Below are 287,475 nucleotides of genomic sequence, written 5' to 3' on the forward strand. Positions count from 1 at the left end.
CACATATATTGATTGCTAGTGAGGTTCAACTTTTCTTTGTATGTTTAAACCATTATTTGTATTTCTTCTGCAAACGGCCTGTCTTCGTTCTTTGCACATTTTTCTTTTGGGTTTAGTGGTTTTGTTATGTATAAATGCTATTTTATATTTTAAGAACATTAATTTTTTGATGTTTTTGTTGCAGACATTTTTCTCAGGTTGATTTTGCTGTTTATTTTTACTTCCTATGATATTTTTTATAGAGGTGGTTTGAATTTTTATGCAGCCAAATATATCTACTTTTTCTTTGTGATTTTTCCAATTGCTTTTATGCTTAGAAATTCCATCTCCACACTGAGACAGAAATAGTAATCTATATTTTATTCTAAGTATTTTATGCTTTCATTTTTTTACCTCTGAAATGCATCTTTAATTCATCTGAAATGTCTTGTGTTCTATGTTGTGTGATAAGGATTTAAATGGATTTTCCCCTTAAATAGTTAACTGTTTATCCCAGCAACGTGTTAAAGAATATTTTCTTTCCCCATTGGCTTGGGTCCCACTTTTATCACATGCTAAATTTTTTTTTAATATACAGTAGACTGTTCTGAGCTGTCTTATTCTGTTCAGTTAGTTATTTCATTATAATCACACTGTTTTAATTATTGTATCTTTATACATTCACGTATTTTAAAATATGACATATTTGTATATGAAATGTAGCATTTTATTATCTGGTAGAATAAATCTCTCGCAATTACTCTTTTTAAAAAAAAAAAAATTGGCTATTCTTGTTCATTCTCCAGATGAATTTTAGAATCATGCTGTCTAGTTCCAGAAAAAAAAAATCCTATTTGATACTTTGAAAAGAATTGGATTCAACATATATCTTAATTCATGAACCATTTGCGTCTTTAGACCCTTCAGTCTTCCATTAGCAAAAATGACATGTTCTGGGTTTTTTTTTCCCTTTCCTTTGTTTTTGCAGGTTTAACTCTTTGATCTAAGTGACATTTTAGTGTATACTACCAGATAAGGATCAAAACTGATTCTTTATCAAACAGCCATTTGTCCCAAATCCCAGTGTTTGCATAACTCACACCTTCTTCAATGATTTACGATGCTCTGTTATCATTTAAGTCCTTATGTATCTATTAGTGTCTGTTTCTAGGCTCTCTAATCCCACTGATTTGTCTTTTTTTGTGCTGATGCCACACTCTTTTGATTGTTGTCTGGTCTTTTCCAGCGCTAGTTGAAACGCCACCCCTTCCACATGGCTCTAGGAGTCACTGTCCGCTTTCTCCCAAACCGGGATTCATTTCCTGAGTACACAGTCAGCCCCCTTGATCAGAGCCTCTGGGCGGAAACTTTTCAGTGCCCCCAGGGACTCGGATGGAGCAGTCTGATGCCAGGTTTTGGTTTTTGGTTGAGAAAACACCAAGGCTGGTGGAGATTGAGACCTGATCCCTGCCCCCGCCCTTCTCTCCGTTCAGCACAGCCAGATGCTGGTTGTGGGAGAGTTCCCGTCTCCAGACTGCCCCAGGGAAGAGTGAAGGAGAGAGAGGGACCGGAACATTTCAGGGAGGTGGTGCAGGATGATAATGCTGGACTAGAAACCTCCTGATTTCTCAAGAACCTGCCACGTGCCAGGCCCACGTTGAGGACGTTACATACATTAGTCCAGTTTTCACCAGAACCACCTGAGCGAATACCACATTTTACACATTAGAAGACGGCTCAGAGGGAGTAAGAAACCCTAATATCACCCAGCTACTAAGAGGCAGAGCCTATTTTTCACCCCAGTTGTGTCTAATTGCAAACCCTGTGATTATTCTGAACTGTGGCTGACTCGGCCAGAACTAAAATTGCAGCCCCTCCCTTCCTCTCACTAGGAAATTTGTCATTCGGAGAAAATGTTTTAGGCTCTGTGGGCTTTGAGGGGTCTTAACTCCAGCTCTCATGGTAAGAGAATCTGATGAAATGAGGTCTAGGTATTGGAAGCTGGTAGCCTGCGCTATGGCTCAGTGGTCACCTTTCTACACAGGCTAGTGGTGTCATCCTAGGGTCCAGACATCCTCAGCCATATCTGAAGCTCTGCCTGCAACTCCTGCCTTCCCCTTGGCTCCCTCTCCCTGGCCTGCCACTGTCCCCTCCTTCCAGCCAGGCAGGCAAGTTGGCGTTTTTACATGCTGACTTTCCAGGTTAAGTGTGTGGGCAGGAGACAGCCTGGTACCCAGCGAGGATGGAAGGCAGAGCATTGGGAAAGAAGGAGGGAGGGGGAAGCCCATGACTTCAAAAAAGGATTCTATAGACCTGGTCTCATTCTGTCTGAAACAACGGCTGAGATGGCTAAAACGGCCAGAATTTTAAAATAACTAGCATTCATTTATTGAATTTCTACTAATAAAAGAATACAATCTAACTTTGCCTCTAATCTTCGTCAGTAATCATTGAGCAAATGGTCATTTTTCTACCTGTGCAATCCACTTGTCCTTGTCCTCGGGGGGCCTCCATATTCACATATCCCTGTTTAACATAGTTCCCACAGTGAGTTTTCATGGCCTATAGCATTCCATCATGTGGATAATCTGTAATTTAAAAAACTGTATTTTGAATGCTGTCTGGAAGGGTCATACCATGAACAGAAGGATAGCGAAGGATCTGGTCATGGGAAGATAAGGCACATTTGGGTTTGTGGGGGATTTTGCTTTTGCGGGGGGGCACGGGAAATGTAAGACTGCCAGCTATTATTCTGAAGCCCTTCCTTTGACGCAGGTAGAGCCCTGGGCTATGAACCTGGGCACCTGGGTTCTGAGCTTGGCTTTTTCTTTTGTTTACTTTGTAAGGTACTTTCTTCTCTGGTTCTCAGATTTTCCTCGCTGTGTTCTGATAGTCACAGAAATCATGAAACCACAGAGATGGAGGGCCATGAGAGATGACGTCATCTAGCCCTCTTATTTGACAGATGAGAAAAAAATGAGCCCCGGAGGTCAAGTGACTTGCCCAAGGTTGCAAAGTCAGCTGCTGCCTTTGCAGATGCCACCTCCACCAGCCTCATGTTCTGGGAATCATGTCAGAGATGGAGGATTTGGCATTCCCTTGAAGAAAGGCGTGGTGAGACCCTTGGTTATTCTTCACGCCAATCCAGCTTTGAACCTTCAGAGTGTTTTCCCACCTGAGTTGTTAACATGTGCCTCCCGGACTTCTGCCTCTCATCCTGGATGCCCAGCAGGGCTGACGACCAGGCTTTATAGGAAGAAGGAGGAAAGAGCCACGAGGCTCCCACCTGAGCCCTGAGGCTGTCCTGTTTCCTTCTGGGACCCCTGCCTCACGTCTCTTGTCTTTTCCATCTATAGGAGCCATCCTTCAAGCTGCTCTTGGAACGGGCCAAAGCAGTCACGGCTTTGCTCTTCTGCGCTGGCAGCCTGTGAACTGTTTGGCTTGTCATAATTCTCTCACCATCTTGCTATATCTCTGTCTCAGTTCACAGAAAGCTCAAAGTGAACAAAGACACAGGCTCAGGGGACCAGGATAACAGGGGCTGGGTGGGGCTTTGAGTCCCCCGAAATCTGGTCTGATCAGAGAATTCACAGCTAGGACGTCTCAGGTTCCAGTGGAGCCTCCCCTGGGGACACTGTTTTGCTGTGTGGTAGGGACCCCAATGAGACCCCGGGAGCCGGTTTTGTCCATGTAATGTTACCAGTGAACAATACCCCATCAGCAATGTTACTGATGCAGAGATGGAGGAGATCCAGAAGGGATGAGACCAGCTCAGGGATGAGGAGGAGGGAAGCATGGCCATCTGTGGGTCTGTGTCCTTTCCCTCCCGTACAGGGACCAGAGGAAGGGGTCTCTGAAAGAAGTGGGCAGCCTGGGGCGAGTGGGGATGGAGCACAGAGGGAAGAGAGAATCACATCACAGTTTTCCAAGTTCAGAATTTTCTAAAGACTAAGATCAGAGAACATCAGAGGAAGGTTCCTCAAAGGTGATGTTTTAAAACAGGGCTCTCTGAGCTGGGCATTTTGTCCCATGTCTCTATGGCTGTTTCTTGTGTCTCTAATAAAATACAATTTTAATGCAGTGCAAAGGCACACAGATGGAGAAGGAAAATGGTAATGGGAGTGTAGGAATAGCGAGGGAGCAGAGGAGGATGGGCAGGCTGAGCTGGTGGGAAGGGCTGGCCCCTGGCCTCCCTAACATCTGGAGTCCAGGGCTGTGTGCTGAGTCCTTTCTGCCAAGTCTTCCTGAGATGGTGAGGAGGAGTCACTGTCTCTGGAAGTTCTTCTGTGGCCTGGGTGGACTGAGAGGTGGAAGGGGTAAAAAGAATAGCAAAGGTGCCAAGTTTAATCCCTATGTCCACTTGGCATCACAATAGGTCCTGTGCGTCTTTTTCTCTTTCCTTTCTTTCTTCCCTTTAGAGCAGGGAGTTGGCCTACTTGTCCCTCTTCTCAGCTGTCCTGTCTCCAGGTCAGCTCTGAACTAGGAGCCTGGTTCTTGAGCCAGCACAATCCCTTTTCGTTTTTAAGATCCTCTCAACTCTTCGCCACATGAAACGGACAGGGTTTACAATATAACAAACCCTGGGGCAGGTAAAGGCTAAGTAAATCTCAAACCGTATTGGGTAATCCTGGTGTTCATTCAGGTGTAAATGGATTAGGTCCACAATCTCGTATTCCGCTTTTCTCCTGCTTCCCCCTCGGGATCCCTCCCATTCACTTTGTCACTCTTTTATCCTGGGGTGGGGCTCCCTCCACATCCAGCACCACCTCCGGGCCTCTTCCTTGTCTCCTAATCTAGCAGAAATCTTGCTGGTCCTCTGTTGGTGGAAAACAAGTTCCTCAAGACTCAGGTTACTTTTGTTGTGTTCTTCAGGAACGCTTGAAAAACTCTGACCCCATGCTCTATAGATCATCTCCGGATACGGGGACACTAATGGAGGCTTGAGAGAAAAGAGCTAAGGCTGGCTCTGGGCAAATGGATGCCCAGGGAAGCTCCTTAAAGGAAGGCAGAATAACCCCTCCTGCAGGCTGGACACTGTAAAAAGTGCCTGCAAACTCCACTCAGTGCAGGAATCGCTCCAGGCCACTTGTACTGTTGCCTCCTTGTTACTCCAACTTTACCCTTTCGGATCTCACCACCCCTACATTGGCACTATGTTTGGCCCTTGCACCCCTGATAGTTCTTTGGATCTGAGGCTGGGTTTTGGATTTGGATTCCAGTTTGACTATTGGCACTTCTCTCTACCTGGTCTACATTGCAGCTGTGGGTTGGAGGCACCTGTGTCTGATAGGGAGGGCGGCCCCTAGGTGGGAACTTAGGGAACCACTGGTATTCCTTGGAGCCCTAGGGGTGCTCAGAGGCGCTTCAGGGTGCAACCCAGGGTGGTCATGGTGGGGGAGACCTGGGGCGGGAAGGGGAGGCAGAGCGGGTTGGGGCTTGGCTTCTTGTGTCTGTCTCCACCAGGGCAATCTCACTAGGATGTGGATTCTGTACGAGCATTTCTTTGATAAAAAGCTGAAAACTACTGATCTTTTCTAAGCCCCTTCAATTTATAAAGGAGAAAGCTAAGATTGAACAAGGAGAAAAGATTTGTCAAGGCCACCGGAACTGGTTTAGTGGCAGATTAGGGCTTTAGGAGGAGACAGGCCCAATGGCTGGGATAGATTTCTGAGGACATTGACCCAGTAGCATAATCCATCCCTCCAAGAGTCTTGTTGATCTCGGCATCTTGCCCTAGTGCCGCCTGGGAGACACCCAAAGCCCTGGAAGCTTGAGTGCTGCTGTTGCAGGCTGGCCCTCTACCCCCCTGCTTTGAGCACTGTGTGCCAAACAGGTGAGGTCCCTTCCCTGAGCCCCAAAGAGCAATGGGCCTTTCTCTGAGGCCACCGATGCCACAGCTTGTGAAGATCTGCATTCAAATCCCAATGATGTCACTAACCTCTGCATGATTTTGAATTTGTTATATAATCTCTCTGAGCCTCAGCTTCCTCATCTCTAAAATGGGAGTAAATAATATTTGCTTCCTCAGGCTTCTACAGGAGTCAATCAGATCATGTGTGAATAGCCCTAACAACAGGAAGTATACAATAGGCACAAAATCTTTGCTACCAGAAGAACATAACAGCCTGGGTAGCTCACAAGATTAGGATGTCTGGTGCCAGATCCAAGTCCTTGACATTTTTTGGTACTTAGCACAGAGCACAGTATATAGACGGATCTCAACAAGTATTTGATTAAATAGACAAATGAACAGGGACAGGCTTGTCCTGGAGAGGAATCCCCACACAGCTCTCCCATGCATTCACACCCTTCCCACGTTCTACCTTACTCCTTAAGGTTGAAGAAGAACTTAGGACTTCATCATTTTGGGGGAAATGGCCAAGAGGAGTAACAATGTGTGTTTCTGTTCTCCCTCAGCCTCCTCACTCTTCTAACGGGGAATGGAGCTGCCTCCATTAAGAGCTGCCTCTAAGGCAGAGAGAGAGGAGATGGGTTCCTGTGGTTCTGAAGCTCCAGGTTCACTGCCATCAGCTGGGACTTAGCGCTGACAATGGTTTTGTGCCCTTTAAACTCATGGAGGGCTGCCCCAAGTGGAGGTGGAGTGAGGCACCTCGAGCATGGAGAGCTCTCTGTATACCCTCTGTTTCTGACACTTCGGGCTCTTCTGTTGTGTGGCTGGGGCACTTTGAAATGCTGCATCAGAATTCCAGGTTGAGCTTTTCAAAAACAGGTTATCAAAGTTAGGGGCACTTGAGGTGACAATCAGGAACTGAGGAACTGAGAAATGAAGCCAAATGAAGATGGGAGAACCAAGGACAGGTGAGACTGGGGAGATGGATCAGGAAGGTTGGAAATTCACATGATTCTTGGGAATTAGACAAATAATTTTTTTTTTACCAGTTTCTGGTGTATGCTTCTTGGGTGGGCCTCTTATTAATGGGCTAGGATAATATAGACATTTATGAATTTGAGAGAAAAACCAGAGGAGGGGTGGTTCCCAGCATTTCCACTCCCTATTACTCTCCATGATAAACTGAGCATCAGCGCCTCTTCCTGATCTGGAGCCGGAGCCCTCCCTGCTCCTCTATCCTTCGTTCCTGGCCTCTAGAACTTTCTATATGTCATGGATGTCTGTCCCTTTTCTTCTTTGGTTAGCTGGCAAAGGTTGGGATTTTTCAAAAGCATTTTCTGATAGGAAACTAAGGTTGAAAGAAACCAGATGAAAAAGCGTCCAAGTGTAGAATGGTGGGTGCCAGGGGCTAGGGGAGAGGAGAATGGGGAGTTATTGTATAATGGGTACAGTTTCAGTTTTACCAGACGAAAAGGGTTCTGGGGATGGTTGGTGGTGCTGGTGCACAAGATGTGCATAGATTCAAAAGCACTGAACTATAGATAGTTAAGATGGAACTGTATGTTACATGTATTTTACCACGATAAAAGAAAAGCGTCAAAGTGGATGGATTTGCAGATCACATGCACCGAATTTACCTTCAGTGTTTGACTCGTCTTTTCCTCACTGCGATGGTTAATTTTATGTGCCAACTTGGCTAGGGGATGGCTCCCAGTTGTTTGGTCAAACACCAGTCTAGAGATTGTTGCAGAGGTATGTTTTAGATGTGAGTAACATTTACAGTCAGTAGACTTTGAGCAGTGCAGATGACCTTCCAAAATACGGGTGGGCCTCATCTAACAGCTGAAGGCCTTGAGAGCGCAACTGAGGTTTTCCAAAGAAGATATTCTGCCTCCAGACCACCTCTGGACTCAAGACTGCAACGTCTGCTCTTGCCGGAGTTTCCAGCCTGCCAGCTTGCCCTGCAGATGTCAGAATTGCCAGCCTCCACAATCCTGTGAGCCAATTCCACATAGCCTCTCTCTTTCTCTGTCTACTCTCCCGTGCACACACACATCCTATTGGTCTGTTGGTTCTGTTTCTCCGGAAACCCTGACTAATACACTGACCTGAAACCAGTTGGGGATGGAGGTACCCAGACTTCTCCCTGAGAGGGACAGGTAAGGTCCCCCCTCCCAGGTCTAGTGAGCTCTCTGTTCCCTTTCCCTTTCCTACTCTGCTTTCCTGGCTTCTTGCTGAGAATCAGCCCTCCTGGGGTCTGCGCCTTCTGCCTCCAGCCCACTTGCCCTTTTTTGTTGTCCCTGCCCTGGGCCTGTGGGCCTGACATGCCCCTGGCTCTCTGGGTGAACAGCTATCTTTCCTGGTAGGTCACAAACTCTTTTTGGTTCCTGGTCCTGACTAGGCTTTCCAGAAGCCACCTGCTGCCTTAGCCAACTGGGCTCTGTCTGTGGCTTTAGCACATGGAGATAAGGCCTGATCCACTTCTCTCTGCTACTTTCTATTTTCCTGTAGCATACTTACTGCCTGGTTCATAGCTGCTTCTGCCTTTGGGTGAAGCCTTGATTCCTCTCCTATTTCCCTTGGTCAGCATGGATGCCTAGTCTCCTAACGGCTTAACTCTCAGACACCAACTTTCTTTTCTGAAACCCATGAGCATTAGTTCAGCTTCTTCCCATGGCCAGATAGACAGTCTCATCTCCTCCTGCCTCTAGGTGCTGGTGGACTGCCTATAAAAGAAGGATGTGTGGTTAGCTCTCTCTCTCTTATTTACTTATTGTAATATTTATGGAGTCCATTATATATGTTATCTTAATTTAACTCCTCCAAAACCCCTCTTTAATATATGGCATCCCCATTTTATAGGTTTGAAAATTGATACATAGAAAGGTTGTGTAACTTTCCCTAGACACAGCTTGGGAATGGAATTCAACTTTAAGCAATCTGAAGCCAAGGCCTGCGCTCTTAGCCAGGTCTCCATGACACTCAGCAGTTAGAAAGGAGGAGGGTGTGAAGAATAAAGATAAATGAGGCAGAGACCTAAAGCGAAGCCAGGAATAAGATGAATATTATAATAACACTCAGCAGAAAGTCCTGCTCCTGTTGGTGGGCCACAAATTTGGTTCCAACCTTCCAGTGGCCAATGCAAACCCAGGTGGGAGACCCCTCTGTCCTTCAGCTTGCTTGCTGAGCAGAGAGCTTTGACAGCTCGTCGTGTCACTGTGATGAAGGACACGTTATCAGCAGCATCCATGTCCCTTAATTCTCTCGAGTGGCTTATCATACAGGTATTTCCTCAAATTGAGGAGTCCAGCTCTCTGAGACCCCTATTACTGCAGTTTGGCAAAATTATTTTGAACTTGCACTAAAAACAATATCTAATTCCGCTAAGAAAACGGATGAGAATTTCTCCCTTAGACTAATGATTTGGTATTGACACTAGATTGTAAAGTCTTAGAAAGCTGCAACTTTAAGACTTAACTTCCCTCCTTTGTATGTCTAACCATGCCTAGTCCAGTGTTGCGCTCACTGCAAGTGACAAATAGAGAGCAATTGTGCTGAACACATGGGAGCATTAGTGAGTACTCCCATAGCACCCGCTTGTTACAAGAGGAAGGATCCATTTCTGGGGAAGACTTCCAAGCATTAAATGGTTCTAGAGCTAATGAAAGGCAGTGGAGTGCAGTGGAAAGAGCATGCAATCTGAGCTCTGGGAGAAGCTGTGTGACTTTAAGCTCGCTGAGCCTCAGGCTATAAAAATGGAACATGCCAATCATATGAGATTGACAGTCCTAAAAGAGAGCATGTTCCAGTGCCTGGAATATGGTAAGTGGTTCACAAAATTCATTTATTTGATCATTTATTTATTCAGATCATTCTTATTGGTCATCTGCTGTTGGCCGGGCACTGAATGTGCTCTGCCCTGGGACTATAACAGTGAACAGGACAGACAGGCGCCTGGTAGATTCCCCCCCTGCCTCATCTCCTCCTTCCTTGAGGATGGTAGTTCCTGCAGTAGATATTTAATCATAGAAGTGCCCCAAGTCTGAGTTGCTGAGAGGAGAGACAGGGAGAGGCAAGAAGATCGAGAAGCTCTGGGGTGCAAGGACCGCATACAGAGAAGTGGCCTCCTTCCTCCAGGCCATGTGGTCCTGCATCTTAGCACAGGCTACTCCAGGGGCCCCACCAGGCACTGACAGAGGCCGATCTCATCTAACCACTCCCGTCCCACGCTATTAACAAGCCAGGAGCTCGCCAGGGCCACGTTATTGCTTTTACTGAGAAACATTATGCCTTTTTGACTGTAGTAGAACAGAGTGCCTCCAATGTTCTAGGTCTGCATTTAAAAGAGAAAAAGAGGCTGGTTTGTGTGCTCACAAACAAGACCTTCCATGCAATTGAGAACGATGCACTAATTAAACGGTGCTCATACGGGCCACAGCAACGTGCTCTTCCCCGGCTCTTCAGGGTGTTGTGTTTGCACTTTTTCCACCCTCAGGACCAGTATTTGCATCTTTCCAGCCTCTCAGGGAACAGTATGTGTGCACGTGTGTGTGTGTGTGTGTGTGTGCACAAACACCATAAACTCAGAGGCTGCGAAGTAGGGACTGAAAAACCTTCACAGGAATGGTCTCTTTGACTCTATGATAATTCGACAACTCTAGCACACACTATATTTAGCAACATGCACTTGTTTACATGATTTGTTTTTTGACTCGAGGCCCCATTCTTACATGTGCTGGCCGTCCATATAAGACTGAGCTGTCCTTGAGAGCGGGGTCTGTGTCTCCCCTGTCGGCCTGGAGGCACCCTGAAGGCAGGGACTTTTTCCCCAATCCGACTGGAGCCTTTCCAAGGGCAAGGGCTGCAGCTCATCCTTCAGAAGCCTCTACTCTTCTCTTCTCTTACTGCTGGGTACAAGGCTGAAGGCCCAGAAAACGAGTCTGACTTCATTATCATGAAGGGAGTGATCAGCAATTTCCTGGCACACTCAGTGACGTCAGATGGACAGGTTCTTGACTTGTTCTCATCTACTCCTTTTACCACCTGAGAGTGGAAATGTGACCCACACACTTTGGGATACGAGAAAAAAAGTATATAGAAAAATGGAAGTACAGAAGTGGGGGGGTGCATGATGTTCTCAGATCAATCAATTCCCTCCCTCTAAGTCTCATGGCCTCTGGACTCCAAGTCAGCCCAACAGCCAGTACCCCTAGGCCAGAGCCCCCGCCCACTCCCCCATGCCGCCCTAAAAGCACAGACTATCTGGCATCTTTCCCTTGATTCACCCTTAATCCCTCAGCTGAAAATAAAAGAAAAACAACAAAAACCCCTTCCCATGGCATGCTGAGACATTCCTTTTTCAGAATCCTTCTGATTTTCCCCTTATGATTTTGATGACAACAAGAATCACGCCTTTCTCATTTATTATTTTATACCCCAGGACAGACCACGTGCCAGACTATGGTAGATGCTTAATAAATGTTTTGTACAAATGAATGTAACATTCAGGGAGGGCTGGGGGTGGATCTCCTTATTCTTCTGAGACCTCATTCACCCTGGGAAAGGGCCTCAACCCAAGCATCTTTGCACTATCAGCCTCCTGTTGGAGAAAAGCTATATTCTGGGGTCTTGAGGCTAGGGGGCAGTGTTCACCTACTGGTACAAGCCAGGGCAGAGTAGGCATGCGAGTGCGTGTGTGTGTGTGTGTCTGTTGATGATAATGGCTGGACATTAATAAGCTCCGGCTCCAGAGAGAATTCTGGAAGTCCCTCCAAACAACTTAGTTCATCTTCCTGTGAGTACCCTGCTTCTTAAATATGCCCCTGAAATGTTATTCTGCATCTGTGCTGCTGACCAACCAGATTGATTTGAAGATTTAAGATTTTTTTATCCAGTAAACTTTATTTATATATAACAACAGTACAAATTGTGTCCTTGGCTTGCAAAATAGGAGTGTTTCATATTTACAATAGGTACACAATAATATATTAGAATAACAAAAAAACCCCGTTCTATTGGAACCTTTTAAATACTTAATTTTCTTACAATTTTTATTCCACAACACCTGTAAAAACAACAAAACCAGACAACTATCATTGCATTTTCTTAAAAATATATATATGTATAATAGAGATTCCAGTGTGTCAAGAAGAGTGGGTTCGGGTAGGAGAGGTTGGGGGGAGAGGCAGCTGGGCTCAAGGTCCCTAGTCTTACAGTATAAAGAGCTTCTCCCTTTCTCCCCAACACACTCAAGAACATCTGCTCTGATTGGGGGGCACTATTTTCCATTACGTTCTTCACCTGTAATCCCAATAAGGAGGGCAAATAAAGCCAAAGTCAGGGCCATGACTGAAATCCAGAAGATGCCTCCCATCTTCCTTGAGGCTAGGACAGGAGAAACAGGATGCGTGGCAGGAAGGATGGAGCCCGGTCTGAAGGTAGAGCCCCTTTAAGGTGAGGAGAACAGGATAGGAGTGTCCAGGAAAGGCTGAGAATCTCCCGTTTCCTGGTTGGGCTGAGGCCCTGTCTGACAAGCAGTGGTCTTGATCATCTCCCAGGACCTCCCTAATACCAAGAGTGAAAATTTATCTTTCATCCATGGGCATTGCTGAGCCCCAGATGCTACAACTTCACTCTTTGGGGAAACCAGGAGAAAGGAAAGCGACAGGGAAGACAGACTTTGGAGTTATGAAGAGGATGCCGTCATTTTCTCAAAGCCTGTTCCTGAGACAAGGCATCAGTGGGCCTGAACTTCATCTCTCAAGTCTCCCCATGGGATCCGCTCCCACAGCCCCATGTCTACGAGGTTGCTTTGCATTTTCTCACCCACAGAGTCCCCCGAGTCTCGGATCTTTCCTGTCCATGGCCAGCCCCCAGGGACCTCACCTATGACACAATGTGGCTGGGAAAAAGCCTCCCCGAGAGCGGCTGCCGGTTCAGTATTTACCGACTGCAGGTTGATGGGGGCAGGTGTGGCAATGGAGTGCACCTGGAGATTTATCAGCCAGAGCCTTTCACACGTCTTCTATTTGTTCTGCCCAGACCATTTTTAGTCCAGCACATCCATCCATTACTTCTGCTTCAAGCTTGGCAGGGCCAGAGGCCTTGACTGCTATTTCTTGTCCTCATTTGGCGGAATTGAAGGAAGGTCAGGAGCTCACGCAGCAGGGGAGTGCCCTCAGAAGAGATGGGGGCAGTGGAAACGAGAGAAGCTCTCATTGCTGGAGGAATGTCCCCAGAATAAGGTAAGGCAACTGTGTGTCTGGCCTTCTTCCTTCTTCCGGCCCCTACAAAACTCGTGCCCTCTGCGGGTCAGGGAGGAAAACTGTGCCTGGGAAGTTGCTTTCAGGAACCAGCAACCTGAAGAATTAAACTTGCTAGAAGCAGGACCTTCTTGGTCTTGTTCATTGCTGTTTCTCAGCACCTAGAGCTGTCCCTAGCAAACAGTTGCTGCTCCAGAAGGTTCCCCAAATGAATGAACGTAGGAAATAGTTCTCTCCCTCCCGTGACGTTAACAGCTAGTTCATGCTTTTAATGACTGAACTCTGCAAAGGAGGGGGAGCTCTCTGCCAGTGGTGGATCAGAAATGGTTTTGAGAGATGCACTGTGGGGAGAAGTAGGAGAGCGAGCACAGACGTCCCTGAACCCATGCTGAGGGCAGGAGGCAGCAGCAGGTGCCAGCTGGAGGGACTTGCTCCACCAGGATGGACATCTGGTCTATTTCCATCTTGTCCATTAGCACTTTCTGTCTTGCCAAGCACATTCTGGGGTCCTTTTCCTTTTCCAGAGAATTGTCTCTTGTGCAGATCAACGAAACAAAGCAAAGCTGGATTGACTTTCGAGAGAGACTTCCCTTCCTTCCTCCCTCCAAGACAGATGGCTTTGTGTGGGGGAGGGGCTGACTTTGATACTTATTCCTTATACAAGGTCAAAATATCTTCAAATTGGATAATAGTGAGGAGAGAGGCCGACCAACTCTCTCTCCTCCCCATTCCACAGGGCATGGACTCCATTGGCTCTTGGTGACCTAAAGTCAAGCGGTGGTAGAGGAGGGACAGGTGGGAAGCCAGAAAGGGGACAAGGCTCTATAACCTTTCACCCTCATGGCCTGGCTTAAGTCCAGTTGAGTTTTCTTTTGTCTTAATTCCTTCCTTAGGGATGCCCCTGTGCCACTTCCTTTGCCAGCCCATGTTCCCCAACTCTCTCATGGAATCTTGAGAAATGTGGCCAAGCCACTCATGCCAGCTCTGGCTCCTCTCCTCTCCACTTCAGTTGGCAATACCCCCATCATTCTCCACACTCCCCCAAAACCTTCCAGGAAGCATCCCCAGGGGCAGTGAATGGTCACCAAAAGTAGGTGCTGAGAAACGCCCGGATAGATGCATAGAGGTAAGGGTTGGTTAAGATGCAGCTGAGATGTCTAACTTCCTTTTACTTCTTGGTGGAGCAAGGCCCTGGATGCCAGTGTGAGGCATCTTCATTCAGATGCTCAGAAGTAAAATGAGGTGGGCTGGAATTTTTTGTGGGTGGCACAAAGTCCCCTGCTCACATTCCTCTTGCCCGTATCTCCTCTCCTTTCATCTCCATAAACTGTGGGCTCTGAGCTGATAAGCTTTGGGTGCTAGGAAGAGCAGACACTTTGGCTTAGTGTAGAAGGCCAGTCATTAGTATTTCTTTCAGGCTATTAATAGGGCCCAGAGAAACTTGAACAGAAGTGGATTATCAGAAGAAAGTGGCCTTGGCATGGCTGGTTGTGAATTCTAATGAAAACAGCGAGTTTCCTGAGTATTTTGCTGAATGCTTTTCTCTTCCCATTTGTCAGCTGCATTCAGGCAAGAAACTGGAACTGAAGAGACCAGGCGATGTCTGCTGTGTGGTTAGCACAGCGACCCAAAGCCACACGCCAGGGATGGAAGCCAGCCCTCAGCACTCCCCCTCCCCCAGTCCTTTCCTGGGAATGCAATGTGGTCTGCAGAGCCTTTGGAAATTGGAATTGCTTGGAGGTAAACCAGGGCACAGAGAAGCTGGGGCCCAGAGTTAATTATAGAGGAAATGACCCTGGTCTGGTCTCTCCGGGAATGGCTGGTCCGGTTTCCCAGCATTGCAGCCCCTTTGAAAGTAGAAGGTGGGAAGGGGAAGTTGGTCCCCTCCTGCCTCCTCCCTTCGCCTTCCTCTTGTCCTTCTCCTCACTCCCATGCTGCTTGCAGAGAAGTTGGAGCTGGCTGCTTGGATCCTTGCCAGCATGGGAGGCCTGAAAACTCTGATGGCTGTCCCGGTCACCAAGGTCCTGTGCCAACAGTCGCCTTCCTTTGGATGACTTCCAGTGGCTTCCATGGGGTCTCAGGACCAGGGCATGGAGCTTTGGTCTCTTTGTTTGGAAACTACCCTCAGGAGAGTTGGTCATCCATGGTTTTAGGTGTCAGCAGGAGAGAGAGAGAAGGAAAGGAGCCCAGTGAGAAGCCACCATTTGTCCTTCAAACTCATAAGGACATGAGAGGCAGAAAGAGAGGCAGAAGACAGTAACATGGGGATGCTACAGTCATATCGACTGAGGGAAGTGCTCAGACGATCAGGAGCTTCCACATCTGACCGAAGGGTTGTCTCCCCTCTCCCGGCATGAGAGAACAAGAGAGAAAGCATAACAATAAATACTGCAGTGTCTTTAACCTATCCTCTTCAAGTATTGCTTGCTGTAAACAGGGTTTGATTTTGCTCTCTCTTTAATTGCAAGAAACCACTGGAGGATTGGAGTGGAATCCACAGCCAAACACCCATGTCCCTAAATCAACTCCCAAATGGAACCTCCCAGAGGCCTGGGCCACACAATTCCAGGCCCTTTCCCCAGGGTGCCTGGTCTATGACAGTGACTGACATAAGGCAGAGCTGCCCAATGTCCTCAGGAAGGCCAGGTGTCTGGTCTGGGAGAGGCCCACCTCTCCCCACTTCTGGGAGTAACTTTAGGGAAACCAAAAGGAAAAGTACCAAAGATCAGTTTGTCATTTGTTGAGGTTTGGGATTAAATAAAACAAAACAAAACAAAAAAACAGTAGCAAAAAGCATTGGTATTCTATAGACACATTATCTCCTCTCAAGAGATGAGAATATACAGGTGTGTGGTATGTAAAGCTCAAGTGCCAGTCAGCCAGGTTGAGCCACTCGATGGCTTTGCAATTTGTGCAAAGTTCTTCAGTTTCCATGTTCTTCCGGCTGCTGGGATAATTCCAGGTTTTACTGGCCTCTATTTTTGCGAAGTGTTTGGTGTGAACTTGTGCTCATTCTTCTTCTCCTCATTTTCTTTCCTTTTGTTTTTAATTTCAAGGGAAAGGAAACAAGCCTTTTCGCTCCAGTTTCTCTCAGCATCTCTTTGTAGGCTTTTTCCTGACATTTGGAAACAGGAGTTACGGGAGGAAAGAGGGACGAAGGGGAAGAAAGAAGGAAGGGGGGCAGAAATCAGAATTCAACAAAAGTTGGACGGGATTAACAGGGCAGCTTTTTGCTTTGTTTTATTTCTGGTTTTCCTTTTTCTTAAAAAAAATTAAATAAAGTTCTCATTATTTCCCCAATATACATCAAATGAGTTTTCATGCAAAGCAGCAGTCACAGAGGCAGAACTGGCCCCGCTCGTGCCTCTCAGCTTGAAGAACCACCTTCTCCGCGCCTGCTTCTCTCTCGTTCTCGCTGTGGATGGATGACGCGCATGGACTCTCCCTGCAGGAACCGGCTGTGACGAAACTTGGCTGGCGTGGGGAGAGGGGCCCTCCCCTCTCCCCGGCATGGGGTCTCAGGGGACAGCAAGCTCTGGGGGCTGATCCCCGTCACTTGTCCTTCCTTCTGAGACTCCCGGTGTGACAGCTCTCACGGGTCCCTCTTCCCAGGAACTTGAGGCTCCATCTCTCAGCTCTCAATGGACATGGCGTTTATGAGCTGTTCCACCTTGTACGCCAGCCGCTGTCGCCGGGCCTGCTCGTCCTGCTCTAGCGCCCCGATGAGCTGAGGGACGAACACAAAGCAGGGGAAGACTTCAGGACTCAGTACGGAAGATGCCGTTTTCCAAATCCTTCATCCTTCTACCTTTCCATTCCACCCTAATGAACATAACTTGAAATAATGTAAATGATTATTGAATATATATGTATGCACATGTAATATGTATGTGTGTATGTATATATATGTATGTATATATCTAAAGTATTTAAAACAATATTTGGCATATAGGAAGTGCTATGTAAGTGTTAGCTATTACTATTATTATCAGGAATACTACTTTCAGGTCCAATGCTAATGCACAACTTGTGACTTCTCTGAAGCTGTCCTATTCAACCTCTATGCATGGGAAGGTCCACCTGTCTATCAGAAATGTAACTGACAGGATCTGCCCAAGTGCAAAGAATAGCCTGATTCATTGTTTAGTAAAGAGTGAAATTAATCATACAACACTTTGAACTGAAAAACAATTATGTTGTTAAAAGTGTTATTTATTGTGTTAACAATGAGTGAAAGACAATGAAATGTATAAGAAAGCGTTCAATGAATCAGGAGAGGGCAGGCTGCCTTCTCAAGGAATGGTAACGACTTTTGAACTCATGGGTTTTTGACTCCATGAGTATTTGCCAAATCACCCTCTATTGCTACTATTTGAGGACGGAGCCAGGCCTTCTGTTTAACTGCCTTGCCTGCCGCATGTTGGTTTCCGTCTCTTTGAGGGCCCTGTCTTACCTCTTCGCTATACTTGCTGACATAGGAGTAGATCTCATTGAGGGCACTCAGCATGTTGAACTCCACAGCATGCAGGCGGGACTGCTCAGCGAGGTAGGCGTTCATGTCCTGGTCACTGATGGCGGGGAGCTTGGCGATGTCTGCGTAGTATCTGCCGTAGAGAGGACAGGCTCCTTGATGGGGACTCGGCAAACAGTTGTCTATACCTACCCTGGCCTCAGGCCCCTCAAGAGCACAGAGTGTCCCCAAGTGCTCCTGCCTCCCCATTTCTCTTCTGATGTGGCTTCCTCTGGCCTCCTGCCTCAAGCTGAGGTTAGGGCCTGGAGACTGGCATTCCCCAAAGCCAGAGTTTCTTGAGGAGATTGAATCTAGCTTTGAGCTCCCAGCTGCAGTGACCCCCCAGGATGGTTAAAAAGCCCAGACTCTGACAAGACTCCTTGTATTCAAATCCCAGCTCTGTTACCTGCTAGCTGCATGACCTTGGGCAAGTCACATAGCCTCTCTGTGCTGCAGTTTCCTCATCAGTAAAACGGGGATGATAATAATACCTACTTCACAATTTTGTTGGATATTTTAATGAGATGATACATATGAAATCTTTATCCCAGTGTTGGGTGCTTAGCAGGTCCTCAATAAACAGTAATTAGAATGATAATGATATGACTTCCAAGGGTATAAAGTTTCCCTTCCTCCCTCAGGAGGGAGGTTTAGACAAGGAAGAAGGAGGGGAGCATGAGGTCCTGAAGGTACCACAAACACAGTATTGAGTCCTCGGTCAGCGAAACCCACAGGCGGGGAATGGAGTAGGCAGACAGGGGCATGGGGCCTGTCCGGAGGATGCTACTGACCTCTCCACCCAGCTCTTGTAGCTGGGGATGTCCTTGGCATAGAGCAGCTTATTGGAGGGGGAGTCCTTGCCCAGCCGGTGCTCTGACGTTGAGCATGAGTCCATGAAGGTCTGGGCCACCACGGAGAGGCAGGCATCCGTGATGCTGCCCTTGTGGATGTCAAAAACGAACTGGGGGTTCTTGATCACGTTCACCCAGAAGCGCAGAGGGAGGCTGTAGGAAAAGGCAGAGCAGACCCCGAGGGCTGCACTCAGCCATGCCCCTGATGCTGTCCCCTAATATTCCTCCCCCTCCCTGCCAGATGCAAAATTCCCTCTCCAGAGGGCAAGGGGATGAAATCACAGAAGACTGGTCCAGCCAGGACGCTAATTTAGGCTAAGCTGTTCCTGACACTGGGAGAAAAGGAGAGGGGCCATTGTACCCTGAGGGGGCCTGACCCTGTTCTCTAATAACTGAGGGGTGGGCGTGGTGGGTTCTGTTCCCTCCCAGCGGTCTTTTCCAAAGGCCTCCATGTCCCCAGGGAAGCCCAAACATGGAGGACTGCACAATTTCTCAAGCTTCAAACAAAGCCACCAGGCTCCTAGAGTTCCTGCACCGTGCCCATGGCCATTGTCCGGAAGGACGCCTCGGGCAGCCCCAGGCACTGCCTCAGAGTGGGCACAAAGGGCACCACCTGTGCTCTCCGCCCAGCCCGGCTGCCCGAGCTGCTTCCCAGGGCTGCCCTGGTCTGGCTGGGCTGAGGAATGGGCTCCCCTGGGGGCAGTTCTTTCATGACTCTCCCCAGGGCCTTCTTGTATCTGGGCAGGGGCAGATGGAGAAGAGGAGGTCATTGTTGGCAAGCTGGGAATGACTCACTGTGGCCCGGAGTTTTTCCCACCCCAAGAGGAACTGATCAGTCGTTAGGAGAGTTCCTTCTGCAACTCGGGAATTTATAATCGGAGAATGCGTTTTCTCTGCTCCTTAGGCCATAAAGAGGATAAGCCCATTTACTCCCCTTCAAAATCAGAACAGCTGCTGTTTCTGCTGCTTTTTCCAACTCTGCCTTCTCCTCCAGCTGCCTGCAGGGCCTTAACTCTTCGGGCCCCTCTGTGGAGTGAGCTCTGTCACCTCACTTGTCCTTCTGGCCTGAGATGGATGGTGTTCCAGCAATCCAGCCTTCCCCTCCTCTCCCCTTCTTCATCTTCTCTTGACTCTCAAGGACCCCAAACTTTCCCAAAGCCCTCATTCATGCCAAGTCTTGGGAAACATCAGCTTTACCCCCTCTAAGCCCTTGCATTATGATTTCCGCTGATCTTTCAAAGTACAGCAGGATCGCTCGCTTTCCTGTCACAGGGGAGGTGCTGCCTCGCTGAGAGGTGACTCATCTCTTCCACCCTCCCCTTCCTTCGGCAGCTTTGGCAAGCTTCTAATATTCTCTCCTTGGACATCAGCTATTTGAGGTCTGGATAACAAGACTCTCCCCACCACGGCTCCGGTGTAGGACATTTCTACGACTTGGGCCTCGCCAGTAACAGAAGGCACAGAGATGGGGATCATCTAGAACTTTCTCTTGATTTCCCTGAAATTGGCCACTTCCAGTGCTGGACTGGGGAATCCTCCAAAGTGAAGGAGACAGCCATGGCCCTGCCCATGGAATGCAGATGAAAGGCTTGCCCCAGTGAAGAGCACTGTGGGCTCCTCACCCCACGACCACCAGAGTCTCTCCATTTCACTCCACTGTGATCAAAGCTGCAGACTCAGAGGCCCCAGCAACCACAACACCCCGGAGAAGGAAGGAATATTTGGGGTTGGGGTTGGGTTTTTCCAAAGTGTTTTGCTGGTTGCTAGGACTTTTGATTCCCAAATAACAGCCGGGGACCATCTGTGTCGGCTCTGTTTTCTGAAGAGATCGCTGACTCCAGACAGCTGTGTGGGCTGCGTGCCCAGCCCAAATGCCTGGACCTCCTCTCTCCCCTCACTGTGCTCTTTCCTGAAGGAAGGGTTTTGACTCTGGTTCTTGGTCAGGCCCTGTTTGACCTGGAAGCCAGTCCTTAGCTTGGTCTGTGGTCCAGGTTCAAAACCCAGGAGAGATGGGTTTTGCCAGGGGCCTGTGGGAGCTGCTTCTCCCACTGCTGGGTCTGGCTCTGGAGGTTCCCTTACGGAAGAGTCATGCCTGTGGGACATCCTGCCTGGCTTCCTGACAGCCACAGCCCTCGGGGTAATAACTTGGCCTAAAGGGATCAAGTTTGCAATGACAGTTGGCTCAAGTCTACAGCAGGTGTGAGCTCTCTCGCCAGCACTGGCCAACATCCCCAGGGGTCTAACTTTAACTCAGGGCTTCCCCTTCTCAGGAAGTATCTTCGATTCTGTCCTGCTCAGAATGCCGGCACTGCCTGGCTTTGAAGCTCTGCTGCTGGGTTTCAAATGTGGCTCTTTGTGTGGGTTCCCCCAAATCCCTTTCCTGAGAACCAGAGGTCTCAGAGTTTGGGAGGAGATGCTTCCTGGGGAAGGGTCTCAACCTGAAAGGGCAGAGCTCAAGCGTGCATCCTGGGGCTGGGCCCTAAGTCAGACAGGCCCCACTTGGCACCGGCAGCCTGGGGACCATGTTGGCTCTGCAGAGCATATGTGCACTATTTGTCCTAGGAGCCTCGGATTGCCCAGCCACAGCAGAGAACAGGCTCCCCATCTCCCTGGTCCCTGCTGGTCCCCACCCCCACAGCTTGTGGCCTCTCCAGGCTGCAGCTCTCCCGGGGCTCCCCAGGGAGTTACCAGTTGCTTTTCCAGGTGTGCCGCACATCTGTGTCGTGGATGCTGTGTCTGTCTGCCTGCTCATCCAGGAAATCAAACATGTACTTGATGGCCAGGGGGAGAGCGCTGCCCCGGTGCACAGTGCTGAACAAGGTCTCAAACAAGTCGTCCACGAACTTCTGCAGGGTGCCCTGGGGGGGTAGTGCGAGAGTATGAGGCGGAGAGTGGGGGAGGCTGGGGGCGGGGGGCGGGCGGCAGGCAGCAGACGGGCAGACCAGATGGTGCCTTGGACCGATCCTGCCTTGGAAATTTCTCTGCGATGCCAGGCTGTACAGACGGTGCGGTGGGGGTGGGGGTGGGGAGGGGACTGTTGGGGTGTTGGGGGAGTGTGGGGGGAGCTGAATAGGCTGCAGATTCCTGGGAAGAATCTCTCCTCCGAACTGCAGCCACATGCCACATTTATGCTTCTGTCCCTCCCAGGCAGGTGTGGGTGCAGGGTGTCTGATAGGAAGATGGCGAGTGCTCCAAGTCCAGGCTTCCCATCACGAGTGGAGAGGGCAGGCTGGTACAAGAGGGTGTCTGAAGAACAAGGTGGGGGGACTGGGAGCCTCCTGGCGAGAGCCTAGCAGGACTGCGGAGGTGTGACAGGAAGGCGTGAAAAGGCTTACAATATTAGTAGCCTGGGATAAGTGATGTCTGGAGTGGGTGCTGTGGGTGAGGGGTCCAGATCCAAGAACACCCAGGCACAGCCCTTACCCACAGGGCCTTGGAGGGTCTCAGGGGCAGGGACAAGGCTGGGCCTGGGTCCCATAGTTTACAGGTTCAAGGAACACCTCTGAAAGTCAGGAATATGTCTAACCTTTTCTGGTGTCTCTTTGTTAATCTCTTATTAGCATATTAGGCAAAGCAAAATGTGAGACACGTGGTCTGATGTGTGTATTTCTGTGCCACTTTTGGGAGAATGTCTGGGAGCTGGAATCTGGATGCCACTGTATTAGAATTTCAGTGGCATTTTTGTGGGGTCAGTGGGGAGAGTATTTGAAATCTGGCCTGGCCTGGCAAATGTGGGCTGTGTGGTCGTCATACTTATAGGCATATTTGTGATCTGCTAGGGAAGCTGGAAGCCAGCTTTAGATCGCAGCTTCCAGCACTGCGGCTGCCTCACTTCCATCAGTGTTGGGATAGATGGGATGGGAAGGGGAAGAGGGAGCCTTCTCTTGGATTATTAGCAGGACCGGGCCTTTGTGCTTTCCCTCCCATTGTCAGAAAGTGGGTAGAAAAGGCAGTGATGGAGGAGGATGGCGTATCTCTCTAGCTAACATCAATAAGAAAACCCCAATATCTTCCCAAAGGGTCCGGGGCCCAGAGGTGAGAGAGCCGCTCCTCTGAAGAGTAACGGTGCTCTTGAGGAGTGAGCCAGAAGCAATGATATCATAGTGACTTTTGCCAGAGGGTAGAGAACAGCGGTGGCCTGATCCCCTGGAAAGCCCATCCCAGGACCTGGACCTACTTGTCCGAATGGGTCCCCTTCAAGGACAGATTCCATGACCTCCTCCCTGTGCTGTAGGGGGTGGGACATACCCTCCCTGGGCTAGGCAGAGCAGAAGTTACCTTGGTGGCCAGGAGCCGGGTCAGGTAGATCTCGGACACCATCTTGCTGCCCCGGTCACCCTCCTTCTGGTCCCCATGGTCGTGGTTCTTCACCAGATGCCACACCTTGACCCCACTCTCCAGGTCTGGGGTGATCATGGGTGCCCGGGACCGTAGGCTGTCAGGACTGCCTGTGTACCTGAAGGAGGAGTCTGAGGAGAAGGGGGCAGTGGAGGCTTGTAAGCGACTGATTTCATCATCCTTGCTTGTAAATCCTGCTAGAATCCCTGCCCGCCTGCTGCATTCACTCAGAATAAACCAGTTTCAATTGGAAGGGGACCCTAGGACCTCATATTTGGTGGGTTATTTTAGGGATCCTTGGTTAGCATGAGGACAGTCTGAAACCTCTTTATAAAAAGAGGATTTAGAAATTCTGTGAGCTGGAGAGACCCTCAGGAATTTGGGAGTCTCTCCTCCTCTGATGCTTCCTGCAAAGAATAATGAACAGGTACAGTGTCAACCAGATATTTTCATAGGGGCTTTGATAAAAATCCGGATACTAAGGAGCTGTGGAGTTGCAATGCTCCTCTTGTGAGTTAATTGGTCCCTTCTTACTTGGAGCCTAGAATATGGAATTGCCAAGGCCTTTTTGGAGCTGCTGGCCTCAGTCCTGAGGTGTCCTTTAGCTGGACAGCCCAAAGCCTTAGTGCACACGCAAAACCAGAGAAAATGGAATAAGGGAGAGTGAAGCACCGCACCTCATTGCCCAGAAGGCACTGGGGGCGCTAGCACTCCTCAGGGGTGGACAGGCTAGGCTGGCCAATTTATTGCTCAAACTGGGACACTTTTGAGAGTAAAAGGGGGGGGCACTATTCATAATGCAGCCCGGACAATATGCATGAACTGGGAGCGGGATATATGAACCTCTCATTCAGTGCCTCCCTGCTTCTGGGCCCCTCAAACTCCTTCAGCAGGCCTAGGCTATCAAAGGAAGGGCACATGGTGCCACCTGTGCCCACAGCTCTGAGGAGACTGGCTGCTCTGGGAAGGACTGGATGAGGGAGGAAGGAAAACAAATGAGCAAAGGCTTTTGACTGGAGGCCGGCAGCAGCTGCAAGGGCTTCCTGCTATGAGAAGGGGATGGTGAGGTGTCCACAGTAGGTCACAGAAGACTCCCCTCTGAGTGGTCCAGATTACCTTCCTGGTCCTCACCGTATCTGCTGATGGACGTCCGGGAGATGCTGGCAGAGGCAGGGATGTTGTAAGAGGAGGTCTGTTTGGGGACCAGAGCCACCACCGATCTGTCTGACACCTGAGAAGGATGTGAAAGGGACAGTGTGGGTGAATGTAGGTGTCTTGGGAAATTGAATAGTCAAGTACTTCTAGAAGGTTATGGAACAGGTGTGGGGTAGAGCACAAGTTATTCAGGAATACTAGGAATAGAAATTCCTGCTATCTAGCATGGTAGCTACTCACTACCTATGGCTACTGAGCACTTGAAATTCAGTGAGTCCGAATTGAGATGCACAGTAAGTGTCTGAGCGGAGATGTACTATAAATGTATGATATACACTGGGTTTCGATGACTTAGCACGAGTAAAACTAATACAAACTATCTCATTAATAATTTTTATATTGATTACACGTTGAAATGTTATTTTAGGTCAATTGGGTTAAATAAAATATGTTCTCAACACTAATTTCATTGGTTTATTTTTACTTTTAAATGTGGCTAGCAAAAATTTAAAACTACACCTGTGGTTTTTGCATTATATTTCTATTGGACAGCGCTGGCTAGACCCAGACTCCCCTCAACCTTCTGAGTTAAGTATAATTATTCCCATTTTACAGACGAGGACATTGAAGCATTGAGAATCTAAGCAACATCTGCAAGGTCACACAATTAATGCGCGGTGCAGCCAATATTTGAAGCCAGGTCTGTCAGGCTCGAGGGCACATGTTCACCTCATTATATCCTAATTTTGGATTTTACTTCAAGTCACACTGGTCTGAAGCCCACTTTCCCTGTTGGTTCTGATTTCTTTCTGGCTTGGGTCCTAGAATGCCCAGGCCACCTGGGAGTTTCACCAAAAAAGCAGCTGCTCCTGGGGAGTCAGAGAGAAAGTTGGTGTCTTGCTCTGTTCTCCGTGAGGGTGCCCAGCACCCAGCCTGGAGGGAGACAGCTGAGAAATGAGGAGCCATATTGAAGACATTTGGGGCTATTTTGATTTAAGATTACCCTCTATCCAATAAAAATGGAGAATCCCCAGAATTGTGGCGATCCAATTAAACCCCTAACGCAGAGGGAATAAAACAGCTATAATAATGTTATGGGCCATAAAACATTCCTATTAAACCATTTTTTATTTTAACAATTTTTATGAACTTTATAAGTTTGATTTATAGCTGTACCAGTCGTAAAACCATCTTTCTGGGTCTTAAATTGTCAGTCCCTCTCTCCCACCAAAAAAGAATTAAATGTGGGGAAGTCAAACTATAAATGAACATTAGCGCTAACGAGATTCCCTGATAGCCAGTTTTAGTAGTGGTATTTAATTTTACCCTCCCCATAAATCTGTGGGAGCCAGGGAAGTTTTTTAACATCTCGTTGTTAATTAAGATTATGCAGATTTTCTCCTGCAGGGGCTCCAAGGACCTTTGACTCCAGGGAAGGTAAGAGAGGGCAATGCTCTGACTTGATAGCACAGAGCCGCAGGGCCCTGTGCTGCCCACATCCAGGTGCCAACGCTGCTCCATGACTTCCCTGGATGGCCAGCAGTTTGCACCATCAGCACCAGGTCTGGAACCGAGGGGGAAGTCTCCACCTCCGTCTTTTAGGAACTCTTTTGCGACTGGCAGCCCAGAAATGATGCTTTGAAAGCCTGGCAGGAGCAGGGGGTGTACCCTCCCAGAGGGACAGATTAGGTTATCCTTTATGGTTTGTTGTCACCCAAAGGAAGATTCACAAGGTGACTCGAATGATCACAGTTCAACTCAATTTGAGGTCTCGTCACTAAATCTCTCTCATCCTCTGTTCTCAGAATTTCTTTCTCTCCACCAACAGGTGGTGCAAAGCCGTGGTCAAGATGCCCGGCTGGGTTTGCCCGTGGTTCTGCCACTTATTAGCTCCATGGCTTTGGGAAAGTTGCTTAACCGCTGGTGCCTCACTTGTCTCATTTGTCAACGGGGATAATCATCGTGTCTAGGTTTGTTGAGGGGATTAAATGAGCGAGGACACATAAAGGCTGAGAGCCGCCTGGCACCCAGTGAGCATTCAGTAAGAACTGGCATTAGTGTTGCTATTATGAGCATCATCATCATCACTGTCTCCCAAAGGGAAGAACAATCCCTGTTGTCCCCTGTCACTCAGGGCGAGCGTGTGAGAAGTACTGCGCACGCAGTAAAGCTCAGTAAATATTTGAGGAATGAATGAATACATGAATGATAAATGACATCGGGGAATTGCAAGTGCTTTGTCTGATGAGCCCTGTAAGAACACAATATTCCATCCTTCTGATTGGGACCCACTGGACGGACAGCCCAGTAACAAGTGGTAGGGCATCACAGACAGAGAAGAAAGGCCCCACTCCTGACCTTGAGAAATTTACCATTTGGGGACATAATGCTGTCTCTCTTGTTCTTTCTTCTTCAGCTCTAACAGTTCATTACAACTGTTCTACAGGATGCATTAACACCAGGTGAAGTGGGCATGGGTGTGGGATCCACAGGGAGTGAATACAGCTACAGCAGATGTAAGTATACACCCTAGGTGCCCCACCTGTTGGTTCTAATCCTTCCGACCACCTTCACAAGTTGGGGTTGTTATCTCCATTTTTACAGATGAGGAGCCCGAGGTGCAGAGAGATTACAGTCACACCACCAGGGAGTGGGAAGCAGGGTTTAAATACAGCTCGCAGAGCCTCCTTTCTTCCCACTACACCACACTCACTCGTTCTGCGGCAGGGGTCCACTCAGGGTGTCAGCACAGAGAATGCAAGCCAGTAAGGGGGATGGAGCCCAGAGAGGAGCGTTTCGAGGTTTCCCCAGTGCCCCCCACCAGCTCCCTCTGTGCCTTGGGAGCCTCCCAGCCAGCTCCTATTGGCCTTCAAGGCCCCCAGTGGCCTGGTTGATGGCAACTCGGTGCTGGACAGCCAAGCCTGCCAGCCCCTCTGCGCCCTCCCTGAGTGAGGCACGGACATAGGGGACACAGGAGGAAGTTACTATCAGGCAACCCCATGGGGTCTTGAAGCCTGAGGGGCTTCCCCAGGTTGGTGTCATTTCCCTCAGCGTCTCTCACTTCTAGCTTCTATTTTAGTATTTTTCCTGAATCCCAAGCAGCCTGCCTGTGCTTAATCTTACAGAGACCTCCAGCCATGAGTGGTGACGGTGGGAGGGAAAGGGAGCAGGGAATAGACAGCCCCGGGGTCTTCCATTCTTTGGCTGAGATTTTTTTGACTGTTCATTGTGCTAAATACTTTATCTACTGTATTTAATCTCTTTCACACAATTTTATGGGGCAGGGATCACTATTCACCCCATTTTATAGATGAGAAGAAAGAGAGTTTAAGTCATTTCTCCAAGGACAGCAGCTACTCAGTGGCAGAATGTAAGACCCAAAGACGAATCTATCCATTCCCCAGTACCCTGGGGGTGGGAAGTGTAAGCTGCATTAGTAAGATGCCAAAGAGAGAAAGCACCTGTGGTAGTTGTCCTTGTGGAGGACTTGGCAGTGTGCAATTTTTCTGCAGACATAGAGACATACAGGAGGGAAAGGCCTAGCCTTACCCTAGACCGGTTAAGTCAGTTTCTCAGGGTGAGTCTGGGCATTCCTGTTTTTTTTTTTTTGACCAAGATTAGCCCTGGGCTAACATCTGCTGCCAATCTTCCTCTTTTTGCTGAGGAAGACTGGCTCTGAGCTAACATCTGTGCCCATCTTCCCCTACTTTATATGTGGGACGCCTACCACAGCATGGCTTGCCAAGCGGTGCCATGTCTGCACCCGGGATCTGAACCAGTGAACCCTGGGCCGCCGAAGTGGAACGTGTGAACTTAACTGCTGTGCTACTGACCTGGCCCCACTCCTGTTTTTGATGAATACCCTGGGTAATTCTAATTGGCAGCTGTGGCTGAGAATCACTGTTCTAGGCTCAGGGAAGAGGAGGAAAGGCGAGATAAGAAAACCCCATTAAGGCATTTGAGGGCCTTAGAGCAAACATTGGAGGGAAGGGGTCATTGTGGGAGGTCAAAGATCCCAAACGCAAAGCCCCTGCCCAAATGGAGAGGCCCCACCCTCACCTGATAATGCATCAGAGTGTTGAGCCGCTTCCAGTCGCCCTCGATCTTGGTGGTGATGTCCTCGTCTTGCAGCACAACCCGGGCGATCCGGCCTTGACGCCACTCTGGGTGGAGGAAGTGGTACAGGTAGCATTGTGAGGGGGTGGGGGCTGTGAGCCAGGATCACCCTGTCGTGCCTCCTCTAGGGACCTGGTAACCCCAGCTCCCTCCAGCTGGTGCAATGATAGCGCTTAAGATATCTGGGGCTCCACGGGGTCAAGGTAGCTGGGGAGAAGCGTGGGCCTCACCAGAGGTGGCCACATCTGAGGAGGCAGTGCCCTGGGAGAAGGATTTCCTGTGGCCCCTCACCTGGGTAGGACCCAGTCACGCCCCCCGGAGGGGCATATGCAGGGCAGGGCTTCCCATCTTCCCATCCATCCCACAGCCCGAATGCCCCCCTGGAAGCCGCTCGTCCACCCGGTGCCCCCACACTCCAAGGTCAGGCCTCCTACCCAAGTCCATGTCAACGGCCCTCGGCCGCTGGGAGTAGGGCACGTTCTTGTAGACAGCATCGAGGATCTTCTCCTTGACTTGCGTGATGGTGTCACAGTTTAACACCTTCACTGGGATCTCTGGACTGTTCTCGTTGTCGGGGTTGACACAGTTCAGGATCTACAGGTGACAACAGGAGTTGAAGGAGTAGTTTGAAGGAGAGGGAGTGGGGCCTCAAATCTTTTCTTTCCAAGGCTCACCCTCCTTACAGGGGATCTAGGGGTGCCTCTCCATGCCTCAGTTTCTCTCACCTTCCTGCCATCTGCCAAATGACATCGTGAGTTATTATGCCCACCTCTTCTTTCTCAAAGAACCAGGACTCTACTTTTGAGCTCATGGATGGCTTAGGGAGGGTCTCATCCTAGAATGAGTCACTGTAGGGGTTTCAGGATGGTTCCATGTGTATCAAGGGCTGGCCTCCCACTTCCTCTAAGGCTCCATATTAGGAATCAGCAGACTCACATTTTTCCCCATAATACTAATTTTCTCATACCTAATGGTAAGTGATCTTTCTTCTCCCCTCAATATTATCTACGGTAAACTGAGGCAGAGAGAACTCTTTGGGCCCTCTCAAATGAGATGGCGTCGGCGGGGGGAACTTAGGTGTGTCTACCTGCCCTTGGCACACTTACCACACCCCTTGGACCTGCCCCCAGACTGCTCTCCCAGCCTCTCTATGGACCCCTCAGACCGGCTTTGTGCTCAGAGAGCAGAGTACGGATCAGGAGATCTGCACTGTCCCCCGAGCTTCCAGCCTCCTCACCAGGGTCTTGTACTCAATCTGCTGCCGGATGAGCTTGTCCTCGCTCAGGGAGTAGCGGGCCTCGCCCGTGATGGCGTCGATGGGGCCTTTCTCCATCTGCTGCTTGATGGCACAGTACAGCATGAAGAGCGGCTCCCCCGCACACTCCTGTGGGCACAGGCAGGGCGTGGGGCATGTGGCGGCACCAGGCTCCTTCCTTCCCTCTCCTGACCTTGCTCCCGGGCCTGCTTTGCTTTGGAGCACCCTGGCCAGGTAGCTTCCTGTTCCTGAGGGGTGTCCCCATGCAGCCCTCCCATCTTGCCCTCAACTCCTGGCCCTCATCTCACTCCCACTCTCACCTTCAGGAACTTGTGCAGGAGGAAGGCAAACCAATTGGTCAGCATCTTCTCAGCCACAGACTCCGTCCTGGGGAGGCAGAAGGGACGAGGGGCAGTCCTTTACCGAGGGGTCCAAGAGAGGGGCCTGGCTTGTTGTGTGGGTCATGACCCAAGAGAACAAGGCATGAAAGAACACAGGGCTGGAAGCCAGGATGCCTGAGTCCTAGCCCAACTCTGCCAGTAGCTAGAAGTGTGACCCTCAGCCAGAGGCCTCTTTCTGGGCCTCGGTCTATCTTAGTTCAGGGCTAATTTTCCTCAGCACAAAAAAAAAAAGATAAAAAGATGCTGAGCATCCATCCCACAGAGCTGTAAAGAACCACATCTCCCCACTCCCTTCTGGCTTTAAGGTGATAAACCAAGTTTCTCTGCCCTTCTGGGATTTCTTGCACGCCTAAATATTCTATTTTGCATGTCCAGAATGTCCCTGGTACCTGCCCTTCCAAACATCCACAATCGGACTGCCTGAGTTCAATCCTGGCTCTGCCATGTATGGGTTGTGTGACCCTGGGCAAGTCGTTTCTCCTCCTGTGGGTTCAGTCTCCCCATCTCTCAGTGGGGACAATAATAATAATAATATCTATCCCACAGAGCTGTTGTCAGGGTTGAATGAGTTAATATACTAATATACGTACAGTGCTAAGAATAGCGCCTGGTACCCAATAGCCGTCATCACTGCTGTCATGTGGGGTCATGGATCCCAGCCCCTCAGGTAGAGAGCAGTGTGGGGAAGTGTTTAGCTGACAGGGGATCTGGTTCTGCAAGCACTGCCCCTCCCCCACCCCCCAACCTGGGCTGCAGATCTGGGGATTTGGGAAGGAACAAAGCGGCTGTGACAGACCCTCAGTGATGGGGATGCTGGAGGGGTGTTTTAACTCCCTGCACGTGGTGCAAATTATACCCTCTGGTTGCAGTAAATCCCAGGCATTTGCCAGGGTGGCTCAGCAATCTGGGCCTGGGAGAGAGTGACAATGGCAGAAGAAATTGTAGCTTTCTCCCCGGGCCCCTCCCAGCACCCTCTCCCTGCATTGTGCCTGAGATTAGCTCTAATTTAAATACAACAGTTCTTAATGAGAGTTTCTAATGCTCAGATCGCAGGATGGGGGCTCAGCACTCAGAAAACAAAGCCGTTCCTTCTCCTTCCTCACCCCATGTGGGACCTGGAAGCCTGAGACCTTGCTCAGACAAGGCTAAAGAGGAGGCAGTGAAACGGAGAGGGCGTATTCCAGGCTCCGCTGCCTGAGGAGCTCCAAAGCTGTGCTCAGCTTCCCGGGGCCTCCAGAGACGGTGGGCTCAGGGGATGGATGCCAAGGTCTCCAACCCTCTCTCCTGCCAGGAAAATGGCAGTAGGGGAGGGGGCATGTGGTGGATGCTGGTGATTCAGATCCAGGAAGCTGGATGCTGAAGGGACAGGCTGCACCAAATCGCTAGTCTGGCGCTGTTCAACAGGACCTCCTGTGATGATGGAGATGCTCCCTATCTGTGCTGTCCAACATGGCGGCCAATATGTGGCACCTGAGCACTTGGAACGTGGCTAGTGCGATGGAGGAACTGAATTTGCCCTTTTATTTTATTTTACTTAGCAGCCACATGTGGCTACCCTGTTGGACGGCCCAGCTCTAGACGCATGGGGAGGGAGGGAGACTGCAAGACAGGTGTTATTAGTGTCATTCTTCCCATGGAGACAATAAACAGCAGAGAGGTCACATCACTGGTCCAAGATCACACAACTAGCATATGGCAGAGCTGGGGTTCAAGCCGAGGCCTGTGCTCCTCCATCAGGCTTAGAAGCTGCAGACCTTGCACAGCCTCCTGGGCTGAAAGAAGATCAGACTCTATACTATGGGACATGCAGACATGGGCCTTTCTGGGGAGGGGCACCCTCTCATGCTGCTTAGGGACCTCCTCTAATGAGGCCCCATGTCCCTGTTCAGATGCCCACTTACTGCCCCACCCCGGCCATGGGTCAGACCTCCGGAGAAGCAGCTTGGGGTGGTTCTTGTTCTCCAGGTTCTTATCAATGAGGTCAGAGAGCAGCTGTTTGAGGACGTCAGTGGCATACTCCAGGCGGCCCTGCAGGCCAGTCATGATGAGCGAGGCCACGTTGCCGCGGTCGCGCATGGAGAAGCTGCGCTGGAGCTCCAGGGTGCGGATGAAGGTCAGCAGGAACACCTTATTGTTGATGAGCTGGGCAAAGAGCTTCAGGGCCTTCTCCACGTGCTGCTGCCCATTGCCCTGCACCTGGGTGGGTGTGATGGGCGCACCCTCAGAGGATGGGCGTCCAGCCTCCCAGCCCGGGCTCTCACTGAGGGCCTTTGCCAGTGATGATACCGGCATTGAGACCCTCTCCACGATGGCTATAACCACCTTCCCCATCCCCCACTCCTCCATGATGATGAAGGAATGGTTGGTCTCTGAAGTCTACAGTCTGCTCTGACCTTCCACTGGGTTGGGAGGGTCGGGCTCCAGGCAGAGCCCTAGGAGGGGATGCTGTCCATCTGATTTTCCCAAGGGCACACTAGGAGATGCCCCATCAGACTCACTCCATTTACTAGTCTCCCTTTAATCTCCTCCGTCCTGATTTATTATCTTTAGTAAAACAAACCAACAAATGAACAAACAAATCTCAGAATCATACGTCTTTCCTTAAGCCACCTTAAATCCATTTGAGAATGAGGCAGAATCTTAGTTAATTAATTCAGTCACTAATTAAAAAATGACAAACAATGAGCCTTCCCCTGGAATCATCCCACAGAGCCTGGGTGCCCCCCTTGGCCCTGATCTTCTAGATCAGGAATATCCCTCTTGTGCTGAGGCTGTTACAAGCTATATTTCCTCCTCACTCCTGCCTTCCTCCGAGCTGCTGGGCCCCACTGGCATTTCCTAGGAAACCCAGGCCCTGCGTCCCTGCTGGGCGGCTGGTGCCGGAGGCCAGCGTTACCTCCAGCTCCCGCAGGACAGGATGGTCCTCGATGCCAGGGAAAAGGACTCTCATTGCATAGGTACGATAGTCCAGGTAGGGGATTCCTGAGCGGTCCAGGTCGCTGGTCAGCTCATTGATGTCTGTCTGGAGCTCGGCAAAAGCTGTGAAAGTACAGTGGAGACGGGGAGGCTCAAGAGGGGAACTGGGGCAGGGGAGGAGACAGGCAGGAGGAGAAGTTTGTGAAGGAGGAGGGGAGGGCTTGGGGTATAGAGATGAGGAGGGTTATAGGGGTGCATCTCCAGAGGGTATGAGATATCTCCAGGCTGCCTTTCTTAGGTAGTGGGAATATGGGTGCTTTCTATATCTCCTCCTCTATGCTTATCTATAATTTTGAATTTTCTACATATTGTAAGTGTAGTTAAAGAAAAAGGAACATCATGACTTGGGTCATTCAGTAAAGATGTTGCAGGTGCTGAAAGTAGGTGAGAGACAGTGGCCGCAGAGATCAAGCAAAGACCAGAGCAGGCAGCTCTGCTCCCCTTTTCCAAGCAAGAGAAGAAATCAGGAGGCAAAACCCTTAGGAGACAAGGCAAATCAAAGCTACCATGAGATGCCACTTCATACCCATTAGGATGGCTATGACCAAAAAATGGAAACAACAAGTGTTGGCGAGGATGTAGAAAAATTGGAACCCTCGTACATCGCTGGTGGGGATGTAAATTGGTGCAGCCGCTCTGGAAAACAACTTCATGGTTTCTTAAAAAATTAAACATAGAATTACCATGCAACTCAGCAATTCCACTCCTAGGTATATAACCAAAAGAACGGAAAGCAGGGATCTGAATAGATACTTGTACACTCGTGTTCACAGCAGCATTACTCACAATACCAAAAGGTGGAAACAACCCAAATGTCCATTGCCGGATGGATAAACAGAATGATGTACATATATTCAATGGAATGTTATTCAGCCTTAAAAAGGAATGAAATTCTGACACATGCTACAACATGAATGACACTTGAAGACATTAAGCCAAGTGAAATACGCCAGACAGAATAGGAGAAATAATGTATGATTCCTCTTATATGAGGTACTTAGAGTAGTCAAATTCACAGAGACAGAAAGTAGCACGGTGGTTGCCAAGGGCTGAGAGAAGGGGGAATGAGGAGTTATTGTTTAATGGTTACAGAGTTTCAGCTAGGGAAGATGAGAAACTTCTGGAGATGGATGGTGGTGATGTTTGCACAATATCATGAATGTCCTTAATGCCACAGGGCTGGAGGAGGGGAGAGCCCTGTGGTGTAGAGACAGCGAGGGTTAAAATGGTAAACTTTACGTTAGTATACTTTAGCGCACACACACACAAAAGTGAGAACAAAACCAAACCCAGCGTTGGGGTGCCCTGACCATCAAGCCCTCGGTGACAGGGGAGCATCCCCTTGGTGGCAGGCCTGTCTCCTGGTGCCCCCTTTCCACGCCTCCCCAGCCCTGGCACCGGGAGGAGCCGCTGCCCACTTTTCTCCAGCCCAGCTCTTCCCTTTCATCCAGCAGAGGGCTTATTTCTGATCTTGACATTTGCAGCAAAAAGAGAAATGTTTTGATTCCTAATTGAGATGTTTACCCAGACAGCCTGCCTGGTCCCCAGCCCGAGGGGATGCCAGGTACACCTGTCACCTCATGGCTGTGGTTGCGTGGGAGATGGAAGAAAACACGTCTCCACTCCCACACACATCCACGGCCAAGGACACCAGCAAGCTGCGGCCTTCAGAGAGCTCAGCCTGCAGCACTGATGGAAAACAAGCCCTGAGGGTGGGGATGGAGTGGGAGGGGGGTGAGGTACTCGCCCGCCATTCCTGCTGCTGCTGCTGCTGCTTCCACAGGCTACAAGGGTGAGGGCGGCTATGCAAGAACCAGGAGCCCGACAGTCCCATCTAGGGAATCTAGAGTCTGAGACAACAGAGCCCAGAGGGCTCTGACTGTGGGGAGACTGAGGCCCTGAGAGGGAGAAGAAGGCGGCCAGTCTGTGGGATGAGTCAGGACACAGGGGGAACAGAATAGTATGATCAGGTCTGGGGCCTCGCTGTGGACATCCTTATTAGGACTTCTCTAGCCCTAAGAGTAAAGGAAATTCACAGGAAAACAGAAATCAAAGCGGAGTGTAATGGCTTGGGGCAGGAGGGGTGGAAGTAAAGATGAGAGCTGTCTGTAGGGAGTGAGGTAACATGGCTGGTGAAGGAAGAGAGTCCAGGAAGCGAGGGAGTGCCTCCTCTTACCTTCCTTGCACTCCAGGGCCACACGGGACTCCAGGTTGTCCATCTGCATCTGGAGCCTCTTGAGAGTGAGGTCGTTTTCCCGGGACTTCCGCTTGTAGGCAATGAGGACGATGATGACGATGATGAGTAGGAGGCTGCCGCCTGCCGCGATGCTGACGATGGCTGGCAGGGTCAGCAAGCTGTCTGAGATGACACTCACCGAGCCAGGCGAGAACACCATCCCGCCCACGTGAACCTGTGCATTGCACACACACAGATGCTGTAGAGCCCTGGCATGCTATCGAATGCTTACCGTTTCAGGAAGGACATGCAAGACCACAACCACACAGTGCAGATTTGGATACAGAACAACTTCCTGCTTATTATCTGCCTTTCTTTTCTTGCGCTCTCAACTTCTACCCATTTTAATGCAGGGCATGGAGATGAGGAGCCATGAAGAAGATGGAAGAGAGAGCCTTTCCTTATGACAGCTCATGCATGCCCAGCAAGGAGGGAAGGAAGTAATAAGAAGCAGCTTCACTCACCATGACCTTGTGCTGCCCCGTGAGGTTGGGAGGCTCACAGAGGAGCTGTGTCTCGGACACAGTGACAGCGCACGGGGTCTCTCCAACCAGCACCGTATAGTTGAGTTTGGCACCTCCAGAGGCAGGAGGGCAGAGGTTTTTCCCCTGTAGATAACAGCAATCTTAATAGGAGTAACTGACACAGGCGTGCAGAAGTTAATTGCCTATTTAAAAGAGATTAAGGAGATGGGGGACGGGCAGCCATGCAAAGACCAACAGATGACTCCACGGTAAGTTTTTGGAGAGGACTTCTAACAGCCATAATTCAGGGAGAAAAAGACAAAACGGAGGGCGGAGAGGATGAAAGGGAGGAGGAGGGTGGGAAAGAGAGGAAGGGGAGACAGAACCCTAAACAAGTGAAAATTCAAGGGAGACGTGAGATATAAATGAAAGTGGCAGAGTAGCAAAACCCTTGGACGGATCGTATAGGGAACTGTGACCTCTTGAAATTGCGTGCAGGTTACGGCGGCCACAGAAGTTGTCAATAAAGGGAAAGGGTTACTTCCAATGCACCACAGAAATTTTGGTTTCCAAAGCTCACAAGAACAAACAGAAATATTCTAAAGTGTTTCTTGAGAATCCCAAGGCAAGATATGCTGCTCGATGGGTCAATATCTATAAACAATCTCCCTTTACAGGGAGCTGACAGCTTTGCAAGTCCACGTGCGTAGAAAGGACAACAAGATGGGCCCCGGGAGGGGGGCTCTCACCACCACTGCGCGTGGCATGTGCTGCACTCCGCGCGCACCTACCTTCAGAATGATGGGGGATCCCGGCTTTTGATCCAAGACGCCTGTAGGGCTGAGCAGTTCAAAGGTCGGGTTGGGGTAGTAGATGAACTTGGTGTCGTTGTAAATGAGCAAGGACTGGACATTGTTAAAGACGAATCCAAACTCGTCTGGCCGTTCCACAGTGTCCAGGCCGGGCCGGTAGTCCGTGGTCAGAGAGGGGGCCAGGCAGGTTAGGGTGGTGGTGTTCACAACTTTACACACCTGAGAGGCCCAGAGTGCAGCATTCAAACACTGAACGAGGGCGGTTGGGGGTCCGCTGCCGCCCCTCCCCGCTACTTGCCTTAACCAGTCACCCTTGGGTGACTTGTTTGTCTTCATTAGATGCTGAATCCCTTGAGGCAAAGGGCTGTCAAAGTTTTTTGGGGGGTTCATTTCAACTTCATTCATTGATTCATTCATTTATTCATCCACCAACACTATTTGTGGGCCTGCTTTGTGCGAGGCAAGGTGCTAGGAGCTAGGGCTATCTAGTGAAATAGTCCCAGTCTAGGGGGGAGACCCCAATTCAACAAGCAGTACAATAGAGTCCGGGCAGAGGGCCTGGAGCACAGGAGGGGCACAAGCCTGTCAACTGTAGGAATGGATGCGAGAAAGCGCCCTGGCAGGGAAGTACAGGTAGTGTGGGTGTGTCAGCGTGTGTGCACAAGCGTGTGTGAGAGCGTGTGCGCGTGCGTGTGCATGCCCTGAAGCAGGGTGAGCGTGACTCAGGGAAGAGATGTATGAAATTTAAGCTGAAGAATGAGTAGGACTTACCTAGACAAGGAGAGGGAGGGGTGGGGGAAAAGTCCCAGGCAGAGGGGACAGCAGCAAAGGCCCGGGGGGTGAGGAAGCATGGGATGTTTGCGGAGAAGTAGGACAGAAACAGTGTTGGATGTGTGTGAGCGTGTGTGTGTGTGTGTGTGTGTGTGGTGAGGAGCAGGAAGTAGTGTGAGATGAGCACTCTGCCAGCAATCGTAGGTGTTCAGTTAATGTTTACCGAATACAAAGACGAATGAGAATTCTCCTTTAACTCTTTAAATATCCTATTCAGCATCTCTCTCTTCTCCAACCAAGGGCCCCTCACTCGCACGGGGGTGTAACCTTGGGATTGATGCTGAGTTCATAACATCCTTTCTTTCTAGTGGACCCTGGTCTCCCAACTAAAATCCCAGCTGGGCTGGCCCCTGCTGAGCATGAGTTGTGCCATGCTCTCCTCTGGCTGCCCAAGGGCAGCAGCTGGACTGAAGAAACCAATACAGGACGCCCTGTGGGTCCTTGGGAAGGAAAGCTGGACCCCTACGCCCTCTCCTCCTGGCTCCTGCTCGGCACGGCTCCGTTTCAGCTTTGAGAGCCATGGTGTCCCAGCAACAGCCAAGGGCATCTGTGAGAACTCGGCCTGCTCAAGTACACGCTGTCCTGGCAGGTCCACACATGTTGTGTGTCTGGCCAACATACACACATGGGCTTCATGGTGAGAAAACAAGACTGTGTGTGAAATCGCAAAAAAGCTGACACTTGCACAGAGATTATGTCAGAACTCCAAGGCCACGTCTTAACCCTCCCTTTCCAGAGGGAGTTTAAGAGTATACAAAACAGCTTCCCGAGGCTTCAGGCTGCACTGGAGGTCACTTCCCATTACTACCCTTTTCAGCTCCCACTTCAGCAGCTCCTTAGGAACCTAGTGTCCCTTTCATGTTCCAGCTGGGGACACACTGGCATGAGGAACACTGGGAGTGCCGTCAAACGGGTAGAGTCGAGCCAGGGAGCCTCCAGTCCTGGGCTCGGCAGGGCAGCCACCTAGCCTGATTGCGCCTCTTCACTGGCACCCCCGTCTTGCTCCCCGCTCATTCCAGCACCCCTGGTCTGGACTCCTGTGTGAATAAGCAAATCACTCCAGAACAAGCAGCCTCTGTGTGCTTCCTGCCCCGTGCTGCATCGGCACTTTGTCTGCCAAACATTCCTTTGGGTTTTGCGGCCTGCGCTTTGGCCCTTCTCACTTCTCACTGGGGCTGCTTCAAAACCCAAAGGCAAGGGGTAGCCTCAGTGGGCTGAGGACGCCATGAGGCCCAAGCAGGGCTGCAGGGGGCAAAGCGCTTCTTTCCCACCACTCCTGAAGAAAGAGGCATGGGGCCGAATTTACCAGCTTCTTGCTGTGGAGCCAGCTGGATGGAAAACTGCCCACCCAGGCCTCTCCTCCAGGCCTGCCAGCCTGCAAACTCCAGGCAGGCCACCACGGAAGCTGAGGGCCCCCCACTCGAGAGGGAGGAACTACTTCTTAACTCCTTGACGCACTGAGGTCGCAGTGCGGGGCTTGGGGAGGTGATGGGGAGACCCCTGCCCAGGGCTACAAATGCATCCTGGACCTGAGCCTTCTCAGACTGATCTCTGGTATGGGGGAGGCCTTCTCAGCCCTGTCTATTCTTTAAATGGCTTCCTGAGAACTAATGTTGCAGCTTTTGGAAGTTGACCTTGTCAGTCATGTACTCATCCTCCAAAATGCCCTCTGTACTCTATTAACTGTGACTTTTATTTTCTGTATTGTGACCCTTTGACACCGGGGCCTTGCTGACCCTAGAGGGACTGCTCCTCCCCAGGTTAGCCATCCCTAGAGATAGCAAACTTGCCTGCCAGCTAGAGCATGCTTTTCTAATGCAAACCAACTAATCCAGTGCCCTTACCCCCAATCACCTCCTTTCACACTCTGGGCGAGGTGTGATCCGTAATCACACCTTCCTTAAACACACCAGGGCCAGGTACCCAACAACAAGGGACAGCCCCTGGCCCCTAAAATGATTCAACTTGGCCAGTCCTAAACCTGCTCGCCTTGCCTTGGTAGCTCCTTCCTGTGGAAGCCATAGTAAAGGCTCTTGCCACAGTTTCTCTTTCTCCCTTTGCTTCTTAACCCACCGTGGTGCTTCCCTGTGTGGCCCCCCAAGACATGGTGTGCCCCCTCTCTTGGATGTGTGAGTAACAAACTATCTTTCCAATGGCAGGCATCTCCTGGTCTGTTGGCTTTGCCATACCTGAATAATAATAAAGCTTAAATTTTAAAACATGGACCCAATTTGGGGTTTTTGTATTCCTCCTGAGTGTGAGCTCACCATTCCCGTTTGACTGGAGGTGGAGTGGGGCAGGGGCTCTTTCACCCATGGGTCAAGCTCTACACTTGGCATAAGGAGGCATGTGGTCTTCTAGTCCAAAGAGCTGTGACCATGGTGGGGACCGAAGATGTGATATAAGTGCCCCCATGTCTCTGGCCTGATGGGATGTCAAGCCCACTGGCATGTCATGTGGTCTGGTTATGAAGAGTCCAGATGTTTGGGATCTAGCTTGCCCCTGCCACCAGCCACCTTTATGATTAAGGACAAGTCATCACTCCTTTCTGGCCTTAAGTTTCTCCAGCTATACAATGAGGGGGTTGGACGAGATGACCTCTGAGACTTTTCCAGATCCAGCCTTCTGGCACTGTCATTTTGTATATTTCTGTGTTTCCTAAGGAAGCCTCAAGCATGCTGGGAAGGCGTGAGGGATAAGAGGGGAGATACAACGCGATTTTCCCCATCTCCCTCTCAGCCTTGTCAATCCCCTGAAGGTCAAAGCACTAATAACAGTAATTTGCATGAAAAATAATAACCATAAGAGCATCTCCTGGACTATAATTACTAATACAAAAATGTTTCAGAAAATATTGGCTGGCAAGAGTGAGATGGAGCCACTAGAACAAACCAAAAGATTTATAACAATAGATCAAACATTGTGATCTTAGGATCGAGAACTTCTTTAAAATCACAAAAATCCATAATGAAAAAAATTACTTGGCTCTGCATAGAGGAATACAGTAAAATGTTCAACCTGATCATCTTAGCAACCGGGATGGAATTATCTGCTCGCAGGGACTAACGTTTATCAAGTGCCACCCTTAGTGCCAGCCAACTGCTGCACGGTGCAGATCTGCGAGGTGAATCTTATCATCACCATTTATAGCCACGGAATGGAGGCTCAGAGAGGTTAAATGACTTGATCATGGTTGTACCGCTAATAGATGGCAGTATCCTGCTTCTAATCAGAAACGTCTGAATTTGGAGCCAGAATTTCTTCACCCTCCCACACGTCAGACCTCAAAGTGAACATGGCATAAAACAGGGCCCTTTTCCTCTGTATCTTAAGCTCAGAAGCCAGTACCTTCATACTCATCATATCACCTCCTGACAAGAAATGATTATACTGTAATTATAAAAACCATTGTAAGGTTCAGGTGTTTGGAGCCACGATTCGGGCTCAGAGTCTTGAGCCAACTTTCTACTCTGGTAGTCAGAGGCTCCAGCACCTGAGACGGAGCTCATGACATTGCCAAACACAGACACACAGCTGTGTTTACTGAGGGCCAGATGGACCAGTGGTTACTCACGTTGACAGATTCTTTGCCATTAAACTTGACTCGGATCCTTGGCTCCTGAATGACATCCAGGTTGAAGCCTGTGATGGTCAGGGGTGTGTGGCCACTGGGAACAAGCAGAGGCTGGGTTAGGTAAAGACCCTCTCAAACGCTACCACCTCAAGCCCTGCGGTCCTCGCAGAGGGATGAAGGGACTATGCCACGTGGCAGCCGGGTGCAGTCCTCCCACCCTCCACCTCACCTGGCAATGCTCCACTCTGGCTCGATGCGCTGCACCCGGGGGTCATCGATGTACTCGAACTGCAGGTTGTTATCCACACGGGCCCGGTCGACGCTCACAGAAACGGGGACTGGGCCCAGGCCGTTGGACGACGGAGGCGAGACGCACACAATCTCATTCATTGACCGCCTGACAGGGAGACAGCAGGAGGGTTGTGAAGAAAGGCACGGGCAATAGGGGGCGCCCTCTGGCTTGAAAAGGGGTTTTCCTCTGTCTGAGGGCGTGACCCAGGAAGTGTTCCTCCATCCTTTACACTCATGTCCCTCATCAGGGTTGATCAGTGCCTCTTTTAACTTGAGATCCAACTCAGGTTGGATTACGGAGCAAATTGCACAAGGGGATTAGAGAATGTGGGGCAGGGCAGTGCTCCATGGGAACTCTTTTGGGATTTTTTAGAAGATGGCTATTTAGCCAGTGCTTAGAGTCTGGTCAGTCAGTTAATAAATATCATTGAGCACCCACTATGCAGAGAAGTGAACACACAATCCTTGCCCTTAGGGAGTTTATGGTCCGAGGAGGAGATCACCAGCTAATACTCTGCAAGCTGGGTTCTCATCCATGGATTCTTTCAGATTTCTCTCAGGATTCTCTACCTCCCCAGGGCTTCATCCGAGTATCTGACACACAGTCAGTGGTCAATTTTTTATGCACAAGAGATGTCCTGAGGATGAGTCTGTGCAATCTCCATGTTTCTCAAGTCACTGTAGTGGGCACCTAATGAGAGCTTGATCCTGATGGTGAGTGGAGAGCTCCTGGGAGCCTTCCTCATCAGCAGTTCTCATGGGCCTCATTTCTAATTATTTCTAGAAGTATCTAGCCCCCATGATACAGGAGATAAAAATTGACTAGTGGTATATATTTCTCACAGTGACCAGAACAGTGTTTGGGCCCAGGATGTGGCACATAACATGGAGCTGATGGGGCAGGCATATGTGTGAACACGCACAGGAACATGTGTGCACAGGCCTCACAGGTACAATCTGCTTGTGCTCCTTCGAGCCCATCTTACCCATAGAACTCGCAGGTCTGGTTGCCCAGGTATACCGCCACGCTGCTCCCAGCCCCCAGGTAATGGCCTGTGATGGTCACCATGGTGCCTCCCGACTCTGGGCCTCGGATGGGGTTGAGTGACAGCACAGAAGGGTTCTTTGGGAGGAAGTAGAGAAATGATCACAGCTCAGGTTTTGCCCAAAGGGACAGATCTACGGTAGACTTAAGGACAGAAGGAGGGACGGTGGCCTTGCTTGGAGTGGAGGTTCTTTTCCTCTTCTTTCTAATCCCAAGCACTCCCTCTGCCTACCCTGTGGCTGAGACTTTTTCTAAGAAGAGGCTCCGGGCATGTCTGGGGAAGGCAGAAGGGCCACGTTTTGGAATTAATTAACTCCCCGGGGAGTCTCATGCTCATAACACTGATGGGGAGGCAGAGGTGACACTGACTAATCTATCAATTAGTTTACAAATTGAGAACAATTTGAAAATGCTTCTCTATCTAGAGCCTGTACTGATTTTTTTGGCACAAAATCGATAGGGCTGAATTAAGCATCCCTGCCTGGACTGGGCCACCAAGAGGCTAAGTCCTCCATTAACGATCCATCGCATGTCCTTCGGTCCCTCCCTAAGCATGTGAAGGGCACGGCATGGTGCCTGGTGCAGAGAGCTGTCTGTAAATGTTAGACATAGCTTCCCCAACCTTCATCAGGAGGATGGCCCATGGTTGGCCGGGACTTTCTAGTGAGCTCACCGAACTGTAAAATTAAGCCTAAGCTTAAAAGAAATGTCTGGCCTAAAATGTATCAGGCAGCTGACCTCACTCAGAAAGGAACTGTTTCTGCCTGGAGGGCAGCAGAGTGGAGTAGAAAGTGCATTTAACTGAGCAACTACATAGGCATGAATTCCGGTCCCCGTTAGCCACTCACTAGTTTCTTGATCACTCTGGGCTTTTGTTTGCTCCTCTGTCAAGTGAGAAGGGTGGGCTAAATTATCTCTAAGGCCCCTTCCAGCTCTGACATTCTACAGTTCTCTCTCCATCTAGTCCTTCTGTAGTTGTTTCTCACACAAGACTCCATCGGTCCTGTGTAGGAGATGGGTGGGTGGCTGCAGGTAGACTGCGGTACTCGCCAATCCGAGAGAGAAGACTAGTGCAAGAAAAAGGTGGAGATGCTGAGCTAAGAAGGCAGAGACTGGAAAACCTAAAACAAGCAGCAAAATGCTTGAGAGAGAATAGAATTTTGTAGCCTAATGATTTTTTCAAAAACTCTTAGCAAGGCTGGTTTGACCCCATCCATGATGTTAACACTTTTTAACGAAGAACTCAAGGTGATGGCATAGGCAAGTGTCAGAAAAGGGACTCCAAGGCTCCAGAAGCAAGTTATTGATTCAGTAAAAATATAGCCCCAGCGGACTCCAGGGCCCCAGAAGCAAGTTATTGATTGAGCAGGAAGACGGTGCCAGCCTTAAAGAAAGCTTTTGTGATTCCACTACCTGTTGCCTGAGTGTGAAGAGATGTTTTCAGTGTGAGTACATGCACATGTGGGTGTAACCACAACAACACACAGAGCAGCTCCCTGTACACCCCACTCCTGAGGTCCTGTGCATAGACACATGTCCCTACAGGATTTCAAATGATTCCTCTAGCCTTCCACTTATAATATTCTTGGCAGAAAACAAAGCGTGTGGATAAATATAGACCTTTTTAATTAGGTCCCTCAGGCGATCTGTCCTCATTAGGCTGGAATTAGACTAAGATATCACACTGGCAGGACAAAGGGCAGCCCCTCCCCACCCTGCGTCTAGGACCCACTTTCTAAGAAAGGCCTTATTTAGAATTCTGACCTGTGGCTCTCTGCGATGCCAAAGTTCTTACAGCTTTGTCAGTCACAAACCCACTCCACCCGAGAAAGACGGGCTTGCAAAGAAGGAAGCCAGAAGTTCCCGTTTCTGGTCTCCTACTCGGCTGGGTCTGCGAGAAGCCTGGAGGTGCCTGGCTTGGGAGCGGGAGTGTGGGAGCATCCCGGGAGAAGGCTGGATGAGAAGTGTGCCCTTGCTGAGAGCCTGCAGCCGGAGGCTGGACCCCATACTCACCACAAAGGTGTACTGCTGATGGGACTTTGTCATGAACTCTGGCTTACACTCGCCAATGCACAGGCGCACAGGCCCCGAGGTGGTTCCCACAAGGGCGTGGCCCATCTCACAGACGATCCTAAGGAGAGAGCAAACCTTCCTGTGAGAGGCTTGGCAAGAGCTGGCATCCCTGCCCCCGCTTGCTCACCCGGTCACAGTGAATGACACATCCTAGTCTTGCAATAGTGCTGGACTGTGACCCAGCTTGCTCACATCCAGCTGTGTGACCTTGGGTAAAGTGATTTCCCTCTCTGGGCTTCAGTCTTTCATCAGTACAGTGAGAAGCTGGACAACATCATCTCTGAAGCGCTGGGTGCCTCCAAAATACTACGCTGCCTAATTCTCTGAATAAGCCTGTAGTCCCCACTGCCTCATGCAGTGCCTAGCATGGGGTAGCTACCCAGTATTTGTGGAATAAACCTGTTGTCTAACAGAGACTAGGGAAGTAATTTAGCGTTCTTTCCTCTGTGGCAAGCCAACACGGAAACTCTCCTTCAAAGAGGGAGAGAAGGCCTATTTGCCAAACTGATTCAATTGTGGTTTGTTTCCTGCAGTGAGTCTTAAAAAGGGAATAGATAATATGGCGAGATAGCAAGAGCCCAAAACAGGAGCTGCCAGCACAACGGAGGAGCGGCGTCCATCCCGAGGCAGTAGGCGACGGGGTGGGAGGTGGATGAGTTCATTAGGACAGCAGTCGACACTGGACTCCCACTTAATCAAGGACTGAGGGCACTGAGCTAGTGGGCGAGACAGCGAACCAGCCCTGGGGTTGGAAGTCACGTCTCACATTAACGGGAGAGCTGGAGGGGAGAGGGCTGCGGCATTCTCACTCATGAAGTGCAGATCAATAGCCCCAGTGATGACTTCCCTGGTGCCTGAGATAAGTTACAATAAGCACATTTAGAGACCGGCTGCCTTAGCCACAGCAGCCTTCTAGAAAGGGTGGGCAGCCGGAGGATATGGGAGGGACTGAAGAAATCAGGTTCTTGGGGGTACCTCTTGCCTGGAATTATAAGGCAGGGGGTGGGTGGGAAAGGGCCCCACCAGGCTCAGCAAAAAGGAACCAGGGACAGAGCAAAGGATTTTCCTTTCCTCCCAACACCATTTAAGAGTTCAGAGCGGTCTGATGCCCCTGGTAAGCTTGCATAGTGGGGAGTCAGAAAAACAGACCCCTCTACACTAATCCTCAGCATTATCCTGGCACGGTGGGAAAGATCTGTGTTTAACCGAGCGATGCTTATCTCAACTTTTTCTCTAGGAAGGAAGGTAACTAAACAGAGATTTCATTTCGATGTAATAAAACTTACATTAAACAAATACACCGCATGCTCACACAACGCGGCACGCCACTGAGCTCCATCTCCTTCGTAACAGTTAATCCCAAATAAGTACTTTCACTCCCGGTGAATATTTACTTAACATGCAATAACTGTCTTATTACGTTTAGCATATTAGATTCAACAGGAAAGTACTGAATGCACATAGAAGGATATTCTCCCTTCCCTTTCTCTATGAATAAATAAATAAATTATGAACCCAGAGTAAAGATGATAGTGAGGATCAATTAGTATTTTACACGTAACTGTCTCCTTAAACCTCATTAGCGGAGTATTTGAGCAGCTTAATTTAAGGTGCTGTGTGTGGTTATTTCCCTGCTGCTGCTGGCTTGGAGTAACAACTCTCTCGTCCTGTTTCCTGGGCCCTAGCGCCTGCCTGTTTGGGGTCCCCGCCATCCTGCAAACCATGCCCTACAATCTCAGGGAGCTTCAGAGGAGAAGCAGTGGTGGGAGAGAAGAACAAGATGAGAAGGGAGCAGAGGAGTCTCTTTCCCTCTCTTCTAGTCGGGGCTTTCCTGTCCCTCACCTGCCCACCTCGGTCCCTCTGCTGGAGCGATCCTGGAGAAGAAAGGGAAGCAGAAATCACGGCAGGCTTGAGCCATGCAAAGAGGAAATACGAGAACATGCTAAGGTCATGGGCATGTCTGTTCCTCCCTGGGCCCCAGGGCCTCTCTAGGAGAGGGGAGGGCCTAGAATGGTCTGTTCAGCTGTCCCGGGAGGGAGTTAACAATGGGCTGGGGCCTCTTGACACGTTCTTTTTTCTGGAACGTTTTCTTGCTCAGGGTCCATGTCCCAAAAGATAAGTTTTACACATCAAGCACCTGGGAGAAGAGGGATGGATGGGAGATGGATGCTGCCCACATGTCCAAGGCTGAGTGCCTGCAGCTGGCTCTGAATGTCCCGCCTGGAGGGCATGATGCTGGGGACCAGGGGCTGGGCAGCAGTGAGGGCCCAGAGCTGGACCATGGGTTCCCTTCCTCGGAATGCAACTGACCCCTCTCTCCACCTGTGGAACGAGGTTCTCCTTCATCGAGCATGTGGGGAGAGGGGCTGTGGTCAGCAGTGGATTGTAGAAAAGCGTCTGGGTTGGCAGGTCTAGGAAGTGGGTGAGAGTCCTAAGGAATCAGGAGTGGTGTAGAACACCAATGACCTCTGACTCGTCTTCCTTTTCATTCCTGGGACCCAGTGCTTGCTGGGAAGGACGGAAAGGCATCCTTGGGGGTATGTGTTGTAGGCATTTGTTCTCTGAGCTCAGGGAGATGAGGAGTTAAAGGAAGAAGCTAGGGCAGCTGCAGCGAGCGGAAAGAGGAAAGAGGGTGAGGCCAAAGCAGATTCTGCACCTTAATAATAAATAACAATAAGAGTGACAATTTACTGAGCTGTGATGGTGGCAAGCACTGTACAAGACGAGATCTCGTGTCATCCTCAGGCTCTCCTACAGGGTGGGTCTATTATCTCCATTTTATAGATAACGAAACAGGCTCAGAGATGCAAACTGGTTTATCTACAGCCACAGTTCGGTAAAGTAGCAGAACCATGATTCAAATCCGGGTCAGCCTGACTCCAAAGCTCATCCCTTTGATCACTCCACTCTGCCGCTTCTAGAATTAACAGAATGCTCTGTATGTTTTTTGGGGAAGGCACAGGGTGGACATGGCAGTAATGCTGGGATAGAGTTGAGGTTGTTGGTAGGCCTGGAGGGGACAAGGGGGTAGGACAGACCTGGCTGGGTCCCTAAGGCTCTGAGAGCTAACCACCTGTGCCCTCTACCTTCCTGGTTGTAGATGCCCATAAGCAGTAGTGTGTGCATCACTTCCTCCTTCAGGCCTTATAAGTCAGCACAGTTCCTGTGCTTTGATTTCTGGGGACCACCTGCATTCCCTGCCACCTCCCGGTGTCCCTGGTGGCTCTAGGCTCCCTGGTATTATTACTATTATTTTTTTTTTTGAGGAAGGTTAGCTCTGAACTAACTCCTGCCAATCCTCCTCTTTTCACTGAGGAAGGCTGGCCCTGAGCTAACATCCGTGCCCATCTTCCTCTACTTTACATGTGGGATGCCTACCACAGCATGGCTTGACAAGTGGTGCCATGTCTGCACCTGGGACCCTAACCGGCAAACCCTGGGCTGCCAAAGCAGAACACGTGCACTTAACTGCTGCACCACCGGGCCGGCCCTCCTGGTATTATTAGGAGACAATAGCTGGGCATGCCTAAATTTCCTCCTTGTAAAATGAGGAGTTGGACTAAATAACCGTCCAACAGTTATTTAGCTTCAACATTTGAAGGTTTGACTCCTCCTGGTTGACAGGAAGCTTCTGGAGACACATTGGTGGCACCGATAAGCTTTCTAATGGTGGGAGTTGCAGATTCCATAGGGCATACAATTTACTGCTTTTGACATTCTATGGACCATAGAAATGATGGTAGAGATCATCTATTTCTATACACCCATTTTCCAGACTGTATGTTCCATGAACGTATTTGATGAAATATTTGAGGTTCAGGGAGCAAAGTGACTTGCCCAAAGTCACCTCGCTCATCAACAGCTGAGCTCCTGGCACCAGCCCAGTGCCTTCGCCCCCACACTGCACCACCTCCTGTAGACTGGCATAGATGGTGCCTTTCTCCCCATGAGTGCGCACCCCTGGGGTGGGGAGCACATGCATCTAAATTCCCTCCAGCCATGGCTGAGTTCACAGGTGCAGAAGATGAGAGGGAGGGGGTCCGAAGACCCAAACTGAGTCCATCTTACACAGAGCCCCTGTCCCAGGAGGGGCTGAGCTGCAGCCTCAACCTGTGTCCCATTGTCCGGAAAACGTCCTGTGATGGAATCATCCAGCCTTCCACAGACCTGTGGGGTGCTGACTGCAGGACTAAGCGGGGTCCTTTAACCAACATTAACCTAATTGCCGAGTGATAGATGGCACGGCACAAGCATATGGTGAGTCATTACTGTGCCCGCTAATCCTGCCCGCGCCCGGGACTTTGCACTAGGCCCGTTTAGCCAAATTCATCTCTCACAGACATCTGTAACGATTGTGCCTGCTGCTCACTGCCCGGGATGGAGGCTTTAATGATGTTAACAAACTCTGAAACCTCGAGAGCAGTACTGAGGCAGGCGCGGCTGGAAACCAGGGCTGCATCCAGCGGAGGTACGGAGTGTGTGAACCGCCTCCTGCCGGAGGAGACGACAGTGGCAGTTTTCTGGGGTGAACACCAGTCTTGGCAGGGACCCCCGGTGACCATTCACCTCCTCAGGCTCCTTTCACATCCTCACTTCTGGTTTCTCTCTCGGCACTTTCTTCCCCGGGGCCCTGGGTGAATGTAGTGCTTTTGATGTCAAAGAAAGAACTGTATTTCCTTACATTTATATGGTATGTTACAGACTCCATTTTCTCATCTTACTGCATTCTCCCCCAAAAGCTGTGCAGTAGGAGTCATGATTTCCATTAGGATGATGAGGGTCTGAGACCCCAAACAGTCTGCTAGGGTCTCAGGGCTGGTCAGTAGAGGAGCCACCACTTAGAACACCTTTTAATTTCGAATCTTATGAGATTTCCATGTGCAGCTGCCCAAGAGTTTGCACTTCTAAGCTCAAAGTCTTACCCCTTGGTCCCCCAAAACCCTTTTCTTTGGAGTTCTGTGGCATCTTACCAAGTTGAACACTTGGCCTGTGTCTAGAGGCCCAAGGCAGGTCCTTGAGGCCAAGGTGGATTTGGGGTCAGTGAGACTGAGTGTCTGGCCCAGTCTGCCAGGGCGCTGGGCTCTGTGTAGACCATCTGACTGTGAGGACCTCTGCAGGCTGTCCTGGCTCTGGTCCCAACAGCATTTCCCTCCTCCTCTGGCTCAGAAGTGCTACTTATGTCCTTTCTCCCCAGCCCCGCCCCTCATTTCTTTCCTGTAGACCCAGCCAGTGTTTCTTCCAAGATTCACTCCTGGCAGGGATGAGGCTGTCAGTGAAGGATCAGGTCCAGAGGACCAGGTCAGCTCCTTCTTCTCTCTTGCTGGGACTAGCAGCTATCACACTAGCCCTCAAAGTCTGGGAATTCACCCTCCTGAGTCTGACTCTGCTTTGGGCCACACTGGAATCACGGCCCCTGATCCTTGAAACCACATGCTGATGAATCATGGAATTTTCAGGCCACTCTTACCCAGGAATCTTGCCCCATTGCTGGAAAGAGGCCTGGACAAAGAGTCAGGAGACTTAAGTTCTAAATCTGTCTTGGCCACTTCTGCACTGAGTGAACTGGGGATGTCATTTCATTTCTCTGAATTTTGTGCTCTCTCCTGGTTGGTAAAATGGTGATAACAATACCTCTCAGAGTCCTCACCAATTACAAAGGAGATAATGATGAGAAAGTGCAAGTGCTGATAACAGATAAAGTGATGCCATTTCTATGGTTCCGACTAAATGCTGGCCCTGGGGAGGTGAAAGGGAAGGCCAGGCTGCAGGGGGTGGAGCTCAGGAGGAGAAGCTCCTCCTCTAAGTTGTGCGCTTGGTCAGGCTCCTAGACCCCCTTGCAAAGCTATGTTCTCAGTGCAATCAAGGTGACTTAACCTGACTTTACATGAGAAATCATGCAGAATGATCTGGCAGCTCCCCTCTTTTTCTTCTTTGGAGGAGAAGCATCCCTCCTTCTACCCTCCTACCCCCAGCTTTGTGCCCGACTCCTGCCCACCAACTCCACAGCGGCCGCCACTGCCAAATGAACACCCCAAAATGGAACATATGTCACTCCTGGAGCCCCGTTCGCCTGTCTGCCACTACATGCCTACTTTCTAATTTCCAGCTGACATTTCCCTTAGTGAAATAAATGAATTTGCTCCGGCGGAGGCCCTGCTCAGATTAAGCTGCTGTCAGAGCCCCATGAGCCAAACAAATTGTTGCCCGCAGCCCACCGTGCAGGATGCATTCCAATGGGGGCTGGTGGGGGAGCGGCCTGGGCTGGCTGGGAAAGTGGCTCCGTCACATCGGCGGGCAGGCGAAGGCTGAATGACGGGCAGCATTACTTGGGGAGCCCTGATGCCAGAGGAGGCAGGGAACCAGACTGGAACAGAATACGACCCTCTGAGAGTACAGATGGGATAGGAGGTGGCCCTGGGAAGGCTTCTGGGGGCAAGGACCTTGGGAGGATGGAGACGGGAGATGAATCCTGGAGGAGCCCCAGAGAAGGGAGAGGGAGAGTCCCCACCCTGATCTCCCATGGGAGTGGACTGGACTCACTGCTCAGCGATGATGTAATCCCCTGGCAGGGGTGTGCAGGGTACCCCAGCCACCTGCACGTGGTGGGCAATCTCGGAGAAGTCCAGACCCAGGTTCACACCATGGATGGTCACTCGAGTCCCTCCTTCGGGTGGTCCAGACACCGTCAAGATCTGCGGGAGGGAAATGGGATTAGGGAACACGGTCCCACAGGAGTAGAGGCAGCAGTCCCCATACCCCTTTCCCGTTTCCCAAAGACTTTGACCTTGATGGATACTTGGAATCTGGGTGAACTGAGTGTGTGTTCTCCACTTTTTAGCTTACCTAGGATCCTGACATCACCTTGCTTTACATGACTTCCTCGGTTCTTTAGATCATTCATTCATTCATTCATCCATTTATTAAAAAGAAATGATCAGAAAGTACTGGAATTGAGGCAGAAAATGATTGTGTGAGACGCATCTCTAATTCACTGGTTGCCTGATTGTGATCAAGTCACATAATCTCCCTGAACCTCAGTTTTCTTTTTTTTTTTTTGGTGAGGAAGCATGTCCCTGAGCTAACATCTGTGCCAATCCTTCTCTACTCTGCATGTGGGCCGCTGCCACAGCATGGCTTGATGAGCAGCGTGTAGGTCCATGCCTGGGATCCAAACCAGTGAATCCTGGGACACCAAAGTGGAGCATGTAAACCCAACAATTACACCACCAGGCCGACCTCTGAACATCAGTTCTTCTCATTTGTGAACGGGGATAATCCTTACTACCAACCTCGCCCTGGGAGCTCCCCAGTAGAGGGTATTTGGGAGCATTTTGTAAACCAGAAAGGGCTTAGTAATGGTGACGTGCTCTTATTGCCACTCCTCTGTGCTAGACTCTGCAGGGGTTACAATGAGGAATACAACAGGAAATTCGCCCTCAAGGAACTTACGGTCAAGAAGGAGGAGACAAAGGAGGCCATAAGGAACGCTGATGCTGGGTACACAGTGATAAGGTAGATTCTGAGGAAAAGCTATGGGAGCCCAGAGGAGTCTGAGATTAGGTACTGCGACAGAGGAGATGACCCAAGATGGAGAGTGTGCTTGACACTGTCTGCAAAACAATCCTGTGACACATGCTAGGACCAAGGAGAAAGGACTTTAGGATTTTTCCAAATTTTGCTGGCTCCCCATTAGCAAGGACCATTTATTTATTCATTTCTAATTCAGTCTCCAAATGTTGACTATCTCATGTTGCTTTGATCCAGCAGGAAAAGGAACTGTGGAATCAGGTTCTCCCAAGGTGTAAACTTCTGACTGGCAATAGATCAGGTTCTTGGAAAAATGCCACTCTTTGGGATCCAACAGATCCCAGTGAGTAAGTTCATACTTTGTGGTCTGTAGTTGTCTGAAAAGGGAGGAACTTAGATGTGAACTCAATCCTAAGCAGCAGAGGAACACAGAATTTCAGAACTGGAAGGGGGCTTAGAGTATCTTATCCTGAGATCCTCGTACAACTTGTAGACACAATGGTAAAGAAGTCCAGGGCTCTTTTCACTATATTATAAGAAAGGCAAGACGGAGAGGGAGGGAGAGAGGGAGAGCTGGGTTGGTCCAGGCCAAGAGTCCACCAGAATCCCTCAGATGGGGCCTCTGGGCAGAGCTGCAGCCTTGGGGTCTTCTGTCCTTGGGCTCCCTCTGGGGAGCCTCCCTTAACCCCGTACATGCTGGTGGTGTGTCCAGTGGGCAGCAGAGTCAGTATTCCCCAGGGCACAGATGATAGGTAAGTACAGGTGAAAATTCTGTGGAAGGCTCTGGAGACCCTTTCCACCTCCCAACTCCCCCAAAGGAGCACTGCTCCCTTCCTGTGATGTGAGCAACCATGAATTCTGTCACCAGCTTGGCCATAAATCCCCAGGTGAGAGTGGGCAGAGAAGAGATGACGGTAAGGCTGAGAACCGGGGACAGACCTCCTCCCTCACCGTCCAGCTGCCTCCTGGGTTCTCAGGAAGTTGACTGCACAGACTCGAACTCAGACCTCCCGCCTTCCCCTCCTTTACTGTAGGCCTTCTATGGTGAGGCCTCCTTCCCTCCTTGCCAGCCCAGGCCCTGAACTCTCTCATCTGGGGGCTCATTTCACTCAAGTCACCTTATCTACGGCTCTGACTCCTTTTCCCGGGAATAAAATATCCCACCTTATGAACAAAAATAAACAGGATTCATGAAATGAATCAAGGGAGAGATAGTAGAGGGGCTCAGAGCACCTCTGTGTGGTGGAGTGAGTGGGGGAGGGGCAGGAAGGACAATTAGGAGAGAAAGGAGCTGGCATGAGGAACCAGTAGCCCCACAGCTCTTCTCTCCCTGGGGACTCTAAAATTAAACAATGCTAGACTTTGGCTGTTCCACTCTCCCCTGGCACAGTTTCCTCAGGTACCCAGGCCTCCTGGGCTCTGGGCGATGGACCCTTATTAATAAGGAGAAGGGAAGGAGCTGCTTCCATCTCTCTGCAGGGGATTATGGGTAGGAGAGAATTTGCCTTGAGTCCCCACTCGGTTCTCGTTTTTTCCACTTGGAATGAGCTCCATCAGCCTGGCCCTCCCTCCCTCCCTCCCCCAGCCACCTGGATGCAGGAACCCACCTACCAAAAGGAACTGACAAAACTGTGGTGATTGGTTCGCTCTCCTTCCCCAATTTATTTTAAAAAATACATTCTTTTGCTCGCTGCAGTTAATTATAACCTTTCAGAAAAACTGTGAAATGAAATCTTTCTGGAAAGCCTAAAAATACTTCCATCTTGCAGGTAGCATGTGGGGATTATATTGTGGAGATTCAGTGGTGTTGGCAGCTTCCACGAGGCAGCTTTCTCCTGCTGGTACGTCACTGTAGTGTCCCCTTCTGACACTGAAGGGTCAGGGTCAGAGACATGGTCATGGGCACTGGGGTGCCGTTGTAGCGTCCATTTGTTAGCACAGAGCTGCTCAGCTGCTCAGCAGCACAAGCCAGCTCAGACTGTTTACAGAAGGAAGACCTTTTTTTTTGATTACTAGCAAGTGTTATAAGCTTGGCATGAGGACACATGTCAAAGAGATAGGTAGTTTGGGGTGTAGAGACACCAGGCTGATCCCTTCTAACCCAGCTAACAGCTGCTGGAATCCAAACCTGGAGAATCAGAGTCCTCATGTGTCATTGGAAAGTGCCCAGGGAATGCTGGTCCATGTGGTCTTCTTTCTCACATGGCACACACTATGTGCTGTGCCACCAGCACCTGGGCAGGTGGAGAAGGAGTTTGGGGGTGAAGGCACTCAGCAGCCACTGTGCCCTGGGGCTTACAGAGGACATAGCTTAATCTTCCTTGCTTAAAACAAAAGTGATGTGTTAAAAGTCTGGATTTCCAAAACATAGATGAGGTGGTGAGCGTTTGATTTGCAAGAGGACTCCCAAGGCCTCCATTACTGACGACTTCCCCATCTATATCGTTGGCTCAGACCTCTCTCCTGAGCTCCATATCCATATATCCAATTGCTACTGGACATCTCCACTTCCACAGAGACGTCCCTCAGGCACCTCGAATTTCACCACGTCTAAAAATGAGCTCTTAATTTTTCCTCCTTCCACTCCCAATCTGATTATCCACCCAGATTCTTTCTCAAGGTTAATGGAATCACTGTGCACCCAGCCAGGAATCTTGCAAGCATCTTGAACCGGTTCCTTTCCCTCACCTACTGTGTATAATAAATACGGTCAGCAGGCGCTATCAGTTCTTATTCCTAGGTGTCTTTTGAATCTGTGCCCCACTCTGTGTTTCAGAGCAGGTGATAAGCAGGGCTCCACCACCTCTCACTCACACTAACGACAGGGGCCTCCACGTTCCTCCATTCGATCTAACTTCCTCATACTGCCTGGGTGACCTTCATGAACACGTATTTGACCAGGTTACTACTCGCTTGCTCTAAAAACCTTCAATGGCTCCAACTACTGTCAAGGCAAAGTCCCTAATTCCAGCCCTGGCACTTGTCCTTCAGTTTTTGGTCTTTGTAACTTCTTCAGTCACATCTGCCATCCCATATTACGTCCTCATGTTCTAGCCAGAGACCAGCGGTTCCTGTATGCACAATACACTTTAAAAATCTCTGTGCCTTTGCACATGCCATTTGCTCTCCCCCAGCTTAAAAATCAAAGAGTCAAGGTGGAGGACTGGGCTCAGAGTGCAAAGGAACAGAGGGAGGTATCCTATAGGACGCATACCCTTCCACCTGAGGGCTTGCAGGTGACTTGGAGAATGAGTATAAGGGCCTTGATGCCTGTGTGGTAGCCTGGGGTGATAAAAACCCAGGCACCCTGCTTTCCTCATTTCTCCCCAGGACCAATAGTGGGTAGAGGCTACAGAGGGGAGGTTTGATGGAAAAGAATTTATTCTCCAGAGAGGCAGTGATCAGGATCCTGCAGGATACCACTTCAGACCAGGCAGCTGCAGGGTCCCAAGCCCACCCTGGAGACTACCCCCAAGGTTGTCTCTTAAAAAGAGAGCCCCAAGGCATTAGATTGCAGGGCACCCAGCATAGCATCCACAAAGCTTCGTTACCTTGAGAACCAAGTCTGGCCTCTCTATGTGGGTCTATAAAGAGGCAAGTTGGTGGAGTCCCCAGCTACTGCTTGTAAAACTCCAAGGAAGACCTTCCAGATCTGGAAGAAATTGTGGGGCTGCAGGGAAGGGGAGAGCTAACCTCCTGCAGAGGTGAGGTGAAAGGGCAGGGTGGAGTTATATAGAGGCCCCCATTGACAGATGGGAGACCAAGTTATGGCCGAGATGGTAGCCACATCCACCTGTCTTGGCTTCCAGTTTCAGATGGCCCTTGGGCTGCTGGCTACGCTGGGGTCAGGGAGAGAGACCATCTGATGCTCGGGCAGTGTCTGCAGCAGGAAGAGAATGACCTCTGCAGTGTAACACACCTGAATTTGAATTCCAGCTCTGACACTTATGATCAATCTCAGTGTCATTATCAGAAAACAGATAACAATGCTTGCCTCCCAGGGATGTTGTGAAGGTAAAGTAAGACAACATTTGGAAAGTCCCTAATATGACGGCGGTTCAGAGAGCAGGTCTTGACAATTGGCAATTTCCTTCCTCATGTTCCCCCTGCACCTGTGCTTTCCCAAATCACAAAAACATGGGATGGTGGTGTTGGTAGGGAGCCTAGAGATGGTGGGAATCTTCCTATTTATCTGGATGGAGGACACATGAAACATGGAGCTCATAACTCAGAGGCTGGGGTGCCCTGGAGTAGAAAGTGCTGCTCATGGGTCGACGGGAGAAAGTCTGAGGGGGGTCCTGCAGTCTGAGCCCGGGCAGGGGTGGCCATGCTGCCCAGGCCAGGGCCTTGGCTGTGGTGGATTCTCGGCCCTGCACAGAAGCACATTCTGAGCCAGACATCATCCTTTCACCCAGAAGAACAGGGGAGGACACTGGCCCTGTCTAAAATGGTCTTCGTTCTCTCCTCCCTCCTTTCTTGTCATTTCCGTTTGCCCTGGCTATTAGCCATTGTGGGGTAGGAGCAGCATTTCACAGCGAACTCAATGAATTCTTTCAGGAAAGTAATTCTGAATGAGACACCCACGCAAACAAATGGTTTGACAGTTTGGAACTGTGTGTGAGTGTGTGTGTGCGTGTGGGTGTGTGCAGGGGGAGGTGTGGAGAGAGGGGGAAGGGAGCTGAAAACCTGTGAAATCAGCTGGGAAGATCTTTAGATATTGACTAATTTCAGCCCCACACTTTTCATATTATCCTGTGGACCAGAAATCTATCTAAATTGTCCTCTGTGGACCTCAGAAGTGAGAGCCAGAAGTAGGGGATGAGTGAGAGAAGGGCCCAGAAGCAGCTGCTGTTTCTGAGTGGGGTGAAGGGGGTTACTGAGGGTCTCCCCTGTATTCTGTGCTGACCCCCGCTGTGCACTCCCTCCCTTGCCTGCTTGCCCGCCCCGAGCTCTGGTTCAGCTCGCTTATGTACTATGCATGCTTCTGGGTGGCAAGCTAAGGGTCCCTACGACTAGAGGGTCTAAAGCCTAGGTACATTTGACATGCCGTTCCCTCCGCCTGTCAGGTATGTCCAATGACAAATGCTTACCTCTCTTGCAGGGCTCTGCTAACAGAGACTTACCTCTGAGCCGCTCAGGCAGACTTAGTGGCACTTTCTCCTACATTCCCACTGCCCTTTGTGAACACCCCAGTAGCCACACTGGACTGTAACTGCTTCTTTCCTCAATAAGACAATAACTATCTTGAGACACAGCCCATCTCGCTTTTGCTTAGCAACCTCATACTTAGCACACTGCCTGGAACAGAGCAGCCGTCACTAAATATCCCGGTTACTGGGAGACGGGTCTCAGCTAGATTCTAGGACAAACTGTGTTCTTTAATGACTGGAAGAATGGAGGTGCCTACACGTTGCTTGGGAGTCATGTCGTATTTCAACATCGGAATCACCCAGAAGTTCTTCTTGTAGTCTCTCTTACTGTAATTTGAGCCAATTTCTGGTGATTCCTCATCAAATGGAGAACTGAACAGCTGCTTCCTCATCAAACATCTTTCAGACACTGAAGACAGCAATTAAGTCACCCCTGGCCTGTGCTTCTGCAATTCTGGTAGCCTTTTGTCAGAAGATCTTGTTTTCTAAACCCTTTGATCATTTCAGATGCTTTTCTTTGGACCCTCAGATTTCCCTGCATCCTCTGAGAGTTTAATGACCCAAAGTAGGCTCGTGGCTTGAGTGAAGGCCTGTCTGATGTGCGCTAAGGAGGGTCTGTGCTGATGACTTCCCATTGCTTGTCACACACGCCATTAACCAGGTTGGCCCTGGGCAAATCTGAGAGGGAGGGTAAGTCCTTAGTATCCTTCCCATGTTCTTTTTTTCCTCCCTGGGGTTCCTTCTATCATTTTAGGCACCTCTCACCCTGTTATTCTCTCCTCCCTAAAGAAACCTTTATTTGCATCTCAATGGGATGTTAAGTTGTGTTACCTTGCCTTAAGAGTATTGGCTTTTTAACTGGTTGTAGAATAAAAAGTTTGTCTATTTGCAGGATTCAGAAGGAAAATGTGGGAAATACGTTAGGGCAGAGGGCGGCCCTAAACCCAGCCCCAACCATAGTCACTGACCAAGCCCAGGTGTAAAGGGAGCTAGCCCAAGTCCTGGCCAAGGACTTCTTCCTCTGCTCATCTTAGGCCAGTAGGAGGTAGGAGGAGACTGGCATTTGCCGATGGTAGGGGACCAACTAGGAGACTCCTGTCTCCTGCTGAGTCCTCTCAAAGCCTCCTAGAGTAGCTGCTTTGGGGAGCCACTTGCCATCTACTCAGACCCTACCTGGCAGCAGCACAGCCCAACTGAGCCCGGCCGAATGCTGGAGCACCCCAGCTAGATCTGTATTCCTGCCAGACTGTGTCATCTTTGTTTTCCGCTGTGGGTGCCATGACCTGGAAAACAGCTGCTGTGGTGCTGCACTCGCCCTGATTCTTGCAGCCACTAATTGAACAATTCGGAGGGAACTGTGCCACAAAGCCGCCCAAGGGCGAGAGCAGATGCAGCCGATTAATTACAGCTGGGGAGCTCCGAAGGGCTGCCCCAGGGAGCAGAGTGGGAGGCGCTGAAGGCCCAGGGGCTTGGGGTCCTGGGGAGTGCCAGGCTGGCCATTTCTAGGATTCTGGCAGAGCCTTGGAGGGGTGGAGTTGGGGCCTCCTACAGGTTAGGGGTTAAGGGGTCAGAAGAGGACCCCTTCTTGATAGGAACCTCACAAAGCCTGGTTCCCATCCTGGAGACTCTGTCTTCCTCTGGTTATATCTCCTGCCTGATAGCCGTGGTGGGAGAGAAGACAGAAACGGGACCTCGGCTCCAGGTTATTAAACATTCTGATAATGATGGCCACTAAGTTTTCATTTATTAAGTACTTACATGAGCCAGGGATGGTGCCAAGCGCTTTACATATTTTATCCCACTTAGGGCTTAAGCTACGAGGGAGGCACTCTTATTATTTCCATTTTACAGATGGGGAATAGTGTCCCAGAGAGGATGTCACCCGCTCAAGGTTACACAGTGAGTGGCAGAGCCCAGCCTGGTCTATCTAACCTGTGCTTTCAGCTTCCACACAACACCACCTGCATGGACCATCCTCCTGCTCTGGGAGACACTCCTAGGGCATCAGCATGAGAACTCATGCCCCAGCCTGCTCCTGGGTTCCCTCTGCTCAGGTCCCCCAGCCTCTCTCCCTTGGCTGAGGCCATAACTTGCTGCTTTCCAAGAAGCTCTGGAGTTGGCCTTGCCAATCACTGCCATCTCTCTGAGCTTCTCAGCTTCCATCCTCCCCCGTCTCTGCCCCTGCCCCTGTGAATGTCTACACTCCCCCCTGGGCCTCGCCCTTTAGTCATCTCTCCCGGTGCATGTCCAGTCTCCTCAAATGATTCTGGGAGTGGGCACTACTTGCTTTCTTCCCATCTCTGCAGCAGGCTTGATGAAGAGCTTGGTGCTGGCTCCTTTTCCTCCCCCAGTGCTGTGGATTGAGAGTTCTATTTGCCTAAGTGAGCCCAGAAAAGAGATGAAGGATGGTATCCTGGTCAAACGTGGGGGCTCTAGGGTCAAGTAGCTGAGGGTTAACTCCCAATTCTAACACTTACTAGTAGGTTGGCTTCTAGAAAGTTATCACACCTCACAGTACCTTGGTTTCCTCATCTGTAAAATGAAGCTAATGGTAATAATAGCTTCTACCTCATAAAAGTTGTTGTAAGGTCTAAATGAGATAACATACATAGGGTGCTCAGTGTGGTGCTAGGTGCCATGCAAGCATTTAGCCAATGTTAGCTATTATTTTTCTCATTCTCATATTTTATGGTTTAGAAATCTAGGCAGAAGCCAGGCTAGCTGAGGTCCAGAGGAAAAGTGGCTCCATTTGTATAAGCATCCTACACAGGTGGAGCCTCTTGGGGTAGTTCTTGGTGGGGACTGAGGGCAGGGGCAGACAGCCTGACTTGTGGAGGGAAAGTGGCTGGTCTGTGGAGATTGCCCAGGATGGTGTTGTCTACCTCTCTGATGGGCGTGAAGCTCTTGCCATGTCTCCAGCAGGCTGTCAGCACCCTAGACTGGGGTTCTTTTTTAGGAAAATTAGGCCTTAGTTAATATCTGCTGCCAATCCTCCACTTTTTTGCTGAGGAAGACTAGCCCTGAGCTAATATCCATGCCCATCTTCCTCTACTTTATATGTGCCATGCCTGCCACAGCATGGCTTGACAAGCGGTGTGTAGGTCCACACCCAGGATCTGAACCAGTGAACCCCAGGCCACTGAAGCAGAATGTGCAAACTTAACCACTGTGCCACTGGACTGGCCCCCACAGACTGGGTTTTTAAGAGGAGATGAGAGAGACTGATGTCAGAGCCCCCCAGAGCAGTCAAGGAAGGGGCTCCCAGAGAAGTCGCTCCAGGATGGAGCATCCCCAACTGATGGTCACGCTTTGTTCTGAAAGCTCCTGTGTCTGAGACTGGGATCAGGATGGTTCTGCCCTGAGCAGCCCCCTAATCAGGACAAGGCAGTGAGGACAAGCTGTGGGTGTGTAGACAGCTAATCCTCTCCTGACTAATCCACTCACTCCTTTCCTGTTGCTTAGAATTTTCCTGACTTGAGAGGGCAGGGATGCCAAATTTGTGCCTGCAAATTTTGCTCCCATCCTGGCTCCCAAAGACACCTGGATGCTAAACTCATGATGGCAAACTGTCACATTCTTTTCCCACATGTGGTGTGTGTGTGTGCGTGAGCATGTGTGCACACGTGGGTGTGTACACTCTTCATGGTAGGCTACAGCCCAGCTGACGGGCTCTGCAGGAATCTATGGCATTGGCGGTGCCAGCTCTCCTACCCGGTGTGAATCCTCGCTGGCTCTGTCTTAGCTGATAGTACATTCAAAACCTAATTGTTATCTCAGCAGAGTAACTCCATTATTCATCCTGACACCATCCCCCGTTAGCTGTTTGTTGCAGTGATGTTATATTAATGAGGCCTGCAAATAAATGAACGGGAGATCAGAGTGCCGACTTGTTTCTCAGGAAAGCTGGCTGACTTATTTATTTATTTCTTGGGAACTTTGCAGCGAGTCATCCTGGCCCTAGGCAGGTCGCTTTTGGCCTTTCCTGCAGAGATTTGGGGCAGCATTTCAGATAAATGCTTGTAAACATCCAGCGCTCCAGACAGTTTCACAAATGCATTCACATCGGAGAGAATCCAGGGGGAAAAATCTACTTTAAATTATTTGGGCCAGGGGAGAGCAGGAGGAAGCAAGAGCGAGGGAGGGATCATCTCAAACTATCATATCAACAATTATTTAAGCTTGATTTTGGAGAGCAAGGTACATGGTTTTCTACAACTAGTTTTCTCTCCCAGTTACATGTACCTAAGATAACGTTAAGGAGAATTTATATTCCCTAAGCATGAACCAGTGAGGTGTTGGGGAGTTATTGAAGCTGAAAAATTTATAAAGTAAAAGCTACAAAGCGGTCAGTGGAGAGACAACTGTGAAACCAGTGCACCTACAGTCCAGCATCAGTGTGGCCTGACCGGGCAATGTGGCAGGTGACTTCAGAAACACACAGGAACATTCTCTGATACTCAAACAGTGTTAGGGTTCCTGGACACTCTCTGACGACCCCACACTGGGAATTCATCCCTTGCATTTCAAGCCTGCTTTGCCCTTACCTCACCCTGATCTCCGTTCCACCTGCAGGCATGAACCACCTGGGCCCCATTCTCTGGGCTCTCCCATCAGGCTGCGAGGCTTGAGAAGTCAGAGCCACCAGGCTAGGGAATTTCCAACTTTCACCATAACCATCACCCCACTGACAGACACAACCAGAAACCAACCACAGCGAGTCTGGAAGCTTTAAGAAACACGTAATTAAAGTAACATCTATCCCAGATAAGCAAGAAGTGATCGTCCTAAGCTTAAATGCACTCCAAAATGCTCTTCCTGTCCCCCTCCCAACCATGCATAGGAATAAGTGTGGACCTGATTATGTTTAGGAAGACAGGTGAAGTTTACTTTAAGGCTCAATACAAAGGGTAGCCAATGTTCCCAGTTTGTCTGGCATCTCGTGGGACCTTCTAAGAGGATTCTGATCCTAGGCACAGATGTTTTTGGTACAGTTAGGGTGAGGTAAGGCGGGGAAGCATATAGCCAGGGACCACTCCTCCAGGCCTCTGACCAAGTATGGCATAATCAGGAGAGTCTGTATTCTGGAGTCAGAAGACTCTGGTTTTGAATTTGTTCTGCCACTAACCAGATGTGTGACTTTGGGCAATTACTTCCCTAAGCACTATTTCTCCACCTCTTCAATGAAGATAATTATAGCCATCTTTCAGGGTTGTTAGGAAGAGTAGGTATGAAAGTACACAGATCCTGGCACACAGTAGAGTCTTGTTAAAGGAAAGCTATTATTATTAAGACTCCCAGAACTAGGATGTGGCTTGTCTGTTCACGTCCCTGGCCTGAGGTTAGTGTCCTCATTAGGTGTGGAGACCCAGGTCCCTGCTGCAGTCCTCTTTCTAAACAGGAGACAATGGCAAAGGGTGTACATCAGTAGTTTCTGTCCTTGGCCCTTTGGAGGCAGCAGAGTGGCCTGCAGGGCAAGCAGTTTCCAGTCTCTTCCAGGTGGCCCATGTTCAAGGACAGGCTGGAGCTCTGCAGGGAGAGGCGGCATTCCCACCCAGGAATAATTTATCCACGTGATAACTTCCAAGCCTAGCACAGTGCATGGCATACAGTAGTTATTTAATATTCATAAATATTCATTTAATGAGTGAATTAATTTCCTTAGAACTGTGGCATCTCCTCCTTTTGCTCAGAATGCCCTGTTATGGGTTGAATTTTATTCCCCCCAAATTCCTAGGTTGAAGCCCTGATTCCCATTACCTCAGAATGCGACCTTATATGGAGATAAGGTCTTTACAGAGGAAATCAAGTTAAAATAGGACATTAGTGTGGGCCCTAATCCAATATGACCGGGATCCTTATTAGAAAAAAAATTGTTCATCTCCCATGCACATAGGGAGAATACCATGTGGACATGAAGGCAGAGATGGGGATGATGCTTTTAAAAGCCAAAGATCGCCAAAGATTGCCACAAACTGTCAGATGCTAGGAGAGAGTCATGAATCAGATTCTCCTCACAGCCCTCAGAAGGAACCAATCCTGCCAACACCTTGATCTTGGGCTTCTAGCCTTCAGGACCGTGAGACAGTAAATTTCTGCTGTTTAAGGTGCCCAGTTGGTGGCGCTTTGTAACTGCAGTCCTAGCAGATGAATACACTCACTTCGAGTGGAGACCTCTGTCACATGAGGTCCAAAGTCCCTTGACCCTTCCCAAATTTCTCTTCCCAAGAACATATGTAGTCTCTTTTCCCTTTCTGCTGGATGCTGGATGCTGCCCACTCGCAGCTTCTCAGGAAATGTTTTCTCTGGGCCTTCCTTTCTAGGGGGTGGCTTGTAACGTCCTCCTCTTTGGGGTCCCAGCAGATCCTGATGCACATGCTGGGAAGGACAGAAACGTGGTGGGCCAGGCATCTCATGGGCGTTCCAATCCTCTGCACGTCTCCTGTTCCTGGGGTTGAACAGGTGACATGTGCATGGACGCCCGGGATGACAGCTGGAATGGGAGCAGCCTGGGATGCCTCCCACGGGGGACAGAGTCATTATCACACCACGGGCTGGCTGAGAAGGAGCAGACGGTGAGTCCTGAGGGGGTCCTAACCTGAAGTTTATGCAAACTGGGAAAACCGATAGGCTGTAAGACATGTGCTACATGAAGCTGCCATAAAAGATGGGGCTCCAGGGGTGGGCTTGGTTGCCATGGAGACACTGGGGTAAGGAGGGGTTAAGGAAGAACAGAGCTGTTCATCTAACTAAGCTTGAGCCCACTCCTTTTCCTAAAGTAGAACTTCTTTGAGGTCATCTCATTGATTTTCCTGCCCCCTGGCAGGATGGCGCCCCTTCCAGTCCTCATTTGTTTCTAGGATTGGAAATTCTGCTGCTTCCAGCAGCCAGGCCATCACAGAATCCTTCTCTCTCACCCCTCAACAAGGATCTTTGTAGTAAATGGCTTTTGTTGGCACGTGAGCTTGCCCTGAAGGGGGTACACATTTTGAACATAAGGGCTGGGGGAGGTACATATAAAAGGGCATCGATCTCATAGAATTCTGATTATTAAGAAAAAGATCTATGGTAATGTCAAGCAATTAGCCAAGAAAGCCGAAGTAAAGGAAATGAGTTGAATCTTCTTAAAAAGTTACTTGTAAGAAATTATACATTTGTGGTAACAAAGGCCATGGAAATGAGGTTGTGCCCTTCTCAGTGCATCCCACAGAGAGGCCCATGAGACTGATTCTTCCCATTCCTGGTGAGGTTAACTTTGATCACGTGGTTAAGGTAGTGAATACCAGATTTTTTTGCTGTAAAGCTACTATTTTTCTGGTTGCAATTAATAAGTGTCTTGTGGGAAGATAGCTTGAGACTATGTAAATATCCTATTTCTCATCATACTTTCATTCACTAATTTTAACATTCATTGGCCATTCTTGCCTGAAACAATTATTACTGTGATTTTTGCCAAATGGCGATTTTCTATTTCCCTAAGTCCTTCTACAATTATGAGTTGGAATTCTATTGTAAAGAAGAGCTTCCTCTCTCCCTGTGAATTATTTGTTTGTTTATTTATTTATATCAAGAAGGAACCTAGATTCCTATTTGATTCTGTTGCTTGTAGTCCATTAGTTTCATTATGTATTTTCTTGCTCAAATTGTCCCAGATTTGGCCATTGGGGTCAAATTAAGTTCTGTGCCATTTTGACATGCACTCTACAGTTTTTTTTTAGTACTCTTTGCCAAAAATATATAACCTGAATTGAATCATGAGGAAACATCAGACAAATCCAGACTGAGGGACATTCTACCAAATAACTGGCTGGTATTCTTCAACAGTATCAAGAGCATGAAAAACAAATGAAGATTGAGGGTTAAAAGCACTAGGAGATATGACAATGGAATGTCACATGGGATCCTGGATTGGATTCTGGACCAGAAAAAGGACATCAACGGGACAATTGGCAAAATGTGAATAAGGCATGCATGTTAGATGGCATTATTGTACCATTGTTAATTTGCTGATTTTGATAATTGTACTGTGGTTATGTAAGATGTTAATTTTAGAGGATCTGGGCTAAGGGTATATGAAAGTTCTTTGTACTATTTTTGTATCTTTTTATAAGTCTAAAACTATTTCAAAAATGAAAAGTTAAAAAAATTGAAAATGACTTTTACAGGGAGAGAAGGATAGGTTGGGGGTAGGAGATGCAAAATGGAAGAAAGTATTCCTGACTATAGTGAATAAAATATTCCAGGCCTGGGTCTTTCTCCCACATGTCCTGTCCAGAATGATGTCCCCCGAGTGGCCTGAGACACCACACGAATTTGTCTCTCCCCAAAGACGCTGGTTCGTGTCTCCACAGCCTCTACTTGAAAAACACCAACAGGAGACCCCACTGCTTGGGGCCTCTGACTCCTGCTCCTGTGTTCACTGGGGAAATCAATTACAGCCTAATTACCTCAGGGGGTTAATTAGCCTCGTGTAGCTTGGGTGTCCTCTGTGAACAGAGCAGCCTGTCAGTCCCCGGTCAGTGAGCAGGCGCGTCGGAGGCAGAGCTTTCCCAGGGAGAAGCCTGCCTTCGGGCTGGGAAGGCTTTGCCCGTCCCTAGTTGGGGAGGAGACAGGGCTGGGGCAGCAGCCAGGGTTGGTGAGGTGCTGATGGAAGTGTGTCGCTGCCTGATGTAAGCTCACCTATACCACAGGCACAGAGACATGGAGACCAACAATTGCCACAGCAAGAACTGCAGAACAGAGCAAGTTCTCAGGCCAACAGTTGCTGGAAATCACTAGAATAAGGAAGAAAGCATGGAGCCCTGGGCGCCTCAGGAAGCTAGCCGTTTGAGGGCAGAGGCTCAGGGAACTAGCTGTCTGAGGGCAGAGGTGGGGCACCACCAGCAGCCCTTGCAAGCACCTTCCCAGCAAGATAAAGACACAAGAGAAAGACAGTAGGCACCATCACTGGCCACATCCAAGAGTCAAACGGCAACAAAGAAGCCCAATCTTTGAGGGGCAGTGTCTACACTCTCATGACACTGGGATGAATGAGGACCCGGATGTCAATGCTCTCCCACAGCACTGCACTTCCCCTGAGATATGCTGCCACGTGGGTGGATGCATCTCTCTGGTCTGTATCAGCTAGGAAGGCTGGATTTAAGGGACGGGCAAGCTCCACTTCTCGTTTTTCTTTACTTGGGCAAATCGTAGAGACTTTAAAAATGGTTTCATAATTAAATAAATCTGAGCTTAAATACTGGCTCTGCCACTTATCAACTGTGAACTTGGGCAACTCACTCCACTCCTCTGAGCCTCATTTCCTTCATCTGTAAAATGGAGGTGAGAATATTTACTTCCCATGGTAGTGCTGAGGATTAAATGAGACAGTGCCAAGCACACTAAATAAATATCTGCTCCTTCTTCAAATCTGTAGGTTAACAACACTCATTGAATTTTACTGATCTGGAGCTTTGAAATAATCGTAGAAATTTCCAAAATGCTCCAGAAATTTCCCAATACTCTGTGGCATAGGTGAAAGCCAGAGTTGCTTTCTTTGGCCAGTAGGGAAAACGAGGCAGGAAAAGGGACAGTGTATCTGCTCAGGGAAGAGGCAGAGAAGCAGCAGCCCCTTCCTGCTTCCTTAAATGTGTGGACCACAGTGGTACCTGCCCAGCCCTTTATTCCTAGTCACCATAAGGAATGTGCAATTAGTTTCAAAGCACAAGTGACAGCCAGTGAATAGGGAACAGTGAAGAGTGATGAGCACATAATGCAACCAAAGTTAAATACAACTCTTCCTCTCCCAGGCCATTCAAAACCCCAGCAGCTGCGTGTTCATTCACATCATCTATTCATCTTCCTTTGCAATTTGCTATTCAGGAAACATCATTTTCTTTTCGGGATAATTAATTACCTATTTCTTTCCATTAAAATGCACAAACAAATTGGGACGGAGAGCAAACCCTGAGAAACGGCACGGTGGCTAATGTAGCGCCTGCCTTTACTTTCTTCTTCTGTTGTTTTCAACTTTGTGACTCTGAGCTAATTGCAGCTCCTGAAATCACATTTCTGCTGAGAAAAGCTAAACCTGCTTTCGGAAATGTTCACGCACCATGCAGCCAATTTCTCATCCCCACCTGGCTCAGCCGGCCTGGCAGGGAGGCTGGGCTGGCTCCGCCTCGCTTGTTGTATGCTTGTGCACACAGACATGCACACACATTCTTGCACAGGCATGAGGACACACTTCCATACACTTGTCACTTACACCTGGACACAGGCCATCGAGACACCCACAAGAGGCTTTATCCAGCTGCACCCTAAATTGCACTCTATGCCAAGAATTCTTCCACAAAGGCTCAACTTGCACTCCTCACCCATGGCCCTAGGGTGGGCTCCTGGCCATCCCATCCTGCTCTGGGAACTTGGGGGACTCACCTCAGTGATTTGGGGGTTGGAGCACTTAACATTGTGGCTGGACCAGTCAAGCCAGGGGCTGGAGGGGCTGGTACAGTGCTGGTGGAGGGTACACCTGCGCTCGCCGCTACACCAGCCACACTCAAACTTCCGGTCGGCCTTTAGGCAGAGGCCGCAGCTCTCCCGCTGGGCTGCACACTTGTAGAGATGGACTGCAAAGAGAGGGGAGCAGGCACAGATGGGGTTGGAGAGGACTTCTCAAAGTTTACCCTCTTCTTGTAGGCGTGACAGAAGCCATCCCCAACCATGGATAGCACCAATGACCATCAGTATCATTGCAAGACTAATTGATGGGGAAGTAATAATAAACTGAGCCTCTTAGCAGTCGTTTATAGGCACTACAGAAAATATTCTTTAAGAGTTCTGGCTGTGGATTGAATCAGATCAGGGCTTTAATTGCGGCTTCCCCACTTCCTAGAAATGTGACAAAAAATTTAACCCCCTTGAACCTTGTTTACCTAATCTATAACATGCAGATAATCATTGTTTTTTGTGAGGTTTGAATGAGATGTTGTAGATTAAGTGCTCAGCACAGTGCCTGTAACATATCTGATCTTCTACACATGCTTATTATCTTTTCTTTGAACTCAAACTGCATTCTTATGCTGCTGCCTCTCTCACATAGGGCCCTTATTGCAAGAGAGAAGGACTAATTTCCCCATTCTAGGTAAAAATGAAACCCAAAGAGAGATAGAACAACTCTTGGAGCTTTCTAAGGTTAGTGCCCCAAGCTGGGGTCTGAAACTCCAGCTCTCGGGGCTGCTAGACTGTAGGTCCTGAGAAGAGAGAGAAACGCATCTCGCCTGGCATACGAGGAACTGGCTGGGTCTGGGAGACCAGTCGGCTTGAGCTTCCAGGAAGGCAATGGGGGAGGCAGTGGGGGAGGCAGAACTGATAAGGAAAGAGGGTTGACATGGTCCTATTCACGGCCCCTGTGGATGGAGAGGACATCCCCAGAGAGACCCGATCAGCTACTTAACAGGTCACTTTCAGAGTCTGCACACTCTACCTCTGCTTTGTCTCTTCCCGTCTTAGAAGCCCTAGACAGGCCAATCAGCAGAACTGTGTTTTGTGAGCCTGGGGCTTAGTCATTGCACACTGGTGTTTTGAACTCAGAGTCCTAAGTAGAATTCTCCAGAAGCAGAATACTCCAAAAGTCATTTTTCAACTCTGATGGCCAAGTAGACAAACTTTCAGGACTGAGCGGCGTGCCTCTGCTGGAGGTCAGGTACATGCCCCAGGGGAGGGGTAATTTTATTCTGTAGGTCCTCACCTGTTCCTCTGCTCTGTCAAACATCCCTCAGTCGCAGCTGCAGGGACTATATTTAAACATCCTCATGCTAACGCCTTGTTAAGGTTCAGGGCAGGACAAGGGAATCTTAAAATGAACAACTACACCTTGAGTATGCATTAATATGCACAGATGGTCCACATCTAATATCTCACTTGATCCTCATGACGACTCTGAGAGGAGGGCCTTTCCCCCATTTCACAGATAAGCACATGGGGATGTGGAGAGGAGCAGTAATTAGTCTGAGTTCACCTAGCTATAAGTGAAAGAGCCAGGATTTAAGCCTCTGTTTGTTGGATTCTAGAACCCGAGCCCTTAAACACTATGGCCCTCTCTACCCAACACAGTGTGTAGCTCCGGGAACAGTCGGACTCTGGGAGGGAAACAAAGGTGAAGACGCCACTGCCCGTGTACTCAAGGAGCTGCTTAAAAGTTGTGGAGCGACAAGGGAGGGTTCTGATGTAACAGCTTGGATGTGGCCGTTTTTCTCTAAGCTCCAGGTGCAAAGGCAACCTCTGGGAACTAAGCCCAGATCCTCAGCAGGGGAAATGTCTATCTCTCAGCACTGAGAAAATCTGGCCTGGGTATGAGGAGAAAGAGAAAAAAAAATCTCCCTGGCTCAGTTCCTTTCTCCCAGCCTAAGTAGCATCGATTTTCATGGCAGCATTTGGGGCAGGGAGCTGCAGCCCCATAGATGCTGAAGCACACGGGGCCCTACTGTAGCCCTTGATCTCCCCCTCTGTGCCCATGGGGTGACCCCCAGGCCGAGGGAGAGGCTGGGAGCCACCTGAGCTACTTGAAATGTGATGAGATATGTGGTTTCTGGTGGGGAGATAGGGTTCTAGGGGGAGGAGGCTTCACATCCCATGGTGGCCTGAGCCAATGGGAGGACAGTGATGTGGTTAAGCACATAAGCTCTGAAATTAGAGCATGTCGGTTCAAATCCTGGCTCTTACTATCTGACTCTTGATCTATTTCTTTCTTTCTTTTTTAGCTTTATTGAGGTATAATTGACATAAAATTGTAAGATATTTAAAGTGCACATCATGATGATTTGATATATGTATAATAATGAAAGAATTCCTTCCATCTAGTTAGTTAACACATCTGTCTCTCTATATACATACATTTGGTGAGAACATTTAAGTTCTACTCGCTCAGCAAATTTCAGTTATACAATTCAATGTTGCCAACTCTAGTCACCACGTTTTACATCCTCAGACCTTTTTCATCTTACAGCTGAAAGTTTGTATGCTTTTACCAACCTCTATTTGCCCTAACCCCTGGCAATCACTTTTCTATTCTCTGTTTCTATGAGTTTGACTTTTTTTTTTGCTTGGAAAGATTCACCCTGAGCTAACATCTCTTGCCAATCTTCCTCTTCTTTTTTTTTCTTCCCCAAAGCCCCACTACAAAGTTGTATATTCTAGTTGTAGGTCCTTCTAGTTCTTTTATGTGAGCTGCCACCACAGCATGGCTACTGACCAATGAGTGGTATGGCTCTGCGCCTAAGAACTGAACCTGGGCCACTGAAGTGGAGCATGCCAAACTTTAACCACTAGGCCATAGGGCTGGCTCTTTTTCTTTTTAGATTTCACCTTTTAGCGATACCATGCAGTATTTGTCTTATAAACATGGAATGCTTTGTGAATGTGCATGTCATCCTTGCACAGGGCCCATGCTAACCTCGGCATCGTTCCAATTTTAGTACACGCTGCCAAGGCAAGCATTCTTGGTCCATTTCTTAACCTCTTTGGGCCTTGGTTTCCTCATCTATAAAATGAGAACAATACTAGTACATACCTCTAAGGGTTGTTGTGAAGACTAAGGAAAATAATCTCCAATAAATCACTCTGTGAGTGCTAGCCACAGTGAGTGCTCAGCGAATGGGAGTAACTTTTGTCATCCTTGAGAGCAGGACAGAATGTTGGTATTTGCTCTATTGAGGGAAGTGCCTACCTGGCCCATAGGGGGAGCTCCACATGAGTTTGTAGAATGATGAATAAAGGTGGCCCTCAGGAGCGCCCCTTCCACATCAGCCCAGCTCCTTCCTGAACTTTCTTGCAATGGTTGTGTGCTTGCAACACACTGGTCCCTCCCACCCACCTTAGGACCAGGGGAGCAGCTTTAAAAACGTTCTTTGTGCAGTCACCAGGGCCAAGGACAAGGGAACCAGAACCTGATTAGAAACAATATCTCCATTTCCAGGGAAACTGGCAGGACATTCCTGCCTGCTGCTCTCCTAGGTCAGGTTCCACAGACACTTCAAAGTCTCTGGGAGCCAAAGAAATACTGCGATGAGCCGGCAGCTGCCTGGCGGATGCTCTGGTTGTAATAAAACAGGGTTCCCAACAGGACTCCTTTGATGGCTCCAAACGTTGCTTTAGGATCCTCTGAAGAGCTCCACTGATAGAAGCAGTGTATTATTCATGGCATCGCGGCTGGCTGGCCGGCTCTGATCCCTCCAGGCCCAGTCCTTCCTGGGGTCACAAAAAGATCAAAACTCTACCCAGAAGTAGCCACTTACCTTTCAGGTCCTGAGGGTTGTCGATGATGAAATTGCCATTCCATACCACAGCGAAGTCCACGGCCAGGTTGCTGATGTCCATCCCGTCGTACTGGTACTGCGGGGAGAGGGGCAGAGGCACATGGCCCATGAAGTTCTATATCACAGGGGTCAGGGATGCTGCTGGCATCTCAGGACTACAGGACTACAAAGTAGTCAGGACCAGGACTACAAAGTAAAGAAACCAGGGATCCTGGTTCCCTCTGGACTGAGAACGGAGTAGAGGGAGAATCAGAGGAATCCCATGTGCTGTTGAAATTATCCCTTTGGTGCCCTCCCCCCAATGTCCAGTCACTAATGCCAAGAGGACACAGACCAAACCCCTTAGCTTGGCATTCAATGCCTTCCATAATCAAATCCAAACTCACATCTCCAACCTTCTCTTCTACTGCTCTGCTACACAAATCTTTGAATCCACCTGTCTCCAAACACACCCGCCCGAGCCCCACTCTGTGCCTCTGCTTGGTTCACATTTCATAAGGGATGCCTTCCTTTCCCTACAGCCCCCATCCTTCAACGCATCTGTATTCTTTCAGTCCAGCTCAGACTCACCTTCCCCAGTTGTCTTCTCCGACATTGGGGCCAGCCCTCCCTCAGCCTCTCTGTCCCCTGGTGTTGCCAATTTCTGTCTTGAGCCCTGCACTTCCTGGGAGCTGCTCTGCATCTTCCCATGTGCAAGTCTAGTCTCTCTAGAAAGTCCACACACTTCTCTGTAAACCCCACAGAGCCTTGAGCAGAGCATGTGCATAACAAACAGTGGTGGAGCTGTTGGTTGGCCTGGCCCTGGGGTGGTCCTTTCTTTCCGAACATGAGCTTTACTTTTGTCAACAGTCCACCAGGGAAAATAAAGTGCCCACAGCTTTCTGGATACAGATCTGATCAGTGCTATCATAAAAGGCCTCAAGCTGTGGCCAGGAGTCGACTCCCTCTCCCATGCGGATCCCATGAGGACTTTTAAGCCCTTCACACACTTCAGAAGCAGCCCCTCTCGGTGGCCCAGCCCCTGTGCCTCTGTGAAGGAGATCTCTGGGAATCCCCTCCATGGGGACTGCCCCAGCCCTGCCCACTTAGCTCTCAGGGCATGTCACTGTCAGCCCTCTTGCCCCCAGCCCTTCCTGCTGCCTTCCTCTCTTTGTTGTGTTCCATTTCTTTCTCATCCCACCTTCCCCTGGCGCTTGGCGGCCTTCCACCGATTACAAATTCTATCAAGCGCCTGTGACCCGGGAATCTGACAGCTCCCTGATAAGAGGCCCAGATTCTCTTTATCTCTCCCAGGCGAATTAGCTTCCCTCAACACCTTTGTCATGTCACCCCCAGCCCCCATCTCCAGCTGACCCCCCCGCAGTCAGAGACAGGGAGTCGGCAGATGAAAAGATCTTCTCTGGGCTAGTATTATAATTAAACACCTCGTGCGTTGTGTCTGGCATTCCGGATTGGTTTAACCCTTGCTGCTCTTGAAAAGCCCTGCTTCCCCCTCCTCCCTTTCCATCTCCCTTCATCCCATTCCACTTCCTGCTGGTCTCTCGTGCAGCTTTCCTCCTGTGCAGCGCCCTCCAGTTTATCTACTCCCTGAATGGGGCAGGGTTTGCAGTGGAGTTGATTCAATTTGGCTGAAGTTCCACCGAAGGCCAAGAGCTGCTCTTAAACTCAGACAGGGCGCAAAGATCTCAACTTATGCCATTAGGGTCCTCACAGCATTCCACTTCCTCAGATACCGTTAACCTGCTCTGCTCTGGCTGAAGGGCCCTGGGTGCTTGTATGTTCCTTGGGGGATGTGAGGTCAGCCCATGGACTTGGAAGGTTCCGGAAGTGGGGGCAGGCTAGGTGAAGGCCTTGGCATGGGTGTGAGAGAAAGCCCTGCTCCAGGCAGGGCCGGAGCCCAAGTCCTCTTACCGAGCTGTTCTGGCACTGGACGCTGGAGCTGTTGAAGCGCAGGGCAGGGACCCGGTGGATGGCCCCCTGGATGTTGAGGACGCACTCATAGCCTCGCTGGCCGGACTGAGGCTGTGGCAGGTTTCGAGCCTTAAGGGTGATTGGCTTTACTTCCCCAACTGGTATCAGAATCTCCTCCGTGGGCACCAGCTGGGGACAGTCCTGAGGGAACAAGCAGAGAGGCTCCATCTGTCCTAGGCTCACACTGTCCTACTCAGCAGAGCCAGGGCAGAGGACAGGGTCCCGATGCTGGGCCACCCTCTTGTATCCAGGCATTTTGTACCCACGCAAGGACGTACCTCATTTAAGGGGCACGTGGAGTCAGCAGGGGAAACGAAATCTATCTCTTAGCTCCCTGGGCTTTGATATTGTCATCCCCATCCCACAAGTTGTCCTATATCTGGCGTGCATGTTACAATTTAGGAATTAATTTTCAAGCACTGGTGTGGCAAGCAGTGGATTTATCTCCTGAGACACAGGATAAAAGAGGCTCCACACGTCCCTGTCCCCAACCTGGAACCCCCACCTTTCGGTTTCATCTGTCCCCCAGCTCCAGCTCATCTTCCGTGGCATTGTCCCCACCCGAGGCGTTCTGTTATCGGAGGCCTCAGCTTCCCAGCTCCGACTGAGCACGCCTTTCCAGGAGGTGGATCAAGCTCTCCCAGCAATGCTCTAAACACTTGCTCTGGCTTTTTATCTCATTTCATTACCAGGCCCTGCGTGAATGCCATGTTGCTTTGGAAAACAAAACCGAAAAAAGAAAGTCTTGGTGGGGAGCGGCTGTGGGAAGGGCCGTCAGAGAGAGAGACGAAGCCAGAGAACGAGACTGATTTTCCTCAGTTCTATTCCTAGATGCTGCTTCTCCCCAGGAGGTCAAATTACCATCTGCCCACAGCTCCAATCCCCTGTCCACTTTCTCCCTCTCCAGGGAAGACAGAGCCCAGGAGCCTTTGGCAGTGAGGACGGGGCAGTCACCTCCGCATGCAGTCATTTCCTGTCTCCAGGGATCAAGTAGGGAAATTCTTAAAGGAGGCGCCTCTCTCCCCATCCACTACCCCTCCGCGTTGGTTCTGAGGGAGCATCTGGGAACGCGTGGGGGTTGATGTTGCTACCCTGCAGAGGGTGCTGCTGGCATTTAGTGCAGGGGGCCAGGACTGCTGAGCTTCCTGCAAGGTGTGGGACAGTCACCAATAATAAATTGTCCCTCTCCTAAAGCCGGAGGTGGTCCCTGGTAAGAAGCCTTGTCGAGCAATGGGCAGCCTTAGATGGGGAAGTGGGAGTGCGCTTGGCCTCTTACAGTGTGCTCCTAGGCAGTTGCTTCTTTTCTCTGGGCCTTGTGCAAGTCCTTCAGGATCTGGCCCCACCTACCTCTTGCCCTGTGGTTCTTGTGCATCATTGTCCAGCCAGAAACACTCACTGATACCCCCTTCCCTCCCACTCCATCTTCTTCCCTGCCCCTGTCTCAGTGCTTCTTTGGCTGATTGCCTCTAAATCAGCCTTCGAACTCAGCTCAGCATCTCCTTCTTTGGAAAGCTGTCCCTGAGCCTTTCCCCACACTGGCCTTCACAAGGGGTGATGGGTATCCTCCCATGATGACATTTGGCCCTCACAATTGTGATTTCTTGTTGACCTGCCTTCTTCATTGGTCTGTGAGCTTTGAGGACTAGGCTTCATCCCGTTCACCTCTGTATCCCCAGTCTTTATCCCAGTTCCCGACATGTAGTGGACACTTGGTCATTGCTTGTGGGAGGGGAAATGGAAAGTAAGAAAACAAAGCAACAGATGAAAAGATCTCAAATTTTCCCTCTAGCTCCAACTTTCTAAATTCTTTAGAGATGAGGGTAAAGTTCTGCCTTTTGGGCATCAAGAGACTTGAGAAGGAGTTTGATTCCCAAAGCTGGCTTTGGAAATGGTCATTGTTGCTGGAGTCACAGGATAACTAAATTGGTATGTCCGTATCTATCAAGGAATCCTGAGGATTTAGGAAGAGGTGGGACCAGGGGAAATTTCCCACATAAACCTATCTAGGAGGGCCTGGATGAACCTCCTGGGTAACTGGTGCCGTCCCTGGCCTGTAGGCCGACCGCATGTGAGGGCACCAAGCAGGCAAGGTTTCCACAAGAGACAGGATCAAGAGGCAACCCCCAAACAGATGGGTCCCTGTTTAGAAGCCAGTCACTCAAGCTGCCAACTCATAACTTGCTCTTTACTGCACTTTCACTTTCATTCCCTGCGGGTACTCTTGACAGAGTCTTTCATATATTTATAGCCAAGAAAAAAATGAACACCACTTTAGGGAAACCCAGGCATGTCATGGAAAAAGAGATGCTACTTTCTGTTAGTGGCTAAAAAATCCCCATTGAGTCTAATAAATTGGAATCTTAATTTAGAGTAGAAACAAGCCTGAGGTATAATGAGGGGTGTGCGTGTGTGTGCACGTGTGTGCATGTGTACCTGTAAGAGAGAGAATAGATTTTCAGACTCAGAAATGGTTGATATATTATAAATGACGACCAGTGGCTTTACATCTCTAATGAGCTCAGAGAACAAATTCAGATTTCAGTAGCAGAGTCTAAAGATGTGCTTTTGGAAGTATGATGTTTTAGGTTAGTAAACAAGAGTATAGAATCTCTGTAACTTTGGCAAAAAAAAAAAATACATGTATGTGTGTGTATACACACAAACACACATGAACATCACACTCATATCTTTTTGGCTGGGCTAAGTCTGGTCAGCCTGGAGGTTGGAGAATAATAAGTAGACTTTATAAACACTCTTACGAGTTTTTTTTTTTTTTAAAGATCTTATTTTTTCCCTTTTTCTCCCCAAAGACCCCCTGGACATAGCTGTATATTCTTCGTTGTGGGTCCTTCTAGTTGTGGCATGTGGGATGCTGCCTCAGTGTGGTTTGATGAGGGGTGCCATGTCTGCCCCCAGTATTTGAACCAACGAAACACTGGGCCGCCTGCAGCAGAGCGCGTGAACTTAACCACTCAGCCACGGGGCCAGCCCTGAGTTTTTTTTTTTTTTTTTTTTTTCTTTGAAAGGATTCTAAAATTTTAGAAAAATTTCCCATGATCTGCTGTTTGGGACTAAATTTAAAGACATGATTTTGGGCTTCCCAAATGCCTAAATAGGCTCCAAGATGGACTCAGTAGAAAAGGATGTCTGAGGGTTGATGTTTTTCTGGCTCTTTCTCTCAGACCAGACAGGGCAGAACTCTTTTCTTTCTATTCTGTAGGGCAAAGGAAAGAAGTGGTCAGTGCCCAAGTACACTCTCTTTCTTTCTTGGGAAATAAGGGAAGATACAGACCCTTTGAGTTGAGAGATGGTTCTGATGAATATGTTAATGAGGGAGCAGCGAGTCTTGAGTGGAAATGGCAGTGGTGAGGGCTGAGGGCAGGTGCAGGAGAGCTGGCAGCCCAGAAAATTGCCAAGTTGTTGGAACTTCAATACCTCTGGGGCTTGAGGAAGGTGATGGGTTTCATCAGATACTATAAGGCCACTTCCAACGTGTTTGCTTCTGTGAGTACACACACACACACACACACACACAGGCATACACACGTGCGTACACACACATACAGTTCCTGTCCTGAGAATAAGAGAGCAAAGAATCATGCCATGCTGCTTCTGCAGAATACGAAGACTGTTGTGAATGTTGTTAAAATACCCATTGCTCCTGCTGACCCTCCTGTCTTCTGATCAGCTCTTCAGGTCATCTTACTCCTCCCTCTATCTCCAGGCCAACTGGCAGCAAGATCCCCTCCTCAGCAGCAATGTGAGATTCAATCAAGATGAACAGATGTCCTATTTGGGACTCTCCCAGGGGAAAGCGGAGGCTGGGGAGGAGGGGATGTGGCTGCAGAGAGGGTAGGACCCTGGCACAGGAGCCCTGTTAGTTTTCAGCCACATCGCCCACTCTGTTTGGCTCTGCTTCGCCAGCTTTCAGCACTGGGGACCCTTCCGCCCTCTGAAATGACTTCTCCCATGTGAAAATGGCATTATCTTCACCCACTGGACTTCAAAGAGAGGGAGCAGCCAGCATCCTGGGAAGCTAATCGGATTTATTTGGTTCTATCTTACCCTTGGGACAGGGCGTAAAGAAGATATTTATGTATCTACATCTCACTAGGCCTGGTTTAGCCATGGAGGGAGATGAGCTTTTAAAGCTGAAAGCCATACATATTCCCGCGCACACCCGCTTGCTAACACCATGTCACAGCTTGATCCGGCCCAGGGAGGCAGAGATTGTGGGGCCCTATTAGAGGTCTGCTGTGCTCTGAGTAGGGGAAAGGTCTGGCTCATTATCTTACAAGAGCTCAAGAGATGATTCAATTGAAATTCAGTTTCCTCATCTATAAAATGGGACCAATAATACCTGACGACCTTAGATTGCATGAAAGAGGGATATGAAAGTATGTTGTACGTGGTAATAAACTGGATTAACAACGTTAATATTATTACTGCATATTTGTCATGTGTGCATGTGTATGTGAACCCAGGATTGGAGGAGTTCAACTTATTCAGAGCCAGCTTGGGAACATTAAATCATGACTTCTGTATTTATTTGATGATTACAGGAAAATTGTTTAACTTACTAAACCTCAGTTTATTCATCTGTAATAGAATCCACTTTGTAGAGTAGTTAAGATTAAATGAGATAATATATCTATAAAATGTTACATATATAAGTATTCAATAACGCTCACTACTAATATTTTTATTTTGGAATTGCATTCACTCAAGCACAGTGGTTCTTTGTTGTCGGGCCTAAACATGGAATTGGTCCATCAGCCTTCTGGAAAGAAGTAGGCAGGTTTACCTCATGTGCCGGCAATCTTTGTATCTGGAAGTAGCACCACTGACTCATCTTCCATGGGCAGTTTCTCCATCTGTAGAGATGGATTTGTGCTGGTCCTTCCACACCCTGAACCCTCAGGACCAACAGCACAGGGCCCGACTGAGGTCAGGCCAGCACGTGTGACTCTGGCCATGAGACACAAAAGCTACCCGGCCCTGATTTTCTGTAGAAAACACCCTGTACTCAGCTTTTTTGGATGCCTGAGTTCTCCGTAGCCTTGGGCAAAAACCCTAAATTTGCAGCATCTTGGTTACTACATATGTCAAATATGAATTATGTGAAACTGCAGGTCTGTTGTGAGAATCAATTGAGATGCCATATGTCAGTGGTTCTCAATCTTTAGCCTAATCTGGGCTGGGGCCCAAGAATTTGCATTTCTAACAAGTTCCCAGGTGATGCAGATGCTGCTGGTCCCCCCTGCCCCCTACACTTAGAGAACTCCTGTCACATGTGAGAGAATTGCAAATGGATGATGCATTAATGTTGCTATATATATCAATGGAGCTAATCAGCTATATGTTGTTTCTAGAAAGTAGATAGACATAAAATTTTGATTCAAAGTTAGGGGGCTCTTAACTGGAAGTGTAAGAGAGATATTCTAGGAACCCCAAAGAGGCCCCTAAGGGATTTCCAGTCCCCAGAAGAACCCGACGGCATCAGGTAGGACTCCTAAGAGACTAAGGGGGACCCTCACTCAAGGTGGAAACAAGCCCATTTGCTGTTCCCCAAATTTGCAGGAATGGGGCTCCCTGAAAGCAGAGCTTTACACAGAAGAGAGCAGGGCCTGGGAGCTGTTTGCTGAGAAGGGATGTGTGAGTGGCCATGGCTGAGAGCTAAAGTAACATTCCCGGAAGCTGGGGAAGTGGCCCTAGCAGTCTCGCTGAGAACCGGCATCCTATTTCCTTTCCTGAGCAAAGTCAGGAGGAGATGGAGTCTGGGCTTCCCTCACTGCCCTCAGGAGGAAGAGCCCATCCCTGGAGCTGTGCCAGGGGCCAGTGCATATTAGCAGGAGAGCAGCAGTGGGCCCATTCCTACTCAGGGGAGATCGGGAGGTCAGGGAGACAAAGGCACCTCTCTCACCCCAAGGAACAGACCTGAAGGAGCGGAAATGAAACTGAAAGGAGATGGGAAGCCTCTGGGTCAACCCCGGGGCTCTTTCAGTGTTAATTTAATCCTGAGTTGTGGGGCAGCAACAGCTCCTCTCAGGGCCAGCTCTCTGGAACGCTTGAATCTCTCACCCGCGGCCGAGAGGGAACTGTGTTCCAGAGGCTTCTCAAGGGGGTGAGGGAGGTGGGCATGTTTCCAATTAGCCTTCTGGGGCTCAGCCCTGCCGGCCTCAACACCGGGCTGAGTTTATTTGTCTTGCTCTGTACACACTCCTCCTGCCCTCACTCCAGCTGCAGATCGGGTGGCCTCCAGGCTTGGCTTCGGGTTTCTCTTTGCGCGAGGGGGAGCCCCTAAGAGAAAATGAAGCAGCTGCTCTTTCTTGTCTAGATCTGCATGTCACCCGCTCTCTCTGTGTTCTGTCGCCCGCCTTGATTTATTTTAGTAAGGAACTTAGAAGTTTAGAAGTGACCAACATGAAGGTCAGCTTCTGAGACTGTTAATCGTGATCTTTCACTGCTGCCCAGCCTTTCACTCTGAGCAGCCCTGCCCGTGGCTTCTGCTCTTCCTGGCCCACCTCGCCGCCCTTCACCATCCTTCTGTTGACTCCTGAGCTGGGCTAACCATCCCCTGTTCCAGATCCTCAGCTCTTTGGCCCTTTCCTCTGAGTGAGAAGGTTGGCTTGAAAGCAGTTTCATCCTCTTCCAGAATCCCAGGGCTGGGATTAATTTCCAGTATCCGCTAGGACCAGTGCTTCCAGGTCAGCTACATCAAAGCATACCCACTGGCTCAAGGAAAATCCTTTTCTGAAAGGTTTTCAGGGCACTAGATAACTGGTTCCACCATGCTGAGGCACCTGTGGATGGTCTGTCTTAAACGCCACCTGTGGGCACCATCTATGTTTCTTTTGTAAGACAGGTACATTCCATTTTTCTGGCTGAATATAATACATATTGTTTCAGAAACTAAGAAGAGTTCAAGGCCATGGGTATGTGTTTGGGAAGCCTTTCAAAGCCTACTTTCTTATTTTATTCAAATTTTTTATTTTTTTTATTTTTAGCTTTATTGACGTATAATAGACAAAATAGTAAGATATTCAAAGCATACGTTGTGATGATTTGATATATGTACGTCAAGGCCTACTTTCTTGTGTTATCCATGGAAGCAGTCAGCACTCGTATCAAGATTAGAAGACACAAGAGACTCTATTTCTTGAAATCTTAGACAAGTAACAAGATTTAAGGAACCCCTCCTATTAATGGGCCTTTGGGTAAAGTGGTCATTGGTTCACCCATTCTTTCATGCACGCATTCAACAAACATTCACTGAATAAGGCACAGAGGATTTAAAGATAAGATGTAGCACTTGTCTTGAAGGAGATTGTAGTCTACTGCAAGAGGGAGAAGTGCAAAGAAAGGCTATAGTAGTATATGCAAATATTACACTGTTGCTTATTTACATGTGTGGATTTTCTAGCAGATTGAACAATAGGGGAATGTGTGTATATGCATATGTGCATTTGTATGCATACGCAAGGTCTCTACAGTCATTGAAACCCAACCAATTGGCTACCCTGGGCGTGAAAAACATTAGACACAAGAAAGAGAAAGTGACAAGCAGGCTTCATTGTCTTAAGGCATGCTCTGAATATGTAAGAAAGGCAACCTCTATGAAAGATCATTGGGTGGAATATTCAACAGAAAGATAAGCAGTTTGATATTCTACTGTGTTGATAACAAAGGAGAGTCAGGCCTTAGGGATGGAGCATTGACTACACAATAAAATGAGACTTTTAGCAAGGCCTGGTTCTTTCCACCAGCTGAATTTCTCTCTCTTTCTATAAGGCCACCCACCCAGCCAAACACCAGAGTCAAAGAATCATTGAATTTTATACTTGGAAGAGAGGTTGGCATGAAAAAGTGGTTGAGAGTGAATGTTCTATTGAACTAGACTATGTCTGCAGCCAAGCAAAGGGCTTAGACTCAAAGAATAAATGCCATTCACTACCCTCCTCTAGACCATGGAGTCTGTTTGGTTGGATATGTTTCCTTTAAGCTTTCAGTTTCAATTCCCAGTTCCCCTCAAGCTTTTGAATACATAGCATCTTAGGAGTCTGGTAGATAGAGAACAATTCTCTGCCTCTGGCGTATTTGCTGCCACTATTTACAGCTTTATAATAACAGGGTTTACAACATGTAGAACCTTTGGGAAGAGGATCTAGACAGCACAGGGCAGGGAGATGGCCAAGCTGACCATCTGAAAGGGGAGGGCCACTCAGATTTACCGGGAACATTGCCATGCCAAGGTGAGCCCTGCTTACCTCTGAGATATTGATCCGGCCTTCCTGGAAGGAGCAGGTGGTGGGGTCATGAGTGCAGAGGTTGCGGTACTTGCACCAATGGCAGCGGAAGGCGCTGTTGACACAAGACAGGCACCTGCAAGGACAGAGACAGTAAGAGACAAAGAAGAGGGAGCAGAGAAGGAAGGTCAGGGTGCCAGGTAGCCCAGGCGTCATGATGGAAGTCTGTTATCCTAGTCTCACTCTCTCGAGGGCAGATTGGTGGGGCATCCCTCAGCACTGAGAATTGTAGATTCTCCATCCAAGACGTCCATGGGACCAAAAAATTGAAAAAACAACAGAGTCCAGAGTGGGAATGATGTAACTTATACAGCAGTGGTATGCTAGAGCTGGCCTATGCCAACTTGGGAGAGCTGATCATATTTTCAGGAATTTTGCAAGTGGGTTGACATCATGTTGGTAGCTTGAAATTGGCCATGGAGGGAAAATTTACACCATCGAAACTGGCAAATGCTACATACTAGGTATTTTCCAATTGCTGGTAGTTAAATCAACATACCACCATTTAAATGACAAAATAGCCAAGAGAGCACAGGGATACAAATTGGACAGATCTCATTCCAGTCTTGCCTCTGCCACTGCTACAGGGATCACCCTGAGTACGTCATTTCACCTTCTAAACCAGAATGTCTTCATCTGTCTGAAATAAAACTTTCCTCTCTACTCCACTTTAGCATCAAACGAGATAATGTATAGGAAATGGTTTTGAAAAGCACAATGCTAAATGTGAGTATTATTTTCAAGTGCTTCAATTACCTGTTATTTCAAGCTCTTAAATTATACTTGAGTGTTAATAATTGGTTCATATGACCTGTCTTACTGGGCTTTGGGGGAGGAAACAGCATTAAATGGCAACTTTGTCCCACCATCCAAGTAGCCAGGCATATGTAGCAATAGGCTATGTGTGTGGCTCATGCTTTTCTTGCCAGGACGAGTGTTTCTTTCCCTCTGGTTTCACCTGGAAAACCAGGTGTGTATTATTTCGGCTCTCTGTGTGTGATCAGATCATTATAATGGAAATGGGTTTTGTAGGTGGGGTTGGTCTTCCTGCTGCTTGCCAGCTCCCTGGTTTAGCCTCTCACAACTAGATCGACCTGAAAGGGTCAGGGCCAGGTCTGCAATCTGGCGCCACCTAGTGGAGACTCTGATTACCTTTGGGCGGATGGGGCTGGATCCAAGGATCACGGGCTAATTATGCCACAGTGTATTGGGTGCATCAGCCCATCGACACTTCATCTTTCCCACGCTGATCATTTTTGTTCCCTTCTGGGTATCTCCAAAGTTATTTCATTTCTGAGCTTTGGCCAAATTGATTGGTTCTTGCTAACTTATGATTCAGCAAGTAAGTAATAAAAATAGATTGAGGATGATAAGATGGGGTTCGAGAACTGGCTCTTCCACTGGTTAACTTTGTGACTGTTGTAGCACTTATCCTCTGTGGGCCTCAGTTTACCATATTAAAAAGAGCGGATTCAACTCGATTCTGTGACTTTTAACTATGAATGCCAGAAGTACAGAGGGTAAGATAGATAGTGTTTGGCAATAAAACGGAATTTTTTTCTGCCAAAATCTGCTGCCTATGACAGCATCTCTGTTGCCATAACAATCCATGGTTCAAAGTGGTGACATTACAACAATGGATCCCATCACTACTGTTGGAGTTTGAGAAGGAGGTTGGGAGGTTCTCTCTCCAAGATGCTTGCATTTCCCAAAACAGGGTTCGCTGAGATTAGAATGCAGCGATTAGTGGGCAGTTTTCTCCATTTCAGCTTCAGCCACATATTGCTATGTCCTAGCTCCCTCAGGCCATTTTCACCATTCGTTCTGTATTTCTCAGCACATCTAATGATTTGTCCCAGTGGGGCTCAGCTTTGTCTCCTTCCTTAACTACGGTGGAGACCCAGAACTCCAGCAGATGATGCTAATCATGAAAATCAGGATCAGAGACGGGGAGACTAAGGAATACTGACTCATCTGTCTATTTTAATGGCTAAAGATTCCTTTACAGCTGCAAACAGACCCTCTCCCCACATGGATTACTGAGCCCATTGTGCCCAAAGCCTGGACCCTACAGACTTGATGCCGCTGGAGTTTTGCCTATTACATAAACCTTAGATTGTTCCTATTCTGGGCAATGGGAAGGATGGGTCCATAGAATATTCCTGGTTACTGCTCCCTCGGCGATGGAGCTATTGCTTGATCTCCCTCCTTGTGAATGCCTGGGGTCATAGGTCCTGTGGCCCTCATGTGGCCCTATTATAGAGACTTGCGCTTCCCTCTTTCCCAGTCAAACAGTGCATGAGTTTCCAGATGGGATGGAAGGAGTCTAAGTTTCTCTTCCAGAGAGGATCAGCAGAAACTTAGTATGAGTCTCTCTCACCCCTCCTCTTGGCTCTGCTTGTTACTTGTGAAATGCTCCCAGCTTCCTGCACAGCTGTAGGATCTTACAGCTTGTGGGCACCCATTGGTAAACATTCTGCTGCTGGAGATGGCTGGTGAGGCCCCTGGGTTGGACTTAAGCCCCTCTGGAGGCTGGTGGTTTGGTCTGGTTTCCCCTTCCTCCTCAAAAAGTTGAAGGCTGGGTTTGGAACATGGCAGAGTTAGGGCCTGATGGTCCCATCCTAGCCCGGTCCTTTCATTGCATGCTGGGTGACGCTCCTACCCCCATCCCTGCCCTCCTCTGGGGGGGAGCTGTGTCCAGAGCTGACTCTCTCATCTCTGAGTCCCTCCTCATTTGGTCATGGATGAGGTGTCTAAACTCCACTCGCTGTCAATCTCTATGTTCAAAGCCACCACCAACTAGTCTAAAATGGAGCACTTTGCTTATGGTTCCTAGGTCATGCCCTTTGTCGTTACTTCAAACCCTCTTTTTACTGTCTTAGCCTAAGAGTTGAGGGTAGGTGTGTTGGGAACGGGTGAGCAAGTCAGACTGAATGGGATCTGAGGCTGTGGAGAATGAATGCCATTCAGTTTAATAAAACTGAGTAAATGGAACAGAACCGAAAAGTGACATTCATGAAGAGCTTCCTCTGTTCCAGACCATGTGCCAGGCCCCACAGGGAGACTAAAGTGAAAACAACATGATTCCTGTCCTAAAAGAGCTTAGAGAAACCCCACACCCGCATCCAGACCCAGGGCAGGACTTGTGGATAAGTGCTTACAGTTGGTGGGCGCTACAGTTGTAGAACTTGAACTCGGTGCTGACAAATATCTTCCCCGTCTCCTTGGATCTCAGCTGCAGCTCTAGCCCAAACCAGTCTGGAAACAAGAAGAAAAAAAAGGAGAGGGTGTGACGACCCGGACACCCAGGGGAAAGCCTGACGGTTCTCCACTCCAGAGCTCTCTTGGGGCACAGACGACAGATGGAAACACCCTGAATCCTCTCCTCCCCAGAGAGTCCCTTTTGTTCTGCTGATTGCCAGCCCAGCACCGAGACCCAGACACCCCCATAGCCCCTTAGGGAAGAAGTAATGAATCAGATCCCACACAGCCCCTTCCCCTTGTCAGGCATGTTCAGTGATTGAAAGACTTTCAGAAATACTAGGCCAGACCCCTCAAGCCCCCAGTTCTGTGGAGAGGACCCCACTGAAAACCATTGGCTGAAGCCACTGCCATTCCTAGAAGGGAAGAGAAGTCTGGAAAAACTCTTTGCAGCCTTAACCCAAATGGTAGCAAGGGATTTCCTTCCTCCTGAATTTTGCTTTGGGGCGAGATGGTTTGCTTTAAGTTATATAAACCCATATTAGTGTCTGGCATAAGGTGACTTGGTCTGGTAACTTCTGTGCTGGGACTTGCCACCCCCATCTCCTGTGTCCTCTAGTCTTAGCCATCCTGGTAGGGCAGCCCCTAGCATTTGCCTCTCATGGCAGACACTTCTTACCTTGATCCAGAGGGATGATAGGGACATCCTTGGGCCCAGGTGATATGCAGATGACCTGGCTCCCAGACACCTGTCCCTCCACCTCTGTCAGGTTCCCAAAGGCACAGGCGATGCCCGCAGACAGATCGGGAGCATCACTCACAAGCAGGCTGAGCTGTGGGAGGATCAAAGGTTTGATGCTAAAGAAAGAGCCCTCGAGGCTCAGGAGACCTGTGTCTCAGGCCTGGCCCTGCCCTTACCTGCTTGCTCATACATCTTCCCTGACCTCATCTATAAGGAAGGACGTTGATGTAGGTGATCTTCTGGCTTTGACACTGAACCATTACAGTAGTGTTGCCAGGGGTGCGCAGGGTCAATGGTCTTTATTAATATTATTATGAACTTATTTTTCAGTCTTGTCCAGCATCAGAAAGCTCTGGGGGAAAGAGGAGGGGTGCTAGGGGAAATGTATCAAAATCCATCTCAGATCCTGCTCATTTTGACATGAAACCATGCAAACTTGAAAGCAAGTTGTGAGCTGAGCCCTTCACAAATAAGCCTTAGCCTTGGCCCATGGCAGAACAAGTATCACGGCTGCAGGTTTACCAGTTCGCCAGGTTGGTGGAATACAGCTAGCTCTTCACCCTGGCTGTCGTTTAGGGGCTGCTCATCAAGGTGATGGGTTTCCTAGAGTTTCTGCCTCTCCGTCCCTCCCTGGCCCTCTGCTCCTTGACAGCTCCCCTGGAGTAGGGCATTCGCTTCACAGGGCGCCTAAGTGGACACCCATGGCTTGGATGATGTCTGCTGTTACCTATGAGTCCCAGCAATCTAGGCCAGTGGTTTCCAGCCTTTTCAAGTTTGAACACCCTCCTTTGAATGGGAAAAATATCACAGATTGTCAGAAGAATATGTTGATGGAGAAACTATTTAATGGCAAAATGCTGCTCTGAATTCAGTGGAAATGAATTTGTACTCAATTACTACAATACAGCACCTAAGCGGTATTAAAAACTAGAGGTAGGAGATGTGACTGGCTCCCTCTGGCAGTAGGGTGTGCCCAGAAAGGTTGATGGTGACAACACCCCTGTGGCCTCCACATTGGGAGCCATGCTGCAGGTAGGTCTCCCTTTGTCTTCCTACCAACACCTAGTGGTATTTATTGCACTGGCTTTCTCAGTCACAATGGGCATCACCTAGCCTCGCCATACATTTGTTTGCAGCTGAATCTCTGCCCCAGTTTCGTTTCCATGGGGCTGAGAGACTTAGGTACAAACTCTGCTGTTTGTTCCCTCAGCTCCGTGGGAGCCAAAACCTCCCGGTGGGGATGAATGAATGGAAATCTTGGAAGGTTCATTAACTAATTAACATTCGTGAATGCTCATAAAACCTTCAGAATAAAATAATCATGCAGGGCCTGAGGACATGAAATATTTTGGGCTACACCTCGACAGGTGGTTAAAGGCTATTTTATTCTCTTTAATATTCTCTTTAAGCACACATCAACTGTGAATTGTCTCAGTCTCTCTGTCTTTCTCTCTGTCTCTCCGTCTGTCTGCCTCTCTCTCTCACACACACACACAAAGGCAACTCTCAGGTTTCTGTGAGAGCATGTATCAAATGGAGGATTATAAATATAGCATATACCAAAAGACGTGTTATTTGGCATGGGATTGCATTATGTTGCAGATGTTTGTGACTAAATGCAAAACCTAGATTTACAAAACAGGTCAATAGTTAATGAATTTGCAAGGAGTATGGAGAATGACTGTGCCATTTACAGTAGGAGTTACCATAGGTTTTCTACAAATATAAAGTCTCCTTGGAGCATTTAAAGTAGGATCTATCTACAGATAACCTGTGCAAGTGTTAAAGGAACACACTCACACATGTACCACCCCCACCCCCCCACCATGCCTCTGAGGAGTTACTTACCAGCCGGCTGTGCTCAGACACTGAGATGCTGCTGGGATGCACCTCGAGGCTCATGCACTGGCTGATGCTGGCAGCAAATCGATTAGGTTCCCAGGCCCGTTGGCACTTGTCCCTGCGGGAGCACCTGCCATAAACACAGATTCGCAAGAGGTCAGGCCTCTGAGACCCATCTGTTTGGCTCCATTGTCCCCTTGGGGTAAGTAAGAGGGGTTTGCTGCTTTGAGGCCTGTGGCTTGTTTTCTCATTACGACTTTCACTTATCCCAGAGGGCCTGGGTGACTCTTAGATGGTCTCTACTGCAGTTAAAGACAGACTAAGAGGAAGTGGGATTAACCCCCAATATGAGATGGGAGAGATGTGGTTTAGACATAAAGAATACCTCTCGATAGATAGAGTCTTTATGGGATGCCCAACGATGGAGGAAGGCAAGTTTGGGGAACCAAAAATAACATACAAGAGGCTAAGAACATGAACTTTGGGGCCAGGCTGCCGGGGTTCTAACCATAGATCTATTGCCTGCTAGCTGTGGCCTCTTGCGCAAGTTGCTTAATCTCTCCATGCCTCAGTTTCCCCAATTGTAAAATGGTGAGCATAATGATAATACTCTACCACATAGGGTTGGTGTAAGGATTAAATGAGTTAGTGCTTAGAAAATGGCCTGTTAGCCTTTAAAATAACAATATTAATGATGACAATTATTAACATTATTATTCTCCTCCAGAGATATTCAAAAATCTGAACAGCGTCTTAGCTGGGTGGAACAGCGTGCCTGTGATTCTGTGGCTGGATTAATGGCTCTTTGAAGGCAGGGACCATGTTTTATTCATTGAGATATTCTACCTGTCACATGGTATATTTTAAATAAATGTTTGTGGTGTGAAATAATGCCTGGAGACAGAGACAGACAAGGAGTCGCAGCCAGGGTTGCCTCTGTCAGAAAGCTTGTGTGGCCGTTTCTCCTGACAGCTTCATCTCTGGCTCTAGGCTCCTCTGCCCATGGTGGCAGCTGGGCATGGTGACACCTGCATGCGGGAGTGTCTGGTTGCCACCTATGTCACACAGGAACACGCTCCAGGGCCGGTGCTTCTCCAAACCAAATAGCCACCCGACACAACAAGATTGCACAGTCAGGCAGTGATTCCCTTCGGGACTCCCCCCAGGCCCAGCCCCCTCTTCCTTTCCAGGCACATAATGGATCTAAATATGAATGCTGTCAAAGAAAAGAATTATTGAGGTTTAAGTGAATCCTTAAGATAGCTCTAAAGTGAGCTCTTGACTGGAGCCTTTATCTCATTGACTCACTGAAATGGCTCTTTTTTATCATACTATTTATGGCAACAGCCCTAACAGAGATAAATAGCCTTGGAGACAATAACACACTTGCAAGAGCAAGGCATACAGAAGAGACAGGAAGGTTTCAAATCCCCCCAGACCCATAGGCTCTTTAGCAATCTCCCTCAGCCCTCTGCTTCCATTAAAGTCCAGCATGTGGGCCCAGGAGCCGGAGGTGAGCCCATCAATTCAGTCCCCTTACCAAGGGGAGCTGGTGGTGGCAGGTGGGCAGGCATTGTGGGAGGGGCTGGTGAAGAAGAGAATGGCCAGAAGAGGAGAAACCTCCCGGTAGAGATAGGAGAAAGCTTGTTCCTCACGCATTCTTGGCAGGCAGAGTAGCTAGAAGGAGAGGTGTGCCCTGGTAGGTAGGAGGGATTCTCTGACGATAGGGGAGGAGTTCAGAGGACACAGGACATCTGAGACTATCCTGGTGTGGCTCTGTCATTCTAGGAGCCACAGCTGACCCAGACCAGGAGGACGACAGGAGTGGTCTAGGGCCACCAGGAGACCCGGGGCATTGTGGGTAGATTTGTAGGCACTCACTGGTACAAATTGGGGAATGCGATGTCCTTGCTGTTGAATAAATGATAATCCTCATCTATAATTTTGGTGTGTTCTACATGTGAGAAGTGCCCCTGGCACAGAAGCTGGGAGGCCAGGGTAGGAAGGCGCATGGGAGGGGGTGGGTGGACATGCCCTCTGCACAGTGAGAGGCAGGTAGCCCAGGACACTGTGCACGGAGCTGGGGGTGGCTGTCAGGTTCTTTGGAGGAAGAAATCCTCTTGAGGAGAGAGCCTGCTGGCTGGCACGTCAGCCTCACTGAAGGGAACCCATTTTTAGGCACCTTTGCCATTCCTGGGGCACCACAGGGGTGGCATCAGCATCTTTACTACTTGTCAGACCTGAATGGTGACTCATGGACGGGGTTTCCGGTTAGAGCATTTTTTTGCAAAACTTTTTGAGGAGTCTCTTACCTCTACACCCAAGCAGAGAACCCAGCATTTGTGGCTCAAATCCAGTCCGGATTTTGCATCTGTGAGGGGCCTGCTTCCCTCCCTCCCTCCATCGCCCTCCCAACACCTGCTGCAGAGGCTGGAAGCCAAGAGCTATTGTGCGGGGACCCTGAACTCTGGCCCTCCGCCTCCGCCTCCACCCCAAACCCGGCACATTTCATGGAGATGCTTTGCTGGCTGGCACTGAGCCATGGAGTTTCCAACTCCATTGGGGAACAGAACTCCTAGCCAGCTCCCGCCTTTCGAGTTTTCACCCTTTTCTCTCCCTCTGGGACTCTTCGAATTAGGAAATTTAAGTGTAATTTGGCATTTCTATTGAGCTGGTATTCAATGGCTGGGATGTATCTGAAAAAGGATGTGAGGCCAGTTGGAGTGAGATGCGGACTTCTTGGAAGCATGAATTAATGAGGCCAGAAGGGTCCTCCCAAGGGTTCAGAGTCCATAATAATTATTTTGATTTGTGTAGCCTATTCTGGGCTTCCTTATTGCCAAAGCATTTATTATTTCATTTAATCTTCACAGTTCACCTGCGAGGTAGGCATGATCTCTATTTGGCAATAGGGAAATGGAGGCCCAGAGTCGTTAGTGGACCACCCAGGGTCACAGAGCAGCTAACTGGAGCCCCATCCTCCCAACTCTAGTGCACTGCCATCTGCATGCTCATGGCAGGGTGCACTGAGGAGGTTCCTGGGGAACCTAGAGACTACAGCTTTCTGGTGAGTTCTTCCAACACCACTACCCTTCCCAGGACTGACAAGGTACAGCCTTCAGAGCAGCTGGGAGGGCAGAATTTGGAAGTGAAATGAGACAGGAGCAAAGGCCCCGCACTTGGAAAGCAGGCCCAGCCATGCCTCTTCCCCTTCCTGCCCTCAGCACTCCCACCTTGATTAGAATTACCGCTCAGAAGAGGGAAATTCCTCTCTCCCTGCAAATCGATGTCATGTCCCTCATCAACACTGCCAGGAAAGTACCTGGTCTTCTGCAGTCCAGGCCCTTTTCCAGAACGTCCCAAACTTACATGTTGTGCAGGGCACACCAGCCACAGTGAGGGTCCCCCGAGCTCAGGCACTCCCCGCAAGTCGTATACTGTTCACACGATTCCACGGGGACCCTGGTGATCTGGTGGAGGGAAGAAAGAGAGCAAGGTTAGACCAGGTAGGGGTGCCTTGCAGATGTGTCTTTGGACTCATCTACATCCACCCACACTTGCACTGTTACTGCCCCTAAAGAGGTGACACTGGGGGTAAAGCGGTGGCCTCAATACTCTCCTCTGTTTGCTTGGCACATGGCAGGGACAACTAAGCAGAATGTGTTTCTGAGGTGGCAGGCCCAAGGCTTCCTGCCTTCAGCAGAGGCGGAAGCAAATCCTCCAGTCTCTCTGCCTGCACCAAAGTCCCCGAGTGCTGGGCATGCTCGGGACAAGGGCTGAAAAATCATTAACACCGTTGAAAGGCTATGGAGTGCCACCAACTCGTCTCTGAAGAGCTTTCAGCTGGGCTTGGGCTGAGACAGGCTGCCTGCACAGAAAACATTTAAAAAGGGAGAGAAGGAGAAACTTTTCCTATCAAGTAATATTCATCGTATGCCACAATCTCTTTACGGCCAACCAAACATACCACCTGGATCCAATTACCCCATTCTCTGATGGCTGCATTCAGTTTTTCTAGTAAATCTCCCATCCTTTGAAAAGTCTGGCTAAATGGGAACATCCGCAGGGATGAGCTGTCTGTCTGATTACGTCTTGCTGGGGAAAGAGGGAATTTGCAAATCAAGCCCCTGCCCCCCCAGGGAGTACAGTCCCTGCAAATTCCTCCTGGCTTCCTGGTGGGGCCCTGCGGGGACTTGAGCCTGGCCTGTCTGGACATTACGCACCTCTTTCTGCCCAGCATGTGTGATATTAAGGCCAGGCAAGGGGGTCGAAAGATTGAAGTCTTCCATTTTATATGTCCTAGGTATCTGTGGCTGGCTGGGGCAGGAGGCTGCTGGGCTGCAAAAACATTTGCTGGGCTGGGATTGGGTTCTCATTTGCTAGGGCGTAGAGGTCCCCCACCTACTGTATGTGTGAACTCAAGTGAAAACACAACCTGTGGCCCAGCAGCACAGTGTTCTGCCTTTGGCAGGGGGACAAAGGACCTGATGGAGACGCCTTCACGGCATCCTCCTGAGAGGCTCGGGATGGAGTCTAACACTGCTCATCCAGCAAATGCTTATCAGATGTCACTAGGCGGAGGCTCAGGTGCTACATGATAGAGAAACAGCAGCAAACAAGACACAGATCCTGCCCCTGCAGAGCACACAGTCCAGTGGGAGTTGGTAATTACAAACCGAGAGCTGCTTCACGTTGTGCACAATGCTCCACATTGTGCTGATGGGATGGGTGTGTGCCTGGGGGGCCTTGGGAGCTTAGAGGAAGGATGCCCAATACAACCAGCCTGGAGGAAGGGGTCGGCGGAGTCAGGGTGGGTCAGGGTAAGAATGGACCTGATGCAGAGACCCGGAAGGGCATTCCAAGCTGAGAGATTACCATGAGCAAAAGTAAGTACGGATAAGTTCAGTATGACTCAAGTGTAGGGTGTACACTGGGTGAGGTGAGGTGGGATATAAGCAAGGGCCAGATGATGAAAGGTCTGCGTACCAGCCAGGAGCCTTCCTTTTCTCTATTGGGTGCCCCTTCCCCATTCTTAGCACCTCATAACTCTTAACATTCCCTAGTAGAAGGCTTTTCTATAGGTGAGTGACATGATGAGCTTGAAGCATCCCTAACTTCCCTTTAATCATAAAAATATGAAATGCAGGAAGGATAAGTGTAAAATCTTGCAATGTGTAATAGAGCCAAGGGTTTGAGTGGACTCTATGTCTGATGTGACCTGACAGAGTGAGATAATAGCTTAAGGGCTGCACAAATAGACATAACGTCAGGATGGAGAGAGGCTACCCACACTGGGGAGCTCCCGGCTCAGGTCTCTGCAACCTGCCCCGAGAGGGGTGTTCAACCAGAGATTCTCTCCAGAAGGGTGGTTGCAATGGGGTGGGACCAAGATGTGGCATCTGAGGTACAGCTGATGGACTTGGGATGTTTATTTAGCTCAAAGAAGACGAATCTCGAGGTAGCCATGGAGGTTGTTTTCCAATGTTCGAAGGTCAGCAGCGTGGCTGCAATAAGACTCATGGGTGGAAAGTTTCAGGGAAGCTCAACAGAAATAAGTCAAGGTTGTCCAATAATGCAACAGACCTCGCTTCCGGACGGAACTCCCATCAGTGGGATGCATAAGCAGAGTCAGAGTGACATGTGTCTGGGAGGCTCTGGCAGGTATTTCTGCCCTCAGAAGAAGCCTGCATTTGTCCTTCTAGTTCTGACCTTCAGGATTCTATTTCCCACAGTTTACCTAACTCCTCCCTGAGCCTGTGTATGATTGCTGTCCTGAACAACCAGTACAGTTGAAAGATAACATCTAGCCATCACTACCAGCCATTGACATCACATCGCCTTAGGAACAACTCCTGACCCCTGACTCATGGCCTGTGGGCACCTTTCTGACAGGTGCCTGCCAGACACTCACCTAGTGTGCCTCTCCTGGGCCTGGGCCTCTCAGCCCTTCAGGATATCTGTGACCCCGGCCAACGGGTTGGCTTCCGCTGGCCCCCTCCAACCCACCCTCCGAGGCCGGAGAGCAGCGGCCCAGTGCCCGGCCTCCCTTTCTTGGGTTTCGGGCTCCCTGTGAGTGATGTCTGCATCTGGCTGGAAATTAAAACAACTGTCTGCATTGCATTCGGCCCGTCTGTCAAAACACAGCCCGGCTCTCAGCAGCTGGGAAAGGGGGCCCTGAATGGGAGCAGTGTCTCCAGCAACAAAGCCCACTTTCACGCCAAGTGCCACGGAGATAGTGAGAACCCTGTTCTTCTCCAAACATGAAACCAATAGCACAACTATTTTTCCTGTTTCCTGGGCCCTCCTGGTGGGAATTTTTTTTTTTTTTTAATGCACAGAGTTGAAGAGCAAAGTGAAACAGGAAACTTATGGGGGGGGGGTGGTCTAAAACTTGAATTATTCTCTCTTCAAAAATCGAATAGCCATATACAAACCAGAGGAAAGAAATGTCACAGGGACTGGGAGCAGACCTTCAAGGTCAGCTGTTTCCATGGGCCCTCTGTCTTTCCTATATTCATTCATCAACCAATATTCATTGATCACATCCCACACACAGGCCAGCGTTAGGCACTTCAGGAGAATAAAAACAACAGTGGCATTAGAACAGCCATCACCTTCGAGTTGGAAACAGACCGACAATAAAAACAAGAAAGTGACGTGTGCTCTAAGAGAGGTATTGAAAGAGGGCCGAGGGAATTCAGAGCAACCAGAAAATACTTTTACGTCTGCACTGTTCAGGGTGATCGCCACCAGCCCTTGTGGCCATGAGCATTTGCAATGTGGCTAGTCCCAACTGAGATGTGCTGTAAGGACACAGTACACACTGGATTTTGAAGATTTAGGATGGAGAAAAAGAATGTAAAATATCACAGTAATAATTCTTTATTGATAGGTTGAAAAGATAAAAATCTAGCAAATATTAGGTTAAATAAAATCTCTTATTAATTTCAATGTTTTCTTCTTACTTTTTACAATATGGCTGTTAGAAAAGGTAAAATTACTCATGTAGCCCGCATTTGTGGCTCACGTTTTCTTTCTATGAGAGAGCCCTGCTCTAGATGGGAGCAAGAAGAAGGCTTTGTGAGAGATATGGCATGTGTCTCGGTCTTCAAGGGTAAATAATATTTACACAGATGAAGAGCATTCCGGGTGGAAAGAACCACATGAGCAAACAGAAGAAAGCAGAGTTTCTTTAGAAAACTTTGCATGAAGGCAAGGGAGTGATGGCTATAAATCTAGAAAGGCAGGTTTGGTTTAACTTGTGAAGGATGAAGACCATAGAGTGGGAATATGTGAAATCTCTAAGCTCTCCAGGCTGTCACTCTTTGGCCAAAAGAATGTCCTCCATAAACAGTGGCCCTGTGGTTCTCAAGGAGCAATGGCTCTCAAAGCATGGTCCTCAAACCAGCACCCTTGGCAGTACCAGTGAGCTTATGAGACATGAAAATCCAGAGTCCACTGAGTCAGAAACTCTGGGACGGGGCCCTGGAAATGGTTCTACCAAGCTCTCCAGCTGATTCTGAGGCCCATTTGAGAACCAGTGATACAGACGACCTCCTTGGGAAGTCTTTTTAAAAGTCAGGTCCTAGGACCAGGAAGAAATGGAATAAAATTCTGCCTTGGGGCTATGGAAGGAACTAGACTGACTTTGTGGGAGGAGAGTAGGGGGACATACTTTGGGGACTGCTTTATGCCCAGGAGAAATTGGTTCTAATAATTCTGAGTCTATGAAGGCCTGAAAGGACCACATTCAAGTCTTCAGAGTCAGGGGCCATATGACTCTGCACCCCAGGTGACAGGCAGGCCCTTGCTCTAGGACCTGGTGGGGTGGAGTGGGATGGGGTGGGGATGAGAGCTGTCTCGGGAAGCTGGAGAAGGAAAAAGAGCTTTCTCCTGGAGAGTGTCCACCGCGTCAGGCAGCACTCTGTCAGGGCTGACTCAGAGTTTAATGGGACACTCCATGGCGCTTTAATTAGAGTTGTTTATTACGATTGCATTTTAATTATGCCTGAGGCTCTCCCACACCCTCCACTCTGAGTGCTGGGATCTGAGGGTGGCTGGGTTGGCAAACTAGTGTGGCGATGAGAAGTCAACAGTCGCGGATGCCCTGCTCCTGCCTCCCTCCACCGCCTTCTCCCTAGGACCATGGAGCTGCTACGGACTAGATTCCACCCTCATGCTCTGCATTCTTTTCTGCTTGGTCTTATGTCTTGTAATTATGCATCTAATGAATATAACTGTCCTATTAAGTCATTTACTAAGGAATACTCTTAATTAAAGGTGACTCATACCGCCTTCTTGGCTCCTCTGTCCCCGGGGCCCCGCGTCTCTAGTGCCTTCCTTGGCCTGATTCAGTGGAGTTGGAGATTTACGTGGGAAGGGCTCAGCAGGGGTGTGCAGAGTTTGAGGAGGTTCTCCCCTCCACCCACTCTCTCTTCTTTCAGCACATAGGGTAGCCCACAGGGCATGAGTCCCAGCACAGTGAGGGACAGGATATCAAGTTATTCTTGGCTGTGGGTACAAGACCACATTCCTGAAGATCTTGAAGAACACGGCAGACCTGTAGGGTTTGGGCCATCCAGGGTGAGGCCAGGAAAGGCTCTGTGGCCCTGGTAGTTACTATTATCCTGGACAGTGGCCCTGGACAGTTACTATCATCAGATGCAAACCCATCACTCTCCAGACAGAAGAGTTCCCCAATGGTGGAGTGAGGAACAGGAGTCCTTTGGCAAGTGAACTTGGGGGCAGAGAATCAATGATACATCTCTGCTACCCTGTGTGGACACCTGGCAGGAGCAATATGGTTCTGAGAACCTGGAGGGGTCTACCAGAGAAACACTTGAGTTGCAAGCAGAACAAACACAGGATTCTGACAATGGATTGTGTCTGGGTCCCATGCAGTCCTTAAACATTTACTGAGCATTTACGTTGTGTTAAGCTCTCTGTTAGGCATTGGGGTACATTCTCTGCCCTCTTGGAGCCCATGATTTGGTTGAGGACAAAACCAAGGAAAGAGGTTATGTCAATACAGTGGGATGGATGCCAGAGTAGAGGTATAATCAAGAGACAGTCGTGGCTGAAAGGACAGAGAGCACAGGTTCGCCTCAGGGGGCTTCAAGGGGTCTGTAGGATTCCTTTGCAATTGTGCAAGAGACAGACACAGAGAGAGGGAAGGAATAAGGGAAAGCTGTTCCCCAGACTGGCAGGGTCCCTCAGGGACTGAGCATTTAATCCCCTGCTTCCCTGGAATCTACTCCCTCCCTGCCAGATGGTACACCTGTCCCCACACGTGTCCCTTGCCTCCTGACACAAGGAAAGATACAGAGGCCTTCTCAGTGGCTGAGAGCCAGGTGGCGGGGGGTGGGAGGTGACACACACAGCCTGGTTGGAGAATGCAGTTGGCCTGATCAACAGCCTTCTGGTTCCCAGGGCCTGGGGCAAAGCACACAGCAGCTGAAACACAGCTGGCTCCCCAAACCTCTTTCCTCTCCTTTACACCTTCTCTTGGTGGTCTCTCTCTACCAGCCCACCTTGGAGTCTGTAGGGTCTCAGACCCACTTTCTCCTCTTTCCTCCGGTCCAAACCTCTTCTCAAGGAAAGCTCTGACACTCATTTACAAACATAGCTAAGGACAGACTGAAGGGAGGCCCTGCTGGGGCTGGTGTGTGGACTGAGATCCGTGGCACAATCACAATACTGAGAGGGCTTTAGCATTTTCCAAGTGCTTTCACACACATTATCACATTTGGCCTGCACAGCTCCTCAGGGAGAAGGAGAGGATAGATATTGTTATTTATTATGAGTTCCATTTGATCCACCAGAAATAATGGCCCCCAAAGGGCTGACTTAACCCTGGGCTTGGTCTCCCAGTGAGCAGCGAAATGGCCAGCTGAAGGAGAGTCCTCCATTGCCCGTGATGGGGACATAGTTTTCAGGGATCTTTCTGAGGGTGAGGAGAGAGAGGAGGTTCAGGGGGTAGTCCAGGAGACAGAGGCTGAGGCCAGACCAGAGCAGGGTTCAGGAGGCAGGAAGCAACCTGAGGGCAGGTGAGGTTTTTGCTTCTCTGACTCCACAGCTCTTAGGAGCTTGCTGGTACCCAGCAGTTACTGGAGGTGACGGATGGATGGGTGGAGTCTCTCTTCCCAGGCTTACCCCAAATCTTACCAGCCCTGTGGTGAACAGGTGCAGTCAGTTTTGAGAAGTCTGAGAGATTAGGGCTCTGTCCTTCCCTTTACACTCGATGGAGCCGGGGTTCAGAGTCCTCACAGGAAGAGGAACACGGGCAGATGGACACGGAGGCCAAGTCCAGCCCCAGCCCTGGTCTGAATCTCTCAGGCACTGAAGCCAAAGTGGACCCTCCAGGGACGTGCCAGGCTCCCCTGGCTCCTGACATGCCTTGTACTATATCCCCTTTGGCTCAGCAAATCTCCATGGAAAAATACCCACATTCTCCCTTCTGTCCTTTACAGGGAAAGAGCTGATGGACTACTGGACACCTGAAGCAGCACGTTAATCTAAATCTCTCTTGCTATGAATGGGTAGGGGTTGAGGCAGTGATGAGATCTCCTTCTTGGATCTGCTCCCCAGGGATTGAAGGGGAGGGCGAGTGATGGGGACGAGGTCTCCTGCTGATGGCTGGTATGTTCCAGGCTGGCACTACCTCACTCTGAGCTGGGCAGTTGACTGAGTTTGTTGAACAGAATGGAGCAGCAGGAACACTAATAATAATAGCGGCCATCTATCTAGCACCTTCTGGTGCTTTGTATATACTTGTGTATATTATAATATACTTTGTGTATATTCCCTCATTTAATCCCTAGGCCAACCTTGCAGGGGAGGTATTTTTAGGCCCACTTTACTTATTAGAAAACTGAATCTCAGGTTAAATAACCTGCCCAAGGTCACATGCCTTACAGGTGGCAGAAACAGAACGGAAGTCCAGGTTTGTCGGACTCCCAGGTTGAGGTGGTGAGGTGGAGACAGAGGGAGCACTGAAGAGGGAAGGCCCCTGCTCCTGGGGGGGTCAGGGTCACCTTTCTTTCTGCTAGACACCAGGTGCCAGCCGCAGTGCCTGGGCAGCTGTTGGACCCTGAAACTATGTTCAGCTGCCTGACCACTGCCTACCTCTCACCTCATTTACTCTCTTGTTTACTCACGGCGATTCAGCTGGTGAATCCGGAGCCAGACAACAAAAGGACTGACAGCAGAGGGGGAAGCGGGAGAAGGTTGGTCAGGGTGGAAGAGCCCCTGCCAGACTTTTTTTAAGCCAGCCAGGACCAGAACACAGTGGAAGCGGCTCCGAGCAGGTTCCACAGTTTCCATCCTGAGCCTCCAGGATGTCATGGAGCCCTCAGTGAGCACAGCTGGGATAGTGGAGGGGTACTGGCTTTGTGTCCTGGTCTTGCCAGTTGTGAGCTGTGCAGCCTTGGGAAAGCTGGTTAACCCCTTCAAGCCTCCATTTTTTTAATCTTTAAAACAGAGACAACAATACCTGTCTCACTCATCTCACCTGCTAATTAGGGAGCAAAGCCCCTCCGAGCTCACATTTTCATCTTCGGTCTTCCCTAAGAATCAACTTCCCAGTAATTAATGTGAAGAACTCATTATTGTTTGTTCCCAGTGTTAGATCCAGTTCTTTAAAAATCAATAGGGGTGTGTGAGATCCGCTTAAATGCTCATAAAGTAAACACCAACCCAGCCCCCTGCCCATCTTCTGAGCAGCGACAGTCACATGATCGATATCATTAAGAAAAGGGAGGCACAACCCCCCAGAAAACCAGCTGGAGGTTCTGAAGCCTGTGATTGCAACTAAAGCAACATGCCACCTCCTGACCAGAAGTTGACCCTGGGGCTGTCTCCTAAGAAGTCCTGACTAACTGGGGACCTGAGGGCAGAGTGGAGTTCAAAGAGAAAATCTATTTTTAATGACTTGGGGGAGAACAGTGGAGTGGCTGAGTAATTCGGAGTAATTAAAGCTATCTATCACTCAAAGAGTGGAATCCAAAGTTGGTGGAACTTTTCAATGACATTTTTTCCTCCTCATTCAGAAAACCCAGCAGAGGGTCAAGCGGGAGTCAGAGGAGAGAGGACAACGGGAAAAGAAACTTCTGGCCCCAAACAGTGGAATTCATCCTTCTGATGAATGCTATGACAATGGCTCCTCCTGAATTCTTTTTTCAGGTAGAGGCCACATTTTGGACTGGTTAAGAACGTGGACTTGGAAGGAGACAGTCCTCAGTTTCAAATCCAGCCCCTATGCTTATCAGCTATGCTACCTTTCGTAAGTTGTCAGACCTCTTTGAGCTTCAGTTTCCTCCTCTGTAAAAAGGTGACAACAATGATATCAACTTCACAAGGTTGTTTTGAGGCTTCAGTGACATCTGTACACAAAGAACCTTGCACACAGTTGGTGCTTAATAGTGGTAGCTGTCATGCTCTGTCTCTTTATGCGGACCCCACTGAAGGTGGCAGTGTTTGCACGGGAAAGCTGCAGAGGGCCCTTGCCCCGGCTCTGCGCTTGTGTGTTGGGTGACCTTGAGCAAGCCACCTAGCCTCTTTGGGCTGAGACTGCTGATCTATCATACGGGGAGAATTATGTCTGCCCTGTGCATGAAGAGGAGCACGGCTGCTCAAACTATTGTCCTTAGTAATGACATAATCCCTCCTGGAGGCCGAAGTGCCCTGAAACTCGGGGTCCTTGGCTGAAAGAAGCCAAATTAAGCTTAGTTTCCTAAGGATGAAGGTAAAACTTCAGTAAGGAAAAAGTATAAAGAGGATAGGAAACCGAATAGGCAACGCAGATATTCTAAATACCATACCAGATTTTCTCAGACAGGACTCCTGTGCCAGAAATGCTAGAGAGGTGGAAGTAGGGCCCTTTCTAGTTCTGTTTTTTGGAAGGATCTACAAAGAAGCAGAGATGCTGATACTATGTTGTCTCCATGACAACCGTGGATTTATTCAGTTAGGGAAAGCAGGTGGGATAGGAAATGGGGGATGAGAGGATTTGGGAAATAGGGCCTAAGAAATAACTCAAACAGACCTCTCACCTGGGAACCAGATGCATGGGATTAGCCAGGTCCCACAAAGCTCCCTATAGAGTCAACATCCAGTCTTCTGCCCAGGAGGGGGAAAGTGATGATGCAGGGGATGGAGCAACAAGGCAGTGATGTCCCTTTATCCACCATTCCCATTCATTCATTCCACACTTTTATCTTCCAGTGAGGCTCCTGGATGCACAGAGCCCAAATCTAGCCTTACCACATGGAGCTTGGTTTTATCCAAGAGCTGAGTATCTGCCCAATAGATCTTGATCTCTGGGCCCCACCCCTTCAACTTCTGGTCCCCCAACCTTCCACTCACCAGGAGAGCTTGGAGGTCCAGTTAATCCCAAATTCTCTTTGAAGCATCCATGGCCCATAAGCTTAGGAAGGTGAGGTTTGGGGTAGGAATCATCAGGGCCTAAGGAAAGGCTGGTCAGAGATCTGGGGTAAGAACACCTTTGCTGCTGTCTAGGTAGAAGCTGGAGGTTAACTTTAGTGTTGTTTGAGATGAGGACTCAGGGCCTCCTTCTATAAGAGGGAAAGTGGGGCCTTAGGACACCACTGTTCCTGAAGGGAACCACAGGGGCAGAGTTCCTGGTATGGCCTCCCAACTAAGCTCAGGTTTCAGCCTCCTGGTGCCAGACTGCACTTCACACTCTGATGTTGGCACTCACAGTTATTGATATAAGCTTGGAGGTTCTCAGGGGCTCCTTGTGTGCTAATTTTCCATGTTTGATACCTTCCCTGGAATCTGCTTCTGGGGTTATGAAGGGTTGACGTCCTCAGGTCATCTTGCTATAGGGCGAGCAATCCTACCAAATGATACAAGATGCAACTGGATTTGGTCAAGGCCAACAGCCCAAGTCCTTCTTCAGTGCACCCCAGTAAACAGCTGTGTGCCTAAGAAAGAATTGAGCCGGCTCAGCTTTGAAATAGGCGCTAGATCTGAGATGGGCCTCCACCTCTGTGCCTAAGCTGTCATATAATCTGGAGTAGGCAAGAAGCCACTGGAGCCTCATGTTGTGAAACAGAATTCTGGTTTCCAGTGGACCCCATGGAGTGCGTCTTCTCAACCATCACTCAACTTTCCCTTCTAACCATCTGAGACAGGGCCATCTTGTCCTTGACACATTGGAGCTGAAAATATTCTCTCTTATTTTTCTTAGTATGCTAACTGGGTAACCCTTGTGAAGGACCGAGCAGTTTCTGGTCACCTACAGCTTCCTAGGACAAGTTCGTAGGTGAGTGGATGAGAGTGTGTGTCTGTGTGTGTGTTTGTAAGAGAGGGAGAGAGAGAGAGTATAAAACTATGCGTTAAATCTCTGCCTAAGGGAAAAAAGAGAGTCTCCTACACTTACATTAAAAATTTTTAATTCCCTTTTTATATAGAGCTCATTTATGCATTCATGTCATTCATTCATTCATGCAGCCTTGGCAAGGTGGTGATGTGCGAGGCAGGAAGGCTCCCATGCTTGGCGGTCCTGTACCTCTGCACTGCTTTGGGAACCTGTGTAGACTGGTCAATTGGAAAAAGAGGTTGCCACCTTCCGTGGGGTCTGCATAAAGAGACGGAGCATGAGAGCTACCACTATTAAGCACCAACTGTGTGCAAGGTTCTTTGTGTACAGATGCCACTGAAGCCTCAAAACAACCTTGTGAAGTTGATATCATTGTTGTCACCTTTTTACAGAGGAGGGAACTGAAGCTCAAAGAGGTCTGACAACTTACTAAATGTAGTATAGCTGAGGCAGGAATGACTGCACAGCCACAGTGCTCTGGCCCCGGGGGCTAGTCAGTATGGGCTGATTGGCCCAGCTTTGTGAATCTGCATTGATGTAGACTTGATTTATAACTGAGTAGACCTGAATATGGTTGAAACACACTTTGTACACATAATTTGTTCATTTGTTTGTTTATTCATTCATTCACTCATTCATCAGTCCATCCAGGTATGAATCCTTCATTCATTCATCTATTCACTTACTCAACAGACCAGGTATGAAGTCTTGTCCTGTGGTGGCCCAAATGGTGTTAGTCCCAGTCCTACAGCACCCCCAAGAAGCATACCCTCTCGTGGGTAAGCTAGCAAGTGAAAAATGTCACACAACAGTTTCCAAGCTGGGACGATTACTTCTAGCTGAGGGGACCAGCAAAGTGTCATCGTTGTGGCAGGCCTTGAAAATTTGGTGACATTTTGATCAGGAGGCACGGAGGAAGGACATTCTGTGAGGGGAGAAGGACAGGAGCACAGAACAGCGTGAGCAGGAGCAGAGAGAATTCCAGAATGGGCATGGACCAGGGCAGGTTTGCTGAGAAGAAAAGTGGTTTGAGGGTACATCACCGAAGGCCAGGGTGCTGGAAACAGAACAGAACGGAGGAAAAGGAGAAGCTCTGCATCTCTTCTTTCATGATGCACCCCAAGTCTGTCCCCATCATTGTACTCCTGCGGACCCCCTCCGCCTGCCCCAGCTGTAAGCATGTCCTCACAGCAGGATGGTGGCTGATGGCCTCACTGGGCTCCCTTCTAGTCTTTCCACACTAGATGTGTTCTGCACACCCTCATTCTTCCTTTTCTGCAGGAAGGTTGAAGGCATAAGGGCGAGGGCATGGGCCCAGAGTCAGACTTCCTGGGTCAAACCCCAGCCCCTTGGCTTATGAAATGTGTGACCTTGGGCATGCTCCTCAGCTCTGAGCCTCATTTGCTGATTTGCAGATGACGATAATAGCACATGCTTATATGAGACTTCCTATCTGCAGATGAGGAAGAAACAGAGGCACAGAAGTCTCAGTGAATCGTTGAAAGTCACACAGCCAGTAAGTCATAGAGCTGGGATTCGAACCTAGACAGGTTGGCTGCAGAACTCAGAACTCAGGCTCTTAAGTTCTACACAAAATTGCCTTTTAGGCATGAGGGATGGCACGGGGTTAGAAAATGCTTAGCTTAGTGCCTGGAATGTAGCTGTTAGTTATTATTAATAAATATGGTTAAGCACCTGCTACATATTCTGCACAGGCATGAAGTCCAAAGGGTGAACAGACATGAACAGACATGGCCCTGATCCCAAAGTACTCATAGTGTTGTCAGGAAGACAGACAAACTTCCCAGATTCTAATGAAATATTAGTGCTATGGTTGAGACGTGGTACAGCTATAAGAGCAAAGGGGAAGGGCAGATCAGGGAAGGCTTCCAAGAGGCAGTGTTTAGCAATGATGGCCTCAGCTAAAAAACCAAAGTAATACCACCCCCCACCCCCACTGAAAAACAAGAAGAAAAAAACTGCCTCTGGATGAAGTCTATAATCTAAACGCCCCAGTCTGATGCTTCCCCACCCAGGCTGACATTTCCACTCTAGACTCCTCCTGTTTGCATGTACCCTGCTCACGGCAGGCCGGCCCGCACCATGCTCTGCACAGTCCTGCCTCCTTGGCTTTGCTGGCACATTCCTGCTGATGAGAACATCCTCACCTCTCCTGCCTGAGTGCAAATCCCGGGGCTCTCCTTCCTCCGTGAACCCTTCCTTGACCAACCTCTGTGACCCCTCTCTCCAAATCTAGAATCCGACCCCCCCGCCCAATCGCCAGGACTCTAACACACTTTTTAAAGTCTTCTTAGGTCTCTATCTTAGGTTACTCACACAGCTCTGCTTTTTATTACTTCATATGAGATATCCCAGTATGCTCCAACTTCAGTTTCTTACACAAAATAGGTCTATAAATACCTGCTAAGAAGCTAATCGCACTTGCCCAGTGATCCAGGTTTTATTTTAAGCTCCTTAAGTAAATGTACTAAGAACGATGCGAAGAAGTTTCTCGAGGTGTGGCTGAGGCCCCTGGCATTCTGCTGGGATCCATTAGGTGACGTGAGGGCTTTTTGCTCTTTTTTTTTTTTTTTTAAAACAATGTTGATAACTCGGCAGAAGTGCATGGTATCACAGAAAGGACACAACTGTTCATGTCAGGTGAACTTGGCTCAGCCTCACCAAGTACTCAACTGTGCTGGGTAAACCACTTAACCTCTCTGAGCCTCAGTTTCCACATTTGTAAACATTATTGGATGTCAAAATTAAAGAAACCACGAGGCACCGAGATACAATGAATGCTGCATGCTAAAGCGAGGTGGTGGACTATCATGCAAGTTTTCAGAGCAGATTCTCTCTTTCTTTTTTTTTTGAGGAAGATTAGCCCTGAGCTAACATCTGCCTCCAATCCTGTTTTTGCTGAGGAAGACTGGCCCTGAGGTAACATTTGTGCCCGTCTTCCTCTACTTTATATGTGGGACGCCTGCCACAGCATGGCTTGACAAGCGGTGTGTAGGTCCACACCCGGGATCCAAACCAGCGAACCCTGGGCCGCCAAAGCAGAATGTGCGAACTTTGCTGCACCACCAGGCTGACCCCCAGAGCAGATATTAAGATCATGATTCTTCTGCCCTTTACCCTGGGTCCCCTGACCCAGATCAATGCAATGAAAGGGGTGAAGGAATGAAAAGGAGGGGATTTGGTGAGATGTTTGCAGGAAGCCCTTGGAGCGCTGTAACCTAGCCCCCCTTCAACAGGACCACTTGGAAAGCTTGAGATGCATGCCCTGGACTGTAGGGGACAGAGACAGGAAAATCCAGAAGGCAGGAAATCCAGAGGGTAGACTGGCCAGCTCTTAGGGGACAGAGTGAAGGCAGAGCCTTGGAAAGTCACTAAGCCCCTCCCTGTGATGGTGGCAGGCCGAGGATGTATGAGTGCTTCCTTGCATCAGATCCAGATGTGGACACCTCAGCAAGGATAGCTGGCCTGGCAGCATTTTAAGACCTCTATGACAGGACCCCCTGGAGGTGAGATTAGGACCCTACTGTGAGTGTCTATGGGAGGGAAGTGCTGGATATCGGGGCTGAGGGGAGAGTGACAGGACAAGAGGAAGCACTGCCTGCCTGATGGGACCTGCAGCGAGAGAAGCTGGGATCTGCAGAGGCCCACAGAGGGCCCAGCCCTGAAAGAGTCAGAAACGGCAACTAGCTCAGAGAGCATGAGGCCATCTTGTGACGATTCCAGTTCAAGTGAGAAAGGACCTCTCTGACCCTTTCTCTGAAGGGGTCAGTTGTTACAGCTCGAGTGGAGGAAGATAAGTGAGAAAAGAGAAGAACCACGCCTCCCTCCCCTCATCGCTGTAGGTGGGGAGCGTGCAGCAGGCCCAGGCGGGGAGGGGAAAGGTCTGAGCTTCAGTTGGACGCAGAGTTTTACTTCTGGTCCAGAACTGGACACTGTAATTTTGAATTGAGACTGCGTTTGAGACTTGAGACTTTTATCACGCAAGAGTGAGCTGTTGAGCTACACAGCCTGCTGGAGACGTGGGCCAAGGGACAGCGGGAGATGAAATAAAGCTGCATATTGATTCTACCTCCCAGCACACTAGTGGCTTCCTAACTCACGTGCTGTCATGAGGGTTCCATGAAGTGAGAGCCACAGCGTTGCATAGTTCAGGACCAGGTTTATTGCACAAACCCGGGGCGGGGAGGGGGTGGGGAGGGATGATTGGTGTTACTTCTGGGGACAGATTGATAACTTACTGATCAGCTGATTTTTTGAAAAAATGAAACTCTGGAAGTCAACTCTCAGATGGTTCAGCAGACCACTCTTTCTGAAATCCTGGTGTCCCTCTACAGAGTGAACAGGTGTGAGATCTCTTTTTCAACTCACCTGGCTCATGGGTCAAAAGAACTTGGGGAGTGCCACCTTGGGAAGCCTCTTGACCCTTTTGCCTCTGTCTTCCAGGAGACGCAAGTGCAGTCATTAAATATGACATCCGGAGTTGGGCTAACGAAGCCAAGGGAGTTGTGAGGAACTGGCTCCTGGGTGGAAGTCCTCTGGGGGTCCTGCCTCTCCCAGCCCTGCCTGAGCAAGAGGGGACTGGAGCTCTGCAGCCTCCCCTCGCCTGGAGGGTGGTGGCGGCGACTGCTCAACTCTTTACCTTCCTCCCTGCTTTCTAGTCTCGGCTTCCTTCAATGGCAGCCTCAAATGTACCCAGTGTCACGGAGCCTCTGGGGATAGACGGGGTAGAGGGGAATGAAGGGAGATGGAAGAGAGACAAAAGATTCTTTTCCTTTTTTTTTTTTTTCCTTTTTTCCTTTTTTTTAACAGGTGTTTAGGAAATCAATTAGAGCAAATAATCAGCGAGCTGTCTGAGTCTCTATTTTATTTGGTGCATGCCAGGTCTGCTGGAAAAGAGGGGAATTTTAAATAATTTTGGACTTATAACTGATGTAATTAGGTGCTCAGTGAACACTTAGCATCGAGCTGTGCTTATTAAAATTACTGTTTTAATCAGACCGTTGCTGGAGAATCATTAATAATACAATGGCTTGGTTCCCTGGAACTCTAATTAGACCTGGACTTCTACGCACCTGAGCGTAATCTGGCTCCGTCTGGAACCGCACCACGGGTGATACATTACCATTTCAGGGCATGTGGGGATGGAGCATCAATACCGCTATTTAGAGACTGCCTGAATGCTTTATTTTGGAATGTGAGAGTGTGTTGGGGGGGCACCGATGCTGAATGGTGGAGATGGAAGTAAAGGGGGTCAGCCAAGGGCGTGGGGTTGGAGGTCTTCAGGAAGGAAAGGCAGAACATACTTTTCCGGCTGCTGCAGGCTAGACCTGCCTTATGCATTGTTCTGCAGGGCAAGAACCAAGCCAGAATGTCACAGACCCAGCTAACGGCCGTGTCCTGGGATGCTCTGCCTTCACATGGGCTGGCCCCCCATCCAAACCAAACATATGTCCTGAGGGGGACAGCTTTAGTCCCTGCCAAGCTACTGCACATCAGAAACCTAATGGATCGTTCCCTAAGCAACAACTAAAGGTTAGTCTGGTGAAGGGCAAGGGACACTTCTTAATTTTCTTGTCCTGCACTTTGTGTCACCCTAGAGAGAGACCATGAGATGGGCTGAGTTTTTCCAGAACTTTCTAATCCTCAGAGACATTTTTGTGGGTCACTAGGTCCTGAGCTGAAGGGAGGCTGAGTGGCTGTGTTTGGATCCCACAAGACGCCTAGCTGAGCTGGTGTTTGGGGAGAGCGGTCAGTGTCCTGGCTCATGGCCCTGAGCACAGAACTCTGGTTTCTCTGCTCCTTCAGCTGGTGGCTCAGGGTGTCAACAGCACCGATTTGGCCCCACTGGGGGCAGAATCCTCAGATAGATGTCACAGGGGTGGCCCAAAGCAAAGGAGATGGAAACACGATGCTCCCTGCTAGAGCTTGCTAACTAGTTGGAAGGACATGACAAAGATGAGAAAAAAAGATTTAGGACACTTAAAAGGCAGATACCGAGAAGTGAAAATTAAGCTGGAGCCAGACGAGGGCATGTGGAGTTAAGTGGTGATGGGATTAATCAGAGACAGGGTACAGGCCTCTGAAGGAAGACACTGGGGGCCAGACTTCATCTGCTGAGGCGTGTGGAAGGGGAGGCTACAGTCTTTGTGTCCCTCATTAAGCATTCTTCTGGCTGCTACCAGAGGCCTTGAGACAACAGGATCAAGCTCTCTGAGGCTCCCTTTCTGGGCCACCTCCAGCCAATAGAGCACTTTGGTGCAATTTGAAAAAGGGCCCCCTCCAGGTGCATGGCTTGGTAAGATGGGGGAGGACTCGGTTTCAGCTTCCACTTGGCCTTTAGTCAGATGCCTTTGTGCAGTACACAACCTGAACCACCATATCTGGTGGCCCTGATGCCCAAAGTCTCTAGGGAAATAGGGAGTTTAAATGTGTAGTGTGGGTCCACTGGAGTTCTAGCCTAGCTGAGCCAGAGACAGAATATTTTTAAGTGCTAAACATTGTGCCTCTTGTAAGCCCTGTAGGGGGTTAGGGGGTACAGAGAAGGTGGGAGTTGAGTGTGGGTTCAGGAGCAGGGGAGGCTCCACGGAGAGGGTGGGACCTGAGGAGGGGCAGGGTGAAGTGCCCTGGGCAGGGAAACGTAAGCCAAAGCAGAGAGAAGAAGCTTTGGGGTGTGCTCTGCGGACAGCGAAAGACACAGTAAGGGACGTCCCCCCTCAGATTTCTTTTCCTAGTGATTCCTTGAGAGTAGGCATTTTAAATAAGAATCAAAAAAGAAAACAACTCTGGGCCTCCTTCAAGGAAGCATAGCCCAGTGGAAGAATCTGTCTACAAACCAACAACTCTGGGAGGGAGGGAGATTTCCATCACAGGGGGACTCCAAGCAGAGGCTCAGGGTCCACGATGAGTGACAGGAGCCCCTCTAACTTCAGATCGTCTCAGGAGAGAGACCTGGCAGGCTCCTCACGCCTTCCTGGACTCTCTAGAACCTCTCATCCCAGGGGGATCGATACACATAGAAGGGGGGCGGGTGGGGAAGACCCCTCGTACTTTGGAAACAAATGGCTAGGCCTCAACTCAAGAATTCTCGTTCTTCTGAAAAAAGAATACTATGAGTGATAGCCCCCTGACACACACGTGCCCCATCACACCACAAGCACATGCTCCTACCCAAACACAGCCATGAACACAAACACACACTCATACCATACACTCACATTCCACACCAAAACACTGACACCACACACACTTCACACGTACTCAAATCACACGCTCACACTGATAGTCCATACATGTCACACACACTCATAAGACGCAGATGCTGCTAACACACTCATCGCTTCCTCCCGCCCCCTGCCTGCACACAATTGTGAGAAGAAAAGAGCCATCAGGAGCTGTCTCCTTCTGACTTGTAGTGAAGAAGGATTAGGGCTGCCCAAGATTAAACAGAGGAGTTAAAAATGACAAACAGACTTCCAAACAGGATTAGAGTCTTAATGAATACCATAATGAATGGAAGAGCCACACAGGTATCACCCATAAATGGCCATAAATATCAGGCCAACAGATGAGATCTTAGATATTGCCGTTTTGAACCCCATCAAATTACTTCTATTATAATTCATCAATAAATAACCAAGCCCAGCCTCATATTTAAGGTCTTATCATGCTTTGGAGAATAGGCTCTGAGGCCAGACAGACCTGGGTTTGAATTCTGGTTCTGCCCCTGACAAGCTGGGGCAGGTTCATGAGAGGAGTCTCAGTTTCTTCATCTTTAAAATGTGGATAATTATCCCCCTAATAGAGATGTTGTGGAGATTAAATTAAGCCCTGGACAGCTCTAATAACAATTTATAATAATTTTAATAATTTATTATTACAGTTATGATTGATTTTCACTAGCTCTTGTTCCCTCCCCTTTCAGCTTCCTGGGGTCCAGGAAAGCCCAATGGCTAGTGGGATCAGTAGAGAGAGAAGGAAAAAATAGAAGGGAGATAGAAGGAATAGGAAACAGCAGGAGAGGGGCCGGCCCAGTGGTGCAGCAGTTAAGTGCGCACGTTCTGCTTCGGCAGCCTGGGATTCGCCGGTCCGCATCCCGGGTGCGGACATGGCACCGCTTGGCATGACATACTGTGGCAGGCGTCCCACATATAAAGTAGAGGAAGATGGGCATGGATGTTAGCTCAGGGCCAGTCTTCCTCAGCAAAAAGAGGAGGATTGGCAGCAGTTAGCTCATGGCTAATTTTCCTCAAAAAAAAAAAAAAAAGGGAAGAGCAGGGAGAAGACAGGAAAAGGAAGAGAAAATGAAAAGAAGGAGAGCAGGTCCCCTCAGATGCCACACACTGGCCTCCTCCCTCGTGGGACGCCTGTGCCTTCTTGGGTGGTGGTCACCGGGGAAGGAGAGGTTATGGAGTAGCCGCACAATTATCGCCCAGCCTTCCTAAGATTTGTTTTTAAATAAGAGCTTTTTTGAGATATACTTCACATATCATAAAATTCACCCACTTAAAGTGTAAAATTCAATAGTTTTTAGTATATTCACAGACTTGTGCAACCATTGCCACAATTAATTTCAGAACATTTTCTTCACCCCAAAAAGAAACCCCACGTCCATTAGCAGTCACTTCCCATTCCCCCCGGCTACCCACTATGCCCTGCCAACTGCTCCAGCCCTAGGCAACGACCAATCAACCCTCTGTCTCTATGGATTTGCCTATTCTGGACATTTCATAAAAACGGAAGCATACAATGTGTGGTCGGTCTTCTGCGGTTGGCTTCTTTCACTTAGCATTATGTTTCCAAGGTTCATCCATGTTGTAGCACATATTAGTAACTTCCTAAACTTCTTAATTCAAAGCCAAGAAGGTGAAGGAACAGAACTTAACATACTCACACATAAGCAAGCATCATAATGGAAACTGGCCAATTGTTTGCCCCCAGAAATCTCACTGAAACAAGGTTAGTCACCAAGTTATAGATCTAGAGATCAGGCAGATGAAATCTTCATTTTGGGGGAAACCAAAGTGCAGTAAAACGATGCGTTTTTCAAGTGTGTGCTTTTTGAACCCTCCACACACTTCTCATGAACAAAGGAAAACAAAACAGGTTCCCAATGTAAAAGTCTCCCGTCTATGGTTTTATAATTTAGATTTAATGGTAAGAGACAAATGAGAGTCTCTTGGTATTCCGTCCATATGTCTCTCTCTTACCTCTTAAAAGTGACAATTCCCAACTCTATTTTTACAATGTAAAAGGATGACTCTGCTCTAATGGTTAGCTGTCATTGTTTATGTTTAAGGTAATTTTATATGTTAAGACTGTAGCCTTAGGATGCAGGAAAGCAACACCGCTGGGCCAAAGGCAGTCCCTGAAGTAGGAGGGGTTTACAATCTGGACTGAAAAGGACCAGGCTCTTCATTGGACTCAGGAACCGTCAATCACCTTAGTTCTATGACTAAAGTGAGATGTGTCCCTTAGGGCAGGCCCCGAGAGCTTCAGGAGTGACACGGTATCTATTCTGTCCAGTTGACCCCAGAGAGAGAAAATATTTAAAGACTACGCTGTGTGTGCAGCTTCACTGTCTGTACTGATGCCGACCGCCGTTACCCATGGCCACTAGATGTTAGTCTAGGGCCACAGGTAAGGAAATTGCACTTCATGCAAAATAGAACCAGACATACCACTGACTGATATTGATGCTTCAGGCAAGTTCAACTAAAGACGGCTATGTGAGGCCTTCTTTCTTTCCTATAAATTCCAATATTGATTTAGCTTGAATCAGAGGGAGAGGAAACTGTCCACAGCCAGGCCAAGATAGTGCCACAAGCTACATTGTCCTTAGATGCCAGGTATGGTGGCTGTGGCAGTGGCCACGGCTAAAGAACCAGGGAAGGACTCCGATAATGAGGAGTGACTGTGAAGTTCTGGGTACGATTCCTGGTCACTTCTTCTCTGGGCTATTCAGGGACCAGCATCTCCAGTGATCTTAACAGATACTGTGAGAGTCGCAGAACCAAATTCATTTTTAGAACTAAATTCATCTGAAAAGGAACAATAACTATACCAAATGGCCTGTCGTGTAGGGCCCTATTCCATGAAACAAAACGATACAATGTTGCCACTCGAAAAAGGTCAAGCATTGTTTATGAACAATGACCAAAGAATCTCATTAAGTCCTGGCACAGGAGGAGGGTGCAAAAAAATCTCACACATGTGAAATGCTCTGCATACCAGTGAGGTCTACCCTGGGAGCAGACTAACATTTTGGGTCTCCTGTGCCTACTCTGAGAAGTCCCCATGCTCCTTGGAGGGTTACTGTTCACTGTCTCTAGCATAAAGGACACGCTGGTCAGATTGACCCAGTGCTAGAGTTCCTTCCTCTGTTGGAATTTACTCCTTCGTGCATCCTTGGCAAACTAATAGGTGATCCCAGGTGAGGAAAATAGGATTCTGGAAGAAGTGAGGTGACAAGCATTTTCTCCATTAATCTGGGCATGCTCCAATTTGCACTATGAGCATAAATTTGCATGCTGAATTCCAGAGGCTCCAACTCTAAGAATATTAGATAAAATAAAATTAATTCTTGTAATCCTCTGTGATCATTCAAACCCAATATTCTCAGTTTGGCACACAGAATACGTTTGCCTGCCTGCTTTTTTCTGTGCTTTCCTATTAAAATTATTTTCTCAGACACTGATTGAGTTCTGGCTGTACAATCGGCACTGGGAGGGGACGGGGTACCTCTGACCCACATCCGGTCCCCTAGTAGCTTAGAGCCTAATGGGGGAGGCACCAAATAGACAGACATTCACCATAAATGTGGTTTTTACCATAAAGTTAAAGAAGCTCAGAGAGCTTACCTCGTTCTGATTGGGATGATTTTAAGTCCTGTTGGGGGCATGCGGAGCAAGGACACATGCAGGCGGCAGCAAGCAGATGCTCTTGTCTTTCTACAAGTTCAAACTACCTGTATGGTTCTTTAACCTGTAATCTGTTTCCTCTCCTTCTAGGAAGGTTGTTAATGAGAGAGACAGCTCCTTGAGATGAGAGGGCTGAAGGCTGAGCCCAGCAGGCCTTGGAAACTTGGGGAAGGCCCAGAATTAACTGCCAGGTGGGCCTGGGACGGTGAGCGTGGCCAGGTCACAGCAGAGAGCAGGATGCCAGCTTAGCCTGCACAAATCTACTGGGCCCTGGGAAGCAATCTTGACACCAGGCGGTGGCTTGGTTCTTTCTGGCTCGTCCATGAGCTGATGCTTTTCCTGTGGTCCTGGAGATGGGATCAATCATGGAATACGTGGGCTTCCTATGCTTGGAGAAATCAAACAGACTCCCTGTGTACCTCTCTCTAGCGGTTAGTGAGTTAACGACCACCAGGGCTCGTCCAGGACAATTAAAGATCTTTCTAAAAAGCTACTGTTTATCGAGTGTTTGCTGTGTGCTGGGCACCGTGCTCGGTGCTCTCCAGACATTACTTCGTTTAAACCCTGCAACAACCTGATGATGAAGTAGAGTCGATTATTATCAACAGTTTTTCTAAGAGGAAACTGAGGGCTTAATGAGGTTAGATAATTTGGCGAAGGTCAATTTAGTAGATGGTGGAGCCAGGATCCCAGTGGCGCTTAATAGAGCCCGCCCTTGCCCCATGCTGGTGGGCCTCCCACCAGCAAGCACGTCTCATGAACCGGTCAGAGGCTGTGGCGTCCCCTGTGTGCGGTGCTGGGGGAGGCTCTGCTTTCCCTCTCTCCTCTGCTCCTCCCCTCCACTCCCCACCTCCACAGCACTCCTGGAAGGAAGCTCATGAGAAGAGATGAAGGCACACTGTGTCCTGGGCCCGGGGACAGGTGACCTTTCCAATTCAGCACCTTTATAAATCTTACCTAATGAAGTTAAGGGGAAAAAAGAATTAATGAATAAATGAAGGTTAAATCACTCCCTGCAGAAAATTGATGCTGACAGCGAGGGCCGAGAGCTTGGAAAGAAAGGAGCTGACTTGTCCAAGAGGCTTTTAAAATTCCATTCCCCAAATTCAAGGGAGCTGGGAGGCTGGCCGATTCAGAGATGGGCCACGAAGGCTTTGGGAGGTCCAAGGCAGACGGCCTGAAGGCGATGGAGTAAGAAGCCATACTCTACCTTGGATAATGTTTTTTGGAAGCCGATTTGTGTATGATACACGTATGTGTGCATGAGCACACACTCACACACACACACACACAGACATGCTGCATACACAATTAACTCCAGCACCCAATCAAGACACGGGTAGTATGGGCCTGCCTGGCTCATTCCTGGCCTCTTGGGACCTCTGTGGTATGTCTTCTTGTCAGCGCCTACTTGTTAGCCATCTCTGTCTCCTTGTCACCACTATGGTTGTCACTGCCCCCAACTGCTAGCCCCACGCCCCCCGGGGCTGCACACCTCAGCCCAATTGGCTCAGAGAAGCTGTCGGTGAAGGCATGGCTGGGCTCAGGGAGGAAAGAGAAGAAAAGCAGAAACAGCTGCTGGCCATGGCAGGCTGGCCAGGCCAGGAGCTGGTGCAGCGAGTGGCAGAGGTTGAGGGGAAATGGAAGAAACTCCCAGGGGCAAACTCTGGAACAAGGGGCTGGTAGAAACACATGCTCTTCTGGGCAATGCTGCTGACTCAGTGAGTGACTCTGGGGCAGGTCAGTTGCTGGCTGAAATCTCACTTTAGCTCCTCAGTGAAATGGGCACAGAAGAAGAGGCCCACAGAAGAGGATGAGCAGCAAAAACCCTCCTTGGCAGGAGCATCGAGCAAGAAAGATCAATAATGCTGGCTCTTTCTCCTCTCTGTGCCCACAGGTTTTTAAGAGTCTGATCATGAAGATAAGGAGGCTCAGAGGGACCAGCGTAGCTTGCCCATCGTGTAGTGTGATGGGGCGTGGGAGGCAGGGAGCCAGTGCTGGGCTGGTGGAGGGGTGGGGATGATGTGGGTGGGCTGGAGAGGAGGGAGGCAGAGAGACCCGGAGCCAAGAGCTGACTAGATCAACCAGTAAATAAAAGGTCACAATGATTTTTCCAGGCACCCAGGGAGAAGCAGACAGAGAGCTCTGCTGACGGCAGGAGCTGACAATTGGCAAATGAGCCTCTGCAGTTATCTGTTTCCCTTCCTTATTCTTGTCTCATAAGACAGAGGCTAGAAATAGATGCAACTGGCAGATGACTTAAGGATGAAAAATGAGCAACACATTCGTGGTGGGGGGCTCAGTGGCAGTGCAACAGGGAGCTCCTGAGAGAACAGAGAGGAGGAACAGGGCTTAGCGGGAGCCGTGTCTGGGGTCTGGCTCTCGCTCTGTCCCAGGCACTTTGCAGGGATTAGTCATTTAGTCACCTCAGCAACCTTATAAGGCAGGATTACTGTTATCCCCACTTTACAGAACAGAAAACTGAGGCTTAGAGAGGACAAGCCAGGCACTACCGAAGAGTGGCAGAGCCAAGATTTGAATATGGGCTTAACTGCCTCCAACGATGAGCTCCTCATGCTATCTCACGATGCCTCCTTTCTCGTCACCCTCCTTCCCTTCCTTGAGCTCCTAGTAAGGGCCAAACACTGTACGATCTCTTGGGGAGACAGAGGCAGCCCAGATAGCCATGGTCTCTGCTACCAATAAATGTTGAAATGACCAAATGAATGAACAAAACGGGTTCACCCTCTTTCTTTTCCTCTTCCCATAAACCTGAGCTGGGTGGAGGTTTTCCTTGCTGTACAGAGAAGTGCCCGTCCTGAAGGCAACTGGGCCTCGGCGGTGGGCTCTGCCTGGCCCTGGCATCCTTTTTCTTGACTGTGCTGCTTAGATCCATGGCCTGTCCAAGGGACCTGCTGGGGGGCTTGTGCCAGAGAAGGGGAAGCATCAGGAGCTGGGGGCAGGTTTGAGTTCTCCCAGGTTCTATGCTGCAGCCGCAGGAGCCCGGGGAGCCTGAAGCCCCTTCTTTCTGGGCCGAGGCTCCTCCCATCCTGGTAAGGGCAGGTGGGTTGAGCCCCCGTGAAGGCTGCTCCCCTGTGTGCTATGGATATTCTCCAAAGATTGATCCTTCTGAACTCTTGCTTTCAGCTCCAACAACATCAAATTTGTTGATAAATTAGGGAAGATTCCCTAAATATGCTGAACTCTTCATGCCTCCATGCCTTCCTTCACTTGAGAAATACTCCTTTGCTTTTTATTCCACTTGGTGAACCCTTCCCCTTTCATGAATTCACCTAGAGCATCGCCTCCTCCAGGAAGCCTTCCTTGACTCACTGGCTCTTTTGGGTAGCATCCTCTCATGCATCCCCAGCACTCTGCATACTGTATTGTAATACCGTTTTCCTGGTATATGTGTGATTTTGTGAGGATGAGCTCTGTGCACACAATAGGTCCTCAAAGGTCATTTGATGGATTACTCAGTGGCTGAGTGGTTCCATAAGACATTTTCTTGGCTCTGTCCATTTTTCTCTTTCTAATCTTCCTTCTGCCTGACTCTCATCTCTGCCCATCTCCCTTTCCTCATCATTAAACATTACTTGAGGGACAGAGGCTGAACCCAGACTGTTTGCTAAGCCACCGGCAGCTGATGACACAGCCGGTTCTCCCTCCACCCGGTGCAAATTTCAAACCCCAACCTGTTTGCAGAGGTGGGGAGTGGGGATGACCCGGAGGGGGAGTGAGGAAGGTTACTCCACGCAGAGTGGCAAAGGCTCGGGGAATTTAACTGTGCGGCATGTGGCATGCAAACTATTAAGTGGAGACTAGCTGACATGCTGGGTCCCTGAGCCGGGCAGGCCACAGAAAGATCAAAGGGCCAGCTGGAAAAATGCAGCCAAGCGGGACTCTGAAAACAGAGCAAGCTGTGAGGAGAAGGAGCCGGGCCCCACTTTTCCCCCAGTGAGCACAGCCCTGCCCTGTGGCATGAAAGAGCTGTGGTACAGTAGATGTCCTTCTACACCCCCAGAACACACAGGAACGCTTGCTCTCCTCTCACTCGCCCCCCTACAACGCTGTTCTCACAGGCACACGCACACCCAGACCCAGGTCAGCCTCCAGGTTCTGTGCACACAGCCACTGCTCGAAACATATTCAGGGCCAGAAGGAAGGCACCAAATGTCACGGCCACAGGGGGCACTCAAATACATTTTATTGATGGGGAAACTGAGGCTCCTGTTGGCCTTCACTCAGATGCACTGATGAGACTATCTGATGACTAACCAATGGCAGAATCCTAACTTAGCACTCCCCCACCACTCTCTTACCACCCCCCGACCCCGTCATCCCTCCGCTTCCCTCCCCTCCCCAGCTCCCTGGCAGCTCAAAGTTGGATTCTCAGTTTGATCCCTTGGACCAGTCCCCAGAGAGAAACTTTGTCCGAGGGCAGCAGGTGGGAGCAGCTGGCCAGAATTCACAGGCACGGAGGAAAAGCCCCCCAGTATTTCTGCAAACCAGCACAGCTGGTCGCTCCTGGCTGAGGAGCTCAGAGGACTTTCTCTGGAGAAGGTGGTCGGTGGTGAGCTTCCCACCTCATGGGAACCCTGCGTTCCCGGAGCTTCTCCTGGATAAAAGGCCTGAGCTGTTCGTGTGAGAAACCAGCTGAAGTGGAGACCAGCTCCTTTCCCGTCCTGCATGGGCACCCAGGACCCCGACCCACACAGGAAGGAGCCTCCTCAAGTTGCCTAATGCCCAGCGCCCACCTCCCACCCTCTCTGGGGGAAACGAGGTAGCACAGCCCCTCAGGACTTCTAACCGTGCTTCTTTCTTAGGGTCCACTGACTGCCCCGTTCTCCCTCCCCCTTCCCTGCCGCCTGGTGCATCTCTCAGCACCTCTGAAGCTGTATCTTCACATCAGAGCAACTGTCCCAGTCATCAGTGGATGGAGATAACTTTTCATGACGGCTCCTCTGATGTTGCCATCTTTTGTGTTGATCAAAACAACAAAATGAATCAGTCTCTCGGCTTCTGATTGAAGCCTAATTAGAAATCCAAAGTGGCACTAACCGTTATGGTCTAAATAAAACACATTCAATTACAGACACTCAACGCAGGGAGCTTGAGGGAGAGCTCCGGGAAGGCGTTACAAAGCAGGCTGCAGAGTTCTGGGGCGCCACCACGGGGCCCCCGCATTTGGCTGGATAAGACTCAAGATGGCAATCCAGAAAGCGTTCTAGAGCCTAAGAACCCCTGGTTAAGGGCCAGCGATTGAGCCAGCACCGGTTTGCCTGGTTCACACTTGGAGTTGCACCAGGAAGGCTGAACCGCACACCTCTCACGTGCTCCGCGCTTGCCCTCCTTGCAAAGGTTTTCCTTCGCCAGACAGGCCGCGTTGTGGATGGGGGTGGAGATGTGCCGAGGAGTCATGACATCACCCACTGGGGTCCCGGAACAGACCTCCTCGGTGGTGGAGGGAAGGCGGTCGGGGCAGGAGCTTTGCCACCACACGGACCTGCGCCTCAATCCCAGCCCTGTCTCCCAGGAGTCCTATGAACGGCCTGCCTTGGGTCTCCTAAGCTTGCTGAGCCTTCCTCACGTGTCAAATGGGTTGTGCTAGGGAGTCAAGATAAGGCTCGGGAGGCCCCGGCCTGCTGCACAGGATGAATAGCTGTAGTAACTTCCCGGGGCTCTGTGCTCTCTCTCCTTCCACTCTGACCACCCCAGACATTTCCTGGGGCTGCTCACGTAGGCCCAGGGCGGTGCTCACCACCCTTTATTGGTATTCTAAACAAACTGCGCACTGCTCCAGTCTCTTTGGGAGTGTTAACTGAAGAGTCATGAGTCTGTGCTGGTCCCCTGGAGCCTTGAAAGCCGCCTCTGAGCCCTGTCCTGAATCTGGAGCCCAGAGGAGAGGGAGCAGCGGGGGAGGTACCCTCTGCACCACGCGGCCGCCAGGGGGCGCCGTGTCAAGAAGCCTGAGGGGTGGATTCCACTTCAGAAGTGTGGGGTCAAGTCCCAGCCCTGCGGTTTGCCAGCCTGGTGGCCCTGGGCAAATTACTTAGCTGGACTGAATTCAGTTTTCTTATCTGTAAAAAAGGCAGGGACAATACTACTTATCTCACGGTTTGTGGGATTAGCTGAGGTCATGTTTGTAAACTAAAAGAAGAAAAACACAAACTAAGTGTTAGATTTCAACACTTAAAGTAAATCGGAGAGGAAGGCAGGGGAGTTAAATTTCTTTTTTAGGTGTGGCTCTATGCAGAGCACAATCTGCAGGGCGTGGCCTGGTGATTATGAATGGAGGCACAGCCGTGAAAATATAATTACTATGACTAACATTTACTAAGCAGGTAATAATATGTGCCAGAGACTTTTCAGGATGCTTTTTATGTATTAATTCATTTAATTTAATCCTCAAGCAGATGTCATAATTATGCCCATTTTACAGATAAGGAAACTGAAGCACAGAGAGGTAAAGCAACTTGCCCAAGGTCACGCAGCAATAAATGGTGTTGTCAGGGCTTGAACCTAGGCAGGCAGAGTCTAGAGCTCATGTTCTTCATGGGGCAGAAAACTGTCTATCACCGTCAATCATTATCTGCTTCTTCACACTCTGGCTTGGAAGATCCTCCCTTCTGCCTCAGGTCTCCTGTCATCTATAAAATAAAGGTCTACTCTTCACCAGATTATCTCTAAGGTTCAACCAGCTCTGGGTTGCTATGTCAGGGACAGGGTGAGTCCTCTGAGTGAGCCCAAGGATGGAGCGACAAGGACAGGTCTCTCCCTGGTTGGTACGAGTTACTTCAATCATCAAGCACATTGTGTATCTCTGCTACAACACCGCTCAATTTATACTGTAATTTATCTACACATTATTCTTTCCCTCCCGAATGTGACCTCCCTGAGGGCAGGGGTTCTATTTTCTTTATCTCTGCATAAAAGCACATTTAGCAGTGCTGTTGTTGCATTGAAAGGAGCAGAAGGAAATCAAAAGGTAGCTACCATCAGGGCAGCCCTATTTCTAAGATGTTTGCTGGAATATTAGTTAGATAGACTGCCCTATCTACATCTGCATATGCAAATGACTTGTCAGTGGACAGCTCGATGCATTATACATGGTAGACACTTAACGGTCTGTTGAATGAATGAGTGGATGTATGCAAATGATATGCAAATCTTTCCCTGTTTTAATTTGACCCTTGGGAACATCTTCAGGGACTCTCTTGGGCCCAGGTTGTTTTTAACTTTTTTTAATTGAAAGTCTTTACACACAACTAGTTTTCTTTCTTGCCTGTGCTGCTTGAAGCTGTTGTCAAGTTGGGAAAAGAATGCCGGGCTGGATCAGGTTCATTAGGATTAATTCTGGTTCTTCTGGTAGTTCAGGTGACGACCAGGGCACGTGACTCCCCTCTCTGGGCGTCAGTTTCCTGATCTTTAAAATAAGGGGAGAGTCTCCTTCTGGGACTGGGGCACTGTGATTCCCATCTCTCAGTCACAGGATCTTCATTCTGGGCAGTCAGAGTCAGCATTCAGTAATACCTCCTAGACGGAGAAATCAAATCCCTGGCCAAGGATTAGAGAACAAGTCTCTAGCCCTCTGCCCATTTGGAGAAATGAGTTTTTTTGGCACCAGTTCTCCCAGCCTGGGCATTATGTTCAATCATCTCTTTCCAAACCAAAGGATTTTAAAATAAGAGGCTGGAGTTTTCTCTCTTAAATACAACAAGCCAAGCGTCTGATTAATATGGTGGGTTTGCATTTCCTTTCCATCATGTGAAAATATTTATAAAAAATGCTCCAATGAGAATGTTAATAGCCAGGGAATCAGTTCTGTGTCAGCCTCTTTGTTCCCTGACATTTGAAATGGGGGGGAAGAAAAAGAAGGAAAAAATCAAAACTCAGGCTTGGGCTGGTCACAGTTCCAGTGCCTCCTCCCCCAGAAGGCAGGATTCCGCCCCTCCCTGGGGAAAGGCACTGAGTTGAGCCCTCAGCTCCTGGGCCACACTGGGGTCTCCCGTCCTTAACCAGAAACACATGTGCATCAAAGGCTTGGATTGAAAGTGACACGTTTGAAAACAAAAGTACAGCAGAAATTCGCTTATCCTCACTTTCCTAATCTGCAAACTCTGTAATTCTTCCCAAAAGTCCCTCAGGCTCTGCTCCAGCCCCCGCCTCTCACATTCCCTCCTCCCCCCCGTGGCTCAGCCCAGGCCTCCCAGCCCAGGCAGAAGGGAGGGCTCCTGTTACTGCGACTTCCACCGCCTTGTAAAAATACACCTTGGCACGCTCTGCCTGCGCCCTGGGAAGCCTTATCGCCTGGACTAAACAAATGTGCACAATCAAAATAATAGTCTGAGATGTCAAAATAAATGAGCAGAGGACATCTGGAAGTGTGGTTCCCCATGTTTTTTTCTTCCCTTCTCCAAGTCTTTAGATGCCTTAGGGGCTTGGCACTTCAGTGGCTTTGGCCACAGGCAGGAGGCTTAATATTCTCGCATCACAATTGGCCCTTTGAAAATGCTTCTTATTTTTGCTTCTAGGTTCAGGTTTGCCATTGACGGGCCTTCCCCCAAACCAAAGAAATTAACATTAGTTCTCTGGTAAAGCCGGCGGGACACGGCTGGGATGGCATGCTAGAGGGGTCTGGTCTGTCCTTCCATCCTTCCTACCCACCTGCACAGGGTCTTAAACCAACGCAAGGAGCTGGGGAGTGGAGGTGTCTCTCCTGCATGTGAGACCTTCAGAGAAGGGTAGCTACACAATCTTTCCAAATAATTTTTGTTTCTAATAACTCCAGGCCCAAGTTCTTCTTGCCCCAACTCTCTTAAATTACTTCAGGCAGGGGTGGTTAAAAAGTCAGTTTCCTATAATCCATGGGGGTGAAGTCCCATTGTCCTGCATCCTGAAGGTGGACCACGAGCAGGACCCCCTTGTGAGCGGCCTGATGCAATATTGCCACAGAGAGACTGCCCAAGAGAATGCTTTAAAGCCACAAGCCACTGTCTGGGCACTTCCTGGGCTGTGTGATCCTGGTCCTGATGGATTCCCTTAAAGGCTTCTCAGAAGCATTTTCAGAGCTCAGACATTTGATGTGGGCCTCATTTAGGACTCAACGTGCCTTTAGCAAATCCGCAGCAAGCTTTAAAGCTACTGGCATTTCCTGTGAGTTTTGGAAAACCACACCAGTTCTGATGACTCTGGACTTGGGCGTTGGGTGTTGCACAATGCTGAAAGGGCAGCCAACCTGCCTGATGCTCTGTGAGCCTCATATTTTCCATCTGGGGTCAGCATGGATGATCTCTGAGGTCCTTACCAGCTCTGATGCTCTTTGGTTCATGACCCTGGGAGATAGGAAACCATGTATTTATCTTCCCTGAGCCTTGTTTCTCAAAGTGTGCTCATGGGCCACACGCATCAGAATTGCCTGGGGTGACTGGCAGTAGAGAAGTGAAGAGGCAGGTAAAAGAGAGAACCATGTGACTTCTAAGGCTAAGTCATAAAAAAGGCAATAACATTTTTACCTTATTTGTGGGAATACTCACCTCTTGGACCCCTGAGCTGTCATGTCTGCCATGAGCTGCCATGTTCAAGAAGTCTGACCTTTTTTTTTTTTTTGAGGAAGATTAGCTCTGAGCTAACTGCTGCCAATCCTCCTCTTTTTGCTGAGGAAGACTGGCCCTGAGCTAACATCCATGCCCATCTTCCTTTACTTTATATGTGGGATGCCTTCCACAGCATGGTGTGCCAAGTGGTGCCATGTCTGCACCCGGGATCTGAACCAGCAAACCCCAGGCCGCTGAGAAGCGGAATGTGCGAACTTAACCGCTGCGCCACCGGGCCAGCTCCAAGTCTGACTTTCTTGAGGCTACCATGTTGTGAGGAAGCCCAAGACACACGGAAAGGCCTTGTCTAAGGCACTCTGGTCAACAGTCCCAGCCGATCCCAGCCTTCTAGTTCCCAGGTGCTAGACATGTGAGAGGAGAAGTGTCCAGATGATTGTAGCCCCTAGTCACTCTAGTCACCTCAAGCCATTCATGTTATCCCAGCAGAGGCTCCAGATGTTGTAGAGAAGAGAGAAGCCCTCTTTGGTGCACCCTGTCTGAATTCCTGACTTACAAAGTTGGCGAGCATAATAAAATGGTTGTTTTATGCCCCTCAATTTTGAAGTGCTTTGTTACATAGCAATAAATGACCGGAATAGTGTGCTGACTACTGTCACATATAAGGGCATTCAGAACTGGGGTCTGAGTGTCCACTACAAGGCCCTTTCCAGCCGCACTGGGAGGATGGGAGCCCCATCTTTTGCAATGAGCTTGAGGCTTGGTTTACTCACCTGGAGAGGCCAGAAATGAAAAGCCCCATGGATAGCCCCCTTCTGGCCAAGCGTCCACACATGCAGCCAGATAGGGTCCTTGACGCCTGGAGGATGACCAGGGCTCAGGGTCCCCCTCCCTTCTCTCCACAGATGCCTGCAATACCAGCCTCCTGGGCCTCACGCACAGGCCCAGAGCTGCCTCCACATGTATCCAGGGGAGCAAGACTGTTTAGTCTGCTGGGCACATTCCTCGATTTTAAAAATAAATAGCAGATTATGAGCAACTCAGCCTGATGCTGTCATTCAGCCAGGCCAGAGGCTTCTGAGGTGTCCCGTGGGAGGGAACAGCAGGAATTGCAGGTTGGAGGTGTTTCCCTGAGACCAGGATCTCTGTCTCAGCCATAATTTATAATGGAAATGCTTCTAGTTCTCTCTGGTCAGAAGTTGTAATACTAATAACACTGTGATAATGATAATAATCACTACCACTTATTGAAAGCACTATGTGTCAGACACAGCACTAGGTAATGTATGTATGCTCTCTCAATCCTCACAATAGTTAGCATTATTAATCCCATTATACAGATGAAGAAACTGAGGTTTAGAGAAGAGAATTAACTTTCTCAAAGCCATATGCCTAGTAAGTGGCTATGGATTGAGTGGAGGTCAGTCTGACTCCCATGCTCCAGCTCTTATCCACTAGGCTATATTGCCTCTCCAGGCCTGAAAATAGACAGCAGCATCCCATGCTCCCCACTGCGCCCCATCCACCCCACCAGCCTTTTTGCTGTTCCCAAGGCCCTTTCCAGCCTGCACGGAGCCATTCTCCACTGTGACTCCCTTTTTCCATTTCACCCTTCGCTGGATCATTTTATGCCTCTATTCCCTCTGCTAATTCAAACTAATTAAAGTATAAAATAGAATAATTGCTTCCATCCCCTTACTCTTTTCCCATCTACCCTGAGTACAGCGTTATATTCCCTTTCTGGGAGTGGCCAGCCTGACAAGTTGGGTGGAAACTGGGGCTATCAAGTTTCTTTTCATCTTGTTGCTTGGCTTTTCACTTGGCTCATAGCCTGACTTTCCCGGACTCGCTGTCTGACTTCCATTAGACACCGAGGATATGGGAGCGACTTGTATTAACGCCCATAACATCTGTCGGTCGACTCGCTGTTGAGGAAGCTGGGGCAGGCTTTCTAGGGAAGAGCCAGGCATCCTATCAGTGGTGCACCTGGGCAATTAGCAGGATTGGGGAACCAGTTCCCAAATTTTCCCCTGGGACTGGCTGGCCTGAGATCTATTAACAGTATATTAACATCGACTTGTTAGGCAGCGGCACTAACGACCCGACACTTCTTACTAGTCCTATTTCTTAATTACATTTAATTAACTGAGAGAGAGAGAGAGAGAGAGAGAGAGAGAGAGCGAGAGAGCACACATGAGTTACACTGGATTGGTCTAGCTCTGTGGGGAGATGAAAACCTCTCTAGGCAGAACTTGAGACCAGAGCCTTGCCTCTGCTCTGCTGTCACGTGGCATCAAGGACACAACAGGTGCCATGATTTGGGAGAGGGTGAGGGAGACAGAGAGACGAGAGTGGGGGATGAGGTGAAGGCAGGGATGAGAGTAGGAGGCGTAGAGATTTATTGTCAAGTGATGGGAAGCCCCATTGTCATGAGGTCTTATATGGTCTTAGCTCTTTTAGAGGACTCCAAAGTCTGAAATCACTGCCTCAAAACAAGAATACATGTATCCATAACCAGCCAGCATGTCTACCTTCTCTGCAGTGTTCACCTTCAGGGAAGAAGTTTGTATGAGCACACACAGCTTCATAAAACTTTCATTCAGAAAGTTCCTCTTTTAGTCTAACCTCAAGCCTGTGTACTGTGCTCCTGGAGATGGAGAAAAGTCTTGATCCCAAGACCTTAGACAAGTCTCTTTAAGAGCCAAAAGAGAATCTAGACTTAGATTTATTACCTCCATCTTTAAAGGGGAGGAAACTGAGTCTCTGAGAAGCTAAGGGTCTAGGTCCCCCAGCTAGTTACTGGGGGGCCAGGACTAGAACATAGGCCCCCTGGCTCAGCCTGAGGCCCCCAGGCTGTGCCACACGGCCGCTTATCTTCCTTCTAATCACAACTCATAGCTGCCACTCTCCCGAGTGATGGAATCGTTAAGAGCTGGAAGGGGCCACAGAGAATCTGAACAATGAGTATCTGTGCAGAGTATAAGGCAGCATAAAAGAAATTACTCAATGATTGCCTCAGCCAAGCCTCACGTTGACCCTTATGAGACACAGGAAGGTGAAGTGACTTGTCTGAGGCCATCTGGCTGTAAGATGTTGAGATGGGATCTGAGTCAGGACTTCGGACTGCAAAGACAACCCTCTTACCTCATGCAACATCTCTATTTTATAAGAGAGGAAACGGAAGCTGTGAGAGGGCCATACTTCCGGTTATAGCAAAAGCTGGACTAGAACCCAGGTCATCTGACGTCATTTTCATTGATTGTTCTCTTGCTACACATTCAACTGTTTCCTTAAGGAGGTCTGAGTTGTCTGTGAAGACTCTGTACTCATAGCTGCTTGGCCTCAGACAGATGGCCCTCCTGAGCTGTCCTTGGTCTTCATCTCTGGACCCAGCCCCTGGTGAAATCACCTGGCTACCTATTTCTACAGGATTTATGGCTCTCCAGGTGACAGGCCTCAGAGCTCCACCACAAATCCCCCTTAGACTTTGCCTGCTGATCACAGTTCCACTTGGCACAGAGAGCTCCCTTAACTAATATCTTACCTTGATTACTATCTCGAGACAGCCCTGTGTCATTAAACCCAAATTCTTCCTATATCTGCTCAGCATGACTGGCTACTCCTGAACCCTTCTGTTTGGCGCAGATGTTCAAGAACTGGGCAGCTGACGTAGAAGATAAGGATGAAGGAGAGGATATTGAGATATAAGCTATGTGGACACTTGCTTAGTCAGAGCTGATGCTCTCAGAGGCGGCATCAGATATGGTTTCAAGAGGTCATTATATTCTCTGAAGACCACTCATCAGCCTCCAGTCCTGACCCACCTCTCCCTTGGCTACATTTTGAATGCAATTTCAGAAAGCATCCCATTTGGGGAACAAAACACGCAGCCAAAATATGTGCCTGAACATCTTCTCAGTTCCACTGAGGTCTCACTGGTCACTTCTATTTGCTGTTTCTGCTTTTCCACTTCACTGGGTGCAGAGAAGCCAGGAAAGAGCTCTTACCCAGCTCCCTGCTTGGTCCTCAGCCACACATCATCTCTTTTGAAAATATCATGTGTAATGTGTGTCTATCTGATCCCTCTGACCATTCGTCTATCCACCTATCGAGGTTGCCATCTATCCATCTATCCTACCTGTATATATTCCTGCAGAAGTGTCTGGAATGGTGCTCACCAAATGTTCACATGGTGTTACATTTTAGGTAGTGGGGTTTGTAGACTTGTTTCCATTTTCTTTTCTGTATGTAGTCTTTGAATCTGTATGCTAAGCATCTACCATTTTTGTTTAAAAAATAACCTTTGTCTATAAACAAAGGAAAATAGGGAGAAAAACCAGAGCACTTATAGACTTCAATGTGACGATACAGATACCCAGGTATGCACTGGATTGTAAGCAACCTAAGGGTAGTGACCAAGTCCCATTCATTTGATGTTTTCCCAATACGTTGTTCCCAATAAGTATGTGCCCAGAAATGTGTGTTTTTAGGACCCAGCGACTGTTTCATCGGAATGATAGGTCAGTGTTTATTTCCAAGACTGTCTTACCCACTCTAGGTTAGGCAAAGCCTCCTCCAGCTCTACCAAATTCCCATCTGGACCTGTTTATGCCTCAACCGCAGGGGCCACAGGGGAGAAGGTAAAAAGAAAGGTGGGTTCAAGAGGATCTGGATGCAATTTGCATGCAATTAGCATATGATTTGTGTCATCTCTTCTCAAGAAGTAATTTTCATGTTAGAGCTGCATCACTGCTTCCCTCATGCTGTCATGTGCCCACTCACCTTTTCCTTCCTCCCTCCACTCATCCCTCATCCCTGGATTCAGAATCCTTCATTCAGAAAGAAAGGAGGGAAAGAGACCTCTGGGCAGGGTGATGCTGATCAAGGACACCTGGAATCTTCACAGAGTATTTGGAGAATGACACATGAGGTGGGAGGCACCTTGTGAAAGCTCGCTAGTCCTCCAGCCCAGCATCCTTGTCTAGCCTAAGTCCGTGTCCTCAGCACCAAGACAGATTCACAATCATTTTTCTCCTTCTTTGCTCTTTATCTTACTTACCATGTTGAGGTCAATGCCAAGACCACTGCTCCTGCTGAACAACTGGTGACCCCCTGACTGAATGGAAGGACCTAGCCTTTCCTAAGGTCTTTGCTTTGCTTTCTGCATCTCCATTGATTTGGTGAATGCTGTCTTCCCTGCTTCTTTCTCTTCTCCTTTACCATGGATCTCCCTGCATTTGCCTTCTCTCTGCTCACACATATTCAAAGCAAATACAATCCGGCAGAATAACTCTCCATCTGAGAGGGTGGGGGACCTGCTCAGTTGCTATCCAGCAGAGGGTAGAAGTCTATTTCTCGGGGCTCCTCATGTCTGCAGGCAGAGCTGCAGGTTCCCAGAGCTGGCCAGCTTCTACCCTGCATCAGTCTAAGACTCAGGCCAAGATTTTTATCTCCTTCTGGGGCCTTATCTTGGGCCTGTCTCTCCCAGGATCGGGCCCAGCCTGGAGGCCTGGATTATTTACACCTCTTTGGCTCCCTTGAGCAGCAGACTCTGTGGGCCCAGGAGCAGTAAATCTAACTTCTAATCACACCAAGCCGCTCCGTGCAGTCTGGCCCATTCTTGCGGGGCTGTTCATCACGCATCAAGACAGGGGCTGTGGCCCAGAGAGAGGCCTCCGGGAAGTGGCTGGCCCTAGTTACTTCTCTCTGGCTCCCCCAAAAGCCTCCAGGGATTCTGCCCGTCCCAAGATGCCTGAGCAGCAAGCCCAGAGGTCCCTCTTGTTAGATGGAACAGATTCTGAAGAAAGGTCACAGGTTATCAGTTCCTCCTGGGTTTTGCAAAGGAGGGACAGGTGTCAGCACTTACCTGTCTCTCAGACATGATGTACAGGTAGTGCTGATCAATGGAGAAGGCCATGTCCCGGAGGATTGGGCTCCCGTCCTTGAGCACGGAGACCATCTCATACTGAACCCCGCCATGGGGGGGACCATCGGCTCGAATCTGCGAAAGAAACAAGGGTGTCCTCAGCATCTGTACTCAGCAGTCCACTGCGGGTTAGCTGCCTCAGCCTAGAGCAGATAATTTACAGAACATAATGCCCCCACCCTACCCCCATTGCTACCCTGAAGCAGGCTAGGTTGCAAGGAAGATAGAGGTGCTCCTAAATTCAGACAGCCCAGTTTCCAACATGAGGAATCCTTTTCCAAGCGGTCTGCGTGTGCCGAGTTTTAGATTTCTGATAGTAGGTTTATCTGAGTGTGCATATACGTATGCCCTTAGGTGTGATTTTGAATATCCCTACCTGGTTATTCTTGTGTGTGTGTATATATATTTATAGCACTGTGTGATGAGTGTATGTGCGAGTGTGTGCTTGTGCATACTTATTTATCTTTGGGGTAGGAGAGTCAACATTTACGCACAGTGTTTCTGCCTCAGGCAGGTAAGGGAGAATGGTGGGACAATCACATAAACAAGCAAAAAGCTGGTCAGCAAAAGAGTCAAGATTTTAGGATCTCAGGAAGGTCTTTCTGCCCCCAAACGTTTTCCCCTGAATGTGTTCAAATCCACCTGGTGATTTTAGTGAGCCAGGAATCCCAGCTTAGTCTCTCAGAGCCCATCCCAGGATATTAAGTCAGAAAGGACTTGATGTCATCTAGTCCAGTGCTTCCCAGCCCTGGTTGCACATCAGAATCATCTGAGAAGTTAAAAAAAAAAATGGATGCCAGGGCTCGCTCCATTCATCAGAATCGCTGTGGGTGGGGCCTAGGCATCTTCTTTGGGTACTGAACCTCCCCAGGGGAATCTAATGAGTGACCAGGCTCTAGAAGAACTGATGTGGTCCAGTGGTTCTCAAACCAGTGTGCCCTGAGATCACTTGGGGGGCCTGGTAAACGACATGGCTGAGCACACCCTCAGAGTTTCCGGTTCAGCGGGAATGAGGCCTCAGAATTTTCATTTCTAACAAATTCCCAGGTGATGTGGATGCTGCTAGTCTGGGGGTTTGAGAAATGCTAATCTAATCTAAGCTCTATATACAATACTGAGACTCTGTAGAGAGAAGTTCCTAAGGTCATACAAAAAGTTGGTGGTCAGGAGCCCTTGATTTGAATGTGCTCCCACCCCTAGGCTTCTTGTTCCAACACAGCAGCTGCTTATTGACCAATATTCCCCGCCGTGGTTCCTTTTCTTTGTCTTCTACCCATCTCTGAACCCCCTCTAGCTCAAACCCCACTTCTCCATGAAGCCTTCCCCAATCTTTCCACCACATTAATTGCTCCTCACCCTGATGTCTTTTTTCCTACTGGACATTTTCTCCTAGGATTATAATCAATAGATTTGCTCATTGTATATGTACTAGCTAACATGTATTGACTACCTACGTAAGTTATTTTCCAATTGCTTCACATGTGTAGAAGTTCATCAACATTTTGACGGCAGGGATGTGTTTTCTATTTCTCGTATAACCCTCTGAGGACTAGAATGAAGCTGGGAACATAGCTGGTGATGGATAAAAGGGAATGCTTGAGAAATGCCTGTTGAAAGGACATGAACTATGAACCAGCTGATAAAGTATCGTGGACTGTTTAGTGCTAAATCAAAGTGAGGTCAAGAGACAGTTCCTCTGAAAGATTTTAAGATTAAGGCTTCCCCTTTCTATTCCCTTTGATTTCTCTCTTATACTTCTAACCATCTCCTTCCCTCTGCCCATTTCTCCCATCCCACCGATAGCTCCTGAGGGCAAGGACCATGACTTATTCATCCCAAAGGCCAAGCTTGGTGCCTGACACCACAATAAACATGTAAGGATGGACGAATGGATGCATTTTCAGTTCCCATTGGCTGAGGAGGGAGGGTCAAGAGAACTATTTATTGCAGAGTTGGGAAAGTAGGACCAGTGCTTCCATTCATATTCCTCTACCCTCCTGAGAATTCGCATACTTGAGGGGCCTGACCCTGGGCATGGTCTGCATCTGTTGGCTTGGGCTAGACTGGAGTCGGTGGGAAGCAAACCACGAGCCCATTGTGGATTGGGGAACTGTGGTCCTGGAGTAGAGGCAGAAATAGCTGACTCCTACCTGAAGCCCTGTGTCTAGACCCCAGGGGTGGGAACAGGCTAGAGTCAGGGATACTCTGTCCTCACCTGCTTTGGTGGGTGAGTTGGGGGCTCTGGGCTTGAGGATGAGGAGGTGACCTCAGTGGAACCAAAGAAACTCTGCTCTCAGCCATTCCTACCCCAGTAACTCCCCTTGTGGGTTGGACTCTCCTCTTCCCCCTAAGTTCCTCTTGTGCCCTTATTCTGCCTAGCTAGTGGCTTCCTGCTGTTCAAAGCTGCTGCCTTGACAACTGTTACTAAAGACCCTCCTTCCAGGGGAGGGATCAGGGGGCCATTTAACTCATTCTCATAGGGTGGAGGAAGACTCTGGGGTCAGAGATGACATTATGGGGCTGAGGCTACTGCCCTCCACCCCAGAGCATATCTGATTATGGATTCAAGGAGAGGGAAGAACAAGGGTCTTTATTTGGGAAAATACCCCACATTTTCCCAAATAGAGACCCTAAAATGGTTCCCTTTAATTTTCAAAGCAGTATTCTCTCTTAGATGGACAGATCCCAAATTTCCATGAGATCCTTCCAGAAACATGGTAGCTTTTGATCACAGAAGTTCTCAGGCTATTGCAGGAGGTAGAAGGAACATGGGATAGTCATGACTTCTGGTTGGCTTGACCTCAGTTTTCTGTCTCCATAAAATGGGGAGTTGAGGCTCTGCTTCTTCCTCTGATGGGGAAATGTACCATGCCTCTTACCACCCTCCCTATGACAGCTGCTCTTTTCCAGGAAGATTAAGTCTCCTCAAGGTGCCAACTCAGCTCCAGGAGCTGCAGAACCAGCCCACTCCCTCAGGCCCGGCCCAGGATCTTCCCACTTGGGGAGGCTGGTTAATCCTCTGCCAGGCAGGGCAGCCTCCCTCCCCACGAGCCCGGGCATTTGCCTGGATTCCCAGCAAGGCCTAGACACAAAGTCAGAAGGAGGAAAGCCACAAGTCTGGCCCTCCCTCTGTGGTCTCTGGGACTAGATGGTACCCATGGCCAGGTTGCAGCTGGAATGGAACCAAAGACAACTTATCATCACACACTCCGCTGCATCCCAGTTAAGACCAATCCCAGCCATTCACTTTTTCCTGAATCAGAGACCTAAGAAGGATTTTTTCTTCCACCTGCAACCTCAATCTTTTAATAAACCAGTTGAAGTCAGAACCAAACCTACATAACTCTTAAACGTTAGAGTTAAAACCAAACCCGAACAGAAAATGTTCTTGGTACTGAACCTGAACTAAGCTATCCTATTTCATTCAGTCTAAATCCCTGGAAAGTGGAGCAGTATTGCCCATGAAGTCTGTGCCTGCCCACTTATTCCCTTAGCCCATGCTATCTGCCTTGGGATAGTGTAGCCCTCCAGGATACCTATAGGAGGGCAGAGAAGATGGAGAATGGGGCCAGGAGGCCAGCGGGTCAAGGGGAACGAGGTGAGGGCAGGGCTGGCAGGCAGAAGAGAGGGAGGCCACTGGGCAGCAGAGACCTCTCCCCTCCCTAATTCCCTTGGCTCCCTCCGGGCAACACTCCCAAGTGGGCCGAGTATAGGTCTGGAACTCAGGCTTCCTGGGTTTCTGGTCTGACTCTGTTCTCGCCTGCGCTTGATTTCTCCCTAATGGTATACTTTCAGGTCAATCACTTCATCTCTCTGAGCCACAGTTTTCCTGTCTGAAGAACAGGAAGAAGCAATCTGCTCAGTGCCTATCACAGGCAAATCACAGACTTGTAAAAACTGCTGGACCTGCAAGGGCTTTGGAGCCTATCTCCTCTGAGCCCCTCCATTCAAGGCACACAGCTAGTAGTGTTGGAACTGGGACTCAAACAGGCTCCCCAGCCAGTGTGGTCCAGAGGAAAGTGCATGGCTGATGGAGACGGGGAACTAGGAAGAACAGTCCTACTAGGGAGAAGGGTTCAAGGGCACAATTCTCCAGACTTTTCTGTCTTGGACAGAAAGGTGTGAGTTTCAAGTCGTCCTGCATCCTCGCCAGACACAGGACGACTGTGGTGAGGGGGCTGTCAGGGAGTCCCAAACACTGGTGGGGTTTTAAAATCCAACTGATTGAGTCTATTCTGTGGTGTCCCACAAAGTGACAGTTCTCTTCAGCTTGTGTTCCCAGGGCCAGGTTGCAGTGATTACAAGGACAACAATAAACCGAAATAGGTCATAAGCCAGCCCAAGAGAATGGCACTATCAGACGGAGCTGCACAGGCCCTGACATCCAACCAGGCAGGGGACAGGGCAGAGGAGGGAGGTGATGCTGATGGGTGGAAGCAAGTCACACTTGAACGTGTCTTGCTAGTTGGGCTCTTCTGCTCCTGGGAGGGCTGGACCTCAGTGGACATGCAGAAGCTCCTGGCACCATTTTGCTTGGACAAAGCTCAGAAGGTAGGATAAGAAGGACAGTGTGCCACAGTGGAGGGTGACAGTCTTTACTGAGACCAGCAAATGACAAAATGTGCCCAAACTGTTGCACAAGATTTTGGCTCGCTGTAGTAAGAATTCCTGTTGTGGGGAGCTCTGACTGCAGAACAGGTGACCATAGGAGGCTACGCCCTCCTTCTCAGGAGTGTTTGGAACAGAGGAGAATCTTTCTGCTTCATGGTTAAATGTGGCCCCCCCTGAAGGCGGTAGGATGGATTTGGTGAACTTACAAATGGTCCTGTTCACCTAAAAAATTTAATAATAGCTACCACTTCTATGCCTCGATAATGTGCTAGGCGCTGTGGAAAGTACTCAACCAAAATTAACTCATTTAATCCTTACAAGAACCTTTGAGGTAAACACTATTATTATTTCCATTTTACAGATAGGAAATTTGAGACATGGAGACTTAGGTGATTTTCCCAAGATCACACAGCCAAAGGATGCTAGCACTGGGATTCCCACCTGAAGCCTGATTTCTCAGCTACTCTGTGACTCCCTTAAGAGAGGATAAGGATGGGCAAGCCCAGCTGTTCACTACAACTGAGAACAGAGCAAATGGGTAGACCGAAAGTCCAAATTCTCTCTTCATCCACTCCTCCTCCTTTATATCCCGCAGCCAAAGTGGGACAATTACCTATTTCCTGGAGGCAACAATAAACTCAGAATCTAATTCAGGGGGACCTTGTTGGGCGGCTAAGAGTCAGTTTACCGGGGCTGGCTTTGGGGCAGGAGTCTGTGAGGTGAGATCCAGGGGAGATGTACTGTCTGGTCCTCCAGCGGGAGGGGCCTCTTTGCAATGAGAATGAACCAGTAATCCTATTAGCAGCTCTCCTTTAAATCACAGCTAGGTCTGTACTGAAATTAATGTCAGCCTGATTACTTGAACACCCAATTCAAATCAGCATAACCAATCAACCAGCTTACCTGCATGTCTCTCCAAACTCTTTTTCTTGTGGATGAATTTCTTCTCTAGTTAGCCCTAAATTATGGAGCGCTTGATTGGGATTTGGCACTTTAATATCACTTTATTATTATTATTAGTTTTTCAGGTTTTTTTTTTTTTGCAAGAGCTGCTGCAGAGCAATCGAATTGGGAATCTTCTTCCCGGGCCTCTCAGTAGGAAACAGATTAATCTGCAAGCCATCACGACGCAGAGGGGGGTGCTGGTTCGTGTCTAGAGGGCTGAGATCTAATCCCGACCTTCTCATTAATTGGCTATGTGACTTCAGGCAAGTGACTTCACTTGTTTGTATAATAGTTTCCGTAGCTGTCAAATAAGGGTGGTAACTAACGCCTGTCCTTCCTAGCTCGGAAAGGATGCTGTGAGAATGAAATGAGTTATTAGTCATGAATTTCAGTATTGTCCAATATTCACGGAGTACATGCCTACTGCAAGCCAGGCCTGTGCTAAGAGCTGGGGACACCGGGAGGAAGGATGCCCTTAGAAAGCCTGAGGAACGGGGAAACGGACAATCCAACCTGTCTTCACGAACACACGGCCGCCCCTTGTAAGAGGAGGTTTGCCTGGGGAGCCCAGGGAGGCCAACCGGGAGGGCAGCGCCGCCCCTCCCCTGGACTGAGGGAGGTCCCAAGTGGGGGCTTCCTGGAGGACGGGAGACCTGAACTAAAAAGCAGGAGTGGAAATGTGAGTGCTTTGGCAAAGTTAAAGTGTGATGTAAATAGGAAAGTGTCATTGTGATGTCTGAGCCCAGATTTCTTGGAAACGTGGTCTCTCAGACCTGAGCATTCCGAGAGGGTGAGGCCTTTGACATGCAGCTACTGAGGGCTCAGCAACGATTTCAGCAGCTCTGGTCACCTTCTGTCCCGAAATTCACTTAGGAAGAGGCTTTATTACTTAATTTTCTCTCTGCCTCAGGACTCTGGGCTTGCGTGGTAAATGAATGTGTGTGTGCGTGCACGTGTCTGTGTGTTTGTGTGTGTGCACATGTTTAGACCTTTAGAGAGGGGAAAGGTGGGGAAGGCCTGGTGCTGCTCACACTGAACCCGGGAGTGAGCTAATGAGCGAGCGTCTGTGCAGCTGTGTGTTTAGGGCTGCGCGAGAGAGGATTCACACTGAAGTTTATTTTTGTAGAGCTTCATGACCCGAATTATTTATAGATTCAAGTCTTTGGTAAATTCAGTCTCTGAGATTCTTCCTTCCTCTATCCTACACGCAGGCGCGCGCACACACACACACACACACACAGAAAGAAGCAGCAGCAGCAACTTCCAGGTGGCCTCTGGCTTGTCCCCCAACCCCTCCACCCCCTGGAGCTGTGCAAACATTAACTAACTGTGCAGAGACACAACCCAGCAGAGGGAGACCCCCTGGAGGACAGCTGGGAGCCTGGCCCTAAATGCTTGGCTAATCGGGGAGGGACACAGGAGCCTGGAAAACTCGGCCAGTGGGTTGCCCTGAGCCAAGAGAGGAGAGGAAGTGGGGAGACAAGGTCCGTGAAAAGGAAGGAGGTCACTGAGATGTGCTAAACTGAAAATTTGGGCTGCTCCCACCCTTGTACGCGCGTGCGCCCACACACACACACACACACACACACAGCGTGCACGCACACACACACATCCTCCCACATGCATGCAGATGCTTCCAGCACTGGTCCCCAGTGAGTTGTCGGTCAATCAACAGGGCTTTGACACTGGAGACTGACATTTCCATGTACAATTATTTCTATTTCTGTACAAGTTAGGAATCTGCCCTAGATATTAAACTGGGGGTGGATGGCTAGCAGAGGGGAGCATGGGGCCAGAGGCTCCTGAATTTCAGAAGGCCAGGCCAGGCCATGGAGGGCTTTCTCCTGGAATGCAGGCAGGGGGTCCCAAAAGGAACCACCTATTCTCTGGACTTCTGCATCTTGGAAAAGTCTGAGAATTAAGAGCCTGGCTCGTAAGGATAGGGAAGTAGTGAATATTTATTGAGTGCTTACTATGAGTAAGATAAGTGTTCAGCCGTTAGGCTGGGAAGGTTGGCTGAAGTGCGCATCTCTTTTTCTAAATTGTGGCTTCTCTGCTCCTCATCAGCCAGGGGTAGATGGCCAAGCAATGATGGATCCGTGCTGCCCATGGAACCAAGAGGAGCAGCCTCTGCTTCACGCCTTCCTGTGGTTAATGACAAACTGCACTTTGCAAAGGAATCAATTCTCCCGTCCCAGGGGCCTCTCCCTTTATGACTCAGGGGAGAGTGACATCAAGACCTAGAAGGGGGCTGGCCCTGTGGCTGAGGGGTTAAGTTCATACGCTCCGCTTCAGCGGCCCAGGGTTTTGCCGGTTCGGATCCTGGGCATAGACATGGCACTGCTCATCAGGCCATGTTGAGGTGGCGTCCCACATCCCACAACTAGAAGGACCTACAACTAAAAAATATCTACAACTATATACTGGGGGGGATTTGGGGAGAAAAAGCAGAAAAAAAAAAAAGACCTAGAAGCAAAAGAATCCAATCTCTTGGTTCTGCCTCTGTCAGAGAGGGCTTTGTGCTCTCAGGCCTGGGAAGGCACAAGAGCTTACAGAAGTGAATGACATTGGGCAGTTCCGGAGCACAGAACTCTGGTCTTAGACCAGCCCCACCTTTCAACGCTGCTCCAGTTCAAGACTTGAGCAGGTCTGGAGGCTCCTGGAACAAGATGAAGCTGCCAGGGGCAGAGGAAGCACTCGATTGTTCTGGGAAACAATAAGATAAACACAGCGAGGGACAACAGAAGTATTAAGCAGCCTCAGATGAAATCAAATCACGCAGCAGCAAAGCAATAATTCATAGGGAGCGCACGGAGTTGCGGGGAGCAAAGACGGGTGGGAGGAGGAATTAACAAAGACTAATAAGCAACCTCCGCCTAATCAGAATCTCTGTTCCCTCTAAGCTCTGGCAATGTGGGGCTCGCGGACTCTCCATGCCAGGCACTGCACACAGGTCACTTGCCTGCGGATGCCCTGGCTGGTTCAGGATAGAATCTAGCCTCTCAGGCTTTTTGAACTGAGCATGATTTAGAACCACCCTTCAGGGTCCATGGGGAGGGCGCGCAAGCTTCCTCACCAAGCTCTGGATCAGGGCGTGGTGAGAATTAGGCCTGTTGACACACAGGTTACCCACCTTGGAAATGCCCCATCCCACTCCCAGGGAGGGAGGAAAGGAAACAAGCACCTCCTGGGACTGGGTACATGGAGGGCTTTTGAGTCACTTATTTCCCTTATCAATTTAGTTCAACATACTTAATGAACATCTTTTGAGCATGTTAACCAGTGTGCAAAAGGTCGGAGATATAAACGTGAACAATCTTGAAAACTCTATGAGGTAGTCCTCCCCATTTCACAGAATAAGAAATGCTGAGGATCTAGAGCAGGATGGCACAGCTTGTAAGTGGCAGAGCAAAGCTCCAAGCTGGGTCTGCCTGACCCCAAGGCTGGGCTCCGTCTTCTTCCTTCTGCCTGCCTCTGGGGCCTCGGTTTTCCCCCCCAGTCAAACAAGAGGACAATGCCTGCATTAGGACTAAAAATTACATCTCAGAAGTGCTGGGTGCCCCCGGAGATAAGTCCTGGGGACAGAATAGATCACATGGCTGTCTCCTCCAGGGTGACAGAGAAGGCCACCTGCAGTCTGGAAAAGGAGCCAAGGGTGAGGTGTCGAGGAGGGTTATTACCCTCTTCAATTAACTCATTCTTTTCAATGACCAAAAATTGCCCTGCGTTTTATAATCTGGAACAGTAATCTCTTGCTTTCATTAACACCCAGGATGGCATTTTGGGCTGTAAGGATGGGAAGGGAGGTCTAGATTTGTGAGCACAGCTCCCTGACACTGGGCTTCTGCCTGAATGCAGGAGACTCAGATTTTAAAAGGAAAAGCCATTGAAAACCGCATGTGTCATGGGTACACCACAGTGCAGAAAATGTGTGGTAATGGAGAGAAACAGAGACCACCTCCAGGTCACTGTATTTCTCTTCTCCCTGCTAACAGGCTAGGTCTGAGTCTTTATTGCCTCTGATCTGTGCCACTGCAATAACCTGAGAAATCTCCCTGCCTCCAGCATATTCCTGCTCTAATCTATTCTACCAAACACTGCCAGATTAATCTTCTTAAAACACTTATTTGATCCTGCCTTTTCTGTATGCAAAATCCTTAAATTTCAGGTGTTTGTAATTTTCTTTCTCTTGCTTATCTTGGTCTTCTAATTTTTTCTTTTCTTTGTCATGAACATATACCTCTTCTGGAAAAAAAAGTAAATCATAGCATGCATCCATGCACACACACACACACACAAATACACACACACACATATACACAAAACACCTTTAATTGCCCCCATTGATAATTTAGAAAAGTTCATGTTCCTCAATTTGGCATTCACAGGACAAACTAACATGGCCTTCTCACTATTTTCCAATTATGTCTCTAGGTTTTTGTCTTCATGCCTTGGCCTGACAATTTATCCTACGTCCTAGATCCTAACCATCCTCCAAGGCCCAACCTAAATGCCACCTCCTCCATGAAGCCTCTTCTGATCCCTCCTTTGAACTCCCATAGCCCCTAACATGTCTCTTGGCACGGTTACTTGTGAGCACATGCAGTCATCTTTCCTAGGACTGTAAGTTTATAGAAAGCAGACACTGTGTTTTGTACAGTTTCATATGCCTTACTGTATTTGGTACCACACAATGTACACAGGAACACATGCTGATGGAATGAATGAATGAATCCCTGTTGCTGACCTGGGCGGGAGCGGAACGTTAATCACAGTTCACATTTACTTAACCACTGTTATTGTTAGACAACGTTCTAAGGACTTTATACACATTTTCTCATTCAATCCTCACGATGACTCTATTATTTCCATGTTATAGATGAGGAAACTGAGGCACGGAGGGGTGAGGTAACTTCCTTAAGGCCACAGAGCTCGTAGGTAGAAGAGCTGGAATCTCAACTCTGTTAGGCCTTCCCTTTTCCAGGCGTCTGTTTTCCCATCGCTAGAATAGAATGGGTAGAGAAAGAGGGACTCTTGCTGCACACATCTCCCCAGCCCCCAGCAAATCTTCTGGAACCCATCACATAAACACACTCCACGCATTTGCTTCTGTTGAAATGATCTTTTTGGCTCCCCATTGAACTGCTAAGAGCTCTTGGGAGGAAAGTGCTCTAGACACTCAAGGTGCTACTGTGAAGAGAACTCCAGGGCCACTAAGCTGCAGCTCTGCTGGCTCCAAGGAGATGGGAAGCAACCATGAAAGTGGTGAACGTGCCGTTAGCGTCGGGGTCTGAGAAACAGTATCAGAGGAGAAGAGATGGGAGGTGAGGCCAGGACGTCTCCATCACCTGAAATCTTCAGCAGTGGCCCAGGAGCAGGGGTGCCCCTTGCTCTGGTATGTCTGACTTCCTGGCAGAGCCCAAGGGCAGAACAGACAGCTGGGGCAGGTTGTAGTTCTTCTAAAAGATCCTATTTGAATAGCTGTTGTCTTCACACCTTTCCCCATCTCCCCTCCCAGAAGAGGGACTTTAATAATGAGCTGCTTCATGACAACAGACCCCTAATTAATTCATTGCTATTCTTCTGGGGCCAGATCATTCTAATCAAGGTAGGGTGAGGTGGGGGGTGGTGAGCGAGGACTGTCTGATCTGATCTGATCTGCTATTTCTAGCTCCACTCCTGGCATCACTGCTCTGTGACCCTTCCCCGTCACCTTGTTGTCTTAGGCTGGACACCTGCTTCTCCTCAATGCCCACCCCCTCCTTGCGCTGATGCCCCACAGCTGCTGGGCACAGTGCCAGCACACAGACACTGCTGGTGGTTGGGTACAACAGGACAGCAGGTGCCGGGATCACACCGGGGAGTGTGAAGCAGGGAAGTAGGGCTTGGCCTGGTGAGGAGCAAACTCTTAACACTTTTTCTCTGAGTGTTACCAGAATATCCAGTGGGCTCAACGGTCAGCAGTGTGCAGCCCCTGTTCTTTTTCTCCAGCCTCCTCCCAACCTCTGACCTTGGAGAAGCTTCTACTACCCAGGATACTATGTGCTCCTGGACCCGGGCAGCACATCACCGCACCCAAGGAGTGGCTGCATTTCTGCAGCCGATGGGATCATCTGTATGAGGATGCAAGCAGATGACAGGGACCAAGATGGCAGGGAACTACCTTTGAGACAATGTGGAGCAGAATAACCTAAAAAATCCCCCGTGAAGCCAGATCACACTAGGAGATGACGGAAATTAAGGAGCACACAGGTCTCGCCTTAGGCAGCCTCTTCCAAGCTTTTTCAGTTTCCTTTCCAGATCTTTCAAGGCCCACACTTCGATCTTCTGATAGGTGTTGACTGTCCACTCAGGGCTGACGTCTTAACTCGCTGGGGTGGAGGCCACACACGGGCACTCAGCCAAGGGACTTAATTCTCACTTTCCTCATCTCCAAAACCAGGAAAAATAACGCTGCCTACATGACAAGGCTGTGGTGGGAACAAATTCAATAAGGAACGTGAAGGCATCTGGGATACTGGACAGGGCTGCATGGAGGCTAAGAACTTTCAGTTGACTTACTTTTGATCCAGAGACTTGGGTGGGACCAAGCTGAGGAGGAAATTGGGCAGGAAGGGACTTCTTCAGGGGCCCCCTGGGGCAATTGGTCACCCCTACTCTCTGTCCTCTCCAAGGGAGCAGGCTGGGGAGGAAAGCGGAGGAGGAGATGGGGAGGAAGAAGAGGAGGGGAATGGGGAGGAGGAGGGGGAGGACAGGGAAGAGGAGGGAGCTGCAGGAGTGCCGAGCAGGAGCCCTTTGCATTGTGGGAGTTTGTGCCTGCTTTTGAAGGCAGCCTCTCCGAGTGAGAAGGGATGGTTTTGATAGGGTCTCCACAGGACCTGTGCTGGGGACACAGAGGGCTGAAGCCATTGGGGCCGAAAGGATGGCAGCGTTCTAATTCAGACCCTTTTTACTTTGTAAAAAAGAGAAAAGTGAGGGGGAGGCTCCAGGCTTTTCCCCATAGAGAAAAGGCCTCTCAGGGCAAACCTCCCCACTTCTCATCTGCTTCTTAGAAAGAGCGAGAAGGAGCTGCAGCTTAGCTTTTGTGTAAAGTACTAAAGCAGCCCCCTCTTCTGCCCCTCCCACACCCCCACTCCTCTCTATTTTCTTCTCTTACAAGAGCACTCCCCCTCTCCAGGGACTGGAATCATTAACTGAACAGCACTTTGCCTCGCATCGCTTTTGACAATTTGGCAGTGAGCTGGGAAGTACCAGAGATACTGCAAAGCAGCAGAGGGGGAGAGGATGGGCAAAGGGGTGCGTCTGAAGGACCCGCCTGGTGTGTGCCTGGCCCCTGGCCCAACACCTGGATGCTCTGGATCTGTCCCTCTCTTCCTGCCCAGCTCTGTGTCTCAAGGGTGTTCTGGGTCCCCAGCTGTCAGGGAGGTGGGGTGGGGTGGGGTGGGAGGGGAGCATCATGTGGCTTCCTGTCCTCACCCCTTTTTGCTGTCACCTGGAGGCTGGCTGACATCCCATCTGGACAAGGGATGCCTCGAGGACAAGCAGGAGTTAATGCCCCTCCTTTTACCTGAGGCCTGAACCTCCCCATGACAGCAGAGGAGGGGCAGCTGAGGGATGAGGTGTGGGTGGATGGTGAGGCTGGGCAAGGAAGGACGGACCTAAAGAACGACCATACAGGGCGGCACAGTCCGAGTCCTGGGCACTTCCGAGAGGAAAGAAAACAGGTGAGAAAAAGAAGGGTCATGGACTTCCCAGTCAAGCTGCGATAGGAACAGAGCAGAGAGAGAGAAAGAGAATTCTGGGGCCTCCTGAGAGAGAAACTACGTTGGAACATCTGCCATATGGCTTCCAACACTAGGAAGTGATGGCTTTGAGGGATTTCTCAGAAGGGGAAATGGGTCCCCAGCCACCCTGGAGAGGACCAGAGAATGCCTGAGTCTCCTTGCCTTGCTCATGGCTCCTCCCCCCACACTAGGAATCTAGCCTTATTTAGTAATCCTAGAATGGAGGAGAGTTACCACTTATTGAGCACATATTACGTCCTGGATGGTGCACCAGGTGCCTTACTAATATCTACTGTAATTTCCAAAACCCATTTCACTGATGAAGAAATTGGGGCTCAGAGAGGCTAGGTAAATTTGCCTTAGGTCACACAGCCAGTAAGTGGTAGAGAGAGCGCAGAACCTGGGTCAGTTTGATTACACAATCTTCTATTAAGCCATATTCCTCCCAAAAAATGTACTCACTTTTGTCTTGTGTATGATGTTAACATCCTACTATCATTTTAATGCTCTTATTCTGCTGTCTGAGCCCCTATAGAAGTGCCAACAAAAATGATAAATTCCTAAATGTAGAGGCTGAATCTATATAGTTCATTTTATTCAACTTTTAGCAGAGTGCCAAGCACAATGGGGCAGGGTGCTTAAAAAATTGCATTCTATCTGGCTATAATCACCAAGACAAAAAACAATAAATGTTGGGGAGGTTGTGGGGAAAAGGGAACCCTCACCCACTGCTGGTGGGAATGGAAACTGGTGCAGCCACTGTGGAAAACACTATGGGGATATCTCAAAAAAATAAACATAGAAATACCATATAACCCAGCTATCTCACTACTGGGTATTTACCCAAAGAACTTGGAATCAGCAATTCAAATAGACTCATGCACCTCTATGTTCACTGCATCATTAACACAATAGCCAAGATGCGCAGCAACCCAAGAGCCCATCGATGGATGAATGGATAAAGATGTGGTTTATATACACAATGGAATACTACCCAGCCATAGAAAAGACGAAATGGTCCTATTTGCAACCATATGGATGAACCTTGAGGGCATCATGTTAAGCAAAATAAGCCAGACAGAGAAAGTCAAACACCATATGATTTCACTCATATGTGGAGTATAAACAAACTTACGGACAAAGAGAATAAATTAGTGGTTACTGGGGCAAGGGGGGTGGAGGGTGGACACAAGGGGTGAAGGGGCATACTTGTATGGTGTATGATAAACAATAATGTACAACTGAAATATCACTATGTTATAAGCTATTATGACCACAATAAAAAAACTAAAAAAAATTGCATTCTATCCTTGAATCAAGTTGGAGCTCCAGAAAGCCACAAACTTGGACCACAAAAGCTTAACCAGTAAGCTTCATTTTCCTTAATGGCCTTATCTACTTGCTTTTTATTGTTGGTTATTCCATGGGAGTAATTCTTTGAATGTTGATTGTTGCATGGATGTCACAGCCTTGACACTTTAGCTGGAGTTAATATAAGAAATTGCCACATAAAACAGGATACTGACATCAAACTTTTGTCTGGTTTCTATATAAAGTCTCATGTGATAAACCACTTATAGAGTGTAATGTCTGGGGGTTGTCTCTCCTGAAAAATAAGTATACTTTCTTATATCAAAAAGTGAGGATTTCTAGTTCTTCTCATTTCTCTTTTTGATTTGGCTGCCCGGATACTCAGGCCAAATCTGATGCTGGGTCCTGGTGCTTATATTGGCTTTATTGTTAGCATATTTATTTCCACTCCCCTTTTGTGGCTTCAGTTTTCTAGTTCCATGCAAGTTTTTATTACATATGTTTGCCAACTTTTTTATAAGCCACCTAATTCCTTCTTTGGAAAGCAGGGGAATATGAATACTTAGAAATAACTCTACTCATGCACTCATATATTCTGTTTGCACTGTATGAATTTGCACTCCGTTGCATGTTGCCTTGACATACTCTCAGGTCTTTGCACTGTGTGCTCATCTCCTTTGTCTCTGTGGGTAGGAATGGGCCCGCGAGTGTTTCTACGAGAAGACCTGGAGTACTCCCAGGATGGATTAAGTGTATGTGAGGTGTTGGAAGAGAGGGAAGACGTGGGGAGATACCACTCAAAACTTACAGCCAGAGTTCAATCTGCATTCTGCTGGGCTAATAAAAATCCATAGATCAGTTATGGGTCTGGCCTATAATAATGCTCCCTAACTTTTGGAAAATGGAAGAATGAATGAATAAATTAATGAATGAATGCTTGTCTGAGCCAAAAGATTCTTCTCATAGGAGAGAAGGCAAGGAACAATGGCAGGAAGCCCCATCTCAGGCACAGAGGAGACTCAAGATCACTGGGAGCCCAGGGGAGTCCAAGCTCCGCACCCCATCCTTGTCTCCCTTCCAGGCTGAAAGCACTCGTCACCTGCACTTCGTGCGGCAATATTGGGTGAGTGTGATGGACGCTAGAAGAAGGAGAGTGGAAACAGGGAAAGGAGGAAGGCAGGAGGGCATCCTGCTTCTGCTTCCTTTTTGTTCTTCCTCCTTTGAAAGGGGAAGTGGCAGAAATGCTGGCCCACAGGAACTATGGGGAGAGAGATGGGGGTCTCTAAGCAGGTGTCTGTCCGTCTGTTTTCACTAGCAATCTCCTTTGAACTCCCGCTTGCCCGTCTCTTTCTCCTTCTCTTCCTTGTGTTTCTCATGTCAATTCCAGTTTATCTGCGTGTCGATTATCTGTCTTTCTCTGTGCTGTCCCTCTGACTCTCTCCCTGTCTCTCTCTCTAACACACACACACACACAGACACACGCCCCTCTTGGATCCCCATGAGAGAAGCTCTTGGAGCCCTCCTACCCTCATGTCACAGATTCCAGAGACAGTCGAGAGCAGAAGCCATCACCCCAGAGCACAGGGCACTACCACCTCCCTAGCTGACCTGTATCCAAACTCAGACTTCAGTTCTAATCCCAGTGGCCTTGCCGACATCAGTCAGGCTAATTTTTTCCTGTAATTAAAAGGGAACCCCCTCATCCACCTCTAATCCCAGATAATTAGCTCTCTGATTGCTAGTGCTGGGCAGGAAACCTCGTGTTTGGAGAGGGATTCTGGACAGACGGATTAGGCAAACACTGTGCAGGAAGCTGCACTGGGTAAACAGGCTGTCCTCAAAGTTTGTTGTTAAAAAAGATTTGCAGTGGGCAAAGGGCCTGATTCCCTCCAGGTGGTGGGAGCCGCCTCTGACCCTCTCAGGTTCTCCCACAAATGGGTCACTTTTTCTAGCTTTCAGCATCGTCCCTATTGTGGGCTCCATCCAGCACACCAGGCCTAGGTATTCCCAGGGAGGGAATGCGAGAGGGAGGAGAGCCCCATAGGCGTCCACCCCCAGGATGGAGGGGTGTTAAATGTTAATAAAACATGGTGGGTGACAACAAGACCACCATGACTCCTCCTGACTCAGAGAGTATTTCCCCCAGGAAAATGGGGAAATAAATCCTTCTCCTACAGACTTTGGGGAGGACTCTGCAGAGTAGCAGAGGGTGGGGGCCCTGGCGGTCAGATTCCCCCAGCTGAGGCTGGCACTTGTCGATGTAACTGGCACTGCATTATCATCTGCTCTGCAGAGAGGGCAGCAGTATTTCGTTTTTCGTTTCTGTCATCAAAATTTTCCTTCCATGATCCTCGGGATCATCCTGCGGGGGCAGGTATTCTATTACAGAAGAGGAAACTGAGTCCCTGAGAAAGCAAATGACTCCTTCAAGGTCACAAAGCAAACCACTGAGGCAGAGCCGAGGATAAAGGACAAGGCCCCAGGCAGCTGGTTGTGCTGTTGTTTGCACAATCCCATGTCTTCCAGCTCTGAGATCCTTCTGTTGCGAGAGTTTGGGCATTTAGGATATTGGAGGGATGGGGGACATGGGACACCAGATAGCCAAGGACATTTAGGACTCTGACAGCCAAGGGCTGGTCAACTCCTCCATGAAGTCTGAGAGCCTAGTGCTACCCAATGCCCATCCGGACTTCCTCCTGACATGGATGGAGCCGGCATTCTCAGGCCCCCTGAATAACCTGGAGATGGCCAGAACTCTGACGCTGCTTCCCTTTTCTTCAGCACTCCTCAGAGACATAAGCTTAGCTCACTCTTGTTCTGAGAGGAAGGGGCAGGAACTGCAGCCAGGGGCTGGTGCAGCCAGGGCTGCGGGACCTGTGGAGGGAGCAGCAGGGACCTTTGCGCTGGCACCTGGGGATTTGCCCAGCCTGCTGGTTGAGGTGCTGGCCCTGCTTCCCCACTGTGGCTCCTCCAATGAGCTCTGGGCATGGGGGAGGGAGGCAGGCCGTGGATGGATTCCAGATGGACTATCAGGTTCGCCCACAGTCGACTCTGAGGCTCCTCTGGTCTCGGCAGCTCCCTCAGCTCTGATTTGGCTGCAAAAAAGCCCGCGTATGGAACGCCAGTGAAACCCAACCCGCCTCTCCCAGCAGCCTCCCCCTCACTCTCTGCACCAGAGACAGTGTATTTCTTCTCTGCCCTTCTCTCTTTCACGATTAGTACAACCCCACCCCCGACAAGGAGAAAGGCTTAGGCTGGGGATTTGATTGATGGCTGGGACCCAGCCCTGGATCTTTGACCTATTTTCCCCTGGGAAGAAGTAGCTGTATAAGGTTCTGGCTTCGAGTTCTAGATATTTGAGAACAAGGTGCCCGCATGGGGAGCCATGGGGTAGAGGGCAGAAACTCCTTGTGTCCCTCTGATTGCCAGATCTGTCTAGCTGGCTCTGACTCAGGCATGAGGGAAGAAGGGAGAACCAAGAACTAGGCAGAATGAGGCAGCCAGATATCTGACATCACCACAGCATTGCACCACTGCCTGCCTTCTAGACTAACAAAGCATCTCATAAACCCTGGGAGGGTTACAGCAAAGATTTGGTTTTGGTCTCCTGAATCTGGCCACAAACACTTCTGAAGACCTACTATGTGCCAAGCATAGTGCTTATGCTTTGGGCATATAGAAACAGATGCCACACAGATCATGTCACAGAAGCCAGTGCTGTTTTCCTTAAGTCACATAATTAATAGATTAATTATTCTCCCAGAGGGCCCACGGGGTCTCACAGTATAACAGACCTTCACATGTTCTCACCCATTCACTGCTGTTTAAACAAGATCAAGTTCATTTCTGCCTTGGAGAGAGAAGAAGGAAGTATTGCCAGTGGCATGAGGGGATTACACTAGGATTTCCTGTCTGGTGAAATGTGCCTCAGTTTCCCTTTCGGTGTCAAGGTTCTGTTCTATGGTGATTTCAATTGGAAGTTTCTAGAAACTTCCATCTCAGCCTCCTCCACCCCGGGGCTGGCACTCCTCATCTCTCAGGTCTGCCTGGGGTCGTTTGTTAATGACTGGCAGGCTGGAGGTGATGCTGCCCTGTCAGGGTTGATTAGTTGGGCTGAAATTTGCATTCCGCTTCAGAAAACCAGTTTGGGATCTGGCAGAAAGCAGCAGGGCTCCGGCTTCAAGAGAGAATGCCCCTGAGGCCAGGCATTTGAATTAACCACAGTAGCCTTTTCTCCCCCTTCCTTCCACTTCCTCAAGCCCCTTCCTCACCTCTCCCCTCACACCAGAAGGCTGGTTAACTGCAGCAAAGGGCTCTCTGAACACACTTGCAGAAGAAAAGGCCTTTTTTTTTTGCTTCTTCAAAGAAGATGCGAAGCTCCCTCCAGCTTCTCTGGAGAATCGGCGAGGGAACAGGCTGTCTCAAAATGCCATTAAAACATCCGTCAAATTAAAAACAGTCCTGGAATGTGCAACTTCCCCAGAGAGTGGTTCCGTGATGGACAATGGGGGTCTTCTACTACCGGAGAGCTCGGACAAGTGTCAGAGGGGCTGGCCCAGGCTCAGGTCCCTGGCTGTGTCCCGTGACACGTGAGCACCCTCGCAGGAGACACTTAGCTTCTCTAAGCTCCAGTCTCACCCTTATTAATGAAAAATAAATAAAATTGTCTTTCTCCTCCCTCCCTAATTTCAGAGAGAAGTGGCCCTGTTATTCTCAGAGATAAGGTCTTGGTGCTCGTCACATGCCATCTTCTGAGGCTCTCTCCCCTGCCTTTCCTCTCCCCACAGTCATGGTGCTATTTTAAGTTGAGGCTTCCAGCCAAAATCCGTACTTTATTAATTATGCGTCAACCACTCTGTGTAATGTTTAATGCATTTTCCAGATTGTATCAAATCCACAGCGGAGGGAGGAGTCCGACTGCGGCCTGGGTTCCTGGCAGGGTGGGTGCTGGTTGTGGGTGGGGATCGGGGCCAGGCTGTGTCTGCCTTGACTTGGTCTCTCTTCGCCCTGGACTCTCTGTAAGGCCAGGCTCCAGTCCAGCTCGCGGCTCCCTATTTAAAGAGCACACAGCACCTGACCAGAAGGTAGGAAACCCTGGCTCATTAGGAAGGGCTGAGGACAACTGAGATCCGCTAGCAGGGAGGGTAGAGGGCTGAGGGGCGGTCTGAAAGTGGGGCTCAATGACATGCCAAGAGAAGGCTGGAGAGGACACCGGCCATCTGTTCTTCTCTAAAGAGGAGACAGAAATAGCATTTGTCCTGGAACAGGGAAGATGGGAATTAGACCCACGTATGACACTCCTGACTGCTAGGTTTCTAGCACTGTAGCAGACTGGCTGTGAGATCTGAGTAAGTCCTTCAGCTCATCTGGGCCTCAGTTTACCAATCTTTAAAATCAGCATTTACTCAAGATGACCTCTGAGGTCCTTTCTACCTTGAGCCTTTTGTGCTTCTTTCTGGGAGAAGTTACAAGAGGAGGTCACAGGGAGAAGCAGAACCTCTTTGGGGGAATACAAAGATGATGTCCATGTGCTTCTTGACCTCCAGGAGTTCATGATCAGGTGAGGAGAGCAGATAACAACAACATATGAAATAAAAATAACAGCAAGCAGGCACCGTTCTGGGTGCTTTAAGAAAATTAACTACCCAAGACAGCCCTTGAAATAGGCACTATGGTTAGCTCCATACTGCTGATGACAAAAGTAAGGCACAGAGAGGTTAAGTAACTTGTCCAAAGTCACACTGCTAGCAAATGGACAGATCAGGTTTTGAACCCAGGTAGTCCCACTCTGAACTCAGTGACACTCACCACTCTGCACACTGCCTCAGGGAAAGGAATATATATAACTCACATTCAAGGCTGGTGCTCTGAGTGCTGTAGTCAATGATAAAGACCATGAGTTTTGAAAGGGTCTGAAAGGACAAATCCAGGAAGGCTTCACTGAGGAGGTGGCATTGTGTGGAGCCTCAAGAGAAGGGTAGGGAGGTGGAGGCGTGGCAGGAACAGCTTGAGTGGAGGCACAGCTGTGGGCTGAGAAGGGGCACTTAGGGAAGAGCGAGGAGACCGACAGAGCTGGAACCAACGATGAGCGTGGCAGAGGTGGTGCAGGGAAGGATGTAGGGAGAGAAGAAGCGACACTGGTGGCCCGATGCCGGGGCTTGCTCAGCAGTCTGAGCTCTATTCGAAAAACTGTGGGGAGCCCGTAAAGGGTTAAAGACTGTGGACGCTAACTTGGGGGAGGGGGTGCAGGAGCCAGCACAAGTTCCGGAACAGACTGTCGAGGGCTGGAGGAAAGGAGGGCAGGTGGGGCAACTAGAGAAGACCAAGAACTAACTGACTGTGGGATGAGAGTAAGGGAGGAGTGAAGGGGGCACACCTCTACCAGAAGGCTGGTGAGGAACCTGGATGGTGCCCCTGAGGGGTGTGGGGCCGGGGCTCTAAACTGTGCACACTAGGAGTGAAACAGAGAGGTTGGTGAAGCATTTACAATTCAGCTTGCATATCATCTCCCCAGGGAAGGCTTTTCTGACCCCCACTCCCAATAGCTCTGCATCCCTATTACAGGTTCTCACCTGCGTATGGGACGTCTCTTCAACACTGGTCACCACTGTAACAAGCAGTGACTCGTGCAGTTACTCGCTGGTGTCCTTTTCCCCATCAGCCCCGAGCTTAGTTCAGTCCCGTGTCCCAGTGCCCAACACAGCACAGGCACGTGGATGCTCAGTAGCTACTCACTCAGTGAACTGAGCCCTGCCTCTGGGCTGAATGCCCTTCTCCCATCCTTGGACATCAGCATCGCGGCTTCTCCTTGCCATTTCCCCAGGGTCTGCGCCTCCCCGCGGAGTGCAGGGCAGGAAATGTATTCGTGTGTTCACCTGTCCACTCTCCCCACACTGATGGGTTCTGACACTTCTGTACAGTGTTGCCGGGTAGCAATAATGAACAGTTTAGCATGGAAATTGGCCTGAGCAGGAGGGGGCTGGTTTGTGCGTGTGCGATAGAGAGCGTTTGGCTAGGGGACACCTTCAGCCCTGCAAACTCCAGCTGAAGAGATCTTTGGCCTGTCCCTCCCAGCCGATCCACCTCTGCCCCTTCTGTGCTCTCCCAGACTCTTCTGCTCCATCACCACCAACATGGACCTGAGGCGGGTCAGAGGGAGGAGCCAAGAGCTCTGGCCTCGCTCCCCAGAACGCTTTTCAGGACTCTGGAGTTCCCGCTCCTCTACTCCCATCCAAGATGTAAGAGGCTGCAGGGGGGTCTTCTTTTCCCCCTACAAGAGCACCGCCAGCTACCTCTGGTTGTTGTCTTCCTTTGAGGGCCAGTTCCAGACACTTTCTGAGAAATACTTTTTCCCAAACCCCCGTGAGATTTTAAGGGAAAAGGGAAGACAAGAGCATCTGATCCTCATTCTCAGAAGTGGAATAATTTGGCTCCTCACCAAGCAAGGGCAGGGACCATCTTTGAAAACTCCTAAAAGGGGGAATACCAACTCCTTTCAGGGTCTGGGTCACAGAGTCAGCCTCAGAGGGTCCCTCCCTCCATCGGCAGTGGCTCCGCTGGGGGTGTTGTGGGGAGGGAGCTCCTCAGGACATACTTAGCAGGCGCTGCCTGATGCTAGCGGCACTAATGGATTCTGTTATCATGCAGGGACCCTTGTCTGCAGATCAGCAAGGCAGGACGAGGTGGCAGGGTAAAAATACTTCGTTAGCGAAGAGGCTTAGGTGGGGCTGTGCCCCGGGAATTACAGCGATGAGAAGCCTCTGGACAGGAAGTCAGGAATGGAACCCAACGTGCTGGACCCTCAGCCTCGATTTTGCCTCCAATTTGAATTTGCTACGATTTTGAATTTGAATTTGCGAAGGAAGGTGGAGATGGAGGGACTCCTTTTGCCTCTTTTATGAGGTCTGGACAGCCACGTGTTGGGTGGGACTTCTTGCAGTAGCCTGGCCCTCTCTCCTTGGGGTGGTAGGGACCCAAACTCTGATTCATTCTATAGCGCACATTCTCTCTCCCAGGAAAAGGAACCAAGTCCCGGATGGGAGGGAATAATAATACCCTACATTTATAGAATGTTTTTATTGCTTCTGAAGTGTTTCCACATACAATACCTCACTGCAGCCTCACCACATGCCCGTGAGGTGAGAATTATTATCCCCATTTTATATACGGGGGACAAGGCTCTGGGAGTTTATGAGACTCGCCCAAGGTCACGTATCTGGGAAGTGGCAGAGTGTGGACTTGAATGAGGGTTTTCTGATTTCCCGTCCAGAGCTCATCTTGCATCCTCTATTCTCTCAAAGTTTTTGTTCCTTTGAATCCTCCTACCAGGGAAAAACCCATGGGGCCCTCCTCAACGGCCCTCACTCAATTTCATTTGTCTTAAAAACTGTCCACAGGCCCAGCTGCCTCTACTAGATCCAGGGCTGGTCTAGCACAAAGCTGATCTTGGGGTGCATTTGTCTTCATGCCCTCGGGAGCCGGGGGGAAGTTTGCAGCTGGGGTGTCCATTCCTCAGCTCAGAACCGCAGCATCCCAGGATTGAGGGGAGCCCCTGGGTCCAGGTGAGACTTCATCCTCCTTGTGGGCCAGGGGACCTGAGTTTCTTTCTTTCATTCCTTTTATTTTTTTGATGAGGAAGATTCACCCAGAGCTAACATCCATTGCCAATCTTCCTCTTTTTGCTTGAGGAAGACTCACCCTGAGCTAACATCTGTGCCAATCTTCTTCTATTTTGTATGTGGGTTGCTGCCACAGTGTGGCTGCCGATGAGTGGTGTAGTCTGTGCCTGGGAACCGAACTGGGGCTGCCAAAGTGGAACGCACTGAACTTAACCACTAGGCCACAGGGCTGGCCCCTGGGTTTCATGTTTTGACCAAAAAGAACAAATGTTCTACAGCTTCTATTGGCAAACTGATTCAATGCTTACTGCACTCCTCCCTCCTGCTCAGAAAGTTCCCTCTAAGGTTTAACCTCCTGCTACAGCTGAGGGCTATTTATTCTGTGCAGACAAACTGAGGGTTACTTCCCACGAGAGGGCAGGACTCATCTCCAATGGTCTAAGGAGAGAGGACTCTGAAAAGGGACCCCATCCCCACCACCCCAGATTACATTTCTCATATTGAACACACGGCCTGGCAAGAACTCAACTCAAAATAGGGAGATTTTGGAGGAGAGAGAAAAGAAATATCAACTGACTGGGAACTCCCACAGAAACACGAGCAGTTGGTCACCTGAGTGCCACGCCCAGTCGCACCTTCCCTGGCTGAGGTGTCTGGCTTAGGCAGCCGCCCTAAGAGCTGAGATCAGGCTGGTTGGAGGTAAAGCAGCCCATGGTCAGCACTGCTGGGCCCTCAGCAGGCTCTGCCCACTGAGGTGGGAGCAGGGATTCCGAAAGATGAAGATGAGCTGGTCGCCGACCTGCAGGGACTTCCTGAAGGTCTCACGAAGACAGAACGTATCACTTCAAATAGTGCTAGAATGTCTACTGTGCAAAGTATGGTGCTGGGCCCAGAAAGCTGTGATCCGGGCCTTGCCCCAAGCAGCTTGTATGGGGAAGGAGTGATACAGGTAACTTCGAGGCTGAGTGACAAATGCACATGGAGTGACTTGGAAAATGTTCCAAAGTTCAAAAGAATGAGAGATAAAGTCCACAGGGTAGGGGGTGAAGAAAGAAAAATCAACAAATGTGCCAAGTAGTACAGTAATGAGATTTGCAAAGAACACAAAATGAGGGCGTCATGCATTGACATGATGGTTAACCAAAGGCAGGAGGAAGGAGGCACGGAGTTGGAGGAGGGGACGCATGTTGGCAGGAACTTAAGAGAATGGGTCTTTCTCCTTTCAGATTCTCAGTGAGTGGATTCCTAACCTCTGGCTTCAGTTCCTCGCAGGCACCTGGCTCACTCACAGCACTCCTTCCTCCTCGCCCCAAACCACTCAGTTCCCAGCATAATGGGAATGTGTGCATCTTAGCACCTGAGTCTGCACCTGGGGCTAGAAACGGGACAGGGAGTTCCCAAAATAGAGAGTAGAGCTCGGGGCTGTGTGGAATGTCAGCTTGCTGATTCCTTGAGTCTCTAGGTCGCTGGGGACTGGCATCAACCAGACAATAGAAATCCACACGTGATTTCCAAGATTCACTTATGTCAGTGCCAAGTTTTAACCCCCATCGCTCCCGAACTCTTTGACCAGAGCTCCTAATGGGGACTGACCTGACTGTTGAGAATTTCATGGAGCTTCTGGAGGAAACAACTCAGAGGAAGAGAGGAACAGGAAGGGAAAGGAGGACACCAGGAAAATATCTGGTGTCCTCTCCCTGACACCCCTCTCACAGCAAAGTGAGCCGCTAATGCATTAATTAACTAAATAGTTTTGAATATACTCCATTGCACCTCATTGTCTGCAGCTGCCATTCCCTGGAGGAGCTGTAATATACTCAGCGCACACTATATAATTAAATATCAACACATGTGTCCCCTGCCCAGCGCTGGGATGCGTGTTTACTCGTCTTAATGAGAACTGGAATGGCCTTACTGATGAGAGGCCCATAGAGGTAGGAGGGGGCGAGGCACACATCGCCTGCAGTTGAGGTGCATACGCCCAGTCCCCCTCTCTTCTTGCTTCCCCACCACCTACTGCCTACATCCTGCCCCCAGATAGGGCATCTCAGGACACCTGGCGGAAGCTTTTCACCCGACCACAGGCCAATGTGCCATCAGCTTCCCGCTTCCCTAATGCAAGTCAGAGTCAGCCGCAGCAGCCCGCACGTGGTGCATAATGACTATGTTTTTGCTTAATACAAATTGTGGTGATTTAGCAGCCCAAATACCAATTCCCTACTGAGATCCCCGTCGTTGAAACCCCACACACATACACAGACGCGGCAGACACCGACACAGCACCTGCGTGCTGCCCCCGCCGCCACCGACCCCCTCGATCCATCACAGAAACACCCTCTGGCTCGGGGGGCCCAGTGTTATTGATACTGAGATGGGTGACAAAGTGAACTGCTGTATGGATGCGGCTTGGTGGGCCCCAAAGGGCAGGGCCTTAGAGTCAGGAGGCCTGCATTGAAATCCTGGTGTTGCTGCTTACTGGCTGTGAAACCCTGGGCAAGTGGCCTAAACCTTTGGAGCTTAGGTTTTCTTATATGGAAAGTGGGCACAGGGACACCCACATCACGGGTAAGGATTAGAAGGTGTCACTTCTGAGGAACATCAGTGCTCCCCTGCCCTCCCCTCCTCTCTTCACACATAGCCGCGCCTGGATGAGGAGCGAAGCCATCTGTGCAGAGGAGAGAATGGACTACGGGGGTGAACCGTACCTCACACTCAGATTTCAGTTTATAGCACACTCATCTGAATTCAAAACAGGTCACAGGAATGCAAGACTCTTATCTGTTTTGTTCACTGATGTATCCCGGACCCCTAGCATTGTGACCAATAGATAGCAGCTGCTCAGGAAATACTTTCTGAATAAATGAATGACACACTTTCTCTTATTGAATCCTCATAACCACCCCACGTGGTGGAGTATACAGCCACATTTTGCATAAGAATAAATAGGCTCAGAGAGGTTGAGTGCCTTGCCCAAGGCACAACAGCTAGCCTGGGATAAAAACTCAGATTCTGACTCAAGTGCTCTTTCTGGTGCCTTCTGCGGGCTCTAAATGGTTGAAGAGTCTCTAATTTTTGAAAAAGGGAAAATAAAGACAGAAAGAAGATAAAGTGTATGTGGTTTCGAAGAATGACAGGCACTGCTCTTGAGAGAGTAATGGGCCCCAACACCATTCGTAATTGGCCATGTGTGGCCAGGTTACAGTATCCCAGTAAGTCCCAGGTTCAACCAGGACATGAGACCACGGAAAGGGGACTTCTCAGCAAGCACAAGAGGCGGGACCTCTGCAAAGCAGAAGGCTGGACTCCTCCAGGATCACGGACTCTAGACTCCACCCCCAAGTTCGTTTAAAAAAAAAATACTGTGCCCCTTCAGTGGTTCCTATTACGCTGAGCTGATAATCAGCCCATCTTGTACTCTTTAGCGTGAATTCCCTAGAGAGTGTCCTGATTGTCCTCACTCAGGCCTGTGGATGCTCCCAGACCAAGTTATTGGACGTGGAACAGCTGGGCCGGGGTAAAGGCCGGCCCCTCCCTGCACTGTGCTCCCTTGTCTGCTGCAGAGAGAGACAGAGGAAAGAAGAGGCTGACCTTTGACAGTCACGGGCAGACGGGAGCAACGGGCTACACGCTCCAGACCCAGACATGACACATACTAAAAAACTGATAAACAAGTGCAGATTAATGGAGTGACGACAAGACACAGGGAGAGTTCAGATGGGTTACACATGATCAGCAAAGTCTTGGCCCCTCAACCTCATGTGCTGGCAGAACTTTAACTCATCATGAACATATCTCTGTCTCCCACAGTGGATTGGATGTTGCAGAGACCCAGACCCAGGGCGAATTGGTGCTCTATCCAAAAGTATATTTGGGGTGCATCTGGCCCTGTCTAGAAATAAGATGGAGCCCATCTCCTGGAAAATATGCAATAGAGTGACCCCAGCCTTGTGAGCAAGTGGGCAAGGGGCTTGGAGCACCAAGGAGTCAAGAGACTCAGAGTTGAACTTGAAGATTACACTGGGGTTCACAGGGGCAGAATCCAGAGAAGCCCAGGGGAATGGAAGACAGATCTGAGGCAGGGCTTGGGGGATGGTAGAGGAAGAAGAACAGAAGGAACATTCTCAACAGATGAGCCAGGGGACTTCAGTCAGCGGAGGAGAGACTAAAACCCACAATGCCAAGAAAACTGGATTCTACCCTGGTTTTGGCACAAATCAAGTGTGGCTTTGAGCAAGTCATTTCCCTTTTACGGTCTTGAGTTTCTTTAACCCCCAAAAATGAAGGGCTTGGGTTGGATGAACTCTAAAGTCTTTACTATTTTTAAAAATTCTGAAATTCCAAATTTATCACTCCCTCCTCAAATGTCTGGACTTTTCTGGTCACCGCCAACCATGGAAAACAGGACCTCCAAGGACTTTTCCAGCCAGGTGTGGGGTGCCCCGTGAATCCCTCATTAGATATTCACCACCTCTTCTCGCTCCCCACTCCCCGCCCCCCATATCCCCATATGCAGATGGCTTTGTTTTCCAAACCTGATAGATGCTGACAGGTATATTGTCTCAGCATCAGCAGACTGCCAGAGGCTGCTCAAGTCAAATGATTTTCTTTCCCCTAATAACTTGGAGGATTTTTTTCTCTTAAAAGGCAAAAAAATAGAGGTCTTTTTTTTTTCAGGCCTCTTTTTTACCTTAAAGAGACAGAATGTCATTTATCTTCCACTTTAGCCCAAAGTCAAATGAAAGGAATGCTAAACAAAGACCAGCCTGCCTTGGAGCAGTCATTTGTGACTAGAGGCTGGGGAGAAAGGGGATGGGCCTTGGGGACCATCTCCAGAGACTGGTGATTGACAGGCTGAAGGGAAGCGGGGGCGGGTGGGATCTGAACGGCAGCCAGGAGGAGAGGCACAGCCACCCACAGAGGCGGGGGAGCAGGAGGCCCTGTGGGGTTGGCTGCCTGCCAGATGGGGGGTATGGGGCTGGCCAGTAGGCAAGAGCTATCTGTGGGGGTGCTCATAAAGAAGCTAATTCAGCCAAGCACAAGAAGACAGAACAAGTCTGGGGTGGTCAAATTCGAACAGGCTTCATGATATGATTCTGTGACCCCAAAATTACTTTAGTCTTCAGAATAGGCCTCAATGCTGATGAAAATTGCCTTTTACTCTAATAACCTGTATTGTTTTTCATGAACAGTTGACCGGGATTGGGTGATCCACCAACCAACAAGTTCTTTAAGCTCCCCCCGAGGGATAAATATCTTAGCAGTTGTAACGATAATATAACGATAAATAAAATACAGTTCTTGCTCTCAAGAATCCCAGGATCTGATGAAGAGGACGAGACAGAGAAAGAAAAATAACAGGGAGCAATGCTAGTGAGCAAACGCTTAATGCAGAGGATGGTCATGCCCGGAATTCAGGGATCAGCTGGGGCTGAGGCAGGAAGGCTTCCTGGAGGAGGTGTCTTTCCCAGTGGTTCTGTAATGGATGGAACCATTTCATTAAGGGCTGCAATCTGACTGCAAGATGGAACCAGGGACACAGATTAAAGGTGAGTAGGTTTGACAAACTTAGAAAAAGGCAAATTGTCCATCTCAAAGAAGAGTGGTAGTGGCAGTAGAAGTGGGGAGGCTGCCATGTCAGGCATTGCCACCGCTTGAGCCTAAGGGACAACAAGATTTACGTACTCTGGGAATGGGGTGGGGTGCTTTCTGCCAGACTTAGTGGTAATTATAATCATAATCATCATCACTAACTTTTATTGAATGCTTACTCCAGCCAAACACTATTCTAAAGGTTTTATATGCACCATCTCATTTCATGTTCAAAGTAAAATTATGAGGTAGTTCTCCATTTTAGAGGTGAGAAACCTGAGGAGGCACTGAGAGTTCAAGAAACTTGCCTAAATTACCTCACCTACTCTCTAAACTTAGATTTCTTTAACTGTTTTTTTTTTTTTAAAGATTGGCAACTGAGCTAACATCTGTTACCAATCTTCTTTTTTTCTTCTTCTTCTTTTCCCCAAGGACCCCCAGTACATAGTTGTATATTCTAGTTGTGAGTGCCTCTGGTTGTGGCATGTAGGATGCCGCCTCAGCATGGCCTGATGAATGGTGCCAGGTCCGAGCCCAGGATCTGAACCAGCGAAACCCTGGGCCGGCAAAGCGGAGTGTGCGAACTTAACCACTCGGCCACGGGGCCAGCCCCCTCTTTAACCGTTACAGGATGACAATAGTAGCTTTTCCCTGCTAGGATTATGTCTTGAAGATTAAATGAGAAAATGCATGCGATGCACTTAGCACAGAGTCTGGTAAGTGGCAGGTGCTTCATAAATATTTGCATGCGCATCAGCATCACGGCTCTGAGGGAGAGATGCACATCATAGTGGCAGACCTATGTGGAAGCCGCTGTTTTGGGTCTCTGTTAACTCAGGGAGTCACAGTTTTCTGGCTAGAGGAAGTATAATTGGGAAAAGAGGTCGGATCATATCATGAAAGGCCTGGGATGCTTGGATCTTGCCTTGTGAAAAGGAATGTTCTATTCTTCCCTCTATTTCTAGCTCTCTACTTTGCCACTGCCTTACAAGCAACTCATAAGGACCTACAACTTACTGCTGCCCCCTCTTCTTCCATTTCTGATGCCTCTGCCTGCTAGATATGCCCACAGCACTGCCCATGTCTGCAGGCGACACCCGGGGCTCACGAGGGTCTGATCTCCGCCTGGGCAGGCTGAGCAGGGCACATGCCCTGACACTTATCTCACCGCTGGGGAGCTGTGCTTCTGAGTCCTTGGGTGGCAACTGTCCCCAGGAAGCTGTGTTCTCTTCCTAAAAGATCCTGGAGGGCAGAGGGAGCTGATCTCATCGCGTCCTCAGAGAGTGCTGGGTCCACTGTCTAGTTGTGCAGAAGGGAGGGCTGGGCGGGCTCCAGCCTTACCTGAGAGTCCCCTTAGGAGCCTGCACACAGCTGCTATGTGTGATCAGGGTACACGTTCTCGAGCAGCAGTGGAGAAAGGGGTAACTGAGTTGCTCTGGGGCTGGCTGGCTGCAGAAGATGGGTTCCTCCAGCATCTCCTAAAGAATGTGGCCAATCAGCCTGATGCCATGGAAAGAGCTCAGGCCTAGGAGGGAGAAGATTAACAGCTGGGTGACCCAGAGCAAGTCTCTGCCCTCTCTGGGCTGGAGCTGCCTCACCGGCACCTCTGAAGGCCGCAGACAGCAGTGGTGGAGAGCGAAGCCTGGAGCCCTTTCTAGGTTTGGCTCCCGGCTGTACCACTAAGAAGCTGCATGACTTGGGGCAAGGTATTTAACCTCCATGAACTGAATGTCTTCGTTTGTAAAATGCATTGGTGCAGGATTATGAATTAATACACATACAGCTCTTAGAACACAACCCGGCACAGGAAACATTAGGCGTGTTACTAGCATTACTGCTGCCACCACCACTGCACGAAGGGTGTGGATCAGTGAGCCTTTCTAAGGGCTCTGAAAAGTCTGTGGTTCTATTTCCCTGCACTGTGAGCACCGTTTAGATTCAGACTTAACTAGCATTTGCTGAGCGCTTACTACATGTGAATATATTATTGTATTTAATCCTCGAAACAAGTCCTATGAGTCCCAGGTTATTATGCTTATTAAGAAACGAGAAAATCAAAGCTCAGAGAATTTAAGTGAAGTTCTCAGGGTCACATAGCTAGCACATGGTAGACCCAGGATTCGCACACAGTCCCACCCAGTCCTCTTTCCACTCTAATCTGTCTGTAATGGGACAAAGGATTGGTCCTTTGGTATCAAGCTGTCACGTCTGGCCAAGATTTTGGGCCAAAGCTCTGTTTCCAGGCAGATCCAGTTCTGGGCCTTAGTGTGTATGCTGAGCCGGTCTCAAGGGTAGGTGGGGGATTTGCCAATGAAAATGTTACCAGCTGAACCAGCATTAGCCAGCCATATTGGGGCTGAGATTGAAGGGAAACTAAAATTAATCCTCTCATTACTGGCCTGACCTGCAGAGGGATGGGCAGCACTGAGCCAGGAAGAAGTCTCATTAACATCTGCCGCTACAGTCTGCTCGCCTTTCATTTCCTCTGTCCCGCCTGGGAATGCTGCACAGGCACCGGGATGCCAAGATGCAATGTGTGTATGTACACACACACACACACACACACACGCAGGCACACACTCACAACACGGACAGAATTAGGGGCTCAAGGATGTAGATCCTTGGGAAGAAGAGAAATTAGTGGCATATGTGGGTCTTCTCCCTATGCCAAGCCCCCTCTGAGGAGGGTATCAGGGTCAGAGGCCAGAGTCTTGCAGTCATGATGAGATTGGTCTCGGCAAATGTGTCCAGCGCTTGCCTGGTAATGGAGTGGTCTGGACCACTGACTGGCCTCAGCTCCTGTCAGTGAGAGGGGCTTCTGAATGTAGAAAGAAAGAGAGTGGTGACTCGATAAGGCCTGGTGGCCTGCAGTTATGTGTGGGGCTGAGGGCTGGGGAGTGAAGAGATAACTCTTCTGAGAGTCTGTGTTCTTGTTCTATTCTTGCAGTGGCACCTGGGGGAGGCAGGGAGGAACACAGAAGGTAGAGTCAGAAGGAGACTCAGCGGGTGGGGGTGGGAGGATGTAAGGGCTGCTGAGGGAGGGAAGAAGGCACTGTCAAACTCTCTGGATGGTCATCAGCCAGATGTGGAGACCAGATGGAGGAAACAGGCTGGAGGTGGGGGTGGGGAGGAGAAGAGGACAAAATGAGAGGAGGGTGACTGGCAAGGGCATCAGAGGCAGGTAAAGAAGGCAGTTCACCTAGATTGGCCGGCCGAGCAATGCCATCAGAGGGAGAAGTGGGAGGCGTTGCCAGGCCTCCTGTTAAACTGGCTGGTATGCCAGGACGGCAGAGATTGCCAGGCACTCCTACTGAAGGCTCTGCTCAGCTCCTCCTCTTTACGTTTCCACCATGACTTGAGCTCCACGGTACGCCCCCTGCCCTGTGCTAGCCCTTATGCCTCCTCTTCTCATTTCCACCCTCAAGTTCATTGCTGCAAAGTGACAACATTCCCAAGACTGCAGTAGTGGACACAGGACAAATCCCTTCAAGGAAATAAGTTGGTGTTTCTGGTCTCCCTGAACATATCTGGGATGCAAGGAAAATCGGATTCAGACCCAGCTGATCTGATGCCTCCCTGGTGCTAAAAACTCTCTGGCCAGGCCCGGCCAATTGCTGTCTTTGGGGGAGCTAGGTCAGCTGGGAGCCAGCTGTGGTTGGAACTCTGCACACTGGCAACTCTGTGGGAGCTCCCAGACCCCTTAGAAAACAGAACTCAACAGCATGGCCACTGGCCCTCCAGCAGTGAGCAGACTGGCTGATCCTGCAGAAATGTTCAGGAGGAGGTATGTGATAAGTGAAGTGGAATGCCTGGAGACCCTTTACCTGAAGAGGAATCCAAAACTAGACCTAGACTGAAGGAGAGTGGGAAGGAAGCCTAAGGGTGAGTGTCGGGGGAGGATGAGGATGTGCCAGGTCAAGAACAAATTGTGGGTCTTCCACCCAGGTCCACTTATGCCAGCTCAGCATCCAACAGTGAAATGTGACCCCAAGTATGGACGACAGCTCATTGCTGAGCAAATGGAGCTACTCCTTCTAGGGAAAAAGGTGCCTTCTTTCTCCCCGACTGGATCCCCCCAGGGCTGGTGTGGCTGCCATCCTGGAGTCCTCTAAATGGGAGACAAAAAGCCTCCAGAATCCAAGTAGAAAAGGATAGAGTCTACCCAGCCTGAAGAAAGAGGGAGCTAAAATGATCCCTGAAAGATCCTATTAGGCTGAACAAGGCCTAACTTTGCTTGTATCCCTTAAAATTACAGGCAGCCTAGTGAGGTTGATAATTCTCTGCTGGGAGATCTGGGGTCAGCTGGCTCCACACCAGTAGTCACTGCTCTCCTGGGGAATGGGCTGGAACTCTGGAAAGGTTATCCACAGTCCCAGCAGAGGATGAGAGCTACAACCTGAGGCCCTGGGGACAGAGGTCAGGCTGGAGAAAGGGTATAAGAAAGGCGATTTTCCTAAGAGAGCGCCTGAGAAAACCTGACAGCCCGAGACAGAAGACCCTACGGTTTAAAAGATGGTTAAAAAGTGCCTAGGGACTCATTGGGATGGGTAAAGGGTTGGACACGGGTCGGTCTCCCACTGAGTGGTATCTTGGGGTTTTGTTTGAAGTGAACTGATGGATGGCTCAATTCTGTTCCTGTCTGAAGCAACCAAGCTTATGTACCCTCTTTCTACCTCCAACTTGGTGCTTTACAGTTTACAAAATGCTTTCAAAGTCAGGTTTGATTTAAGCTCACAAAAAGTCTGTTGAATAAACGCGTGGGGACTTATTGCCATTTCACAGGCGAGGAAATGGAGGTCAAAGGCTGTTGCTTCTAGCATTAGTTCCCATCAGCATTTCCAATCGGATGGTAAGAGCCCAGTTAGCTAAATCTTGCAAAGCCTTTTAAATGCAGTGGTGGGCACCGCAAGGGGGGGGCCAAATGGCCTGTAATGAACTCTGGGGCCCATCCATTTCCATGGATGTGGGCAGGAGGGAGGGCTGTGACCTCTATAGTTCTCGATTCTGCATGTATCCATGTGTACCCTTATTGCCAGAGCAGGAGACTTGGTCAACACAAGTGTGGGCTTTGAGGCTATACAGCAATATGACCTGGGGTCATGGAGAATAAGACCCAAATATCTTGGGGTCATGGAGGATAAAACCCAAAGATGATGAGTGACAAGGTCAGAATTGGGTTGACATAGGTTGGAAAAAACTTGAGAAGAATGGGAAAGATCAACTAGAGAAAGGCCCAAGGTGGGAAAGAGACAATCAAGGATGTTGTCCAGGTAGGCAGAAAATGCCAGAGAAAGAGTGATTTTACTCAGGGGAATGTAAGTGACTGAGGATTCATGGGGAGGTTAGATCTTGGTATGTCTGGCATGTAGCCCATGCTGGATCAAAGGCTAAAACCTGGAGTTATCTTTCACAATTACACATCTGATTATGTCCCAGACTTGCTCAAAGACCTTAAATGGCTCCCCTTTGCTGACCTAACTCCCACCTGAGAGCATGCCATTCATGATGGCTTACCACCTGGCCCAAGCCTGCTTCTGCAGCCACTTGCCCTCTCTGTCTACTCCCTTCTCCTTGAGCCCTGGGCCCCTCGAGCACCAAGCCATGACAGTCCCCTGGGCTTGCTGTGCTCGTGTATACAGTGCCTTTGCACAGACTGTTTTGGCTGCTGCTGGGGAGTGGCCTTTAGCCTCTTGTCTAGCTCAGAACTCCTTCTTATATTTATAACCAAGCTCATATGCCTACTATTCTTTGATGCCTTCTCCAACTTTCCCAGGCCAAGTCATTCATTCCCTCTGCTTAATTTAGGCCCCCAGCACTTGGTATATATTTCTGTCTTGGTACTTGGTACATATCCCATGGCATTCCATTTGTTAATACAAGACAAAATGTGACATTCACCTTTGTATTCTTCCTACCTAACCCATTCGGAGTCGAGCATAGTGCCTAACTTATAACACACTCAGTGAGTTGAAGATTGGCGGAGTCCAGATTCTAGAACCAGGCTGCCTGGTTTGAACCCCTGCTCTGCCTCTGATTAACGGTATAACCTTAACCTCTCTGTGCCTCAGTTGCCTCATTTACAAAATGGGGATAATAATTACAGATACCTCATGGGATCATTATGAGGATTAAAAGAGCTAATTATGCAAAGCTCTAGGACAGTGGCACTTAGAAGGCACTACATGAGTGTTTACTGTAATGATTATTGTCTTTTGAATGAATAAAGAAACAACATGGAATTAGCAAGCTGGTCACATTTTTCTTCAGTGACCTCAGAAGAACTCATAAGGAGTGTAGGGGTAGAAATAAAGTTCTGATGACGTGAAACATGGGATTACAGGCAGGAAAGCCTAAGCAATGGGCTATAGAACCAGACCAGTGGTTCTCAAAGTGTGGTCTCTGGGACCGGAGGCATCAGCCCCACCTGAAACTTGTTAGAAATGCAAATTTCAGGCCCCACCCCAGCCCAGCTACTGAATCAAAAACCAGGGGAGTAGGGCCCAGCAGTGTGTGTTTGAACAAGCTCTCAGGTGATACTGATGCACGCTTAAGTTTGAGGACCACTTGGCTAGACTTTGCCCATCTCTTATTATCTGGGTATAGTGTGTGCCCTGAGATTTCAAACCTGCTATTGCAGAAGAAGTCTGGGGCCTTACCCTGAGGACCGGAGAAAATATCAGGGAGAAAACACCCCTGTTGATAGTAGACAATGTGCATGGTCTCTACCATGCAGTAGGAGCTCACCAAGTGTCAACTGCTATCCTCTTTCCTCCTTTTCCTGTAAAGAAGTGGTACCAGAGGGATGAAAGAGAAAAAGCCACATTCCCAGGGCACTGCTTTTGGAGAATTCCTGAGTTTTTTGTAGTAGACAGGAGGGGAGAGCTAGAGCACAAGAATTGTGAGAGCCTTGCTTTGAGAATTAGTGTACACAATGTGCACCCTGGGTGCCCATTCTCTCATGGGCATGGGGACAGTGTGCACAGGGACACTGTCACTCTCTGCTGAGCCTGAAGCTCAGCTTGAGGAACAGGTGGGGGAGAATGAGGGAGGAGAGCTTGGCTGCGGTCCAGCGTTCCTGACAAAGGTTTACATGGTGAGTCAGGCTAGCCCCAGCCTCCCCCCGAGAAAGGCCTGCAATGCCAAATGAAGGAATAAATCTTCAGGGGGTGGGGATGGGGGTGCTGCCTGACTCTGCCTTCTCTCCTTATGTGTGAGAGCTAGCCGCACTCCCTTACCTCACACTGCACCTGGGCCTTCGGCCCCCCGGCTGGGAACCCAATTTTGAGGGTCTTGAATGAGGCTCAGTGCAAACACCTGTATCCATGAGGATGGGAGGAGAAGGGGAGTTCAAATGACTCACTCCTTAAATATACCCAATTTAGGATGATTTAGGGCAGTGGTTTGCAAAGCATGGTCTCTAGACCCAAGAGCATCAGCATCCTCCGGAAACTTGTAAAATCAGCATCGGGGAAATGCACATTTTCAGGCTCCATCCCACATCCATTAAATCCAAATTCTAGGGGTGGGGCCCAGCAATCTGTGCTCTAACAATTCTGCAGGTGATTCTGACACCTGCCCAAGTTTGAGAACCACTGGTTTAGGGCATGAGTTGAAGTCTTCCCTGTTTGGAAGGAGAGGGACATGTGCTATCCCACAGCAAAGGGGCCTCCCTGTTGCCCTGGCATCTAACCCTGCCACTCAGCGCCCCCACAAGAATGAAGCGTGCTGGGCTTGAGCCAGAAAGAGTCTCTAGTGACAGGACAGGAGGAGAGGCCCTGTGGGTGGTAAAGGGGGAGGAGGTTGCCACAACTCATTTTCTCTTTTTTCTCTTAACATGAAAGCCCAGAGGAGGCCTCAGCCTCCCTGCCATTGAAACTGGTAAATTACAGGATGATGATGGTGATATTACCAATAATGATGATAATAGCACCAATAACGTGAGGTCAGACAGGCACTTTCCCGTCTTCGGTCAAGGGGTAAGGTTGCAGCTTGGGTGTATTTGCTTCTGCTTTAGAGAAAACCCTGGAACCAAGCCAGCTCCACTTCCATGCCAGGGGGTGCACCTGGGGCTCCTAGCCCTGTGTCCTCCCTCCCTTCTGCTGGATGCTCCCTCCGGTCAGTCAATTCCTCCCTCTGGCCACTGGGGTCTGCCCTGTGTCTGGGCAGGCGAGGGGCTGGGAGACAGCCAAGAGGCAGGTGGGACTCGCCTTCCATCCCCACTGGACCATGCTGTGGGTATTCATTCGCGGACTAGATGCCAGCCCTCCAGGTCAGGAGACAGCCCTGAGGAAGGCAGCAGGAGAGGTCCACCCTGGATGCTGCCGGCATTAAGATGATGAGAGCCCAGGGCCTCTGCTGGCCTCCATGTCTCTCAGGCAAGCTACAAAGAGAAGCCGGAGGCAGAAACCATGCATGTTGGGTAGGAGGCTGCAGCATATCCAGAAATAGTTTGAGCTAGAGTCTCTCCTTAGAGATCTCTCCTCTCTCCCTTTGCCCAGAGAAACAGAGCGGAGATTCAGAATCTCAAGGAGAGAAAAGGTCATCTTGTAGCACTCTCCTTCCACAATGGACCTCACCACCCACCCAACCCATCTTGCTTATTCTTCAAGATTGCCCAGGAGGAAATATTTTCCTAAACACTACAGCGTTTCGAGGAGGATCAAAGGGAACAAGCACATACCCAAGCCCTCCATGTCTCCCCTCTTGCTGCCTGCCGCCCCGCCCCCACGCTGGGCTTCAAACACCAGAGGAAATTAGCCCAAGGCCCCCTGTCATCGCAAGCACTGACTTGCGAACATGTGCTTAGGTTGTTTCTCCTCCACTCCAAGAGCTTTGGGGCAGCTCACTGGGGGCTTGTATTTTTCTTTTTTTTTAAAGAACTGTGTGTATGTTAAAGTCATTAAGGTTTGAAAAGGGGGTAGTGGGTAGAGGAGTAAAGGCCATTATATGGGAAGAGAAGAAAAATGACCTGTCTTCAGGCTGTCAACAGAGGAAACGCCTCTGCATCAGGGAGTGGGAGGGGGCTTGGCTCGGGGGCCTGAGCAGCTCCTCTGAGCCTGCATGGCCAGGAGCAGGATGAGGGCAGAGAAAAGGGTTTACCACTCTGTCTGTGTCTTGGCCGCGGCAGTGGCTGTGGCTGCCTGGGAGTGGACTATCACCAGGTATGTGTTATAGAGCCACCAACAGAGAAGAGAGCTGAGAAACAAAACAGAACAAAAAAGAGCTAACACTGACAAGCACTTCCTACGTATCACGCATTGTGCTATATGCTCTGCATCCACTTTTACAGTGAATCCACACGCATGTGGGGAGATACTATTATTATCCCCATTTTACAGATGAGGAAACTGAGGGTCACAGTGGTTAAGTGCCTTGCCAGAAGTCAGTCACACAGTGAGCAAGTGGCAGACACAGGACACCATGACCTGAGTCTTTTTGGAGACTTGCTCCAGTTAAGACCAACAGCTCATTGTATGGAGTTCCTGTCCCTCAGGAACACCCAAAGCAGCCAAGGGGAGCTGGGGCAGAGGGCACTTAAGCTAAGGGTGTGGGAAAGCGAGTTGGGGGGCCTCAGGAGCAAGAACCGCAGCTGCTATGTCCCTGGTCAGCTCAAGCTTTTGGTGTCTCCCCTCTGCTGAGGTTTGAGAAGGGATGATGGGGGCTGGCTCTTCTGGAACCCCAAACTCCCGGTCTTCCAAGCACCCCAGGAATCACTCAGCAGCAAAACTAGCCTCCAGGCCCTGAGCCTGCCTCTTCCTTCCTTTCAGGCCTTCATTTGCCTGAACAGGAGACAGATTTGCATGGGTGATTCTCTCTGGAGCAACATGGCGATGCGGAGGGTGAAGAGGAGCATCACAGAAGCTCCATCCTGGCTGGGCCTCTGAGGACCCTCGCATCCAGCCCATCCACTGAGCCTTCCTCATGCTGAGCAGCCCCTCAAAGAGAGGCTGCTGCCTGCCCAGGCACTTTCGTCACCTCCCCAGGCAGAGAAGAGAGGTGGCAGGGGTGGGAGTGGGGCGCAGGGTAAGACCGTGTCTGTTATTTAACTCTCCCCCAGGTAGCTGGACCCTGAGGGTTTGTCCCGGGTCCCCAGAGCACTTGCTCCAAATCACTGCTCAAGTGACAGCTTGTGCTTTCTGTGTTAGAGGAGTTCTGGAAGGATGAAAGTCCCATCCCACTGGCTGCTCCACAGGCCTCCTTTGCCAAAACACACTGTGAAAGAACCCCTGACCTCCACCTCATACTTTCTCTGCTCCACCTCCCACCAACCCTGTTTGCTCCCCTCCTCCCTAGAGAGGGTCAGACAGCTCAGTAATTTAGGGATCACTGGCAAGAAAGGTGCAGAGGTCAGAAGTCAGTGAGGGGCTGGGAGGGGAATTTCACCCCTGCTCTCTGGCAGGACCCCCTCCTCCAGAGCCCACCTCCTCCCACCATCTGTAGATCAGGCCCCTATGGGCCTGGGAAGGTAGAGACAGGGCCTGGGGATGGGAAGTGGTGGTGTGCAGATAGACAGGAGGAGAACGTGTATTTTTAAACCGTGCCCTGAAAAGTAACTTTGAAGATGCAAATGTGCCCCTCTCGCTTTCTTATTTGGAAATTTTGCTAGGAGTGGTCATGCTACATTCCCCTGAGAACTCAGCCGATTCAAGAAGTTCTTTTTATTGTCTCACCTCAACTCCCCGCTGCTCTGGCTGCTACACGAACAAAGGCTAACTTACTTAATATCCCTCCTCTCTCTTCACCACGACCTGTTCAGTCTAGCTCAGCTCAGCTCAGCTCCAAAGCGCAGAACATGAGGCAGTGAGCGACTCACACTAGTTCAGGGAGCCGAGGAGCTGGACCACGAGAGGATTTCACTGCAACTCCACGGCTGCAAAAAGCACCTTCCCCAGCCCACACGAGTGGCGTTGTCTGGACATTACATTTATGGAATGTTAGCTCTAGAAGGGCCTTCCACTGCAATCTCCTCATTTTGCAGTTAGGGAAACTGAGGCATATCCGCCATCATTCTGCTGGCTGGTAGCAAAATAAGGGCTCCTGTGCAGTTAGGAGAAAAAGGATAGAGGCCTGACGAGCTGTCTGACAGCTGAGCCAAGCTATGGAAGGGATCTGCACCCAGTTCTCCTGGGTTCTTGCCCACCTTGGGAGGGGCAACTCAGCCTGTCTCTGAGCAGCCTGGTGAATTAACACAACTTCACAGGGTGGTCCCCTCCGTGGCTGGGGGAACCAGCAGAGGCCAAGGGGCCTGGATCAGAAAAGGAACACTTTCCTCCCCACCGAGCTTTCTCCACATATGGAATCCAGCCGGGGCTGCCAACCTCCCAGCCCAGAAAGAGAGCTTTTCCTCTCTTCCTCCTGCGTACCAGGAGGAACTGGGAAAGCTGAAGTCAGGGAGGAAGGTGCAATTTATTCAGTCTGGGATAGGGAATGAAAGCTCTTCTGGGGCTCCCTGTCCCTCCAGGGGTGAGGTCAGAAGAATAAAGGTCACAGATGGACCTGCCGTGGTATGGGAGAGGCACATGTGTTCTTGTGTGCATGGGAGGGAGGTGGGAGTGGGGGCACTGGGGTTTGATGACTCAGACAGGGGAGAAGCCACTGAAGGCTTACAGACCAGACAAGGGTCATCCTGAATCCAGAGGGAGGGCAGTGGGAGCCCTATGAAGTCACTTTCTTGAATGTCACTCACATTTCCTTTCACCCTCACTCTGCCTTCCTGTCTCTTTTTGCCTCTTTCCCCCTTAACCTTCCTCAGCAGCGAAGGGGGACCAGAGGGAGCTGGAAAAGGGGTCTGCAGGGCCTCTCCGACTCTGCTGACCATCAGCCGCCAAGAGCTGCTGCTGACAGAAAAGAAATGAAGGGGCCGAGATGGAGGGAGAGCAGATGTCTGCGGCTGCAGGATCTCTCTGCACTGTGCCCCACCCCCGCTGCCTCCTGGGGTCCCTGCTGCGGATGGGGGGCCGGGGCCAGGTGCCGCGGAGGGTGGTTCTCAGCGGGAGGGCTGGGCCCCACTCCTGCTCACTCCACCTCTCAGCTTCTTTTGCCTGGAGAACAGATCATAGAAAAGGTCTGTCTGGAGTTTAGGCCGTGAATATGGCTCACTCTGGGGCAGATGGAAAATACACTGTACTGTGTCATCTTATAAAACTGTCTCCTTTTCCACCGAGACTGACAGACAGATGATTCTCCTTAAGGCTTTAAAGTCATCCTAGACTTCCAAGTTGTTTCTACTTCCTCTTCCAGAACTGAACCATCAGTACAGTAGCCACCACCCAAGTGTAGCTATTTAAATTTAAATTAATTAAAACTAAGTAAAATCAGAAATTCATTTCCTCAGGGGCAGTAACACATTTCAATCTCTCAATAGCACTTGTGGCTAGTGGCTACCGTACTGGACAACACAGATATAAAAAGTTTCCATCACCATAGAAAGTTATTTTGGACAGTGCTGTCCTAGAAAGGTCTTACTTCAGCCTAATTTTCATTCGCAGTTTCTCCAGATGCTCACATGCTGGCCTGCTCCTTAGGAAGGCGGGAATGACTGGCCCTGAGGATGGGCATGGGGGGGGGGGGTGAGAGCGGGCGGAGAGCAGGGAGGTGTAGGAAAGTCTATTATGTTTATTTTGCCAACCTGTGTGCTTCTTTAGACCTTGAGTCTCTTTGCTAGGACTAAGCTATTCCATTTGCCCGGGGAGGAGGGGGCAGCTGTCGATAGCAGAGGAGGAATTCAGGTGGCAGCTACGGCCAAATGGGTTTTGCAATAATATCCCGCCTCCCGTCCCCACCCCTGCTTCAGAAACACCAGGGAAGGTACAGCAAGGGCAATCCTAGATAAGGTGGGTGTAGTGTCATTAGCCCGACTTACTCATCGCACCCCGGGGCCTCCACTGGGCAGGCGTAGGCAGGGATGGGGACGGGGGACACAGGCTAGGATGAGGCAAGCGGTTATGCTTCAGTCAATTTTGAAAGTTGTTGACATGATGGAGATGGAATGAGAGATGCAGAGTCAGATACTGGGCACGCCCAGCTGAGCCTGCCACCCAACTCACTCACAGGCCTGGCTGCCCTCCTCAGTCCAGGAGGTCCCTTGATGGAGAGAAGTCGGGAAGAGCACATGCACGCATATGCACACACACACACACCATGCAGGCATGCACACACACACCACACACATACCATATACGCTCCCACACACATGCACACAAACACAGCATACATGCATGCATCCACACATCCACACATACCACACATGCATGCATGCACACAGACACAAACACCACACACACACATACCACAATCTTACCCCACATGTACACACACACCACATACATAAATGCATACATACTTATACACCACACATACCACACCCCCACCACATGCTTGAGTGTGCATGCACACATGCATGTATGCACACACACCACAAACACACACCACACAAAAACACGTACATACACACATATATACCACACATACACCATGCAGTTCCAGGGAGATTTCTGGAAAGAATCTTTAGACCAATTTCCCAGTAAGCCTCAGCTATTCCTCCAGGCTCCAAGGAGGCCAGCAGCTGGCCCCAGCTAAGCAGGCAAGCTACCCAAAGCCTCTAAAATCAGGGTCTGGGCCCCTCCGAGGCCAACAGTCCAATTAAGCTTTGTTCCCACAGGTGGAAAGCAAATGAATTCAGAGCCATTCCTTCCCTTCTTCGGGCATCAAGCCCTCAGACCTCCCACCTCCCCCTCAGCACCCCTGCACTTTTCCACATGGACTCCTCGCCTCTCACACTCTGCTCTGAAGATTAGGTTACTCAGGGATCACAGACCCTTAGAAATATTTCCTTCCAAGATGTCCTCTAGACCGTGGGGACCTGCCTGAATAGTTCAAAGGAAAACTCTGGGCTGAGAGGCATGGCCTCCATTAGGGAGCCTCTCAGCCCAGGAGGTAGGGCCCCTGGAGATTAAGGCCAAGGATCCTGGTACCTTCCATGATGCTATTTCCTTCTCCCAAGGGCCCGAAAGAGCTGCGGGGAGATCCTGGTGCTCCACTCTCCTCCCAGAGGCACCTCCTCCTCCCTGCAGAGCTAATTGGCAAGACTGGCATAAATATATCCATATATCTCCCTATAAATACACACATCTTTAGCTATATATATCTTTTCTTCTAAAGACTTGGCAAGAATTCCCTAGAAGCCTTTTCCATGACACAATAGAAAAGCGGCGGAGTCATCAGTTCGATGGTTCCCACAAATACCGCTTTGGATTGACCTTTGCAAAGCTCCCTTGAACTTTGCTTCCAGTAACTCAACCGCTTCTACCCTCACCAGCCCCAACCCCGTGGCAACCACAAAATACAACTCGGTTTCCTGAAGCTGCCGCTTTATTTCTCGTGGGCCTCTGTCTGAAAGCAAAAAATCCATTGCTTTTGACCTATCATCTTAAAAAAATAGGAGGCTTTGTGTCTGAGCTCCAGCTGGCAGCAGGAGGAAATTAGCTGGGCAAAGGGATCCCATGGCACTCAGGGACAGTGTGGGTAAGGACGGGTGGTAATGGTTTCCGAGTGGGCTAGGCCTCTGTGGGCAGATGGTGGGGCCCACTGAGGAGCCACCTATGAAGGCTTAGCGACCACTGGGGCAGTGAGCAAGGATGTGGCAGGTCTCCTTGTGATGGCTCCTTGGATAAACAGGAGAAACTGCAGGGTGCAGGCAGAAAGCTGGAAAAGCCAGCCAGGTAATGACTTTCTGAGGGAGTTATCATTAGGCACAGGTTCTAAGAACCATATCTTCATCACCCTGCATCAGCATTTGTTGGAAGGAGGCCCAGGAAGGGAGGAGGGAAAGGCTGGCTCTTCCATCTTTTTTTTCCCTCCACCATTAAAGGCTTGGGTGGGCGGAGACAGGCCCTGTGACTTTTCTTTGTGGTATTAAGATCCTAGCCACATGTTGACATCACATTTAATCCTCAAACAGGTTTTCTATTCTTGATTTTCAAAGTGGGGGTTCGAAGAGGAGATTCATAAGTAGAGAGTGGAAAATGCAAAGGACTATGAGAATCAACAGAGAAAAGCAGAAAATGTAATTTGGCAAAAAAGCAAAAAGCCCCAAGCCCACAAGTCTACCTCCTATAGCCTTTCTTCTTCAGTCTTCTTTCTTTAAAAGTTGGGTTGTTATCTTTGCAACAGAGAATGCCAGCAGGTGTTGCTGGCAGCTGTTTAATGACAGTGTCAAGAACGTCTTTCAGGAAGGTAGGCTCGGAGGCAGGGGGCGGTGATGGAGAAAATGGGGTGAGGGAGAAGTAGGTGGCCCCACATCTGCAGAGATGTAGCTAAGGACTGGAGTGCTGCCCTGGGAATTGCAATGTTATTTTGTACAAAATTCTTCCTGTAGGAAGTAAGGGGGAGGGACAAGAGACATATTTCAGTGTTTTGTAGACCTAAGAATTTTGAGCTGGAATTACGAGCAGCTCACTGTGTCTTTGGGCAAATATCTTAGCTCCTCTATTCTGCATCTCCCCTTTCTTCTTATTGTTAGTCACTGTCAAGAGGATTAAATAAAAGGACCTGAAGTCTCTTGGAGAGGGATCCCAGCAGACCCCAGGGGTGATGAGCTCTGCAATTATTCCACATCTGGAAAAGGTAATGGCTTCCAGACTGGCAGGGGCGTGTCACAGACCAGCAAGAGGAAGATGCTTTTGTTACCTAGCTGATCTCAGTTCCACGGTGTGTGAGAGACACTGTGGGAGGCTGGATTTGGAAGGGAGTGGAGCAGTAGTGATAGAGCCTTCACAGCAAATGCATGCCTCAGGAACGCCCGGAATCTGAAATTCTTCTCTGCTCTGTGCTCACAGCTTAGTCCCCTACCACTGACCTCATGAAGCAAACCTGAAGACCTCTCATGTCAAAAATCTTCCTTGGAGAGACCAGGACAGCCAGAGCTGTGGGAAGTTGTCCTCAGGGTACTCTGCCACCCCCCCCTCCGAACTGTTACTCCCCTTCCTGTTGGGACAATGACCAAGATCTCGTGAAAGTTCCTGGCATTTTTTTCCTCCACCTGCAGGGCATTACCAGGCCATGTACTCCTGGAATATAGCCTGCAGATGTCAGGTCTCTCTCTAGGCACTTGATCATTCTATATTTTCTTTTTTTTAATTGGAGGAGTGGTGGTATTTTTGCCTCCCATCACATATGTAACATATGTAACTCATGGGGAGGAGGGCATAGACTTTGGGGCAGCAGTTAAAGCACCTCCCCATTTGTTTGAGCCCCTGGAAAAAACCCACCTGGAAGGATGCGCATACCCGCTAGCATTTTTCAAGCACCCACTCTCTGCCACGCACCGGCACCATGCTAAAAGATGCACGTATCTGACCTCATTTAATTTCCAAAGCACCCTTCAAGGTAGGCATCATCATTCTCATCTCACAGACAAAGAAACCAGATCTCCATAAGGTTAACTAATTTTCCCAATTTCGTCTACCTCATAGATGGCAAAGATAGGACTTGAACCCAGATGGTCTGATTCCACAGTCCATATTCTTCCCATTACACATGCTGCCCCTGTCCAAACAGCCCACCAGGCAGGAGCCACAAATAAAATACCACACCTCCTACAGTCCGCACTAAATCAGCACCGGGAAAAGCTGGAGGCAGGCAGAGAGCAGATCTTTATCAAGACACTTCAGGAGCAGGAGAAATAGTTCAGCCCTTCTCCCAGCCAAAGGTTGGCTGTGTTTGCAAGATGAGAAACATTTTGCGGGGAGAGGAAAAAGGATGTAATCTCAAGCTAAAATCACCACCCACACCAAAATAAACCTGAAGGCAAACTGGGGCCTCAAGGATTTTGTTCAATTGCTCATGTGTGTGTATGTGACTGTGTGAGTATGTGTGGGGGAGAGGGAAAGAGGTCGGCAGGAAAGGAAAAGGAATATCTTTTTTCATACCCAGTGACATTTATCAACTACACTCTCCTCCCGAAACTTATGCTTCTCCTTCACTTACTTATTTCAACCCTCTTTCCTGATCTTCTGTAGAGAGCTAGCACGGTCTAATGGATGAGCACAGACTTGAAGGCCAGCAGACCTGGGTTTGCTCTCCAAACTCACCACCTCCTGAGTTGTCCAATAAATCCATATTGCATGAGCGAATGGGAAATAATTTAACCTCCCTGAGCCTTAGTTTTCTCATCTGGAAAGATAAATAGTCATAGTACCTGCGTTGCAGGAGGATTAAATGAAGTAAAGTGCTTAGCACCTCGGTTGGCACATAGTTGATGTTCAGTAAATGTTTGTTGCTCTGATCAGTTTCTCACCCTCAGTACTGTGACATTTGGGCAGGATAATTCTTTGCTGTTGGGGCTGTTCTGTACATTGTAGGATGTTAGTACCATCCCTGGCCTCTATCCACTAGATGCCAGTAGCACCTCCTGCCCCAGACATAACAATCAAAGATGTCTCGAGACATTGCCAGATGTCCAGAGAATTGCCCCAGTTGAAAATACTGGCTTAATGGAATTAATAGTGATATTTGCAACCAGTAATATATTTGCAAGCACGCAGTAGGCAGTGATAGTAACATTCATTTTTTTTTAATGAGTGAGTGAATGTATGAATGAACACAGTAATAATGGGTGCAGTTCTGCATCTTCAAACCTTTGGTGGCAGGAGGAGTACAGTCTACTAAATTCTGGACTCCAGATGGTTGATGGAATCACAGAGGGGTCTAGGAAGGGCACCACCCGGCCTGCCTTGGTGTCTGCTGCCAGATACGTTTGGGGCAGACCTGGCAGCTGTGGGGATTTGTAGATGGAGCATTGACAGGTGAGTGAGTCTGTGAGCTAAGTGAGGCTGAAGGAATTTTCCCCTCGGGGAGAGGGCAGTCCCAAAGGGATTTGCCGGCAGCAATGATGGCTTGAATTTCTGTGTATGAAATGTGATGGCTGGAATCATGGGCTCTCCCGAAAGAATCTCATCCTTTGCCCATGGCCAGCCACAGACATTGATGGGAACCCATGAGGTCCTACCTTACTTGAAGCATAGCACACATCTGCAAGCCCCTTTTGACTCACATCAAGAAGATGCCTTACAACAGGGGCAGCGAGATGGCTCCTGCTCGAGGATTTCTTCCTTCCTTCCCCCTCCCCACATACCCCTCTCCTTCCTTCCTTTTTAAATAGTGGTTGGTACTCTAGGCACAGAGATGACAAATGCACCTCCTATCCTAAAGTTGCTGTGTGTATGGAGGGGCAGAGAAAAGAGAAAGGGCAATTACAATATCTATAATAATAATAGGTAACATTTACTGAGCACTTACTCTATTTTGGACACTGACCCATGCGCTTTACACTTACGAGCTCATTTACATGTCCCTCATGACAAGCCTATGAGGCAGAAACCATTATCATTTCCAGTTTGCAGATGAGAAAACAGGCACAGCGAGGTGAAGTGACTCTTACTGTCACCCGGATATTAAGGGGCAGAATCAGGAGTGGAAGCCAGGACACCTTGGCTCTTGGGCCTGGACTCTTCTTACCCACTGTGCTCTTCTGCTCTGACAGCCATGTGATGCACTGCTAGGAAGAACACAAAGCGGGGCTTCCTGGAGGAGGTGATGCCACAGCATCTTGAAGATGAGAAGGTGTTAGCTGGGTGAGCGGAAGGGGGAAGTGTTCCTAGTCTGAGAGAACAACATACCCAAAGTCCTACTGGAGGTGAGAAGAAGTGTGGAGATGTATCAAGGTTCCACGGGGCAATTCTTACCCTTCCCGTGTGGACTCCTCTCCCCTGGCCCCATGGCTGGGTTAGGGTCCACCCAGCTGACAGGACTTATACCCTCTGGCCTGGTCTGGCTCTCTAGCTACACTCACTCGGAGCTACCTATTTGGCCTCCTCTCCCAGTCTGTGCTGTCTGATTTGACTTTACGACCAAGACTGGGACCTAGGTTCTGTCTCCCGCAAGCATAGTCCTCAATGTTCCGCTCCTTCCAAGTGTCTGATCTATTCTCCCTGTCTCACCCTCTGGCTCACCTCTTGGCCCTAATCTGGGTTCTTTCAGCCTTGCCTTGTTCTGCTGCCACAGACCCCAGGTTCGACGGTGGGAGTTTGTGTGTGTGTATGTGTGTTACATATGTCTGTGTGTGTGTTTAGCGTGTGAGTGTATGGCAGGTGGTGAGTGTGGTGTGTGTGAGCTTGCTACAAGGGGTGCCCACCATGTGATGGTCAGGCAGGCCCAACATTTCATCATCTGTCATATGAACCTGTTACTTTTTAAACAACAAAAAAATCATATTCATAACCCTGATACATATAAAATAGATGAGAGCAAGATGCTTGGATTGAAGGAGGATGTAAGTGGGAGACTGGAGTGGTCACCCTAGAGTCTGGAGGCACACTGTCTAAAAACCATTAGACAAACGGTCAAAATTTTAGGGTCAGAGAAGCTTTGAGAATTTGATGAAAGCAATGGGCTCTCTACACAAAAATTATAGATCTACAAATGTTTACATAACATTTTTTTCATAGAACATAGACATCCTGAATCCTAGAAGAGATGTTAAAAATCCTGTGCATTCAGCTTCTGCCATATCCTCCTATTGGGTCTCCCTGCCGCTCTGACTTTGCAAGGGAAAGTTATAAGACATTGGTGGCCGCAGCACAGTGAATGATGAAACCCAGAGAGTCCTGATCTTGCTTCGTTTGCTCAAAGAGAGCAGACGCCTGGGGTTTGGAAAGCACAACCATCTTGTGCTCAGATTTCTATGACAGGGGCACTGGTGTTAATGTTTCTCCCACACAGCCAGCTCTAAGGGGTGTGGGTGTCAGAGATGATTTATGCTTCAGTTTCCCCACTAGCTTAATGCTCACATATCTAGGCTACGATTAGAATGAGACAAAGGATGGGCATCCAGGTTCTAATCTGTGTCATTGCTGGGTGATGCTGGGCAAATGAGTTGACCCCTCTGGGCAAGTTTCCTCATCCATAAGATCACAGCCCATGAGGTGATCAGGATTACTAAGATGAGCTCGAAATAGGCGATATATACATGAAACCTCTTCATACACCTCAAACAAGTTTAAGGGTGTTGTATTCTTGGCATTCAGAGACACTGACTGGGAGATTTATACCAGGAGAGTTGCCTTCTGGACTGGAAACCAGAGAGGATAATGGAGATCACTTTTACCAAAAGGGGCACATTGAGGCTCAAGATATCAAATGAGTTGTCCAGGGTCATCCACTGATGAGTCCTGGGAGTGGCGGAGGGAGCTCACAGCTGAGGGCACTTAGCTCTGGACAATCCCAGCAACATCCAGTGGTCCTGGAGTCATCTGCTCCCTTGTCTGAGGCTCCCGTCCCTCGGCCAAGGAAAGTGACCCTGGGAATAGCTTGTTGCCACAGCCCCTGCTCCTGCGTACTCAGGTTGGGGCTCATGTCTGCTATGAGATGCAAATTAACTTCTAAGTTGGCAGTGATGGGAAAACGAGGAGGTTCTTCATTGGGTCCGCCTGCTGTTAATGAGCTGATCTGGGGGAAGAGACTGAGTGCAAATGAACAATCACCACCCGGAGTCGCCGGAGTGCTGGTACAGCCCGCCCCATGCATGTGTTTTATGCAGCGCGCAGGCTGCCGGTGCCTGGGGCCCGCAGGCAGGTTTATGAGATTAAAGCCCAGTGCCCAATAAATAATTTAGCAGCTTACTGCAAAAAAACATACATGCAGTATAATAGCTACTATCTCCAGCAGTCTGATGTGTACATACATTTTAAATGCACATCACTTTCATCTACACGTTTCCATTTGATGCAGAATCCAAAAGCAAATAAGGAGGAGAAAAAAACCATCACCTCCACCCTCTGTGTATGTCCTGCCACTAAGATGGGCTTGATGAGAAACAAAACTCCTCAATGCACTAATTACTCAGGGCTTTGCTGGCTGTCCTTCTCCACTTCCCACCCGCCTCTATCTTTGCTCTATTCCTTGTTTTTGGTTGCTGTTTGTGTGTGTAGGAAGAATCTGAAATCTCCACTAGACGAATTATTCATTCAGAATTTGGTTTTCTTCTCCCAGGGGTGCCTTTTATGAAGCAAAGCTGGCCCCAGGTGCTGTCTCGTGCAGCGCACAAGTGACTTGCTTGTGGGTGCAGCTCAAAAGCTGAAATAAATAAATATCACCACTGCGGCCACCAGGATCTTGACTGAAGTTTTAATGAGCCAGAAGAAGTAGTGATTGATTGGTAAGCCTTGGTCTTGGGCATGAGGGAGGGGAAGAGTATTGGAGAAAAAAGGAGGAAGCGGTGGTTGGGGTAGGTGTCACAGGGACTGAGGGTGGGAGAAGGCAGAGAAACTTGCAGGAAGCTGCTCCAGGATCCAGAAGCATCAATGGGAGATGAGTGGCACAGTAATCTATGTAGCAACATGAACTGGCAGGAGAAAATGAGGCCAAAGGGAACTATCCTCTCCTTATTGGAAAGTTTACTGGTTCTGAACACAGTTAAGGGACAAGTGGCTACAATGGGGGAGACAGGCATGTGGGAGAGCGGTAGGGTTTCCCTCTAGCTTTTGTGGAAATCTGGGAGGGTGGCATCCACTTCTGCACCAGCCCCTTGACTCTTCTGCTGTGGGCAGCATCTACCCCAGACCCACCAGCCACTGGGCTTGCACACACCGCACCAAGCTTACCCCAGCCCCCTACATTTTGCACCTCCTTGGCCTTGGATGCATTTACTGCCAGTGGCTATGGTTTATCTCCCGTTGTTTATGGCCTGAGACAGGCTGCCTACAAATAGCTCCCCAAAGAGTGGGGAAATGCAGGCATCTGCCATTCTGTGAAGCTCTTTCCAGAAATGAAAAGGACAGTCATAAAATGTTGCATGGGGAGGGGAGTGGAGGGTGGGTAACATGCATCATAAAAAGAGTAATGGACTAATGCTAATACACAGACTGGCTGCAGCCCAGGGGTGTCTGCTGAGCTCAGACATAAATATTAGGGAGGCACCAAGGAGACAGAATTTTTATTTCCTTGATTTGATGGTGGGGAGAGGTTGGGCATAATTTTTTCTCTATTTCTCTGACTGTGGCCATTCTTCTGGGGATACCACCAATCTGTCTGTGACTGAAGCTACTCAATGTTTTATGGCTTCCAGAGTAGTCAAACTCTTGGAAAGACTGGAGGTGCAGGAGGATTTGTGGGTGCATCCTAGTGCCTCATAGGCTCAGTCAGTTTTGGGGTTTTGTTTGTATCATCCAAGATCTTGCAAGTGACAAGAGAACAGAATGGTGTGAGGATAATTACGTTGAATGTGTGCTCGAATGCATATATAAGTAACTACATTCTTGCCCAACATCAGGCTAATTTTCAGTATTAAAGGGACTGATTTAATGTTCTCCACTTAGTGGGAACCAAGCCAAAAGCAACCCCAACAATAACTCAACAAGGATCTCCATCCCCTCTCAACTTCAGGTAGAAAGAGCAAAATACGTGTTTGTTAATTAATGAATAATTCAGGTACTTGAGGACTCAACCACACATGTTTTCTACGGTTTTATAAGGAAAAGTACTTACAGTCTCTGGCTAATGTTGGCCATGGCCAACTGCTATCTATCCACACATTTGCCTTTAAGTGTGCACTTAGATGAAATGGGTAAATGTACAGTGCATGTGTGGGGCAGGAGGCAGAAGTGAATAAAAAGCCCGTATAAAAAGAGCCTGCAATTTGGGTTATGCTAAGAAGCTTTTGCCCATTCTCGATACTCTTGAAGCACTCAGTGCCTATGGGTTGTAGTGGAGCTCTAGGCCCTGAACTCAAGGATGGATTCAATTCACCCAAGACTCTGGACTACCTGAGAATAAAGAGAAGAAGAAGAAATTCCAGTGCCTATAGTGGGATGAGAAGGCCCATTCAGCCTTTTAGTGTGCGGTGAGGAAAAAACTGAAGGTAATTGGGTTTCATGCTCCCGTTCACCACTTGTTTGAGTGGAGTTAATTTTCTGTGTGCTGACCCTAAGAATGGGTGGAAAATAAAGTGGCATTCTTCTGAATGCCATAAGTACCAAAAGCTATGGCTTTCGTCCTCCGTATCTGGGTATATGTGAGTGGAGAAAGAGAAAGGGGGGTAGGGAATCTTATTAGGTGTAGAAGACCTGTGATAAGCAATTTAGATACTTCTTCAACCTTATTATGATCCTTATTAAGTAGATATTATTATCCTTTTTTTAAAGACGAGAACTCTCAATTCCAAATTTCCAAGAGGTTAAGTAACTTAGCCAGGGCTGCATACTTAATAAACAGCAGAGTTACGACTTGAACTCAAACCATTGTCTTTTCACAATGACTTAAAAATATGAAGGGAAAAAGTCAGTAAGTGATGGTTTGGAGGAAAAATTATTTTCAGTCTAAAGGTCAAAAGAGCAGGCACTAATGCATCCCTTATGCCAACTGGTGCATATTATGATTCTAAGTGACAAGGGAGGGGCTCACCACATGTGCTGTTGTTGGAAAAGGGTTGGTGAGCCCTTGTGTGAATGGTGACACGTGACTACTCAGACTGAGAGTGAAGGAGGCATCTCGAGTCTCCAGTGTTGAACTGGGAGCCTGATCCTAATAAAGGGCTGGGCTCCCAATGACTAAATATGCTACAAATTTACCTGGAAATGCATCTCAACATAAAAGAGAGCTCATCATTTCCCACCATGTTCCATAGAGGGTTCTTTTATATGTGAGGTTAACCAGCGCTCTGTGACTCAGGGAGCTCTCTGGCGATGGAGGGGAGGGAGCCTTGGGATCAGTTGCGAGTGGTGGTTTTGCCTAATCATCCACCTGGAAATGAGGCCCAACTGGGCCTATCAAGAGATAGGCTCAGCCCCTTTCCACCAAGCATGGGAAATAAAGAAATGTTCCTCTTCCCTTGGTTGGTTCATAGCCACCTTAAAGTCTGAGAAAGAAATCACCAGTTTCTAGCCTCTTAGCCTAAGCTGACTAGTATGACGTTAGTCTAAGGAAGACCTTCCTGACTGTGAGCTATTTGAGGTTTGATCATGAGCAACCAACGTTGGCTCTGGAATATCCTTTCCTGAAGACTTACTTCAGAGAATAGGAGAGATACCTAATTGCTGCCCACAGCATTGGACAGATAGAGTCTTCCCTCCAGCCTCACCTTTACTTGCAGGTATTTCAGTAAAGGCCCAATACAAATATAGAATGTATAATTTTCACATCGTTCTCGGCAAATCCCAGGTGTGCCCCATTAGCAGAGTTCCAAAGATGCCATTTTCTATCAAGAAAAAGACATGCTGCATGGTAGTGCTTAGCTCAGGGCCCTATTAATAGCAATCCTAATTATATGGCTGCAAATTTAATTCATAGCAATGATTAGTGTCAGAATCAAAGGCATCAGGCATCAATATTGATGGAATTGCATAAGCCCCATAAACAGAGAACAAGCATTTGGGCCCATCCCCCCAGCAGTGGTTTGCTGTTAACTATTTCATTAATGTCTCTTCCAATTTTGCCAGATCAAAATGACTCCATTTCTCAGTGTCCTCCTCTCCCCAAAACCTTTGCCCGGCCAGCTCTGAATGGGTATGACTGGCAGACAAACATCGCAGACAGCATCTTTGAAGAAGAGCCTGGGGCTCAGAGGGATGCACGGGTGATGGGCCCAGGCCCCACGCTTTACACAGCAGCTCTTGGCCCTGTCAGCAACACTCCTTTGTCTCCCCTTCAGAAAGCTCACAGCAAACAATGACGCCTGGAGAAAGGGGAGTCAGCTGGGGACTGTGTGTGGCACAAAAGGCTGCCACCCCATCCATTGTGGCCTGGACTGAGATGGGTAAGGAGGGGGAGGAGGAGGCCAGGGAGAGTGACACGGGCAGCGTGTGCCGAGGTGACAGCTGCCGCGTCCCGGGTTTCCAGGGCATCTTCGCTCCAAAGAGTGCAAAGTGTTAGTCCTGCCACTCTTCTCTCGCGCATTTTTTTTTTTTTATTATTGAGGTCACATTGGTTTAAAACGTTATATAAATTTCGTGTGTACATCATTATATTTTGACTTCTGTATAGATTGCATCACCTCATGCCTATAAGAATGGCTACAATTAAAAAGATAAGAAATAACAAGTGTTGGAGAGGATGTGGAGAAAAGGGAACCCTCATACACCGCTGGTGGGAATGTAAATTGGTGCAGCCACTATGGAAAACAGCATGGAGATTTCTCAAAAAAATTAAAAGTAGAAATACCATATGATCCAGCTATGCCACTTCTGGGTATTTATCCAAAGAACATGAAAGCACTAATTCATGCATCTTCTTGCAGCTCTCTGTGGGGTAGGTATTGGGTGACAGGACACCCAGAATCTTAGAAAAGTCCAATAGAGTGCAAAAAGCCAGTGGTTAAAAGTACAAGTCTGGAGTCAGAGATCTGGATTCAACTTCCAGCTCTTCACTTAGTAGCAATGTGACCCTGGCAAGTTACTTAACTTTGTTGAATCTCAGTTTGCTCACATGGAAAATGGACATAACATTAATCCTTATCTGACTAGGGTATTATGAGACTTAACCGAAAAAAACCCACTTAGCTCAGGGCTTAGAATATAGTAAGTACTTAATTTATAACAATTCTCCCCCACACCCAAAAAAAGCAGCATTCCTCAAGAGAGGACTAACATTTAAGACTTGAGATTCCCAAATCAATGTTCTGATTTCAGAACTTCTTAGCCCTAAGGCAAGCATTTTTTTAATTAAGTAAGCTCCTTGGTGGCCAGGCTCTAGTAAGATCCCCAAGACACGTGGAGGGAGGGCTTAGGGATACTGGTCACCCCAGAGCAAGGCTGTATGGTCAGGCCTTGGATAGGAAGCTCAGCTGGACTCTTGCCTTGCGGAGAAGGATCCCCAGACCACTTTTAAGGTTCTGATTAGGGAATGTTCGCATGAGAGGTGGAGTTAGTCTGACGTTTTGTGCAGCAGGAATGTTCTTCCATATGATACAGAGAGAAGGGCTCAAAAATTGGAATCTAAAACCTGGATTTTAGTCTTGCCCCTGAGGCTAAGACCCTGGGTGATTCTGAGCAGGGCACTTAACCTTTCCAGGCCTCAGCTATCTTATCCATAAAATAGAACAATAAACATCTCACCTGCCACAAGTCTGTAGGCTGGACCAGTTTTATGAGGTCCTTTCTAGCTATAAAGTCAGGGGAAGATTCCTGACCTTGCATCATGGAGTCCGTCTTCTCCTCAAGGGTCTGACCCTTCTGTAGAGTCTCAACTCTACGGCCTCTCCCCCTTCTTCGGTTGCGCTCTCACCAACCCCCAAACGTGAAAACATGAGAATTCCTGATTTGTCACTAAAGCCTATGGAGGCCATTGCCCTTTTCAGGTTAGGTGGGGACACCCAGCTAGTGGAGTCGCCTTAAAGTAGAAAATCAGCATGCAGTTTAGGAAAGTGATGGCTGACTGGGACAACCCCAGTGGCACCAGGTAAACTTCTGCCTCCCTTGGAGCCTAGAAACCTTCCTGAAGGCTGACGCCAGGAGAGGGATAGAATCCCAGAGAGAGACTTAGAAGGACAGAATCTCAGGTTGACCTTCACCACCTTGCATCTCCATATACTTCCTGCTTCCCTGGACAGAAGAACATTTGATAACAAGAAGGAAAGAGAAGTTCAGCTAGCTGCAACCTTTAGCTCCATCATCCTCGACTATACAAGTGACCTAGATGTGTGCTGGGCCCATCTGCACCTGAAATATTTGTAGCCCTGGTTCCAATTCCCACACTTCCCTTGATTGACCTCGTAACCCCGAGCAAGTCCATAATCTCTCTGAATTTCAGTATCACCATCTGCAACAGAGCAGAGAAATATACCAACCCTTCCTGTTCGTCAGAAAATGTTATGGGATTAAAGAGGTAAGATATCAAGGGAATTTGGGCCCTTGGAAGAAAAGGATGGTAATAGTATGGGAGTGGCTGTATAATACCCATAGTAATAGTGGTAACAGCAGCAGTGGCTGCCATTTATTACGCACCTACGATGTATCAGGCTCTGTGTTATGTACTTTACATCCCTCATGTTTGGTGGACATAGCAATCTTGCAACACAGCACTAATGGACCAGTTGAGGAAACTGAGGTCCCCCCGAAATCACACAGTTAATCTGAGGCAGAGCTGTGCAGCACGAGGATATTATGGTTGGCTTGGGAACATGCAAATGGCCCCGTTTTAGTTAATTCTGCAAAGCTGCAAGAGTGGAACCGCCACTTCCTCCAGCCCTGACCTGGGGAGGGGTCAGTACATATTGTTTGGTGATATGGGACTCGGAAACCTCTCACTGGTGACTAATGCAGCTGGATGCCAATGTCCAGCGGGATTAGATTAGTTCGGCTCAGCTGGTCTAGTCTTCTAAGTATTTTTTCCCATGACTCAGAGCTGGGGTGCAGGGGACAGGATTCTCTTCCTCCAACTGACCTTGCAAACATGTCACTAAAAAGGAGGCTGATCTGATGGCACCACTCCCCCAGGGAGCCAGAGTCGAAGCGGGCTTTGGGGAAAGCCTCAAAGATGTTAGTAATAATAATGGAAAGCACTTTCATGCCAAGCACTATAGTAAGTACTTTTCATACATGATTTCATTTAGCCCTTAGCTATGCAAAGTGTTTATTCCTACCCTGCTCCATGGAATAAAATAAATTGAGGCTCACAAGTTAAGAAACAATAGTAGTGATAGTTAAGTGCATATATGCTCCAGCTCGGCACCAAACTGTACATGAATTATTTCCTTACGCTCTATTTTTTCCATTAGCGCTTATCTCCTAACATACTATATATTGTGCTTACCTATGTTTTTTGGTCTGTCTTCCCACATTAAGATATAATTTTCATTAGGAAAGGCATTTTGACAGTTTGTTGACTAGTGTATACCCAGCAAACGGCACACAGTAGATAGTCAATAAATTTTCGTTCAATAATGAATTATTTCACTTAATCCACGTTACCATCTCATGAGGCAGGTACTATAATTGCCCTAATTTTACAGATGAGGAAACTGAAGCTCAGAGGCCACACACAGCTTGTGGGTTGGAGTCAGGACTGCATCCCATAAGCTCAGATATTCTTTGTTATGCAAATTGGTCCCTATCCAAAGGCAGAGGAAGGAACCAGGCAGTCTTTACAGGTCCCCTCCAACCCTGAGATATAAGTCCACGCTCTGTAACAACAGGCAGGCAAAGCTCAAGGATGTGTATCTATGTGGTCTGTATTTTCCTAAAGATGAGAGCTCTGTAAACATCAGAACCTCGGCCTCTTGAAAATTTTGCATAGCCTATGTGGGTCATGTGGATTCCGTGAGCTTGACTCAGAACCCCCCTCCCCTGGCCCCCACCCCGAAACACAGTTCCCTGTGCTTCACTTGTCTCATGATAAAGCCTTGCACTCCAGGGGCTCACTCTTAAATTTGCGAAGCAGCCTGCTGAATACACAGCCTCGTGCCTCAGATAGGGGTCGCCCGAGGTTGAAGCATATAAAGCGCTGCACAAAAGGTGCGAAAAATAAATGAATCTTTAGTCTCTTCCCTTTCAGAATGGCTCTGGGAGATCAGGGCCTCCTCCTCGGGGTTCAGCTGGGGCTCTGGGTAGAGACTCACTCCCCCTCTCTACACCTGTCATGGTCAAGCAGGGGGATGTGGTGGCGAGGGGCGGGGGTGTGGGGGGATTCTGTAAATATGCCTCTTTCCCTGTGCCAACCAAATGCTGCCTTTCCCAGCTTTCAGAAGACCAGTTCTTAGGACCCAAGAGGCCTATAAAACAACAAAACAAACAGCGAGTTTGGCGGCGGGAGCCTGGGCAGGGAGCCAAACTCATTACTAGGGATGTGGTGGTGAGCTCCGAGCCACCACCCCACCTCTTCCATGCAGGCTCTGGGGAAGGGAAGAGGGCGCCTGCTCCCCACTATCCCAGCCCCCAGCTCTGCTGAGATGCCTGGGGGCAGCAAGGGCATCCGGTCAGTGGTCACAGACCCAGGAGAGCCTGCTAGGCCTCCTAGAACTGGACCTGCAGCCCTGGTTGTTTACTTGATCCAGGGTTCACACTGAGAGACGAGTGAATCATTTCCACTCAGAGGAACGAGTGGCTATTGTTTGGTGGGGTTGGCACAGAGAGAAAGGCATGTTTCTCAGCTTTTCATCCAACTTGGCCTTCTCTCTGCCCAGACAACCCCACCCATGAGGGAGCCAAGTAACAGGTTAGGAACTTCTGTGTGTTTTGGGAGGAAGCATAAATGCCAATGTCAATATTGCCAATGGAGGAGCCATATCACCTTGGGCAAGATACTCAACATCTCTGTGGCTCAGTTTTCTACTCTGTGACACGGGCTAGAGAGGTAGGGGGTAATCACCATCGTAGTTGAAGGATTTGAGGAAGATGGAAAGGACCATGGAAAGATATCTGGGAAATAATCAGTGTTATCAAATCATAGAGCAATAACCCCGGGGCTTGAGAGAGTCAATACTTTGGTGCTCCCGATGGATTCTTCCCAGCGCCTCAGCTCACAGTTTTCCTGGCTTTGCATAGTAAACCATTTGTGAGATTAGAAAGAGAAGAATAGGATTGGGAGGTCAGGGCTTCCTGTGGGCTGCAGGCTGGAGAGCCTGGGTTGGTATGTCCCTTAGGGAAAGGCAGAAAGAATTTTCCTGAAGAATTTCACAGGCATTTCAGTGGCCGTGGTTAGCTAATGAGAAATAAGGTGGTGCCAAAAGAGGCCAGGGCCAGAACTGGAAAGGGGCTAAGTCTCTGAGGATTTGCAAACATGTCCAGGAGTCCTATAAACAGAGGGCTGGCGGTGTGGGGGGCAGTGGTGACCTGGGCCTTCATACATGCCTCCTTGCTGCAGGCAAGCCTACATCTGATCCACATGAGGCCGACGGCTGTCCACGCTGTTCTGGGGATCGCCAGGCAACAGCGTAAATGCTCTCCCCTTCTTCCACCCCAGTCAACATTTCTGAGAGCACCACTCCACCGTCTTCCAAAGACTGTTAACCAGAAAACAGCCTCTTTTCCTGTTACCCACCAGCAGTTCTCTTGTTTTCTTGACTCCTCATCCCACCGCCACGCCAACCCTCCCCTTCCTCCACCGGCCTATCCAACACATCCTAACTTCCTTCCTTTGTGAACTAGCCACGTCAACAGGAGTCACTCTTGGTGTCTGGTTCTATTCTAGTCAGTGCAAATAGGTGTGCGTCATGGAGTCAGTACCCGATAAATTTGAGGTGAATTTAATGAGCATCTAATTGTGTGAGAGATGTTGGATGAGTGACATAAATATGAAAAAGAGGGTCCCTGTCCTTTGGGATCTGTGACTCTCAAGAGAATTGGACACGTTAGCAGCTGCTCCCATGTCAGATGCTGTTGAAGCAAAATGACATGCTGAAGGGGGTCTGAGGAGGGTGCTACTCTCAGTGCTTCACGGGATAGGGTAGAGGGGATGTCAGCATCCCTTGGGCAGCAGGTGAGGCTTCCAGTGAGGACAGAGAACAGAGAGACCACAATTCCTGCTGCTGTGCAAGACCCTGGGCCGAGGAGCTAGAGGAGGCCTGTAGGGTGGTAAAGCCAGGACTGAGGTGGCAGTTGGAGCAGCTGCAAATGGAGAGATAGAACCAGAGGGACTTTTCCCCGAACCCTGAGAGTCTGCCCTCCCATGTCCTGGTGTCCTCTGCCTTCTCAGCTCGGCCCTTTCCCTCCTGTGCCCCATGACTTGTGCCTGGATTGCCTCCTGAACTCCTCCCTTCAACCTGGGAAGTCCTAGTAGATGAGTTTGCAGTTCCTGTTGCCACTCCTCTCCCTCCATCCGCGCGTTGGTATTAGCTCCCAGCATCTCTTATCTGAACTCCCACAGCCTGTTCTCAGCCAGGAGGAATGTCATCACTGTCGTCCCCTACATCTTGCCCCAAGCCTGCCTGCCCTCATCATCTTGGCCATGCCTTGCCTTGTCTGTGACAAGCACCTCCTCCTCGACCCTGAGGGGCTTTCTGCTAAGCTCTGAGGGCAAGTGCGAACCCAGCCATGACTTCAAAGCCCACGCCCAGGGTGCCTGGCCTCCCTCTCTGCTCCTCCTCTTTGCCACAGCCTGCCCTCCCTTATCACCCACTCCTACTGAAGGAGTCAGAGAGAAATAGCGGTGGCATCATTGTAAAGGTCTTGCAGCTGGTGTAGGAGCCCCCACTCTGCTTCCCTCATTAGTGACCATCCAGTCTCTGCTTGAATATTTCCACTGACTGGGAGCTCATTCCCTCTTGAGTCAACTCTTTCCATTATGGGACAGTTTGGCCGCAAGACACTTCTTCCTTATACGAAGTGGAAAGCTACTTTACCATGACTCCTACCCAATGACCCTATTCTACCCTCTGGGGACACACCAAATAAGTCTAATTCATCTCCCACGGCTCAGCATGCAGACTGTGAAACCAGATGACTGAGGTTCAAATCCTGGCTCTGCCTCTTACTTGCTGTGTAGCTTTGGACACATTTCTTTACCTTTGTTGGCCTCCATTTCCTCATCTATAAAATGGAAGTGTAACAGCACCTACCTCATAGAGTTACATAAAGATGAAATGAGTTAATAGATATAAAGCTCTTAGAATAACACCTGACCCATAATAAGTGCTCCATAAATTATATTATCTAAAGAAGGTTGTTTTGTCTCCAGCTTTACTCTTCTTTCCTTGGGTTAACATCCTTTTAAAAATATTCTTCACACAGCATGACTCCCACATCCTTCCAGCCCCCGTTTATCTCGCGCTTTAGTTGGATTAACACTGTCTTACAATGCTATCTCCAATTTAAAGTGGAGCTACCACTTCTCACGACCTGGCAATTGTTCTATTTGTGTGGTGAAGACTAATTAACTTTGGTAAAGCTGCATCACACAGTTGGTTCATGTCGACCTTGCGGTCAGCAAAAATCCAAATACCCTTCTCACTTGGTCGTCTTAGAGCCTGGATCCTCACAGTGCTCTGTCTACCTCCACTTTCCACCTTGCCAAGTCCTCCAAGCCCCTCTGTGCACTCTAGACCCTCCCTGCCCGTGCCTTGCATTTTCTCAACGTGGTACCCAAGGTCTAGAATGCCCTTCTCTCTCACCCCCAACTCATCAGTTTATCTGTCTCATTCAGTCCTTACGCAAATCCTGGTAATCTTCCTCCCTGATAAGCCCTTCCAAGTGAATCACATGATGGCAGCTGGTTTCTCTGAAATTATTCCACCCTTGTGGTGAATCCTTGCCCATCTTCTTATCACCTGTAATGCACTGGCCCTTAGCCTAGGCAGGTGTTACACATCTTTATTTTCAGCTCTTATCCTTATTCTGCCTGTTCCTCCTGTGTTTTTGTGGCTCAGAAAGCAGTGGCCTCCTTTGTGATGTTCTCCATGTGTCTAGCAGAGAATAGTGTATGAGTAAGTATGTGACACAGCACATAACAGCACCTTGTGGTCATGCCACTTCTAGTGAGTCTCTGCTTCCTCTAAACTTCCCCGCTCAGGGACACCCTGTTCCTACGGGCTGCAGTGGATGAGGGCTGGACAGCCTGACAGACGCCTAGGCAGGCAGGGAAGAAGTGAGTAGTGCTGACGCACCCTGCCTCCCTCCTCTCTCCAGACTCTTAGCTAGTTTTTTTCTTTATTTTCCTTCCTGTGTTGAAAGAGCTATGGGGCCTGGACCATGGTAGGGTTTCCTGGGGACATTCCATAAATTCTTCATGGGCCGTTTCTCTGGAGAGGGGCGGGGGCACGTGGGTGGGTAAAGGGGAGGCCAGCGGAGCCTGGGTGTGAGTATCAGGTGCCTCAAAGAAGTGTGGGTGGAAAGGAAGGGTGAATTGCATAGAAGAGAAGGAAGGGTATTATGAGCTCATAGAAACAGCCAGAGAAAGGCCAAGTGAAGAGCAAGAAGGAGCAGCCAACTTGCAGGTTGGAACAAGCTGTGGGCAGCTATGCCCCAGCCTTGTCCTTGAACCCAATGACTTGTCTCCACAGTGACTTGTCCACCAGGGGTCCAACAGGGCCAAGGGAACTTGGCTGACTCAGGTGTGTGGCTTAGAAAGCTCCCCCCTCCATCCTGGCAGTCCCTGGTTGTGCTGCACAAGATGCAGAGAGATGGGACGGGGAAGGTGAGCACAAGGGTTACTCAGAGTTTGGCTGGGTCTCTCTTCCTTTATTCTGCCCTCATCCATGCATTCAGCAAACATTAATTCCTTCACTCAGATCTAGGACCCAAGAGAGTGGAGGCACTAGCCCCTGGCTGCACTCTGTAGCAAGCCTGGACCAGAAGACGCTTCTCAGTCTCCATCCCCAGGCTCCCTGGCTGTTTAAGCAAAATGGGTGCCAAATTGGATGTCAGGGCAAGAAGCAACTTGTCCTAGTCTGTATGCTTGAACAAGTCATTGTTCTTCTCTGGGCCTCAGTTTCCCTGCTGAATAATTAGGGTATTGGGCCAGATAATCTCTAAGTTTCCTTAAAGAATGGTTCTATTTTTCAAAACAGTTTTGGGGCCTATCGCATGTGTGAACACTTGGTGAAAGGATTAGGCAGGGAGAAGGAAATAAACATGAAAAATTCATAAAAAAATAAATAAGCCCCCACAAATGAAGAAAATAAATAAAATTCAGCCTTTAATAGAACTTTCAAGAGAATAAAGAAGATAAACAGAGTTACAGAATGATCCAGTACAGCAATTGAAGATGTAGGAAGGATGGGGGAACGTGCTAGCTGTGGCTACTGTTGGCCCCTAGAAAGCCTTTGTGCAATTCAGAAAAAGGTGGTCTCTAGGGGCAGATGAAGCAGTAGGAGAAGCCCCTCTGGGTGGATGTTTATACCCTAGGGTCCATGGCTTGACAAGGATTGCTGAGGCTGGATTTCAACTCCTATAGATCCCTTGGCCCAATGTCCCTGTGCAAGGCACAATCTACCCAACTGTGTAGGTAACTCTGGCCGAGAGCAGGGCAGTAGCCAGCCACAGGGGTCCAAGTTGAACCCTGTCCTGGTAGAATATGCCACTCTTAAATCTTAGTGGAATCTCATAAGGCAACTCCTTCCCTCCCCCACATTGGGAAAGCAAATGCAGGGACCACGCTCATCCTCTCTTCCCTGTGCCGAAAAGCACAAGACTGTGGACCCAGACAGAGGGCACAGGACAGGAACAAGAAGGAACCTCTCCACAGAGCCAGGAAAGAGTTAAAGGGCTTTGGTATCATGAGAAGCAGAAGAGGTCTGGAAGGTTCAGCACCTCCACATAAAACCAGACCAGTATTTCTCACCTTCTCTGGCAGCAACCCAGGACAAGCAGAACATGGAAATTCTTCCTCAGGCTCCCTCCCTGGCACCCTCCTTCCACATTCCCAAACAACCTTTCTCCAGAGGCTCTAAATGGATTAGGAGGAAAGAGCTACAGGGGTGATGTCAACATCAAAGGGTGAGATTCAGTGAGGCCTTGCATGTGCCTTGATCCACAGGTGGTGGGACTGGGGCACGGTGGCAGGAGGGTAAGCTTGGGAAAAGGGATTAGCTGGGACCGGAAAGAATGTGGCTGCTGTAATCCCACATAATGAACCAGATTGTGCTCCGTCTCTGCACCCTAAGCACCAGACAAGCAGGTACAAGCTGTTGGCTTTGGCCTGCCGTACAAGAGGCCTCCAGTGCTGCCAGCCCCAGACAGCCCGTGCCCTCCAGCTGGCAGAGGTGCCCAGGGCAGGCACGGGATAAGATGTCTACTTCCTCCTGGCAGCTCAGGTCTTGGAGGGTGGGGCTGCTGGGGGGAAGTGCCTGTGATTGCAGGAAGAGGGAAGAAGCAGAATGGCACCACATGCCCTCGGAGAGCAGCAGCGCCATTTGCCCGGTTTCTCAGCATTGGGATTCATAATCTCCTTCAACCAGCTGCTCTGAACTCAACAAAGACTTCTGACCAGGACATTCAACTCTGCAGGCCGTGCAGAGGGATTTATGATGTGGGTGATTCATAATACAGAGAGTCAAAAAATCAGTTCTACGTGATTTGGAGATAAAGAGTGATTTCTTTTCCTCCTTTAGGCAGATGCACCTTCTTAATTCCTTAGAGTCTGGGCAATACTGAAATAATTTGCATTCCCTAGATGCTCATTGACTAATGGCTGGGGGAAGCAGCTAGAAGACAAGACACAAAATTAGCCCTCCTATTCTAATCTCCCCCCGCCCAAGAAAATTAAGAGTTGCCTGTACTTACGTCTCGAGCAACAGCTCCCTTCCAGAAGGGGTTCTCAGCTGAGGAGCTGAACGGCATGGGCGCGTCTGGGCTCCCAGACTCTTACCTTTTTCAGCTTGCCGCTCTTAGTTCCCACAAAAACCACGCTGTAGCCGTTGTAAACATAGGAGGCCACTGAGGTCATGCGGTCCCGGCTGGTGGTGTACAGGGTCAGGCCCTCCACTGGAGTCGAGCCTCCAAGTGGCTGGTTGATGTCCAGTCCACAGAAGTTGTCATCGATGGGGACAGGCTGGAGCGAAGGGGAGGAAATTGGAGTGAATAGCAGCGAAGGCATGACAGAGTCATTCTACACTAACCCACGCCTGACCGCCAGCCCTAGGACACCGGGCCTCCGAGAGGGACAGACCTGGGGTTCAGGGGTGTAACACACGATGTACACAAAAATGTCTCACCAGCTGACCCACCAATCCTACACTGGCTCCCCTGAAACCAGACGGAGGAACCAGCAGCCTGCATCTCACTCACCTGCAGTCACCCATTCACTTTTCTGCCAAGAGATCCAGGGTAATTTGTAAGGCTGATTGCTAGAACTCATTTTCTAGTCATTTTAATGTCCCTGTGGACCATGCCATTCTGTGGTGATCTTTCTATTTAGACAATGGAGGTTCAATCTAAAGGCAACACTATAGGATTTCTACCAGCCTGGAGAGGCTTTCTTGTTTGTTTCTTGAGCTGCAAGGTCTGCCTTTGGGCATAAGGCATTTTAAGCCATTGAATTATTCACCGCATCCTACACTGGGGATAGATTAAAAAGGGTCATCATAATATCGAGCAGGGCCTTATACTTGGGAATCTACATAATCTACATAAACCTCAGTTTCTTCATTTGTCATACTACCTGGCCACCTTTCTGGGAGAATTATTGAGGAGCAAATAAAATAATGCATCAAAAGAGTTTTGTTAAGCTGCACGATGATTTCCCCTATTGTATTACAGGTCTTCAAAAATGTTCAGGTAGCTATAAATAAAAGAGAATTCTGGGGGCAATGACCTTCCTATTACCAGGCTTTTGAAGGCAGTGGTGGTGTGCCTGTATAAAGAGTATCTTTCAGGAGAGACTGGGGCACTTTTGAAAGATGATCACCTTGAGCATATAAAAACATAGCTGGACAGAAAGTGAGAAGACCTCAATTTCAGCCTCTGCTGTACCACTAAGCGGCTGTGTAAACTTGGACCAGTAACATCCTCTTTCAGGGCTGCTCAAGGGGATGCTAAATTGATTATTTCTAAGATTTCATTCAGTTAAAATAATAAAAAAAAAGACTATCCTTCCTGAGCACAGGTGCTGTGGAGGGCTTGTATCTCTGCACAGTGCCTATCCTGGGGCTGGCCATGATGGGTCCTCTGAAATGCTCCAGGTGACTACACACCATGGAATCCTGTAGGCAAAAGCTGTAGACTCTGGGCAAGAAAGAGCCCTGAGTCTTGTGGCAGCTGGTCCTTCTGGGTCTGGAAAGGCATCCCAGAGGTGGAAGGAAATGACTGTCGTGGGAAGCATAGAAAACATCGGGGAGAAACCTGTAACCTGTTCCCCTCAACCCCCTCCTCACACCGACCAGGGAAGAGCGGGCTGACGAGTCATTCCCTGAAAGCCTCACTTCCTTGGAATAACTGGTTTATGAGCCAGGACATGTGATTCTTCTGTAAACCAGGGACTTCCCTTCCATTCCCATCTCAGATCCAACGGCAATAGGGACTCATATCTTGTGATTTCTTGGTGTTTTATAACGAGCTGCTGCTCCTGCTACTGCTAGGAATGGTGGTGCGGCCCGTGTGTGTGTGTGTGTGTGTGTGTGTGTGTGTGTGTGTGTGTGTACACTTCAGGAAAAGGAACTTATTTTAGGTTAAAGATAACCTTGAACTCTGGGTAATATGGAGCCCCACACAGCAAAAGGGATAAGCTTCTCAGGAAGGAAATGAAGCAGTAGTATGCTGGAGCCAGCTCATGAGGGATGACTGTACATCTCTGCACCCTGCATTAAAAGTGACATCACATTGGTGGCTTAAAATCATCCATTGTGGGAGTATTTACACCATGGAAATTGACAAATGCTTCTAATCAAGGCTCCCCACCTCCCACCACCATTGCCTGCATATAGCCATGTTTCATATTTACCAGCACATCATGGGAGCCAATCATTTAAACTTCAGGCTCCCTACAAAGGCAGGTCAGAGGAATCAGCTACTGCTTTGTACATTTTCTGCTTCTCTTTCTCATCTCTACACTGTAGGCAGCAGGTGCCCTGGTAAGATTGAGGAAATCTGGACTGTAGTCCTGTCTCTGCCACTATCCAGCCATGTGACCTTATGTCAAGTACCCTCTCTGAGCCTGGATTTTCTCATCTGTAAAGTGAAAGGATTAGACCAGACAATCGTCAAGCTTCCTTTCAGCTCTGAAAGTCCTTGATTTCATGACTTCAGTTTCTTTCCCACTTTCTCCAGGGTCTGGCAAGGCTGCAGAGTCTGTGCACATGCATAGCTTAAGCCAGCTTCTGAGAAATGATGACAGAAGCAAAAAACTTGCTGGTGATTGTGGATTTCTCTACATCTATACTGAATCTAGAATCTTCAGATTGGCTGGCATTTCTTTCTTTCTTCTCTAACTTGTCAGATATTCCCAAACACCTGATGCCTCTTTACTTTCACTCAAATGGTAAGAGCGTGGAGTGTGGCTTTCCTTAGAACAGCAGGGCTAAACAGAAAGAACTTGGACTCAGAAATATGGGCTAAACTGAATTACCATCCCTGCTTTGTCATTTCTAGTTGTATGGATGTAAGCAGTTTATTTAGTCTTTGTGGGTCTTTGTTTTTCCATCTGTAAAATGGGGATGATAATCTTTGCTTTATAGGATCTTATTGAGGATCAAGTGAGATAACACTTACATGGCCCAGCATAGCCTTTAGGACATAGCTACTATTAAGTGAGTGATATTCCCTTCCTCATCCCTCTTCTGGGGGCTGAGCTCAAATCCTTTATCTGAGAGTTCCATGTTAGTCCAGAGATCATGTTAAAATTAAGCCCTGGAACCACAATATCTCTGGGTCCCCAGGTCTGGGACTCCTTGAATTACAAGGATTTTAAGAGGTCTCTCTTGTTGTAACCCTTCCACCCCTCTGTCAAGGCTGCACCAGAAGAGTGTAATGCTCAAGGGTGGTGGGGGCAGCAGTGAGGGGCTGTTCTTTCTGAAGTCCTGGTCCTACCTGCTGTCACCTTTCTCCCAGTGCCTGTGCTGGTCTTTCTTTGGTCACTAGCCCGGGCTTGTCTCTGCAAACCACTGGAGCCAGAGAAGGGTGGCGGCTTCCTCTTCCCTCTGGCTCAGAAGCAGGCAGGAATCAGCAGTTTCCTCCTGACAAGGCCCCCTCTGGGCAATGGGGACCGGCAGGACTCCATAAGGGAGTTAACCCTTGCATTTCCTCTCCACTTCTCCTGATTGGCTGGGGCCATAGGTTACAGAATTTCAGTGCTATAAAGAACTCTGGAAATTATCTAGTTCAACCTCCTCATTTTATAACAGTGAAATAACAGCAAATAACTGGTTCTTTATGATGATGATTAATATTACTAATTATAGCTGCCATTTATTGAATGCTTATTATGTGCCAGGTATTGTGCTAAGCATTTTACATACATTTTCTATTTAATCCTCATAATAACCATAAAAAGAGGGTACTATTATCTCTATTTTAAAAATGAAAAAATTACAGCTCAGACCAGGGACATAACTTGCCCAAAGTCATACAGTTTTAAGTGGTAGAACTGATTTTTAAACACAAATCTGTTGGATTTCAAAGCCTATTGTCTTAACTTCTATCCTATCACACCAAGCCAATGTGGAACCAAGCTCTGTAGAAACAGAAGTGGAGCCAGGACGTGATCTCTTTTCTTGCTTTAAGAAGTGGCTTTTGGTCCCAATAGCAGGCACATTCAATGTAGGGTACTCAGAAGACAGCCATATGGGCCCCTTGGTCTCAGATTTTTCCCCAGGCTGCAGATCCAGAGTCCACAGCACTTTGCACAGAAATCTATCTGAGCACTTGCCACATGGCATAACAGTTAACTAATAATGGTAAACCTAACAGGTCAGGCATGGTGCTAATCTTGCCACATATTATACTTTATATATATTGTATAGTATATCTGATCATCCCATGAGGTACGTATTATGATTCCCATTTCACAGATGATAACGTAGAGATGTTAAGTTACTTCTGAAGCCAGGAAGCAGCATAGATGGAATTTGAACTTTGTCTCTGAAGCCTGAACTCTTAGCTACTACATTACATTGCCAGCTATTTTTATCTCTCTCTTTCTCCCACTAGATTATGAGATACGTGAGAACAGTGAAGACATCTTTTTGTGTTTGCATTCCCAGTGCCCAGTACGGTGCTGGGCACTCAGAATATCTTATATTTTCTTATAAATGGATGGAGGGATGAGTGGATGGAGGAATCTGGATGGATAGAGGGAGGGAATGAATGAATGGATGGAGAGATGGGTAGATGGATGGATGGATGGATGGAGTGATGGATGGATAAATGGATGGATGGATGGATGTGTGGATCATGGTGACCACTTAGATGGCAGCATCTTGCCCCTCACAGGACAGTGCTTGCTACTGATTTTCTATCTCTGCTGTCCTCCGATCTGGATCCTGAGCTCCCCTTCCTCTCCTATTTTCCTTTTGCCCAGACTCCTGATTCTTCTTCTCCAGTTGTCAATCTATTAGTCAAGCTTGACTGCCTTCCTTCTCCTCTGACTTACATATCCACTTGCCTCCCCAATCCCCTGACTTGGCCTCACAGTGGCCCACAAGGCCCCACATATACAAGATCTGGTCCTTGTTATCTCTGACCAGGCTCATCTCCTACCACCCTTTCTTCCACATGCTCTGAGCCCACTGTGATATCCTCCCTGCTGTTCCTCACACACTCCAGGCATGCCCTGAATTCTCTGCACTTGCTGCTCCCTCTCTCTGGAATGCTTTCCCCAGATACCCTCATGGCTCATTTCCTCACCTCCCTCAATCTTTGCTCAAATGCCACTTTCTCAATGAATCAATCCTCTTGGGTACTACCTCTCCCCACTTCCCTGCTTTATTTTTCTCTATGGCAATTATCACCATTTGACAGAAGAGCTGTTTTATGTATTTATTGCCTTGCCTCACCAATCAAAGCTCTATGAGGGCAGGGAGCTTCACTGTATGGTTCCCACTGAAGCCAGCGGTGCCTGGTGTGGTGGGGGCCCCTCGAAATATATATTTGGAATGACTCAGTGGATCAACAAACATGACCCAAGTGTCTGTACACATCAGAATGTGTGTTATTGGTTACTCCCCATAATGTGAGCCTTGAAGCCTCTCTCATTTTAGGCCCATGGTGGTCTGGAGCAGCATGTGCAATGGGGCTCTGGAAGGAAAGTCAGAGCCCGAATCTCAGACCAGGAGTAGAGCGAGTTGACCCTCCTTACCGCCTTGGTGCACTGGACATCCTTCCCCAGCAGCCAGTTGAGCTCCAGATTACCCTCCCCCTGGTAGCAGGACTGCAGGCGCTCCTTGATCTGCAAGTTGATGGCCCGGATGGGGAAGGCACAGAGGGCAGAGTCATCTGGCGGGTGGTGATATTGCTTCTGCCCTTTGGAGAAGATGGCAAAGAGCACGTCATCCTGACTGCTGATGTTGAAGGCCTGGGCCAGGGAGTCCCCAGGCTTGGCGAGGTAAGCAGCCTGCAGGAGGCGGTATTCCACCCCAGCCCGAGTACAGCCGAAGGGCAAGGACACGTAGGAGTGGAACTTGGGGTCATCCTTGCAGAGACGCACGATGCGGGAGGTGTAGAAGAGGTCTCCAGCGGAGTTGATGGCCACGCCTTCCGGGGTCTCGGGCTGGACAGTGAGGAAGTAGACGAAGCCCCCGCTGGCGAAGCCATAGATGTAGAAGATGTCAAAATGGGAGACCAGGGCCAGGGTGTCCGAAGGGATCTTGATGAGGGAGGAGACGAAATCACTATGTAGCTCGTAGTCAAGCATGGCAGAGGACTCCGGGTCACGGGGCAGCTTCCGACTGGACAGAGTTGGGAAGTAATCTTGCTTTCCATCCACGGCAGTGCCAATGAAGAGCTTGCCATCCTCGCCCTCAGAGCGCACGATCACCCCATACATCGTCCCCGTCTTGTTGACGCTGGACAGGTAGTGCTCCTTCTTGTGGGATGGCTCCACCAGGATGAAGAGGTCGTCCAGCCTCAGCAGCTTGCAGACGCCCTGGTAGAGGCTCCCGCAGGCCAGCAGGCGGTTCTCAGAGTAGTCAATGATGAGCAGCTTGTTGACGTTGTTGGTGAGGGTCAGCACCTCGCTGCAGGGCTGCACGATGAGGGGTGGGTAACAAGACTTGTTGTCCTCTTCCGGCCCGGTCTTGTGAGCCACCTGGATGGTCAGGTTGCCCGTCAGTTTGTACACCCGGTTGATGGCCCCCACGTACACCGCCCCCGTCCCTCGGTGGACAGTCAAGTGGTTGAAGGTCCAGTCACGGTTCTCAGAGTGGAAAGTGCTGAACTGAGGCATGCCGGCGGCCTGGGGGGCCAGCATCACCCAGACCACCGAGAGCAGGACCACAGACCAGCTGTCAACCTCTGCGGCCCGTGGCCAGGGCCTTCTCTGTTCCATTCTGAGTGGGGTGAGGACGAGGAGACAGATCCTCTGAGCTCTCATCTACTCCACCTTCCTGGCTTGGCCCTTACATGGTTCTGGAAAACACAAGGCAGAGTGGTCAGAGGAAAACTAAGTCCTGGGAGGTGTGAATAGGATTGCTTGACCCAGGGTCCCAGTTCTGGCTAGCTCTGTGAGTCCTTTCCCTCTGTATTTCAGTTTTTCTATTTTTAACATACTTTCTCCCTCTTCGGGCTGTTCAGGGAATCCTATTATCTATTTTGGTCTCCAGCCTTTACGCTGTAAAATGCTTTTTTTCGCTTTACAAAGCATCTCTATTTCTGTCCTCTTAAGACATCGTTTTTTATTTCTCAGAGAGGTTAAAAGGCTGTTTAAGTTCACCTAGCCAGTTGAGCCCCGTGTCAGACTAAAGCCAGTCTTCCCTACCCAGTCGTCACATCTGTCCTCTCCCAGTCAAGTGGAAATCTCTCCTGTTCTTTAAAAGCTTGTTAGTCAGGCCCTCTCGTAGGCTCTCCCTGTCAACTGCTCCCAGAGTCTGATAACGCAAACACAATTCCTCCTTATGTCAGACTTCCATCCCCACACAATGCTGCGTTTCCTTACTTTCTCGTGCTCTGTCCTCCGCAGGGAAGAAGGGCTGGTCACCCCGAATAGCAGTGCCTCTTGCTGCCCCTCAGCCTCATTCTTTGCAGAAAGAAGAGTCCCTGATCATTTGCTGTTAAACTTGTTAGAAAAGTGAAATGCGTGCTGGCCAACAGGACTGGCATTCCCACATGTGCCATTCAGGAGCCTGAAAAGCTCCAGGGAGATGGATGGACAGCCCCCCATGCTCCCCTGGGACAGCAGGATGCCAGCCACTGCCTCCCCAGTGAGCGGGTGGCCAGGTCCTGGGGAGATTGCTTCAGCTTGTGCTTTTCGGCAGGTGGGCACAGGGGGAGCCGCCTCCTTGCTAATGGAGACAGTTATCCGAGTCCAGCTTCAGCTACCTGGGCAAGAGTTCTGGGTTTGGGAACACGTAGGGAGGAGCAAAGGGAGACGAGTCGAAGGTCAGTCTCATTCCAACCACTGCTGGTGCCCCGGGACTGTCAGGATCCATGATGTCAACGTGGGCCTCAGCCTGCCCTACCTGAAGCCCAGCAAGTCTCCTGCCCAGACTCCTTTGCTCCTTCCCCTCCCTCCAGACCCCCAGGCTCTACAGCTTTTCCATATTCCTAGGAAGCTGCCCAGAGGGGCAAGGTGGGCCTCCTGGGAGAGCTTCTGGAGACTCCTGGGCAGGGGCTGGGGGAATGGAGCCTGACCCATCCCTCTAACAGCACTGCTCCTGATTCGTATGGGGAGGGACAGCGGTGGCAGTGGGCAGAAGCAGAAGGAGGGAGCCATGAGCTGTCTAGCAGAGAACTCTTTTTCTCCAGATGGACAGATTGTCCGGCAACCTTCTCAGACAAGTCCAGGCAGAACTCTGGGCACAGGAGACAGCAGCAGTGGAAACACCCAAGCCAAAAGGAGGAAGAATTTGCTCCAAGGCAGCTTAGGAGAGTCCTGTCTCCTTCCACCCCCCACGCTGGCTGAACTGGGTAAGAATTAGAACTGATGCCCCTTTGGGAAGCCCCACAGTCTTTGCTCTGTATCTTTTGAAATTCTCCTTCCTCCTCCTCAACTCTGCATCCCTGACAGGCACCATGGTGCCAGAGGTGGCCCTACATGACTGCTCTCCAACCAGGCTCCACCAGGGTGTTCTGGGGTGATTCATGAGGCCCCAGGCTTCCTTGGAAAGAGGAAGGCAACGGCAGCATGAGGCCCAGGCTGACCTCAGAGGCTCCGACACAGCCCTTCCGGCCCCACGTGCACACCGGCAAAGCCTCTCCACAGCCAGAGCTTTCGGTTTGAAAACCAGGGGTTATTTTTAGCTATGTCCTGGGGCCGGTAGCAGGACGTGAATTCCTCAAGAGGAGCTGCGGAAAGGAAATAACAGAATCCTCACATTCCCCAGCTGGATAGGGAACTGCAAGAGGCAGTTCTGTGCATGGCCCTGTCTCCGGGAAGAAAAGCTCCTTTGGCACCAGGTGCAGGGCAATGTGTCCCCCCGAGGAGCCATGAGGAGGATCATAATTGTCACCTCGCTGCTGCGCTTGGGGTTCTGTCTTTTAGAAAGAGCTCTCTGAGACCCTCTGGGAGTGAGTTTGTGGGCAGGATGCTCCTGCCTTCTCCATAACATACATGCCACACATACGTTTAGCCCGCAGGGGGAGGAAGAAGGTCTTAGTAGCAAAGATAACACCAAAGGACACGGGGTGAGGTTAAGATCAGCCATCTCACCTCCCTGCCCGATCTGCTCCAGAGACACAGTTTGAATAGTGGGTGGCTTTTGTTATTAGGTAGAATCGGGGAACAAATTTGGGACCTTGGGCAAGTCAAGTCTCATCTCCCTTTCTGGCAGAATGGGGATAATTGCTGTATCTACCTCTCAGGTTGTCATCAGAGTAAATGAGATAATGCAGGGAAACCTCTTAGCACGGAATGGCACGCAGTGAATGCTCAGCTTATGCTAGTTATTATTATCACTGAAGCCGCCCCAGGAGACTGCACTTCAGGAATCCTGCCAGAGCGCCTGACTTCTCTCTTGCTCATATCTTTCCTTTCCATGGGAATGAACACTGTGGGGAGACCTTTGATCCCAAGCTCACCTTGACCCTGTGAAGGGGCTCATTCTGAGAAGCAAGCATCAGTGGAAAGGGAATAGATCCAAGGTGATCATCTCTATTATACTACTGCACAAGTCCCAGCATAGCCTCTCTGCAGCTTGCAGGGAGGCTGCTGGAGGTGCAGGATCCTGAGAGTTGAACTATGAGCGGTAAAACTGGCCTAGTGGGTAGAAGACATGAAGTCCCAGGACAAGAGGAAGAGTGGGGGACTCAGGAGCCCTGGATTCAAATCCTGCCTATGTCATCCATGAGTTATACAGCTTCAGATTGCTCTAGCATCTTCCCGAGCCTGTTTCTTGATCTTGAAATAAAGGGTGTTTGAATTAACTGATTTGTAAGATTTCTCCTCTCAGATGAAATGATCCCTTGAGGCTTGCTTCCTTCAGCTTCTAGAGTCTGTGACTGAGACAGCAGCTGAGGTCCTTCTGTCTACCTGCTAAGGCTGGTTAGGCCAGGAGTTCTCAAGACCATGACAGCTGGGCCGTTTCCTCTCACTCCTCAATCCACGTCTACTCTGGAACAGACTGTTCCTGGTGACCAGCCAAGTGAATTCACCCCACAGGGCTCAAAGGTCGCCCATCTGGGAGTAGCAGGCACTGGTGCATTGGAGTCAAGAGGAGGCCTGATCTCCCGGAGTGCAGGGGTAGCAGGGAAAGCTCGCACTCCACCCTGAGAGTGTGGTTTTCACAAGGACAACTGACTTCAATAGCAAGTTGATAGCTCTGTCTTTCCATGCCAAGGCTGATGTTACCAGGTAGCTGTTCCAAAGTAGGGCCCAGCTGGCAGGGATCAAGCCTCCTATCCAAGTTCAGAGGGAAGCAGAAGGGCACCCACCTTTGTACCTTTGATGAGAGGCAGCGTGGTGTAATGGTTAAATGCATGGGCTCTGAATTTAGATGCTTAGATTCAAACAGAGCTGATAGCTCTGTAAACTTGGTCAAGGTACTTAGCCATTCTGTTCGCTGTTGCACTAGCTGTATAAAATGGCCTCTACCCCATAGGATTATTATGATGAAATCGGTTAATACATATAAAGCACTTAGAATAGTGCCTGGCCCATTTTAAGTGTTCAAGATACATCAGCTTTTATTAGTAGTAATTTATTTGTCAATATTTCCAGGTCTTCGCCTCCATCTATTCCATGATGTGTCTCAGAATGAACTTTGCATCCTCAATTTGGTAGAAGCCAGCAAACATGGGCCTATGACTTTGTACACCTAGCATTTCCTCCTAACCCCAATTTTCTGCTAATGTCAACCTCAGGAGTTTTCTCTTAATCACAAGGCCTTTTTCTTTCTGTGACATCTCCTCTCCATCTAGTTTGTGGAGCACTTTGCCACATGCATCCTCAAGAGCCAAAACTTGCTTTGTCTCTGTTCTCCTCCCAGCTTTCCTCTCCCCTACCCCAAGTCTCAAACCAGAACATGCTTCTCTGGGACGCTCACCCAAGGCGGGGAGCCAGGACATCTTACTCAGAGCACTCCCCATGCTAAGGAAAGGCCACACTTGCCTCTGTGAGAAGCAAGTGTCACTAAATACTTTATTTGGAAGGTCTGATGACACCATCTCCCCGATCAGGATTCAGGAGGCAGGTGTTGGTGACAGCCAGTGAAGGCATCTAATACCTTCCTGATCAACTGCTGCAGGCGTCAGTGGCAGAGCAGGGAGGAAATGACAATCAGGCATTTCCAGTTCGGCTCAGTGCAGGATTCTCTCCTCCCTCTGTTGCCTTTTTCAGGAGATCTGGGTGCATATGCCTCTGTGCTTTCACTTGGCCTTCCCTATTGCAAAAGGAGCTGGTAGGAAGAGGAGTCAGAGTCGAGATACGATTTTGCCAAATGGAGTCAAAGCTCATGAGAGTAGATCTCACACCCTTGGATCCATCTGTAGCTCCACAACCACTATCTGCATTCTATCATCACTGTTACCACCTCCATCACCACCACCTGCACCCTCATCACCAGCACCAGCACCATCTTGGCTATATTTTTCCTAACAATAATAGCAAAAGGTGCTCATTATTATGACTGCACCTACTAGGTGGCTCACACAGCCAGGGTCCTGAGAAGCCAGATGGTGACAGAGAAAAGGTAAGCATGGCAACGCGGGCTATGACGTCAGAGGAGGTAGCAGCTGCTCCCAGGATTCACCCCAACCTCCTACCTCCCCCATGGCAGAGGGAAGCCTGTCCTATTCCTCAGCTCTCCTTTCTAATTAGAGATGCCTTTAAAGCAGGAATTCAGGGCCAATGCTGAAGGTGATTATAAGATTAATCTGCCACCTTTTTTTTTTTTTTTTTTGCTAAGGAAGAGTCACCCTGAACTAACATCCATTGCCAGTCTTCCTCTTTTTTTTTTTGCTTGGGGAAGACTAGCCCTGAGCTAACATCTGTGCCAATCTTCTTCTATTTCATATGTGGGATGCTGCCACAGCATGGCTGATGAATGGGGCAGGTCTGTGCCGGGGATCCAAACCTATGAACCCTGGGCCGCTGAAGCAGAGCGTGCAGAACTTTAACCACTTGGCAAGGGGGCTGGCCCCCTACTTTTTTTTTAAGATGAAAAAAAGCAAAGCTCATTGAAAGAGCCAAATTGTTCAAGGTCACCCAAAATGAGTCGGGGACAGGCTGCAATCAGAATCTAGACCCTGTGACAAAAAGTCTAGTGCTTCCTGCACCATAGGCAAAAGGGTCCTGGGAATCAGTTATGTTCTGCCTTGAGGCTGCCCTGTTTTGGGGAAAGAAGATGCCTTTTGATCATGGTGGCCCCATGATGGGCAGAAGTGAGCCTGGCACTTGGCCTTGACAGGGAAGTGGAGGATTAAGGGGCAGGGGTTGTGAAAGAGACACTGCCAGAATGGCTCCCTTCTGTGTTGTGGACAATGACCCCCTCTGATCTGCTCTAGGCCCAGGCAGGCCCACACAGTTGTCACACCCAAGAATGGCACCTACATTGTGACTTGGGGGCTATCGTGTCCTGTGCCACATCCCTCTGAGCTACAGACAACCTCACAGACAGTTCAGATTTAGCCCAAGCACAGGAAGCTTCTTCCCAAAGAGTTAGAAATGCAGCAGAAGGGACTAAAGTGACATATGAAGTGGGACATCCTGTCTAGAGAGGATCCTATGGGGCCTACTGCCAAGAAGACTATGGAATTTTCTGATATTGAATTTTCCCAACAACTGTCTAGGAATAAGTTTACCCAGGGGCAGGGGATTGGTCCCAATGACCTCAGAGGGCTCCTTTTGGTTTGAGATTTCTATGCATTAAAGTCTATGAGGATAAAATGTCTAAATCCATGATTCTGGGGCCCCAGCTTGTCCCCTGTGGGCGAAATGATCCTGAAGGACTCGTCATAACGCCATTTGCGTGGTTGTACATGCAAACATTCCAAGTGTCACTCTGTCGAAGACCAACCTCAGAGGTAGTCCAGGCACGTCGGGGAGCCCAAGGTGAGGGAGAGGGCAAAGGCAAAAGCCCCGGGTAATGCCGGCAGCTGAAAGGCCTCAATTAGAGTGAAAGGAGTTATCTGGTATTTAAATAATTATTAGATTGAAGGAATAATCATGGGTTTGAGCTGATTTTTTCCCCACTGTCACCCTGATGGCGTCTATAATATTATTATTCAAATGCCCATGATTCTCATTGAGAAGAGCCCATGAGAGAGAGGGGGAGAGGGGGTGGCGAGCAGGGAGGGGGTGGGAGAGAGACTCATTTAATCTCCATGTGACAGGGCTGCAGGAGGTACGATTAGTCTTTTTCTTATTTCAGCTGTCACTCATGCACAGACACCGAAGATTGTTATTAGCGTATTTTATGCACGCGATTTAAGAGAAGGGGGGGCACGCGTGGGGAGAGGGGGAATTTCCTACAGAAAATAACGGGACCAAAGGAACAATTTAGATGTCACTGCTATACCAGCTGCGTTTGCTTCATTTCCCCAGACTCTGTGCTGTTATGGGAAGCTAAGTGGCTACCCGTCGCCCGAGTGAGCGAGAAGGAAAGTGAGGGGAGACAGAGGAGCAAAATGGGCCTCTGCCTACCACGCCTTCTTGGCATCTTCCCTGAGAAGGTGAGACAGACGTTGCTGTGGCCCTCCTAGGGTGTGTCAACACAACTTTTGGTGACAATGTCTATACAGTCACCTTCTCTCACCATGAGAAAGGAGATCCCTGACTTGTCATGATATGCGGTTCTTTTCACAGATGGATAAACCAGGTCCCTCTCCGATAAGCAAGGAGTAAGACAAGGAAACTTATTCGGGGAGGCCTGAACATTCCAGATCAGCAGTAAGGGAAATACCCATGTTCCAGGTGGTGAGGCAATGAGGGGCTGCGCAACGAGAGCTGTGCCCTGGCAAAGGGAGGGAACAAGGCCCTTGGATCCCACACGAGTGCATGACAGCGATGGACTCTCTACCTCTCAGACAGCAGGGGGGACAGGCGCAGGGCGACAGGGCCAAGTGCAGGGGCTGGGTCCTGGCAAGAAAGGCAGGACGGCAGGTGTTAGAGGTGAAAGCATGTACCCCCAAAATTCCTATGTTGAAACCCTAACCACTGGTACCTCTGAATTTGGAGGTGAATGTATTTGGAGACAGGACATTTACAGAGGTAATTAAATTAAAATGAGGTCTTTAGGGTGGGCCCTAACCCAAAAGGCTGGTGTCCTTATAAAAAGGAGACATCTGGACACAGAGACAGACAGGCACAGAAGGAAGATGATGTGAAGAGACAGGGTTGTCTACAAGCCAAGGAGAGAGGCCTGGAGCAGATCCTTCCTTCACGGCCCTCAGGAGGAACCAACCCTGAGGACACCTTGACATTGGGCCTCCAGAGCTGTTGTCTAAGGCCCCAGTCTGTGGGACTTTGAGACAGCAGCCCTAGCGCACTAACAGAGCAGGGAGGAGTAAGGTACTCTAACATCTTGGTTTAGGAATTGTTCTTTTCAAGAAAATGGTGGTGTGCGTATGCACACACAAGCACCCATGTTTGAACAAGCCATCGCAAGGCCAAGACACTTAGAGAGCAGTTCTCTTAACATCTCCGTGAGGAATGAAGGCAGCACAATTTGTTTCCTCTTTCATTCAGCTGCAAACAGTGGCCCAGAGAACTCACTGGCTCTGCCTCTCCCAGCTTTATCCCCGGGGGGATCATTAGAATTGGGATTGGCCCATCTCTCACCTCTTGGGGTTTTCCTGCTGAGTGGTTCCCCTCCTTTTTGGCTCCCTTGCTCTCTTCTGCTCCTGCCCGGAAGAATCAGTGTGCCACTCGCCAGACTCCAAGAACCATACGGGATATTTCGGGACTCCCAGGGAGTGGTCTCCCTCCATCCCCACCCTAGCTCCTCCTCCGGCCTGTCCCGGGACCACTGCCTTTTCACGCCAGGGAGGGTTTTGCTGTTGGTTTCTTCCCAGGTCTCCCAGTGGGCTCTGATCGAGCCCTGGAAACCACACCAGCTCTCCCAGGGCCTTAGCAAAACATCCAGTGTTTGTCCTCTCCTCTCACAGGCTATAAAAGTTTGGAGTTGTCTCCCTGAATTATGAAGGGATCCAAAGACGTGCACTCATTTGAGGGGTTGAGGAGGGGAGGGGGCGCAGCTCCTTTCTGGGGCACTGGCTGGGCTGGCTTTGCAAAGTCAAAACAAGATTCATTACCCTGGGGCCGGGAGCAGGGAGATACACCGCCTGACCCTGCAGACCTGCCCCATATGTCATGGGCCTGTCAGAAATCTCCCAGAATTCCCTTTATTATCTAAAGGTCGCCACCCGGGCAGCGCTGAGAGAGCCCACGGTATAAACTAAACTACAAGAGCAATCAATTTCAAGCAGCTGCCTTCCCGGCCGCCCCTCCCCTTCTCTTCTGTGGGCTCTGCCCTCTTCAACCCCCTCTGGGGGTCGGCTAGGGAGAGGCACTGCCTTGCCACGGCCACCTCACCCCTGGGACAGAAAGAATTTCTGGAGCAGGAGGCCCTGGGAGTGCGCTTGCCCTCTGCACTATGGGAGGCTCATAAAGGTCACCTCACTTCTCCCCTGACTCTAAGCTGGACCCTACTTACACCACCCTAGCAGTGGCATTGCTGTTCTGGTAAGCATTACGGGATTAAAGGACAGGAAGAGGAATTCTCAGGCTCCTTCCAAAGGCAGGCAAGGGAATAAAAGTGGGGATATGGCTTTGCTAAACCGAGTCATGTTAGGAGACCTCATACCCTAAGGGCCATAAATAGCATAACAAAAGCAACTGCCATTTGTTGTCTGTAACACAAATAATAAAGAGGAGCAGCTATTACTATTATTTATTAACCACCTGCTACGCGGCACACTGTGCTCAATTCTTGGCATATGCAATGGATAATTTTGTGATTATCTTGCAAGATGGGTATTATTCTCCCCATTTCACAGATGAGAAAATGGAATCTCAGGAAGGTTGAAGAACCAGACTGGTATCATTCTGCTAGGAAGCAGAACTTCCTGATGCCCATGCTTTCCCCAGTATTCCACATTCCTAGATATTGAAAATTAATTTTTCAACCAAAGTCTCTTATCACTGGTCTGTGAAGACTCACTCTCATGTTAAGTAAGACCTGGGAAGTACTTTATTTTAAAGGTCAAAACTTGAGGCTCTCATCTCATTTTGATAATGGAGCAGGGCTGGGGGTGGGGGTGGTGTGGGCTGTAGTTATCTGTTACAAGGGGGAGTCCACAGGGGTTTGTGGCAAGTGGTGTGCTGCTCGCAGTTACCTTTCAGAGAAATTCCAAATGACCTTTGCAAGGAGCCCGGAGAAGTATCTCCTGCCTTCACATCCTATCCTTACTGTACACAGAAGAGCCAGGGACAAATGTGAGGTAGAAACAGGGCAGGACAGCAGGCCACAGGGTAGAAAGGGTCCAATTAAATGGTTAAATAAATTACAGTTACTCCACATAAAGGCATATTATGCTACCATTAACCGTAATGTTTTCAAAGAACAATGACACAGCTCCCAATTCACAGCAGTGGGAGAGAAAGGGAGGAAAAAAACGAGGGGAAGAAAAAAATCCAAACAAAACACTAGGCATTCAGTTGAGCTCTCAAGCAGTGGACTGGCCCTAAGAACCCACTTACTTTCCCCGGAAACTGTTCCCATCTTTCGCCTCTTGAAGAAAAATTTTAATGGCCCCGAGGAGTCCCCAGGTGAGAGCACGCCCTGTTCCTCTTGCAGACCCCTCCGCCTTTCTGTCCTCAATGGCTCCCATGGCCTGCCACTAAGTGTTCTAGGACTTCATCGTTGCATCTGGGACAGCGACCATTCAGGCCAGATCAAGGAGCATTTCCAGAAGTCAGGGCTCCCCAAAGTTCAGAAGAATAGGCCTCTTGACCAGCAAGTCTGGTGCTGCTTCCCTGAAAAGGGAGCACGTAAGACAGTCACAGAAACCATCCGCTGAGACGGATGCCGGCGAAAGCCACTGGCAGCTAAAATTCAGCCACAGATATCCTGCCAGGGGTGCCTTGTACTGCTTCACTTCTTGTGCTTCAGACTCCTTGTCTAACTTTGCCAGGCACATGGCCAGAATGTGATGTCCACCTACAGAACACCTCCTATTGTCCAGATACACTCAAGGATGGACTGCTAGGCACACAAGTTCAAGTCCTCCTCAAGCTGGCCCTTCTGTCTCTCCCCAGCCTCCCTTCCCACCTCTCCCAGAGTGACTCCACTCCCAACAAACTGGTTCATTTGTTGAGTCCCCAGAACACCTTGCGTAGTTTCACTTCTGTGGTCCCCCTCCCTGAAACACCTCTCTCCCCTGTCTTCTTTCTGTTCAAACCCTGTCCATCCTTCAAAGCCTTATGAAGCCTCTAGGACCTCCCCACCCTCAACCCTGTCTCTCCAAAGTCTATTAAAAACTGCTGTTTTTAGCACACACTGCATTGCAGTGTGGCTCTCTTTTTCTGTGTGACTATGTCCTATCTTCCCATTGAATTAGAGACGCTTTGAGGGCAGCAACAATACCTCGTGCTCTGCAGCATCCTGTGCAGGGCTAGCATGATGATACTGGGCTCAGGCTGAATGATGGGGAGCAAGGCAGAGAGGAGGTGGGGATGCTCATTTGCTTTTCTCATCTACTAGTCTGCCCTAAGACATGGTTGAAACTAACACACTTGGCTCAATGATTTGTCATAAGTGATCTTTTGGAGGTACTGAAGAAAGGAGTAAAATGGGAAGAATCATGGCTGTTGTTCATCTTGAACCCACTGGGCAAAGAGCAAATGCTATTGGGTTGGTGGATGAGATGGGGAGAAGGATGGAGAAGAATGAGAAGATACTAGCTCTGCCTTTGAAGAATGCACAATGCAGACAGCTTGTGCAGGAAAAGTCTTGGCAAGAGAACTCCAAAGCCACAAATCGTATAATATCATAGATCACATAAAAAGCATTTAATAATAAACGGCCAAGTGGCAACATAAAGTGATCAAGAGCAGAGTGGGGTGGGGTGAGATTCCCTTAGGAAGGTTTCAGAACAGGCTCTTCCATAAGGAGGTCAAACTTGCTATGGTGTGTGTTGCCAGGCAGCAGGTGCAGAGAAAAGACTATGGGCTTTGGAGACAGACCTGGGCTCAGTCCTACTCTTCCACTTCCTAGTTCAGTGACCTTGAACATGTTATTTAACCTTTCAGAGCCTCAGTTCCCTCAGCCATAAAAGGATACCTCACAGGGCTGTGGTGAGAATCAATGAGTTAATGGATGTGAAAGTGTTTTGTAAACTCTACAGCTTTGAATAAACACCAATTACTCTTGTTTCTGTTTTTGGAGACACACTGGACAAGGGCATCATCTCCTTTGCAGTGACAGCTTCCCTGTATGACGGTAAGAACACTGTTTCAGCCAAGTGAGGGGTGATTCTCCTGCAGTGGAACGTGGTGATCCAGCTCCCAGATCCCAAGACCCAGGCCCCTTGGAAGGAACTGGGTGCTGCTGGGCCCCGCTAGCCATTCTCCCGACACTCTTTGGCCCCAGGCTGTCCAGATGATCGCCCACCTCCTCTCATGGCCTTGAGGGTAATTTAAGGGCCACTTCTGCTGCTCTTGGTAATTCATTCAGGCACGCTTGGCAGGAGAGAGGGAGGAAAGAGGAAAGCTGGCCCATTGGAGGAGGACGAGACGATGCTGAAGACAGTTCCTGCGGCTGGAGCTCCACATTCTTGGGGCTCTTCCCATACTGACTCTGGCCAGATGTCGGGTGAAATTCCCCGTCCTTATCTTCCCCTGCCTCTCCTCCTGTCCAGGGTTTTTCTGAACCGACAGCCAGCCTTCGAATAAACAGCTGTAACTCCTTTTTATGAGGAAGCTTCTTAAGCAGGCTGTGTCCCCACCCTGTACCTTCCCACCTTCAGTCTCTATTATTTTTCTCTCTTTGTCTGAGACTCTGAGCTCTTGCAGAAAAGATCCCGAGCTGTCAGGCAGCCTCTCTTAACTAACAGGCACGTTCATACTCACACAGACTGAGCAGGGGAAGTGCTGTGGAGCTGGATAAAAGGGACCTGGGGAGACTTCGGGCAGTCGGGCAGAAGTCTGTGCAACGAAGGGGCTTGTCTGTGCCGAGATGCACATGTACTCAGCCTGAGGAACCCCTAACACCTGGAGTGGCATCAGCCCCTCGATGAATGGGCAAGAGAGAAGAGACTTTTGAGGCCCTCGCAGCCTTATCAGCTCCGGGAGTCTAGGACCCCAGCCCCACTGTGAGGGAAAGTGAAGGGAAAATTATCAGAGAAGCTGACACAGGGAGAAGAATGTGCTAGAGGGAAAGCAGGGGGGAATGGCAGGCGGGTGCAGCGTGGGGGGACCTGGGGCAGGAGATGAAAAGAACTCCCTGAGTGAGAATCTGGCCCCTGATGATGAATGGGGTGTGAGAGAGGAGCCTGGAAAAGGGTAAACAGCCAGGAGGGAAGCAGGAGGGAGGGAGGGGTGAGGAGAAAGAATGCTGAGGTCAAAGAGCAAAGAAAATGCTCCTGGAGTGATTGATTCAAGATCCAACATGTTGCACACCCGGATGGGTGCACATGTGCACACAGATGTGCTCAGCCATGGCCTTCCCTCCCACACCCCTGCCACAGTGGGAGCAAGTCCACTTTTCTCCCAGACCCAGTCCATGCCCTCTGGATGGCCTTTCTTCTGATGGTGGGTTCTGAGGCCCCAAGGGATCCCACTGTAACATACACTAGCATTTGTGCAGTGATTTTATAGTTCACTGAGAATTTCACGTACGTTATCCATTAATGCACCCCCCCATGCAGGCCTGTGAGGGAGAGGGCAGTATCAGCACCAGCATTTCACAGGTGAGAAGACTTAGGCATATTTGAAGTGAAATAGTTCAGCAAAGGTACCAGAGGTGGAGGTAGGACTTGAACTTGGGGTTCTCGGAGGTAAACATGTCACCCTGCTGCTCTGCTGCCTGGAGTTGTAGGTGCCACTAAGTGACATCTCCGAGACATCACTCCCTCCAGAGATCATCCTCTGCCTCCAGGCAGGGGAGACTCTGCCATACTCGTGGTATACTGTTAGTTCTCTTCCGGAATGAGGGTCATCGCAGAGCTGGGTTCTTGGGCACCCCCTGTGAAAGAGGGAGAGGCCTGGCTGGGAGCTTCTGGCCCTCCACCAAATGCCATTTGGCTCCTGCCCAGCCCTGGCTGGTGGGAAGCAGGGCTGAGGAGGGGCTGAGGACTGGAGGCAGCCCCAGGGGCTGGCGCAGGTGGTGGCAGATGGAAAGAGTCCAGAAGCAGGACTTTATGGGGAGAGACGGTGGGGTGCCAACACCCCTCCCCACCCAACCTGCCATTATCTGTGGGGCAGAAAATTAGCTGCCGACTCCCCGTCTGAAGACCAGGACATTTTCACAGCCCCTGAGGCCAGCCCGAGAGGAGGGCACAGGCAGCTCCTACCTGCCACCTGATGTCTCTCCCCACCCATCTCCTCCCAGCTCTCTACCAGACCCTGCTGCTCTTCACTTCTCAACCCTGGCAGATCACTGATTAATTCAGGGCTGTTTAATAACCCTTCTATTTCGATGAAACAAGCTGTCTTGTTTTCTTTATTTTTAACACCGACTTTCGTTTCTTTGCTAAGCATCTTACTGTCATTTAAATTTCTCTGTCTCCAACCAAGCTGATAATAGACTGGAGTGAGCAGCTGCTTCCGTCCTGTTTATGACAATGATTAGAAGTTAGAGCTGTGCAGGCAGAGAGCTGACCAAGTCTAGTTCAGAGGAGTCTGCCCTGGCTTGTAGAGGGAGTGCTCATTTTAACATGATTAGGAGAATTCTGGCTCTAGGGGAGACCAGGGCTTATCCCAGCCTAGCCTTCCTGGCACCCTACTCTGGGGGGGGGGAATTGTGGGGGTGAAGGTGTGAGAACCAGCTCTATTTACTAAGGAATTAAGGCCAGCAGCTGTGGGTCCTTCTCACGGACCTGACACTCACGCTTCTCAACATGGTCTTTTCCTCTATTGAATTTACTGAGCAGCAAACAGGAAGACTCAAGGTTAGCGGATCTGGACACGGGTGGGAGTCTCAGCCATCACCTATTACACCTTTCTGCTTCACAGAGGAATCCCTTCTTGAGACCTGGTCATCATCTTCCAACCTCTGCTTGAATTCCCCAAATGACGTAGAGCTCATTCCCTCTCTAAATAGCTCCTTCTGGGGTTGGATGTCTCTCTAGTCTGTCCTCCTGCAATACTTCTATTGAACTTGTATGACCATTATCTGTGTGCGTTCCCTTTCTCCCTTGGAATGCTATAAGCTCCTCAAGAGCCAGGAGAGACACTTGCCTCCCTCCCATAATACTTGGCACACAGTAGATATTCAATAAATGTTTGATCAATCAAATTAAACTATTTGTGCCAATTTCAATCTCCTTGCAAGTAATGTACCTTTCTTCTACCTGGGCAGGTGCTGGTGAAACTGCCTGTTTTTCTCTACCTGGACAAGTGTCCTGCTTCTTCCTGTCCTCAGGCCAGAAATGGCTGCTTCCTCAGGAGCCAGGGCCCTACTTTGTCCTCCCGGCCCCCAGGGACTACACAGCTAGTGGGAAGCTTGGCCAAGGAAGCTGGGGGCATGCAGCGGAAGCCAATCAGGTGGTCTGGACGAGATCCTCGAGATCCCAGTTCTGCCTCTTGTCCTCTCTATGTCGGTCTGAGAAAGCTCCCAGGTGCATGGTGCACAAACCCTGTCTGGCCGGACACTCCCTGTCTCTTGCTCCACGGCAGCCTCCCAGGCGCACAGTCTGCAGGCAGCTGCTTGGGTCATTGTCTCACCCTCTTCAAGTTGTGAATGCTGAGTCTATAGAGACGGAAACACAAACAGTGCCCACTGTGCCTCTTGGGGAGGGAGGGGCGGCTTGGCCTTGCCAGAACCATTGACTGTGCAAATAGCAAGGCCTGCTGTGGATGGAAGAAAGCTGGTTGGAGCTATTTAACAGAGGGGGGCCTTTCTACACCACACCGCCCAGCGCCATGGAGAGGCAGTCGGTGTGTCCTAAGGACCAGCAGAGTGGCAGAGAGGGGGAGAGGTCAGTTCTTGGGGAATACTGCGCCTCACTGTGAGGTGCCTGCCTGCTCAAACCCAAGAGAGAGGGGGTGGGAGGGTGGGGAGGTCGCTGGGCACCACCTGTCCAGTCAGAGAACAAGAGACTGGAAAGAGAAGGTGGCTAAGTGGGCAGATCAAGAGAGTGTGCTGGGCTAGGCTGGGACACACAAACCTCCTCTCAAACGGAGACCCTCGAATGGCCACTGGCTGTGTGACTCAGGGCAATCCACTCGTCCAGTCTGGACCCGGTGTGGACCTGGGTAAAAGCTGCTATCAAACACTCAGAAACATTTCCCAACTATTCTCCGTCTAATGCCTACTTCTTTTGTAATTCAAACGGCTTCCTTAATAACTTAGAAAAGAAAATCGAGGTAGTTTGTCACACTCCATTTCCACAGCTGGCTCTAGGACAGTCCTGTTGAGTGCACAGGGCTCTCTCCTCTCAGAGGCACCTTCCCACGCTCTGCACTTCCAACAAGGGACAGGGCCCCTTGTGCTTCAGCTGGGAGGGCTGTGGGGGAGCTTCAGGGGCTGGCAGAAGACAGCTGATGTGTCTCCCCAGACTTCCTGCTATGTTCTGACTAATGATCAGCGTTCTGACTAATGATGAGCACTGGCCAAAGGTCCACTCCCTGAGCTCCAGTCCTGCTTGGGCTCAGGGATCCAGTTCCTGCTGATGCTCTTCCTGCTTTGTCGGCCCCATTCACACCCATGCTCCGAGGAGCTCTCCGCGGGAGAGAGGCTAGGCTTATTGCAAGCATGCACCCAGAAGCCCATGACATCTGCCCCTTCCCCCTGCCATGCGGAGCTTACCTCTCAGAAAAATGCCACCTCACCAGTTCTAGGACAGTACCGCTCATCTCTACTCTTCTTTAGGCATCAAAACCCCAAGGGTAGCAAGTTCAGAATTCAAATTCCAGCCCCACTGGTTAAATGCTAACCATGAGCCATGCATGCAGCTCCGAGTCCAGATCACCACGGCTTTCCTCTCAGCTTCCAAGTCTCCACTGAGTCTTCAGCCTTTTATCTATTTGTATATATAAAAATCTTTAGCTCACAGATTTTCTTTAAATAAAATCTTATTTTTCTCAGAAAATTCCAAACAATTCAGAGAGAGAGAGAGACAGAGACAGAGAAGAAAAACATCCCTAGCTCGGCTTTATTCCTGCTCTAAATTTTAGAACAGTTTTGCACGTTTGCAACAACTGTCATTTTCCCAAATTCCCTCACACTGTCTTCCCATGCCTGGCTCCAGAAACAAAGACAAATAAGGGCGCTTAGGGAGTCATGAGAAGCATTCAACCCCACTGTATAGACGGAGAAACTGAGGTGCCAGGTAAGGGGGAGGAGCCAGCTCTCCCAGAGTGTCTTCTGGCTCCTCTCGTCTCCCTGCTGTGACCTGGGAGCAAACGGAGGATGACACTGGCCAGCAGGTGAGAAATCTTTTAGGAAGAGGGAAGAGCTGCTCATTGTTCCTGTGTGTTAGGACCCTATTCTGACACCAGGCTCTTCCTGACCATCTGTTCTGACCCCTCTCAGTAGGACCCGAACCTCCCACACAAAGGTGCCAGGTGTGGCTTCCCAGCTCCACATGAAGTTCAGATCATTTTCTCTAAGTCTCTCACAGCTGGGTCCTCGGGCCCAGAAAGCCAAGAAGGCTTCACACCCTGGGGGTCACTCCGAGTAGGGCAATAGACTTGAATTTTGTTAATTTCCGGAGAAACCTCAGGCGGGTGTTTGCCTAGCAGAAACCCCGGGGGTGTGGGTTTCATTCCACACTCAAGGGAGGCGTCAGGAAGGTCTAGGTAGCTGGGGTGAGGGTGGGGGCCAGTCTTGTCAGGGGACTGTGAAATCCTGACTGCCTCTCTCCTGGAAAACACCACCACTCACCAATGTGGAGCGGGGACTGAGGACGGGGTAGAGCTTGCTGACCCAGAAGAGGGTTCTCCTCTCTGGGGACACGGAAGGAGCCTGGTCTTCCTGTCTGGCTTTGGCCAGAGGATCCTAAAGTTCAGAAAATAGGCTCTTCTCCCTCAGGTACCTTTGTTGCTCCGGAGAAAAAAATGGGAAGCTGGGGAGCAGTCAGGGGAGGTGGGAGGTCAGAGGGCAACGTAATATTTACCCAGCCCAGCCGAGGGCTTTCGCTTTCACGAAGCAGGAAACCACTTCAAAGCGGCAACATCCCTTGTGCCGCTTCTGTCTGCCCGCTGGTCCTCCTGCCTTGACAGGGCAGGCAGGGCTTTTGTCCCCATCCCTTCCTCTCCTCCTGAACCTTCCACCCCCTCTCCCTTAAAGAGAGGAGCCCTGTGGCCTGCCTCCTGCTCAGAGAGATTCAACGACTTGTCTATAGTTGCAGAGCAATGACAACACCTGGGTTCCCTGATATTCTGAGCCCGTCTTGTCCCTGGATTTCCCTTGTTTACTCTGAGAGTGTGGTCTGCCACCACAGGATGCGGGGGAGGCACTGGGGTTACAGTTCCTCATCAGAAGCCCCCATTCTGCAACCAGAACAGAAAGCAGAAACTGAGGGTAGGAAAAGGCCTTGGAGACTAGAGTCTAGTGGTTCTTTACATGGAGGGGGGGAAGGTCATAAACTCTCTTCAGAAATATATCTATATATATATCTCCCCACATATTTCTTGAAAGCATAGACTTTCAAGCGTTTCTGGGGCCGGCCCGGTGGAGCAGTAGTTAAGTTCCCACGTTCTGCTTCAGTGGCCCAGGGTTTGCCAGTTCAGATGCCAGGTGTGGACATGACACCACTCGGCAAGCCATGCTGTGGCAGGCATCCCACACATAAAGTAGAGGAAGATGGTCACAGATGTTAGCTCAGGGCCAGTCTTCCTCAGCAAAAAAGAGGAGGATTGGTGGCAGACATTAGCTCAGGGCTAATCTTCCTCAAAAAAAAAAAGTCTTCAAGTCCTCTTAAAGCTCAAGCACGCCCTCAGCTCTCTCAATCCCAGTACAGGGGTCCCCCCACCAGACTCCATTTGAACACTTCAAAGTACAAGGAGAGCAGTACCTTTCATTAAAGGATTAGAGACAGTTTTTAAGTTGAAGCGAAATCTGCCTCCTTCTAACCTCCCTCCCTTAATCCTCCTCTGCCTTCCTTCTGGACAGAAACTTTAAAAGAGAGTGGTTCCTTCTCTACGTAGCCAACACGGCAGAGACGGCTGGTGGAGCAGGCTCTCCTGCTCAGCACAGGTGTAGGGGTAAAATACGAATTTTTTTCTTTCCAGTCTGATCCACTTAATGAATCCATTCAGATAAGAGTGGGTGCATTAACAGCAGGGTTCTGCATACTTAGACGTGAATACAGATGAGGAATAACTTTTCCGGATGAGCCACACTGGCTTCCACGCTGCCAGCTCTAGGGGACCGGAAAGGGATGCAATTTACATAGAATACAACGCAGGAGCCCCTCGGGAGTGTGCAACGTGGCGATCCTGCTCTAGGATGTTGACAATAGAAAACCACTCCAGTGTTAGTTTAAAATCCAGAGGAGAATGAGGAAAAAAACGGTTGGGGGTAGTTCTGAGAGGTTGAGGAATGTGCCAGTGGTAGTCAAACTTGACAGGCTACTGTGACCTTCTCAGTCACCTGAGTCTCTCTCCTGGAAATCTACATTTTCCACTGACTAGAGCAAAAGCTTCCAGAAGCTTCTGTGCCTTCACTTCCTCTGAACCCCCAGTACACTGTAAACTCCATTCTGCTTACACTCAAGTTCTTTGAGTGTACTTGGCTGATGTAACTCTCCCGGCCCCCAGGATTCGGTAAGTTTCTCAAAGGGAGGATCTCCTGCTTTTTCATCTCTATACTAGGAGCTACAACATTCTTAGCACTACATAAGTGATCGATTTCTATTTGTTTCAACTTAAATGGATTCCAATTCCTGCTTTCAGGGTCTTCCTATTTGGTTCGGTGCAAGGACAAGAAGTGTGGTGTAACAATTCAGACGTGAAGATCACAGTTGAAGGGCGTGTTCAGCTGTTCCTCACCCCTCTTTCGTCTATCCTTTCATACCCAAACAAGAAACTCGGGTGGGAAGGGAGGCTGTTTAAATACAAAAAAGAAAAAGCTTGGGAGTTGAATTCCCCAGACAGTGCAGAGAAGCAGCGGAGAGGCCTCTGTCAGAAGCTGCTGTCCTCTCTCTCCAAGCTTCATAGAGAACATGTGTGTTGGGGGGCACAGAGGAGAGAGGTTCATCCACCGCCTATTCACTCTGAGCCCCAGGACCCCTCCCCCTCTTCCTTCTCAAAGACAGGTTGAACTTTCCAAGGGCAGCTCCACTGCCTTTTATCTCTCGTTCTGAAAGTAATTCTAGCCCAGGAAAAGCAGGATTAAACTTTCATAACATGACACATTCATCTTGTTTTTCTTTTTTCTTTTCTCTCTCCTCCCTTCCCTCTCTGCTCGACCCCAGGTACATCTGAGCCAAAGGGGAGCCCAGATTAAATATCAGAGGATGGTCTCAGATCTGAAGAGATGCTACTTTCTGGCCCCCTGCCCTTCCCAAAACTTCCAATCTTCTTCCGTATCCCTTTTAGACAGTTATTATCTCCTCAGATGAGAAAAGCCTCTGGACTCTGCGCTCGCTCCAGACTGTCCTCTGCTAAAATGAAAGGAGGAATTATCATTCAGAGAAAGGCTCCCACAGAGAAAATGAAGACAAAGATGGAACCAGTGATAACAACGCTGACGTGCATTCAGTTCCTGAAAGGTCTGTTTAAAAAAGTCTCCTCAGGAGCAGTTTTGCCTCCACCTGAGAGTGTTTTGAAAATCCACATTGAGGGAGCTGGAAGAAGGGGAGGGTGTGAAGGCGCCTTAGGGATGGGCCAAAAACTTGTATTGCTGATAAAGGGCCAGCCAGCCTACTGGACTGCCTGCCAACTGGAGAATGCGTCCCCCCACCTCCTCCCACCCCCAGACGCATCCTGTCCGGACAGGCCTTCGCTGAGCTGCTCACAACCCAGCGCACCTCTGCTTAATGCTGCAGGCGCCTTTCCCATTCCCCCTGCAACCAGACAGGGGCCCAGAGGTCCCACTGGGAAAAGGACCCAACCAGTTGTGGTCTCTGGGTAGTGACAGCTGAGAGTTTCTAATATATCTCATCTATTTTTTTCTTCTAAAAAAAAAGAGCACAAAAGCCACGGTTGAGGGCCAAGCCTGGTTTTCAAGAGTCCCCTCTAGTGGAGATAACCTGCTACTTCAGCTTCCCAGTTCAGTCCTGGGGAGCGTGCCCCTGCCTAGGAGGGATGAGGAGAACCCCCTCTGCGTGGACCTTCTTTCCCCCTCTTTGCCATCTTGGCTCCGGGCTCCTTCTGCTCCGTGCACACTGTCAGTCTCTCTGTCTTTATCTTCCTTTTCTGTCTGCCTGCCTCTCTCCCTTTATGTGTGACTGTTTCTACATCTTGACTCGGATCTGCACACGTGTGCCTTCGCTCCTGCATCTTGGACTGTATCTCTGGTCCATCTGCTGATTTTTTCTGAAGTGCAGGGCGCCAGGTGTGATGAGCTGGAAATGCTTTGACAAGGCCTTGGATCAAATGGCCTCATCTCAGCGGGCCAAAACAGAGACCCAAAGCCAGACCCCAGTGAGAGATGCGAGGACAACCAAGTGTTCCTCCAGGAACGGAACTTTGGCAAAAACTCCCTCCCCAACCCCGTCCTCCAAGCACACTTGGGCCTCATGAGTTAACATCAATGTCTGAAGCAGCCTATAACCTGTGCTTGGGGCTCTGGCTTTGGAGTCCAGGGTGACAGCAGCTCACTCCCCTCAGTCAATGCTCCCCACCATCCAGCCTCCTTCCCGCCTCTGCCATGCATCCCACCATGCAAACAACCAACCAGCAATGCCCGGGTGAAGGAACAGCTGGCAGGGGGTGGGAAGGGGGAGAGAAAAGGTGAGTGGGGACCAGGACTGAGCCTGGAGAGGAGACAGAGACAGAGCAAATCCTCTGCTGGGGCGAGAGGGGACAGGGGAGAACTCCTGCTGATTCTCCAGATTTCTGAGAGATATCCTTCCACTCAGGAGGGAGACAGGGCCAGGGCAGGGCAGGGCATTAATGGTTAACCAACTGCCGGAGCGGGGAACTTTTCACTGCTCAGGCCTAAGCCCTTCCTTCCAGCTCTCACCCTCCCTTCCTCCTCTCCGTACACTCTTACCCAGTAGGGACCCTACTCCCCAACAAAGAACTTTCTTGCCTCTATTGCTGTCCTCAAATTCCAGATGGAAGAGTGTGGAGCTAGATAAAGAGGTTCCATATGCCCCAATGCCAGGGAATGGGGCCCCCGGGAGCCTGAGGACTAAGCCGAGGAGAAAGGGGGTGTCCTGTTCTTACCATCCATCCTTCCCCGGCCCTTGGGACCAGCTGTTTGACCCCAGGAGGAACTGCCTCTCTCTGTCTCCATGGGGCTCACCTTTAGAAATGACCAAAGAAGAAGAGGACGCACACCCACCCCTCATTTACTCTAATCAGGCATGAAATCTTTGTAACTAAGTGAAAAAACTGTTTCCCATAAGGGAATCAGTTCCATCCATCATTGTTTGAACTGAGCATATGTGAAGGGGAAAAACAGAATATTCACATATAATGAATTGATAGCAGACTGCCCCTGGGGGAGGGTGGTAGTGATGGCGGCCAGGGGGTGTGCACATGAGCTGTAAAGCAACAGCACTGCAAAGCCTGCTTCTACTAGTTTCCCTGTGGACGGTCCTGAATTATTTGCAGTTAACAGACTGTAACACAATGCTCCAGTCTCTTTATGGTCAGAAAGGGGGTGGGGGTGGGGGTGGGGGGCTTGGCTTGGAGCTCCTTGCCTCTCCATTTGCCCTGATGGACAGAAGTATATTGGGCCCCAGTCTGTGTGTGTGGAGACAGCTGTGTGACAATGTAGGGAGACAGCTGGGGGGTGGGGGGAGTGTTGCTGTTGGAGACAGAAATCGCCTCCCCACACGCCAAACCCCATATCTTGGGGAGGCTGCCATAGAAAAGGAGGCAAGATAGAGATTATAACACCCCCAAACCGTGACGACTCCAGCACCATAAATATTTCATAGTACCTGAACTGGCGAGTTTAGGCTGCTGCCAGCTGCTGCCTTGTATATTTAACTGTGTCACTGGTTTTCCCTCCCACCCGTGTGCTTTCTTGTAACATGCCCATGAAATAAAGATTAGCGAACTCATCAGAAGTATTTGTCACCGGGAAAGGGGCCTAGGAGAGAAGTAGCTGTTCTTTGAGCGCCTCTTTTTAACCTCATTTTAAGCACAGACTCTAGAACAACAGATGGTGAACTTTTGCATCCACACCTGCAGCTTTTGATGGTCAAGGGGGCTGGAAGGTGCATGTTCCCTGGCACTTTGGGGATGGGGGTGGGTATTCAGGCCAGCTCCGAAAGGGGGTCACCAACCTTGTAATGACATGGTTTCTTTTGGGGGATAGACATGCGACACCACCATTTATTCTTCATTTAGACTTGAGCTGAAAGGCCACCTGGGCCCCCTGCCCTGCTCTAGGCTGCGAGGTACCCTCATCCTTATGTCCTGTCAAAGAGAAGGGCCAGGTGGGATCCCCTGGCCAGGCTCGTGGTCCCCGGGCAGAGGAGACCTTCTGGCACTTTACCACTTTGGATCCTGCTGTTCCTCAGCGGCATCTCCACTGCACATCGCTCCAAATGTCATTTCCATTTAACTGCTTTGCGAGCCAATTTGCCCCATCCTAATGCAATTTGCTGAGGACAGTGAGGGAGCAGGGAGGGCAGTCTGCATTGCCCTCCCTTTATCAGCTGGTCCCTGAAGAGGGTTGGCCGAGGGACGGAGGGGAACAGCTCTTTCGGGTAATGCTGGCAGCGAGGGCAAGTTCTGGTATGCGGACGGGTCGCGATGAAAGGCGGAGATGCCAGGTGGAAGAAGGGAAAAGAAAAACCACCTCGCTAGGGTATCTTGACAGATTGCTCTCTCAGTCTTCTTGGTTCCCTACCCTCTCTCCTCACCCCACCTCCCCACCCCCCAGGCCAAGGAGGAGAGATCACAGGTAATTAATTCTAATGGTGCTATGTGAGGTGAGGGGGAAGTTAATGAATTCTTCTCTCTTCTTGCCAGGAGGTCAGAGGCGAGAGGGCTGCTAGCAACTCCAGGAGCTTTCTGGGGTGATCGCACAAAAGTTGTGCATTTCAATTAGGAATAGCTGAATTCTTCCCGCCAGAGCTATCTCTTGCCCAGGCTCTGTCACTCTGTTGAAGGCCCCAGAATCTAAAGCCTGCCCAGTGGGAAGAGTGAAGTTTCAAGGTCTGGGAAAGAAGCCCAGCAAGACAGGAGCCTGCTATTGTGTAGGAGTGGGAGAGCTGAACCTGAGTCCTGCTCCCCAAACGTCCAGCCCAGCTCTGATACTCATCTGAGTCTGCCGCTCATAAACCTTGTCCACTGTGCTTGTGAATACAAGGAAGGGGATGAGAGGGTCCCAAAATTTCTGTGGGTTCCTCCAAGCTGCTGGACCCCCAAGCCATTGCCTGGAGCTAATAACTCGCAGCCCTGCTCCCTCAAACTCATCCTGTCGTTGTATCCCTTGCATACCGACTACTGAAATGCCACTGTTACCCTAGAATCTTAGATTCCAACAGGAGACCTGATAAGATTTCCATTGCCCACCCAATGGGACTCTCATTTCTAGACTCTGAACTGACCCAGAACCCCAAGTCTTTTACCCAGCTCCCCCTCTCCCTAATTATCTCCATTCACTCAGAGCTGAGTTTGAGTACGTAGCTTCTCTGAGAGCAGGGGTCATGCCAAACAGGTGGACATTTGTCAGAGACCTGAAATGGCAGTTTTTGGTGACTCTCTCCTTGTCCCCACACCATGATTAACATTTACATTCACTACCTGTGGCGTGGATAAAAAGAACCAGAATTTTCTAAGATCCCTACATCACTTGTGGCTGGGGGGGTGGGGGGGGGTGGCAAGAAAGAGCACATTGGAGGGAAATATTCTCAAATGGTTCATATGGAGCCTCTGGGACCCTGGGCAAGCTCCTACTTCAGCCCACAACCCTCTCGTGCAGCTCAAACCAGGGGATGGTACTGATCGGTGCTTCATCACGAGGGAGCACATAGGAGGGCATGGAGTACACTTATCCCCTTTCTGTGCCTTGGAATTCCTCCTTGAGCCTCATGGAACCCGCGCAAATGATGCTTTCCCCTTCGATTCCCAAGTCCCCTGATCCGAAGGAACAGCCTGCGGCCGCCAGGGACTCCAGCACCCGAGTGAACGCCCCCAAACCGAGCGCTGGCGGCAGTGGCCTTGGGCTCTCTTGCTCGTGACACCAAGGCCCGCTTTGGGCTCCAGCTGTCGGGACAGCCCCGCCGCCCCTATGCTCCCCAAAGCCGCAGAGCGCCGGCAGGTGCGCGGTGGAGGCGCGCCGCGGAGCGCCGCCGCCACCGCCGCCGGCGGGAGGCTGGTGGCTGGGAAGCCGGTGCCGGCCGGGAAGCCCAGGGCGGGAGGCGGCGGCTGGGAGTCCGCCCGCACACGCGCGCGCGCCGCGTTCCGGCCCGCGAAAGTGGCCGGACCCGCGCGGGGACTCGGCCGCCGCAGCCAAGCCCCGGTGCCTGGGGCCGGGACCCCAAAGAGGCGGGCGCGGGAGGAGCCGCCGTGGGGTGTGAGCGCGATTGGGGGGTGGGCAGGGGGCGCCGCCGACTTACCCAGCTCGGCGACGTCTGTCTGTCCTTCCGTGCCCAGTCTGTCCGCTTCGGCCCCTGGCTGCCGAGGGCGGCGCGCTGTCCCTCTCACTGCCCGCAGCTCGCAATCACGGGGACGACCAAATCCACATGGAGTCCAAATTCATTAAAATCCACGTCAAGCCACCAGCCACTTATCTGTATTCCTGAAGTGGCCCCTCGGTCTCCGGTCCGCGCGCCCCTCCGTCCTCCGTCGCCCCGCAGCAGCCCAGCCAGGCGCTGTCGCCCGCTCGCGGGGGGAACCCGGAGGCGCCGAGGGGGCGTGTGGGGGTGGCTGGCGGTGTCTCTCCTTGGGAAGCAGCAGAGCCCCGGCTGTCTTCAGATTTTTCCAGCGCGACTTTCCGGGCTCCTCTGACATCAGCAATCCCGGCGCTTCCTTCCCTTCTTGCTCCCCGGTTCGTTCAGTCCCATTTCCTCCGGGAACCTGGCTTTCTAGATCTAATTCGAGGGTTGCCTCGCTGGCTCCGCCGCTCGCGCTCCCCACCGCTCCCCAGCTCGCGGGGTCTCTCTCTGGATCGCTCGCCCTTCCGGCTGAAAAATTCCCAGCAACTGCGCTCAGCCGCCCTCCCGCTCCAGTCTGGCGCGGACGCCGCTCCGCCCGGCAGCTCCGGCTCCCGCGGTGGCGGCGGCGGCGGCGGCGGCGGAGCCCTCAGCGCCGGCCTCCCTATATTACCATGCAGCTCATTATCATAGAGGCCGCGCGCGTTAACCCCCTCCCTGCCGGCCGCGCCCGCCCGGGCCGGGGCCGCGCCCGCCGCTGGCACCGCCCGCCGCAGCCGGCCCCCTGCCCCCGCCCCCGCCCCCGCCCCCGCCCGCCCAGACTTCCTCCTCCGCGAGCTGTCAACAAAGGAGAATCAGGTTTGGCATCTGGAGGCCGCCCCGCTACCCGCCCTGCACTCAGCTCTGCCCGGACCCACCGGCCACCTTAAGTGGCCAAGGGGGTAACGAAAATCCTGCCAAGGCCTAGGGATTCGGGTCGAGGCCTCGCGAGCCCCGGTGCGAGGAGCTCAGGACGCAGGAGGGGTGGGTGAGGGCAGTGGGGACGTGGGCTTCCTCTCCCTTAGCATCACCTGTCACCACGCACATCCTGCACGCTGCCCTCTTCATCTTTCATTTGAGTGAGGGGTGAGTGGGGAGGAACCACCCTTGCCTGATGAGGTTGAGAAGGGGGTCTCGAAATTTGTGGGAGCAAATTTCCTCTGCTCGTGAATGTCAAAAAGCCAACAAGCTGTCAAATGAGGTTTGAAGTTGTTGTTATTTTTATAATACAAAGCGAAGCTTTGCTCTGAATCTCAAGCTTCTAGCTCTATTAGAGATTCTGGGCACCTGGCAAGCGAGGGGGACCAGACGGGAGCTTTCTATGTCCGGATCCAGGGAGGCTGCCTGGCAGGGGAATCAGAGAGGTGGCGGTAAGATAACTTATTTTAATAACCTAAGGTGAGAGGTTTCTGGATTCCGGACGGCAATGCCTGGGTGCTTTTACGACCGTTGATTCCGTGCCATATAGAGTTTCAGCATCTCCGCAGCATCTGGACGCGGCTTTCCGAAAGGGGCCTGCAGACTAGACCCCAGCGAGTTCGCGGGGTCTGCGTAGTCCAAGCTCGCGATTCGAGCACCCGCGAGTTTACTCAGCACGTCGAAGTATTCCGATAAGCTCCCTCTACTGCCCTCTGGTGGCCACAGTCCTCAGTGATATAAATAGAAAAAAATTAACTCCCGAAACCCTACAGGGAGTCGCATGAAATTCTCAGTGCGGTTGGATCCTTTAAAAAAAAAAATTAGACTCACGGGTCGTCTTGCACAATCGTCCATTCACTCCAGAAAGGGAAAAATCTAGGCTTTGCTTTACCTACAGAAGTTAGCTAACTCTTCAAGAGTTCGTTCTTCATGGTAATTAGCTGAAATTTGTCTGCCTGTGACTTTCCCTGGTTATCCCTAGGGTCCTGTGGAGCCACAAAGAATCTGTCTAAGCTGTCTTCCGTGATCCGAACCTGTTCTTTTCTCTGAACTTGTTTAGCATTTATTGTTGGCACCCCTCCAGGGAATTATCATACGTTACCCTATATTATTATTTATTTCTCTTCATAAATAGATCTTGTCTCCCCATCCAGACAGCCTAGTCTTCCCTCTTATCTCTGGGTAGACAGAATCTAAACCACAATTTATTAAGGAAGATGATTTGAAGAAGATGTTGAAGATTTTGTAACAAATTTCTCCCATTTGTTTGATACATGGAGCATGGGTCTGGCCAGCTACACCTAAGACAGCCAGCGTTAGGGTTGGAAATATCTAGCTGATAAAGCTGGAAGCTGAAAATTAGGACCTTCTGGTTCTAAATCAAGAGCTGTGTGACCCTGGGAGAGGTCACATCTCTTCTCCCTGCCTCAATTTAATCACGTCTTGGGAAGATTATAATGCAATTTAAATAATTTTCTAATACCAGTCTCCCACCTGTGGTCCAGAAATAAATCCTAGAATGAAGAATGAGGAAGGATAAAATGAAACAGACTTCTCCGTTCAGCTATCCTTCACTCCCAGCCTCCCCTGCCCTTCCCAAATAAAGGGAGAGGAAGAGACAGGGAGGAGGAGAGAGAGAAGACAGACAGCATGACACAATGTTACCCAATTTCCATGTTGCCACTGAGCGTGGTCTGAGATCTGAGTCCTGTGAGGTTCTAGGAGTACCCACACTCGCCATAAGAATGGGCAGAACGCTAACCTGGTCTACTGGAAGGCACCCTGGATGAAGTCCCCTTGATACCACTGGGCCTCAGTTTGTCCATCTGTAAGACTGAAATTTCTACCTTCAATCTTCAGACAGTTGAGGGAATTAAAATAGATACTTGTAAAAATGGTAAAAGAATTAATAGTATCATTAAAATGGAGAGATTTGTTCATATTTTCAGTCCTAAGAGGCTAGAACAAATATGGATCTTATCAGTTAAGTACACAATTATAAAAATGTCTCTTGGGAATAAAAAAAAGAGCTCAGGTTCACGGTTTGTATTTAGATATAACATCATCTGAGGCAATGGCAATATACATGAGCCTTTGGTCTTTAATAATCACAAATAACCATATCCCTTTGATCACTGGGTATTCATTCATTCCACAAATATTATTTATTAGGAGCAAATTTATTAGATTTCTCTCTTTAATGGAATTGTATACAGTACATGATTATTTCTTCCACACATATTTTTTAAGAAATCATACCAATAATTCAACAGGTTCCATACCCTCGGACCTGTCTGTCTTTCAGGGACTCGAGTTTTCTGGCATCTATCTGAACTTTGATGTCTTCTTTCTCATCCTGTCCAGCTGATGTCAAACCCGCGGCCCCTGGGGACTCATCAAGCCTTAGCCAGTGCCTTGCATTCCATCCTCATTTCCATCAGGAGGGATGGCTGCAGCCCAGCACAGTTCTGGGCAAGTAGTGGGCATTTAATAAATACTTATCAAATGAATGGATGGATGGATGGATGGATGGGGATGTGTTTTTCTTATGCCAAATCCTCATTTTTGGAAAATCCTAGCAAGCTCAACAGAGTTCCTCTCTACCCCAACCTACCCACCTCTGCTGGTCATGGTACTCCTAGAACCTCATCCTTACAAAGTTGCCTGTGGCTACTGCATTGCTCTCCTGGGCCCCAGGCCTCTTTTTTGCTTGTCACTGGATGAATGACTTAGAGAAGAGGATAAGAGAAGTGGGAAAGAACAGGACAGCAGCATTCTAGAATGAACTGAATTTTGCCTGGGAGAAATGAGTATTTCTCTGGTGGGGGCAAGTCTAGCTGAGCTGGCCTCCTCAGGCCCTTGAAAGCGAGCCTTACACTTTGCGAGAATAGGCCCAAATGGGCAACCGGCCGATCCCCAGGGGAAGTCTTCTCTCTGTCACAGCAGCAGTTCCAGCCCCACAAATAGATGCCAGTACGGTAGCCCCTCGGATCACAGGAGGTATTTTTGGTGCTGGAAGCCAGCCACACTTTGGCAGCCTTTCAGCATGGTCTGCTCCTTTCAGAGGTGGAGGCTGGCAAGCCGTCAGTGGTTAGCATGGGAATGCTGCCTGCAAGTGTGCTCGCGCATATATTTAGGGAGCCTTGAGTGGGATGGGGGCTGGGTTTGGGAGGCTGTGTGCCTGGACCTGTGGTCGGGAGGCGAGTGGGCTCCTGCATGTCAGTGTCAGCAGTGAGGGATCTTTGGGTGGTATAGGTCTCTTACCAGCCTCGCCTGTGGTTCCCAAAGCTGAGACCACTGATGCCACCACCAGCTCGATCTATCTCTGCTCTAAGATGCGTATCATCTTTCACTTGCCCTGACCCTGACTTCCACATCGCAAGGCAGGGACATGTTCCCCTTGTGGGTGGGGCCTTCTGTCTCCCATGCTGTGCCTCACCTTCACCCAGCAGTGTCTGTCAGGCAACCTTCTCTACCCCCCACCTCGTTGAGAGCAAAGGGATTGGTCTGATGGCCAGGCTGGAGTGTGCAGGACAAGTCCCATGAATGAAAGGGGAGGCTGCTGAGATGCCAGAGTGGCCGGCCTCTGGCTGGGCAGTGGGGACAGGGGACCAGGACACAGCACCAGGGCACCTGCTCCAGGATTCCCAGCACCATTCATGAAGACATCACCCTCTGCTGTCCTCCCCTCCTATCCCTTCCCAAATCCCATTCTCCTATGTGTTTCAAACAGTAGCAGGCCTGTTGAGGATCCACATCAAACAAGGGCGGATTTCAATCCTTTCTTGCTAACCCTCCCACAAATGGAGCTGAAGTCTCTGTGTACCTTGCCCTCTTTCCCTAACCCTCCCTCCCTCTGTCCTTCCATCTAGAATGTTGCTCTGGGAGAAGAATATTCTCTGTGAGGCCCAGCAAACTGCAGCCTTAAACCTCCTGAAACAGGTCCTTGGAACAATTTGCAAGAATCCTGCATGTGCAAGGTAAGAAGGCTACAGAGGACAGGGAGCAAGCGTGGACCACTGGGCTTCAGGCATGGACGGGGTGGGCAGGGGTCAGCTCAGGCTCCTGGCTTCTGCTGCTGCTCTGTGTCTGGCACTGAAGGTCTGAGAAAGGGCCTTCCTCCCTTATTTTTTTAAGAGACTCCAAAAATGGAGACACTACATATTTGGTCATGAAATCTCCAGCTAAGCCTCTCAGTGCCTCAGTTTCCTCATCTGTGAAGTGAAATAATATCCATGGCCCTGCATACTCGGCTTCACAAGAATCAAACAAGATACTGAGTGTGAATCAGAAAGTGTTGTACAAGTACACGGGGATGTTGTCTTAAACTCTAGAAGTTCCTTCCAGAGTCAAACCTACTTCTCAATGTGGTAACTACAGTTCTGCGGTTCGTTCTCTTGTTCAGTTTTCAAGGGCAAACAGCTGGGCTCGGGAAATACCCCGTTGCTTATGGAGTGCCTGCGTCATCTCTCCATCACTTCGAGGTCCCTCCTTTTCTCCCATGGCTCCGTTGGAAAATGCTACAGACCAAAGAGATTCTGTCTAGTTACTTTCTCATATGGAATCAAAAAGCACACCCATGCTGGAGTTGGCCCTCATGGCTAGGCAGTCCACGTAGGCACCCACACCCTCCCAAGCAGGCAGAGAAGAGGGGGAGTAGCTGAGGTGCCTCAGACGCCCCGCCCCCAACTCTACAGCAATTAGAATGGCACTGGCCCTCATTGCCTGAGAGGTACTATGAAGATGCACTTTGTCGGGGGTCCTTCTCTGCTCAGCAGCCCTCACCTGCCAGGAAGCCCTGTACCAACCTGCTTGGCTTTGATGGCCCAGCCTGGTTGGGATGACATTTGCTCTCAGAGCATCAGTTGGAGCCGGGCTTTCTGAGGATTCCGTGTCTCCCAGGCAGGCACACCCAGGGCCTTCTGGGGTGAGAGTGAGTAAGACTAGACAGAGCCAGTACAATTTATCCCTTAAATCAGAAACTCTCAGAACCAATTGGAAGTGATCATTTTGTCCAGGTTTCTTCATTAGACAAAATGATAACTTCCCTTCAGTTGCTTATAATTATCATTATCTAATGGTAAGTGATAAAATGCATTGGGTGTCCATCCTGTTTTAGTTGCAGTGCTTGGCTGTTTACCTATATGACGCCTCATCCCCACATGTCTAATCTTTTTTTTTTTTTTTTTTTAAAGATTTTATTTTTTCCTTTTTCTCCCCAAAGCCCCCCGGTACATAGTTGTGTATTCTTCGTTGTGGGTTCTTCTAGTTGTGGCATGTGGGACGCTGCCTCAGCGTGGTCTGACGAGCAGTGCCATGTCCGCGCCCAGGATTCGAACCAATGAAACACTGGGCCGCCTGCAGCGGAGCGCACGAACTTAACCACTCGGCCACGAGGCCAGCCCCCCCACGTGTCTAATCTTACCAGGTAAAGTGTTATCACCCCATTTCACAGATGCAGAAACTGATGATCATCAGAAAGTCAAGTGATTGATCCCAAGGTTATGCAGGTAATAGGTGGTGTGGCTAAAATTTTCACTCAGGTTTATCTGACATCCATTTTCTCTCGTTTTGTCCTTTTCTGAGGAGGAGAAAGTGATGAATGTGTGAGAGTCCATACTTCAAATGCCAGGAAATGGGAGGCCTTGCATTTCATCCCTCTTCTTAGCCACCAGCCAGCAACCCAGAGCCCCTGCAGCAGGAGGGCTCCCACACACTCAGCGCAAGTCCAGCAAAGCATCTCTGGGCTTCAGTTCTACTGAGGGTCAGGAGTGTCATTTTCTCTTACAAAGGAGCGCATGTTGCAATTGTTATCATGATTATTATAAACAATTATACTAATGAGCTCAATTCTCCCCTATTTTGCAGGGTGTGCATGTTTAACAATGAGAGTTGGCCCAGAGGAAAGAAGTTGCCAATACATGCAAATGTCCACTAGCTTATGTCACCTCTGCCCCCCACAACGCCACATATGTGGCCACGCCTGCCTATCAAAATAATGGGATAATTGGGCACAGTGTGTGCCGCCCCCACCCCTTACTGAAAGCATGCCAGTCGGTCTCTGTGGGAACCCACAGGGAGCAGGGTGAGCAACACACCACTGTCTGCCTTCTCCGTGATTGCATCTGTGCCCTGCAAACCCCAACAGAATTGAACTTACATCTCCTCTTAATTAGGGGAGAGAGGAAGACAAGAATGATAGCAGAAGAATTTCTTCCTGCCTCTGACGGCAAGCTCTTCAGGGACAGAACATTAAGCTCTCCCTCTGTCTGCCCCCGGCCTCCGACTTCTCTTTCCTGACTGATATCTGGCGTACCTAACACAGTGCCAGGCCCTCCCTGGGACCGGTGCCTGTGTGTGATGAGAGTGATGAACAGGGGCTGGTTGGAAAAGCTAGACCCGGCCCTGGTGGCCTGTCTCCGGTCTGCTGTGAGGCAGTGCAGAGCAGCGGCTGGGGCAGTCTGTGAGGCCTCAAGCCAGACAAGTGGGGGCTGGTCCAGGGCCCTCAGGGGGGTCGGGGGAGGGGAGGAGGGTGGAGCCTTGCCCTGAGAGGAGGCTGGCAGAGGATAAAGTCCATGGCCCCATGCGAAAATAAATAAACACATCGCTTCAGTAAGTCAAATACCCTGACATCCAGGTGCAAACCCCAGTGCCTGCTTCAGTGTTGCAAATTTAGAGCAAGGTGTGAACTACTGAAGTCTAAAAGGAAAAATCCAGAAATGGCACAAGCTCTTGGCAGGCAGGAATCGGCCGCATCATCACCCACATCATGAAACAATTAATAGCTAATGGAAAAAAAACACTTTAACATTGTTTTCTGTATTCTGAGTTTTGAATTCCTAGAAAGATGGTCTAGATTTCCCCTCGTCATCAGTTTAATATTTAGTTCATAATTGTTCCTTTTGCAAAATACTCACTTGTTGGATGCTCTGGGTTGTGATGAGGTGGGAAGGAAAGATCAACAAGAGTAATTGTCCCTTTTTATCCTCCTCTTTCTCTCTCTTTCTCACAGCACCATTTTTCTGGAATGGCTTCTATTGACTCAGAACCAACATTCGAATGAAAAGACTACTATTTCCATCAGAAAACAGAGGTTCGAGAGCCAGCCCTGGTTGCCTAGTGGTTAGAGTTGAGCACTTACCGCCTGGGCAGCTGGGGTCCCATTCCTGGGATCCACACCACTTGCCTGTCAGTTGCCAGGCTGTGGCAGTGGCTCACATGGAGGAACTAGAACAACTTACGACTAGGATATACAACCATGCACTGGGGCTTTGGGGAGGAACAAAAAAGGAAAAAAAATAGGAAGATTGGCAACAGATATTAGCTCAGGGCAAATCTTTAAAAAAAAAAAGCAGGTAGGAAAACTCCCACTCGGGTGTCAGGAGGCTTGTGTTCTAATCCTGCCTCTGCTCTTCCCTGGCCTGGCACAAGTCCCCTCCCCTCTTTGATTCTGGTTCCCTATCTGTAAAAAGCAAGAATTAGGCTCTATGCTCCCCTCTCTCCTAGCCCTGCCATGCCGTCATCACTCTAACTCTCTCCTTGGAGAACGGAGGAAGGACATTGGCTACAAAAAAGCCTTCTCGTCATGGCTAAGAAAGCTCAGTGCCTAAAAAATCGACAAGGGAGTGCAATACAGGGCAGAGCCGAGAAATGGAATTTTGCCTTTGAATTGTCTCGAGTTGGATGATTTCTCTCTCTGCCTGCCTTTGATACACTCTTGTTCACTGCTCTGCTGTGATGAAACTTTCTGTGTCATGGGTGGTTCCAGCCCCTTCGATCCATTCAGCTGATGATATTTCCTGATGTTTCAAAGGCCAAGAGTATGGGATGATGGAGTATGGTAGATTTACCTTCTCTCTTCTTTCCCCACCCACCTGGCTCTTCAGCCTCCTCTCCTGTGGAATCCCTATTTTGTGTTGTTCCTCAAGGTCCTGGGATGACAGCAAATCCCAACTCTGGCTACTGCCCAGGATATGGGAGCCCCAGCTCCTGGCTTCCTGGAGAAGCTGGAGAACGGAAAGCCTTCTGTGGTCTCTTGGGGACATCACCCCCCCTGGTGGAACGAAGAGGAACTTTCCCGGCTTCGGAAAAGCTGGGCAGCCTGGCAGCGGTTACCTCTCCTCTGCAGTTTTTGGAGTGGCTAATAATTATTACCCTGTGTTAATCATGACAATGGAAGAACTGCAGCCCATTATTTTGAAATGATCGGCTCCAGTCAATGACTACTTATGACAGCAAAGGGGAAACATCAGCTCCAGGGAGCCCCCATGTAAATGGGGAGTTGAACGAAAGATCAGGAATAATGGAACGTGTATTTAGTTCCATTTTCATCCCTAAAAGGGCCCTGTCAGAGTAATTTCTCCTTCCATGCACTATACCTCGCCATTATTTACAATATCTTCTTGGGAGAATAAAACAACCCCGGAGCCCTCCTCCTCATCTCCCCCTCCCCGCCTCGTCTCCCCCTCCCCGCCCCCTATCAATTGTGTCTCTTTCTGGAGTTTGGCAAACACAGCTACTTCCTCCCGCTGTGCTTTCACTGGAGCTGAAATGAATGTGGCTCTAGTTATTTCTTTCCCTTAATCATTCTTTTTCTTTTTTGCTGGAGAGCATTTTCACGAAGCACAATCACAGAGGAACAGAAAGTCCTGATATTTGGGTGAGCAGCATGCATTTCTTTTCTTTTTTCCTCCCTTGAATAAAAATAACACCCCATAACCATAATATCAGAGGCCTCAAAGGCCATCTTCCAAGGTTTCTCATAATCTTGCCCCATCCTCGGGGTTCAATCTTATTTCTAACAACCCCTACCCACCCACCACCCAAGCCACACTAGTTCCCTCTCAGTCCCTTGAAATCGCCAAGCTCATTTGATCCCCTGAACTTCTGCTCGTGTTATTCCTGCCGTCTGGAATGTATCATCTCCTTCCTCACTTCCCACAGGCATCCAACGCCTGAACCATCTTTAGGACCTTCTCAAGACTCATCTCTTTTACAATGTCTTTTCCAACTTTTGTGAAGGGCAGTTTATGCTCAGACAGTGTTTAAGAATTTGTAAACTTCTTCCTACCCATTGTAAGCTTGGCATAGAGAAGTCACTTAATAAATGTTTACTGAATAACTTTCACTAATGGTACCTGCCATTTTTTACCCATTTCAGAGATGGTAAAGGTAAGGATGTTCAGAGAGGTTAAGCGATGTGTAGATCACAAGTCTAGTAAGTGGCAGAGAAGATACTGGAACTCAGGTGTCTTAATGACAAATCCAGGGTCCCTTCCGTTCTGCTACGCTGCATTCCTACTGCACCCCTCAGGCCTCTCCCACTACTCATCAGTGTGCCTGACTTCTGCACTTCATTTTTCTCATCAGATTGCCAATTCCTTACTGGCAGGGACCCTGCCTTGTGTTTTTCTTGTCCCTTACATTGGAGCTGAAAGTTGTTTATCAATCTCTGGTAACCATTTCACCCCGACTTTTCTCCTGGTCTCAGGATGTCAAAGTGGCTAAACATCATAGGGCCAGACTTTGGAAGGTCTTGGTTCTGATACTGGGGTCTCCTGTGGACGTAGACTGGCAGACACCCATGATCTATGTTCCTCTCTAAGGCTGACACCAGGAGCCGTCCAGCTCTGCTCCCCCGATCTGGGTCTTTGTCATACAGTAGCATGATGACACGGGGAATGTCAGGAGGCCAAATGTGTCCTCCTTTGCGACATTAGAAATGCTTTCTGTTTCATTGTTGCCCTTTCCACCAGCAGGGACAGCCACCAACACCTCCAGCTTTGTTTAAACAAAGTACTTTCCTCTCTTCCCTGTTGACCGATGAGCTCGGAAAAGACCCTTTGACAGAAGAAGGTGCCAAATTGCTTTGCAATCTCTACGTCCACCTCATCCCGAGACCTGTGAATCACCTCTGTGCTGTTGATGAGCTCCAAGGTCAAACTAATGCTCACTTCTCTTAGTGTAATAATATTTAACAGTCGATATTAATAATTAATGTAATGATATGTGTAGCGAGTTACCATTGGCAAAGTTTTCATGTACATTAGAAGCAGAAAAACTGCTACTTACAGGGGCAGTTACTCTGTGCCAGCCTCTGTTTGTCATTCACTGGTGGTGTGGCCTTGGGGAAGTCAGGGAGCATCATTTTCCTCCTCTGTAAAGTGAGAAGCATTGAATCCTGATACATTTTGGTCTGTAGAACAACAGAGAAATATAGGAAGTCAGTCAATTGTCCCTGTTTTCAAATGTGGAGACTGAGGTTTGAGGGACTGAGTGCTTTGCCCAAGGGGACGCAGCTGATAAACGGAGAAGCTGAGACCAAAACAACGTCTACGGAGTCTAGCTCCGTGGGCTGTTCATGGAGATGCATGGGCTCTCCTAAAGTCTCTGGATGGTTCCTTATCCTTTGAGCATGTGCTCTCTTTATGTTTGGCCATGGTTTCCCTAGAGGAGGATACTGGTGTTGTTTGCCTCTAAGAACCCTGGCGTTGCTTCAGAACCATCTGTCTCAGCTAACTCGGTCTAGAAGAGCACAGTGACCTTGAGCCTGAGCCCACTCTGCTTTGTTTCCCCTCCCCCTGCCCGCCACTGCCCTGAGAGATTTTGCCTCTAATGGCATTAGTGTGTGCTGTCTGCGATGTTGATTGGATTATCTTAATTGTTTGGGATTGAATGGCACTCCTGAGTCAGGAATCCCACTCAACAGCCCTAGGGACTGGGGTCTGGTTCCTGTCCCCTAGAGCAAGCACAAAGTATGCAGTGGTTTTTCATGAGGAGAAGGAAGAACGGAGCGCATGTGTGAGAGCATCTCCTAAGATGACAAAATCTGACCCTGTCTTGAGGGAAAGAGAATCCAGTTGAGGCTCTCTCTACAGGGCCTATGATGGCTTTCATGTTTCCCCACTTATTTACAGCCTCTTCTGCTTCCTTCTCTCATGATAGGACTGTGTGAAAATTAGGCCAGTGAGATGTTTCTGTATAAACTCCCAACAAAGGAACTCCCACAAATGTAGGGCTGTAGCCTCATGCAGTTGGAAGAGACCCTCCAGGCATTGAGTCTTATCCTGTATTAGTTTTCTAAGGCTGCCATAACAAAGGACCACTGACTGGGTGACTTAAAACAACAGCTTATTGTCTCACAGTGCTAGAGGTTAGAAGTCGGAAATCAAGGCTTCAGCAGGGCCCAGCTCCCTCTGAAGGTTCCGGGGAAGAATCCTTCCTTGCCTCGTCCAGCTTCTGGTTGTTGTCCACAATCCTTGGCATCCCTTGGTTTATAGCTGCATCTCTCCAATTTCTGCTTCTGTCTTCACAGAGCCATCTTCCCTCTGGGGGTGTGTATGTGTGTGTGTTCACATGGCCTCCTTGGAAGGACACTAGTCATTGGATTGGACCCACCCTCAACCAGTATGACCTCATTTTAATTTCATTACATCTACAAAGACCCTATTTCCAAATAAGGTCACATTCAGAGGTACTAGTGGTTAGGACTTGGCCATATTTTTGAGGGGGACACAATTCAACCCCCCTACACTCTCCATAAAAATGTCTCCTATATCATCTCAGTAAGTGGTCATTCTACATCTCTTTGTATCCATCCAATGATGAGAGATTTACCCGCTTATAATTTTTAAGAGGTCTAGAATATATTATTAATACTCTTGGTACCTGTTACAGATTTACAGTACTTTTAGCTTGGAAAATTCTTAAATTCTAGCCTAAATTTCCCTTTTGAACCTTATCCAGTCGAAGCAATGATTTCTCCAAAAGCCTTGGGCAGAAGGCTTTTCTCTACTACCTCTTTTCCAATGGCAATAGAGGGAGCAGCTGGGAGGCTCCCATCCCACATCACAGTTTGTGTGCATCCCAGTGAGAGAAAGAGACCCAGAATCATCACAATAAAATACTCATGATTAGCATCCCTATAGGACTCTTGCTTTCAAAGCCCTTTAGCCCCTTTGTCTGGCACACACTCAAGTTCACCAGCATGCTTTCCCACCCCCTCTGGTTTCCTTCATCCCCCATCACCTCAACCTTGTGGCCTGAATAGATTTTTTGCCTTGCCTCACACTGTGGGAGCTGCAGAGGCCAGAGTGAGCCCTGGAGAGTACATTGAAACTGCCGATTGTATTTTGTGTGTGTGTGTGTGTGCGTGTGTGTGCATGTGTGTGCACATGCTGCCTGTGATTGAAAAGGGTCTGTTGGGTTTAATTGATGCATTTGATTACCATGTTGACTCCCTCCCTGTAACTTTCCAAAATAGCCAGATGTACCAAGTGGACCACCTCCAGTTTTTGCCTTTGGTTTAAACTGCAGGCGGGGGACTGGGAATGGTGAGGATTATGTGGATGGGCACAATGGAAGGAAAACCTAAGCCTTGTTTCTATAGAGCTCAGCTGCCATCTCTTTCTACCAGGACACCAATTAGACTATCTCTGGCCTAAGAGCCCTGGGGACAGAAGTGAAAAGGCAGACTTGGAGGAAGCCAACTGTGCCGCTACTTCTGGAGGCCCCCTGCCCCTGGACATCCCACTCACCCACTGCCTCTTTTCACTGCTAGATGATCAAGAAAAATCAAATGAGAGAGCTCTTTTAGTGTTATTGTAAGAGGAGGAGATAATCCTTTCTCAGTCCACTTCCCCCTCTTCCTCTTAGCTCACATTGGGTGTAACTTTCTGGACACAGGTCTGGCCAGGGCTTTTGTCACAAAACTAAAGCTTAGACAAGCGGAGTAGAGTCTGATTCTTGTCTTCTACACAGTTGCAGAAATGTGATATTAGGCCCTTTGGCTGAGATTAGATGTCAACAACTCTAATTTAGCTTCAATCACACCACAAGTCATCGATGTATCGGCTATGATGGTACAAGAATGGGTGAGACTGTTGATGCAGTGAGGGAAGTAAAATGCCTCATCAACCAGGAAGCAGAAGACTTGGATTCTAGTCCAAGCCTGCCTTGAACTGCCCTCCTGACCCAGGCCTCAGTTTTCTCACTTTAGCGATTGGATTAAATGCCTACAAGCCCTTCTGGCTCTCAAATCCTGCCTGGGGATGGAAGGGTCCCTGGAGGGATGAGAAGATTTGTATCATCTCTGCCCTCGGGCAATCCTAGGATTGGTAAAGGGAAGCGACTGTTTAGCTAATGATGACAGAGCTCTAGGCCAGAAGATCACAAAGCCAGCTTCATCCTAGGTGTTGACAAACTGTGTGACCTTAAAAAATAATTAACCTTTATATGCAACAAATTCTCTTTAGAAGGCATAAACCCACCCTCCACAGTTCTTCAAGTTTTCTCTGAAGAAAATCATTAGTGTAAATGAAATAACTAGCTAAGTTTTCCTTTTGGCTTTGCTGACACAGACTTGCACCATCTCAGACAGCAGAGGGAGAATCTATTAAGAATTATCTACCACAAGGGCTTGCGTGTGCTCCATAGAGGCATTTTCCCCGAGTGGCTATTGGTCAATGGCTCTCCAACTGTTTGTATAATAGAATCATGGTTTTTTGGTTAGTTCAGATTCTTGTTGATTGTGTTTGGAGATTCTGATTCAGTGGCTCTTGGGCAGAACTTGGCAACCTGTACTTTGAAAAAAGCTGATAAAGCTGTATGGGTAATTTGAATGCTTATCCAGGGATAAGAGGCACTGCTTTATACGTTCAGGTCAACAAATTTTCGTTGATGCTGTGACTGTACGGAATATAAAAAACAGGTAAGGGTTGGTCTGGCCTTGGTTTTCTAGAAAATTCCAGCAACTTTTGCTACCAAGGGAGGCAGATGTGAATGCAATGGACTGTAATTAGGTAAAACCAATTAGAATAGAGAAGTGAAAAATCAGAATGGAGGCAACTTGTGAACAATTAGCATGACTAAACCAGTATATTGTCAGGCAAGATATACTTCTGGCTGTAATCCTTTGATGAGTACTCCATTCCTCTTGGTGAGGCCTCAGAAGAGTAATATTAGAGCTGAGCCTTGAAGGATGAGGAGGGCATAGATGTATCTTTGAACTTGCTTAGCTTAAAGTAATGATAGAAGGATAAACTAATGAAGGATAAATCATAAAAATAACATCTTTACCTTCAGAAGGAGAGAGGGAATAGAGTGGAGGAGACCAGGATAGGCACTAGACTTCTTTGAATATACTATGGTGTTTTGTTTTTTTTTTTTGAGGAAGATTAGCCCTGAGCTAACATCCACTGCCAATCTTCCACTTTTTGCTGAGGAAGACTGGCCCTGAGTTAACATCTGTGCCCATCTTCCTCTACTTTATATGTGGGACGCCTACCACAGCATGGCTCGCCAAGTGGTGCCATGTCCGCACCTGGGATCTCAACCAGCGAAATCTGGGCTGCTGAAGCAGAACATTCGAACTTAACTGCTGTGCCACCGGGCCAGCCCTATACCATGTTTTATAGATTTGTCTTTGGAACTATGTAAATATTTTTACATAATTTTAAAACAAAATACAAAAAAACAGTTCCTAAAACTTTAGAAAATAAAATGAAAGAAGAAAAAAGACAACTCAAATGTATATCCAGTTGAAGCATAACCAGATCAAGAAAATATTTCAAGTGACTTAAAAAAATAAGTTTAGGGGCTGGCACCACTTGGCAAAAGCCATGCTGTGGTAGGCGTCTCACATATAAAGGAAGATGGGCATGGATGTTAGCTCAGGGCCAGTCTTCCTCAGCGAAAAGAGGAGGATTGGCAGTAGTTAGCTCAGGGCTAATCTTCCTCAAAAAAAAAAAGTATCTATTTTTTATATCACTAGTGGGATATGCCCTAAGAACAAACCAAACTACAAAATGAAACAAAACATCAAGGTATTTTTAGCAATTGTATCGTTAGTGGTAGTGTTGATGTTGCTATCCTGAATTTGTAATATATGTGAAGTTGCGTGTTATACATATACTGTTTTATGTGTGTGTGTTGTATACGAGTAATTCAATGAACATCATTGAGAACAGGGATTTTTATTATGGGAGAAAAGAAATGTGAGATAGATGAGGTGAAGAAAAACCTGTGGTTCTGCATTTGTATTGAAAGTATCATTATTAATTCAAGATGTACATTATCTTTAAAAAGTACATGTTTACTGGCTCTATCTATCAAAAAGACCTAAAAATAATGAATTCAGTAGCACAGAACACCTCTAACTCCCCGATTATGTTTTCTAAATACCATTTTCTCTTAAAAGGCAACAGGATTTCTTGAAGAAATGTCTGATTCCAGATCCAAGGCAGGAGATATAGAAGACAAGCCTGGAAAATCTTGTCATACCAGAAAGCAAAGTAATTATCAAACATTTCTAGTGTCATGTCAAAAGGACTCAGGAGCCTACTAGAATAGAGTCTCGTTGACTAGAGATGGGATGGTTTAAGCACCAGAAAGGATAATAACTGCACAGGATTGAAATTCACAACAAATATATTCACATCCATGAGTTCATAATGATACCTATACTGATCATTGAAGGAGCTCTCATTATTTTTAAATTGACAAATAGAAGGAAAAAGCAAGTGTTTATCCTGCTTCTCATGTATAATCTGTATTTCAGGGCTATCAAATAGATGAGGAGAAGTTTCTCTTCATAAAAGTATTATAGCTAACAAATGAAGAAAGAATTATAGAACTAGGATTTCACCATTTTGCAGCCCCTAACTAGGGTTGCCAGATTTAGTAACTAAAAACATAGAACCCCCAGTTAAATATAAATTTCAGATAGAAGAATAATTGCTTAGTATAAACATATTTGGGATATCCTTACACTAAACAATCATTTGTTGTTTATCTGAAATTCAGTTGTAACTGGACATCCTGTATTTTATTTGGCAACCTGACCATGAGTTAATAAATCTAGATAGCAATCATTGATGCTGCTAACATCACAACAAAAGAACCAAGCAAACATTGTGAACCTCCTGATAGAAATAGATACCACGACACATGAAGTAGTCTTGTTGAATTATTGAACTTGAATCAATCAAGCCTGCAGTTAGATCAATTTACAGGAAATACAGAGGGACAGAGGAACATATTAAATGATATGCTATCAGCATAATCCAGACTGTCAGAAACATTACACGACAAACGCTCTAATCTCATGACTAAAAAGCTGCAAGGGGAAAAGTAGTGAAAAAGAAGAGTTGAAGAGAGAACCTACAAATTAAAAGATACTTAAGAAACATATCAGCCAATTGCAATGTGTGGACCTTTATTCATATCATTTCCAACAGAGAGGGAGAAAATGTCAGAGAGAAAGAGAGAAACAGGTATAAGACAGTGGTTGATATTTGGTATTATAGAATTATTTTTATATTTTTGGGATACTAAATACTAAAATATTTAAAGATTAAATATCATTGGCTTCAGAATAATCAGGGGTGGGAGTTAAGTGGATGGAATGAAGATAAAGGAAGAATGACCATGTACTGATCATTGTTGAAGCTAGTGAAGCATTCATTATGCTATTTTGATATATGCGGGCTCCTTTACTGATATTTCTGCTTTTATACATATATAAAATTTTTATAATGAAAAGTTTTAAAAAATGATCTCTGTTGGTTGATTTGGTGGGATAGCAATATTCTAGGTGCTTAACTCACATGAGCTCATTTTAATCTCACAAATACCAAATGAGGTAGGTTTTTATCATTATTCCTGTTCTATAGATGAGGAACTGAGGCATAGACAGGTCAGGAAGGTTGCCGAAGGTAACCTTGGAGTAAATGGTAGAGCCAGGGTTTGAACTCAGGGAGCATGCTCCAGGCAGTCTAAACCCATGATCTTAACCACCAGTCATACCCTAAACTGGCAAAGTCGGTTCATCTGCCTTAGCATCTGGTTACCACTTGGGATGATGTGGTGCTGTGTGGTCCCACATCTCATGCTGTGCTATTGGCAGGGACGCTCTTGTCATTGGGGGTGTACTCTGTTGTGCAGGCATTCTAGCTTGAGATGGGCGGTCTGGCCATGTGGGCTTTCAGGTCATGCGTAATTACGAGATTCTGTGATTCTAAGTAGTATTCTTCCCCACTGAAGTGAATGTCCTGAGAGTGAGATGTGGCAATACTTCACCTCCAGGAGCTACGAAGGCAACTAGGAGAGAAATGAGTAATCTAGGATGAGGCATGGAATTCAGAGAGCCTGGAATTCCTCATACAGGGCCTTTCTCTCCCTTACCAGGCCCCTGCTCTGTGGAAGGCTGTCTGGGGATGGCATACGCTCTCCAGGTCAGATCGTTGGTTTGAGTATTTGCAAAACATTTTCATCAGCTGCTGGGCATAAACATGGTTCCTTTCATGAAGACTCACTCCACTCTCCAAGGAGATAGACAGTGCCTGGAATTGCTCTCATTTCCAACACTGCAATTCCTTCACTGTGGACCAAACCTTCCCCAAAGTGTAATCTTGCCAAGAGCTGGAATTCGAATGTCTCCCCTTGAAGAATGCAACTAAATTTCTCTATATCCCAGGTCTTCCCTTTCATTGTAAAGTCCCTTTCTCTTTTGCCTCACACACCTCTTCCAGTAGAAGGGTTTGGGGCTCACAATCAGGGGAACTGGACAGGAACTGGCTTCAAAGGGCAACATAGGAGGACTCCGAAGTTGTTACAGGTGCATTGGCTTTATCAATGTACAGGAAGGAAAGATGGGTTCATGTGCAAACCTGCTTTTTTTCAAATTGAGGACAATTTCATAGACTGGCTGACACATATGTACCATTTTTCATAACTCATAAGTATCTTTGAAGCTGCCAAGAATCAATTCCAGCTCTTTATTTGGATAAGATGGAAGTTTCAAAGGAAAGTTTTCCTTGGCAAAACGTATGTCTTGGCTCAAACCATCCAATGATGAAAATACCCAGACCAAAGGCAAGGCAGGGCTGCTTCTAATTACTAGGGTTGAGCTCTCTGGGAGTAGGCCTCACGACATGCCTTGGATTGGGAGCAGACAGTGTTTCGATTGGCAAGCCAGGGGAAAAAGAAAGATCATTTCTCTGCTATTGGTGGACTCTCCCAATTATGGAAAGGTAATTCAAGTCTTTGGTGATTTTGGAAGTCTTCCCACTGGAAAATTCCCATTGACTTTTGGTATTTGACTCATTCTGGAGCATTGTGGAAAGAGTGGAGTCTAAGTTGTCCGGGGGCTTGAGAGGAATTTTCAGGCAAGTGGCAGTGGCAGAAGTGTTGCCTGGGACTTGCTAAATGCCTCAGAAGCAAGCCCTGGCTTTTCATGTGAATTGAACTCATTACCAACAAAAGAGGAGCAGCCCGGGCTGCTGGCAAAGAGCAAGTCAGAAATCTCTTCAAGGCCAAGAACCCAATGAAGCTTAAGTAAAGTCAATAGAAAATGAACTCAGAAGGGAGGAGGGTAGGGAAAACAATATTCTCCCTTTTCGGAGTGCAAACCCATAAAATTTTTTTGCTTTGCTAATGATCCTCAGTCACTGATAAGGAAGCTGATGCTGTCTAGACAACTCAATTCATGAAGGTGAAAGAGGGTAGGCCTGCCCTTTGACCCTTGACACCACTCTGCACCCCCTGCTGAACTTCACACTTGCTGAGATGTTTGGATAGAGATGAAATGAGAAAGCTTTGACTAAAATAAGTAGTTCCCATTTTTTGAAGTTTTATGTCTTCTCCTAATTTGCAAACGGCTGCACGTAACTCAACAGCTGAACATGGCCCTCTTCTGATGCAGGCTCCCCCTCCTTCAAAAAGTCACGGATCTCCTACCCCGGTGCAGACCTGTAGGTCTTCTAATTACCATCTGTCTGACCCTGGGCAGGCCTTGGCCACCTCAGTCACTGAGAAGTGATGCAATGCTTTAGTGCTCTAGAGCTCCTTTTCCCAGGGGTAAAAGTATACCAAAGGAACAAATGAATGGTCATCTTGGATGAAATCTAAGATAAACCTTTGTTAGACACAGTACATGCTAGAACACAATTCCCCTTGCAAATGGAAAATGTCCAGGTGAATTGACTTGACCGTCAAGGGCTGTGACACAGCTCTGCTCTTGGAGCAGAGGCCACTTAATCAATATTCCCAATGAAGATCTCATCACAGCCTCTGCCATCTAGATGAGAAAACAGACGGGCCTTCCATCTGCCCCTCTCCAGAGACAAGACTTCCATGCAGAAGAAGGTGTGAGAGGGCAGTGGATCACCAATGCAAAGAGTTGCTGGAATCCATCTTACCATGACAGTCCCACCCATAACACTCCCGCCCTCACCTACCTCCCCCAGCCAGCCTCAGGCCTTCTGTAGCAGGAGGGGCAAATTGTCTGTGAGGAATCAAACACTAGCAGGGCTGAGCAACTTTAAATGTAATTTTTCAGAAAGGACACAAAAACAGCAGTGTTGTGATGACAGAGTACTCCTCTGGAGAAAGATCCCTAAGGCTATGGTCCTTTTGATACAGATGGGAGAGTGAGAGGCTAGCAGGTCAGGCTCCTCTGGACTGCAGTGTAAAGAACTCATCCACCCTGACAGCACTGTCCATTCCTTCCTCCCCATCTCCCTCATCCCAGGCAGGGCTGAGAAGCCAAAAGCATCTTCCATGGCTCTTCACCTTTCTCCTTACTCTTCTTCTCTACGTCCTAGCCACCTGAAGTCTTTGAACATGCTTGATTGGGACTTGCTTACTCCCTCTTAGGGAACTTAGTGAGGTTGCTTTCCACATTTGGAATATCTCTGCCATTCCATTTTGCCAAAGCTTGCCCTTCCCCCATTCTACAGTCTGGCTCTATTTCATTTCCTTCTGGAGCTCAGATCATTCTTTAGCATCTGTATCCTCATTAAGCCTCAATTTGTTATAGCATCATAATAAGTCAGAACCTGGAGTGGTCTTGGAGATTACTCAACTGTCTCATGTTCCTTTGGGGAAACTGAGGCCCCCTAGTGGAGAAGGAACTTGTACAATCACTCAATGAGGGAGTGGTAGAGCCCTGCTTACAGCTCAGGGTTTGCACATCCTGGCCCAAGGCTCTTTCTTCTGTATGAACTTGTCTTGCTTCTCCTTTCCATGCAGTTGACCCATCTTCCCTATGAATCTCTAAGCTTTCTGAGGGCAGTGACCTTTCCTTCTCCTTTTTGTGCCTGCTATAGCTGATACCTCACACTTCGAGCACATGATATATATTAGAATTTATTTACATTATTTCATTCCATCCTCATAAAGATACTCTTCCGCAGCAGCAGAATAGAATTGGTCGCTTTAACGGATGATAAAACTCAGATGCAGAGAATTCAATGGCTTGCCCAGAGACACCTAGCTACGTCAGCTCATGTGGGAAAACAGAAGACCCTGGCACAAGATAACAATGCAGGCAGTGAAACTGATTGTTACCTAACAAGACCTGTGGCCAAGGGAACTCTCATGCTCAGAGAAGATGATGGGGTTCCCATGGATCAGTGCACTGTCCGATATTTCCCTGTGGTCTCTGGTCACTGGATGCCTGATTCTGTTGTTTATGCTTTAAAAACGGCAATGCTCAGAGGCATGGCCAGGTCAGAAAGAGGCGTCTTGCCATCAGCACTGACTAGTCAAGCAAACTCTAATTCTTCCCTCCCAGCACCCCTACTCCCACCCCCATCCCCCAATATGCTTGCCTTGTGCAGATTTCCTGTGGGTTCCTGAGGGAATGCTCTGATCCCAGACAGCGGGACATTCCCCCACCCTCACCCCCCAACTTGTGCTTGGGGAAATGTAGTCACATCATTTGCATTTATCACAGAGAATATACCGCCTTGTCTGTAGCCTTTAGTCTGACTGAATTGCTTTTCTGCTTCATGAGACACACAGCGCGGCAGCCCAGTGCTCCCCTCTCCTCCTCACTTCACCAGTGTCAGGCCATAACCCACTTTGCTCTCCATCGCATTTATCATATTGATCGTATAAGAAATAGATCATAAGCAGAATGAAATTACCGAATGCAATGATCTGGGGCATCCTATGGACCAGATCAATCTTGGGGCAGCCAGGAAAAAAGTCCCTTGCTGTGACGTTTTCCAAAGTTGATTTTCATTGCAAATAGAAATTTCCATCAGCTGAGGCACCCTGGAGGGGAAAGTCTGCTGTGCTGACAAGGTGTGTATGTGTGTGTGTGTGTTTGCGAAAATGAGAAAGAGAGAGAAAGAGAGAGAGAGAGAGAGAAGGAGAGAAAACAGGAGCTTGATAAGCCTCATAAGCCTTGTTCATTAGGAAGGAGACTTCCTTAGCTAGAATTCATTTGAGATGAATGTTTGAGGGTCTAGCTGTAACAATATCCATTTTCTCTTGCCTATCTCAGATTTTCCAAATTGTTCTTCTTGTGTGTGGGTTGCAGGGTGGGTGCAGAGAAAGGTAAGATTCTCGCTTGTTTGGAAGACTGTCAAGGACCCTTTCTAATCTCCTGTGAAGGCCTGGGCTGAGAGCTGTCTGTCTTTGTCATCCTGGTCCTAGTCTACGAACTTGCAGTGTCAGCGGGAGGCTGGAGTTTTAACAGTGCAGTTTGTACAGGACAGTGTGCGATTTGTTTATTAAAGTGCTCCTTGAAAACATAAGCTTGAAGCCCGCCCCCCCAGCCCCCAGACCTGAGGCTCCAGACATGACCTCTGCCATAATAAGAACTTTCTCTCTGTCTGGAGACAAGGCTGGTGCGTTCAGCCGAGACTGGATACCCAAGTGAACAAGGTTCCTGGCAGCCTGCCATCACCTCAGACTGAGGCAGAAACCCACAGTGGGAATGTGGTCCGAGGCCCCGGTCATCCCCTTCCCACTGTGAAATCCATCCCCAGACACTGAGACTCAGTGCTATTGGCTTTGGCAACATTCGTCATGCCAATAAACTCATTGAAACTGAAGAAACCAGAGGGGAGAAGGGGAGCAGGGAATAGAAGGGGGCAAGGAGAGGGGGCGATGTGCAAAGAACAGTGGGGAAGAGGAGCTGCCCTAAACTCTCCAGTGAGCTTAAAGGGAGAGATGTCATGGATGCCAGATAGCTGAGTTCATGGAGAAGGCAGCGGCACAGGCATGAACAGACCCCCTCTCAACCCCCAAACCCATTTCTGTGTCCTCCTTGCCTCTGCTGAAGCTTCTATACTCATGGAAATATCTCTGGGAACCCTCCCATGGGGCAAATGGCCAAGGAAACACATGTGTGCACAGAAATACACACACGCTACTGTCAATGAGACAATGAAAGAGAAAACATCACATAATATTTCCAGCAGTATTATGGGGAAATACCAGCCACTCAGAACAATGTTTAAGCCAGAGGAGACCCAGGCTGAGTGGAAGAGCTGAGCCACTGGACAGATCCAGACTCTTGCCGGCACCACCTGCCCCCATCCTAAGTTGGTTCTGGGGCTCTATTTTTCCCTGGGTATAGCCCCTAGACTTTCATAGTTTTCTAGAGTTAGAAACGCTTCTAAGAACCCATGCAGGCTAGCTCAGCATTGTTTTTCCTGGATAAGCAAATGCCTCTCCTAAACTTGAAGACTACCATAAATGGTGACAGCCATGTTTCACAGCTCTTATCTTCAGGGCTCACTAGCTCATATTGTAGCCTTGGCTGTTTCCCTTGGCTCTGCCATGATTGGGCCCAATGGTGCATTACCAGCATCAGAGCCTTGCATGTACTCAATAAACGGAAATTGCCAGGCTGTTCTCCGGGGTCTCCAGACAAAACAACTCCTGCTTCTGTAACCTCTTCCTCAGCCTGTTTCGAAGACTGTCTTTTCTTCCTGTACTATTCTTCTGCTTCCTTTCTTGCCTCTTGCTTCAGATATTCTTCCATGGTCTGTGGAGAGCTGGTGTGCCTGTTATCTAAGCCTCCCTTATTTCCCCACCTGCCTTCCTCTCTGTCTTATAGATCAAATGAGCAAAAAAATAGGAGCATCTCCTAGGAAAGGAGAGGTGAGAGGACCATTAGAGGAAATTGGTACTGATTTTAAGTTAGCTAAAGAAAGGGCAGGACAGAGAGTGATGACAGAGCAGGAGACAACACAGAGCTATGAGTGCAGCTTCCAGTTGGTAGTCCAAGAATGCAGAATGAAGTTTCAAAGACTGTAGTTTATTTTGTGTGTGTGTGGGGAAGATTGGCCCTGAGCTAACATCTGTTGCTGACCTCCCCCTTTTTGCTTGAGGAAGATTGTCCCTGAGCTAATATCTCTGCCAATCTTCCTCTATTTTATGTGGGCTTCTGCCACAGTGTGGCTTGATGAACAATGCTAGGTCCGTGCCCAGGATCCAGTCCTGCGAACCCCAGCCCACTGATGGCGGAGTGCATGAACCTAACCACTATGCCCCCGGGCTGGCCCAAAAGACCTTGGTTTTTTCAAAGCTGGGTTGAGTTTGGTTGGCTCAGATTTTTAGATGAGGGTACTAACACAGCTAAGAATTTGAATTTGGGAAGGGGCTGTTTACTTTTCAAAAAGAATTTATTTCATTGTCACAGATTATTCTGTTCATTCCGAAACAACGATCTGATTCACCAGGCAGGTCAAAAGTGTGGATTTCTCAGTGCAGCTCCATCTTGGCTACCGACAAGCATGGAAAAGCAATGCCCTCTAACCAAGGGTGGTTCCTGGAATCGTGCGTGCAAACAACATCATGTTACTGAGAGAAGGAAGCATGCTATGTAGGAACTTTAGGGGGAGTCAGAGAACATGTATGTGCCTTGTGTAAGAGGACAACCGCATGTAGTGTTTGCTGGGTTTGAGCTAGCTGAGAAACTGCATGGGCTCAGCGACTAAAAGACATGAAGGGACAGGAGGTGGGGTACAGGAATGTTCCCCAGGGAGTCCGCAGGAAGCTTTTTTATCAGCTGGGGGTTAATTTGAGACAAAAGGCTGGTACTGTGAGCATGGGATTCCCGCCCTGTCCTGGGCCTGATGGATCCATCCCCTTAATGAAATGCACACAGTTTATTTTACCAACTCTAATTACGTGAAGAATGAGTGTCAGGTTTCTTTATCCTCCTGTCGGCCCTGAATCCAGGCCAACCTCACAAGCCTTATGTGCACTGAGGCTAATGGAGCTTTTATTCCAATGAGTTGAGAGCCAACCCACCTTTGTAGAGAGAAGAATATTAAAAAAAAAAAAAAAAAAAAAGAAGAGGAAAGAAATACTTAATGTTCGTCTAGCGGATGAAAAATTTCACAAGATAAATTAAAGTGTTTTCTGGCTGAACGGAGAAACCGGGGAAGGGATGGTGGAGATAATTTTCCCAGGACTCAAAATGATTTATCTTATCTCTATGTTCTTTAGACAAGAGGTTCCATTTATTTAGTCATTTATTTTATTAGTTTTCTGAAGATATCTCCCCCTGCCCCCATCGCCAACACAAAGACACAGCACTTGGCACAGGGAACACAGATGGGGAAAGGAGACTGGGATGCACCCTGTCATTCATTTGGTCAGTGAGTCATTCCTTTAACACTTGTGCCAGGTACCAGGCCATGGGCTGGAGAGAGCAGTGCTCAGATGGAAATGGTTCCTGTCTTTACAAAACTACAATCTAATGGCAGACTCACAAACACTCTCTGTCATAACTGCTATGTTCTCAGAACCCTCTCTACCACCCACATGCCCCAATAGGTAGCTTTGATGAGGCCCCAAGAGACCATCTAGTCCAGTCGTTCTCAAAAGGGCTGATTTTGCTCCCCAGGGGTCATTTGATAACGTCTGGAGACATTTTAGGTTGTCTCACTGCGGGAGGGGGTACTATTGTCATCTAGTGGGTTGAGGCCAACGATGCTACCAAGCGCCCTACAATGCACAGAAGAGCCCCCACAACAAAGAATTATCCAGCCCAAAATATCAACAGTGCCACGGTTGACAAACTTGTGCCCTCTTGCCTCAAGACAGTCCTGTGCCTAAACCATGCTGAAAACCATCCATCCGCCTTCTCTTCAGTCTCCCTAATTTTAGGTGGCTGCTCTTTGCTCAGGCACAGCTGTACAGGCCAGGGAGAGGGACGGTCCCTCTGCTCTGCTCTCATGACTGGAGATAGTCCTCTATTTTAAAAGTGGCATTAATGAGTAAAATTATTTATGTGAGATGGTAGAAAAATCTTTAGGAGAGCATCTCAAATTCAGAGTGGAATAGATGAAAAAATATGATCCCCCCTGGATGCCTCATATCCCCTTTTCGTGGGAATTTCGACCCCACACAGCACTCCTCATTTGCAGAGTTCTTGGCAATGGAAATAATTTGGGACTAGGTTGGGTCCTTAAATAGTTTCCCTTTTGCATGCCCCAACCATTATCTTGAGCTTTTCTAAAAAGACTGCCAGGGTTTTTTCTTTGGGTCTTCATGTAACTGTATGTTACGTAGCACAGAGTTATTTTTGAGCAATTAAGGTTCCTCGTGCCGGGTTTTATCATCATCTACCAAAGGCATAAAGAGGGGGCCTTGTGTCTGGCTTTCCCGGAGAAGCAGATGGCACTTTGGGTACTGGCAGGGGACAGGTGTGAAGTTTCAGGGGCCGGAGGGCTTGTCTGGCATACTATGCAAATTTGGCTCCATTTTGCATCCCTCCCAGGAGCTACAACCAAATGGAGCCTCCTCTTACATCCCCTGTGTGTATGTGTGTGTGTGTTTGTTGGTGTGTGTGTGTGAGAGAGAGAGAGTGATTATGATGGAGGTGCGTGTATATGTGTATTGTTGCGAGCAAGACCAACTATGCATTTTGCAGATGAGACTAAAGCAATTCTTAGGCAGTAAGAGAAGCTGTTTCTTTATCCTGGCCTGAGTTGTTCAAACAGAGATGGCTAAATCCCTCAGGGTAGGAGCTTTGGGAGGACAGTGTGTAATTCTCCCTTCAACTTGATTAGCCTCTGAGTTTGCTCCCAAGGGCTGCACTGGCCAGAGTCTCGTTACTTCCTGACATGCAGAGATGAAGGCTCCCTTACTTGCAGGATGCCAAGACCTCTGAGTGACCAGCTTAGCTGCTGAGAGTCAAAAAGAGGCTCAGCTGAGCGGTGCTGATGAATTCTTCTTGTACATGGACCATAGAGTAGCTGGAGCTGCAATTAGTCATTTGTGTTAATTGGTTTATCCTGCCTTTTACGTACTGTCCCTCTTCAGTGAGGGCACTGTGTGAAGGTGACCGCATGCGAAAGATTTTTCAGGAACAGCAGCAATTTTAAATGCCTTTTTTTCTTATATTTTCCAAAGTACACTCATATTTGTCAAACCATATGTCCAATTTTTATGGCTTAAAAAAATATGTTCCCTGTAACGATCAGATTATTTATTTTGCCATGGAAACACTCTGTAGTCTCTGATAACCCAAAAACCAGAAGAACAAAGCCTTACTTCTACTGACTGAACAGTTTCTGCCCCAGTTCCACCTGAACCTTCCAATCCAGAGATTTCAGGCTGGAGGAAAATGTGAACATAATTTGCTAGGTAATATCAACTGTACTTCCTTTCTCTTTCAAGAGCAAGACTGGCCACACCATTATTCCTTCTTGCCTCTAATGATTAGGATTTCCTTGCTTTTGCTGCAATGCTCTTACCTGACAAGTTGGGTTACTCATGGCCCCCAACTAGCTAATACATGTTACCATTTGGGCTACAAAGGAATATGCAATGGCTTACTGGTAACCCATCCCCATGGTTTGGTCAATACTATAAATTTGCTATGAAAATGACTGCATGTTACTGCAGATGCAACACATTCTCTTTGGGGGGCTTTCAAGGAAGATGGAGAATTACGTGTCATAAATGCGAGGCGATGTACAATATTTGCTTGGCCTGAGCCATCTGGGGATCTGAATGCTGTTAGGCTGAAGGCTCTGTGCAGACAGGCCTGTTAATCCCCACACCAAGGGCTGAGACAGTCACATCAGTGCTCACCTATCAGTGTTTGATGTCTAGATGAGTATATGGCATTGAAGGTCCTCAAGAGATATCTGCACAAAGACTGAGTTCTGGGAACCCAGATGGAGTGTAGACCAGAGATGGCAAAGACTTTCTCATCTTTTAGGAATAGAATTAATACCATTTTCTCTGTAGGGTAGTGACTTCCCGAGGTGAGGACACAGGTCTCAGGAAAGCCAGCAGAGACCTGATTAGATCAATTCACTCCTCAGAAGCTTTTTCTGGTCCACCTGCAGGCACCATCCAATCGAAATTCCTTAGCTTGGCATTCATGGTCCCACATGCTCTGATCTCCAAATACTTTGGCAACACTGCTTCCCATATCCTCACTTATTTGCCCCCTGTTAAGCAGTGTGGAAGTCTTCTCCACTCCCTGACTTGTCCTGAGTGCCCCTATTCTCAAAAGTGCTAGCCCCTTCCATGATTTTCCTGTATTTAGATTTGATACCAAGACTGGGAGGAGGGGGTGGCACTGGGGATCAAGTTTGAAAGTAAATATTAAAGAGTGTAAGATGGCGCTGGTAAGAAGAAAAAAGGTGCTACAGGGTAATTTCATCTAGGTGCTGTTCTGATCATTTTATATTCATGCTTTCACTTAATATCTTGAGTCCTCACAGTTACCAAGTGAGTTAGCATCATTCCATGGCATGCTTAGTGGACCAGCACCCTCCCCAGTTCCAAAATGGGAAGGAAACTAAACCTACAGTCTTTTCTTTTTGGCTTCCAGTTGACTTTTACTGCCCTTGGGAGAGCATACTAGTTCTTTCTGAGTTCTTCCCTGGAGTGGAAATCATGACGTGATGGGGTTCTGCACAGGGACCTAAGTAGTCACCCCCAAAGTGGTCCTAATGCCATCCTCCCAGGAGCAGCTTAACTCACACCATTCCACCAGGGGTTCTGATCTTCCCTTAATCTCACAGCATCTGTATTACTCGTTACAGCTTCCCTAACTTTTCTATGGGTTCATCTGATCTCCTTGACCGAGAGGTCATGCAGGCAGGAATCATGTTTATTCAGGTTTGTATGCCCCAAACATTTCTGGACACATAGGAGGCCTTAACATATTAGTTGAATTTAACTGATTTGTACAGACAGCTGAGAAAGCTTCAGGTTACGTCATTGGTCCCAGGAGATGGTGTGTGTGTGTGTGTGTGTGTGTGTGTATGTGTGTGTAGGAAAGAGGCTCCAACAGGAAGAGGGATTTGGAACAAGGCTTTATGCAGATAAAACCAACTACAGAGCTGGGCCACTTTTCAGGGAGCTTGGGATTTTTCTTATATAGAAGACAATTCCAGATGGAAACATAAGCCTTTTCTGGACTCAGCTGTTGCTCTCCTTACAGGGGCCTCAGAGTCTGATCACCCAGCACAGAGACTTCTCAGGACGTGCCACATCAAGGTAAGGACTTGAGATGTAGTTGATGCTCCTCCTGACATCCCACCATCCTCCTCTGCCCTCTTGACAGCTCCTCGTTCCTCCATTTCTGTGTTTCTGTCCATATCTACTCTTCACTTCTCTGAGTTCAGTTTCCCCACAGACTCTTGGAGTAACAGTTCTAAGGGGTCTCTGGGATGTTAGATCCTGAAGTGAGTTGTAACTGTGCAGTGCACCTCCGTCTGGTGAGCTCTGGAGAGGTCTGTGTGGCTGTGACAGTGCAAATGGGCCAGGGGGTGAGGATGTGGATCTGGACTCCGAGGAATTCTCCCTCTTTTCTTTGGGCATGATTGTCATTCATTCGACATCTCAGAAAGGACACATGTATTGAAAACTTCCACATTAAGCACTGTACTAAAATCTGGGGTAAAGGAGTTGAGTAAGACACAGCCCCTGTCCTGGAGGAGCCCTTAGGAGGAGAGTGATGCACAAGCGAGTAACTGCAAAACAATGTAATAAGAACCATAGTCAAGGTGTGAATCGAGGGCACAAAGGAGGAAGGGAGAAGGAGTGGAGAATTATGTTTTGTGTCTGAATCTGAAATAAAGGCGTTGTATGTTCACAAACGGGACAGTATTAATATGTAGTTAGGATGAGGAAAAGCACGTCGGCAGCATCAAGAGTTTACCTGCAGATGTATTAACTGGGGAGCTGAAGAGCAGTGAGAGCCAAGTGATGGATCAGGCAGCAGGGAGGGGAAGGCTGAGTCCCGGCTGTGGACTCACCATGGCCCAGCTGGGAGCCTTGCACAAGTCCCTTATATTTTCAGAATTTTGGTTACCACTTTCAAAACATGTGGACAATAACACTCATTCTTGGGGCCAGCCTGGTGGTGTAGTGATTGTTTGCGCACTCTGCTTTGGCCGCCTGGGATCCGCATATTTTGGACCCTGGGCGTGGACCTACAAACCACTTCTCTAGCCATGCTGTGGTGGCATCCCATGTACAAAATGGAGGAAGACTGGCACAGATGTTAGCTAAGGGACAAGCTTCCTCACCAAAAAAAAAAAAAAAAAATAATAATAATAATACACACTCCACAGTGTTGATGTGGGGGTAAAGTTAGAGTATGGATGTAAATGTACACTGGAATCCATAAGGTGATATGCACATGGTAGGTATCATTTTTGTATTGTGAGAAAGGAAGGCAAGGAATGAAGAAGCTATGAAGTTTAAGACAGGTAGGTCTTGCAGAGTGGGGAATGTTGGGTTCCATTGGGAGGAGCTTTGGTTGAATGCGGGCACCAAAATTTCACAGATATAATGGGCCTGCGGAGTGCACCGTACATTTGCATCAACCTCGCCTTGGTCTGGAGTGCTCAGAGTTCCCATGCTATAAAGGTGACAGTGTGGCTGTTGACAGTTTAAAAAATGGCTGCCCAGCCTTGAGATTGAGCAGCCGTTGAAAAGTAGAGTATCATTTGATTTTTGCTGTCAGAAAGAGTTAGACCAGGAGAAATTTCCTGTAAAACACATGTACAATTTGGGGACAGATGGTCATCGCTGTGCCTTCAGATTTTTACATGTTTTGCTCTTGTCATACTGATGTACGTATTCAAGGTTAGGTCTGACATTCAGAACAAAGAGAGGCATAATGGTGCATCATACTCTTTATTAAACTTGTTTCCTGATGGAGCTGAGAACTTCTTGTTATTTATTTCAATATGTTGAAGTATTAGTGACAACAGTGAATGAAGGTAGCCTCAAGAGTGTTACGTCCTCCTAGGGTCCAAGTTTCCCTGGAAGGACCTCTCGGAGCCCAGCCGGGTGCCTGTGGGGGCTGGTCCAGGTAGAGGAGTCCAGCATCCAAGCAGAACCAGGCGGCATGCAGCCCCAGGAGATCAGAGCCAGAGAAGGGGAGGAGGAGCCTGAATTGCAGGCAAGTAAAGAAGCAAATTGAGGGGTTATGGGCACTTTAAATGTATAATGGAAAATGAATCAGGAGGTAAAAAGCGGGAAGGATTCACTTCACGTTTGGGTGCAGAGTGTGAAATGTGCAAAGGAAAATAGATCTCAGAGGACTGAGGATTGAAGCTGCGAGGAATACAAGAGGCAGAGGAGCCTGCTCTTTGGAGCTTTGAGTGATGAACCCAATGCCTGGGATACAGGGAGGAGTGGATGTCCAGGTCTAGAGAGTATTTGAAATCCCTCCGTTAGAGGTGTATTCCTCTCACTCAGCATTCGTTCAGCCAACATTTCTCGAGCATCTCTTATGTGGCAGGTGTTAGCCTAGGTATTTGGGAGACATCAGTGATGAAAAAACTCAAAAATCCCTGCTCTCATAGAGTTCACATGCTAGCAGGGTATGAAGATACAGGAAAATAAACAATAAACATAATAAACAGGTAAAGTATGCAGTATGTTATGAAATGACAGGTGCTGTGGAAAAAGAAAAAGTACAGGGTGAAGGGGGTGTGGGGAGAGTACGGGGTGGGCAGTAGTACGGGGCAGGTAGAATTTGTATTCGGATGATTAGAGAAGGGAAAGATCTCCTTGGAAGGTGGTATCTGAGCAGAGACTTGATGTACTAAGGGAGAGAGTGAAGGAAATTTCTGGGGAAATAGGATTCTAGTCAAAAAGAATAGCCAGGACAAAGACCATAAAATGGGAGACAATGTCAGGAGACCATATTGTCAGGACGGGTGTAAGTCGAGAACCAAGACGGCAAGCAGTAAGAACTGAGATCGGGGGGGCCAGTCTGGTGGCATAGTGCTTAAGTTTGTACGCTCTGCTTTGGTGGTCTAGGGTTCACAGGTTCGGATCCCAGGCTGGGACCTACATACTGCTCATCCAGCCATGCTCTGGGGGTATCCCACATGTAAAGTAGAGGAAGACTGGCACAGATGTTAGCTCAGGGACAGTCTTCTTAAAGCAAAAAGAGGGAGATTGGCAACAGATGTTAGCTCAGGACCAATCTTCCTCACCACCCCTCCGCCTCCAAAAGAAATGAGATCATGGTAGGGGGCACAGTGTGAAGGGGCTTATAGGACACTATAATAGGGACTTTGGCTTTTACATTGACCAATTTGAGCATCCTTTCTTAAGTGCAATGCCTCTAGGACAAAAACATACCTTGTGTGACTAATAGTTAATTACGAAAGTATTTGTGAAAGAACATATCTCTTTGTTGATAAGATGGAGCTAGAATATTCAGGGCTTCCTGCCTGTCCTAAAATGATGAGGAGGGTATAGAATGGCAACCCTGGGATGTCTAAGCCCATGTGCATTCAGCTCACCTGCATTCATATCTCTGGAATGAATGTGTTGATGCCCTGTTTAAATCTCTTTTGGTTATTGATTTGCATATGGTGGGATCTGTTTGATGGACTGTTAGAGTTGTCCTCTTGAGGCTGATGCCTTCTTCCCTCTCCCTTTCTGGTAGGGCAGCCTCAGGAGCACTCTGAGAGGGAAGAGGGAGGAGGAAGGGAGCACCTGAGGAGGCAACTTGCACCCAGTCTCTGCCAGTCCCAGCAGTGGAGCAGGTCAGCACCACTTATGTCTTCATCTGCTGGATATGAGCTTTCTCTACACAGCAGGAGGGGAGAGACAAAGACAGATACACCCCTTTGGCTCTGCTGTTGCTTTCAGGGAGCTGTGTTTGGTAGCCTGGCAGGAAATGATTTCCTATACGGGTTGGTCCAGGAGAACAGAAAGTCAGCTTGTGTTGAGAGATCTGGAAGCCTGGAGGAGGGTGGCAGTTGAATCCCCAAATGTTATGGGCTGGACAATTCAGTCTTAACCCAAGTCTGGGAAAATGTTTTTCTTTTCAAAGAATGTGTTGGAAGTCTCTTGCTTTGTTTATCTAATATTGTTTTAAGGATAGAAAATGTCAATTCCGTGTGTGCCTTTAGGAAGTCCTGGGAAATAAAATGAAATACTCCAAGTCAAAGGTAAATGTTCCCAGTTGAGGCCAAGAGTTTTCCTGGGCATCACCTTGCTTGTCTCTTTGTGACCCGGCAGGACTGAACCCCTCCCGGGTTGGGGGGTGAGAGCTAAGGGGATGTGAGTGTGTGTTACCGTCATTTACCAGACTTCCACAGGGTCTCTCACTCAGAAGGCTTTCCTCTATCCAAACAAAATTTCTCCTGGTTATAACCCCAATAAGCACAGTTTCTACTGGAATAAATGCACAGCAGTAGCTTCAACCTGCCTACAGATGGGCCTGGCTTCATTATATGGAGATGAGATAGACAACAGTCTACACACCGTTATTTGAGACACCTCTGACCCCGTGTATTTCCCCTGTGACTTATTACAGTGCCCCAAATAGCATTACAAGCAATTCATTTCTTTGCTCATTGAAGTCTCCTTAAGAGACAGGCTATTAAAATGTAAATACCTCTGAGATGCTGAGCTTCAGGTAGTGCTTTTTGGCTCTGTTATGACAGCTAGTTGAGGTTGATGAGATCCTTTAGGAATAAAGGCTTTGAAATCCTACAGACTTGAATTTGAATCGTGGCTCCACCATTTAGGAGCTGTGTGATCTTGGCAACTTCTTTAACATCTCTGTTTTCTCTTCTAAAAAATGGGAGGAAATATCAACCTTCAGTTTTGCCTAAAGATTAAATGACAAAATGAGTATAAAACATTTTATCCAATGCTTGGGACATAATAAATATCAGTAAATGAATTTATTATGGTTGTTAAGTGCTCTGGGACAGAGGTGAGGATGACTAGGGGCAAGAGTATTGGGAACAGTACAAAAACTCCCAAGGGAGAAAGGCCCCCCCAAAATGTTTATTCTACTTCGCTGGCTCTTCTCAAGCCCCCCCTCGGGAAGCTGCATGCAGGAAAATGAATGAGCTAAGAAGGAAGTATTCAAGGTTGTATTTCCTCCAAGCCTCTCAACTATTTTCCCCCTGATCCTTTTCCTTTTCCTTTCTGTCTATTTTATCATTAATTTCTTTACCTACTACCCAGGGTTTGCTAAAGAGAGGAACTTGGCTTTCAGTACCAGGCTCCCATCACATGAGCATGGGGCAACCAGATGCCATTCTGAGTGCTGCATCAGAGTGGGTGAGGTTTGGGCATCATGGCCCTGGCACAGCCCAGACTCCATTGTGCCAAGACTCACACTGCGTGATCACGCCGCTTCCTCTTCTGAAGTCTGCTACATCCACAGATTTAGGAACCAGCTTGATGGAAGAGAGTGGGCACTGGGGAGTTTTGGAGCATCAATCCGTGCATGCCATCTGTAGCTAGCTTTATATAGTGTAGGAGAAAGGGACAGATCAGGATGGAATGGCTGGCTTTGTTTGACTTCGATGGGAGGTAGGGGGACAGGAGGAGTGGGCATGCTGAAATTACCTGGGCATCGGTGATGACAATTCCTTCCCCCCTCACTTTTCTCCTCCACTACTTTGGAACCAAATTAACCTGTAGTTCCTCTGGAGAAGAAAGCAGAGGCCGTCACATCTGGTTATCTGATGGTCACAGGAGATAGAGATGCCAGTTTGAACTTGTGGATTCTGAGACAATAGAAGAGGCTGCTATTATTGCTGGATAATACGGAGAAAGATAAGAGGCAGCATGCTACTGCTGGAGGTCATCAGTTCAGCCTCTGTCTCCACAGATATGAAACGAATCCAGATAGGTGGAGAACCCTTGGGTGGAGATCTCTCTTCTTCCTTTACTATGGGAAAAGGGCTACACTCTGTTGGGATACCTTTCAAGCTGATATATTTGCTCTTTAGTCTTAGAACCATTGAATGTCAGCTCTATAAATGAAAGTATTAATTCTCTGCTATACAGGAGATAAATACTCTGTCTTTTTGGTCAAAAGAAAAGTCAAGAAAAAGAGTTCCAGGAACACGCTTGAGATCCAATGGATGGAACTGAGCATTATACCATCCTTAAAACTCAGGTCTTATATCTCCTTTCTGTATGGTTTTCTCTACCACTGAGAGTGCTAAGCCCTCTCCCCTCTTCTTCAGGCCTGGCTGCCTGCTTCTGTCATTGTACGTGGTCCTCTGATTTGTGCCTGTTCTATAATTGCCTTCCCTACTGAACTGTGAGTTCTTTGAGGGCAAGGTCTATCTTATTCATCATTACATCTTCTGTGTCTAGTTCTGTGCCCAAAGGAAGGCAAGTGTTCCTCATCTCAAGACTTACCCAGGGTTGCGGGGTCGGGGTGGATCCAGGGAAGAGATTACTTCCAATAAAACTTGGAGCAGCTCATGCTAGTAGCATCTCAATCTTTCAGGAACTCTCTCTCTCTTAACAGTTATGGAGTCAGAATTGTTGCTGGTAAATGATTCAGTAACGGCTTCTCTGTGGGATTATTCTGAAGTTGGAGCGTTCTCCTGATCTCTACAATATAATCCTCACAGAACCCCGCATGGAGAGATGTTGACCTTAACTGGAAAAATTCAAAGTTTAGTTTATTTTCAAAGCTGACCAGTTTATTCTCGTAATCTTCCAAGCCTACTTTGAGAAGGAGAAGGGCATCATATTAAAACTTCATGGAAGAGGGTTCCCACTCTCTGTCACTGTTTCTAGGAAGGATGTTACTTTTCTTTGGAAGACTGCTTTGCAAACATTTCTCTTCTTTCCAGAAGGATTAGTGTATGTCTAAGCTCTGGTGCGTGCCTCCTATTTTAGCAGCTTCTGAAGGAGAGAAGTATACTCAGAGTGACGCCCAGTATCAACATCTGTGAAGGTTTTCAGTTTCTAGATCAGTAGGGGTAAAATCATTCTCTCCTTTTTCAGACTTCCCCCTCCTGTGTCCATCAACTTCTGTGCCTGGTGGTGAGGAGACTTGTGATTCTATCCAGGAAGAATAAATCATGTTGGCTTGCAATGACTCCTCTCTGGACCTTTTGGTATGAACTTGATGCTCAGTCAGTACGCAATAAGAAGTTGGTGTTAGTATGGGAGAACATGCTTCTATCTTAGTTCCTTTACTTACTCTCCAGGTAATCTTGGGCAAGCACCTTAACTTCTCTAGACCTCAATTTCCTGTTTCTGAAAAACAGCAGGAGCAAGCGCTACAACTGCCTTGCGGCACTACTGGGGGGTTAAACTTGGTGCTTCCCGTAAAACTGGAGAGTGCTCTAACACAGAGGAGATACTTAGTCTTATTTGGGAGGTAGTGTGCCATGGTGTACTGTGCCTGGGTTTTGGATTCAGTCGTTCAGCCATAAATTCAGATCTCAGCTCACCCCTACTGACTAGCTTAGGAAGCCAATGACCTTCCTTATGCTTCATTTTCTTTGGCTACAATATGGGGATAACAATATATACCTCTAAGAATTGGTGGGAGAGTTAATTGTGGCAGCACATGCTCTCAACAAGTGTTATTTCAAGTACCAACCCATTCACGCCTGTCACCTGAACTTGAATTCCACTAACTCTTTAGATTATGACTCACTCTTTCAGGTACAGAATATCCACAATTTCAGTTTTTAGAGATATTTTATAAAAAATCTGCAGCACATTCAACTGAGTTCTTCCTGTGTTCTTTTAGAAAGCACGTTTGCTGGGACTCACTATTCTTCTCTAAGTTCATAGACTTTATGATCACAGGGATTTCACTCAAGCGCCTACAGAGGCCAGGAGGTGAAATAAATGTGTGAATTAGCCCAAGTATAACACATCAGGGAATAGTGGAGCCTATAGTTTCGATAGTGTCCACTTTCATATTCAAATTAAACAACAACAACAACTTGGAAAATGCCCTGCAAGACAGGTAGCCTGATTTGGCTCAAGGACGCTAGTTTGAGACTCATGTTTTATCACTCTTAGTCATTTAGGTCAACCCTATAGTTGGAGAGGACACCGAGTGATGGGTGCTCCTATACTCTGCTGGTCGGCATGCAATCTGGTACAGCCATTTTATAAGACGGTTTGACACTATTCTGTAAAGTTAAACATTCAGTTTCTCTATCACCTTGTAATTGTACTGCTATGTAAATACTCAAGAGATTCTTCTGCACACACGTACCAGGATATATGCATAAGAATATTCATGGTAGCACTGTTCAATAGCAAAAATATAAACAACTCAAGTACCCATCGAGGGAGAAGCGGGTGAGTAAATTGTGGTATAGTTGGTCATATAATGGAATATCATCTAGCAGGCAAAAGGAATAAACTGTAGTTCCTGCAACAATATGGATGAAACTTAGCAATAGGATATTAAGTTAAAAAAAGGTGCAGCCAGCCTTCTGTATCCAGTGGTTCCCATACCGCAGATTGAACCAACCACAGATGGAAAGGCCTGTGATGGATGCATCTGTACTGAGCATGTTTGAACTTTTTTTTCTTGTCATTATTCCCTAAACAATGTAGCATAACAGCTATTTACATAGCATTTAAGTTGTAGTTGGTATTGTAAGCAATCTAGAGTGATTTAAAGTATATGGGAGGATGTGCATAGATCATATGCAAATACTATGCCATTTTATACAAGGGACTTGAGCATTCACAGATTTTGGTGTCTGCGGGGGTCCTGGAACCAATCCCTTGCAGATACCTAGGGAGGGCTGTAAGGCACGAATAGCTTATGTAGTGTGATGCCCATTTCATAGAGTTAGAAACTAAAATTAAAAATATGCTTTTTAGAAATATATATAAAGGAAAGTTGATGGTTTCCTTTAGCACAGTGTTATGAGATGTGGGATGTGGGTGTGGATGGGATGGGAGAAGACCAGAACACGGACAGGTACAAGTTCATCAAGGTTCTAATTTTTGTGTTGTTCGTGGATACATGGCTGCTTCTTACCTTGTCTAGAGACAAAACAAGACTAGGCGAAATATTCTTCATACGTTTCAGGATGTTGTCAGAAACAAATGAGTACTTTTAATGTAAAAGCTTTGTAAATTCTAGCACGCAACATAAAAGGAAGGGGTTACTATGAGAAAGGATCATGAACGTTGATAGCTTATTGCTAAATTCCTGGGGCATTGCGGGTTATCCTTTTGGTGCGCTGTATGTCTTTGGGCAATTTGTATACCAGACTCATTTCTTTCAACTTCTTGACATGTTCTCCCCTTCACTCTCTTTACTAGTGAGTTTGCTCTCAAGGAACAGACACATATCAACTATCAGCAAAATCAAAGTAAACTTCACACGTAATTGCACACGCCCCTTCCCTCACGCGCACACACACACACACACACACCCGTCCCACAACATCATGCACCCTAAACCAGCTAGAAATGACTTCTGGATCATCTGTTGATCTAGGTTATTGACGCTACTCTATTTCTTTGATAAAGCAGGTGATTATCATTTTCAGAGTAATTAACCATCGATTCTGCTCCACAGTTTTTTTTCTAGGTTGTAATTAAATAGCCATGCAAAGAGTTATATATAAAATTACTAAAGGAAAGCGGCCAATTTTAGGTGAGCAAGGCATTTGTTACCTATCTATTAGGCATGTACCCTGTGCCAGGCACTGTACCAGGGTCTGCGGATAAGACATGAGTATTTGCAGCCTCTGCCCTATGGGGAGCTCACAGGCATGCTGGCAAGGGGACAGCTCAAAAGGTGCTGAAGCATCTTGGCTAAGGGGTTTCCTCAGTGTCCTGCAAGAGCACTGAGGGGGAACCTCATTCAACCTGAAGGTGGGGGAAGGCATCCTGGAGGAGGCGATATCTGGCTACGGAGGAATTGAAGATGGAAAGTTGGAAGGGATGGATGGGCAATGTGCAATATATTCTACACCTTGGAGAAAACAGAAAAGAGAGAGAGTATTGCTACTGGGGGGCCATTGGGAGCTTCTGAGGGATGGAATGTAGTGCATGTGTGTTGGGGGGCAAGCAAGAATGACGCTGGCAAAGGAGGCAGGAGCCAATTAATGAATGGCCTTATTACAAGGACTTTGTATTTTATCCTAAAGTAAATGGGGAGTCATTTAAGGACTTAACCAGGGGAGTGACATAAGAAGATTCAAGTTTTAGAAAAATCACTCTGGCAACAGTATTGAATTTTAGGAGCAAGGACCAAAGGCAGTTGAGACTGCTAAGGGATAACTTCTCTGTTTCCAAAACATTCTTGCTCCTTTGGGTCAAGCAAGAGGGTTAACCAAAAGATTTTGTGGGAAGACATCTTTTTTCCCTTGCTTAAAATATCAGGTACGAGTCTGCCTGAGTAGCCGGAAGTCGAATCGTGGAGTTCAATTTCAAGTCTTTCTACTGCTTTGCAATCTTGGATAAGTTCGATTTCTCTGGACCTCAGTTTTACCTTTATTAAATAAGGGAAGGCATTTGCAATGCGGCTTCTTTCTTCTGGAATGAATAAGATAGCAATTGCTCCTGAAGTTCTCTGAGTTTGTTAGATAATGGACTCACCCACATGCCATTTATTATTCATATTTTGGAGAAACATTCAAAATTGTACTAAGGAAGAGAAGACTTCCCGTTACTCTCTAGCTCCCAAGCCAGGTCACGAAGTTGCTGTTGTCTTTCTTCCTCTCCTGACAGCCTCCACACCTGGCTCTGAGAACCGTGGGTCCTCAATGCTCTCTGAAGTCGTATCTCTTCTTTTTAATAAGACTAATGGTTAATTAATGAATCTTTGGCCTTACCAAGTAAAACAAGTTTGGGGAGAGATGATTCTGCTTCACGAGTCCCGGGAGCGTTGATCAGGGGACAAGAGCTTGAGTTGGCTCTTTAGGTCACGTTCTGATGTTTGAAAACAGCCCTCACTGTGATCTTTTGCCCAAATGCCTGATTTTTCGAGGTTGGCTGGCCTCATTTACAGTGGCTGTGGTATCCACAAGTTTTCCTAGAGGGGACTTCCTGGTCGCATCTGAGCCCACCAGCTGCGATAGTAGCCATGGAAACCAGACACCTCAGGGTGCTTCCCCAAATTACATTGTGTGGCACAGACTCCTATCTCTCTGGGATAGTTTAGACAAAGTTTCCATGGAAGCAGGAGAATAGACAGGATGACTCCAGATCATTCTGGTAGCCTAAGGATCCTTGTGTTGAATTTTTTGGAGCCAAAAATCACAGGATGATTTGTACAGAAGGCTGGTTTTCAGAGAAAACACATCTAATATTTCTGCAGCAATAATCATGTGCCAGGCACTGTTCTAAGCAATTTACTTGTATGAACTCATTCAATCCTTACAACAGCCCCTCTTAGGATCTGCAGTTTACAAATTAGGAAATTGAGGGACAGAGAAGATAAGTGACTTGTCCAAGGCTGTTCACCCAGGACATGCAGAGCTGAGGTATAAACTCAATTTCCACTCTGGCTTCTTGACGACTGCATGATACCACCTCCTGGATAGAATCGTAGGCCTCAGACCTTGAAATGACTTCAAGAGATGATTTGGTCCAGCCCCCTGTCTCCAGGCAATTAAGGTCTTATTACATATTTCCCCCTTTTCTTTTTACTTACAAAGCAACGAAGGCCCAAGGGGTTAAGTAACTTGTCAAAACATGCAGATATTAAGGGCTCGGAGGAATGGAGCCCCCCCTCTGAGTGGTCAGAGGAGCACCACTCCTTCTTGCTGGCTCTCTCCCTTTTATCACAGGCCAAACAAAAACACTCCCTTCCAATCTCTCTTCAGCTTTTCCTGCTTTTCCTCCCACCTAAGATTCTACTTCATTTTCTCTGATTTTTCAAGGCAAACCACTCAGGCCCAGCTCTGGGTTTATATTTCATTCTAAAGAAAACAGTTTAAAGACGTATGTCTCCCTCTCTTTGCAGATAATTGGCTTTGACTAGGGCACGAAAGGGCAGCATTGCCACGATTCCCTCAGGCCCACGACCTGGCCTCAGCGTGCCAGGGTCCACCTGGAGGGGCCTGCTCAGAGAGGGGACTCGTGGTATTGGGGAAGGAGTGAACTTGAGTTATGGAATAACGTCTTGGTCAAATTTTTACCCCCCCCCCCACCCCTGAGCTGTGCTGCAAATCAAAGACAAATTCTGACAAGTTCAGAAACATCTACAATTCAGATGTAGTTCTTTTTCTGAGTAGGCAGCTAAGAAGTACCCTTTCTATCTAAAGGCAACAGCAAGGCTGCTTCTGCTTTCCACGCTTTCAAGCTTTAACCCCAGCTTCCCTAAACATGTACACACACACACACACACGCACACACACAGAGCATGTGCTCATCCTGACTTCATTGCTCATTCCTCATTGATGCGGTGAGGTAAATCTGAAATGGCGGGCAAGGCCATCTTGCAATGTTCTGTGCCCAACACTTTGCCTGGTTGGCTTCCTCCAGGTGCTACTCTGTTGGCAAAGCCAGCCCAGAGCTGATTATGCTAGGAGGCTGCAGGTCCAGGTGGTGGGTCATCCGGGCCCTTGGCTCTCTCTCCTCCCTCCTGTGGTCTGCTTTTGGACATGGTCATCAAGATGAGAGAAGAGCAGGAGAAACCCAGACTGGTTAATTGTGCTTCACACAAGGGGGACATCTCTATTGTGTGAAACCAAACCAAACTCAGGAAGAAGAGCTTCAAGTACAGAAAAATTGTGATACTAAGGCACAAATATGCCCTTTTACTCATCCCCACACCGAATCCATTAGCAAGTCCTATCAGTTCCACCTCCAGAATAGCTCTTAAATCCATCCACTTTTTTCCAGCTCCCCTGCCCCCACCTTAATCCAAGTCAGCATCATCTCCCACTTGGATGACTTGCAATAGTTTTCTAACTGGTCTCCCGGCCACCATTCTGGAACCCTTATAATTCATTCTGCACACTGTAGCAGTGTCTTTTTCATAAAGCAAATCAAGTTGCTCCTCTGCTTAAAAAGCTTTACTTGCTCTTAGAATAAAAGCTACCTCCTTAGTGTGGTGCATGTGTCCCAGATGATCCTGCCTGGCCCTGGCTTCCTCTTTCACATCTCATCCCATGTGCTCCCCATTACTCACGAGCCATGGCAGCCTCCTGTCAGGTCCTTGAACGGGCCAAGCTGGCTCCTGCTTCAGAGGCCTTTGTGCTTGCTCTTCCCTCTTGCTAGCACTCTCTTCTCTCTGCCCATTACGTGGATTCGTTTTCATCCTTCAGGTCTCAGATCCAGTGTCTCCTCATAATAGAGGCCTTCTCTGACCACTGTGTCTAAGGTAGTCCCATCTCCAGCCTCTCTCTATCAGATCATCCTGTCTGCACCCTTCATAACATTTATCATCATCTAAAATTGTCATGTTTGCCTTTGGTTTATCACTGCTTATCAGGCTCTTTGATTATTTCCCACATCAAAAAACAAGCTTGAAAAAGGCAGGGGCAATTTTTATTTGGTTCACTGCTAAATTCCTTAGGCCTGGAGCTTATTAGGCATTCACTAAATGTCTGTTGGAAGAATCTATGAATCACTTTGACTGGGCAAGTTGAAGCTCTCAAATTTTGGAGCATCGATTAAATTTTGGGTCATCCATTATGTAAGCCAAAAGGGTGCACGTGATCTATGGAGACCCTTTCTGTGTGTGAAGTTCCACAGAGTCTGGAGATGCACTTCGTCTAGTATCTGCCGGGCACCTCTGTCATCTCCCTTAGGCACCTCACCACCTCCCTCACCTGCAGACTTGATTTCCTGCTTGATAACTCTCCTTACAGGAAAAATGAATTTGTTTCTGACGCCAGCAATGAGCATGATTAATGTGTACTCCTTTCAGTTCAGGACCTCAATTTAAATCCTTTCCTGTTCAACTCGATCAGGAAAGGTTGCATTCTGGATCTGTGCTGAAACAAATTCCTACACTTGCAGAGTCAATTTTATTCCTTGTGCCTTGAGGTCTGCAAATGAACTTGCAAAAGCATCCCCAAGCAGTGCTGGGTCTGAGGCCACATGGGAGCATAGCCTATCTCGTACCATCAACCATAGGAAGGAGGGCTTGAATTTGCTCGTCATTGCCATTGCCCATGGACGTCAAAAGGATTCTTTCCCTGTCATAGCTTGCCCTTAGGTTGTGGCCTTCTTCAGCCTCCCCCTTGTAGTATGTTAGTGCACACAGCTGGTTCAGATACAAAAGTATCTGGGTCATAAACTACATGAGATTCAGGGAACATATAGGAACATAATAGAAACTTCCGGAAAGATGTGATCTCAGAGATTCAGTCCAATCTCTTAATTTGCAGCTGTGTTATATTTTAGTCTGAAGTTAGACTGCCTGGGTTTAAAATATAGGATGTGGTCTCTTGGGAAAATTATTTAGTTTCTCTGAATCTTAGTTTCCTCATCTGCAAAATGGGAGCGATAATAGTAATTACCTCACAACGTTATTGTGAGGATTAAAAGAGATAATATGTCTGACTCAGAGCGAGCTCTCAACATTTTTCGCTATTATGGCATGGTTATAGAAGAGGAAACAGACAGGAAAGTCACCAAAAGTTATTCTGTTAATTGGAGGCATGTCCGTTAGAATATTAGTTCCATTCTGTCAGAAATAGCCTGTCTTGTTATTTTTTACCTCCATTTCTACATCTGAAAAATGGACATAACAGTACTCCCCACCTCAACAGATTGTTCTAATATTTAAAGTACTCAATAAATATGAGCCACTTAGAATGTTACTTAACACAAATAAATCACTCAAAATGTTATTATATCACTTTTGTTATTTATTTATTTATTTATTTTGAGGAAGATTAGCCCTGAGCTAACATCTACCACCAATCCTCCTCTTTTTTGCTGAGGAAGATTGGCCCTGAGCTAACATCCGTGCCCAACTTCCTCTACTTTATATGTGGGATGCCTGCCACAGCATGGCTTGCCAAGTGGTGCCATGTCTGCATGGGATCCGAACCAGCGAACCCCGGGCTGCAGAAGCGGAATGTGCAAACTTAACCGCTGCACCACCAGGCTGGCCCGTGTTATCTTTTCATTATTTTAAGTTTTCCAGAACTTAGCGCAGGGCTTAGAATCTGGTAGACACTTGATAAATTTGTAATGAATGAATAAAAGAACCAGAAGGAGAAGCCAGGTCTTCTGACTCCCAGTTCTCTGGTCTTTCCTCCAGATCACGTGGCCTCGAGCCTCCCAGAATGGTACTTCACCCCGGGTTAAATTAGCTTAACTCAGGTTTAAAACATGAATTAGCCACCTTAGACCTCCCAGGCATTTCCCTGCTCCCACTCTCTAGCTCAAATCAAACTTCTGCCTTTGAGATGTACTGCTGTCAGCTTCTGGTGGAAAACTAAATCAGTGGCCGTCCCCCTTACCAAGTGCCGGCGACCCTCTGGCTTCTTCTCGGAAGTCTCATTTGCTCTCTATTCTCTTTTGTGCATTTGGTCAGAGGTTCTGGTTGACTCTGATCTATAATGATTAAAACTCTTGTCCCCTTTTTGTCTTTTTTATTTTTTGCCTCCCTCTGGCAGATCCCATACTGGCACGCTCTGTGTTGTCTCTCCCTTAGGTCTTGCTAGAGGGAGGGTATCACTCTGTCTAGGCTATTCCAGCTACCTCTGACCAAGATACTCTCCTGAGCCCGCGCTGTCTTCTCTGTGTGTTCTCATTTCTCTAACTGTGTACCCAATAACGTCACAATTTCACGCTGGGCATCACTCTCTTGACCCAAGCCCTTCTCCCCCAAGCCTAAATATCACTTTCCTCCCAAATTCACAATATACCATGTGCACAGAAAAAGGCAGTTCCCATCTGGCTCTGAAGTTTTCAGAGATTTTCATTTAAAATATTCAAATTACTTAAAATCCCATAATTCACAGTTACTTTGGGTATGGGGAGAATTTTGCTGTTTGGCTCTTTCAGTCTTTCTTATCTTCTACTCTCACTATTCAAAGTGTGCTCAGAGGACCAGCAACCATGACATCATCTGGGAGCTTCTTAGAATCACTCCAGACCTGCTGAATTGGAACCTGCTTTCTAACAAGACCTCTGTTGAGTCATATGCTTATTAACCTTTCCAAGTGCTGCTCCACCCTCAAACTTTAATGTGAAGGACAGTCCCTGGGGTTCTTGTTAAAATGCAGACAACTGGGTTCTGCACCCAGAGTTGACTCAGTAGTTCTGAGAGGTCACCCTGAAACTAGGCTTTCATCACATACGCTTCAGGTGGCTCTGATCCCGCTGAGGACCACACTTTGAGAAACACAGCACCAGTCTGAAAGCATGCCGTGTCTCATGCCCAGCTTTTAGGATGGCGGGAGCAAAAGATAGGCATGCAATAAATCTTTATTACACTGAAATCAGTTTCTCTTGTTTATCCTTCCTTTTTCTTTGACTAAAAATGGGGCTCTGAAGGGGGCCATTTTAGTACTGTGGCTGCTAGTTGAGTATATTAATCCTGTATATTTCAATTAATGAGCTAAATTACTGGGGCTTCCCTGAGATCTTTATTAAACACCCATATTTGTATGGGTTCAGCGTTTTGCTGCGTTCTCCTGTTTTCTGCAAGACAGATAATATCAAATAATCTGACCAACTCCTTATCTTTTTTTCTTGAAAGACTACCACAAAGCCTAAGGGTGTGAAGGCATTTCTACTTCCAGATTCCTGGGTGTGGCAGACGATTCCACGGGGCTTTCCTCCTCCCTCCTCCTTCCCTGTGATTGTGATCGCTGCATCCTGATATTCCCACCTTTGTGTAACTCCCTCCCTTTGAGTGTGGGTGAGACCAGCAACTTCCTTCTAACCAATAGACTACAGCAAAAGTGATGGGATGTCCCTTTTTGTAATCACAAAGCACATAATGTGATTGTGTTATGTTACAACCTATAAGACTATAAGACTGTCTTGATATCAGACTCTAAATGCTCTCCTTACTGACTTGATGAGTAAGTGGTTATGTTGAGAAAACCCATGAGCAAGGAGCTCTGAGTGGCCTTTAGGAACTACTGCTGACAGCCAGCACTGCCCTCAGCTGTGAGGAACAGAATGCTGCCCAAACCATGTGAGCAGGGAAGCAAATTCTTCCTCCACCGAGCTTCCAGGTGAGAACACAGCCCTGGCCAACACCTCGACCACAATCATGTAGGACCCTAAATGCAGGACCCAGCTGAGTCACACTCAGACTCCCGGCCCACAGAAATGGTGATACGGTAAAAGTGTCTTGTTTAAGCTTATAAATTTGGGGTAGTTGGTTACATAGCCACAGACAACTAATACTCTGGTAATGGCCACTCAGTTGACCTGCAAGGAGACAGCTCAATCAGCTGGGTTAGAAGATGGCAACCAGTGGGCATGAGGCTGCCAAGATTCATGGGAACCATAGGTAGTTTGTCATTTCCATAGCAGTTCAGATGAGATGAATGAGATTGGAGTGGTCTGTAAAGAGATGACGGTTCCCTTAACGTCCTCGGTGACTGCACTTCCAGACTGCCTCAGTTTCTCCATCTCTAACAGTAATCAAAGCTGAGGTTTCCACTTGGGTTAATGAAACCACAGTGACAAGGGATGCATGACAACATTTAGTTAATACTCATAACCTGTTTAGAGACTGGGATGAAAACTGCTATATAAGTGAAAAGTGTTTTTTTTTCAATTAATTTTTTCGAGTGGCACACATCATTTCTCTAAGCCTGTCAGATGTGTTAGCTTTCTAAATTCCGCTGATTCAGGCTTTCCTGAAGAACTAAACAAAAGGAAAAACAGAGATGTAAATGCATTTCCCATCTACCAAATAAAGAGTTTAGAGCAAAGAGGTTATCTTTCTTAACCCTGCGAAGACCGCACAGGATGCAATCTCCCCCTGGCTGGGAACGCCAGACCCTTGGACATATCTATGTGTATGAGAGAAATCTTGATCAATAATTCATTCTGAAAGGCTTCCTCTTTCTTGGTACTCCCCTTGCACATCCTTTCGAGCACACTCCAGTCACTGTGGTATGTATATTTAATTGGTTCCGAGACAAGACTTGTTCACCTTGAAAGCAAGTGGCTTTCAGAAGTGAAGGTCAGAGGATGGGAACAGAGAGAAACCCGTCTTCAGCTCTGCCTAAATTTGCCCGAATGAAAGGATGGATGCTGCATGTGGCTCCTCTCTTGGTAAGGCTTTGGAGCTGTGACCTGGCTTGACAAAAAATAAATTTAGAATCTGCTTTTCAAGTGGAAAGGTTAAGTGGCTGCATAATGCCAGGCAAAAAGCTTTGTAATGGGTATTTTAGGCAGGAACGTCCTTGCTCCTCTCCAATCTTTTGTCACCATCTCCCAGTGGATGACGAAGAGTGTCTGAGTGGGTCCCCGCCTCCTCCCTACAACTCCACAAAATGTTTTGCAGTGAGGAGAGGAGACAGCTTGAAAATTCAAGCTTTCCACACATAGTTTGATAGCTCCTGTAGTTACCTTTGGACTTCGGGGTGACATTTTATATTATGGGTAAAATTTTAATGACACACAGACACAAAGAGGGAAATAGGCGGGTAGATTTGGGGAAGGAGATGTTGGGGAGAGTGAGCAACTGACAATTCCTCCACATACTCACCTGCCTGAGAAATGTCTTCCGGTTGCAACTATCACCCACTTCTAGCCCAAACTCTGACTGTTCCCCATCCCAGCAGGCAAAGGGAACTCCGTACAACTGCAAATGCACTCAAAACTGCCATTCCTCACGTTCAGACTCAGAGTTTCAATTGAAACAAAACAAATATAAAGGCTGTAAAAAACACTCCCCCTTCCCAGGTCCCGGGCAAATTTCTGCCCGTGTCACTGCTGGAGTCCTTCAAGGCTTTGGTCACATCTGAGCCCTCTACATGGCAAGGCTTTTGTAAGGTTGTGTATGGGGTGACAGAGGAGTGGATGGCAGAGAAAGGGAGAGAGCCTCACCGCGTAAGACTGTCCTGTGCAAACTGTGGTCTGTCAATAGTTAAATTTTGCTCACAGACTGACACATCTCAGAGAAGAAGGAATGGCAAGATGCCATCGAATCTCTCTCTCGTCATTTTTCAGAGCGGAAAACCGAGTCTCATTTTCCCACCTGAAATTTTTTCCCTCTATAATTTAAGACTTTGCATCATGAGAAGTTTACTGGTTTTCTCAAAGATTAATCAACAAGCAGATGTTTATTGAGCATGGACTGCGTATTCCGAGTTGTGTGAGGTGTTTGATAGAAGAAAAGCATGTGGTATGGGGCACGCCCTGGAATCCAGTTCCCACAACAACACTCACATGAGGTAAATCAGGACAGCATGGTTATTTTCAAGGCCCAAGGAAGGGAAGAGTAAGGGAGCTGGCATAGTTAGGGAAGACATCCAAGGGTTAATCCCAAACCTACTCCCTGGAGTCCAGCTGCAGCCTTACTGGGATAATTCTTTTTCTGTCTTTTCCCTCCGCACTTTGTCTTTGCTGCTTTTGTTCTCTGCTTCCAAACACACTTTCACTCTTAGTTGTTAATAATTTTAGGCAAGCCACTTCCACTCTCTGGGCAGCTTTTCTCATCTGTAAAAACAAGCAGATTAACTCATCTTTTAACTCTCAACAGGCTGCAAGTCTCAAAAAGCAGAACCAGCTCAAAAAAAGTGAGCAACCAGAATAAGTCTAGAAAGGATACTTCTCTTGAACACTGAATGAATCCCCTCCTCCGCCTCCCACCCGACCCTCTCCTCTCTGCCCTCTTTCTCCCGCTCTCCCTCTCTGGGTAGTAAGCGCCAGTCACTTAAAAGCTTGGCTGGGCTTTGCAAGGTGGGGAGAGATGTGGTGGGTCTATGTGGGTCTAGAACTCAAGATTGAGAATCTCAAAGTCTCTGTCTGAAATTGTCTCTGTCACTAACTAGCTGTGTGACCCTGGGCACATCACTTAATGTCTTCCTCTGCATTTTGTTCCTTAGAGAATCCAGATGACCCTGAGTTCTCCAGCCTTCAGAGGTTCTCCATCCTTCCCTTTATTATTCAGAATCAGCTCCAACCCCCTTTTCCACCTAACCATAGAAAGTCAAGCCTTCTTCCAGGGTCCCACGGTTTGGGAGGTTTATCTGAGGACTGTTTACACATTCCACAAATCCTTCCTGCTTCAACCTCATCATCTTCATGTCTATTTTGCTCTGGATCTTTGCTACGTTGTTTCTTCTCACCATCTTGTAACTGGTTTGTTTTTCCAGATTGCTCTCTCTCAGGCTGACATGTTGAACAAAACTAAGGTTTGAGGGTAATAGAAGGAAATTATAACTGAGAATAGAAATTTTTAAAAGAGTATACTAAGCAATTTGGCTTCTATTATTTATAGCACAGGACTTTCATCTTGGCTCTCTCTCTCTCTCTCTGTCTCATCTCCCATCATGTTATGGGGTCCAGACACCTGCCTACCACACAAATGGCTTTGTTCATATTCTACACTGAGATCCAGCCTACTGAGATTTCTCTGAGGTTTCAGGGGGAAACTAACAAGAAATCAGTGTCCCCATCAGCACCCCCCCCCACCCAGAAACATAACCATAATTTCCAGAAATACAAATTTACCCACAATGAAGGCAGAGCTTGACATTTTGTGGGACAGATTAAGTTTTTTTGGTCCCAATTTTCTCCATCGGCTTCTTCTGTATATAACAAAGTGTCCACTTCCTATTAACAAGGAGCTCTCAGCCCCCAAATATGGATATGCAAATATTTAATTTTTATCTAATATGAATAATTTCTTACAGTCTTGAAATATTAATTTCTTCTGCTTCTGGCCATCCATGAGTCAGAAATATTGGGGTCCCTTCACAGAATATCCCCTCAGTTCGTGGCTGTACATCATCATCAAAGTTTCTTTCCAACTCTGACAGCCTATAAGCTCTTGGTTTCTGTGAGGTTCTCCACAGGAAGAGTCTCTCCTTTACTATGTTCTCCGTGAGCTTCTTTTCGGTGAGCTTCTTTTCTTAGCGCATTTAGAGAAGTGACAGACGATGTTTACTCATGAATCACTACTGGTTACTGTGCCCAAGATCAGACTGAAGAGATGCAAACATCCAGGTTGTCACCAGTGACCATCCATTCATGGTCATGGTGGTGGGGTGGTCGTATAGAGGCCTTGGGTGCCTTCTTCCCCATCACTTGCCTCCTCTCATTTTCTTTACATCTTTGCCTATTCTGGGAGCAGTCAATCTTAGCCTGTATTTGCAGCCCCAGCAGGGAGCCCATTTCCATCGAAGAGCGGACTCCTTTAATAAATCTAGCTCATTTGTGCAGGAGTAGTGCAGCCATTGATTAGAGGGCTGATTGGAACTGTGACTTTCCTTAGGAAGAAAATTAAGAAAACAGATTAAAGGCAAATGATGGGCAGCTTTGTCTTCTTGGGAAGGGGTGGGGGGTGATTCTCCTTCTATTCTGTGTCTCACCTGTGCTGATGCAAGGTTTGAAATATTCTGCAAGATGAATTAACTCCTTCAGGTCACCGTGCTGCCATCCTATAAGCAGAGCATCACAGAATCTTAGAGCCAAAATGGACTTTGATGGTCGCTTGGCTCAAGACCTTTACTTTATGGATGAGGAAATGGACTCCAAGGGGAAACTGACATGACTGAGGTCATGCAAGTCTCTTGCCTGTTCTTCCTTCAGGCTACAGCGAATCACTGTCCGTGATGCAAAAAAATCTTTAACATAAAATCAGACAGGATCTAAAGGAGAAATTTAAAATGGCGGCTCCTCTAGATGGTGCAGTGCTCCTCTTGAAAATGGCCACTCCCATCTGGGTTACAGCACTAGAGAATGGACAGAGAAAAGAAAGTGAGTGGCATTTGGTAAGGGGGCTCCTCCCGAGCTGTGGGGGACACTCCCAACTCGGTTCCACCCTTTCTTCCTTCCTGAAACTTTCCCCTTGCACCCTTTATTCCACCATCTCCGTGGTCCTCATTCGCCCACCCACTTGTTTGTGCTCTCTTTTGCCACACATTCTGGGAGCGTCTTTTATATTTCAAAGCATTTTGTAGAAACTTGGGAGCTTCTAGAGTTGCCCTGCAGTCGTCATTTGTTTATGCCAGATCTAACTATAAGGTAATGAGATAAATGAAAAAGAAATGTTAGGTGTCTAGTCATGTTCCTTCGTAAGCTTTTAGAGGAAAAGGGGTACGTGCATTCTCTGAATCTAACAGAATTTGGTACTTCTAGGTACTCAAAGAACATTTGTTGAGTGGCTGAGTGAGTGAATGAATTGTATAGATATGAGTTTGGCCCTTTAAAGTTGTCTCCTTGGGAGCTCTACAATGTTAGTATTCTTTGCCATCTAGACTTTATGGCCTAGAGAAGACTTTCACATATATCATCTTTTGATCTCCATAAAAATCCTATGAAGGAATTGCTGTCATTCCCATTTTACAGATGAGAAAACGGAGACTGAAAGAGGTCATGGACTTGCCTAAAGTCACAGGACTGGTAAGCATCCGAGGAGAGAATCAATGCAGATCTTCTGACAAAGAATCTTGAGCCCTTCTTACTACACCACCCTGCTTCCCCATACCCAGAACTACTATCTCTGGCTTGTTTTCTGACTTTTTTCTCCAGAACTTTGAAAGACTTTTGGCTGTTACCAAAAATCAAATCAATTCACACCCAGAAAATTAAGATTTGCTACTGTCAAAGTTATACTGAATTTCCTAGAGCTCCTAATATCATTCTCCGGGATGAACTAGTTCTAAAAAAAGAGTCTTTTGAATAATGGCAGCTCTAATGTTATAAAAATGTAACTTCCCAACCATGTGTGTAATTTTTCATAGATATGAGCATATAAGAGATTGTAATGTGTGTGTTTGTCTGTGTGTGTGTGTGTGTGTGTCTTCTCTTTGATTAGATTGCGAACTCTCAGAAGCACAGAATAAGGACCTAGATAATGTACCATATTTCAGATCTTTATTTTCTATTAACTCATTTAATCCTCACATCACTGCAAATAAGTTAACTGAGACTCAGGAAGGCTATGAGAGAACCCACATCTCCCAACTGACTCCAGGTCCACAGCTCTTTCCTCCGTGATGTACCTCGTGTGTAGCAGTCCTGTCTTTATTTCCGCCGGAGGGGCGGTGGGTAGAGGAGGAAGGAGGAGACTTTACGTATACCTCCCTGCTTGTATGGGATGCGTACAGTGCCCCCCAGTTTGGTCAGGATGCCTGAGTTCTATTTGCCTTCTGCTAATTATGCCAGGGCTGGCGCCGAGCCTGCGTGTTAGTCCAAGAGAGGAGTGAGGGGGAACAAGTTATCCTGATTCTGTTTATATTGGATAAAAGCTCCGATGCTTGAGAGTAATCTGTATCTCAGCTCTATTTACTTTGTAAATAGAATAAAAGCTTTATTGCTTGTGCACAGGACAGATGGGAACTGGGTGGGGGAGGGCGGGAGATGGGGAAGTAGAGAGTGGAGGATGATTTTGGTGTGGTACAGGCCAAAAGGTGCTGGACCATGAGCCTTGAATTCTTGCCTTGCTTCTCTTGCTATTTGTGTGTGATCTTGGGCAAACCACTTTGCCTCTCTGGGCTACAGTTTCACTGTCTGTAAAATTTTGGACTAGAACCAGGGCTCCCATATTGGCAGCCAGCTGGCAGAATTTGGTCTAAGGACGTTTTTTAAAGCAAAATGTTTTTAAAAAACAGTTTTAGGCTGTTCTCATATTCCACAATTCACAGGCCTCCCTACACCTTCTGGATCTATACATAGCTGTTATTTGCCCATTTATTAGGCATTTGAGAGAGAGGCAGTTGGGCGAGTTACTTTAGAAGGGCCCTCACGTTATTTGATTCTGTTGATATACTAAGCTTGTTTATAATAGAATCTTGATGGAAGTTAACATAAGAAGTAGCAGGGTCCTGGCTAAGTGTCTGGGCTCCAGGGTCAGGCTGCCGGGGTTAGAATCCTTTCTCTGCCTCTTACATGCACGTTGTTAATCTCTTCCATTGCCTCAATTTCCTCACCTGCATAATGGACATACTCCTGTGAGGGTTAAATGAATCAGCTTCTCTAAGGAGCTCAGAATACCGCCAGGTATTTTTCAATGGTCCTTGGTAGTTAGCTGTCACTGTGATTATTGTTAGGCCTTTTATGAATATTTATGCAATCTTGTCTTGAGTAGCAAATAATCTTAAAATGTTTGGCTAAAATTTCCCACATAAGAACGGGCAGCTGACCTTAGGAAATGTATCCATTTTAAAACACTAGAGCCAGACAGAGATGACCATTTCAGAAAGACCCTCTAAAGTAGTCATGCAAATAAATATGAAAGCATTGTTTTCCATAATTCTTTTTATCTACAAATTTTCACTTACCAATGTCTCCTTCAGTCACTGAGATGCTGGGAGAGGCTGAGTGTGTGGAGCCCTCCTAGGCCTGCTGGCTGACTTGATGAGTGCCAATTTCTTATTTCTGTTAAGGCTGGAGACTCCATCTCTCCTGGGCCCTGGGTGTTGGTTTTGTCTTTGTAGCTGGCCTGGCCTGGTGTGAGTGGCTCTGAGGACACTGGGGTCACTCTCATTGAAGCAGTAGGTAGGGGAAGAATTCTTAAAGAGAAAACTCGTCAAAAATAGCAAGCAGCTCCCCATCCATTTTTCATGTGGCATGAATTAGAGGTAGATAAGATTAGGAAAGGAAGGCGAAAATGACATGTGTGGGCTCTCTCTGCACGTCATTGCGTCCCTCTCCGGGCTTCAATAATAAGCATGTTTATTCCAGTACTTTGCTGATCATGCTCATCAGTTCTGAACTTCAAACTCCTACCAGCCATATTTATAACCCTGTTAATATGACAAGACACAGTAATGTGTGCACAGTTAGAGGACTGAGCTACGGTTCGGCCAATGCGAGGGAAACACTCGTCTTTTCTGAAAGCAGAAAAGGAGCAAGCAGGTGGGTGTGTGCGTCTAGCATGAGTAGACATTCTCCCTCTGACACCTTTGGTCCTTAAGCAGAGGGAGCTGACAGAGAGAGTCGTGGGCACAATGACAGGCAAGTGATTAACCTTGCAGAGAAGAACCACAGTCTTCAAGAAAACAGAAAGAGAAAAGGGAAGGGAGAAAGGGAACTGAGAACTCCCAGGGAGCCGACTGCAGCTTCGGCAGAAATGACCTGCAGTTGGCCAAGGGGCTGCCTCTGGATTGTCTTCCTCTCTCAGGAAAGGCCACCGGCCGCCCGACTTCTGCTCTGATTCTGGAGTCAGGAGCTGGATGAAGTGTGGGAACCATGCCTTGCTCTGCATGAGTCTGTGTCTCCTGGGTTTTTGTAGGTTGTGAAACTGATGTTCCCTCCCCCTGATGAAGTCCACTCAGTGTCTTGTGCCTTGCAATCGATAGGTGATCAATGGAGTGTGGGCGTGAGGGTGGAGGCAACCTCCAAGCCCCTCGCCTTGTGTTTCCACGTAGAGGGACTTCTGTTTCCCAAAGGGGTGCTATTGGCATTTTGGGTGGAACTGTACATTGTTTTATGGCACTGTTTCTCATATTGCAGGATGTTTGGGATCCCTCATTCCTACCCACTAAATGAGGGTCATACCTCATGTTTTAAAATCCCTCCCCACCAAGGGAAATTTACTAATGATTGAAAAGATTTAAAACCTCTGATGGAGTGACACTTTCCCCATCCCTCCTTCTCTCCTCCCCAGGGGAGGAGCAGTGATTTCTTTCAATAGTGAATTTGAGTGGAGAAACTGAGCCCAGCCCTTTTCTTCTTCACGTTCAGGCCTGCCTGCCTGTACAGACAGGTACTCTTTTCTGCTCTTCATTGAGCAGGAAACTTCATGAGAGGCCCGAGGTGATCCTGCGCAGCCTCCTATGAGGTTGGGAACTTGTACAGTCCGGGAATGAAGTAATAGCAAACCATTTTGAGGTTTCTGTGCAGTTTATCGAAGATAAAGGTGATATTTTGTTCTCCGTCTGTCTGTTTTCAGTCTTCTTTCTTGTAAACTTGAGAGGGGAAGCAAAGGGTGTAACTTCCTGAGCACCCAGCACCTCAGTAATATACATCTGATGGTGGCCAGCATTCCCCTTCCCAATTTTCTGCCCAAGTCTGTTTTCATCACCTGGTTCATAGGAGAATGGCCAGGGGGAGACCTGATAACAGAAAAGAGCAGCTCAGGATCCCCGTCCTGCTGCCACTGAGGAGGGAATCGTTAGAAGAGATATCAAGACAGTTTAGCGTTGGGTCAGAATGGTTCAGTCTAGGCTTGGCCCCATCCCACGCAGACTTGAGAACTCTGTTTTTCCCGGTGGACTCTCCTGACTCCAGGAGTAGGAGTAGCCGTGCTTTAGTCAGGTCAAAAACTCATTTCCTAATTCTGAAGGTGAACTCAAGTGCAGATGCTCTTCATCCAAGAGAGAGCACAGACCTGACGGAGTGAAAGGAAAGCCAGCCTCCTCCTGTGTCCTCAGTGGGTGTCCCCACCCAGGGCAGAGCACAGGCCACATCCCTCCACTCAGAGGGCATGCCCCACTCAGAGTGGGGCAGGGAGGGCTAACTGGAGTTGGGGAGGTATTGGCTGTTGCTCAGGCTGGAGCTCCAGAACAGCTTTGTGCAGTCAAGGGCGGGAGAGCAGTGCCACCGGGGTGCTCCCTAGAAGCAGAGCCTGGGATCCGTGTACAAATGATTTTTCTCCAGCTTTATGAGATATAGTTGACATCTAACATTAGGTAATGTGTATAAAGTGTTGATTTGATACACTTATACATTGCAATATAATTACTACTGTGGTGTTAGCTAACACTTCCATCTTGTCACATAATTACCATTTCTCTTTTGTGGTGAGAACATTTAAAATCTACTCTCTTAGCAACTTGCAAGTGTATAGCACAGTATTGTTGTCTATAATCACAACGCTGTGCATTAGATCCCCAGAACTTACCCATCTTCTAACAGCCAGTTTGCACCCTTTGACTAACATCTCTCCATTTCCCCCCACCCACCAACCCCTGGTAACCTGGCAACCATTCTACTCTCTGTTTCTAAGAGTTTGCCTTTTTTGATTCCACATATAAGTGAGATTATACAGTATTTGTCTTTCTCTGTTTGACTTATTTCACTTTGCATAATGCCTTCAAGTTCCATCCATGCTGTCACAGATGGCAGGATATTCTTCTTTCTCATGGCTGAATAGTATTTCGCTATAAATATATATCACAACTTTTGGAGATGTGCTCTTGGGGGAAGAGGAGCGAGGGGAGCAGGATGGGGCAGGGGAAAGGTGAGCAAGAATACGTTCTCCCGTGGACACTCCTTTCAGTTCTGATCCCTCAGAGAAGCTTGGAAGCACAAATTACATGTCAAACATGACTCATCTGAGGCAAGGCTCTAGGGTTTTGTACCTCGGGAGGCGGTGGGAGAGGGTAGTCACAGAGTTAGGGATGCTCCCGCTTTACCAAAGCCTCTTCCACAGAGGAGGGAGCTGCGAGTTGATATCCAGCCAATGCACAGCAGTGAGGGATGCCTGCATCTATGGGTAAAGGGGTCTGGGAGGGCACAAATAGCATCCATTCTTTGGGGGTCACAGTAGTGGCTCAGAACAGAGCATGTTTTTTTCACATCAGGCAGTCCCAGGAAGAGGGCCAGAGGGTTCCTTTTGGTGGGGCAATAAACTGGATATAGTTATGGCTCTTATTGAGAACAGCCAGGCATTCATGCCTGGGCCACATATGCACACATAACCCATCGATGCTTTCAAATTCTATCTCTAAGAACCTCACTCACGCTTGGCGTTTAAACATCATACTTGCACCTAAACTCAAATCATGGCACTTACAAGTCAATTTGATTGTTTTGTTTATAGCTTAAAACCTACAACTTTACCCAAAAGAGGGATGGCTGGTGACTCCCAGGAGAAGAGTAGCATTTGTTTGGAGGGTGCAGACCCTACAACGTAGTTCTTCCCTAGAACTCTTGCTAATTCGGACAGATCCCTCTTTTGTGTTTACCTAACCAGTGTAGACGCCAGGCCTAAATGGTGTGAGAAACCCAAGCAATTCCATCTGCTGTGCTACATCCATGACATTTCATAGATACCCTCTGTGTATGCAACCTAGTGAGAGTCAATGAGCGATCCAGATCCTCTGTGACTAACGAATCTCCTATAAGGATCTCATTCCAATTATATCTTTTTCCAATTCTCTTTTATTTGTTTTTAGAGATAATGGTGATGGTATTTTTAGGACCAGACTGAATAAAAAAATTGAAGTTCACTGTTCATATTTTCAACAACGTGCTCACTACCTCACTTGGCTCCCTTCTCTCTTTCAGCGTCCTGGGGCTCCCAGGGCTCTTTTGCTGTTTCCATTCCACTTCCACCTCCAGAGTTGCTTTGCCCCCTCTTCCATTAGCTGCCTTAGACAAGGTTTCCACTTTTCCTATCAAAGCTGGTCTGTCTTCTGTCCCATTCTCTTAGGATCCCACTTTCTGCTACTGTGATGATATGTGACAATGTATTTGCATTTGAACGAGACCAGCTCCCAAATAAAATGCTCCCTTAGCCCCATGCTCAGGACTGTTGCCTTGGTTAACATTCTGTAAAAGGTGGCTGTGGAAAAGAGATATGCAAATGTAGTTGCTTTGCAAATGTAAATCGAATAAACATACATATAAATATAATTTACATTGGACAAACCATTGTCCAAGAAAGGAAAGGGGGAAACAAAATGATTTTTTGTGAAGGGTGGGAGATGGAACCAGAACCTGGTATCTGGATGGAGATGTCTGATGGGAGAAACTACATAAAAAAATGAACAGAAAACTGAGAAACACAATGTGAGATGGCTTGCTAGACAAACCATTCAGATTTGGAGTTACGGATAGAATATGTATAAAGGAAAAAGTATGACTTTGGAATCAAAGAAAAATAGGTATGAAAATTTAGTCTACCACATAGTAACTGCGTGATCTTGGGTAAATTATTTAACTTCTTTGAGGCTCTGTGTTGTTTCATATATTAAGAAGATGCCAATAACCACTTACTATGTTATTAGGGAATTGGATGAGATGACATACGTGAAACACTTAGAAGAATGGTTGGCACATAGAAGGGACTAAATAAATGCTATTTTTCTCCTCTCTCTCCCCCATTAAGTTCAAGAGTCATAATGACCTTGGTTTAAAAAAAAAAAAGAGTTATAGAAATCTAGTAAAGAAATGCTAGATGTGAGAACCAGAGAGAAAAGACTGGTCCATCCTTAGTATCAGAGTGTTGAGGCAAAAATAACTTCTGCCTGAATTTGGGGTTGTTTTTAGAAATTGTCATTAAGGTCTTGCTCTTAAGAAAGCAGCTTAGATGGACTGGGAGGCAGGCAGAGTGGAGCTGAGGTCAAACAAGAGTTAACTGGCAAAGCTGGTTCCTGAAGCTGAGAAAGACAGACAGACAGTCAACTCTGAAGATTAGGTGCATGAGTATTAGAATTAGATCAAGTTTGTTTCAAACATCCTCCCAGCAATTAGCTGCTATATGGCTTCAGACAAATGACCACTATAGGTATCAGTTTGCTCATCTGCAAAATGGGGACAATTAAAGTCCCTATCGTGTAGGACTGTTATCAAGGATAAATGAGATAATACACATCATATTTATACACCGGCTGGCATATTTCCAATGCTAAAAATATCAGCTATTGTTATTATTTGCAGTCTACTTGCACACTGATGAACTTTCTGTAACTTTTCCCTCAGCTGTATCATCAGGCTATCAAATGATTCATCCATTTCAACATGCTGAGTGAGTGTAGGGCCTGCTAAAGAATAATCAGAGGAGTTCTAGACACAAGAGTTTGGAGTAGGAAATGGGAAGAATCAGAAAACGTGGGCAATAGAAAGGTAGATAAATAATGAATTCCACTTTGGACAACTAATGTCTATTTATTTATGTATTTATACATTGATTCAATAAATAGTGTTACATGCGTATTATGTGTGGGGTGCTGGAGATGCAGCAAAGGAAAAGAGAGTTGTGATCCTGAGAGAGAAAGAAAGAGTAGGAGTTTGATCAGGGCCCTAAGGGGCATGAAGGAAAAATCAGGGTGATATTAGAATAAAATATGAGGAAAATCTTTCTTTGAAAGTGGCATATAAGTAGAGACCTGAAGGAGGTTTTTAGGCAAAGTTTGGGGGCAGAGAAAATGTCATATGCAAAGGCTCTGAGGCAGGAAAGACCATGACATACTGGACTGAATTAAGAATAGCTCGCCTGGAGTAGAGTGAAGGAGGAGGGAGATATATGAAAACACAGTCAGTGAGGCAGACGTGGGCCAGATCATAACAGGTCCCGTATATGTCATTAAAGGTTTTAGATTTATTTCTAAGAGCCACAAGAAGCTGATAAAAGGTTGACAGCAAAAGAAGATGCCCCCTGTTTAGTTTTATTTCCATGGCAGATTTACTTCAATCAAGCTTTTTGAGCGTTGCCTCAGAAGGTCCAGCCATCCAAGCTGTTGTAAAGAGCAGGGGTCAAGGTCTTCACCACCGATTCCCTTACACTCTCCAGGCCTGGGCAGTATGGGTGACATGGTCAATGAAACAGTTGGTATGAGAATTTATCCTCAGGGTTAGATCCCCTATGATAGGTGGCAGGGTCCAGATACGGAGCAGGGAGCAGATGGAGTTTGATCTGAGTTGGGATGTCCTCATACCTCTATCCCAAAGGTCTAAAATGATCCCAGAGAATATTTTAAATTCATGCAGATACATACATCAACAGGGTAGCCAGCAATTGTTAAAAAGCTTCTTCTGAATCCATAATTTGATTTTGAATGACCATCCCTGTGGTAAGAGGCATACAATGATTCAATAACGGATTTTAAGAACCATTAGCCATCATCTGTTCGACCACTTCTTTTGACGGATAGTAATAACAAACTCAATTTATTCAATATCTACTATATTCCAGGAATGGTAATAACTGCTTTACATACATCATTTTATTTGATCTTCATAACAATCTTGCAAACTAATTATTATTAAGCCCTTTTATAGATGAAAAAACTAAGGACTAGAGCAATTAAATAACTTAAGAAGAGGTAGCTCATAAATGGTAGGGCTAGGCTTACACCCAAGTTGACCTGGTTCTCTGAGTCTTCCTGCCATACTGCCTCCCAGATGAAGAGGAGACTAGGAGGTTAAGGCATTTAGAGGAAGTAGAGACGTGAACCTTAGGCCACATTTAAAAAAATTTAAAAAAAACAGGTGAAATTAATTTTAATTGTATATTTTATTTGACCCAATATTTCTAAAGTGTCAATTCAATGTGTAATCAATATAAAAATTATCAACAACATATTTTACATTCATTTCTCATACTTGCTTTACAACACACAACACAATGGCCTAGTCAGATTTCAGGTGCTCAACAGTCATATGTGGCTACTGGCTACCATATTGGAGAATGCTGATGTAACTTATAACCCATCTAAAATTAAGTGAGAAAACGCATAGAAAGTACCTAGGCCTGTGCTTAGCACTTGGTAGGCTGTTTGTAAATTCTCTCTCTCTGGTTCCTACCCTTCGATCACAAAATAATTGAGGATATCTACTTGGAAATCTTTTAATTATCCATGTTAAATTTAGGAAACAATGTATACGATTTAAAAATTTATTTCCATTATACTTTGTTATACATTACACTGTTAGAGGGCAGCATATTTTCTTATCTATTTATGTTCCAAAGATCATAATTCAGAAATAAATATTCCTTTTCTGACTCATGGGCCGAGGAGACCCTAAAGCAACCTGCATGCTAGGTTGAATCCCGCCTGGGGAAATAGACAGAGAGGCATGTTGCTTATTCATTGATATCAAGAGTTAATGGCACATCCACCAATGAGGATGGGGCAGATTACCACTCATTTCTGTGTGCACCAAGAAGAGAGTTCATTGGTTGTATGGACCTTATTAGCAGAACAGTTGGAAAGAGATATTTACTTTCTTTGGGAGGGACATCTTGTTCTGAGTGGAAGGTAGGATGAATCTGTAAATGTCACCTTTATTAAATAACTACCTTTTTTAAAAAAAATTATAGCAGAAAATCAAGACAAGAGTTGACTTAGATTGAGAACTGAGCTTTTAAATGTTACCTTGGTCTTTCTACCCAAACTGCCCTGCCTGTCACTGCTCATCACCCTTCATTCCCTCATTCCTCTTCAACTCCCCTTATTTTGGAACCACCTCCACTTCATTTGTGAGCTGATTTCATGATGGAGCAGAAATGCCAATCAATCGTTTGGCCATCAATAGGAGAGCATCCCCAGTCTACATTAGCCTGCTGGGCTGACTTCCAGAGAATCATCTACTACACATGAATTATTACTGAAACATTACTGCTGTCAGCACATTCCACTCTATACAACTTCCTATTATTATTTTTTTGGCAGGCAACACGAAAAATTTTAAACAGTTCAATCTTGCTTAAGTAATGTGAATTTGGTGGCTCTAGAAGCAACTTTTTGCCTCATCAGTGAGAATCCACCCACAACAGTGGTTGGGCACAGATGCTGGTAGTGAGTACGGTCTATTGCAGGTGGAGAGCTGGAGACAGCTATGATTTGTTTCCCCCTTTCTGATTTCATCCACTTCCCAGCATCACTTCTCTTTTCCTTTATTGTCAACAGCAAAATGAGGCTTCTGGGCTCCTGATGTTTGGGTTACAGAGTTGAGGGAGCTGGGGATAAATCAGCTTGACATCTGCGGGGTCATGGAGCTTAGGTCTTCTCTCACCACAGAACTTATGTACTGAGTGGCACTGAGTATAGCTGGGTGTCTCTGTGATTCATAGGGACTCTGTACCACAATGGGGAAAATAGATCTAGCCTGGAAACTCATGAACAGAATTAGATGGTTTTTGTCTCTTTTAAAACTCTGTTGCAAAATGGGTCATTTATCAACCTGGACTGGGTGTGTATGCGTGAGTGGAGAGTTTGGGGAGTGTAGGGTCAGAGTTGAAATTCAGTTGCTGTTATTGGGCAGAAGAAGCCTGTTAAATCAGGTGGGTCAGTAAAAGTCAATTTGTACCCGACAAAAGACAGCAAGGTAAGCTCAGGGCCAAATCCAGTCATATGGAAAAAAACTAAGATACAAGAGGTATATGGAAAAAGAAAATTTCAAATCCTAGGCAAAATGTTAGAAACCAGTGGATGTCCTAGAGCTCAGAGGTGGAAGCAGGAAGAAAAGGCAGGGCCATGGATGTGCGGTGCCAGCAATAAGGACTTTGGTTGCTGAGGCAATCCTCGGCCTTGATACTGGGCTCTTCATATCCTTCCTGTGTGGGCAGAACCAGAGTGAACGGGTCTCAGACGTGCAGGAAGATGCAGGGAGAATAACCACCTGGAGCAGACTGAGGAGGTGGAAAGAGAAATGATTCTTGCTACTGGTGTTTGCTCCCATTTGCATTCTGCAGCTACCACCCAGAGGGCTAAAGGTTTAACAGTAGATGGAACTCTGGAAACTATGGCCTTTCCCCTTGATTTCTCTTTGGAATCCCACATATTTAGTGTTTTACCAGGAATCCACGTAAGTAAATGTTTGGGTTGCAGAAAGATGTTCGACAGAGTCTGGTGATTTCACAGTATACACTTTATCTCAGAGTCTCAGCGCCTGTTTCTTGTCCTCCCTTCCGCAGATAGGTTCATCTAGTGAGGGATCCCACTTTTGAGTTTAGGTCACTCCAGTTCCTGAGCCAGTTTCGGGAATTTAGACAGGGCCTGCACAAATAGCCTTTGCCCTGCATTGAATTGAGAGTAGAAATAACCCATTTTTTGAGATCTTGGATCAAGCAGTTCAGCTACTCAGACCCCTGGTTTTTCATGGGCTCTCTCTTTCTCCTAGGTGGACCTTGAGTCCCATGACATAGGAGCAATTCCTGGGGACTCAAGTAAGTCTTCAAATTATGGAGCTTCCCACCCCCTTCCAGTGTAGACTTGGTCCACAGGACAAGCTTCTAAGGTCCCTGGGCTCCCCTGAAACCAGCCTCATTCTTACAGTCAGCCCCAGTGCTGTCAGCATGGAAAGGGCTTTCTTGATCTTGAACATCTGTGCCAGTCTTCCTCCACTTTGTATGTGGGATGCCTCCATAGCATGGCTGATGAGTGGAGTAGGTCCACACCCGAGATCTGAACCCATGAACCTGAGCTGTTGAAGTGGAGTGCGTGGAACTTTTAACCACTCCACCACGGGGCTGGCCCCTCTACATCCTCTTTGTTTATCTTCTCTTTGGCAATAGCCTTTTGGTAGCGGTGAAGTGTGTGAAGTGTGTGTGTGTGTGTGTATGTGTGTGTGTGTGTGTCTTTCTGACCTCCCTGAGTTTTGCTTACTACAGTTCTGTTTTGGCTAAATAGACATGTTCTGGAATGTCTCAGAGAACATAAATAGGGTACGTTAGATTTGACAGAATATCACAGAATGTTTTTGTTCACATTGGGTTTTATTATTCTCCTTAGAAATATGCATGTATGTTAATACACACAAAACCCTCAAACCTTACTTGTGTTGAAGTTATTTGACATTGTTTCTAATATTTAATAAATGTTATCTAGATCCAGTGCTGTTCTCTAGTAACATATTACAAAGCATGTCTTACAAGGCATTAGTAATACATTCTTGACAGATGATGCTGTAACAAGCTGTTCCTAGAGCAGATTCATTATAACATAGAGATAATGCTAAAACAATTGGTTTTATTCTCATCAAATGCACGTACCAGAAAGAAAAACAGTTAATGATTGTGGATACTCATGTGTGTGCATGAAAGTGTGCGTGCGTGTGTGTGTGTGTTCCTGTGTCTGGAAGACAAATGAAAATTTCACAGCTGTTTAAACCCTCCAAAAAGAGTGAGGATCAGACCTTTGTATGTAGATCCAGCCACCTGTCCAGTCACTTTAGCAACTAATCTCTTCAGTCA

General features: G+C 48.4%; 1 protein-coding gene, 2 long non-coding RNA genes and 1 pseudogene across 6 annotated transcripts; 2 read left to right on the forward strand and 2 right to left on the reverse strand.

The window, feature by feature from the left end:
* Positions 1-16,306: 16,306 nt before the first annotated feature.
* On the reverse strand, positions 16,307-224,195 carry PLXNA2 (plexin A2). 3 transcript variants are annotated; one of them, XM_044757632.2, is made up of 32 exons: positions 223,518-224,195; positions 197,377-198,644; positions 191,956-192,138; positions 127,749-127,883; positions 90,420-90,520; positions 87,057-87,180; positions 85,146-85,299; positions 84,427-84,523; positions 81,227-81,341; positions 72,900-73,100; positions 70,968-71,064; positions 67,111-67,301; positions 50,561-50,712; positions 43,961-44,078; positions 41,889-42,025; positions 40,841-41,008; positions 40,612-40,705; positions 36,186-36,425; positions 35,395-35,538; positions 34,871-35,105; positions 32,615-32,757; positions 31,646-31,914; positions 29,638-29,704; positions 29,300-29,446; positions 28,497-28,656; positions 28,006-28,109; positions 23,923-24,022; positions 22,732-22,922; positions 21,142-21,311; positions 18,394-18,606; positions 17,546-17,696; positions 16,307-16,819 (listed from the first exon to the last, which is right to left on the reverse strand). In XM_044757632.2, exons 2-32 carry the CDS (start codon positions 198,607-198,609, stop codon positions 16,724-16,726), a joined length of 5,730 nt encoding a protein of 1,909 aa, XP_044613567.2. In that variant the 5' UTR covers positions 198,610-198,644; positions 223,518-224,195; the 3' UTR covers positions 16,307-16,723. The 3 variants fall into 3 exon arrangements, with proteins under 3 accessions (XP_044613567.2, XP_070352920.1, XP_044613569.1); XM_070496819.1 differs by lacking the exons at positions 16,307-16,819; positions 17,546-17,696; positions 18,394-18,606; ... (15 more) ...; positions 43,961-44,078; positions 50,561-50,712 and adding an exon at positions 57,156-57,375 and having other exon boundaries at positions 223,518-223,657; XM_044757634.2 differs by lacking the exons at positions 16,307-16,819; positions 17,546-17,696; positions 18,394-18,606; ... (18 more) ...; positions 70,968-71,064; positions 72,900-73,100 and adding an exon at positions 77,478-79,259 and having other exon boundaries at positions 223,518-223,657.
* On the reverse strand, positions 70,069-70,168 carry LOC123280927 (U6 spliceosomal RNA; annotated as a pseudogene).
* Positions 147,455-175,331, forward strand: LOC123280541 (uncharacterized). The gene is made up of 3 exons (XR_006519486.2): positions 147,455-147,543; positions 172,187-172,290; positions 175,208-175,331. It is a non-coding gene; the product is annotated as an uncharacterized lncRNA (long non-coding RNA).
* Positions 224,196-224,385: 190 nt separating the features above from the next.
* Positions 224,386-233,630, forward strand: LOC139041949 (uncharacterized). 2 transcript variants are annotated; one of them, XR_011497992.1, is made up of 3 exons: positions 224,386-228,490; positions 229,780-230,274; positions 230,379-233,630. It is a non-coding gene; the product is annotated as an uncharacterized lncRNA (long non-coding RNA). The 2 variants fall into 2 exon arrangements; XR_011497993.1 differs by having other exon boundaries at positions 229,780-229,938; positions 230,097-233,630.
* The last annotated feature ends 53,845 nt before the right edge of the window (positions 233,631-287,475 follow it).

Source organism: Equus asinus, chromosome 25 (genome assembly GCF_041296235.1).
Source record: "Equus asinus isolate D_3611 breed Donkey chromosome 25, EquAss-T2T_v2, whole genome shotgun sequence".
Taxonomy (NCBI): domain Eukaryota; kingdom Metazoa; phylum Chordata; class Mammalia; order Perissodactyla; family Equidae; genus Equus; species Equus asinus.

Bases quoted from the DNA above. Each gene is read 5' to 3' on its own strand.
- PLXNA2 (XM_044757632.2), bottom strand. From the start codon at position 198,609: ATGAGAGCTCAGAGGATCTGTCTCCTCGTCCTCACCCCACTCAGAATG. The intron at 81,342-84,426 runs GTAAGCACTTAT...CTGTCCTTGCAG, and splicing joins AACTGTAGCGCCCACCAACT to GTGCCTGTCTTGTGTCAACA. The intron at 50,713-67,110 runs GTGAGTCCCCCA...TCCCTCCCGCAG, and splicing joins CCAACCCCCAAATCACTGAG to ATCTTGACGGTGTCTGGACC.